This window comes from Oncorhynchus keta, chromosome 7 (genome assembly GCF_023373465.1).
Source record: "Oncorhynchus keta strain PuntledgeMale-10-30-2019 chromosome 7, Oket_V2, whole genome shotgun sequence".
NCBI classification, from domain to species: Eukaryota; Metazoa; Chordata; class Actinopteri; order Salmoniformes; family Salmonidae; genus Oncorhynchus; species Oncorhynchus keta.
Window position 1 is genome coordinate 6,052,620 of NC_068427.1, and position 216,241 is coordinate 6,268,860.

General features: G+C 43.1%; 2 protein-coding genes across 4 annotated transcripts; one reads left to right on the top strand and one right to left on the bottom strand.

Moving 5' to 3' along the window:
* The first annotated feature begins 20,842 nt into the window (after window positions 1-20,842).
* Window positions 20,843-24,711, top strand: LOC127931051 (uncharacterized). 2 transcript variants are annotated; one of them, XR_008139663.1, is made up of 4 exons: window positions 20,843-22,349; window positions 22,478-22,557; window positions 22,736-23,307; window positions 23,431-24,711. XR_008139663.1 is itself a non-coding variant. In XM_052521881.1 (2 exons), exons 1-2 carry the CDS (start codon window positions 21,872-21,874, stop codon window positions 22,654-22,656), a joined length of 657 nt encoding a protein of 218 aa, XP_052377841.1. In that variant the 5' UTR covers window positions 20,843-21,871; the 3' UTR covers window positions 22,657-22,665. The 2 variants fall into 2 exon arrangements, 1 of the variants encoding a protein (XP_052377841.1); XM_052521881.1 differs by lacking the exons at window positions 22,736-23,307; window positions 23,431-24,711 and having other exon boundaries at window positions 22,478-22,665.
* Window positions 24,712-61,405: 36,694 nt separating this feature from the next.
* Window positions 61,406-200,459, bottom strand: tbc1d4 (TBC1 domain family, member 4). 2 transcript variants are annotated; one of them, XM_035773109.2, is made up of 21 exons: window positions 199,371-200,459; window positions 167,900-168,028; window positions 167,385-167,634; window positions 166,677-166,924; window positions 149,455-149,544; window positions 146,713-146,817; window positions 144,165-144,297; window positions 141,727-141,818; window positions 140,933-141,043; window positions 132,247-132,372; window positions 128,212-128,245; window positions 117,529-117,805; window positions 102,343-102,491; window positions 97,255-97,467; window positions 90,328-90,492; window positions 89,879-90,037; window positions 89,262-89,506; window positions 83,852-84,011; window positions 74,749-74,918; window positions 73,816-73,992; window positions 61,406-63,682 (listed from the first exon to the last, which is right to left on the bottom strand). In XM_035773109.2, the coding sequence occupies exons 1-21, from the start codon at window positions 199,791-199,793 to the stop codon at window positions 63,443-63,445; spliced, it is 3,696 nt and encodes a 1,231-aa protein (XP_035629002.1). In that variant the 5' UTR covers window positions 199,794-200,459; the 3' UTR covers window positions 61,406-63,442. The 2 variants fall into 2 exon arrangements, with proteins under 2 accessions (XP_035629002.1, XP_035629001.1); XM_035773108.1 differs by lacking the exons at window positions 144,165-144,297; window positions 146,713-146,817; window positions 149,455-149,544; ... (2 more) ...; window positions 167,900-168,028; window positions 199,371-200,459 and having other exon boundaries at window positions 117,529-117,764; window positions 128,193-128,245.
* Window positions 200,460-216,241: the final 15,782 nt, after the last annotated feature.

Genomic DNA, 216,241 nt, shown 5'->3' on the forward strand with positions numbered 1-216,241 from the left:
AAAAACAATCCCGCACAAAACAAGGGCGGGACAACCTACTAAATATAAGGACGCTAATTAAACTAAAATACACACAGGTGAAACTAATAAGACAAAACCAACAGACAAACGAAAAAGGGATCGGTAGTGGCTAGTAGGACGGTGACGACGACCGCCGAGCACCGCCCGAACAGGCAGGGGAGCCAACTTCGGCGGAAGTCGTGACAGCATCTCTGTTTTGTCTGAGTTTAAAAGTAGAACATTTGCAGCCATCCACTTCCTTATGTCTGAAACACAGGCTTCTAGCGAGGGCAATATTGGTGCTTCACCCTGTTTCATTGAAATGTACAGCTGTGTGTCATCCGCATAGTAGTGAAAGTTAACATTATGTTTTCGAATGACATCCCCAAGAGGTGAAATATATAGTGAAAACAATAGTGGTCCTAAAACGGAACCTTGAGGAACACCGACATTTACAGTTGTTTTGTCAGAGGACAAACTGATATCTTTTCGACAGATAAGATCTAAACCAGGCCAGAACTTGTCCGTGTAGACCAATGTGGGTTTTCAATCTCTCCAAAAGAATGTGGTGATCGATGGTATCAAAAGCAGCACTAAGGTCTAGGAGCACGAGGACAGATGCAAAGCCTCGGTCTGATGCCATTAAAAGGTAATTTACCACCTTCACAAGTGCAGTCTCAGTGCTATGATGGGGTCTAAAACCAGACTGAAGCATTTCGTATACATTGTTTGTCTTCAGGAAGGCAGTGAGTTGCTGCGCAACAGCCTTTCTAAAAATTTTGAAAGGAATGGAAGATTCGATATAGGCCGATAGTTTTTTATATTTTCTGGGTCAAGGTTTGGATTTTTCAAGAGAGGCTTTATTACTGGCACTTTTAGTGAGTTTGGTGCACATCCGGTGGATAGTAAGCCGTTTATTAGGTTCAACAAAGGAGGGCCAAGCACAGGAAGCAGCTCTTTCAGTAGTTACAAACAAGCTATGTGTAAAAATAGGCTTAAAATGTAAACAGTGATTACTGCATTCAAATATAAATACAGTAGGCAATAGATCTATTTCAATCATATTGAAATGCATTTCTTGTTCAATAAATGTAGTTCTATTTTGCAACTTATAGTAGTAGGAGGATACTATGTAATTTGTCTCAATATATTTCATGATGTGTAGCCTAATGTGCGCAATGATGTGTCAAATCTGTGATTCAGTGCATTTTTATTGGATAAGCGTTAGCCCAGAATATACCACCTGAATATTTGTAGCCATAGGTGGTATTATCTCTTTACGAGCTGATTTCAGTATTGTGAAATAATTATAATGTTAAGGGAAGATTTGAATGCTTAGCGACTGCTCTCTCTGCTTTTGGGAAAAGCATGTTCGGCCGTTGTAGGAGATATGCATTGTTAAAACACTTGTAAACCTAAGTTCCATTGCAATCAGGAAACCGGGCCCTGGACTTTTGTGGGGAAGGATATTTACTGGGGGATCTGTGATTCAACTCTCCGCGGTTGTGTTAATTTGCCAATCCGGAAGGGTTAACGGAGTGTCTGGAAAGACCATTGTTTGGATCATATTTACATTGGGATGTCTGGTTCCAGATGTGAAACCTCCTTGTCAACTACTAGCCTAAAAGCACATGGACACATACAGATATAGATGGATGAACACATCCAACCCAAATTAATTCAAAAAATACAACCAAATATTGAGTGTACTTGAATTTCTCAATCTATAATACACTTATAATTGTCTGGTAATGATCCATATGAAAGCGATGAGTATGGTACGTCCTGTAAAGCCGGACCTCAGTAACAAAGTTGGTAGTATTTATTGAATGCCATAATCATACTGTCAGGGATCTGGTTTAATTAAGGAGCAAGAGGTGGGGCTCTACCATGGCTCTACCCTCCGTGATTCGCTGAGCCTCGCCACAAAGCCCACCCACATCCTAAAGCCTCTGCTCATTCTCTTTCTAAGGGGGCTTGTGTTTTTCAGGCCTAGGTCTAGGAAAAGTGTGTGTGTGTGTGTGTGTGTGTGTGTGTGTGTGTGTGTGTGTGTGTGTGTGTGTGTGTGTGTGTGTGTGTGTGTGTGTGTGTGTGTGTGTGTGTGTGTGTGTGTGTGTGTGTGTGTGTGTGTGTGTGTGCGTATGCTTAAGGTGTCTTGTTCCTCATTCCAACATGAATAACAAACCACTACAACACATTTATCACTGGTGAATTTCCCTCTAAAATGATTTAATCTTTTGCCATTAAACTAAACTTTATCATGTGTTTTCTCCATCAGGCCAGTTATTTATATATTCAGCCTTTTTGTAGTTAATATATTCTCAATACTGCCTTTGGTTTTGGAGTGCACAGAATTTGGAAGCTCTACAAGAGAAACACTGTCCCTCATTTTTCTAAGCTACAGCTGTCTGTATGTACACGCTGGGAATTGAGATTGTAGATTTTCATAGCCAAGCTTCTTAAAGTCCATGGGGGGGCAAGGCAACAGCGGTGATACGTATTCCAGGAAAAACACGAGCCAAGACATCTGCACGGTTAGCGGGAAGAGATCCTCAATATGAAATGGAAGCCTGGATAGGAAAACCTGGAAAACCAAAATGGGGACAATCGATCGATAGATTTACTGAAACTGCATTTTCTTAAAATATGATTGGGTAACACTTCCAATGAATACCCTATACAGAGTCTTGAAGTTTGAAGCTCTACAGTGGGGCAAAAAAAGTATTTAGTCAGCCACCAATTGTGCAAGTTCTCCCACTTAAAAAATTAGAGAGGCCTGTAATTTTCATCATAGGTACACTTCAACTATGACAGACAAAATGAGAAAAAAAATCCAGAAAATCACATTGTAGGATCTTTACTGAATTTATTTGCAAATGATGATGAAAAATAAGTATTTGGTCAAAATCAAAAGTTTATCTCAATACTTTGTTATATGCCCTTTGTTGGCAATGACAGAGGTCAAACGTATTTTGGCCCATTCATCCATGCAGATCTTCTCTAGAGCAGTGATGTTTTGGGGCTGTTGCTGGGCAACATGGACTTTCAACTCCCTCCAAAGATTTTCTATGGGGTTGAGATCTGGAGACTGGCTAGGCCACTCCAGGACCTTGAAATGCTTCTTACGAAGCCACTCCTTCATTAGCCTGGGCGGTGTGTTTGGGATCATTGTCATGCTGAAAGACCCAGCCACGTTTCATCTTCAATGTCCTTGCTGATGGAAGGAGGTTTTCACTCAAAATCTCACGATACATGGCCCCATTCATTCTTTCCTTTACACGGATCAGTCGTCCTGGTCCCTTTGCAGAAAAACAGCCCCAAAGCATGATGTTTCCACCCCCATGCTTCACAGTAGGTATGGTGTTCTTTGGATGCAACTCAGCATTCTTTGTCCTCCAAACATGACGAGTTGAGTTTTTACCAAAAAGTTATATTTTGGTTTCATCTGTCCATATGACAATCCCAATCTTCTTCTGGATCATCCAAATGCTCTCTAGCAATCTTCAGACGGGCCTGGACATGTACTGGCTTAAGCAGGGGACACGTCTGACACTGCAGGATTTGAGTCCCTGGCGGCGTAGTGTGTTACTGATGGTAGGCTTTGTTACTTTGGTCCCAGCTCTCTGCATGTCTTTTACTAGGTCCCCCTGTGTGGTTCTAGGATTTTTGGGAAGTATACTTGGGAGTAACTTGGGAAGTATACCTACTATACAGTATGTGTGTTCATCCGATGCATTGTGAATGAAATATGAAACATTATGAAAGTATTTTTGTTAAGAGAGGAATGTGATTTTAGAAACTATAAGAGGGAGTTGTTTGTATAACTTTGTACAAGTAGGTAGTGGGGTCAGAAAGTGTGTCAGCCTGATGGAACTAGCCCTCTAGAACAAACTGTATAAAATGAGGGGTTAAGAATGAACTTCTTATGGTATAGGGGATGCTTGCGTCCCACTTGGCCAAAAGCCAGGGAAAATGCAGCGCGGCAAATTCAAATAAATTATATAAAAACAAACTTTCATTAAATCACACATGTAAGATACTGAATTAAAGCTACACTCGTTGTGAATCCAGCCAACATGTCAGATTTTAAAAAGGCTTTTCGGCGAAAGCATAAGAAGCTATTATCTGATGATAGCACAACGGTAAACAAAGAGGGTAGCATATTTCAACCCTGCAGGCGCTACACAAAACACAGAAATAAAATATAAAACATGCCTTACCTTTGACAAGCTTCTTTTGTCATGTCCCATAAACATCACAATGGGTCCTTTTGTTTGATTAATTCCGTCCATATATATCCAAAATGTCAATTTATTTGGCGCGTTTGATCCAGAAAAAACAGCTTCCAAAATGCACAACGTCACTACAAAATATTTCAAAAGTTGCCTATAAACTTTGCCAAAATATTTCAAACTACTTTTGTAATACACATTTTTAAACGTTAATAATCGATCAAATTGAAGACGGGTCTATCTGTGTTCAATACAGGAAGTCTTGCGCCACTCTCAACAGTGTTACGCAGTTCCTAGATGGCCGTTGTGACGACCCTCCCACTCTGTCTGCCGTATTCTCTCTTTGTTGTTTCCTTATTAGGATGCTGGTGGGCGGAGTTGGGAGGGTCGTCAGCTCCATGGGAAACACCTGGCCCCGATGTCTCCCAGGATAAATACACCACTTCCCCATTCATGGAGGAGACTCTCTCCATGCAGACACTTTGATCGTTTTTGTTGTGTTTCTTGGTGGTTTTTGGTTGTTTGCCTTAGCACCTTTCAAAACCCTGCATTATCACATTCATGCATGCGAAACACTCACTTACACTACTGATTACTGATTACACACACCATTGTATATTTTCCTTAGTTGCTTTAGTTAATAAATATATATTTTGTTACTCCTTATCTCCACGTTGTCTCCCTTTTGTTACGGGCTTTGAGCCGGTTCGTGACAAGTGGGGGCTCATCTGGGATATTTGAACTATTGGTTTGGGAGACCGTGGAGATATGTGTTTGGTTTGCATATTTGAGGTCGATAGGCCCAGTATTGGTTGCCTTTGTTGTTTGGTTTGTGTGATGCGTTGGAGAGAGTATAAATGGTTAGTTTCCAGGCCCTGCCTATTCTGGAAACTCTTGTTCTACTTTCTGTTGCGACGTCAGTCTGAGGTGAGTAATCGGCTGTGTACCTCGGGAGATTTGGGTAGGGTAGTGGAACTTGCTACCCGGAGTTATAGCCTTTTTCCCCTGATAGGCTTAGCGACATGTTTCATTTTTTGGAATATGTTGGGCATGGTTAATGTTTGTTATTTTTGTGTGGTGTCTGTGGACTGAGCAGTTGTCTCGGGGGCACATCTGTGGCTTGGTGGAATTTGCCAGCATGCTGGGGAGTTTTTCCTTGCCAGCGGGCTACGGTGCGTAAATTCCCACCGCAAATCCGCACGAAGACTAGGATTGAGTTATTGTAGGTTTTGGGGAAGCTCCGTATCTCATCTCTCTTCTGTGGTGCCCAGGGTGATTGTCAATTCTCGGGTTGTGGTCTGGTGTGCTCAGCAGAGGGGAAGAGCGGAAGGGCGTCTTATGTAGATGAGTTCATTCGCTTTCCATCTGAGAAATTGTTAGATTTAGGTACTAAAGAACAGCTGTTGAAGGTCGCTGAACACTACAAGGTTGAGATTAGTGATAAACGTCTAAAGAATTATATTAGGGTGATATTGAAGGCCAATCTGATGGAGAGTGGTATTCTTGAAGTTACCACTGGGCCAGCCTCTTGCTGAGGATTTGTCGTCTCCCCATAACGTTACAATGGCCATTCCATCGGTTAGTCCTAGTAGTCTTCTTTATGAACAGCAGAAAGAACTAATTCTAGGGTAGAGTAGCCTACAACACTTTTAGAAACTATTTTAGTAAAAATGTTATGTTACTATATACCATTTTCATTGTTATTTATCAAAACCTATGTAAATATTTACTGGTTGTTACATTCAGTTTATTTTAGGGTATTTATTCATGCAAGCAGAACACTACTAATAAATGAGCCACATTGCTTTATAGACTAATCTCTCAAATTAATAAGAAAACATTTATTTCTTAGATGCCTCTCCAATGTCTTTATATTCTACTGTGAATTAATAACTTAAATATTCACAGGTCCACTACGCTGTTGGCAGGCAGGCAGCAAACAGCTCAGCAGAAGTAGAAGGAAAGGCTCTTTTTGATCCACCATGTCTGTGTGTTAATATGTTAAAGGTAGAATACTTTGTTGCTACATTCATTTTTGGACTTAAAAGTGAATGCTGAATACTCATTGACCAAATTGATTCTTGAAGAATATAACTTGTACCCCATGAGAACCCAAAATACAAGCTTGTTTTACTCCAAAGTATGTGAACAATGTAAATGTAAACAAACTATCAAGGCTCTAGACAAAGACTCAGATGCAGACACAGGAGGCAGATAGTACATGTCTCAGAGTGTATTATAGTACAAGGGGCAGGCAAAAGGTAAATCAAGGCAGGCAAAGAATCGTGATCCAAATCAGAGTCAGGCAAGTACAGGATGGAAACAGGAGACAAAGGGCTGTGAGACAGAGGTTTAATCCTAGACACATGAAAAGTGGGATGTATACAGAGGGTGCAGGGCAACAGAAGATGAACAGCAGAGGGGCTAAGGATTTTAGAGATGGGGAAGTTTGTTTTAGAGTTTTAGAGATGGGGCTGATGAAGCGGGAGGGAAAGTTTATGGGACTCTGTCCGGAGGGCAGATCCCGAGTGGAAAGCCATACCCTCTGCAGGAGCCAATAGCAGGGAGCAGGGGTCCGGTGGCGATACGCCTGTCGCCAATACCTGAATGAGGTATTCAGCAGAGCGGCCCGGGCTCTCTTCTAGGTATGGCGAGAGCAGCGGACAAACATCTGGGCAGAGGGTATGCTGACTTCTTCCCCTTGCTCTGGGAAGGGCGGGGGCTGATATCCCAAGGAACACTCAAAGGGCGAGAGACCAGTGGCCGAGCAGGGAGGGGTGTTAGGGGCGTATTCCACCCACATGAGTAGCTGGCTCCAGTTGGTGAGGTTGGCGGAGATGAAGCAATGAAGAGCCATCTCCAGGTCCTGATTGGCTCGCTCTGACTGGTACTTAGATTGGGGGTGAAAACCAGAGGACATGATGGCCGACCACCCAATGAGGGTACAGAACACCTTCCAGAACCGGGATGAGAACTGAGGACCATGGTCGGAGGCCATGTCGACCAGGAGTCCATGGATCCGGAAGACATGCAGCACCATTAGCTGAGCCGTCTCCTTGGCTGAGGGTAACTTGGGAATGAGAATAAAAGGGGTGGCTTTAGAAAACCTATCCACCACCGTCAGGATTGTCGCGTTGCCATCTGACGGAGGAATACTAGTATCAATGTATAGGGATATATGGGACCAGGGCTAGTGAAGAACAAGGAGTGGTTGAAGAAGGCCAGCTTGCCACTGAGTTTTTTTGTGCAGGCGGTGACGAATGCGGAGACATCAGGAACCATGGAAGCTCACCAAAAGCGGCATTGGATGAATGCCAGGGTCTGATGGGAGCCTGGATGGCATATCAGTCTCGAGGAATGTGCCCATTCCAGGACCGGGGAATGGGCAGAGTTTTGGACAAACATCTCTCAGGGTAAGAAGATGGAAGAGAGAAGCGCAGGGGTGCAGCTTTTGGTCCTGGTCAGAATGTTGGGACAGGACGTCTCCCACTCCGACATCCGAGGCATCGACCTCCACCACAAACTGACAGGATGGGTCCAGATGGATTAAGCTGGGGCCGTAGTGAATTGATGTTTGACGTCCGAGAACGCCCGGTCAGCTCCTGGAGACCACGTGAATGGAACCTTGGGAGAGGTGAGTGCTGAGAGGGGGGAAGCCAGGGTACTGTAACCCCGGATGAAGCGGCAGTAGAAGTTAGCAAATCCCAGGAAACGTGGCTGCTGCACTCTGGATATGGGTTGAGGCCAATCCACGACCACTCTCACCTTGTCTGGATCCATCTGCTTTAACGAAAAGTTGGTTTTCCAGGAGACCCTGAAGGACCTGTCGGACGTGCTTGAACTGAACGGGGAAAGACAAAGATGTCGTCGAGGTAGACAATCACGAACCGGTTCAGCATGTCCCGGAGCACATCGGTGACCACGACCTGGAACACGTCGGGAGCATCGGTCAGTCTGAATGGCACAACCAAGTACTCATATTGCCCGCTAGCCATGTTAAAAGACTGTCTTCCACTCGTCTCCTTCCCGTATCCGAACTAGATGGTAGGCGTTCCGAATGTCCAACTTTGAGAAGACGGTCGTCCCTGGAGAGGTTCAAAAACCAAGAAGATGAGTGGTAGAGGGTAATGTTTTTTAACCGTGATGTCATTAAGGTCCCGATAGTCGATACACGGGTGCAAGGTTTTGTCCTTCTTCTCCACAAAGAAAAACCCTGCGGCGGTGGGGGACGCAGATGGACGAATACTCCCTGCAGTGAGAGAGTCCTCAATGTACTCCGCACCCGACAGGGAGTGAAGCCACCCCCGAGGTGGCATAGTGCCCGGGTGTAGATCAATGGCGCAGTCCTAAGGTCGATGTGGAGGGAGGCCTTGTTGAAGACGTCCTGGAAGTCCAGGTACTCCGCAGGAATGCCGGAGAGATCCGAGGCTTCTCCCAAGCCTGCAGGAAAACGTCCCGGGGCAGGCTGTGCCGACTTAAAGGCAATTCGTATGGCAGAACGGACTCCAACCCACGATAGAACCAGTAGCCCAGTCGACCAGGGGATTGTGCTTCTGGAGCAATGAATACCCCAAAACCACAGGTACATGGAGAGATTCTATGAGCAGGAACTGCATGATACTCGTAGGTTGATAGGGAACGTGTTGCGGGTGACTATGCCAATAGAGCTGCCAATAGAGCGCCCATACAGCGCTCTGACATCCATGGGAATGGAGAGGGGTTGAGTGGAGATTCCAAAGTAGCGTCAAACTCTTCCAGACTGAGGCAAATTGTGGATTGTTGCTCCCACACTGCTGTCCCCCAGGCGAGAACCCCCGAAATGCATTCAAAGTGCGGTTGTGGCATTCTGCGAAGTTCTGGAGTCCATAAGGTTTTGAATTTACTCCTTGTATCTTCCAATGGTGGCTCCTTGGGAGGAGACAGCATTGTGGAGCTTGTCCGAGTCCGCTGGGTCAGTCTTGGCCAGTTTGTACTATCAAGGCTCAGGCTAAGTCCCAGATGCAGACACAAGAGGCAGATGGATTCCCACTGCTGGGGTAATATAACCAATTTGAGAGTGGTTAAATTTCCTCAGGCCCATCCCTCAGCTTCTTGCCAAAACACAGGTGGTGTGCCTGCTTTGTTATCGTTTCAATACCAGATTCCAGCTTTATGGGGTTGTATTTTGGAAGATAATGTTACCTATGTAGACATGGTGTTTTCGGTTTACCCAAACGGCCAGTGTGGTCAGTTTGATTGTTTATTGTTATGCTATAAATTGTTATTTTATGGTTTTAAGTGATACAATTAATTACTACTATACACATATTCAGTGACCTTAGGTATAGAAACAGTTTGATGGTCTGATCAACACATTGTTTAAAAAGGTACTGCAATTGCTAAATATTTTCTATAGATGGCAGCATAAGATCAAGAAGCATAATAACAAATTCACAAGACTAATCAAATCAAAGTTTATTTGTCATGTGCACCAAATACAACACCTTACAGTGAAATGCTTACTTACAGGCTCTAACCAGTAGTGCAAAAAAGGTATTAGGTGAACAATAGGTAAGTAAAAAAAACAACAGTATAAAGACAGGCTACATACAGTAGCGAGGTTATAAAAGTAGCGAGGCTACATACAGACAGTCAGGCTGATTGAGGTAGTGTGTACATGTAGATAGGGTTAAAGTGACTATGCATATATGATGAACAGAGAGTAGCAGCAGTGTAAAAGAGGGGTTGGCGGGTGGTGGGTGGGACCCAATGCAGATAGCCCGGTTAGCCAATGTGCGGGAGCACTGGTTGGTCGGCCCAATTGAGGTAGTATGTACATGAATGTGTAGTTAAAGTGACTATGCATATATGATAAACAGAGAGTAGCAGCAGCGTAAAAAGGGGGGATTAGCTTCCAGTTATAGGATACGAGCAGCAATATGATTGACTTAAAATAGCATGCAACAGAAGACTACAAATTCCATGAATTTCTAAAATGGTCACTCACTACTTGTATTTATATATATGGATTTACATACTGTACCAGTCATAAGTTTGGACACACCTACTCATTCCAGAGTTTCTTTATTTTCTACATTATAGAATAACAGTGCAGATGTCAAAACTATGAAATAACACATATAGAATAATGTAGTAACCAAAAAAGTGTTAAACAAATATACACTACCATTAAAAAGTTTGGGGTCACTTAGAAATGTCCTTGTCTTTGAAAGAACCCCTTTTTTTTGTCCATTAAAATAACATCAAATTGACCAGAAATACAGTGTAGACATTGTTAATGTTATAAATGACTATTGTAGCTGGAAACGGCTGATTTGTTATGTAATATCTACATAGGCGTACAGAGGCCCATTATCAGCAACCATCACTCCTGCGTTCCAATGGCACGTTTTGTTAGCTAATCCAAGTTCATCAACTGGCAGCTTAATTAAATAGTACCCACAAAACATCCGGCTCAACATCAACACTGAATAGGCAACTCCGGGATGCTGGCCTTCTAGGCAGAGTTGCAAAGATAAGCCATATCTCAGATTGGCCAATAAAAATAAAAGATTAAGATGGGCAAAATTTCCTCCTACAACAGGACAATGACCCAAAGCACAGCTCCAAACTATGCAAGAACGTCTGAGAGATATAAAAAATATCACGATTTTGTATTTTTTTAATACACATTTAACACATTGTTTGGGGCACTAAACTACTTACATATACTACTTACCTTATACTTCCATAAATGTATTTAACTGGTACCGGGCTACCTTCAGACAAGCCTTGTGAGGCTTGCGTCCTAGAGCAAAACAACTGATATACTGTATACTGAACAAAAATATAAATGTAACATTCAAGAATTTCAAAGATTTTACTGAGTTACAGTTCATATGAGGAAATCAGTCAATTGAAATGAATTCATTAGGCCCTCATCTATAGGTTTCACATGACTGTAAACACAGATGGGCATTTGTTGGTCACAGATACCTTAAAGAAAATGGGCCTCTGGACCTTGTCATGGTATTTCTGTGCATTCAAATTGCCATCGAAAAAATGCAGCTGTGTTTGTTGTCTGTAGCCTATGCCTATGCCTACCCATACCATAACCCCACCTCCACTATGGAGCACTCACAACGTTGACATCAGCAAACCGCTCGCCCACACCATGCCACACACACGCTCTGCGTATGTTGGGACGTTGCCTGATGGTCGCAAAGAAATGTTCTCTGGGGGACCTTTGTGTAGTTCCCTGTAAGTTACCAAGATGTCACTGAGGACCATGTTAGGGCCTTTTTAGAACATTCTCAGCACTTTCATTTTACCAGGCATTTGGACACCGTGTGGTGGTCCCAAGTGATTTTAGGTGAAGTGATTAAATGGGATTGGGGTTTTGAGGAAAGTGGACATCGTTTAGCTAAAATATTTCATTACATCTTTAAACAAACTAAATATGCTAACATTTGACATTACTTTATACTTCTATAGTACTAAATCTTCAATGTGTACTCACCTGGGATTTGGAGTTCACTGATATTTCGGCAGTGACACAAGATTTGTGGCAGTGTTCGAAGTCCCTCATACATGTATTACCTACAATACAAAGTGCCATTGGCACTGCTATTTCTATTATCAGTTAATCAGACCATTCTCTGATTTGATTGACTTCTTTCAGCAATTTGAGGATATTCTGCATAATTGTGTAATGTTGGTGGGGCATATTCTGGTTTCAGAGCTGGTCATGGGTGCACCTCAGCCACGCTCAAGGTCCTAAACGATATCTTAACGATAAGACGATAAGACGATATCTTAACGATAAGAAACAATACTGTGCAGCCGTATTCATTGACCTGGCCAAGGCTTTCGACTCTGTCAATCACCACATCCTCATCGGCAGACTCGATAGCCTTGGTTTCGCCTGGTTCACCAACTACTTCTCTGATAGAGTTCAGTGTGTCAAATCGGAGGGCCTGTTGTCCGGGCCTCTGGCAGTCTCTATGGGGGTGCCACAGGGTTAAATTATTGGGCCGACTCTCTTCTCTGTATACATCAATGATGTCGCTCTTGCTGCTGGTGAGTCTCTGATCCACCTCTACGCAGACGACACCATTCTGTATACTTCTGGCCCTTCTTTGGACACTGTGTTAACAACCCTCCATATGAGCGTCAATGCCATACAACTCTCCTTCCGCGGCCTCCAACTGCTCTTAAATACAAGTAAAACTAAATGCATGCTCTTCATCCGATTGCTGCCTGCACCTGCCCGCCCGTAAACTCTCCTTCCAGATTCACATCAAACATCTCCAATCCAAAGTTAAATCTAGATTTGGCTTCCTATTTCGCAACAAAGCATCCTTCACTCATGCTGCCAAACATACCCTCGTAAAACTGACCGTCCTACCGATCCTCGACGTCGGCGATGTCATTTACAAAATAGTCTCCAATACCCTACTCAATAAATTGGATGCAGTCTATCACACTGCCATCCGTTTTGTCCCCAAAGCCCCATATACTACCCACCACTGCGACCTGTACGCTCTCGTTGGCCGGCCCTCACTTCATACTCGTCGCCACACCCACTGGCTCCAGGTCATCTACAAGACCCTGCTAGGTAAAGTCCTCCCTTATCTCAGCTCGCTGGTCACCATAGCGACACCCATCTGTAGCACGCGCTCCAGCAGGTATATCTCTCTGGTCACCCCCAAAACCAATTCTTCCTTTGGCCGCCTCTCCTTCCAGTTCTCTGCTGCCAATGGCTGGAACGAACTACAAAAATCTCTGAAACTGGAAACACTTATCTCCCTCACTAGCTTTAAGCACCAGCTGTCTGTAACGGTTGTTGGAATGAGAGGACCAAGATGCAGCGTGGTAAGTGTCCATGTTAGATTTGTTCGATAACTGAACACTGAAACACAAAGTAATTGTTTAACCTCATAGTCCGCCCCATCCCACATGCGGTCGCGTTACTACAGCCTCAAGCTCATTACCATAACGCAACGTTAGCGATTTCTAAAAATCGCAAATGAAATGAAATAAATATGCCTGCTCTCAAGCTTATCATTTTCTTAACAATCCTGTCATCTCAGATTTTCAAAATATGCTTTAGAACCAGAGAAAATCAATAATTTGTGTAAGAGTGGTGATAGCTAGCTTAGCATTTAGCGTTAGCATTTAGCACGCAACATATTCACAAAAACCAGCAAAGGGATCAAATAAAATAATTTACCTTTGAAGAACTTCAGATGTTTCAATGAGGAGACTCTCAGTTACATAGCAGATGTCCAGTTTTTCCTGAAAGATTATTGTGTAGGACACAACGTTCCGTTTGTTACTATGCATTTGGCTACCGAAACTAACCGAAAATTCAGTCACCTACACGTCAAACTTTTTTCCGAATTAACTCCATAATATCGACTGAAACATGGAAAACGTTGTTTGAATCAATCCTCAAGGTGTTTTGTCATATATCTCTTCATTGAAATGCCGTCCCTGGAAGCCTGCATTCTTCTCTGATTCGGATGGAAAAATACTGGTAGCTGACTTTTGCGCACCAATTTCCACGCAGACACCGTGCGGGACACTTGGCAATTGTAGTCTCTTATGGTCAATCTTCCAATGATATGCCTACAAATACGTCACAATGCTGCAGACACCTTGGGGAAACAAGAGAAAGTGTCCGTTCATTCCTGTCGCATTCACAGCCATATAAGGCGATCATGGAAAACGTAGCCTCAGAAATCCTGTTCATTTCCTGGTCGGTCAAACATCTTGGTTTTGCCTGAAGCATTTGTTCTAGGGCACTCACAGTGAAAATCTTTGCAGTTCTGGAAACGTAAGAGTGTCTTCTTTCCAAAACTATAAATTCCAAGCATAGTCGAGCATCTTTTCGTGACAAAATATTGCGCTTAAAACGGGCACGTCTTTTTATCCAAAAATGAAATACTGCCCCTATAGGACTAACAGGTTAACCGGTTGTTTGAACAACCAAAACAGTCCTGTCTGGTACACAGAGACAGAGACAGAAAGCAACTACCCACAACTCAAGTGTGAAAAACAGGCTGCCTAAGCATGGTTCTCAATCAGAGACAACGATTGCCAGCTGCTTCTGATTGGGAACCATACCAGGCCAAACACATAGAAATGGAAAACATAGAACACAAAACATAGAATGCCCACCCCAACTCACGCCCTGACCAAACTAAAACAGAGACATAAAAAAGGAACTAAGGTCAGGATGTGACACTGTCAGAGCAGCTCACAGATTACTGCACCTGTACATAGCCCCTCTATAATTTAGCCCAAACAACTACCTCTTCCCCTACTGTATTTATTTATTTATTTAGTTCCTTTGCACCCCATTATTTTTGCCGAGACACCACCCTCACATTGGACCAGCTGGTGGGCCTGTCCATCCGGCTGGACAACCTGCTGACTTCTCGCGGACGTCCGGATCGGGGCCTGTCAGTTCCATCCCCCAGCACCTCCGCTCCGACGCCCATGGAGCTCGGAGGTGCTGTACTTAGGGCGACCGGAGGAGGGGCCATTCCCTGCACCATCTGTAGCCACTGAGGGCACACTGCTGGTCGGTGCTGGGGGGGTTTCCCCAGGGAGTCAAGGCAGCAGGCAGGGCACTATCGTGTCACCCCAGGTGAGTCGGCACCAGGCTCACCCAGAGCCCCCTGTTGCTCACATGTATGTGTTTATTTCATTTCCTGAGTTTTCCCCGCATTCCCAGCATAAGGTGCTCGTAGATTCAGGCGCAGCTGGGAATTTTATTGACTGTTCATTTGCCCATAGTTTAGGGATCCCCCTTTTTCCTGTGGATATGCTTTCCCTGTGCATGCACTAGATAGTCGACCATTAGGGTCAGGGCTGATTAGGGAGGCCACCGCTTCACTTGGCATGTGAGGGCTCTCAAGGGGTGGTCACGAGAGTGCTCAGGGAGGTGTGTGGGGGTTTCTATCAGTGTGACTACTGTGGAAAGTCCAGATCAGGTCTCCACCGTGCGCATCCCCTCGGAATGTGCCGATTTGGCTCTCGCCTTCTGTAAGAAGAGGGTGATTAAGTTACCACCACATCAACGGGGGGATTGTGCGATAAATCTCCTGGTAGGCGCTTCACTTCCAGGAGTCACGTGTATCCTCTGTCACAGGAGGAGACGGCAGCTATGATAACAAATGTCTCCGAATCCCTGGGGCAGGGATACATTCGGCCCTCCGCTTCACCTGCCTCCTCAAGGTTATTTTTTGTGAAGAAAAAGGATGGGGGACTGCACCCGTGTATTGACTATCGAGGGAACAATCAGATCAAAGTGAGGTATAGCTACCCACTGCCCCTCAGCGCCGGTGCGATCGAGTCAATGCACGAGGCCCGCTTCTTCACAAAATTGGATCTCAGGAGCGCTTACTACCTGGTGCGTATCCGGGAGGGGAACGAGTGTAAGACGGCATTTAGTACCCCCTCAGGGCACTATGACTACCTCGTCATGCCATATGGGTTGATGAATGCTCCATCAGTTTTCCAGGCCTTTGTTGACAAGATTTTCTGGGACCTGCACGGGCAGGGTGTAGTGGCTTATATCGACGACATTCTGATATACTCCGCTACACGCGCCAAGCATGTGTCGCTGGTGCGCAGGGTGCTTGGTCGACTGTTGCAGCATGACCTGTACGTCAAGGCTGAGAAATGTCTGTTTGTCCAACAGTCCGTCTCCTTCCTAGGGTACCGCATTTCCACTTCAGGGGTGGAGCTGGAGAGGGACCACATTTCAGCCGTGCGTAATTGGTCAACTCCCACCACGGTAAAGGAAGTGCAGCAGTTTCTCGGGTTTGCCAACTACTACCGGAGGTTTATCCGGATTTTATGTCAGGTAGCAGCTCCCATCACCTCACTGCTGAAGGGGGGACCGGTGCGGCTGCAGTGGTCGGCTGAGGCGGACAGGGCTTTTGGTCACCTGAAGGCTCTGTTTACCTCAGCTCCCATGCTAGCTCATCCGGGTCCCTCTTTGGCATTCACAGTGGAGGTTGACGCATCCAAGGCTGGGATAGGAGCCGTGCTCTCTCAGATTGACCAGAGAGAGCTGACACCGTCTTCCACCTGATGGCAAAACTCGATTCGCACCGCATCCGCATCATGCACAAATTCACGGTGTGTATGACCAGAGAAAGTGAAATATTCCTTGATATTAAAATAGACACGACGTGCTGCTAATAATAATAAAAACGCCAGTGGACGTAAGGAAAAGAGCATTTCATGTTTTGTGTTGAATAAAAACCGTTAACAGTCCAGAATAAAGACTTAAACATCAACCCACTCATAAAAACAGCATCTCTTTGCTGTATTCCTTGACAGTCTCTCTCTGGTCATTGTCTTAAAAGTGATGAAATCTTGCATAGGCTATTATCAAACTTTGCTGTGGCCGGGGTCGTGGAAGCTGTAATATTTGTATTTATTAGGGATCCCCATTAGCTGCTGATACTCTTCCTGGGGTCCAAACATGTTAAAGTACTTACATTACATATAAAACAAAATATGAAACAATATATCATATAACATTAATACAACACTACATATCTACAATACAACATGTTTAATACCACCATACAGTACAACAATATCACAATGTATGTGTATGTATGTGTCTGTACCTTTGTTTGTGTCTCTTCACATTGCCCGTTGTTCGATAAGGTGTATTTTTACCTGTTTTTTTTATCTGATTCTATTGCTTGCATCAGTTACCTGATGTGGAATAGAGTTCCATGTAGTCATGGCTCTATGTAGTACTGTGCGCCTCCCATACTTTTTCTGGACTTGGGGACTGCGAAGAAACCTCTGGTGGCATGTTTTGTGGGATATGCATGGGTCCCAGTGATTTGAGCTATCAGTAGGCACACTCGATTTAGCCACAGAGCTCCCGGTTCGCAGAGTAGGCAGAGTTTGTATTTTCCTTAAGATGAGGGATGACGCTAATTTTTTTAATGAGCAAGGCCTTATTTCTATGACTTTATTTCATATTCCATTCACCCAGCTCAATGTTACATCGATAGGTTTAGGCTATTACATGATACTAAAATGTTCCCTATACCTATCATGAGGTTGCTACAACCTACCCTAGGAATGAAAATTTACATTGCAGCTAGGTGGACAAGTTGAGAGAAATTATTGTAATTAAGTTAACAGACATTGACCTTTTCAATACCGCCTTGTCCACTCTTGCCTCCATCTAGCTGATCTAGGCTATAATAATTTGTACAACAGTTGCAAACGGGAGTTTCTAATGGACAAACTCAGGTATGTTTATCCCCATTTAGTTCTGTTGAAGAAACGTTTTTCAACGGATTCGGCGGAATGAATACACCCCTGATCACATGCAAACACAGTTCACTTTCATAGCAGCCAGATACGAGCAGCATGATCCCTTTGATCATTGTATCATTCCTTTTTGCATCTACACACTCTCCTCCTCTCACCTTTTCCCTTTGCCTGTGGACTTCAGTGCACAACACATCAGCCGTCTGTAACCAGAAAAAAACCTTTCCATATCATAACCAGTCATCGCTACACACAGCCAACATTGTTGTCATCATATTAGCTAACGTCATTGTCAATATAGCTACTAAAAGTAACACGTGGCAATAAATTAATAAATAAAACCAAAAGCTTACCTTGACTTGGAATATTTCCAGTGTTGGATAGAAATAGCCAGATAGCTAATATAGCATCCCTATCTGTTTGAGGTGGGTGTTTGAGTAGGCTAAACTATCTAGCTGTAAGTTTTTTTTAATGAAAATATAGCTCTCTCCCTATCACTTGCTTCTCCTTCATTTTTGAACAAATTAATTTGTTCAAAACTGTTCAACTATTGTCTTTCTCTTTCTTCAAGTCAACTACTCACCACATTTTATGCAGTGCTAGCTATCTGTAGCTTATGATTTCAGTACTAGATTACTTACATTTCTACATGTTAGTTCTTGCTGCAAAAAGCTCTGATAGGTTGGAGGACGTCCTCCGGAAGTTGTCATAATTACTGTGTAAGTCTATGGAAGGGGGTGAGAACCATGAGCCTCCTAGTATTGAAGTCATTGTACTCAAAGGAGGATGGAAACTGTTGGGTAGCACCATGGTGCTACCCTACAGAATACTGTTGAGGCTACTGTAGACCTTCATTGCAAAACAATGTGTTTTAATAAATTACTTGGTGATGTGAATGTAGAGTATTTATCATAGTTTTATCTAAAAAGGATTACTTTGAATGTTCACTATTTTTATTTTTTATTAAATTCACTGAGGAGTATGGTCCTCCGCTTCCTCCTCTGAGGAGTCTCCACTAGTGTATGTGAAAGTGTTTAGGTTTGTGTGAGAGTGTCAGTGTAGTGTGTGTGAGTTTGCTTATACAGTATAGTGGGTATACAGTGAATGCACAAAACAATGAGCAAGACAAAATATTGAAGTGCCTTTGAACAGGGTTTGGTAGTAGGTGACAGGCTCACCGGTCTGTGTCAAGAACTGCAACGCTGCTGGGTTTTTCACGCTCAACAGTGTCCCGTGTGTATCAAGAATGGTTCACCATCTAAAGGGCATCCGTCAGGGACACAACTGTGGGAAGCATTGGAGTCAACATGGGCCAGCATCCCTGTGTAATGCTTTGAACACCTTGTAGAATCCATGTCCCAACAAATTGAGGCTGTTCTAAGGGCAAAGGGGGGTGCAACTCAATATTAGGAAGGTGTTCTTAATGTTTTGTACACTGTGTATACAAGTAACACTTGAGTAACTAAGGGATGCAAAGTATCTTGAAAGCAGATGCTTCCACACAGGTGTGGTTCAGCAATTAAGCAATTAACATCCCATCATGCTTAAGGTCATGTATATAAATGCTGGGCAGGCCATTATTTTGGCTACCATGGCTATGTGTGGTCACGGAATGGTTTGATATTCATGAAAACAATGTCAAACATATGCAATGACCGTCTCAGTCACCAGATCTAAATTCAGTTGGACACTAATGTGAGATTCTGGAGCGGCGCCTGAGACAGTGTTTCCCAACACTATTAACAAATCACCAAATGATGGAATTTCTCATGGAAGAATGGTATCACATCCCTCCAATAGCATTCCAGACACTTGTAGAATCTATGTCAAGGTGCATTGACACTGTTCTGGCTCATGGTGGTTCAACACCCTATTAAGACTCTTTAGGTGGATGTTTCCTTTATTTTGGCAGTTACCTGTAGTCTAATGAGTGTTTATAGAGGCAGTGCAAGATATGATCAATGCAGATAGTCCGGGTAACAATTTAGTTAACTATTTAGCAGTCTTATGGCTATTGAGCTGTCTCTTAGCCTGTTGGTCTGATAACTGATGCACCGGTTCCATTTGCCAGACGGTAGCAAAGTGAACAGTCTATGGCTTGGGTGGCTAAAGTCTTTGGACATTTTCAGGCCTTCCTCTGACACCGCCTGATTTATTTTTACCTTTATTTAACTAGGCAAGTCAGCTCAGAACAAATTTATATTTTCAATGACGGCCTAGGAACAGTGGGTTAACTGTTAAGTCCAAAGCTCTAACCACTAGGCTACCCTGCCGCCCCTGCTGGCAGGGAGCTCAGCCAAAGTGATGTACTGGGCCCTCCACACCACCTTCTGTAGCGCTTTGCCATAACAAGTGGTGATGCAGCCAGTCAAGATGCTCCCTGGTCTTACTGACATTGCGTGAGAGGCTGCCAAGTCTGCCAAGTCTCTGACCTCCTCCCTATGGGAACGGTGATTAGACTTACCACCGCCGTGTTGTCAGCAAGACATCAGTCAGGAAGTTAAAGCTTGGTCGCAAGTGGATCTTCCAAATGGACAATGACCCCAAGCTTCCAAAGTTGTGGCAAAATGGCTTGAGGAATACAAATGTCAAGGTATTGGAGTGGCCATCACAAAGTCCTGACCTCAATCCATTAGAACATTTGTGGGCAGAACTTTAAAAGTCTGTGCGAGCAAGGAGGCCTACAAACCTGACTCAGGTACGTTAGCTCTGCCAGGTGGAATGGGCCAAAATTCACCCAATTTATTGTGGGAAGCTTGCGGAAGGCTACCCGAAACGTTTGACCCAAGTTAAGCAATTTAAAGGCAATGCTACCAAATACTAACTGAGTGTATGTAAACTTCTGACCCACTGCGAATGTGATGAAATAACTAAAAGCTGAAATAATTCATTTTCTCTACTATTATTCTGACATTTCACGTTCTTAAAATAAAGTGGTGATCCTAACTGACCTAAAACAGGGAATTTTTACTCTGATTAAATGTCAGGAATTGTGAAACTGAGTTTAAATGTATTTGGCTAAGGTGTATGTAAACCCCAGACTTCAACTGTATATATATATATATATATGTATATGTATTTATGTGTATGTATGAATGTGGATATACAGTGGGGGGAACAAGTATTTGATACACTGACGATTTTGCAGGTTTTCCTACTTACAAAGCATGTAGAGGTCTGTAATTTTTATCATAGGTACACCTCAACTGTGAGAGATGGAATCTAAAACAAAATCCAGAAAATCACATTGTATGATTTTTAAGTAATTCATTTGCATTTTATTGCATGGCATAAGTATTTGATCAACAACCAACCAGTAAGAATTCCGGCTCTCACAGACCTGTTAGTTTTTCTTTAAGAAGCCCTCCTGTTCTCCACTCATTACCTGTATTAACTGCACCTGTTTGAACTCATTACCTGTGTAAAAGACACCTGTCCACACACTCAATCAAACAGACTCCAACCTCTCCACAATGGCCAAGACCAGAGAGCTGTGGAAGTACATCAGGGGTAAAATTGTAGACCTGCACAAGGATGGGATGGGTTACAGGACAATAGGCAAGCAGCTTGGTGAGAAGGCAACAACTGTTGGCGCAATTATTAGAAAATGGAAGAAGTTCAAGTTGATGGTACATCACCCTCGGTCTGGGGCTCCATGCAAGATCTCACCTTGTGGGGCATCAATGATCATGAGGAAGGTGAGGGATCAGCCCAGAACTACACAGCAGGACCTGGTCAATGACCTGAAGAGAGCTGGGACCACAGTCTCAAAGAACCATTAGTATCACACTACGCCGTCATGGATTAAAAACACAGAGTTTGATCATGTGCTGACAGAGAGAGAGGGAGGAGTTTGGGGAGTGTTTAAAATGAGAAGAGTATTTTTTTTTCTCTCATAGCCTGCATTTCACTTTGAGCTGACAAGGAGATGAGCATTCTAGAGTGGTGAGGAGTGGTTTCATGTATATTTATGAGTATCAATTAAGCAGCCAGAAGCATTGTACTTTCTTTATTGCTTAAGGGATTGTGTTAAGTTTTTTTATTTACTATTATTTCCCTTTTCAATAGAATAGAATAGTATAGATGGCTCCAGTGCGCTCATGTCCAATATGCTATAAGGTTGTGATTGGCTTCAGTCAGCACCTTAGGTATGTACACCATGTGAGGAAAGGGTACTCCTTTGTAGGTGGCAGTTGGGCCGCATCAATGTCAGGCAGGAGCAGTGTCCAGTGTCAGGATGCTCCAAACGTCTTAGCAGATTAGACCGGTATATAGACTCCCACTCAGAGCTCAACAGAGCACAGAGGAGACCGGTTTTAGAGGACCTTAGGAGACGGCTGACGATGAAGAGGCTGGCGGTGTTGAGGGCATCGATCCCTGCCATCCCAATGGCGACAGATTTAGATATTGTGGAGACTGTAAGGAAAGAAGAAGAGGAGGAAATGTTATGTTCACCTACAGAAGCAGAGGAGGAAGTGGACTGCAAAGAGGATTCCTGCCACTGCCATGCACCAATCCTGAGACTGAAAAAAGCTGTGCAAGAGAGGGATGAAGCACTGCATACAAGAAGTGAGACCAACAAATCCATTAAAGAGGACGACCTGAAGTTGATCTCTGATCTGCAAAGGGTGAGGAAGAAGTACCAGCTGCTGAAAAGGCAGATGGGGATTGGCATGGTGAAGGCCCTCAACTTTCAGGCAGATTCAGACACAGACACAAAGCAAGAGGAGCAGGACCAAGCTACAGGTACAGGGGACCAGAGAGAGGAGCCTACAGTGTCCGGATCTAGCTGCAAACTCATCTTCCCGGGCTCTGCTATGAGTAAGTACTGTTTCTTCAAATAGTGACAAGAGTTTGTGTTTGAAAAGAATATGATAAACCATCTGACTGATTCATGTAGCCTCATGAGATTGTAATTCTAGTCTAAAATGTTATGTTTTTTTGATTAGGTGTGTTTATCGAGGGATTCAGGAAGACCTGTGAGGGCCCTAATCCAAATTATAAGCTGAGTGAAAATTGTGCCTCAAAGGTCAGGAGGGTGACGCAATTTTTAAACTGCATGGCGAAGAATGAGACCTACCAGTCCTCTCTCATTTTCCTGACAGACCATGACAAAATAAGGAAGTAAGCAGAATTATTTTTTCTCTCTAGCCTCACAAGCATTAACCAACAATACGGTATGTGTGTGTGTGTGTGTGTGTTTTTAGATGGGTTCAATTCCTCCAGAAGAACAAGCCAATCACCACAGTCAACCATTACACCTTGACTATTGGTGCATTTCTTAAATATTCTGAGGAGACCCCTCCACCTGGCTGCCGGTTGACCGTGAACCAATGGAGGGGGATCAACCGGTTGATGAAGGGCATTAGCAAGTCCATGAGACGACCAGTTTCCCTTCACCAGGTAAAGGTGAAGGACAACAAGGAAGGTAAGGTGGTGTCCAAAAAGAGCCTGCTCTGGAGTGCCAGTCTCTTGCCAAGGCAAAAATCCCTCAAGTGCTGAGTAAGTTTTTCTCAATCTGTTATGTCACTGTTTTTACACACTTATAGAAGTCAGAGATGTATAGAATGCATTATGGAGTGGGATTATGAAGCTGCCTTTTTTTATTTTCATGTTCACAGAAACATTGGAAGAAACAAGGACACAGAGGAATCAGTACCGGTTTTATGGGTACCTGTGTACCTACTTTACATCCATATACGGCCACAGACCAGGCCTATATAAAAACATGTTGGTGGAGGAGGCAAAATGTGACCAGTCTGGGGTGTATCTGATCAATGTAAGTCTATGAAATACAGCTGGCTGTGTTTATTTGTTTGCTTGGTTATCTTTGGAAACAATTGCAGTCGCAGGATTGTAAATGTGTCTTTTTTGTGTTTTTTCTCTGTTCAATTTCTATTAGGTGGGGGAACACAAAACAAATCGGGAGTACGGCATGGTCCAGATGTCGCTGACGAAGGAGGAGTACAGTTGGTTTTCTGACTTCCTCAAATTCAAGCACTGTCTCTTAGGGGGAAAGAAGGCCCAGCACTTCTTTTTCAATTCCACAAACACTCAGATGAAGAACCTGCCTGCCTACCTGAGGGAGGTGTGGAAGGAGATGGGTCGACCGCCTTTGACAGGTCAATAAACAAGGCAGCACAGCTCTTTTTAGCATCCAACGCATTGACAAGATACTTAACAACTAGCCTGGTTACTGTGGTAGCACTATGCCCAGGCCTAAACCCTGATTGGTTTATACTATTAAAAATAACATTATTAAAACAAAAGGAACGAAGTCGTACATTAAATAAGGATTCAATAATCTTAGCTGAAGAAGGTAGTCTTGAAATGGGGCGATAGTAAACTAAAAACTACAAACTACTCTTTTCAAGAGCTGCCTTTGAAACACATACAAATATAAAGCCTGCAGAGATAAAACTGTGATTAAATGTATTAATGATACCAATTTTATCAGCAATAGAGACAGAATCTAAATTAATTTATTGGGGGAGAAAGGAGGAGACACGTCAGTGATACAAATACACATACACTTCCGCTCTCATAATGTGCTGCTACTCTGTTCTTATTGTAATACAATTATCTATCCTGATGCTTAAGTCACTTTACCCTGCCTTTATGTACATACAGTATCTACCTCAAATATCTCATACCCCTGCACAGTGATATGGTATTCCCTGGTTATTCCAACTCTCCCACAAGGCTTTTAGGGGTTAATGGCAGAGGCTAATGCAGCATCCCGCAATGCTTGCAGTTCTACCTGCAGTTACTGCTGATGGACTGAGCAATGTGCTCAACAATGCTTACCAGTGGGTTAAAATGGAATATTATCGAATATATTAAATGGTGTAATGTGTTTGTTAAACACTAATATTTGTGGTTTACATAGTATTTGTTACATCAACTCATATTTAATCATATGAGTAAATCCAACACATTTTTAATGGCTAATATTAATTCTTACTTTATTGTGTAAACTCAAAGAATGTATTACTTTTTTTAATCTCAAAAACATAGGGCATTACATGTACTCAATAATACCGTATGTCATTTTGTTAGATTTTTTAAAAGTAGATTAAACACTTAATTTGTTACTCTTTCCCCGTATTTCACAGATTTTTCTCTCTACAATAATGCTGTAAAATGTAACATTATGGTATCATTATACCCCATTAAAGTGTGTTATATCTGTAATACTCCATTGTTGCCTAAATGTCTAAGTATTTTTTTCAGTGTTATGCATGTCCTTGACTGTACCTACATGCCCCTTTTTTGGCATATCCTAATGTGACCATATTACACGTTAATGCTGTATTGGGTAACACATTGTAGGGTCATTTGGATTGACATCGAAGCTAAACTTGGTCAAACGTGTTACTGGTGTTTCTGCCGTTGTTTGGAGAAACAAATGTTCTGTATAGAACTATCTGGGGGTTAGTGTACAGGGGGTGGTTCACTGTTTCACTGTAGTTTAGTAGACACAAAATGTTTTGTAGGCACACAATGTATGTACAGTATGTCGGTAAATGTATACACTAGGTGGGTCTGTATTGGAGTATATGGGTGTAATGGCCTGTCTGGGGATAAAATACAGTGTGTGTCACTGCATGCGTGAATGTGTGCACACCCTAACTGACGCGTGTGCTTTCACATATGTGACCTCCCATGTCCCAGAATGCCTCCTCCACTTCACCACACCAGCGGCGCACACACACACACAAACACATACAGTAAGTATTCCGCCCTAGACAAGCCAGGTTGCCAGAGCTACACAACTCCCACCCATTAGTGGCAGAAATCCAACATAACCATGGCAACCAGTCTTTTACCCCCAGGGAGACGAGCAGTAGAAGTGAAAGGCTCCATTCAATTTCCATAACCACCACACACGCGCACACACGCACACACACACGCACAAACTTACACACGAATGCAGAAACCTCACAACACACATACATGAGCTCAGACCCATGCATTAGACACACACAAACACACACAGCCCAGTCTCCCAGTCCACCTCACATCGCCTCCACTGGTCTGGGCTGTAAGTGTGAGCTTGTTAGGGAGAGCAAACACATGCCTCATATTACATGGACACACACACTGTTACGCATTGCACACACAGGAACATTGTATTGTACACATCTTGTATTACACACATCTCACATTACATACACACACAAAAACAACCATGCATACCTTGCTGATTAGACGTTAGATTGTTTCACTATTTAGTCACCTCATATGCACAGATGATTACTAATGTGGATATAGTAACTAATGTACATCTATCTAGTAACTCATTTAGCAATGTCAGAGTTCGGAATATAAATATATACAGTATGTACAGTGTATTCACACCCCTTGACCTTTTCAAAATTTTGCCTGAATTTAAAACGGATTATATTGAGATTGAGACGGATATACACACAATACCCCATAATGTTACATAAATGTTACATTTGAATTATGTTTTTAGAAATGTTTACAAATTAATACAAAATGAGAAGCTGAAATGTCTTGAGTCAATAAGTATTCAAAAGAGGCAAACGAAGCGGTCTTCTGGTCAGGCTCCGGGGAGACGGGCACATCGCGCGCCACTCCCTAGCATACTACTCGCCAATGTCCAGTCTCTTGACAACAAGGTTGATGAAATCCGAGCAAGGGTAGCATTCCAGAGGGACATCAGGGACTGTAACGTTCTTTGCTTCACGGAAACATGGCTCACTCGAGAGACTCTATCGGAGTCGGTGCAGCCAGCTGGTTTCTCCACGCATCGCGCCGACAGAAACAAACATCTTTCTGGTAAGAAGAGGGGCGGGGCGTATGCTTTATGGTTAACAAGACGTGGTGTGGCACAACAACATACAGGAACTCAAGTCCTTCTGTTCACCTGATTTAGAATTCCTCACACTCAAATGTTGACCGCATTATCTACCAAGGGAATTCTCTTCGATTATAATCACAGTCGTATATATTCCCCCCCAAGCAAACACATCGATGGCTCTGAACTAACTTTATTTGACTCTTTGCAAACTGGAATCCATATATCCTGAGGCTGCATTCATTGTAGCTGGGGATTTTAACAAGGCTAATCTGAAAACAAGACTCCCTAAATTATATCGGCATATCGATTGCGCAACCAGGGCTGGTAAAACCTTGGATCATTGCTATTCTAACTTCCGCGATGCATATAAGGCCCTGCCCCTCCCTCCTTTCGGAAAAGCTGACCACGACTCCATTTTGTTGCTCCCTGCCTACCGACAGAAGCTAAAACAAGAAGCTCCCACGCTGAGGTCTGTTCAACGCTGGTCCGACCAATCTGATTCCACGCTCCAAGACTGCGGACTGGGATATGTTTCGTATTGCGTCAGACAACAACATTGACGAATACGCTGATTCGGTGAGCGAGTTCATTAGAACGTGCGTTGAAGATGTCGTTCCCATAGCAACGATTAAAACATTCCCAAACCAGAAACCGTGGATTGATGGCAGCATTCGCGTGAAACTGAAAGCGCAAACCACTACTTTTAATCAGGGCTAGGTGACCGGAAACATGACCGAATACAAACAATGTAGCTATTCCCTCCGCAAGGCAATCAAACAAGCTAAGGGTCAGTATAGAGACAAAGTAGAACCGCATTTCAACGGCTCAGACACAAGAGGTATGTGGCAGGGTCTACAGTCAATCACGGATTACAAAAAGAAAACCAGCCCAGTCACGGACCAGGATGCCTTGCTCCCAGGCAGACTAAATAACTTTTTTGCCTGCTTTGAGGACAATACAGTGCCACTGACACGGCCCGCAACCAAAACATGCGGACTCTCCTTCACTGCAGCCGACGTGAGGAAAACATTTAAACGTGTTAACCCTCGCAAGGCTGCAGGCCCAGACGGCATCCCCAGCCGCGCCCTCAGAGCATGCGCAGACCAGCTGGCTGGTGTGTTTACGGACATATTCAATCGATCCCTATCCCAGTCTTCTGTTCCCACATGCTTTAAGAGGGCCACCATTGTTCCTGTTCCCAAGAAAGCTAAGGTAACTGAGCTAAACGACTACCGCCCCGTAGCACTCACTTCTGTCATCATGAAGGGCTTTGAGAGACTAGTCAAGGACCATATCACCTCCACCCTACCTGACACCCTAGACCCACTCCAATTTGCTTACCGCCCAAATAGGTCCACAGACGATGCAATCTCAACCACACTGCACACTGCCCTAACCCATCTGGACAAGAGGAATAACTACGTGAGAATGCTATTCATCGACTACAGCTCAGCATTTAACACCATAGTACCCTCCAAACCCTGATCCTCAACACTGGGGCCCCACAAGGGTGCAGTCTGAGCCCTCTCCTGTACTCCCTGTTCACCCACGACTGCGTGGCCACGCACGCCTCCAACTCAATCATCAAGTTTGCGGACGACACAACAGTGTCAAAAAATAACAATTAAATCCATTTTAATTACACTTTGTAACACAACAATATGTGGAAAAAGTCAAGGGGTGTGAGTACTTTCTGAAGGCACTGTATATGATGGTTGTCACGGGTGCTCCATCTACGGCCTCTAGGTCACCAGGCTGCTCGTTATGGCGCACACCTGCGTGTCGTCAGACTCACCTGGACTCCATCACTTCCCTGATTACCTTCCCTATATATGTCACTCCCCTTGGTATCCTTGTTTCTGTTCCTGTGTCAGTTCTGTGTATTGTTTGTGTTTCTTATTTTTGTATTATGTTGTTTATTTATTAAAACACTCACTCGCTGAACATGCTTCTCGACTCTCAGTGCACATTGTTACAGAATGACGGCTCACCTAAGGGAAGCATCAGGGAGTGTTTTTTTTTGTTTTGTTTTGGTGGAAATGACGTCAGGTCTGGGAGCCGCTACAGGCTATCATGCCTCAGACAGATCACCAGGCTCCCCTGCTTCCAGCGTCTTGTCATGCACTCATGCCCTATCCGGATCGCCAGGCTCCCATGCCTCAGCCGGTCTGTCAGGTCCCCATCAGCAGGGGTGACCGGTCTGCTCCTGATCCCCGGGATCATCCCTTTGGTTCGCGTCCTGCGGCTGGACCCAAACGTGCTGGGGAGGGGGTACCGTCACGTATGCTCTCTCTGGCACTCTAGGTCACCATGCTCCCGCGTCTCAACCAGACTGACAGGTTTCCCGCACCTCAGCAGAGGTGACCGGTCCGATTCGGATCCCCGGGAACGTCTTTTTGGTCAGTGTCCTGTGGCTGGAGCCACTCATCGGAGAGGCGCACACCTGCTCGTTATGTCGCACACCTGTCACCATCGTTACGCGCACCTGCGGATCATCAGACTCCCCTGGACTCCATCACTCCCCTGCTTACCTTCCCTATATATGTCGCTCCCCTTGGTTCCTTCCCCAGGCATCATTGTTTCTGTTCCTATGTCAGTTCTATGCGTTCTTTGTGTTTCTTATTTTTGTATTATGTTGTTTATTTATTAACACTCAATCCCTGAACTTGCTTCCGGACTCTCAGCGCACATTGTTATAATGTATAGACATCATGAAAAGTATATGAATAAAAAAGGTGTACAGCAGTAGTTATATAGAATTTTAATTTAAATTTTATTTAACCAGGCAAGTCAGTTAAGAACACATTCTTATTTTCAATGACGGCCTGGGAACAGTGCCTGTTCAGGGGCAGAACGACAGATTTGTACCTTGTCAGCTTGGGGGTTTGAACTCGCAACCTTCCGGTTACTAGTCCAACACTCTAACCACTAGGCTACGCTGCCGAATGAGCTATAATACAGTACATACTGTACATATGAAGAGTGTAAAACAAGATGTGACCAGTGTTCAATGACTTTGTACAGCAGTGTCGAAAGTGCAGGGTTGAGGACTTGGTGGTAGCCGGCTATTAACAGTGATGGAAGTCTAGGGAAGTCTACTGGCCTGGAGAAAGAAGCTGTTTTTCACTCCCAGCGTTGATGCACCTGTACTGTCGCCTCCTTCTAGATGGTAGTGGAGTGAACAGAGCAGGAGAAGTTTGTGAGGGTCTTAGGGGCCAAGACAAATTTCTTCAGCCTCCTGAGGTTGTGCGTCTGTGTGAATGGACCATTTCTGGTTGTCAGTGATGTACACACCGAGGAACTTGGAGCTTTTCACCCTCTGCACTGCGGGCCTGTCGATGTATTGGTATTTATTTATTATGGATCCCCGTTAGTTGCTGCCAGTGCAGCAGCTACTCTTCCTGGAGTCCAACAAAATTAAGGCAGTTATACATTTTTTGTAAATTTACAATACATTACAAACAGATTTCACAACATAAGTGTGTGCTTTCAGGCCCTTACTCTTCTATCGACAACACAGAATCCATGTGTACGCGTAAGTATGTTATTGTGTGTTTGTATGCATGTTTGTGATGTATTTGTATCTGTTTTTTTAATCAGATTTTACTGCTTGCATGAGTTACTTGATGTGGAATATCAGTGGGTTTTGTGATGAATGAGCTATCGGATTCAATGAATGATAGAGCGTAATTTGCCTTTTTGCCCAAAACTTAATTTAAGGCAATCCAAAGCGTTTTACTGTCATTTTTTATGTCATTTGTCTTTCTTTCATTATGTAGTTTCTTCTTTTTATTCAGATTAGTCACATGATTTCTCAATTTGCAGTGCGTTTGCCAATCGTTTGTACAGCCAGACCTATTTGCCATTTGTTTACATCCCTGTCAGTGAGCATTTCTCCTTTGCCAAGATAATCCATCCACCTGACAAGTGTGGCATATCAAGAAACTAATTAAACATGATAATTGATCATTACACAGGTGCACCTTGTGCTGCGGACAATAAAAAGCCACTTTAACATGTGCAGTTGTCTCAAGTTGTCTCAAGTTTTGAGGGAGCATGCAAATGGAATGCTGACTGCAGGAATGTCCACCAGAGCTGTTGCAAGATAATGTAATGTTTACCTCTCTACCATAAGCCGCCTCCAACATCGTTTTAGAGACCATACAAGTTTTCAATTCCTCATCAATCCAAGGATATTTAACAAATTTTACGGTAATTTTCTCAACGGGTACATGCTTATTAGTAACTGGGATAAGTAATTTAAAAAATGTGTCAAGTGCAGAATCTGGTTGCTCCTCAATACACACCATGGACCAACAAATATTCTTTATTTCAACAACATAGTTAGTGTACAAGTGCAGACCAGTGGAATGTTGTCCCATTCCTCTTCAATGGCTGTGCAAAGTTGCTGTATATTGGTGGGAACTGGAACACACTGTCAAATACATCGATACAGAGCATCCCAAACATTCTCAATGGGTGACATTCTGGTGAGTATGCAGGCCATTGAAGAACTGGGACATTTTCATCTTCCTGGAATTGTGTACAGATCCTTGAGACATGGCGCCGTGCATTATCCTGCTGAAACATGAGGTGATGGAGGAGAATGAATGGCACGACAATTGGCCTCATGATTTCGTCATGATATCTCTGTACATTCAAAATGCCATCAATAAAAAGCAATTATGTTCATTGTCCATACTTATGCCTGCCCATGCACCACATCTGTGATGTGGGGGCTGTGCTTTGGCAAAGTGGGTGGGGTTATATCCTTCCTGTTTGGCCCTGTCCGGGGGTATCATCGGATGGGGCCACAGTGTCTCCTGACCCCTCCTGTCTCAGCCTCCAGTATTTATGCTGCAGTAGTTTGTGTCGGGGGCTAGGGTCAGTTTGTTATATCTGGAGGTTATAACTTCTCCTGTCTTATCCGGTGTCCTGTGTGAATTTAAGTATGCTCTCTCTAATTCTCTTTTTCTTTCTCTCTCTCGGAGGACCTGAGCCCTAGGACCAGGCCTCAGGACTACCTGGCATGATGACTCCTTGCTGTCCCCAGTCCACCTGGCCGTGCTGCTGCTCCAGTTTCAACTGTTCTGCCTGTGGCTATGGAATCCTGACCTGTTCACCAGACCTGCTGTTTTCAACTCTCTAGAGACAGCAGGAGTGGTAGAGATACTCTTAATCATCGGCTATGAAAAGCCAACTGACATTTACTCCTGAGGTGCTGACTTGCTGCACCCTCGACAACTACTATGATTATTATTATTTGACCATGCTGGTCATTTATGAACATTTGAACATCTTGGCCATGTTATGTTATAATCTCCACCCGGCACAGCCAGAAGAGGACTGGCCAACCCTCATAGCCTGGTTCCTCTCTAGGTTTCTTCCTAAGTTTTGGCCTTTCTAGGGAGTTTTTCCTGGCCAATGTGCTTCAACACCTGCATTGCTTGCTGTTTGGGGTTTTAGGCTGGGTTTCTGTACAGCACTTTGAGATATCAGCTGATGTACGAAGGGCTATATAAATACATTTGATTTGATTTTGATTTGAATAAGCCCACCGACACCATGTGCACACACATGCTAGCACACGCACTCTACACGCATACATTGTAATGTTGTTGTATGGTGGTATTATACATTCTGTATTGTAGATACATACTGGTGTAATAATGTTATATGATGTACTGTTTATCTTTTGTTTTATGTGTATTGTAAGTGCCTTAATGTGTTTGGACCCCAGGAAGAGTAGCTGCTGCCTTGGCAGCAATAAATTCAATACCATGTGGCACTGTTCACAACATTGAAATAAGCTGACCCACACGACGCCATACACCCTGTCTGTATAGTTGAAACCGGGATTCATCTGTGAAGACTTCTCCAGCGTGCCAGTGGTCACTGAGTCGGTTACGACACCAAACTGCAGACAGGTCAAGACCATGGTGAGGATGATGAGCACGCAGATGAGCTTCCCTGAGACAGTTTCTGACAGTTTGTGCAGAAATTCTTTGTTTGTGCAAATCCATAGTTTCAATTGCTGTCCGGGTGGCTTGTCTCAGCCGAATGTAGAGGTCCTGGGCTGGTGTGGTTGCACATTGGCTGCGGTTGTGAGGCCGGTTGGACGTACTGCCAAATTCTCTAAAACAACATTGGAGGCGGCTTATGGTAGACAAATAAACATTACATTCTCTTGCAACAGCTCTGGTGGACATGACTGCAGATTTTAGAGTGGCCTTTTATTGTCCCCAGCACAAGGTGCACCTGTGTAATGACCATGCTGTTTAATCAGCTTCTTGATATACCACACTTGTCAGGTGGATGGATTATCTTCGCAAAGGAGAAATGCTCACTAACAGGGATGTAAACACATTTGTTAAATAAGCTTTTTGTGGGTATGGAACATTTCTGGGATCTTTTATTTCAGTTTGTTAATCTTGGGACCAACACTCTACATGTTGTGTTCATATTTTTACCACACCAATTGGTTTGATTTTTTATTTACTAGCTAATTAAAATGCAACAACCGGATAACATACACACATAATACATGAGAAGAAAGGTCCCTAGTGGACTGACAAAATATGGCAGCTTATACACAACAAATGAAGAGGGGTGGGGAAGAGAGAGAGAGAGACAGAGGAGACTTATCGTCTATACATTGTCCTCACGTTAATCAGATTCCTTGCACATGAACCACCGCTGGTTTGGAATCAGAAATCATGGATGTATTTATGTTAATGCCGTTTCTCTGTCGGAACAAGCCCTCCTTCGGGAGAATGTTTGAACTTTCAGTGGCACGGTTGTCTTCTTGCGTCTTCTTGAGTCTTTTCTTGCATCTTTTCACACTGGACGATGCTCCTAGTGTGATGGTTAGACAATCGTGTCAAAGGTTCCCCATCGGTGATGAGGAACTAAAGGCACATTTAAAAGTGTCCCATACAATGATGGGATCTGCTGTACATACAGTGCAAAGCATTGAGACCCCTTTACTTTTTCCACATTTTGTTACATTACAACCTTATTCTGAAACTGATTAAATAAATATTTTCCTCCTCAATCTACAGTCGTGGCCAAAAGTTTTGATAATGACACAAATATTATTTTCCACAAAGTTTGCTGCTTCAGTGTCTTTAGATATTTTTGTCAGATGTTACTATGGAATACTGAAGTATAATTACAAGCATTTCATAAGTGTCAAAGGCTTTTATTGACAATTACATGAAGTTAATGCAAAGAGTCAATATTTGCAGTGTTGACCCTTCAAGACCTCTGCAATCCACCCTGGCATGCCGTCAATTAGCTTCTGGCCACATCATGACTGATGGCAGCCCATTCTTGCATAATCAATGCTTGGAGTTTGTCAGAATATGTGAGTTTTAGTTTGTCCACCCGCCTCTTAAGGATTGACCACAAGTTCTCAATGGGATTAAGGTCTGGGGAGTTCCTGGCCATTGACCCAACATATCAATGTTTTGTTCCCTGAGCCACTTAGTTATCACTTTTTGCCTTATGGCAAGGTGATCCATCATGCTGGAATAGACATTGTTCGTCACCAAACTGTTGCTGGATGGTTGGGAGAAGTTGCTCTCGAGGATGTGTTGGTACCATTCTTTATTCATGGCTTTGTTCTTAGGCAAAATTGTGAGTGAGCCCACTCCCTTGGCTGAGAAGCAACCCCACACATGAAGGGTCTCATACTTTTGGCATGACACAGGACTGATGGTAGTGCTCACCTTCTCTTCTCCAGATGCCCCAAACAATCAGAAAGGGGATTCATCAGAGAAAATGACTTTACAACAGTCCTCAGCAGTCCAATCCCTGTACCTTTTGCAGAATATCAGTCTGTCCCTGATGTTTTTCCTGGAGATAAGTGTCTTCTTTGCTGCCCTTCTTGACACCAGACCATCCTCCAAAAGTCTTTGCCTCACTGTGCGTGCAGATGCACTCACACCTGCCTGCTGCCATTCCTGAGCAAGCTCTGTACTGGTGGTGCCCAGATCCCGCAGCTGAATCAACTTTAGGAGACGGTCCTGGCGCTTGCTGGACTTTCTTGGGGGCACTGAAGCCTTCTTCACAACAATTGAACCGCTCTCCTTGAAGTTCTTGATGATCCGATAAATGGTTGATTTAGGTGCAACCTTACTGGCAGCAATATCCTTGCCTGCGAAGCCCTTTTTGTGCAAAGCAATGATAACGGCATGTGTTTCCTTGCAGGTAACCATGGCTGACAGAGGAAGAACAATGATTCCAAGCACCACCCTCCTTTTGAAGCTTCCAGTCTGTTATTCGAACTCAAGCAGCATGACAGAGTGATCTCCAGCCTTGTCCTCGTCAACACTCACACCTGTGTAAATGAGAGAATCACTGACATGATGCCAGCTGGTCCTGTTGTGGCAGGGCTGAAATGCAGTGGATTTTTTTGGGGTGGGGGGATTCAGTTAATTTGCATGGAAAAGAGGGACTTTACAATTAATTGCAATTCATCTGATCACTCTTCATAACATTCTGGAGTATATGCAAATTGCCAACATACAAACTGAGGCAGCAGATTTTGTGAAAATTAATATTTCTGTCATTCTCAAAACTTTTGGCAATGATTGTACACACCACACCCCATAATAACAAAGCGAAAACAGGTTTTTAGAAATTAATGCAAATTTGCACAAAATTAAAAACAGAAATATCATATTTACATAAGTATTCAGACCCTTTGCTACGAGACTCAAAATTGAGCTCAGTTACATCCTGTTTCCATTGATAATCCTTGAGATATTTCTACAACTTGATTAGTCCACCTGTGGTAAATTCAATTGATTGAACATGATTTGGAAAGGCACACACCTGTCTATATAAGGTCTCACAGTTGACAGTGCGTGTCAGAGCAAAGGTCGAAGAAATTGTCCTTCGAGCTCTGAGACAGGATTGTGTTATTTTTAGTAACTTTCCTAAAATTTCTAAAAACCTGTTTTTGTTTTTTCATTATGGTGTATCATATGTAGATTTATGAGGGGGAAAACTCTCAGAATAAGGCTGAAATGTAACAACATGTGGAACAAGTCAAGGGGTTTGAATACTTTCCGAATGCACTGTATATTATGTCGGCGAAAGTCAGTTATAAATTCTTCTGTCCTGGTTAAAAACAAGTTGTTATCCAATAGGCTTTGATTAAATTTCCAATATCCTCACCAATGTGGAAAATCTGTAAGAGAAATGTACTGTATATGCCAATTATTTGATGGTCCGAACACATTCTATCCCCTATCAACACTTTTGTGCCAGCGAGAATGACATAAGAAAGTAGTCAAGACGACTAGCTTGATTGAGCCTCCGTCATGTACAGTATATCTCACTAGGTCAGGATATTCAGACGCAATCGTTAGGCAAGGGTAATTTCAGTGTAGGAAAGGATGAAACAGCGTCTGTGCCACCAGTAAGTACAGATAGTAGTATAAATCCCCTGGCACAGTCCCCGCAGCCGGACAACTTTCTCACGGTTTCTGGAAGGAAATGCTGTAGGAACGCTCAACCGGTGTCGCTCAATCAGCCGACAGAAACTTTCAACCGGTTCTCCCCATTAAGCAGCTGGTCGGTGACAGAGGCCGAGTCTTCTCTGGTCTCTACTCCTCCCGTTACGGGGTCTGAGACGCCGAAGCTTCCCACCATTAGCTCTGACAAATTGAAAACTCTAGTCATTGGAGACTCCATTACCCGCAGTATTAGACTTAAAGCGAATCATCCAGCGATCATACACTGTTTACCCGGGGCAGGGCTACCGACGTTAAGGCTAATCTGAAGATGGTGCTGGCTAAAGCTAAAACTGGCGAGTGTAGAGAGTATAGAGATATTGTTATCCACGTCGGCACCAACGATGTTAGGATGAAACAGTCAGAGATCACCAAGCGCAACATAGCTTCTGCGTGCATATCAGCTAGAAAGATGTGTCGGCATCGAGTAATTGTCTCTGGCCCCTCCCAGTTAGGGGGAGTGATGAGCTCTACAGCAGAGTCTCACAACTCAATCGCTGGTGGGAAAACTGTTTTCTGCCCCTCCCAAAAGATAGAATTTGTAGATAATTGGCCCTCTTTCTGGGACTCACCCACAAACAGGACCAAGCCTGACCTGCTGAGGAGTGACGGACTCCATCCTAGCTGGAGGGGTACTCTCATCTTATCTGCCAACATAGACAGGGCTCTAACTCCTCTAGCTCCACAATGAAATAGGGTGCAGGCCAGGCAGCAGGCTATTAGCCAGCCTGCCAGTATAGTGGAGTCTGCCACTAGCATAGTCAGTGTAGTCAGCTCAGCTATCACCATTGAGACCGTGTCTGTGCCTCGACCTAGGTTGGGCAAAACTAAACATGGCGGTGTTCGCCTTAGCAATCTCACTAGGATAAAGACCACCTCCATTCCTGTCATTACTGAAAGAGATCATGATACCTCACATCTCAAAATAGGGCTACTTAATGTTAGATCCCTTACTTCAAAGGCAATTATAGTCAATGAACTAATCACTGATCATAATCTTGATGTGATTGGCCTGACTGAAACATGGCTTAAGCCTGATGAATTTACTGTGTTAAATGAGGCCTCACCTCCTGGCTACACTAGTGACCATATCCCCGTGCATCCCGCAAAGGCGGAGGTGTTGCTAACATTTACGATAGCAAATTTCAATTTACAAAAAAAAAAAAAAGAGACGTTTTCGTCTTTTGAGCTTCTAGTCATGAAATCTATGCAGCCTACTCAATCACTTTTTATTGCTACTGTTTACAGGCCTCCTGGGCCATATACAGCGTTTCTCACTGAGTTCCCTGAATTCCTATCAGACCTTGTAGTCATTGCAGATAATATTCTAATCTTTGGTGACTTTAATATTCACATGGAAAAGTCCACAGACCCACTCCAAAAGTCTTTTGGAGCCATCATCGACTCAGTGGGTTTTGTCCAACATGTCTCTGGACCCACTCACTGTCACAGTCATACGCTGGACCTAGTTTTGTCCCATGGAATAAATGTTGTGGATCTTAATGTTTTCCTCATAATCCTGGACTATCGGACCACCATTTTATTACGTTTGCAATTGCAACAAATAATCTGCTCAGACCCCAACCAAGGAACATCAAAAGTCGTGCTATAAATTCACAGACAACACAAAGATTCCTTGATGCCCTTCCAGACTCCCTCTGCCTACCCAAGGACGCCAGAGGACAAAAATCCGTTAACCACCTAACTGAGGATCTCAATTTAACCTTGTGCAATACCCTAGATGCAGTTGCACCCCTAAAAACTAAAAAAATGTCTCATAAGAAACTAGCTCCCTGGTACACAGAAAATACCCGAGCTCTGAAGCAAGCTTCCAGAAAATTGGAACGGAAATGGCGCCACACCAAACTGGAAGTCTTCCGACTAGCTTGGAAGGACGGTACCGTGCAGTACCGAAGAGCCCTTACTGCTGCTCGATCGTCCTATTTTTCTAACTTAATTGAGGAAAATAAGAACAATCCGAAATTCCTTTTTGATACTGTGGCAAAGCTAACTAAAAAGCAGCATTCCCCAAGAGAGGATGACTTTCACTTTAGCAGTGATAAATTCATGAACTTCTTTGAGGAAAAGATTATGATTATTAGAAAGCAAATTACGGACTCCTCTTTAAACCTGCGTATTCCTCCAAACCTCAGTTGTCCTGAGTCTGCACAACTCTGCCAGGACCTAGGATCAAGAGAGACGCTCAAGTGTTTTAGTACTATATCTCTTGACACAATGATGAAAATAATCATGGCCTCTAAACCTTCAAGCTGTATACTGGACCCTATTCCAACTAAACTACTGAAAGAGCTGCTTCCTGTGCTTGGCCCTCCTATGTTGAACATAATAAACGGCTCTCTATCCACTGGATGTGTACCAAACTCACTAAAAGTGGCAGTAATAAAGCCTCTCTTGAAAAAGCCAAACCTTGACCCAGAAAATATAAAAAACTATCGGCCTATATCGAATCTTCCATTGCTCTCAAAGATTTTAGAGAAGGCTGTTGCGCAGCAACTCACTGCCTTCCTGAAGACAAACAATGTATACGAAATGCTTCAGTCTGGTTTTAGACCCCATCATAGCACTGAGACGACACTTGTGAAGGTGGTAAATGACATTTTAATGGCATCGGACCGAGGCTCTGCATCTGTCCTCGTGTTCCTAGACCTTAGTGCTGCTTTTGATACCATCGATCACCACATTCTTTTGGAGAGATTGGAAACCCAAATTGGTCTACACGGACATGTTCTGGCCTGGTTTAGGTCTTATCTGTCGGAAAGATATCAGTTTGTCTCTGTGAATGGTTTGTCCTCTGACAAATCAACTGTAAATTTCGGTGTTCCTCAAGGTTCTGTTTTAGGACCACTATTGTTTTCACTATATATTTTACCTCTTGGGGATGTTATTCGAAAACATAATGTAAACTTTCACTGCTATGCGGATGACACACAGCTGTACATTTCAATGAAACATGGTGAAGCCCCAAAATTGCCCTTGCTAGAAGCATGTGTTTCAGACATAAGGAAGTGGATGGCTGCAAACTTTCTACTATTAAACTCGGACAAAACAGAGATGCTTGTTCTAGGTCCCAAGAAACAAAGAGATCTTCTGTTGAATCTGACAATTAATCTTAATGGTTGTACAGTCGTCTCAAATAAAACTGTGAAGGACCTCGGCGTTACTCTGGACCCTGATCTCTCTTTTGAAGAACATATCAAGACCATTTCGAGGACAGCTTTTTTCCATCTACGTAACATTGCAAAAATCAGAAACTTTCTGTCCAAAAATGATGCAGAAAAATTAATCCATGCTTTTGTCACTTCTAGGTTAGACTACTGCAATGCTCTATTTTCCGGCTACCCGGATAAAGCACTAAATAAACTTCAGTTAGTGCTAAATACGGCTGCTGGAATCCTGACTAGAACCAAAAAATGTGATCATATTACTCCAGTGCTAGCCTCTCTACACTGGCTTCCTGTCAAAGCAAGGGCTGATTTCAAGGTTTTACTGCTAACCTACAAAGCATGACATGGGCTTGCTCCTACCTACCTCTCTGATTTGGTCATGCCGTACATACCTACACGTACGCTACGGTCACAAGACGCAGGCCTCCTAATTGTCCCTAGAATTTCTAAGCAAACAGCTGGAGGCAGGGCTTTCTCCTATAGAGCTCCATTTTTATGGAACGGTCTGCCTACCCATGTCAGAGACGCAAACTCGGTCTCAACCTTTAAGTCTTTACTGAAGACTCATCTCTTCAGTGGGTCATATGATTGAGTGTAGTCTGGCCCAGGAGTGGGAAGGTGAACGGAAAGGCTCTGGAGCAACGAACCGCCCTTGCTGTCTCTGCCTGGCCGGTTCCCCTCTTTCCACTGGGATTCTCTGCCTCTAACCCTGTTACGGGGCTGAGTCACTGGCTTGCTGGGGCTCTCTCGTGCCGTCCCTGGGGGGGTGCGTCACCTGGGTGGGTTGATTCACTGTTGTGGTCGGCCTGTCTGGGTTGGCGCCCCCCTTGGGTTGTACCTTGGCGGAGATCTTTGTGGGCTATACTCGGCCTTGTCTCAGGATGGTAGGTTGGTGGTTGAAGATATCCCTCTAGTGGTGTGGGGGCTGTGCTTTGGCAAAGTGGGTGGGGTTATATCCTTCCTGTTTGGCCCTGTCCGGGGTGTCCTCGGATGGGGCCACAGTGTCTCCTGACCCCTCCTGTCTCAGCCTCCAGTATTTATGCTGCAGTAGTTTATGTGTCGGGGGCTAGGGTCAGTTTGTTATATCTGGAGTACTTCTCCTGTCCTATTCGGTGTCCTGTGTGAATCTAACTGTGCGTTCTCTAATTCTCTCCTTCTCTCTTTCTTTCTCTCTCTCGGAGGACCTGAGCCCTAGGACCACGCCCCAGGACTACCTGACATGATGACTCCTTGCTGTCCCCAGTCCACCTGGCCATGCTGCTGCTCCAGTTTCAACTGGCCTGGGCCCTAGGACCATGTCCCAGGACTACCTGACATGATGACTCCTTGCTGTCCCCAGTCCACCTGGCCATGCTGCTGCTCCAGTTTCAACTGTTCTGCCTTACTATTATTCAACCATGCTGGTCATTTATGAACATTTGAACATCTTGGCCACGTTCTGTTATAATCTCTACCCGGCACAGCCAGAAGAGGACTGGCCACCCCACATATGCTCTCTCTAATTCTCTCTTTCTTTCTCTCTCTCGGAGGACCTGAGCCCTAGGACCGTGCCCCAGGACTACCTGACATGATGGCTCCTTGCTGTCCCCAGTCCACCTGACTGTGCTGCTGCTCCAGTTTCAACTGTTCTGCCTTATTATTATTCGACCATGCTGGTCATTTATGAACATTTGAACATCTTGGTCATGTTCTGTTATAATCTCTACCCGGCACAGCCAGAACAGGACTGGCCACCCCTCATAGCCCGGTTCCTCTCTAGGTTTCTTCCTAGGTTTTGGCCTTTCTAGGGAGTTTTTCCTAGCCACAGTGCTTTTACACCTGCATTGTTTGCTGTTTGGGGTTTTAGGCTGGGTTTCTGTACAGCACTTTGAGATATCAGCTGATGTACGAAGGGCTATATAAATAAATTTGATTTGATTTGAGCCTCCATATATCCACTTGTTCCATTATTTCCATGCTATTCATGATTTCCTTAAGTGCATAAGGGTAATAGTTTGTAGTGTGATTTCCTTAAGTGCATAAGGATAATAGTTTGTAGTGTGATTTCCTTAAGTGCATAAGGGTAATAGTTTGTAGTGTGATTTCCTTTACAGTCCATTGAGGTATTTAAAACCGTATTATAATCTCCCACCATAATAATAGAGTCTTGTATTTTCAAAGAAGCGTAGTCATCATTATTTGGACCTTATAGATTAATGTGACAAATCTGTTTATAGTCCAAGATTTAAAAGAATCCATCTACCTTGCCGATTTGCTTGAACAATTTTACATTCAAATCAAATATTTCTTTCCCCTTGGGAGAAGTATATTTCGCCCCCCCCAGTCCATTTGTTTGTGTCAGTAGAAAATCTGAATGATCAAATTTGGTTTATATTCAAACTGGCTAGGCTGCCTAGATATTTTCAATCCAAAATGACTAACTGGACTAATTAATATGAGCAGGTACAAGGTTGCTACAATTTGACAGGGTTTCCTTCCTCCCCATGGCCAGGAGTTTTTTTTCCCAATTTCTTTTAAAACCATGTGACCTGATTAGAAAACTGGTCCCATCATAGCCTATTTAAAAGCTTTTTACAACTGATTAATCACTGCCATACCCTATAAGGTCCAGGGTTTTACTTGGTTAGATTACCAGATAAGGAAAAACTCTGGACCCCGGGGGGAGAATCGCTCCACCACTCTGGGACCTGTGGTGCCAGTCTGCTCACAATTCTCAGTTATCTTCAGGTATGTGGATGATCAGGGTTTAAATCAGGAACGTTTCTTGGGCGTTTCTTGTGGGTGAGATACGCAGACTGTGTTTGACTTTGTGAATTCTGAAATGTAGTTTAACTTCATAGAGAAACTTGTAGCCCAAACCTATGATGGCGCTGTTGTAATGGAATGTATCTGCTATTTGTATTGACAGCTAAGTCCCCTCTTGCTCCCTGAATAAGAGGTGATGTCCACTCCACTACCAGTGTCAACTCTCTCCTGACATTTATAAAAATAAATGTAACCTTTATTTAACTACGCAAGTCAGTTTGGAACACATTCTTAAGTACAATGACAGCATACACCAGCCAAACCCAGACAATTATGTGCTGCCCTGTGGGACTCCCATTCACAGCCGGTTGTGATACAGCCTGGAATCAAGGATGTCGCCTCAAGCACTGAGATGCAGTGCCTTAGACCGTTGCGCCACTCAGGTGCCCAAACTGAACTGAAGCCATGTTTCACGTACCCTCTCATCCACAGTCACATTGAATGTTTCCTCTCCAAGCACTGTGAGTAGTCCAGTCAATTGTGTGTAGAGTCAATCACAAACACAATCACATTATTACATATTAGTGATATTACTCCTTGCTTAGACTAACTTTGGTGGCAGGTGGCCTAGTGGTTAGAGTGTTGGAATGGTAAATGAAAAGTTGCAAGGTCAAATCCCAATGCTGACAAGGTAAAAATATGTTGTTCTGCCCCTGAACAAGACAGTTAACCTGCTGTTCCCTGGTAGGCTGTCATTGAAAACAAGAATTTGTTCTTAACTGACTTGCCTATTTAAATAAAGGTAAAAACTGTGTTGTTTTATTGTCGTCTTCACCGTCAAATCCTGTCCTTCCCTCAGTGGAAGAGTTGAGCTCTTCTCCAACACCATCCATCCATCCATGAGCCTGTCCTGCACTGAAGCCTCTGAACACCTCAACCCCTGTCCTGCACTGAAGTCAAGCCTCTGAATACCTCCTCATGCCTCATACCCTCATTCAACCAGTGCTGTTATCCCTTCCCAACACTAAGTAGCGTTCCCAATCCCCATAACTTTGTACTATAAATGTAATTATTAAATGCTTTAGGTTAAAATAATGTCAGATTTTTTTAAAACATGCTTTTTTTTGTCTCCGTACGGTTCATGCCTCCTCCTAGATTTTTCAAGTCAACTGATAAGGATTTTTCTTTGCAACTTCTTTGCAGACTCAACTGGTCTGGAGAAGGCTAGTTTTATTGCTTCATTAATCAGAACATTTTTCAGCTGTGCTAACATAATTGCAAAAGGGTATTCTAATGATCAATTAGCCTTTTAAAATTATAAACTTGTATGGGCTAACACCACATCTGTGTTCCAATTGCATGTTATGGTTGCTGATAATGGGCCTCTGTACGCCTATGTACAGTTGAAGTCGAAAGTTTACATACACGTAGGTTGGAGTCATTAAAACTCATTTTTCAACAACTCCACAAATTTCTTCTTTACAAATGATAGTTTTGGCATGTCAGTTAGGACATCTACTTTGTGCATGACACAAGTAATTTTTCCAACAATTGTTTACAGACAGATTATTTAACTTTTAATTCACTGTATCACAATTCCAGTGGGTCAGAAGTTTAGAGACACTAAGTTGACTGTGCCTTTAAACAGCTTGGAAAACATCATTTGAATAAATTGGATGTGTACATGTGGATGTATTTCAAGGCCTACCTTCAAACTCAGTGCCGCTTTGCTTGACGTCATGGGAAAATCAAAAGAAATCAGCCAAGACCTCAGAAAAGAATTGTAGACCTCCACAAGTCTAGTTCATCCTTGGAAACCATTTCTAAATGCCTGAAGGTATCATGTTCATCTGTACAAACAATAGTACGCAAGTACAAACACCATGGGACCATGCAGCCGTCATACCACTCAGGAAGGAGATGCGTTCTGTCTCCTAGAGATAAACATACTTTGCTGCGAAAAGGGCAAATCAATCCCAGAACAACAGCAAAGGACCATGTGAAGATGCTGGAGGAAACAGGTACAAAAGTATCTATATCCACAGTAAAATGAGTCGTATATCAACATAACCTAAAAGGCCGCTCAGCAGGTTTGCAACTGCACATGGTTCTGATAAAACAAAAATGTAATTGTTTGGCCATAATGACCATTGTCATGTTTGGAGGAAAAAGGGGGGTGGCTTGCAAGCCGAAGAACACCATTCCAACCGTGAAGCACAGGGGGTGGCAGCATCATGAAGTGGGGGTGCTTTGCTGCAGGAGGAATAGGTGCACTTCATAAAATAGATGACTTCATGAGGATGGAAAATTATGTGGATATATTGAAGCAACATCTCAAGACATCAGTCAGGAAGTTAAAGCTTGATCGCAAATGGGTCTTCCAAATGGACAATGACCCCAAGCATTCTTCCAAAGTTGTGGCAAAATGGCTTAAGGCCAACAAAGTCAAGGTATTGGAGTGGCCATCACAAAGCCCTGACCTCAATCCTATAGAGAATTTGTGGGCAGAACTGAACAAGCATGTGCGAGCAAGGAGGCCTTACAAACCTGACTCAGTTACACCATCTCTGTCAGGAGGAATGGGCCAAAATTCACCCAACTTGTTGTGGGAAGCTTGTGGAAAGCTACATTGACCTAAGTTAAACAATTTAAAGGCAATGCTACCAAATACTAATTGAGTGTATGTAAACTTCTGACCCACTGGGAATGTGATGAAAGAAATAAAAGCTGAAATAAATCATTCCCTCTACTATTATTCGGACATTTCACATTCTTAAAATAAAGTGGTGATCCTAACTGACCTAAGACAGGTAATTTTTACTAGGATTAAATGTCAGGAATTGTGAAACTGAGTTTAAATGTTTTTGACTAAGGTGTATGTAAACTTCTGTCTTCAACTGTATTATGGTTATGTTATTGTAGCCTGTTTCTCTGTACAGTGTATGTGCACTTTCCCTAGCTTATGTGGCATGAGTCATGACCGAATGCTGGCAAGTCCATAGTCTAGGTTTACTATTTTTTGCGAGTTGAAACATATTGCCTTCAATGTTATATTATGATGGCACTCATTGCTATTATATTATTCCTCCACGAAGACGTAAGATGTGGAAACTGTTTAGCCTCCCGGCCTTTGTGTCACTATTATTAGCTAGGCTACTTAGCTAGCCATGCTGGGTGTCGTGTGTGTGTGTGTATATTTGACTGACCTGGTCCCTTACTGACAAATATGTTGCTTATTTAGCAGCGTCTGTGGCAAGGGCCTTTCTCTTTCCTATTCTCTCCCTCTCTGCTCCACCGTTCTTTTTCTGACCATCCATTTTGCAGTGCAACTTGTCTAAAATGTTATCGGTAGAGAAGCAGGTAGACGTTTGCTATGTGCATCGCGGAGAGACCTGATGTCATTTTTGGTGTGCGCACCCTCACGCGGGGACACTGCATTGAGAGAGTGAGAGTCGAGCTTGATGCATGGATTCTCCGTCAACTCATTCCTGCTTGCTATATTTTCGCTGGTCAAGTTGACTATTCACGGCAGGCCAAAACAAGAATGAGAATGAGTGTGAGTTTGTCACAACCCAACAAGGTAAAAATCTGTCATTCCTGAACAAGGCAGTTCCCCAGTAGACATTCAAAGTAAATAAGAATTTGTTCTTAACTGACTTGCCAAGTTCAATAAAGGTTACATTTAATTCATTATTTTTTTAAACAAAGTTCGGACACTACATTTTCACTGTAGTGTCCAAAACGTCTTTCAAGTTGTCAGGTATTCCCTTGGCAGCAAGAGCCTCTCGGTGGATGCTGCAGTGTACTCAAGTGGCATCCGGGACAACTGCTTGCACGCGCGTTACCACTCTACTATGTCTCCCTCTTATGGCTTTTGAACCATCAGTACAGATACCAACAAATCTTGACCACCAAAGTCCATTTGATGTCCTGGTGTCCATTGCTTTGCAGAAGAAGATGTCTTACTTCATTGACCCCCCATAAACGTAACAGACATATACCAGGAGCTGTGCCAGGCCCGCCGCGTCTGTTGACTCATCCAGCTGTAACAGACATATACCAGGAGCTGTGCCAGGCCCGCCGCGTCTGTTGACTCATCCAGCTGTAACAGACATATACCAGGAGCTGTGCCAGGCCCGCCGCGTCTGTTCCCTCATCCAGCTGTAACAGACATATACCAGGAGCTTCTTTATTCTCGATCAAAGAACTCCAATGGCTTATTTTTCAAATGGTCATGTTTCATTTCTAAATGTCTGCACAAGAGTGAATGTTTCCCACGAGAGAGTAACGGTTAATGTGACTGGATGTTAATTATTTGACTAGGCTACCTGTATTTGACATTGTGTTGTTATTAAACTAGATAGTTTAATAAAACAAACATGGCAGTGAAATGAGGCTACCGTTGGAAACTATAAAAATGTACTGTTTGAAAATGTGATGTTTAAAAAAAAGATATTGTGACACATTGCACGCACCCCTTTGGGAATACCTGCCTAGACTGATCTGCCACCCTGACTGACCTGCCACCCTGACTGACCTGCCACCCTGACTGACCTGCCACCCACATCCGACAACATTTTTTGGTGGCCCATCATGGTTCCTGACGTCTCCGCAGTTGTTGCCGCCTGTACTGTGTGCACACAGAATACGATTCCTCGGCAAGCTCTGGCTGGCCTCCAACTACTTCCTGTTCCTCACCGCCCATGTTCCCATATATGCCTGGACTTCGTCACTGGTCTCCCTCCGTCAGATGGCAACACCGCAATCTTGACGGTGGTGGATAGGTTTTCTAAAGCCACCCATTTTATTCCCCTTCCCAAGTTACCCTCAGCCAAGGAGACGGCTCAGCTAATGGTGCTGCACGTCTTCCGGATCCATGGACTCCTGGTCAACATGGTCTCCGACCATGGTCATTAGTTCTCATCCCAGTTATGGAAGGTGTTCTGTATCCTCATTGGGTGGCCAGCCTGTCCTCTGGTTTTCACCCCCAATCTAAGTACCAGTCAGAGCGAGCCAATCAGGACCTGGAGATGGCTCTTCTTGCTGCATCTCCGCCAACCTCACCACCTGGAGCCAGCTACTCGTGTGAGGGGAATACACCCCTACCAGCTCAGCCACTGGTCTCTCGCCCTTCAGATATCAGCCCCCGCTCTTCTCCGAGCAAGAGGAAGAAGTCAGCATACCCTCTGCACAAATGTTCGTTCGATGTTCGTCCGCCGCTGCCGTACCTGGAATATAGACTGGTCTTTTCATGCCTACCTGCTCCCTGCTATCGTCTCGAGCAGAGGGCTTTCCACTCGGGATCTGCCCATCCGGGTGGAGTCCCGTAAACTTCCCCCTTTCCCCATCTTTAAAATTATTAGCCCTCGTGTGTTTAGGATAAACTCTGACTCACAGCCCTTTGTCTCCTTTCCTCCACTCTGGCCTAACCACTCCAATACTGTCTTTCAGCTCCCTCTTTCCCTCGCGATCACACACACAGAATATTCTGTATGACAAGAGCCTTTGGAATCATTACAGCTCTGAGTTCTGTGGCCTTACTGCTGGTTGCCACGGAATCAACCCGACTACAGCAATTACCTGACTACAGTACAGGGTTTCTGAGAAATGCTAGTTGGAAAAATCTGTGAACAACATTTTGCAACCTTGCATTCAGGCACCGATTTTTGTCAAGAATGTGTGAGTGAGTAAGGGATCGGATAACATGCTACAATTTCAATGTGTACTGATGGACCAGATCAAGAGGGGAACACAAGAGAGAGAAGGACTTGGAGGGGGATGGAGCGAGGGAGGAATAAATGGAGGAAGTAAGGGAGGCACAGAGGGAGGCAGACACATGAGGGAAGAAGAAAGGGAGGGAATAGATAAAGGGAGGGATGGACAGAGAGGGAGAGATAGATGGAGGGAGGGAAGGACAGAGGGATGGATAGAGGGAGGAATAGACGGAGGGAGGGAGAACAGAGGGAGGGAGGAATAGAGAGAGGAACAGATAGGAGGGAAAGAGGGATAGATAGAGGGAAGGACAGAACAGATGGAAGGATAGATGGAGGGAGGGAGGTAGAACAGAGGGAGGGAGGAATAGAGGGAGTGAGGGAGGGAAAGACAGAGGGAGGGAGAGAGGAAGACCAGGGTAAAAACACAAAAAGTACTGATAAGGCAAAGGAAGCTGACCTGTATTGCCTGCTATCCCCAGAGGAGTCCCGGAGTCTCAGCTTTTCCCTGCTGCAGGAAGTGTCCGCGTGTGGGAATAAGTTAGGAATATCACACAAATGTGGCCCCCTTTTGTGTGTGTGTTATAGGCTCTGGCATGACAGCCGTCTGTGTGTGGATTAGCCTCTGAAACACTGCAGCCCCCTGCATGAGAGACCATCCTATGAAAACAAAGTGCTGCATAAAGATCCTTTAATCTTTATTTTTCTCTATAGAGTGGGCAACCGGCGGCCATCTTTGAAACTGGTTAGTTTATCTCACATTGGGTTCCTGTGATGTCTCATGACCTGGGTCGAGTTCAGTAAGGCACATTGTAGCGAAATGTTTTCCAATGGAAATGCAAATCTGTGTTCTTATTGGAGACAGCAAGGTAGTACCTCCCCGTTTCAGAAACTTTTCTCCCTACTGAACAAGACCCTGGGAAGACTTACTAAGAGTTAGGCCAGACAAAATTGTCTGGAAAGTTTACTTTACTTTACAATACCTTTACTGCTTCATTGAAACTATATTAAACAGATGTTCTAACAGTATAGCTTCCTCCACTGTCCATGTTGCCATAACAGGCTCAAACCAGTGATCCTCTGATTGGAAACACACATGACCGCCATTTGAGCTATCAACAACATTTTAAGCTAGCTGTGGAGTGAGCCTATGATACGTTCTTAACTCACACTCACCCCTTCTAAACTCGCTACACAGCGAGTCACGCCGGCCCGTGAGCTGCCCAACTATGCATCTGAGTCACTAGGAACCAATGTTACGGACATCACGCTGCTTGCTTAGCGAGTACCGCTTCCTCCTGATTCGGCTAATACCGAGGCTAGAACCTTGCTAGAGCACGTGACTGACCTGTTTGAGCTATCAAAAAATATATCATTGTGAGCTTTACGGTGCATTCTTAACTCTGACGTAGAAATGTGTGCTGAAGGACGTGGTTTGATTTGAATTAATTGAATCTGTATTTTACATTTCAAATCATATGAGAAATGGTCTTGCTCTTCTTGTGAAGCCAAGCACCTACGTTTAATAAGAATTATTTATTGAGCAGGTTGGTCAGAAATCCATTCAAGATGATTTTAAGATACCAGCTAACCTAGCCCATTTCCTATAAATATATAACATATACTGAGTGTTCCAAACAGTCGGAACACTTCCCTAATATTAAGTTGCACCCAATTTTGTGTTCCAGATGATTTCCTGCCCCCCCAAAAATGTATGGTAAATAATGTATTGTGTCATTTAGGATTCACTTTTAGAATATGTTTCTAACACCTCTAAATGAATGTGGATGCTACCATGATTACGGAGAGTCCTGAAAGATCATACCCCCAAGACATGCTAACCTCCCACCATTACAAGGATATTAACATGGGTAGATTAACATGTTTTGGGGGTATGATCTTTGACCCTCTAACGTTCTCACTCATTACTCAGAATATATCATGGTCCCGTGTGACTCAGTTGGTAGAGCATGGCACTTGCAATGCTAGGGTTGTGGGTTTGACTCCCAGAGGGGACCAGTATGAACATGTATCACTCTGTATGCACTTACAAGACACCCTGGATAAGACACCCTGGATAAGACACCCTGGATAAGACACCCTGGATAAGACACCCTGGATAAGACACCCTGGATAAGACACCCTGGATAAGACAATACAAATGTTTTAAAATGGTAGCATCCACATTCTATTCTTATCTACGATAAAAGTGACTCCAAAATAACACAATGCATTTCTATTGGGCACAAAATAATCTGAAAAACAACCAAAACTAACTTGAAATGCATCCAACACATTTGTAGAGTCACAAGTTTGATGTAGTCATTGCGTGCTAGGAATATGGGACCAAATCAACTTTTCATTTTATAAGAATCTTTCATCTTGAATATTTGTTTAACAAAACCTCTTGTCTGTGCAACTGTATTACTATAAAATAAAATCATTTCCCAATTTTTTTGCATACAATGTAGCTCAGTATTTAATACGCTCATTATTGCTCATCGTTATCAAGGGTGTCAATAATTTGGTTCCCCACTGTATGTCCAAAACATTAAGAACACCTGCTCTTTCCATGACAGACTGACCAGGTGAATCCAGATGGAAGTTATGATCCCTTATTGGTGTCACTTCAGTCAGTGTACATGAGGGGAGGAGACCGGTTAAAGAAGGATTCTTTGAGACATGGATTGTGTATGTATGCCATTCAGAGGGTGAATGGGTAATACAAAATATTGATGTCCATTTGAACACTTTCAACATCTTGTAGAGTCCATGCCCCAATGAATTGAGGCAAAAGGGGTTGCAACTCAATATTAAGAAAGTGGCCCTAATGTTTTAAATACTCAGCATATGTTATATATTATAAGAAATGGGCTAGGTTATCTGGTATCTTAAAAGCATGCTTGAAATGGATTTCGGACCAAAAATCGGTGTCTGAGTGCAAGGTTGCAAAATGTTGTTCACAGATTTTTCCAAATAGCATCTCTCAGAAACCCTGTACTACAGAACTCAGAGCTGTAATGATTCCAAAGGCTCTTGTCTCACACATACATATACACATACATATATATATAAAAAAGTTGGTATATAAAAAAAGTTACCCACCTTGCGAGTCATTTGCCAACCCATACCCTTTTGGCAGTGCTTTTCCCATGTCGGAGAGTAGCTCTGTGGACAGTGCTGATTAGAAAATCATTGTTTACTACCCCCCCAAAAAAAAAGTACATGGATTCCATGTTGTGGAATCGCTTGGCATGCACAATTGTCTGTTTCACACCTGTTTGTCCTAGCTAATCAGCTTTGCAAATAGGCTACTGTGTTTATCCAGACAGGAAGTAGAGGGAAACATGTGTGCACACAGCGAGAACAAAACATTGGCATCCATATTAGATTTTGATTTGGGTGGGGGTAGTCCAAAATGGATTTAATAGTTTTTGTTTACTGCTCGGTTTTCCAATCAGAACAGTCTCCCGCTTATGGATCCTGCTTCAGACGCGGGCCACATGCTGCTAGCAGGTAGAGTATTTAGGCCGTTAATTCATTTCATGCCATCCCTATGTGTTACGAATCTCTTTTGGCCCGACAGTCTAGGGGGGATGGTAATGAGACCCGTAACATAACTCATGCAAATTATAATTGTGACAAAGTACAAGTGAGAACAAAATAACCACGTCTACTGAAATCTACCGTCAAACTCAGGGTTTATTAATAAACACACGATAATGGGGGGTTGGGGGTGTTGAGCTGGACCCAAGGAAAGAAACAATAAGTATTCAAAAACACCCCTAAGCTAGACTAGCCTACTTTACCAACAGCTAACTAACCAAAAATACAGTGGGTGGCCCGCCCAGTTCTAACTAGTGTATTTAACAAAGTTTACCTACGGGTAGTGTATGCCCATTGGCGACTTGTCTTGGTTTCCCCTTTTCCCACCAGCAAACAAACAAACACCATAACCAAAACAATACTCACAGGTGAGGACAAAGTGCTATGGAGGTGCTCAAAAAAAAGAGAGGTCAATACACAAAGAGAGAGTGAAACAGAGAGAACTACAGACATGGCATTTACAGAGAGGTTACATTCTAGAGCAAACAACTGACAGGGTTTTTAAACCAAGGGAAAGGAACTGTGATTGGGTAGGAAACAGGAGGAGGTGTGTCTTCTGATTGATGATTGATTGTTGACTGATTGGGGGGTGATGATTTTCACCTGTGAGGGGAGAAGGAGAGAAAAGAAACACACACACACAGGATACACACACAGTATGGAATGCCCTTAGACCCAGTCTTAATTAAATCATTAATACCAGACTACTGAAAAACCATGTAAACACGTGCACGAGCTCAGCAAGTATGCATGTGTATTTACATCGTGTGCACATGCTTAATGTGATAGAAATCAGACACACTACCAGGGCTTTGAAAACTAGGTTAAATAATACCATGGTCCCTCCTTTAAAACAAGTCTAGTCCCTCTCTGGTTGACATCAGATACCATGGTCCCTCCTTTAAAACAAGTCTAGTCCCTCTCTGGTTGACATCACATACCATGGTCCCTCCTTTAAAACAAGTCTAGTCCCTCTCTGGTTGACATCACATAGTGGTCCCTCCTTTAAAACAAGTCTAGTCCCTCTCTGGTTGACATCACATACAGTGGTCCCTCCTTTAAAACAAGTCTAGTCCCTCTCTGGTTGACATCATATACAGTGGTTCCTCCTTTAAAACAAGTCTAGTCCCTCTCTGGTTGACATCACATACCATGGTTCCTCCTTTAAAACAAGTCTAGTCCCTCTCTGGTTGACATCACATACCATGGTCCCTCCTTTAAAACAAGTCTAGTCCCTCTCTGGTTGACATCACATACCATGGTCCCTCCTTTAAAACAAGTCTAGTCCCTCTCTGGTTGACATCACATACCATGGTCCCTCCTTTAAAACAAGTCTAGTCCCTCTCTGGTTGACATCACATACCATGGTCCCTCCTTTAAAACAAGTCTAGTCCCTCTCTGGTTGACATCACATACCATGGTCCCTCCTTTAAAACAAGTCTAGTCCCTCTCTGGTTGACATCACATACCATGGTTCCTCCTTTAAAACAAGTCTAGTCCCTCTCTGGTTGACATCACATACCATGGTCCCTCCTTTAAAACAAGTCTAGTCCCTCTCTGGTTGACATCACATACAGTGGTCCCTCCTTTAAAACAAGTCTAGTCCCTCTCTGGTTGACATCACATACCATGGTCCCTCCTTTAAAACAAGTCTAGTCCCTCTCTGGTTGACATCACATACAGTGGTTCCTCCTTTAAAACAAGTCTAGTCCCTCTCTGGTTGACATCATATACAGTGGTTCCTCCTTTAAAACAAGTCTAGTCCCTCTCTGGTTGACATCACATACCATGGTCCCTCCTTTAAAACAAGTCTAGTCCCTCTCTGGTTGACATCACATACCATGGTCCCTCCTTTAAAACAAGTCTCTCTCTGGTTGACATCACATACCATGGTCCCTCCTTTAAAACAAGTCTCTCTCTGGTTGACATCACATACCATGGTCCCTCCTTTAAAACAAGTCTAGTCCCTCTCTGGTTGACATCACATACCATGGTCCCTCCTTTAAAACAAGTCTAGTCCCTCTCTGGTTGACATCACATACAGTGGTTCCTCCTTTAAAACAAGTCTAGTCCCTCTCTGGTTGACATCACATACCGTGGTCCCTCCTTTAAAACAAGTCTAGTCCCTCTCTGGTTGACATCACATACAGTGGTTCCTCCTTTAAAACAAGTCTAGTCCCTCTCTGGTTGACATCACATAGTGGTCCCTCCTTTAAAACAAGTCTAGTCCCTCTCTGGTTGACATCACATACCATGGTCCCTCCTTTAAAACAAGTCTAGTCCCTCTCTGGTTGACATCATATACAGTGGTTCCTCCTTTAAAACAAGTCTAGTCCCTCTCTGGTTGACATCACATACCATGGTCCCTCCTTTAAAACAAGTCTAGTCCCTCTCTGGTTGACATCACATACAGTGGTCCCTCCTTTAAAACAAGTCTAGTCCCTCTCTGGTTGACATCACATACCATGGTCCCTCCTTTAAAACAAGTCTAGTCCCTCTCTGGTTGACATCACATACCATGGTCCCTCCTTTAAAACAAGTCTTGTCCCTCTCTGGTTGACATCACATACCATGGTCCCTCCTTTAAAACAAGTCTTGTCCCTCTCTGGTTGACATCACATACAAGTCTAGTGGTCCCACATCCTTTAAAACAAGTCTAGTCCCTCTCTGGTTGACATCACATAAAACCATGGTCCCTCCTTTAAAACAAGTCTTCCCTCCTCTCTGGTTGACATCACATACCATGGTCCCTCCTTTAAAACAAGTCTAGTCCCTCTCTGGTTGACATCACATACCATGGTCCCTCCTTTAAAACAAGTCTTGTCCCTCTCTGGTTGACATCACATACCATGGTCCCTCCTTTAAAACAAGTCTAGTCCCTCTCTGGTTGACATCACATACATACAGTGGTCCATACATGGTCTCCTTTAAAACAAGTCTAGTCCCTCTCTGGTTGACATCACATACCATGGTCCCTCCTTTAAAACAAGTCTAGTCCCTCTCTGGTTGACATCACATACCATGGTCCCTCCTTTAAAACAAGTCTAGTCCCTCTCTGGTTGACATCACATACCATGGTCCCTCCTTTAAAACAAGTCTAGTCCCTCTCTGGTTGACATCACATACCATGGTCCCTCCTTTAAAACAAGTCTAGTCCCTCTCTGGTTGACATCACATACAGTGGTTCCTCCTTTAAAACAAGTCTAGTCCCTCTCTGGTTGACATCACATACCATGGTCCCTCCTTTAAAACAAGTCTAGTCCCTCTCTGGTTGACATCACATACCATGGTCCCTCCTTTAAAACAAGTCTAGTCCCTCTCTGGTTGACATCACATACCATGGTTCCTCCTTTAAAACAAGTCTAGTCCCTCTCTGGTTGACATCACATACAGTGGTCCCTCTCTGGTTGACATCACATTTAAAACAAGTCTAGTCCCTCTCTGGTTGACATCACATACCATGGTCCAAGTCTAGTCCCTCTCTGGTTGACATCACATACAGTGGTTCCTCCTTTAAAACAAGTCTAGTCCCTCTCTGGTTGACATCACATACCATGGTCCCTCCTTTAAAACAAGTCTAGTCCCTCTCTGGTTGACATCACATACCATGGTCCCTCCTTTAAAACAAGTCTAGTCCCTCTCTGGTTGACATCACATACCATGGTCCCTCCTTTAAAACAAGTCTAGTCCCTCTCTGGTTGACATCACATACAAAAACAAGTCTAGTCCCTCTCTGGTTGACATCACATACCATGGTCCCTCCTTTAAAACAAGTCTAGTCCCTCTCTGGTTGACATCACATACAGTGGTCCCTCCTTTAAAACAAGTCTAGTCCCTCTCTGGTTGACATCACATACCATGGTCCCTCCTTTAAAACAAGTCTAGTCCCTCTCTGGTTGACATCACATACCATGGTCCCTCCTTTAAAACAAGTCTACATCACATACCATGTCCCTCTCTGGTTGACATCACATACCATGGTCCCTCCTTTAAAACAAGTCTAGTCCCTCTCTGGTTGACATCACATACCATGGTCCCTCCTTTAAAACAAGTCTAGTCCCTCTCTGGTTGACATCACCATGGTTCCTCCTTTAAAACAAGTCTAGTCCCTCTCTGGTTGACATCACATACCATGGTCCCTCCTTTAAAACAAGTCTAGTCCCTCTCTGGTTGACATCACATACAGTGGTTCCTCCTTTAAAACAAGTCTAGTCCCTCTCTGGTTGACATCATATACAGTTGTTCCTCCTTTAAAAACTGTGAACTTACGCTGCAGGATTTAGAGGTAATTTGTGGTTTAGTACGGTACCCTATGTCACCACTTCATTGCTCCAGGCCAACGCAAGGGGGAGTTATAGCACTGATTATGCTTTTGGGTCCTACTGTGTCACTGACAATGAATGGGCGACATAAACCTAAATAGAAACTGATAATTGTGCATGACTTCAGTATTACTTACTAAAACGCAAATTAAATCAAAGTTTATTTGTCACGTGCGCCGAATACAACATGTGTAGACCAGTGAAATGCTTACTTACAGGCTCTAACCAATGGTGCAGGAAAAAAAGGTATGTCTGTGTGTGAAGGTAAAAAAAGAAATACAACAACAGTAGAAAGACATTTGAAAAAAGAGTAGCAAGGCTCTATACAGACACCTGTTAGTAATGCTTATTGAGGTAGAATGTACATGTAGGTATCGTTAAAGTGATGAACAGAGAGTAGCAGAAGCGAAAAAAGAGCGATTGGTGGGTGGTGGGACACAATGCAGATAGCCCCGGTTAGCCAATGTGCGGGAGCACTGATTGGTCGGGCCAATTTAGGTAGTGTGTACATGAATGTATAGTTAAAGTGACTATGCATATAAGATAAACAGAGAGTAGCAGCAGCATAAAAGAGGGGCTGAGGGGGGCACATAGTCCGGGTAACCATTTGGTTACCTGTTCAGGAATCTTTTGGCTTGGGGTAAAAACTGTTGAAAGGCCATTTTGTCCTAGACTTATCACTCTGGTACCGCTTGCCACAGGGTAGTAGAGAGAACAGTCTTTGACTGGGGTGGCTGGGGTCTTTGACAATTTTTAGGGCCTTCCTCTGACACCGCCTGTTGTAGAGGTCCTGGATGGCAGGCAGCTTTGCCCCAGTGGTGTACTGGGCCGTAAGCACTACCCTCTGAAGTGCCTTGCGGTCGGAGGCCGAGCAATTGCCGTGCGAGGCAGTGATGCAACCGGTCAGGATGCTCTCGATGTTGCAGCTGTATAACCTTTTGAGGATCTCAGGACCCATGCCAAATCTTTGTAGTTTCCTGAGGGGGAATAGGCTTTGTCGTGCCCTCTTCACAACTGTCTTGGTGTGTTTGGACCATTCTAGTTTGTTGTTGATGTGGACACCAAGGAATTTGAAGCTCTCAACCTGCTCCACTACAGCCCCGTCGATGAGAATGGGGACGTGCTCGGTGCTCCTTTTCCTGTAGTCCACAATCATCTCCTTAGTCTTGGTTACGTTGAGGGATAGGTTGTTATTCTGGCACCACCTGGCCAGGTCTCTGACCTCCTCCCTATAGGCTGTCTCGTCGTTGTCGGTGATCAGGCCTACCACTGTTGTGTCGTCAGCAAACTTAATGATGGTGTTGGAGTCGTGCCTGGCCATGCAGTCGTGGGTGAACAGAGAGTACAGGAGGGGACTGAGCACGCACCCCTCGGGGGCTCCAGTGTTGAGGATCAGCTTGGCAGATGTGTTGCCACCTACCCTCACCACCTGGGGGTGGCCTGTCAGGAAGTCCAGGATCCAGTTGCAAAGGGAGGTGTTTAGTCCCAGGGTCCTTAGCTTAGTCATGACCTTCGTGGGCACTATAGTGTTGAACGCTGAGCTGTTGTCAATGAATAGCATTCTCACATAGGTGTTCCTTTTGTCCAGGTGGGAAAAGGCAGTGTTGAGTGCAATAGAGATTGCATCATCTGTGGATCTGTTTGGGCGGTATGCAAATTGGAGTGGGTCGAGGGTTTCTGGGATAATTGTGTTGATGTGAGCCATTACCAGCCTTTCAAAGCACTTCATGGCTACGGACGTTGTTACACTAACTGGTGTTACACTAAGGTTTTTATTATTTTATTTTGCCCTTACTGTATGCCACTCCCAACCAGTCACATTGTACATTGTTCTTGAGTGGTGCAATGGTCTAAGACACTGCATAGCAATGCAAGCTGTGTTGTTACAGATGCTGGTTCAATACCTGTGCTGGCCTTGACTGGAAGGTTTTTGGCTTCTCTCCCTCTAAAAACAGAAATAAATAATTCTAAATAACAAACTGGCTTTATTTACAAAGTAGTAAGAATGTCTCACCCCATGTTCAAGAATGGCCTTTTTCTCACTCTCCAAAATATTTTTTTCTAAGCAAAGCAATTATTATTATTAATTGAATTATATAAAAGCCAGTTGGATATTCTCAGATATATTATTAACCCTGTTATTAGCAGGACAATATATATTGGTCATCGCTCCCGAGTGGCGCACAATGGGATTGCCTTGCAGTTCTCCAGCTGTATCCACTGAAAGCGTGCGAGGTTCAATGCACGAGGGCAGGGGGCTCAGAGGGTTTTTCGTTTTTCATGGAATAGAAACACCATAATATTAGTCTAATTAATTAAGCAAGTACCAATTAAAAGTTTGGACACACCTACTCTTTCCAGGGTTTTTCTTTATTTTTACTATTTTCTACATTGCAGGATAATAGTGAAGACATCACAACTATGAAATAACACATGGAATCAGTTAAGAACAAATTCTTATTTACAAGGACAGTCTACTCCTTCCTCCTGTCAGGGAATTGAAACCCGGTCTCCCGCGTGTCCGCATTCTCTAGTACAGCCATTATTGAAGGCTATCAAATGTTTCTCAAAGATGCCCTCTGGTGGTCAAACTAGCACAAACTAGCATTAATGGTACCAGTGGTTCACACTTAAATAATGTGCCATAGAATTCTGCGGCAACATGCAAGCTGCACCGCAGTACGCTGCAACTTTTAAAGGAAGACCCACTGTAGGCTTCACTAGGTTCATAGGCCTGGCTAACATATCCATGACCTCTAGCATTGTTTTTTCAGTTAGTTGTTTGCAGTTGGGGGGATAGCCACAAAGGCCTAAATACAATACTCCCACATCCGGTCTTCATGTGTAAGAGCACACCCATAATGGGACAATTCGGAGTACAACGCATTCCTCATTCCTGGATTGAGGTACATTTTCTGAGACATATCTCGCGTCGGCTCCTTGTTATCTTAATGTACACAGGAAGAATATGACATAATTTCCCAATTTTTTCGAGCATACACTATAATGCAGTATTTGAAGTCGTCGCTGAACGACGACACGGATAATATACATTTGGCTGGTTTTTCCGTGCATCGGCAGGACAGAACAGCTACGTCTGGTTAGACCAGGGGTGGGGGTGTGTGTCTATTTGTCAATAACATCTGGTGCGCGATGTCTAATATTAAGGAAGTTTCAAGGTATTGCTCGCCTGAGGTACCTCATGATAAGCTGTAGACCACACAATCTACTAAGAGAGTTTTCATCTATATTTTAACACCACAAACTGATGCTGGCACTAAGACTGCACTCAACGTACTGTACAAGGCCATAAGCAAACAGGAAAATGCTCATCCAGAAGCAGTGTTCCTAGTGTCCTGGGACTTTAATGCAGGCAAAACTTAAATCTGTTTTACCTGATTTCTACCAGCATGTCACATGTATAAATAGAGGGGAAAAATGCTCTCCCTCACCCTCCATTTGGCAAATCTGACCATAATTATATCCTCCTGATTCCTGCTTACAAGCAAATCCTAAAGCAGGAAGTTCCAGTCACTAGCTCAATACGGAAGTGGCCAGATGATGCGGATGCTACGCTACAGGACTGTTTTGCAGACTGGAATACGTTCCGGGATTCATCCAATGGCATTGAGGAGTATACCATCTCAGTCGGCAGGGTAGCCTAGTGGTTAGAGCGTTGGACTAGCAACCGGAAGGTTGCAAGTTCAAACCCCCGAGCTGACAAGGTACAAATCTGTCATTCTGCCCCTGAACAGGCAGTTAACCCACTGTTCCTAGGCCTTGCCTGGTTAAATAAATAAAAATAAAAAAAGTCACCGGCTTCATCAATAAGTGCATCGACGACGTCGTCCCTACACTGACCTTACTTCCACACCAAGGTAAAGGCTAGAGCTGCCGCTTTAAAGGAGTGGGACACTAATCCGGACACTTTTAAGAAATCTCACCATTTCTTCAGATGAACCATCAAACAGGCAACGTGTCAATACAAGACTAAGATTGAATCCTACTACACCAGTTCTGATGCTCGTCGAATGTGGTAGGGCTTGCAATCTATTACGAACTACAAAGGGAAACCCAGCCGCGAGCCTACCAGACAAACTAAATGCCTTTTATGCTCACTTCGAGGCAAGCAACACTGAAGCACGAATGAGAGCACTAGCTGTTCCGGATGACTGCACTCAGAGCATGCTCGGACCAACTGGGAAGTGTCTTCACTTACATTTTCAACCTTTCCCTGACCGAGTCTGTAATACCTACGTTTCAAGCAGAGCACCATAGTCCCTGTGCAAAAGAAAGCAAAGGTAACCTGCCTCAATGACAATTGCCCCCACGTAGCACTCACATCGATAGACATGAAGTGCTTTCATGGCGGGTCATGGCTCACATCACCACCATCATCCCGGAAACCCTATACCCACTCCAACTCGCATACCGCCCCAACATATCCGCAATCTCAATCTCACTCAACATTGCCCTTTCCCACCTGGACAAAAGGAACATCTATATGAGAATGTTGTTCATTGACTACAGCTCAGCGTTCAACACCATAGTGCCCACGAAGCTCATCACTAAGCTAAGGACCATGAGACTAAACACCTCCTTCTACAACTGGATCCAGGACGTAAGGGTAGGTAACAACACATCTGTCATGCTGATCCTCAACACGGGGGCCCGTCAGCGGTGCGTGCTTAGACCCCTCCGGTACTCCATGTTCACCCACGACTGCATGGCCAAGCACGACTCTATAGGGAGGAGGTCAGAGACCTGGCAGTGTGGCAGGACAACAACCTCTCCCTCAATGTGAGCAAGACAAAGGAGCTGATCATGGACTACAGGAAAAGGAGGGCCAAACATGTCCCCATTCCAATCGACGGGGCTGTAGTGGAGCGGTCAGTAGTTTCACGTTTCTTGGTGTCCACATCACCAACAAACTATCATGGTCCAAACACACCAAGACAGTCGTGAAGAGGGCACAACAAAACCTTTCCCCCCTCAGGAGACTGAAAAGATTTGGCATGGGTTCCCAGATTCTCAATAAGTTCTTCAAGGTGGGGTAGCCTAGTGGTTAGAGCGTTGGACTAGTAACCGGAAGGTTGCAAGTTCAAACCCCCGAGCTGACAAGCTGACAAATCTGTCGTTCTGCCCCTGAACAGGCAGTTAACCCACTGTTCCTAGGCCGTCATTGTAAATAAGAATTTGTTCTTAACTGACTTGCCTAGTTAAATAAAGGTAAAATTATTATTTTTTTTAAAAAGGAGCACCATCCTGACCGGTTACATCACATCCTGGTATGGCATCTGACCGTAAGGCGCAGAGGGTAGTGAGTACAGCACAGTACATCACTGGGGTCAAGCTTCCTGACATCCAGGACCTATACACTAGGAAGTGTCAGAGGAAGGCCCAAATTGTCAGACTCCAGTCACCCAAGTCATAGACTCTTCTCTCTGGTACCACACGGCAAGCGGTACCGGAGCACCAAGTCTTGGACCAAAAGGCTCCTTAACAGCATCTACCCCCAAGCCATAAAGACTGCTGAACAATTAATCAAATGGTCACCGGGACTATTTACATTGACCCCCCTCTTTTGTTTTTACACTGCTGCTACTTTCTGTTTACCTACATGTACAAATTACCTTGACTAACCTGTACCACCGCACATCGACTTGGTACCAGTATATAGCCTCATTATTATTATTTTATTGTGTTACTTTTTATTATTTTTGACTTTATTTAGTAAATATTTTTAAACTCTATTTCTTAAACTCCGTTGTTGGTTATGGGCTCGTAAGTAAGCATTTCACGGTAAGGTCAACACCTGTTGTATTCGGCGCATGTGACAAATAATATTAGATTTGATTAATGCAGATATACAGTATTATGGACATTTTCTGAAATTACAATGCAGTTAAAGCATTTTTTTTACCATTATTTTAAGTGAAAGAAACCACTCGAGACACAAGTGAATAGAAAAAGGCAGTGAAGGTGTGATTTATTGAAGTACACGTGACATTTTTCTTTGTGTGAGGCCTCATTTCAACAAAAACAGGCTGTCGACATTAATTCAACACAATCGGCGTTAATTCCATAGTAGTGATTGAACAATGCGATGATGTTGGCTACCTACACAGACACAAAAGAAAGCAAACACTCAAGCCAGCCATTAGGGCTTCCCTTATATCACCCTCAATCATGGTCATAAGCTTATCTCCGATTCAGGGTAGATAAGGAAGACTGCATTCATGCTTTTATTTTGGCACTTATGCGTTAACACAAGAACATGACTTTAATCTAGTTCATTCTCTGATGATCAATGATGATTGGCCAGCCTATATTTCCAATGGAGCATCTTTGTAAGACATGAATCTCTAGATAGCAAAAGGACGGTTGTCTTTGTATGACTCAGAACTAGATGTCTTTTTTAGCTTGTTTAACATGAAAACACAAAGCATTGAAACACATTTTGAAACAATTAAACACGGACAGTGTTGAAAAACTGCGTTGAAATTCATCATTTGATGAAATAGAAGAAAAAAAAAACACTTACATGAATTATAATTACACTTCAGGTTGCTAACCATTTAGCAACGAAAGCATTAAAACCTCTTTGGGTCCGAAAGGCAGTACAGGAGAGATTATTAATTAAACATTAAGGCAAATAACAATGCAACCACAACCACCCTAAGAAAAGCACTGATATGAAAAAGAAATGAGCGTTACACAAGCAATTTCCACAACGACGACTCCGTCGAATAAGTGAAGCCCGTCTCATACAGATGTAATATCTTAATTTGACCACCTCTGCTGTCGCAGGGATTTTCCTGCACATCAGGAAATGCGAATTGTAATTGTGTTTCATAAAATGGATTACTTGATTTATCTTAAATAAAAACGTATCAATTCATTTATATTTCTTGTGGGATATGCTGCTTCATTTGAAGTAGCTATAGAAAAACATCACCTTTCAGTTCTGTGTGTGTTGACTGGTTGTGAAAGGGTGGTGGTAAAAACCATCACCTCGATGGTTACAGGCTAGTTGATGACGTCGGATAGGCTTCGTCAACCTTAAACGTGTGGGTCCGGCTGCAGTAGCCTAGTTCAAAGTCATTTCACATGGAGTGCTGTTCGTATTCGTGTCAACTCTGTGAAACAGAACTGTTCCTACATTGTGCACACACGATTGACAATCAAAAATAAAACATTCTTTCAACATTTCAGAAAGCAAATAATAGAAAGCATCCATATTACAAAGACCCAAATATGCTACATGTCCACTTGGTCAACTTTCAGTAATTGCTTTCGGTTCACAATACAAAAAAGTGAACAGTGTAACACCGTTTGCAACATTCAACATTCAACTTTTTAAGAGAAACATATATATTTTTTAGCTGCAGGCAGGTCAGCGCTTAACAGTCGATATCAGACTAACTATTCTTTTGACTTTTTCTCTTTTCAATCGGAATCATTGGAGAACATGACTCAGATGTGAAGGTGGGATAAAACAGTATGAAGGAAGAGAGAAAGTCCTGGAGACAGTGTGTGTGTGTACACTGTCCTGGAACATAATGAAAAAGTGTCTGTCCATGATGTCAGCTGTTTGTGGTGTGTGAGCAGTGACATTCAACTCAGTCTGTTCTCCAGCCTAACAGAGAGACTGTGAACCTTCTCTATACTCTTCTTATTTCCTGTGTGCACGCACACAGACACACGCACGCAGGCACACACAGCACATTCAAATAAGACCACGTTGCCATACTGTCAGTGTCTGTCTGTCGAAATGGCGACACATCACATAGGAACTACACCACGTGTCTTAAAACGACAACACATATAGCATGGCTAAACAGTTTCACAAATGTTAATAGTCCCAATAAAGTTTGGTTTTCAAATTCAGAAATTCTATCCATCCATCGTCAGAGTCCTCTCTCTATGTCAGTAATATCCATCTACCTGTCCATTCTCCAGTCTCTCCCTCACCTTTGCCTTCCACTCTTCCCCCATTAGGGCTTCTTGGCGGTGGGCTTGGCCTTGCCGTTTGGCCCCTGAGCAGGCTTGACCATGTGGGTCATCTCCACGTCAGCCAGGGCGTCCGGGGGCAGGCAGGAGCGCATGCGCTCAATAGTCTTCTGGTAGGACTGGCGCTCCTGCTCCAGCGAGCGAATCATGTGCTTCATCTTGGACTCACGTGACAGGAAGTTCTCCACAGTGGCCTCCAGGCTTTGGATCTTCTGTCGTGCCGCCTTGGCAAAAGGAGAGGAAAATGGATGATTTTAGACAATTAACACATGGGATAGGTGCATAGAGGGTAGTGATGGGGGAATAAATCAATAGTTATAGCGATATTACTTTGGATTAGATTATATTGATACTTTGGGCTCTATTTTAACAAACCTAACGCAATGGTAAATCTTAGAGCTGGCGCTAGCTGGCGGTAGCACAGCAACTCACTGCCTTCCTGAAGACAAACAATGTATACGCTTCAGTCTGGTTTTAGACCCCATCATAGCAGACTGCACTCGTCAAGGGGTTAAATGACCTTTTAATGGTGTCAGACCAAGGCTCTGCATCTGTCCTCGTGCTCCTAGACCTTAAGTGCTACTTTTTATACCATCGATCACCACATTCTTTTGGAGAGATTGGAAACCCAAATTGGTCTACACGGACAGGTTCTGGCCTGGTTTAGATCTTATCTGTTAGAGTTTACCTCTAAAACCCTGTAAATGTTGGTGTTCCTCAAGGTTCCGTTTTAGGACCACTATTGTTTCACTATATATTTTACCTCTTGGTGTCATTAGGAAACATAATTTTAACTTTCACTGCTATGTGGATGACACACAGCTGTACATTTCGATGAAACATGGTGAAGTCCCAAAATTTCCCTGCCTGGAAGCCTGTGTTTCAGACATAAGGAAGTGGATGGTGGCAAATGTTTTACTTTTAAACTCGGATATAAGAGAGATGCTCGTTCTAGGTCCCAGGAAACAAAGAGATCATCTGTTGGATCTGACAATTAATCTTGATGATTGTATAGTCGTCTCAAATAAAACTGAAGGACCTCGGCGTTACTCTGGACCCTGATCTCTCTTTTGACGAACATATCAAGACTGTTTCAAGGACCGCTTTTTCCATCTATGTAACATTGCAAAAATCAGAAACTTTCTGTACAAAAATGATGCCGAAAAATTAATACATACTTTTGTCACTTCTAGGTTAGACTACTGCAATGCTCTACTTTCTGGCTACCCGGATAAAGCACTGAATAAACTTCTGTTAATGCTGAAAACAGCTGCTAGAATCTCGACTAGAGCCAAAATATTTGATCATATTACTCCAGTGCTAGCTTCTCTTCACTGGCTTCCTGTTAAGGCGAGGGCTGATGTCAAGGTTTTACTGCTGACCTACAAAGCATTACATGTTCCTGCCTAGCTTTACGATTTGGTCCTGCCGTACACACCTACACGTACGCTATGGTCACAAGACGCAGGCCTCCTTACTGTCCCTAGAATTTCTACGCAAATAGCCGGAGGCAGGGCTTTCTCCTATAGAGCTCCATTTTTATAAAATGGTCTGCCAATCTATGTGAGAGACGCAGACTCGGTCTCAACCTTTAAGACTCATCTCTTCAGTAGGTCCTATGATTGAGTGTTTTTTTTTATTTGACCTTTATTTAACCAGAGAGGCTAGTGGAGAACAAGTTCTGATTTACAACTGCGACCTGGCCAAGATAAAGCAAAGCAGTTCAACATAAACAAATACACAGAGTTACACAGGAGTAAACAAACACACAGTAAATAACACAATGGAAAAAAGTATATAACAGTGTGCAAATGAGGTAAGATAAGGGAGGTCAGGCAATACATAGGCCAGGGTGGTGAAAAAATTACAATTTAGCAATTAACTCTTTTGGGATAGGGGGCGGCATTTTCACTTTTAGATGAATAGTGTGCCCAGAGTGAACTGCCTCCTACTCTGTCCCAGATGCTAATATATGCATACTATTAGTAGTATGGATAGAAAACACTCTGAAGTTTCTAAAACTGTTTGAATGATGTCTGTGAGTATAACAGAACTCATATGGCAGGCGAAAACCTGAGAAAAATACAACCATGAAGTGGGACATCTGAGGTTTGTACTTTTTCAAAGCTTGGCCTACCGAATACACAGTGTCTATGGAGTCAAGTTGCACTTCCTACGGCTTCCACTAGATGTCAACCGTCTTATGAAACTTGAATGAGGATTCTACTATAAAGGAGGGGCTCATGAGACCTGTTTGAGTCGTGGTTTGGCAGAGAGCCTTGGTCTCATGACGGGCGCTCCCGACAGAATTACCTCTCGTTCCAGTGCTTTTCTTCAGACATTTGAATTCTCCGGTTGGAACATTATTGATGTTTTATGTTAAAAACATCCTAAAGATTGATTCAATACATCGTTTGACATGTTTCTAAAGGACTGTAACGGAACTTTTCGAGTTTTTGTTTGGACGAAGTGCCTGCGCCTCATCAAGATGGATTACTGGGCTGAACATGCTAACAACAAGTGGCTATTTGGACATAAATGATGGACTTCATGGAACAAATCAGTAATTTATTGTCGAACTGGGATTCCTGGGAGTGCCTTCTGATGAAGATCAAAGGTAAGTGAATATTTATGGTGTTATTTCTAGCTTCTGTTGACTCCAAAATGGCAGAAATTTCTCTGGCTCTTTTGGGGTCTGAGCGCCGTTCTCAGGTTATGCTTTTTCCGTAAAGTTTTTTTGAAATCTGACACAGCGGTTGCATTAAGGAGAAGTCTATCTTTAATTCTGTGAATAACAGTTGCATCTTTTATCAATGTTTATTATGAGTATTTCTGCAAAATCACCGGATGTTTTGGAATCACAACATTACTGCACATAAGGCACCAATGTAAACTGAGAATTTTGGATATAAATATGAACATTATCGAACAAAACATACATGTATTGTGCAACATGATGTCCTATGAGTGTCATCTGATGAAGATCATCAAAGGTTAGTGATACATTTTTATTTATATTTCTGCTTTTTGTGACTCCTATCTTTGGCTGGAAATATGTCTTTATTTTTTTTTTACAAGGCTATGACCTAATATAATCATATGTTGTGCTTTCGCTGTAAAGCATTTTTGAAACCGGATACAATGGGTAGATTAACAAGATGTTTATCTTTTATTTAATGTATTGGACTTGTTAATGTGTGAAAGTTACATATTTCGCAAAAATATTTTTGAATTTCGCGCGCTGCCTTTTCAGCGGAATGTTGTCGCTAGCGGAACGCCTGCCCTAGTAAGGTTAAACACTGGAGTAATAGATGTGCAGAAGATGAATGTGCAAGTAGATATACTGGGGTGCAAAGGAGCAAAAAATAGTATGGGAATGAGGTAATTGGATGGGCTATTTACAGATGGGCAATGAACAGGTGAAGTCATCTATGAGCTGCTCTGACAGCTGGTGCTTAAAGTTAGTGAGGGAGATGTGAGTCTCCAGCTTCAGTGATTTTTGCAATTCATTCCAGTCATTGGCAGCAGAGAACTGGAAGGAGAGGCGGTCAAAGGAGGTATTGGCTTTGGACGTGACCAGTGAAACATACCTGCTGGAACGCGTGCTACGGGTGGGTGCAATGTTGACCAGTGAGCTGAGATAAGGCGGGGCTTTACCTAGCAAAGACTTATAGATGACCTGCAGCCAGTGGGTTTGGCGACGAATATGAAGCAAGGCCCAGCCAACGAGAGCATACAGGTCACAGTCATGGGTAGTATATGGGGCTTTGGTGACAAAACGGATGGCACTGTGATAGACTGCATCCAATTTGCTGAGTAGAGTGTTGGAGGCTATTTAATAAATGACATTGCCGAAGTCAAGGATAGTCAGTTTTACGAGGGTATGTTTGGAAGCATGAGTGAAGGATGCTTTGTTGCGAAATAGGAAGCCGATTCAAAATTGAATTAATGTGAGTCTGGAATTACATTCTAGTTTACAGTCTAACCAGACACCCTGGGTATTTGTAGATGTACACATATTCTAAGTCAGACCGTCCAGAGTATTGATGCTGGACAGGCGGGCAGATGCTGGTAGCGATTGGTTGAAGAGCATGCATTTAGTTTTACTTGCATTTATGGGCAGTTGGAGGCCACAGAAGGAGAGTTGTATGGCATTGAAGCTTGTCTGGAGGTTAGTTAACACAGTGTCCAAAGGGCCAGAAGTACACAGAATGGTATTGTCTGAGTATGTTTGGATCAGAGAATCACCAGCATCAAGAGCGACATCATTGATGTATACAGAGAAAAGAGTTGGCCCGAGAATTGAACCTTGTGGCACCAACATAGAGACTGCCAGAGGTCCGGACAACAGGCCTTCCGATTTGACACACTGAACTGAGAAGTAGTTGGTGAACCAGACGAGGCAGTCAATTGACAAACCAAGGCTGTTGAGTCTGCCGATAAGAATGTGGTGATTGACAGAGTCGAAAGCCTTGGTCAGGTAGATGAATACAGCTACACAGCATTGTCTCTTATTGATGGAGGTTATGATATCGTTTAGGACCTTGAGTGTGGCTGAGGTACACCAGCTCGGAAACCAGATTGCATAGCGGAGAACGTATGGTGGGATTAAAAAATGGTTGGTGATCTGTTTGTTAACTTGGCTTTCGAAGACCTTAGAAAGGCAGGGTAGGATAGATATAGGTCTGTAGCAGTTTGGGTCTAGAGTGTCTCCCTCTTTGAAGAGGGGGATGACTGCGGCAGCTTTCCAATCTTTGGGGATCTCAGATGACACGAAAGAGAGGTTAAACAGGATAGTAATAGGGGTTGCAACAATTTATGCTGACAATTTTAGAAAGAGAGGGTCCAGATTGTCTTGCCCTGCTGATTTGTAGGGGTCCAGATTTTGCAGCTCTTTTAGAACATAAGCTAACTGGATTTGGGTAAAGAAAAAATGCGGGAGGCTTGGGCAAGTTGCTGTGGGGGGGTGCAGGGCTGTTGACCAGGGTAGGGGTGGCCAGGTGGAAAGCATGCTTATTAAAATTCTCAATTACCGTGGATTTATTATGGTGACAGTATTTCCTAGCCTCAGTGCAGTGGTCAGCTGGGAGGAGGTGCTCTTACTCTCCATGGACTTTACAGTGTCCCAGAAAGTTTTGGAGTTTGTGCGGCAGGATGCAAATTTCTGTTTGAAAACTTCTAAAGAATAACCAGGCATCTTCTACTGACGGAAGAAGGTCAATATCCTTCCAGGTTACCCAGGCCAGGTCGATTAAAAAGGCCCGCTCGCTGAAGTGTTTTAGGGAGAGTTTGATAGTGATGAGGGGTGGTCATTTGACCGCAGACCCATTACGGAAGCAAACAATGAGGCAGTGATCGCTGAGATACTGCTTGAAAACAACATAGGTGTATTTGGAGGGCAGGTTGGTTAGGATGATATCTATGAGGGTGCCTGTGTTTACGGATTTGGGGTTGTACCTGGTAGGATCATTGATAATTTGTGTGAGATTGAGGGCATCAAGCTTAGATTGTAGGATGGCCGGGGTGTTAAGCATGTCCCAGTTTAGGTCACCTAACAGCACGAGCTCTGAAGATCACATATGGTGTCCATGGCACAGCTGGGGGCAGAAGGTGATCTATAGCAAGCGGCAACGGTGAGAGACTTGTTTCTGGAAAAGTGGATTTTTAAAGATAGAAGTTCAAATTGTTTGGGCACAGACCTGGATAGCAAGACAGAATTCTGCAGTAGATTGCAACTCCGTCACCTTCGGCAGTTCTATCTTGTCGGAAAATGTTATAGTTAGGGATTGAATTTTTTTTTTTTTTTGGTGGCCTTCCTAAGCCAGGATTCAGACACGGCTCGGACATCCGGGTTGGCAGAGTGTGCTAAAGCAGTGAATAAAACAGACTTAGGGAGGAGGCTTCTAATGTTAACATGCATGAAACCAAGGTTGTTACGGTTACTGAAGTCAACAAATGAGAGCGCCTGGGGAATGGGAGTGGAGCTAGACACTGTAGGGCCTGGATTAACCTCTACATCACCAGAGGAGCAGAGGAGGAGTAGGATAAGGGTACGGCTAAAGTCTATAAGAACTGGTCGTCTAGTACATTCGGAACAGAGAGTAAAAGGAGCAGGTTTCTGGGCGCGGTAGAAAAGATTCAATGCATAATGTACAGACAAAGGTATGGTAGGATGTGAATACAGTGGAGGTAAACCTAGGCATTGAGTGACGATGAGAGAGGTATTGTCTCTAGAGACATCAATTAAGCCAGGTGAGGCTACCGCATGTGTGGGGGGTGGGACAAGCGGGTTAGTTGAGGTATATTGAGCAGGGCTGGAGCAGGGCCTTTGAGGGACGTCGTGACGGAAGAAGTCTGTTGTAGCCCCCTCGTGTGGTTACATCGGCAGACCAGTCGTGATGGATCAGCAGAGGGCCGTGTAGTAAAAGGGTCCAGACCAATTGGCAAAATAGGTATAGTAGCCCAAGAAATTGGCTGATGAACCTCTTCTGCTAACAGCCTGGTATGCTCTAGACAGCTAGCAGGCCGCGGCTAGCAGATGGACATTCAGGGGACGTCACAACGGAGGAGCATGTTGAAAAAAAAACTTGGGTGGATTACGTCAGTAGTCCAGTCATGATGGATCGGCGGAGATCCGTATTGGCAATAAAAGGGGTCCAGGACAATTGGCAAAATAGGTATTGTAGCAAAGGAGTGACTGATGGACCTCTTCAGCTAGCCGGGAGATGGGCCTAGCATAGGCTAGCTCCAGGCTAATTGGTGCTTGCTTCGGGACAGAGATGTTAGCCAGGAGAAGCCAATCGGATAGCAGCTAATTAGCTTCGATGATCCAGGTGAAGAGGTTCAGAGCCCTTGCTGTCTCTACCTTGCCGGTTCCCCTCTCTCCATTGGGATTCTCTGCCTTTAACCCTATTACGGGGGCTGCTTCACCGGTGCTCTTCCATGCCGTCCCTAAGAGGGGTGCGTCAATTTAGTGGGTTGAGTCACTGATATGATCTTCCTGTCCGGGTTGGCGCCCCCCTCGGGTTCGTGCCGTTGGGGAGATCTTCATGGGTTATACTCGGCCTTGTCTCAGGGTAGTAAGTTGGTGGTTGAAGATATCCCTCTAGTGGTGTGGGGGCTGTGCTTTGGCAAAGTGGGTGAGGTCATATCCAGCCTGTTTGGCCCTGTCCGGGGATATCGTCGGACGGGGTCACAGTGTCTCCCGACCCCTCCGTTCTCAGCCCCCAGTATTTATGCTGCAATAGTCCACCTGGTAGCATTGCTGCTCCAGTTTCAACTGTTCTGCCTGCGGCTATGAAACTCTGACCTGTTCATCGGATGTGCTACCTTGTCGCAGACCTGCTGTTTTCGACTCTCTCTCTACTGCACCTAACTCTGAATTATCGGCTATGAAAAGCCAACTGACAATACTCCTGAGGTGCTGAGCTGTTGCACCATCTACAACCACTATGATCATTATTATCTGACCCTGCCGGTCATCTATGAACGTTTGAACATCTTGGCCATGTACAGTTGAAGTCGGAAGTTTACATACATCTTAGCCAAATACATTTAAACTCAGTTTATCACAATTCCTGACATTTAATTCTAGTAAATATTCCCTGTTTTAGGTCAGGTAGGATCACCACTTTATATTAAGAATGTGAAATGTCAGAATAATGGTAGAGAGAATGATTTATTTCAGCTTTTATTTCTTTCATCACATTCCCAGTGGGTCAGAAGCTTACATACACTCAATTAGTATTTGGTAGCATTGCCTTTAAATTGTTTAACTTGGGTCAAACGTTTCAGGTAGCCTTCCACAAGCTTCCCACAATAAGTTGAGTGAATTTTGTCCCAATCCTCCTGACAGAGCTGGTGTAACTGAGTTAGGTTTGTAGGCCTCCTTGCTCGCACACACTTTTTCAGTTCTGTCCACAAATGTTCTAGAGGATTGAGGTCAGGGCTTTGTGATGGCCACTCCATTACCTTGAGTTTTTTGTCCTTAAGTCATTTTGCCAGTATGTTTGGGGTAATTGTCCATTTGGAAGACCCATTTGCTTTAACTTCCTGACTGATGTCTTGACATGTTGCTTCAATATATCCACATAATTTGACTACCTCATGATGCCATCTATTTTGTGAAGTGCACCAGTCCTTCCTGCAGCAAAGCACCCTCACAACATGATGCTGCCACCCCCGTGCTTCACAGTTGGGATGGTGTTCGTCGGCTTGCAAGCCTCCCCCGTTTTACACCAAACGTAACGATGGTCTTTATGGCCAAACAGTTCAATTTTTGTTTCATCAGACCAGAGGACATTTCTCCAAAAAGTACTATCTTTGTCCCCATGTGCAGTTGAAAACTGTAATCTGGCTTTTTTTATGGCGGTTTTGGAGCAGCGGCTTCTTCCTTGCTGGGCGGCCTTTCAGGTTAGGTTGATATAGGACTCGTTTAACTGTGGATATAGATACTTTTGTACCCGCTTCCTCCGGCATAGTCACATGGTCCTTTGCTGTTGTTCTGGGATTGATTTGCACTTTTCGCACCAAAGTAGGTTCATCTCTAGGAGACAGAATGCGTCTCCTTCCTGAGCGGTATGATTGCTGCATGGTCCCATGGTGTTTGTAATTGCGTACTATTGTTTGTACAGATGAACATGGGCATTTGGAAATTGCTCCCAAGGACGAACCAGACTTGTGGAGGTCTACAGTTTTTTTTCTGGGGTCTTGGCTGATTTCTTTTGATTTCCCCATGATGTCAAGCAACGAGGCACTGAGTTTGAAGGTAGGCCTTGAAATACATCCATAGGTACACCTCCAATTGACTAAAATGATGTCAATCAGAAGCTTCTAAAGCCATGACATTTTCTTGAATTTTCCAAGCTTTTTAAAGGCACAGCCAACTTAGTGTATGTAAACTTCTGACACACTGGAATTGTGATACAGTGAATTCTAATTGAAATAATCTGTCTGTAAACAATTGTTGGATAAATGACTTGTGTCATGCACAAAGTAGATGTCCTAATCAACTTGCCAAAACTATAGTTTGTTAACAAGAAATTTGTTGAGTGGTTGAAAAATGAGTTTTAATGACTCCAACCTAAGTGTATGTATATACATAATATATATATAATGGTGAGAATCGCAATACATATAATAATAATAATAATATGCCATTTAGCAGACGCTTTTATCCAAAGCGACTTACAGTCATGTGTGCATACATTCTACGTATGGGTGGTCCCGGGAATCAAACCCACTACCCTGGCGTTACAAGCGCCATGCTCTACCAACTGAGCTACAGAAGGACCACAATACCACTACATATCGTATTGGCACCTAAGTTCCATGATAACATTGTATTGTAAGGTCCCTGGCAATTCACAGCCCTGGTTCAGGGTGTGTCAAACTCGTGTCAAACTCATTGCACGGAGGGCCGAGTGTCTGCGGCGTCTCGCTCCACCCTTGTACTTGATTGATGAATTAAGGTCACTAATTACTAAGGAACTCCCCTCACATGGTTGTCTAGGTCTTAATTGAAAGTTAAAAACAAAAAGCTGTAGACACTCGGCCCTCCGTGGAATGGGTTTGACAGCCCTGATCTAGACCATGTTTTTACAAGAATATTGATATGGGACAATGTAGTAGGTAAATTATTGACTGAGTAGCTGTGTCGTGTGGGTGTGTGTTCCTGTTTAAAAACACAGTAGAAACATTAAGACTAGCATGTTCTCTTTCCTGTTAACATTTACTAAGGGGTTTCACTCTCCAAATATGTGTCAATCCTTAATCCCTGCGATTCCTCAGCTGTGACCTCATCTGCAGACAGACATACAGACTATTTAATGGTCTACAGTATGGATTAAAAAGGGAGAATTCCTTGGATGGAGAATTGAGACTCATTCCTTTTTATTTCTTATACTGTGTTTGGGGTTGTGCTCTGGTGACATCTACTGGCAGACTGAAGCAGTGCATATCAACTCCAAAACGTGTTTATTTGTTTGTTCTGTGTGTACTGTATATACTGTGAGCGTCGTACCAGACAGCTTGCATACAAAGGTCAACGGAGGGACATCTTAACCCATAACATTTGACAAGATGAGCATCTCTGAGGAAGGCCTCTGACACACCGAAATGTAAGCCTGTCTGTTTGCCCCTACATTGAACCTCAAAGATCATTGCTGACATTTGAGTGCTCCTCTTTCTTCTTCTGGGATATTCATAATGTAAAGAGTAGAATAGAATAGAATCTGGGGTAAGATGGCTTTTTGGACTATATTGTGTCTTATGTACTCCTTGACTGCAAAATGAATTGCCCTGAGGAAACTAAGTTTCTAAGTTTGAAGTTTGAACTAAGTTTGAGCCAGTTTCCCACCTGTAGTTTCTCCAGCAGATCCATGTTCTGTTTCTTCAGCTGGTTGTTGGTCTTCTCCAGTTTATCCAGACGGTCTGAGTCGTTTGACTGGAGCACAGCATCCACCGTCTCGTCCTGCAGCACGTGGTACTCCACCTCATAAGCATGTAGCTGCTTCGAGATGTCCATGTCCAACACCTGGCAACCCACATAATTACAAAGTATATATACCTGGCAACCCAGAATTGAAAAACATCAACTTCTGTGTCAAACACCTGGCAACCGCAAAGAGAAAGTCAAAATCGCCCACACCTGAACAGTCAGGTAATAAGTAGAAAAAACAAGTGCTGGATTTTACTCACGACCTTTCAATAAACATTTGAACCCAGATCTGCTACTCATAAGACATAAGAACAGCCTGTGTGTACTGTGTGTATCCCATTACAAACAAATCAAGAGCCACAAAAAGGTCTTTACAGTCCTTCTTGGGCAGGGTGTGTGTCATGTGCTCTGTTATGAATTGTCGTCATAAAATAGAGCAGGCTTGCCTCTTCCACAACCGCTCTCTATATTTATGGCCAAAGTCACTCATGTCCACAAGCACTGCACTCATCATGAGCACTCATGGGTTTGAGCTACAAAATCAAACAGAATAGTGCTTTACTGTTCATTGTTGAAACGAAAATGAGTCTCTTTGCTCTGCCCAACCCCGAGACAACACACACACACAGCATCTAGAGTTCAGGGTTAAGTGCCTTACTCAAGGGCCCCATATAATGTAAATGTAGGGCCAGTTTCCCAGACCCAGATTAAACCTCGTCTTGGACTCAGAAGCGCTTTCAATGGAGAATCTCAATTTTGTGCATCCCAAGACTACACGTGTTCATCCCAAATGACACCCTATTCACTATATACCACCAACAGTGAATTTTTAATGTCTCCCCCCATCTGTACCTTTGAGATGGTTTCCTCCATCTGGGTGTGGGTGAGGTTGGGAATTGTAGTTTTCAGGTAGTCCACGATGGTCTCGAAGCTATCACACTCCACTATCTCCCCTTCGTGACTGCTCAGTAGACACAGAGCCACCTTAAAGATCACTTCACTCCCCTGGGCAAATAGGATATCTATGACATAGAACACAGAGACAAGGGCTGAATGGGTGTGTGTGTGTGAGAGAGAGAGAGAACAGAGAAGGTAGGAAAAACAAGAAAACCGTTTTTCTGATTCAATGTAATTCTGATTCAATGTGAGTAAAATAGTCTGAAGATAAGGGTGTGAAACTGACTGTAAGCCACAGGTTTGTGGAAGTACAGTGGCACACCTAGGACTGTGGTGGTCATGAAATTTTATCAGCCAGTGATTGTCAAACAAATAGCTGCTGGTCTCGCGGTAAATTACCGTTAATTAACATAAACACATTTAGCATCTCCTGGCTTCCACACACAGCCTACAAGCCACTGATGCAGAACTTTGGAACATCTACATTTTAAAAAGTATAATAAATCCATGTAACATAGCCTACACCTGATCTGGCTATGTCATATCACTTTGGGATACACTAGTTCATTTAGCAGACAAGATTTGCTTAGAATTCCGTGGCATTATTTTATAGTATGAAGAATACAATTGAACAAAGCTGAATAAAATAGAAAGGATATTTTCTCCAAATGATTTGAGGGAGTGCACACATGGCTATTCTGTGTTGAGTGGTTAACAAAGAAACAGGTCCTCCTATATGCTTCATTTAGAGTTATTTATGCAACTTTAGTTGTGATACAAACATTGGGCTATATGTTTAGATTTTTTATACATTCTAAGGATGCATGATTTGAAAAAAGTTGCATGAAAGGCATAAACTCTACATTGTTTTTTTTGTGCAGGCTACACACACTTCATCAGTCTCTCATTCACAATTTGACAAGCATTTGATAATGCCTCAAATTTCCCGGTGGCATCCCCTTTGTGGTCGTAATGCCCCCTAAAAAAGGTATGCCTTTTGCAGCCAATGGTCGTTGTGCCCTTGGGCTGATAATAGTTATAATTCCCTTCTCCCGGCTGCGTGCTCTGAAGCACCTCTCGCTCACATGGCTCACGTGATCGGGTCCTTCTCACAGGCTACAAGTGAAGACAGACACATCGGGATGCAACTGTTCGCGACCTTATCGAATTCCGAGGCGCATATTGAAGATGTTGGAAGAACTGTACACATTTACTATTCGTCAGCCAACAAGATGAGTAGGCCTAACGAACAGCAGAGCCCCACCTGTTTAGCAAAACAATATATATATAGAGTACCAGACAAAAGTTTGGACACACCTACTCATTCCAAGGTTTTTGTTTATTTGTACTATTTTATACATTGTAGAATAATAGTGAAGACATCAAAACTATGAAATAACACATATGGAATCATGTAGTAGCCAAAGAAGTGTTAGACAAATCATAATATATTTTATATTTGAGATTCTTCAAAGTATCCACCCTTTGCTTTGATGACAGCTTTGCATGATTCCATATGTGTTATTTCATAGTTTGTTCTGACTGTTCTGACTTGATGGTCTACATGAAGCCTATATCCTGTTTTAGAGAAATGTAATCATCGAATATTGTAAGAGCGTTCAATGTCTGCTTATGTGCCCCCTTTATCCTTCTGACTTGGTGTACAGGGAGAATACTGTTAGAACAGCCCATGTTCTGAATTCTGTCTGAACAAATAGTTATATTGAGTGTGTCTGTCCTAGCTCGCTCATTGTCTTAATAAAAATTATGGATTGCCTCTCATCCGCCCGTCCTTCTCTTATGCCATAGTTTGTACATCTCAATTGTCAGTAGAAACCACATTTGTTTAAGCAATTTGGCCATATCAGCTATGTTTTTTTTTAAAAATGGCAGTAAATGAGGCGGAATGAACAGTGTCGCTGTCAGACAAGGCTCCGCTGATAACCAGGTGTAGCAGTGGTAAAGATTCACTCCATGGTGCTGAAAAGAAAGCTCTGCTGTTGGGACAGCTTCTGTAGGTCCTAACAGTTTGTGGGCACCATTTGTTACTGTTATAGCGCAATGAATGTATCGTTGGCTTGCAATGGCTTTGCTGGCATGCATTATAAATAGATTTTCTTTGTTTGCCCCACCAAGATTTACATGATAAAATCACTTCAGTATCCCCATTAGTACAAAAGTTGACCTATTCTATTCTGTGTGAGATAGAAAAATAGTCTGGGATGCGATAGATCCCAAATGAATACAACCACTACTTTTTTTATAGCAATGTGACTGACACAACAGATCAGAACGTTTAGCTTAAAATGTTAATAAACTATTAGGCCATTTTTTCACATTATAAGCCCAGCAATGCGCACACTGCAGTAAGCTATAAGTGTGAATGTTCCAAAATGCAACCAATTAATCAGGAGAACACCCTTCTCAAAAGTGACCACAAATGAGATAATGCATGTAATGCTTTTATTATAAAGGTGTATGTTTATGGTGAAAATAATCTTCCACAATCTTAAAACTCACACGCTGCATATGCCAATTATGCTCTATACCGGTTGTAAAGTGGATTAATGTGCTTCATTTTATGAAGTTATTTGGCCACTTTAGTGAGATTTTGAGATTCTTCAAAGTATCCATCCTTTGCTTTGATGACAGCTTTGCATGATTCCATATGCATATGTGTCACAACTTGCAGACTCGTTTACGTTGCTGTGCGTTTTGTTGCCAACCTTACTTTGCTACCTGACAACTTTACGGTTTTTACTTTTTAATTACCGTTTATATTTTTGTTTTTTTCCCACACAACTTTTTCTTCATTCAACTTTTTCACTCCGGATGCTTTATCTGGACGTTGTTCGTCAGGACCTCCAACAGCCGTAGCTAAGTAGTAATGCCTTCTAATTGCAGTCGCTGTACTCATAATATACAGGAGAACGATCGCCTTACTGCGAGGATAGCTGTGCTGCAAGCCCAGCTTCAGTCGCAATCGTTAGGCAAGGGTAATTTCAGTGTAGGAAAGGATGAAACAGTGTCTGTGCCACCAGTAAGTACAGATAGTAACGTTAGTATAAATCCCCTCGCACGGTCCCCGCAGCCGGACAACTTTCTCATGGTTTCTGGAAGGAAATGCTGTAGGAATGCTCAACCGGTGTCGCTCATTCAGCCGAGAGAAACTTTCAACCGGTTTTTCCCATTAAGCAGCGAGTTGGAGTCTGAGGCCGAGCCTTCTCTGGTCTCTACTCCTCCCGTTACGGGGTCTGAGATGCCGAAGCTTCCCACCATTAGCTCTGACAAATTGAAAACCCTAGTCATTGGTGACTCCATTACCCGCAGTATTAGACTTAAAACGAATCATCCAGCGATCATACACTGTTTACCCGGGGGCAGGGCTACCGACGTTAAGGCTAATCTGAAGATGGTGCTGGCTAAAGCTAAAACTGGTGAGTGTAGAGAGTATAGAGATATTGTTATCCACGTCGAGTAATTGTCTCTGGCCTCCTCCCGGGGAGTGATGAGCTCTATAGCAGAGTCTCACAACCCCATCGCTGGTTGAAAACTGTTTTCTGCCCCTCCCAAAAGATGGAATTTGTAGATAATTGGGACTCACCCCCGAACAGGACCAAGCCTGACCTGCTGAGGAGTGATGGACTCCATCCTAGCTGGAGGGGTGCTCTCATCTTATCTACCAACAAAGACAGGGTTCTAACTCCTCTAGCTCCACAATAAAATAGGGTGCAGGCCAGGCAGCAGGCTGTTAGCCAGCTTGCCAGCTTAGTGGAGTCTGCCACTAGCACAGTCAGTGTAGTCAGCTCAGCTATCCCCATTGAGACCGTGTCTGTGCCTCGACCTGGGTTGGGCAAAACTAAACATGGCGGTGTTCGCTTTAGCAATCTCACGAGGATTAAGACCTCCTCCATTCCTGTCATTATTGAAAGAGATTGTGATACCTCACATCTCAAAATAGGGCTACTTCATGTTAGATCCCTTACTTCAAAGGCAATTATAGTCAATGAACATTAGTTCATTGACTATAATCACTGATCATAATCTTGATGTGATTGGCCTGACTGAAACATGGCTTAAGCCTGATGAATTTCCTTTGTTAAATGAGGCCTCACCCCCTGGTTACGCTAGTGACCTTATCCCCCGTGCATCCCGCAAAGGCGGAGGTGTTGCTAACATTTACAATAGCAAATTTCAATTTACAATGAATAAAATATTTTGAGCTTCTAGTCATGAAATCTATGCAGCCTACTCAATCACTTTTTATAGGTACTGTTTACAGGCCTCCTGAGCCATATACAGTGTTTCTCATTGAGTTCCCTGAATTCCTATCAGACCTTGTAGTCATAGCAGATAATATTCTAATTTTTGGTGACGTTAATACTCACATGGAAAAGTCCACAGACCCACTCCAAAAGGTTTTCGGAGCCATCATCGACTCAGTGGGTTTTGTCAAACATGTCTCTGGACCTACTCACTGTCACAGTCATACTCTGGACCTAGTTTTGTCCCATGCAATAAATGTTGTGGATCTTAATGTTTTTCCTCATAATCCTGGACTATCGGACCACTATTTTATTACGTTTGCAATTGCAACAAATAATCTGCTCAGACTCCAACCCAGGAGAATCAAAAGTCGTGCTATAAATTCACAGACAACACAAAGATTCCTTGATGCCCTTCCAGACTCCCTCTGTCTACCCAAGGATGTCAGAGGACAAAAATCCGTTATCCATCTAACTGAGGAACTCAATTTAACCTTGCGAAATACCCTAGATGCAGTTGCACCCCTAAAAACTAAAAACATTTCTCATAAGAAACTAGCTCCCCGGTATATAGAAAATACCCGAGCTCTGAAGCAAGCTTCCAGAAAATTGGAACGGAAATGGCGCCACACCAAACTGGAAGTCTTCCGACTAGCTTGGAAAGACAGTACCGTGCAGTATCGAAGAGCACTTACTGCTGCTCGATCATCCTATTTTTCCAACTTAATTGAGGAAAATAAGAACAATCGGAAATTTCTTTTTGATACTGTCACAAAGCTAACTAAAAAGCAGCATTCCCCAAGAGAGGATGGCTTTCACTTCAGCAGTAATAAATTAATGAACTTCTTTGAGGAAAAGATCATGATTATTAGAAAGCAAATTACGGACTCCTCTTTAAATCTGCGTATTCCTTCAAAGCTCAGTTGTCCTGAGTCTGCACAACTCTGCCAGGACCTAGGATCAAGAGAGACACTCAAGTGTTTTAGTACTATATCTCTTGATACAATGATGAAAATAATCATGGCATCTAAACCTTCAAGCTGCATACTGGACCCTATTCCAACTAAACTTCTGAAAGAGCTGCTTCCTGTGCTTGGCCCTCCTATGTTGAACATAATAAACGGCTCTCTATCCACCGGATGTGTACCAAACTCATCAAAAGTGGCAGTAATAAAGCCTCTCTTGAAAAAGCCAAACCTTGACCCAGAAAATATAAAAAACTATCGGCCTATATCGAATGTTCCATTCGTCTCAAAATTTTTAGAAAATGCTGTTGCGCAGCAACTCACTGCCTTCCTGAAGAAAAACAATGTATACGAAATGCTTCAGTCTGGTTTTAGACCCCATCATAAAACTGAGACTGCACTTGTGAAGGTGGTAAATTACCTTTTAATGGCATCAGACCGAGGCTTTGCATCTGCCCTCATGCTCCTAGACCTTAGTGCTGCTTTTGATATCATCGATCCCTTTATCATCGATCTTATCTAACGGAAAGATATCAGTTTGTCTCTGTGTATGGTTTGTCCTCTGACAAATCAACTGTAAATTTCGGTGTTCCTCAAGGTTCCGTTTTAGGACCACTATTGTTTTCATTATATAATTTACCTCTTGGGGTTGTCATTCGAAAACATAATGTTAACTTTCACTGCTATGCGGATGACACAGAGCTGTACATTTCAATGAAACATGGTGAAGCCCCAAAATTGCCCTCGCTAGAAGCCTGTGTTTCAGACATAAGGAAGTGGATGGCTGCAAACTTTCTACTTTTAAACTCGGACAAAACAGACATGCTTGTTCTAGGTCCCGAGAAACAAAGAGATCTTCTGTTGAATCTGACAATTAATCTTGATGGTTGTACAGTCGTCTCAAATAAAACTGTGAAGGACCTCGGCGTTACTTTGGACCTTGATCTCTCTTTTGACGAACATATCAAGACTGTTTCAAGGACAGCTTTTTTTCCCATCTAAGTAACATTGCAAAAATCAGAAACTTTCTGTCCAAAAATGATGCAGAAAAATTAATCCATGCTTTTGTTACTTCTAAGTTAGACTACTGCAATGCTCTACTTTCCGGCTACCCGGATAAAGCACTAAATAAAATTCAGTTAGTGCTAAATACGGCTGCTAGAATCCTGACAAGAACAAAAAATTTGATCATATTACTCCAGTGCTAGCCTCCCTACACTGGCTTACTGTCAAGGCAAGGGCTGATTTCAAGGTTTTACTGCTAACCTACAAAGCATTACATGGGCTTGCTCCTTCCTATCTCTCTGATTTGGTTCTGCCGTACATACCTACACATACGCTACGGTCACAAGACGCAGGCCTCCTAATTGTCCCTAGAACTTCTAAGCAAACAGCTGGAGGCAGGGCTTTCTCCTATAGAGCTCCATTTTTATGGAATGGTCTGCCTACCCATGTGAGAGACGCAAACTCGGTCTCAACTTTTAAGTCTTTACTGAAGACTCATCTCTTCAGTGGGTCATATGATTGAGTGTAGTCTGGCCCAGGAGTGTGAAGGTGAACTGAAAGGCTCTGGAGCAACGAACCGCCCTTGCTGTCTCTGCCTGGCCGGTTCCCCTCTTTCCACTGAGATTCTCTGCCTCTAACCCTATTACAGGGGCTGAGTCACTGGCTTACTGGTGCTCTTCCATGCCGTCCCTTGGAGGGGTGCGTCACTTGAGTGGGTTGAGTCACTGATGTGATCTTCCTGTCTGGGTTGGCGCCCCCCCTTGGGTTGTGCCGTGGCAGAGATCTTTTTTTTTTTTTGGAGTACTTCTCCTGTCTTATCCGGTGTCTTGTGTGAATTTAAGTATGCTCTCTCTAATTCTCTCTTTCTTTCTTTCTCTCTCTCGGAGGACCTGAGCCCTAGGACCATGCCTCAGGACTACCTGACACTGGTTGTGCTGCTGCTCCAGTTTCAACTGTTCTGCCTGTGATTATTATTATTTGAACATCTTGGCCATGTTCTGTTATAATCTCCACCCAGCACAGCCAGAAGAGGACTGGCCACCCCTCATAGCCTGGTTCCTCTCTAGGTTTCTTCCAAAGTGTTGGCCTTTCTAGGGAGTTTTTCCTAGCCACCGTGCTTCGACACCTGCATTGCTTGCTGTTTGGGGTTTTAGGCTGGGTTTCTGTACAGCACTTTGAGATATCAGCTGATGTACGAAGGGCTATATAAATACATTTGATTTGATTTTTAGTTGTGATACAAACCTTATCAAAACATTTAGGCTAGGCTACATGAGGATGTATACGACTATGATATAAAGTCAACAAAAAAGAGAAGGCATTCGCTGTTTCAGGAGCATCCTGTTTCCATTGATCATCCTTGAAATGTTTATACAACTTGATTGGAATCCACCTGTGGTAAATGCAATTGATTGGTAAGGCACACACCTGTTGATATAAGGTCCCACAGTTGACAGAGAAACCAAGCCATGAGGTCGAAGGAATTGTACGTAGAGCTTTGAGACAGGATTGTGTCAAGGCACAGATCTGGGGAATGGTACCAACAAATTGCAGCAGCATTGAAGGTCCCCAAGAACACAGTGGCCTCCATCGTTCTTCAATGGAATAAGTTTGGAACCGCCAAGACTCTTCCTAGAGCTGGCCGCCCGGCCGAACTGAGCAATCGGGGGAGAAGGGCCTAGGTTAGGAAGGTGTCCAAGAACCAGATAGTCACTTTGACAGAGCTCCAGAGTTTCTCTGTGGAGAAAGACAACCATCTCTGCAGCACTCAACCAATCAGCCCTATATGGTATGGCCAGATGGAAACCACTCCTCAGTAAAGGTACAGACCACTTGAATTTGCCAAAAGGCACCTGAAGGACTCTCAGACCGTGAGAAACAAGATTTTCTTTTTTGATGAAACCATGATTGAACTCCTTGGCCTGAATGCCAAGTGTCACGTCTGGAGGAAACCTCCAGAGTGCTCAGTACCTCATACTGGGGCGAAGTTTCACCTTCCAACAGGACAATGACCCTTAGCACACAGCCAAGACAACGCAGGAGTGACTGAATGTCCTTGAGTGGCCCAGCCAGAGCCCAGACTTGAACCTGATCCAACATCTTTGGAGAGACCTGAAAATAGCTGTGCAGTGACATTCTCCATCCAACCTGACAGAGCTTGAGAGGATCTGCAGAGAAAAATAGGAGAAATTCCCCAAATACAGGTGTACCAAGCTTGTAGCGTCATACCCAAGAAGACTCCAGGCTGTAATCGCTGCCAAAGGTGCTTCAACAAAGTACTGAGCAAAGGCTCTGAATAGGCTCTGAAAAACTGTCATTATGGTGTATTGTGTGTAGATTGATGAAAAAAATAAGATTGAATACATTTTAGAATAAGGCTGTAACCTAACAAAATTTGGAAGAAGTCATGGAGTCTGAATACTTTCAGAATGCAATGTAAATAGCGAATGGAGGATCCTTTTTCCGTGATTCATTTTTATGCCAGCCAGGTAGGCTATACTCCTGTTCTAAATATAAGTAACGTTCTTAATATTAGGAAAGTTGAGAAATAAATATAGAAGACCTAGCCTATAGAAAGCTGATGGGATCCTCCAATTTTTAATAGAGGACAAAACTCTGTTTTCTCATGCAATTGCATAGCCTATAGAAATGTTGCGCAACATAAGTGTGGCAGTAATAAGGTTACCGTAACAGCCCTAGGCACACCTGGGACATTCAAAAATATCCACATACAAATGTTCAGTGGCGATGTGTGACAAAGTCTGTCGAGAAAAACATCAATGAATCCGCACATACTTCCCTACTGTATAATCAGTTGCTTACCAAATATCCGTGCGACGAATCCGAGTGGGAACTGGGAGGCAAAGAGTGTGAGGAACCATGGGGCTGCATAGAGGCTGGGGCAGATCTCGTGTTCCTCCAGGTGGCTGTACAGCTCCCTGTGGTAGTCGTGCAGCAGCCTGGACAACTGGTACATCTGAATCTGAAATATACACGCACACACAGATCAGTGCACACACAGATCAGTCCATACAGTGGGGGAAAAAAATATTTTGTCAGCCACCAATTGTGCAAGTTCTCCCACTTAAAAAGATGAGAGAGGCCTATCATTTTCATCATAGGTACACTTCAACTATGACAGATAAAACGAGAAAAAAAAAACAGAAAATCACATTGTAGGATTTGTGATGAATTTATTTGCAAATTATGGTGGAAAATAAGTATTTGGTCAATAACAAAAGTTTCTCAATACTTTGTTATATACCCTTTGTTGGCAATGACAGAGGTCAAACGTTTTCTGTAAGTCTTCACAAGGTTTTCACACACTGTTGCTGGTATTTTGGGCCATTCCTCCATGCAGAGCAGTAATGTTTTGGGGCTGTTGCTGGGCAACACGGGCTTTCAACTCCCTCCAAAGATTTTCTATGGGGTTGAGATCTGGAGACTGGCTAGGCCACTGCAGGACCTTGAAATGCTTCTTACGAAGCCACTCCTTCATTGCCCGGGCGGTGTGTTTGGGATCATTGTCATGCTGAAAGACCCAGCCATGTTTCATCTTCAATGCCCTTGCTGATGGAAGGAGGTTTTCACTCAAAATCTCACGATACATGGCCCCATTCATTCTTTCCTTTACACGGATCAGTCGTCCTGGTCCCTTTGCAGAAAAACAGCCCCAAAGCATGATGTTTCCACCCCCATGGTTCACAGTAGGTATGGTGTTCTTTGGATGCAACTCAGCATTCTTTGTCCTCCAAACACGACGAGTTGAGTTTTTACCAAAAAGTTCTATTTTGGTTTCATCTGACCATATGACATTCTCCCAATCTTCTTCTGGATCATCCAAATGCTCTCTAGCAAACTTCAGATGGGCCTGGCCATGTACTGGCTTAAGCAGGGGGACACGTCTGGCACTGCAGGATTTGAGTCCCTGGCGGCGTATTGTGTTACTGATGGTAGGCTTTGTTACTTTGGTCCCAGCTCTCTACAGGTCATTCACTAGGTCCCCCCGTGTGGTTCTGGGATTTTTGCTCACCGTTCTTGTGATCATTTTGACCCCATGGGGTGAGATCTTGCATGGAGCCCCAGAACAAGGGAGATTATCAGTGGTCTTGTATGTCTTCCATTTCCTAATAATTGCTCCCACAGTTGATTTCTTCAAACCAAGCTGCTTACCTATTGCAGATTCAGTCTTCCCAGCCTGGTGCAGGTCTACAATTTTTTTCTGGTGTCCTTTGACAGCTCTTTGGTCTTGGCCATAGTGGAGTTTGGAGTGTGACTGTTTGAGATTGTGGACAGGTGTCTTTTATACTGATAACAAGTTCAAACAGGTGTCATTAATACAGGTAACGAGTGGAGGACAGAGGAGCCTCTTAAAGAAGAAGTTACAGGTCTGTGAGAGCCAGAAATCTGGCTTGTTTGTAGGTGACCAAATACTTATTTTCCACCATAATTTGCAAATAAATACATTAAAAATCCTACAATGTGATTTTCTGGATTGTTTTCTAATTTTGTCTGGCATAGTTGAAGTGTAGCTATGATGAAAATTACAGGCCTCTCTCATCATTCAACCTTGATTTAACATGTAACCACATGTGTCCAAAATCTGTCTTGTCTACTTACTAAAATGACATACTATTTGGAACACAGACTGTGTCCAAAGTCTGTCTTGTCTAGTACTTACTAAAACTACATACTGGGTACTAATCACACTACATACCTTTTGGTAAAAAATGAATGCAGTAAGCAACAAACATCAACGTACCAGGCTCATCCATACTGAGAATGCAATTACATTATTTCCTGCCATAACTTTGTTAGATTTTTTCTCCAATCATATTCAGCCATCATGTGTTGCCAGGGGTCTACCCTGGCAAATCTGCCCTTAGGCCTTCAGAATCAACAGTGCGGGCGCTTGTAGCTTAAAGTGAATGGAAATTCAAATTTAGTGTCAACCAATCAGCTTTAGAATTGGCTATTGTACGCCTGCTGGCAGGCGTAGTGCGTGCACGTCTTTTGATTGGATTAACAATATTGAGAGGCAGGTCTCAGAAGTAGGAAACTGAAATTGATCAACAAATTAATTTGCGTACTACTAAGCTGTTTTTTCAACCCACAATGGCGGAAGGAGAAGATATCGATTTGGTCGAGGATATAATTATAACGCCATTCTCAAGACAAAACTTTTCGAGAAAAGTTTGACATTGTCAGGAGAGGTTACAAAGCCTGTCACATGCGGGAAAGGGGTTCGTTCGCCACTTTCAACTATGAATGACTCACAGCCTCCGAGAAGCACTGCAAACTGTACTGCTGGGAATGCCTATTATTTGCAAGTGATCGATTTGGTGTTTGGAGCCACACTGGCTTTGCAAACCTGAGTTGTCTAACCAAGGCAGCAACGAGACACCAAAGTACGGCTGGGCACTTACAAGCAATGGTGCTTTTGAAAACTTTTGGGGACACCCGAGTGGATCTACAGCTCAACGAACAAGCGCGCAGGGCAACGAAGCTGTACAATGAAAAGGTATTGTACTCTTCCCCTGCAATTCTCTGACTAAAAATGTCAATTTCAAGGTGACGCAACGCCTGGTTATACTGCGTTTCTGTCTAAATGTATATTGTCTAGAGCCATGGCATCATAATGATGGTAATAAGAGGTGGATTAATTCGGGTGGGACTGTGTAGGACTTCACTGAAGGCCCAGGCCCCAGAAACACGGCACGCTACTGGCATCAAGTAATGACAGAAGAGAAGCTGCATGTACTGTATCAAATTATATACAAGTTAAAGTTGCAATAAGTCACTTTTTGGGCGACCTGACCAAATTCACATAGAAATGTGAGTTAAACAGTAGATCTGTCATTCTAATTCAAAGCAAGTCTAAGAAGCGGTAGATCTGTTCTATGTGCGCTAATTTTTAGCTTCTTCCCGTTCTTAAGTTACATTTTTGCATCTTTTATGTTTGGTTTTGAATACCAGCTTCAAACAGCTGAAAGTACAATATTTTTGCTTATGGAAAAGATATTTCACAGTGGTTTAATGGTACAATTATTCTCTACACAATGACTTGCTTGTTTTGCCACCTAAACTGACTTTAGGCAAACTATTAGAATTTGTGCAACCAGATAGTACATCTATAACTAACAAATAGCCTACCCAATGTCAAAAATGCTAATTAGAAAAATATCTAAATTATGCTTAAAAAATATTTCTGCGGCCCATGGGCAAAATAGGAATATTTGGTTTATTCCAAAAACAAAAAAAACATACTAGGCTCATTCTTACTGAGAAGGCATCTTCCACTGTGCAATAGTGCTTGTTCCCCGGCATTCGTTCATTTTGCGAATTCGTACGAGGTGAAGACCCAAAATGAGTGTATATTTTCTCATTCCCAATCAGAGTACTATGAACACAAGTACAGTTATTTGGACATAGTCAGACATCATCCTTGAAACACACTTACAACACAGTACACGCATATGATACGCATACATGCAGGATCTGGCTAGATGGTTTTACATAGTTATTACTCCTGAACATCTGACTGCATAGGCCTATAGCTGACTTGATGTTAGCTTACTCCTACTCCACACAACACAGTCAGAAAGAGTAGCTAACGAGAGAAACAGCTACCAACCACGCCATCTCCTAAAAGTGGAGAGACGGTCAGATACCTTACTTTCCTCACCCTGACACGGCTCCTTAGAGAAGAGAATAACAGATGAAGACCAAAAATGACCCTAAAGTGACGCGAGCATGCTCCAGCCTTGACAGAATAGTCCCATAGTTAAACCTAGCGAGCGCTTACATAGAAAAAGAATCACAAATCAAAAGTTAACTCACCCAGTTACTAACAGTGGAAGGTTTGTCAACACTGATAAAGAAACAATGGAGAAAAACATTCCACCTGTGTGAACTTTGGGTTGGCCTTAGCAGAGCCCAATAAGAACACAGTTAAAGGCCTGAGAAGGGCAGTGGTTGGCCATAAACCAGCGCTGAGTTGCCAGATAGATTAAACATTACCACGCCTGCTTGTGCATTTACCAGTCAGAACAGGCTACATGGCTAAGCTAGTAATGTATAGCCAAGACTAACAGAACAGTTTGGAAGGTTTAGATATGGGGTTGGTTGTTGTTTGCTGTATGTGATAGTAGAGCGGTGGCCTGAGGGAACACACCTAATGTGTTGGGAGAAGTGTTATGAAATGAAATGTTACGTAATATCTGAAATTGTATTTAACGCCTTTAATGTTGCTGGATCCCAGAAAGAGTAGATGGGGATCCTTAACAAAAACAAATAAATACATCATTGTCATACTTCCCAGGTGAGACCCCCTTGTGAGATTGTGTTATTTTCAAGGGGAATGGAACCCTACTCCTACCCACTGTTGCCTTAGCTTCTGTCTTTAAAAAGGGGGGGGGGGGAAACTGAACAGAGCTCGCAAAAGTGGAACGAGCCCTGACATGAGTGGCCAATGATTCACTCACACAAGCGTCACTATGTACCATTTGTGCCAGGATGTTATTGTGTTGAATTATTTGTGGTAAAAGTGCTAGCAAGTTGTCATTGTTATCACATACAGATAACTGCCTACATAAAGGAAACCAATCACTCAATCAAATGTATTTTATAAAGTCCTTTTTACATCAGCAGTTGTCACAAAGTGCTTATACAGATACCCAGCCTAAAACCCCAAGAACAAGCAATGCAGATGTAGAAGCACAGTGGCTAGGAAAAACTCCCTAGAAAGACAGGAACCTAGGAAGAAACCTACAGAGGAGCCAGGCTCCGAGGGGTGGCCAGTCCTCTTCTGGGTGTGCTGGTGGAGTTTACATAGTTCTTGAAGATGTTCAAACGTTCATAGATGACCAGCAGGGTCAAATAATAATATCAGGTGTTGTAGAGGGCGCAACAGGTCAGCACCTCAGTAGAACATTTCCGTTGGCTTTTCATAGCCGATCATTCAGAGGTCGAGACAGCAGGTGCGGAAGAGAGATATCATTTTATCCCTTATTTACTAGTAGTTTCTTAGTTTCCATATAAACACCAGGTGAATACTAGATTAAAAAAAAAAAAATCTGGTATTTTAAACTGGGCTTTTAAGTAAAGCATTACCGAAATGTCCTCTTAGAGGTCCAGCAAACACCTCCCTCCCTCCATCCATCCCTCCCTCCATCCATCCCTCCCTCCATCCATCCATCCATCCATCCATCCATCCATCCATCCATCCCCCTACCTGTAGAGAAGTCATGTCAGGCCTGTATTGTCTGCGGAAGCCCAGGTCGTACATCAGGAACTTGAGCATGTCAAAGGCCTGGTCCTCACTCATGTGCAACAGCAGGATACCTGCCACAAAGCTGATGCCCTGGCAGTAGCCCACCTCAGTGTCTAACAGAGAGTAGGCCTTGAGCAGATTGTAGAGGGACAGCTGCCCTGCACCCAGCTGGGCTGAGAAGTACTGGTGGGTGGGGAACGTCCGACCTATTGAATTCATTCAAATAAGAAATAAATACACCAATCAATCAATTGGTGTGGGTTTGCTTTTGTGTGGGCATGTACTAGAGGAGGCTGGTGGAAGAAGCTATAGGAGGACAGGCTCATTGTAATGGCTTGAATGGAATAAATGGAACGGATTCCATATGTTTGATACCCTTCCATTTATTCCATTCCAGCCATTACAATGAGCCTGTCCTCCTATAGCTCCTCCCACCAGCCTCCTCTAGTACATAAACAAGCATGTGCACACATGGAGTATTACTGGGCAGTCCTGGTGGAGTGTGTGTGTATGCATGTGTGCCAGCGTGCATGTGTGTCTTTGTTTGTGTGTGTGTGAATACATGCATGTGCACATACCCAGGTCAACTAGTATGGAGTGCTGCTGGGCCGTGAGCTGCTTCAGCAGGTCTTGGTAGGGGGTGTCTGGGGCGTGGCGGCCGGGGGGCAGACGGTGTCTCAGGCGGTGCTGCTGGGAGAAGAGGAGCCACACCTCCCCACGCCTGCCCTTAGGGACACCTGGGGACAGAGATGAAGATGTTTTGGAGTACAGAGCGTTGGATGTGTCAGGAGTATGGAGAAAGTGTAGGATGTGGTAGGAAGATAAACACATTACATTACACATGCAATACATAGATTAGCAAAAGACAGGAAACCATACTAATACAGACATACAACGCGCACACACACACACAAGTACAAACAACAGACGTGTGGGGCAGCTGCAGAAAGAGGGGGACTTCAGCACACACACGGACCACCCACCCAACACACACACCTTAACCCTTATCGCTCTCTCTCTCGCTCACCCTTAGAGATTGCATTGTGGACCTCCTCTTTGTCCAACGGGACGACCTTGGCTCTGCCCGGAACGCTCAGCTTCCTGTCCCAGAAGGCTAGCACGTCTTTAATGCATGTCCCCACTTCCTGGTAGTCCAGCTTCATCTTCCGGATGTGCAGCTCGTCTCGACTTGCTAGCGGAGAGAGGTTACACAGAGAGGTCAAGATCAGAGAGAGATCAAAGCAGTGTTAATTTCACCAACAAAAATATTTTTCAGTGGCAAGTGACGCTAGTTAGGTTAGCAGAATTGTAAGGCTTTCTCATTGCAATGTTGCAATAAAGTGTAAAACAAATACCATGCCCAAGTCATTCACGAGTCACCTCTCTGTCCGGTAACTGGTCACCAATTTGGTTGCAACGAATCATTGACGAAAAAGGGGCAACATTTGGAGCCACTTTACTTATCATGTTGATTCAAACAAGACCAAATGCAACGTTTCCACAGGAGAAGAAAGGATTTGTACCAACAAGTTGACAGGGGAAAATACTGCAAACCTCAAGAAACATCTGAAAGTATTTGGTTTTAAATATACTTAAGTATCAAAAGTACAAATCATTTATCATTCCTTATATTAAACAAACCAGATGGCATGATTTTTAATTTACAGTTAGCCAGCAGCACACTCCAACACTCAGGAATAATTTACAAACTAAGCATTTGTGTTTAGTGAGTCTGCCAGATCAGAGGCAGTAGGGATGACCAGTGATGTTCTCTGTTTAGTGAGTCTGCCAGATCAGAGGCAGTAGGGATGACCAGTGATGTTCTCTGTTTAGTGAGTCTGCCAGATCAGAGGCAGTAGGGATGACCAGTGATGTTCTCTGTTTAGTGAGTCTGCCAGATCAGAGGCAGTAGGGATGACCAGGGATGTTCTCTGTTTAGTGAGTCTGCCAGATCAGAGGCAGTAGGGATGACCAGTGATGTTCTCTGTTTAGTGAGTCTGCCAGATCAGAGGCAGTAGGGATGACCAGTGATGTTCTCTGTTTAGTGAGTCTGTCAGATCAGAGGCAATAGGGATGACCAGGGATGTTCTCTGTTTAGTGAGTCTGCCAGATCAGAGGCAATAGGGATGACCAGGGATGTTCTCTGTTTAGTGAGTCTGCCAGATCAGAGGCAGTAGGGATGACCAGTGATGTTCTCTGTTTAGTGAGTCTGTCAGATCAGAGGCAATAGGGATGACCAGGGATGTTCTCTGTTTAGTGAGTCTGTCAGATCAGAGGCAATAGGGATGACCAGGGATGTTCTCTGTTTAGTGAGTCTGCCAGATCAGAGGCAGTAGGGATGACCAGTGATGTTCTCTGTTTAGTGAGTCTGCCAGATCAGAGGCAGTAGGGATGACCAGTGATGTTCTCTGTTTAGTAAGTCTGTACAGATCAGAGGCAGTAGGGATGACCAGGGATGTTCTCTGTTTAGTGAGTCTGCCAGATCAGAGGCAGTAGGGATGACCAGGGATGTTCTCTGTTTAGTGAGTCTGCCAGATCAGAGGCAGTAGGGATGACCAGTGATGTTCTCTGTTTAGTGAGTCTGCCAGATCAGAGGCAGTAGGGATGACCAGTGATGTTCTCTGTTTAGTGAGTCTGTCAGATCAGAGGCAATAGGGATGACCAGGGATGTTCTCTGTTTAGTGAGTCTGTCAGATCAGAGGCAATAGGGATGACCAGGGATGTTCTCTGTTTAGTGAGTCTGCCAGATCAGAGGCAGTAGGGATGACCAGTGATGTTCTCTGTTTAGTGAGTCTGCCAGATCAGAGGCAGTAGGGATGACCAGTGATGTTCTCTGTTTAGTAAGTCTGCCAGATCAGAGGCAGTAGGGATGACCAGGGATGTTCTCTGTTTAGTGAGTCTGCCAGATCAGAGGCAGTAGGGATGACCAGGGATGTTCTCTGTTTAGTGAGTCTGCCAGATCAGAGGCAGTAGGGATGACCAGTGATGTTCTCTGTTTAGTGAGTCTGCCAGATCAGAGGCAGTAGGGATGACCAGTGATGTTCTCTGTTTAGTGAGTCTGCCAGATCAGAGGCAATAGGGATAACCAGTGATGTTCTCTGTTTAGTGAGTCTGCCAGATCAGAGGCAGTAGGGATGATAGCGGCAGCGTAGCCTAGTGGTTAGAGCGTTGGACTAGTAACGTAAGGTTGCGAGTTCAAACCCCCGAGCTGACAAGGTACAAATCTGTCGTTCTGCCCCTGAACAGGCAGTTAACCCACTGTTCCCAGGCCGTCATTGAAAATAAGAATATGTTCTTAACTGACTTGCCTGGTTAAATAAAGGGCTGGTGCCACCAACTGAAAAAGTTAAGGGGAAAATGTTAGTCTGGAGCCCTCTCAAGGGGTGGGATTTTGTATCTGCTGTGTTATTCTGCCAATTTGGCTGTTGGTAAGAAAATCATGCGGACGGATGTTATGCCGAAAATGATGTTGGTAGGACAAGGCTATATGTATGTTTGTGCTCATGGAAGTCAGTGATTTAAGTTAACTGTTGGTTAATGAGGCAATAAAAATGTGATGTGACTAAAATGGCACACTGTTTTTCTTAATTTTGACAATAACTAGACTAAATAATTTGACCGTTTTATGTGGTAATAGTGAGGTGATTGGTCAAATTTGCAAGCCCTCTCTTGAAATGCTTGGTTGATTTTGCAAAATTTTGGGCCATCGCAGATTAAAAAAATTCATGAGGGACTGCTTCTAGCACATCAGAAGGTCATTATTTTGGATGTATACGGTATGAAGTGCCTAGGGGCCTAGCGATTGTTTTGTTTCCGGATGGTGTAAAAGTGTTAATTCACAGTTAAATGTGTGTATTCCAACCAGACATTCTACAAATAGTTCCAGAACCACAAACAGAAGTGAGACGCAAGCGAGGGCTTTGTGACCCTCCCAAAAGAAACAGGAGACAGAAACAACAGCTTGACAGGAGCTTTGGTGTTTTTATACATAGCCTATCTATCTCAGATATCAAACTAATGTTAACTATATCCCATCAGACATCACTCCAGCTATCGCCTCGGATATCCAACTCCAGCTAAAACTAACTATGCTTACTAGCCTATATGTGACCCGATTCAGGAAACTAGGCGTATGTCGCAAGTCATGACTTCACAGCAGAGCCGCTTGAACGTAAAAATGTTTATCGATGATGCAGATGTAAAACCTGAGGACCCATGCCAAATCTTTTCAGTCTCCTGAGGGGGAAAAGGTTTTGCTCTCTTCACGACTGTCTTGGCGTGCTTGGACCATGATAGTTTGTTGGTGATGTGGACGCTGAGGAAGTTGAAGCTCTCAACCTGCTCCACGACAGCCCCGTTGATGAGAATGGGGGCGTGCTGGGTCCTCCTTTTCCTGTAGTCCACAATCATCTCCTTTTGTCTTGATCACGTTGAGGGAGAGATTGTTGTCCTTGCACCACACGGCAGGACTCTGACCTCCTCCCTGTAGGTGGTCTCATCGTTGTCGGTGATCAGGCCTACCACTGTCGTGTCATCTGCAAACTTAATGATGGTGTTGGAGTCATGTCTGGCCGTAGAGTCATGATTGAACAGGGAGTACAGGAGGGGACTGAGCACGCACACGAGGGGCCTCCGTGTTTAGGATCAGCGTGACGGATGTGGTGTTATCTACCCATACCACCTGGGGACGGCCCATCAGGAAGTCCAGGATCCAGTTGCAGAGGGAGGTGTTTCATCCCAGGGTCCTTAGCCTAGTGATGAGCTTTGTGGGCACTATGGTGTTGAACGCTGAGCTGTAGTCAATGAACAGCATTCTCACATAGGTGTTCCTTTTGTCCAGGTGTGAAAGGGCAGTGTGGAGTGCAATAGAGATGGCATCATCTGTGGATCATCTGTGCATCATCTGCGGTATGCAAATTGGAGTGGGTCTAAGGTTTCTGGTATGATGGTGTTGATGTGAGCCATGACCAACCTTTTAAAGCATTTCATTGCTACAGATGTGAGTGCTATGGGTCGGTAGTCATTTAGGAAGGTTACCTTAGTGTTCTTGGGCACAGGGACTATGGTGGTCTGCTTGAAACATTATTACACACTCAGACAGGGAAAGGTTGTGTTGTTGTCATGGAAGAAGTGTTTTGAAATCAGTGAAACACAATGGGCCAAACAAGCTGCGCAAATTAACCGGAAACGACACAAGATGTCTTATTTGATGAAAGGGGTTGCATTCTGCCATGACGCTTTCATCCATGTATACAGGTAAGAATCTAGCTACAGTTCCAGATATTATACGTTTCTAATTTTGTCAGAAAGTTGTTTTCATTGCAAGTTAAGGCTTGCTGTTAGCTAGCCAGCTGAGGTTAACCAGGACGACTGATCCGTGTAAAGGATGTTTGAAGCCTGAAATGTGGCAAAAGGTCGCAAAATTCAAGGGGGCCGAATACTTTCGCAAGGCACTGTACATCTCAACATCAACTGTTCAGAGGAGACCGTCTGAATCAGGCCGTCATGGTCGAATTGCTGAAAAGAAACGACTACTAAAGAACACCAATAAGAATAGACTTGCTTGGGCCAAGAAACACAACCAATGGACATTAGCCCAGTGGAAATGTGTCCTTTGGTCTGGAGATTTTTGGTTCCAACAAAAAGTGTCTTTGTGAAACGCGGTGCGGGTGAACGGATGATCTCCGCATGTTATGCTTCGCTGGTGACACTGTCTGTGATTTATTTTGAAATCAAGGCACATTTAACAAGCATGGCTACCACAGCATTCTGCAGCGATACACCATCCCATCTGGTTTGGGCTTAGTGGGAGTATCATTTGTTATTCAACAGGACAATGACCCAACTAGAAGTCGACCGATTACGATTTTTCAACACCGAAACCAATTATTGGAGGACCAAAAAAAGGCGATACCGATTCATCGGCCAATTTTTATATATATACAGTTGAAGTAGGAAGTTTGCATACACCTTAGCCAACTATATTTAAACTCTGTTTTTCACCATTTCTTACATTTAATCATAGTAAAAATTATCTGTCAGGTCAGTTAGGATCACCACTTTGTTTTAAGAATGTGAGATGTCATAATAATAATAGAGATAATGATTTATTTCAGCTTTTATTTCTTTCATCACATTCCCAGTGGGTCAGAAGCTTACATACACTCAATTAGTATTTGGTAACATTGCCTTTAAATTGTTTAACATGGGTCAAACGTTTCAGGTAGCCTTCCACAAGCTTCCCACTATAAGTTTGGTGAATTTTGGCCCATTCCTCCTGACAGAGCTGGTGTAACTGAGTCAGGTTTGTAGGCCTCCTCGCTCGCATTCAGTTCTGCCCACAAATTTTCTATAGGGTTGAGGTCGGGGCTTTGTGATGTCCACTCCAATACCTTGACTTAGTTGTCCTTAAGCCATTTTGCCAGTATGTTTGAGGTAATTGTCAATATGGAAGACCCATTTGCTTTAACTTCCTGACTGATGTCTTGAGATGTTGCTTCAATATATCCACATAATTTCCCTCCCTCATAATGCCATCAATTCTGCACCAGTCCCTCCTGCAGCAAAGCACCCTCACAACATGATGCTGCCACCCCCATGCTTCAAGGTTTGGATGGTGTTCTTCGGCTTGCAAGCCTCCCCCGTTTTCCACCAAACGTAACGATGGTCTTTATGGCCAAACAGTTCCATTTTTGTTTCATCAGACCAGAGGACATTTCTCCAAAAAGTACCATCTTTGTTGCAAACCATTGTCTGGCTTTTTTTATGGTGGTTATGGAGCAGGGCTTCTGCCTTGCTGAGGGCCTTTCAGGTTATGTCGACATAGGACATAGGACTTACTGTGGATATAGATACCTTTGTACCTGTTTCCTCCAGCATCTTCACAAGGTCCTTTGATGTTGTTCTGGGATTGATTGGCACTTTTCGCACCGAAGTTAGTTAATCTCTAGGAGACAGAATACGTCTCCTTCCTGAGCGGTATGACGGCTGTGCTGTCCCATGGTGTTTATACTTGCGTACTATTGTTTGTACAGATGAATGTGGTACCTTCAGGCGTTTGGAACTTGCTCCCAAGGATGAACCAGACTTGTGGAGGTCTACATTTTTTTTTTGGAGGTCTTGGCTGATTTGATTTCCCATTGATGTCAAGCAACGAGGCACTGAGTTTGAAGGTAGGCATTGAAATACATCCACAGGTACACCTCCAATTGACTCAAATGATGTCAATTAGGCTATCAGAAGCGTCTAATTACATAATTTTCTGGAATTTACCAAGCTGTTTAAAGGCACAGTCAACTTAGTGTATGTAAACTTCTGACCCACTGGAATTGTGATACAGTGAATTATAAGTGAAATAATCTGTCTGTAAACAATTGTTGGAAAAATTACTTTTGTCATGCACAAAGTAGATGTCATAACCGACTTGACAAAACTATAGTTGGTTAACAAGAAATTTGTGGATTGGTTGAATGAGTTGTAATGACTCAACCTAAGTGTGTGTAAACTTCTGACTTCAACGGTATATCCTCTCAGATATCACACTCTGACTTACGATAACTACGTTCTCTCATATCTAACTCTGGCTAATGCCAATGCCAACTTTTTTCATGTCCTGAAATTGTTCAAATGCTATTTTAGGCATAAAGATTAGATTTAGGGTTTGGGTTAAGGAAAATAGGATTTTGAATGGGAAAACGTGTGTGTGTGTGTGTGTGTGTGTGTGTGTGTGTGTGTGTGTGTGTGTGTGTGTGTGTGTGTGTGTGTGTGTGTGTGTGTGTGTGTGTGTGTGTGTGTGTGTGTGTGTGTGTGTGTGTGTGTGTGTGTGTGTGTGTGTGTGTGTGTGTGTGTGTGTGAGTGTGAGTGACAGGGGGTTGGGTACAGGTGTAAGCAAAGAGACAAGTTTCCTTTGTCTCTGCATAATAGATGACTAAAGCTCCATTCTATTCTCACTCACCCTCCAGTCTCTGGTTCTCCTTCTCCATGCGTAGCAGCAGTATCTGCTGGTGGATCGCCGTCTTCCATAGGGCCCGGTAGTGAACCGCCGTCCTCTTGGGCCTCTTCCCAGTGAAGGTGTCACCCGAGGTGGGTAGTAGGCTGGCCAGGGGGTCCAGACTTGGGTCGAAGGAGCGGGGGGAGAGGGGCAGCAGGTCCATCACATCACAGTGGTCTGAGAGACAAGATATCCAAATAACTGCAGTCATTTTCATTTGTCAAGCAAATAACTGTCGGTCTCACGGTAATTGACCGAAATTAACATAAACCAATTTAGCATCTCCTGGCTTCCATGCATTCCCTACAAGCATATCATACAGACCTTTGGAACATCTACATTTAAAAAAAGAATAAATCCATGTAATATAGCCTACACATTCCCAATAAATCCATTATGTATTTTAGACAGGTCTAAAGAAACATGATATGGAGAAAATGTAGTCTATTTCAGAAGAACAGAAGAACATACTCTGAGTTGTCCTGATGTTAGGCCATGATGTGGCTATGTCATATGGCTGTGGGCTACACTAGTTCATTTAGTAGACAAGACTTGCTTAGAATACCGTGGCATTGTTTTATAGTATGAAGAATACAATTGAATAAAGCTGAATAAAATAAAGGATATTTGAGGAAGTATGCACACGAGGCTATTCTGTGTTGAGCTGTTAACAAAGAAATAGTTATTCATGTAACTTTAGTTGTTCTACAAACATTGGGCTATATGTTTTGATTTTTAATACTTTGTAAAGCTGCATGATGCGATGAATGATGATTTGAAAAAAGTTGCATGAGCTCTGCTTTGTTTTTGCTCAGGCTGTACACACTACATCAGTCTCTCATTCACCATTTGAAAAGCACTTGATAATGCCTAGAATTTCACAGTGGCATTCCCTTTGTGTGGCCGTAATGCACCCTAAAAAAATCCAGGCCTTTTGCAGCAAGTGGCCGTTGTGCCCTTCTCCAAATCATATCTCAATCACGTGATTGGGTCTTTCTCACAGGCTACAAGTGAAGACAGACACATCTAGGATGCAATTGCGCGCGTCCTTATTTCCGAGGTGCATATTGAAAATATTGGAAAAACTGTCCACGTTTACTTTTCATCATCCAACAATCTACTATCCTCATTAGTACAAAAGTCAATCTATTCTATTCTCTGCGAGAAATAAATATTCCAAACATTGTCTGGGACAGTTGTGGGATGCGATAGATCCCAAATTTATACGACCACTAGCTTCAAAAACACTGTTTTATGCAATGTGGCTGATGCAACAGATCAGAAGGTTTAGCTTAAAATGTTGATAAACTATTAGGCTATTCTTCACATTATAAGAGCAGAAATGCACACATGGTAGTGGGCTATAGGCACGTATGTTCCATTAGCAGGAAAACACTTGTCAAAAGTGACCGCAAATGTGATTATGCATGTAATGGTTTTATTATAAAATATGCATATTTATGGTGAAAATTATTATCTTACGAAATGGGAAACTCACACGCTGCTTATGTATGCCAGTTAGGTTCTACACTCCTTGTAAAGCAGGTTAATTAGCTTAATTTTAAGAAGTTATTTGGCCACTTTAGTTGTGATACAAACCCATTCAAAACATACAGGCTTATGGGTTAAGGCTACACGAGGTGTGCGACTATGACAAAAAAAAAAAGCTTTGTTTCTTATGCTGGACATCATTCATAAGTGATGATATATAATTCACATGTGGTAGGCTAATATTGTCACCCATCAGACTATTCTTGATTTAATCTTGTCTTTACATATACTAAATAATATATGTGTGAAATTTGTTTTGATTTAGAATGGACCATTACCATGCACCTGTATTGAGGGGCATGCGGGGAAAAATACCTGCCATCTATGCACTGAAATGGAGGATGCTTTTCCCGTGGTTCATTTTCATGCCAGCCAGATAGGCTATACTCCTATTGTAAATATAAGCAATGTGCTTAATATTAGGAAAGTTAGGAAATACATTTAGTAGGCCTAGCTTATAGAAAGCTCATGGGATCCTCCTATTTTTAGAAGAGGCCACCACTTTTCTTGCGCAATTTCAAAGCCTATAGAAATGTTACGCAACATGAGCTCATGGGCTCTCATGAAGTGTTTGATTAGATGTTCGATTACATTTGCATTGATGTCAGAGTGATTTGAGGGACAATCGAGTGTGAGGTACCAGGCAGTTAAGCAAGTTTGGCAGGCTACTAATGACCACCAGCAACAGAGCTTGGAGAATCGCCTAATAACCGTGACTAAACCGTGACGTGGATTTTGACTTGCCTTCATGACTCGTGACCACCGTAGTGGCGGTAATACGGTCACCGCAACAGCCCTAGTTGTAAGTCAGTCTCTTGCAGGCATGGTGTTTTAGTGTTTGAGAGGACACAAGAGTTCAAGGATATATATGCTAATCATCACAATGTTTCATCACAAATTCATTATACATTTAAACTTTGCTGACTGTATTGTGAGCCTATAGTAATTCTGTACTAAAAGTACTGTGAGCGGGAATGCATTGTATTGGGTATTGTAATCTGATTATGCCGTTCTTAATTTATTAAAAATAAAGTTGGACTGAATTGAGTTTAATTGTCTTGGTTTTATGCATGTCAACATCAGAAGCCTCCTCCCTAAGTTTGTTTTACTCACTGCTTTAGCACACTCTGCTAACCCTGATGTCCTTGCCGTGTCTGAATCCTGGCTCAGGAAGGCCACCAAAATTCAGAGATTTCCATACCCAACTATAACATCTTCCGTCAAGATAGAACTGCCAAAGGGGCGGAGTCGCAGTCTACTGCAGAGATAGCCTGCAAAGTAATGTCATACTTTCAGGTCCATACCCAAACAGTTTGAACTACTAATTTTGAAAATTACTCTCTCCAGAAACAAGTCTCTCACCGCTATTTCTGAAACTATCTGCCGCCATTGTCGCAACCCCTATTACCAGCCTGTTCAACCTCTCTTTCATATCGTCTGAGATCCCCAAGGATTGGAAAGCTGCCGCAGTCATCCCCCTCTTCAAAGGGGAGACACCCTGGACCCAAACTGCTATAGACCTATATCCATCCTGCCCTGCCTATCTAAGGTCTTGAAAGCCAAGTCAACAAACAGGTCACTGACCATCTCGAATCCCACCGTACCTTCTCCGCTGTGCAATCTGGTTTCCGAGCCGGTCACGGGTGCACCTCAGCCACACTCAAGGTACTAAATGATATCATAACCGCCATCGATAAAAGACAGTACTGTGCAGCCGTCTTCATCGACCTCGCCAAGGCTTTCGACTCTGTCAATCACCATATTCTTATCGGCAGACTCAACAGCCTCGGTTTTTCGGATGACTGCCTTGCCTGGTTCACCAATTACTTTGCAGACAGAGTTCAGTGTGTCAAATCGGAGGGCATGCTGTCCGGTCCTCTGGCAGTCTCTATGGGGGTGCCACAGGGTTCAATTCTCGGGCCGACTCTTTTCTCTGTATATATCAATGATGTTGTTCTTGCTGCGGGCGATTCCCTGATCCACCTCTACGCAGACGACACCATTCTATATACTTTCGAATTGGACACTGTGCTATCAAACCTCCAAACGAGCTTCAATGCCATACAGCACTCCTTCCGTGGCCTCCAACTGCTCTTAAACGCGAGTAAAACCAAATGCATGCTTTTCAACCGATCGCTGCCTGCACCCGCATGCCCGACTAGCATCACCACCCTGGATGGTTCCGACCTTGAATATGTGGACATCTATAAGTACCTAGGTGTCTGGCTAGACTGCAAACTCTCCTTCAGACTCACATCAAACATCTCCAATCAAAAATCAAATCAAGAGTCGGCTTTCTATTCCGCAACAAAGCCTCCTTCACTCACGCTGCCAAGCTTACCCTAGTAAAACTGACTATCCTACCGATCCTCGACTTCGCGATGTCATCTACAAAATGGCTTCCAACACTCTACTCAGCAAACTGGATGCAGTCTATCACAGTGCCATCCGTTTTGTCACTAAAGCACCTTATACCACCCACCACTGCGACTTGTATGCTCTAGTCGGCTGGCCCTCACTACATATTCGTCGCCAGACCCACTGGCTCAGGTCATCTACAAGTCCATGCTAGGTAAAGCTCCGCCTTATCTCAGTTCACTGGTCACGATGGCAACACCCATCCGTAGAACGCACTCCAGCAGGTGTATCTCACTGATCATCCCTAAAGCCAACACCTCATTTGGCCTTTCGTTCCAGTACTCTGCTGCCTGTGACTGGAACATTGCAAAAATCGCTGAAGTTGGAGACTTTTATCTCCCTCACCAACTTCAAACATCAGCTATCCGAGCAACTAACCGATCGCTGCAGCTGTACATAGTCTATAGGTAAATAGCTCACCCATTTTCACCTACCTCATTCCCATACTGTTTTTATACTGTTTTTATTTATTTACTTTTCTGCTCTTTTGCACACCAATATCTCTACCTGTACATGACCATCTGATCATTTATCACTCCAGTGTTAATCTGCAATATTGTAATTATTCGCCTACCTCCTCATGCCTTTTGCACACATTGTATATAGACTCCCCTTTTGTCTCTGTGTTACTGACTTGTTAATTGTTTACTCCATGTGTAACTCTGTGTTGTCTGTTCACACTGCTATGCCTTATCTTGGCCAGGTCGCAGTTGCAAATGAGAACTTGTTCTCAACTAGCCTACCTGGTTAAATAAAGGTGAAATAAAAATAAATAAAATAAATAAAATTGAATGGTACCAGTGTCTTATGGATGGTTTGTAATTACAAACCATCTGTGCTTGAGATGGGCAGCTACACTGGGGATTCGGGAAAACAGTCTATTTTTTACCTGCTACACTTTTGCCAGCGTGAGCTACTTTATTAAGTGTTCTCGGCGTGAAAATATAATTTAACCTAATTTTACACTGAGCAGCGCGAGCCTCTCACGGAGCCGTGTTGCTTGTGCCTCGGTTTCATTGAAATAATATAGCAGTGTCTCACAAATGACTTGTCCAGTGTAGCAAGCCTGTTACACACACACACCTGGGTGCTGCATGGAGGTGGGCTTGTTCATGGGCGAGGCGACACGCAGGAAGATCTTCTGTCTCCAGGACACTTTGCGGATGTTGAGGGGTGCACTCACACTGTCACTGCTGCATCCAGATAGCGTCCTCTTCCTGCCCTCCCCATTACTGATTGGCAAGGGGAAAGGATAAAGAGGGAGAAAGGGAGGGTTGAGAGAGCGAGAGGAGGGGCGAGAGGGAGCAAGAGAGGGAAAAGGAGGGAGAGGGAGTGAGATAGTGAAAGAGAAGAGGAGTGGGCATGTCACAAATACAAAGGCACGTAAACAAACACCCACACACTGATAGTAGTATACACATGCAGTCTCTCTCACACACACACACACACACACACACACACACACACACACACACACACACACACACACACACACACACACACACACACACACACACACACACACACACACACACACACACACACACACACACACACACACACTTAATCTCAACATTGAGACAGACAGATGCTAATCAACAGAATCTCCCAGTCTGTACTGCAGAAGGGTGTGTGATTAAACCACCAAGACAAACCAAAAAGGAACACTTCTCACAACAAACAAAACATTGATTGAAGACTGATTCACACATAAATATTGATGGGGCGGCAGTGTAGCCTAGTGGTTAGAGCGTTGGACTAGTAACCGGAAGGTTGCGAGTTCAAACCCCCGAGCTGACAAGGTACAAATCTGTCGTTCTGCCCCTGAACAGGCAGTTAACCCACTGTTCCCAGGCCGTCATTGAAAATAAGAATATGTTCTTAACTGACTTGCCCGGTTAAATAAAGGTAAAATAAAAAATAAATAAAATTAATAAAGCAAAAATTAGTACAATATATCCATAATTAGTACATAAAACAAAAGCAAACACCAAGACAGAGGCAGCCATTGTTACATGGATGTTTGGATCATTTCCTCGTGAAAGAAGTTGAGTTTGATGGGAGAGAGGAGAATAGGGATAGGAAGCTGATTGATCTATTTTCAAGACTAAGATTCCGTCTGAAATGGCACCTTATTGTGAAAAAGTAGTGCAATATATAGCAAATAGGGTTCTATTTCGGACACACCACTCAATTGTTTTTCACACCAAAGGTTAAAGCCACAGTCTGTAACATGTCCCTACCATCAAAGAGTGGGCAACCAACAAGATAAACTGTCTTTAAATGTCAAAGAAATGTAGACATGACCTGAAAATGTCTGCAGTTAACACGAGACAATACATTTCAAAACATGTAACCTTGCGTAACCCTGGATCAGATGACAATTGATACTCGGATTAACACGATACTGTCTAGGCATGAGGCACTTACTTCACTGCTCAAGAGACCCGAGTAGAGAATAACAGGAAGCGACCTCATGGAGCGAGGTCAGGGCTACGGGGACACTTTTGCTGAGACGGTGGTGGTGCCCCCACATCCTATAACAGTGTTGCATAATTTTGGGAGGTGGTTCGACTTGAGATTGTAGTGAATCTCTGGTTTCCATGTGGTCAGGAAGTGAAAAAACTCCCCATTCCTACCCATGATTACAAGCATACCCATACCATGATGCAGCCAAAAACTATGCTATATTTAAAATGTTGAAAACTATAACTAGCAAAATAGTTCAGTGGAGTAACTGATCATCAGAAGACGAGTCCATGAGGCACGATTCACATTTCAGAATGGAAATGGAAACCTTTTTGAAAATGTCTAGATGTGACCTCCTGTGGGGAATGTAGATGTCAAATGGAGCTGGGTGAATTTAAATGTTCAGAAACAAAGTCTGAACTTGTCCAATAAGGAATGCCTGTTTTCGTTTTCTTTTCTGTTGTACAACATTTAGATGCGGTGTGCCCTAATGAACTGCACCCAGGAGAGCAAAATGAAGGAGGCAGATCTATTCACAATCAATCCCTTTTAGTGCGCTATAGACATAATACAGGTGGTGCAGGGTAAAAGGCCACCATATTTGGACTTTGGACCCTCCAGATGAGCTTCAATGCCATACAACTCTCCTACCGTGGCCTCCAATTGCACTTAAATACAAGTAAAACTAAATGCATGCTCTTCAACCATTCGCTACCTGCCCGCCCGTCCAACATCACTACTCTGGACAGTTCTGACTTAGAATATGTCTGGTTAGACTGTAAACTCTCCTTCCAGACTCACATCAAACATCTCCAATCATGCTGCCAAACATACCCTTGTAAAACCGACCATCCTACTGGTCGCCGAAGTCGAGGATGTCATTTACAAAATAGCCTCCAATACCCTACTCAATAAATTGGATGCAGTCTATCACAGTGCCATCCGCTTTATCACCAAAGCCCCATCCATATACTACCCACCACTGCGACCTGTACGCTCTCGTTGGCTGGCCCTCGCTACATACTCGTCGCCAAACCCCCTGGCTCCAGGTCATCTACAAGACCCTGCTAGGTAAAGTCCCCCTTATCTCACCTCGCTGGTCACCATAGCAGCACCCACCTGTAGCACGCGCTCCAGCAGGTATATCTCTCTGGTCACCCCCAAAACCATTTCTTACTTTGGCCGCCTCTCCTTCCAGTTCTCTGCTGCCAATGACTGGAACGAACTGCAAACATTTCTGAAACTGGAAACACTTATCCCCCTCACTAGCTTTAAACACCAGCTGTCAAAGAAGCTCACAGATTACTGCACCTGTACATAGCCCATCTATAATTTAGCCCAAACAACTACCTCTCCCCCTACTGTATTTATTTTGCTCCTTTGCACCCCCTTCCACTGCAAATCAACCATTCCAGTGTTTTAATTGCTATATTGCATTTACTTAGCCACCATAGCATTTTTTGCCTTTACCTCATTTGCTCACATTGTATATAGACTTGTTTTTCTACTGTATTATTGACTATATGTTTGTTTTACTCCATGTGTAACTCTGTGTTGTTGTACCTGTCGAACTGCTTTGCTTTATCTTGGCCATCTTGTAAATGAGAACTTGTTCTCAACTTGCCTACCTGGTTAAATAAAGGTGAATAAAAAATAAATAAATATTGCATCACCCAGGTGGGTACTAGATAGTGATGTTGGGTAGGGTGAGTTAACCCAAAAACCAACTTAAGAGACAGTGAAAGGATCCATAGACAACATAGAAACCACCTTTAAATATCTAAACCCTAAACAAGTGAAATATATCACTTAAATTGATTTGACATGCACAGTCATAGCTAGTGTTACAAGCATGTAATAAAACATATGAATAGGTAATGGTTTAAGCAAGAGGCTTCAAGCTACAACTCATATCACTGCATAATGAGAAACAGAAATGTCCAGAATAGTGTTGCATGGGATGGACTCTAGACTCTGTAGAATGCGTTGATGAAACACAGGGTTGACAATAGGTGAGTTAAGCTGGGAATATATACACAGTTTTGGTTAAATATAGGACTGTGAAGATTAGCATCGACATGCATACAAAACAAGACAAGGAGCATATCAGAACCCACCCCTAGTTCAGAAAAAAATGGTAGAATCCAACAACAGAAACAACATTAACAATAAGATTTTGCCATTACAAAAAAAGGGTGAAAGATGAAAGTACAATGCTTACAGAAGGTATTCATACCCCTTATTCCACATTTGGTTGTGTTATAGCCTGAATTCAAAATGGATCAAATATATTATTTTCTCACCCATCTATACACAATACCCTATTATGAGAAAGTGAAAAAGTTTTTAGAAATCATTGCAAATGTATTCTAAATGAAATACAGACATCTCATTTACATAAGTATTCACACCACTGAGTCAATACATGTTAGAATCACCTGGAATGTACAATATTTGCCCGTTATTCTTAAAAAAAAATCCAAGCTCTGTGAAAATTGGTTGTTGATCATTGCTAGACAACCATTTTCAAGCAATAGATTCTCTAGCAGATAACATTCATTGTCTTCTTCGTAAGCAATTCCAGTGTATATTTGGCCTTGTGTTCTAGGTTATTGTCCTACTGAAAGGTGAATTCATCTCCCAGTGTCTGGTGGAAAGCAGACAACCAGGTTATCCCCTAGGATTTAGCCTGTGCTGAGCACCATTTAGTTTAATTTTAACCTAAAAAAGCTCCCTTGCCAATGACAAGCTTACATTACCCATAACATGATGCAGCCACCACCATGCTTGAAAATATGAGGAGTGGTACTTAGTAATGTGTTGTGTTGGATTTGCCCAAAACATAACATTCAGGATATAAAGTTAATTTCTTTGACACATATTTTGCAGTTTTACTTCAGTGCATTGCAAACAGGATGCATGTTCTGGAATATTTTTTATTCTGTACAGGCTTTCTTTTGTTCACTCTGTAACTTAGGTTGGTATTGTGGAGAAATGACAGTGTTGTTGATCCATCCTCAGTGTTCTCCTATCACAGCCATTAAACTCAGTAATTGTTTTAAAGTCACCATTGTCCTCATGGTGAAATTGCTGAGCAGTTTCCTTCCTCTCCAGCAACTGAGTTAAGGGCACCTGTATCATTGGGTATATTGATAGACCATCCAAAATGTAAAGTTAACACATCTACCAATGACTACCTCTCTCTGGTCTTTGTGGTTGAATCTGTGTTAGAAAATCAATGCTCCACTGAGGGACAGATAGGGGTACAAAGATGAGGTAGTCATTAAAAAAATCATGTTAAATACTATTATTGCACACAGAGTGAATCCATGTAATTTATTATGTGACTTGTTAAACACATTTTTACCCCTGAAATGATTTAGGCTCGTCATAACAAAGGGGTTGAATACAGTGGCTTACGAAAGTATTCACCCCCTCGGCATTTTTCCTATTTTGTTGTCTTACAAATTGGAATTAAAATGGATTTGGGGGGGGGTTGCATCACTTGATTTACACAACATGCCTACCACTTTGAAGATGCAAAATATGTTTTATTGAGAAACAAACAAGAAATAAGACAAAACTGAAAACCTGAGCGTGCATAACTATTGACCGCCCCAAATTCAATACTTTGTAGAGCCACCTTTTGCAGCAATTACAGCTGCAAGTCTCTTGGGGTATGTCTCTGTAAGCTTGGCACATCTAGCTACTGGGATTTAAAAAGAAAATTCAAGCAAAACTGCTCCAGCTCCTTCAAGTTGGATGGGTTCTGCTGGTGTACAGCAATCTTTAAGTCATACCACAGATTCTCAATTGGATTGAGGTCTGGGCATTGAAAAGGTAATACACCAAGACATTCAAATGTTTCCCCTTTAATCCTTTGATTGTTGATTTAGCAGTATGCTTAGGGCCATTGTCCTGCTGGAAGGTGAACCTCCGTCCCAGTCTCAAATCTCTAGAAGACAAACAGGTTTCCCTAAAAAATATCCCTGTATTTAGCCATCCATCATTCCTTCAATTCTGACCAGTTTCCCAGTCCCTGCCGATGAAGAACATCCCCACAGCATAATGCTGGTGTTCTTAGGGTGATGAGAGGTGTTGGATTTGCGCCAAACATAGCATTTTCCTTGATGGGCAAAACCCCCAATTTTAGTCTCATCTGGCCAGAGTGCCTTCTTCCATATGTTTGGGGAGTTTCCCACATGCCTTTTGGCGAACACCAAACATGTTTGCTTATTTCTTTCTTTAAGCAATGTTTTTGATAGCATTTGATAGTCTTCCATATTGCAGGCAGTGGGAGAGACTGGGGTTCAATTCCCCAACGGGGAGGAAGGAGTAGACTGTCCTTGTAAATAAGAATTTGTTCTTAAATGATTCCATGTGTTATTTCATAGTTGTGATGTCTTCACTATTATTCTACAATGTAAAAAATAGCAAAAATATAGATAAATCCTGGAATGAGTAGGTGTGTCCAAACGTTTGACTCGTACTTGCTTAATTAATATTATGGTGTTTCTATTCCATTAAAAATGAATAACCCTCTGGGCAAATTCAGTCCGTTTCGCTCTCGGAGCGTACACTGGACATTCGGACCAAGGGGTACTGTTGATTTGAGCATTCTGGCCTTACAACAGCAGTCAAGCACCCAAGCTAACCTTGGTTAGCTTCCTAGCTACTTCCAGACACAAATGAGACCACTCTGACCATTTTACTCGCCCTAGCACAGCTGGTTATGCAGTTTATGTTATCCAGAGGGCTGGTGACTAACTGTGCTGCTGGAAACAATTTAATTGCGCTTTTTTGCCAACGTTTACTGTCCATATTCAACAGGTGTTGAGCGAACATAAATTCATTATTCTCCACTCCAGCACACTCAGACGAGAGGGCTCTGAAATCGGTGTAGATAGCCAGAGCGAATTTACGAATGTACCCGAATGTCCATTGAGTACACACAACGACTATTCTATTTAGCTAATCTAAGAATGACGGGAATTATGGAGTTAATTAAGGTTGGGTAGTTAATTAGCCTTTAGTTAATATAAAGTTTGATGTATAACTACTAATGTTAGGTAGCTAGCTAACATGCCGGTACCTACTGCTGTAATGATATGCTATGTGGTTCGTAAGGACTGCGTGGCTAACAAATTGTCAGCTAACATAACGTGTACGGTAACTTATTTGAAAAGTTATTACTTTATTACATTGAGTACCAAGCTACCCCAAGGTTGCACTCTATCGACTCTGCGGCTTCAGCATGCTTTTGATTCATAGTCGATAGCGCACTGGACTTCGGGCAAGAAGGTTGAGAGTTCGAAACCTGCTCCCTGATTTGTTTCATTTGAAGTCATGCACAATTACTGTGTGATGATGGCATCTCAGGTAAGCAGCACTGGGCGTTCTTCCATCCAACTTCTACATAGCTAGTAGTTAGCTCCTACGATTCAGTGTCGGTTCATAACATCCTACTGTATTACATAGCTACATACATACCGTATATAACATTCGACTATATTACGTACAGTTGAAGTACACCTTAGCCAAATACATTTAAACTCAGTTTTTCACAATTCCTGACCTTTAATCCTAGTAAAAATTCACTGTCTTAGGTCAGTTAGGATCACCACTTTATTTTAAGAATGTGAAATGTCAGATTAATAGTAGAGAGAATGATTTATTTCAGCTTTTATTTATTTCATCCCATTCCCAGTGGGTCAGAAGTTTACATACACTCAATTAGTATTTGGTAGCATTGCGTTTAAATTGTTTAACTTGGGTCAACTGTTTCGGTTAGTTTTCCACAAGCGTCCCACAATAAGTTGGGTGAATGTTGGCCCATTCCTCCTGACAGAGCTGGTGTAACTGAGTCAGGTTTGTAGGCCTCCTTGCTCGCACACGCTTGTTCAGTTCTGCCCACAAATTTTCTATAGGATTGAGTTCAGGGCTTTGTGATAGCCACTCCAGTACCTTGACTTTGAAATCCTTAAGCCATTTTTCCACAACTTTGGAAGTATGCTTGGGGTCATTGTCCATTTGGAAGACCCATTTGTGACCAAGCTTTAACTTCCTCACTGTTGTCTTGAGATGTTACTTCAATATATCCACATAATTTTCCTGCCTCATGATGCCATCTATTTTGTGAAGTTCACCAGTCCCTCCTGCAGCAAAGCACACCCACAAAATGATGCTGCCACCCCCGTGCTTCTTGGTTGGGAAGGTGTTCTTCGGCCCGCAAGCCTCCCCCTTTTTCCTCCAAACATAACGATGGTCATTATGGCCATTGTTATGGCATCATGACATAATTTTATGGAATTTTCCAAGCTGTTTAAAGGCACAGTCAACTTAGTGTATGTGTAACGGCGTTCTTCGTTTGTAGAAAGAGAGTCGGACCGAAATGCAGCGTGGTGGTTACTCATGTCGGCTACCAAATACGGTTCCCAATCAGAGACAACGAGAATCACCTGACTCTGATTGAGAACCGCCTCAGGCAGCCAAGCCTATGCAACACCCCTACTCAGCCGCAATCCCAATAACACAAAACCCCAATACGAAATACCACAAAAACAAACCCATGTCACACCCTGGCCTGGCCAAACAATCAACGAAAACACAAAACACTAAGACCAAGGCGTGACAGAACCCCCCCCCCCCCTAAGGTGCGGACTCCCGGACGCACCTCAAAACCATAGGGAGGGTCCGGGTGGGCGTCTGTCCATGGTGGCGGTTCCGGCTCGGGACGTGGACCCCACTTCATTAAAGTCATAGTTCCTCCCCTTCGCGTCCCGGGATAATCCACCCTCGCCGCCGACCATGGCCTAATAGTCCTCACCCAGAACCCCACTGAAGTGAGGGGCAGCTCGGGACTGAGGGGAAGCTCGGGATTGAGGGGAAGCTCGGGATTGAGGAGAATCTCGGGATTGAGGGGCAGCTCGGGATTGAGGGGCAGCCCGGGATTGAGGGGCAGCCCGGGATTGAGGGCAGCCGGGACTGAGGGAAGCCCAGTACTGAGAGAAAGCCCAGTACTGAGAGGAAGCCCAGTACTGAGATGAAGCTCAGGCAGGTAGTAGGCTCCGGTAGATCCTGGCTGGCTGGCGGATCTGGAAGATTCTGGTTGACCAGCAGATCTGGAAGATTCTGGTTGACTAGCAGATCTGGAAGAATCTGGTTGACTGGCAGATCGAGAAGACCATGGCTGACTGGCGGATCTAGCTGCTCTATGCAGACTGGCAGATCTGGAAGAGACTGGTTGACTGGCAGATCTGGAAGAATCTGGTGGACTGGCAGATCTAGAAGATCATGGCTGACTGGCGAATCTAGCTGCTCTATGCAGACTGGCAGCTCTTTGCGGACAGACAGCTCTGGCTGCTTCATACCGACTGACAGCTCTGGCTGCTTCATACAGACTGACAGCTCTGACTGCTCCATACAGGCTGACAGCACCCTGCAGACTGACAGCTCCTTGCAGACTGACAGCTCCTTGCAGACTGGCAGCTCTTTGCAGACTGACAGCTCTTTGGAGACTGACAGCTCTGGCTGCTTCATGCAGACTGACAGCTCTGGCTGCTTCATGCAGACTGACAGCTCTGGCTGCTTCATGCAGACTGACAGCTCTGGCTGCTTCATGCAGACTGACAGCTCAGGCTGCTTCATGCAGACTGACAGCTCAGGCTGCTTCATGCAGACTGACAGCTCAGGCTGCTCCGAACAGGCAGGAGGCTCCGGCAGCGCTGTAGAGGAGGAAGGCTCTGATAGAGCTGAACAGGCGGGAGACTCCGACAGCGCAGGAGGGAAGGAAGGCTCTGATAGCGCTGAACAGACAGGAGACTCCGAAAGCACAGGAGAGGCGAGGCGCACTGTAGGCCTGATGCGTGGTGCTGGCACTGGTGATACTGGAGCGAGGACACGCACAGAAGCCTGCGGCTGCTACCGGAGGACTGGTGTGTGGAGGTGGCTCTGGATAGACCGGACCGTGCAGGCGCACTGGAGCTGAGCACCGAACCTGCCCAACCTTACCTGGCTCGATGCCCACTCTAGCCCGGCCAGAAGGGCTGGCATGAACCGCACACCTGCACTGGAAACACCGTGCGCTCCATAGCATAACACGGTGCCTGCCCGGTCTCTCTAGCCCCCGGTAAGCACAGGGAGTTGGCCATACTCCCTGCCTTTGGGGCTGCTTTTCGGGCTTCCATCCGCGTCGCCGTGCTGCCTTCTCATACCAGCGCCTCCGGCCTCCAGTGGGACGGCGATATTCTCCAGGCTGAGCCCAGGGTCCTTTCCGGTCCTCCCAAGTCCAGAAGTCCTTTGATCAGGCGCAACAGGAGAGCTCTCTGAGACTCTGCTACCTTTCCTGAGCCCTCCCCCAATAAATATTTGGTGGTGACTTTGGGTTTCTTTCTGCGCTGGTGTCTTTCTCTTCGACTCCATTCTCCTATAGCCCTCTTCGCACTGCTCCAGCGAATCCCAGGCGGGCTCCGGCACCGTGGGTCGACCGCCCACCTACTGGAAACATAACGTAAACAGCGCTCTCAGACCAAGTGCCTCCGTTCGCTGCTCATGCTGTCGCTGCCTGTTACCACGCCTGGTCCGTGTGAGGTGGGTGAACGTCTTCGTTTGTAGAAAGAGAGTCGGACCAAAAATGCACGTGGTGGTTACTCATGTCTTTAATGAAACAATCGTGATACATGAAATAACTTCTACTGAAATCTAATTACAGCCTATCTGGTGAACACTACACAGAGACAGGAACAATCAATACACAGTGAACCCCGGCTACTAAATACGGTTCCCAATCAGAACAGTCACCTGACTCTGATTGAGAACCGCCGGAGCCAAGCCTATGCAACACCCCTACTCAGCCGTAATCCCAATAACACAAAACCCCAATACGAAATACCACAAAAACAAACCCATGTCACACCCTGGCCTGACCAAACAATCAACGAAAACACAAAACACTAAGACCAAGACGTGACAGTATGTAAACGTCTGACCCACTGAACTATAAATGAAATAATCTGTCTGTAAACAGTTGTTGGAAAAATGACTTGTATCATGCACAAAGTAGATCCGACTTCAACTGTAACAATAATACATTACTGAACATAAACTCTTTAATCCCAACCTTCAGCCACTCTAAGCACATCCCACCTACTGTATCACCATAGACCACCCTTGTTTGGTTTCCATGTGCCATATATTCTTAAATTGTGCTGTGATGTTTTACATACGTTTTGAACGTTGAATAGATTTTAGATTTTAGATTCTTCAAAGTATCCACCCTTTGCCTTGATGACAGCTTTGCACACTCTTGCCAATCTCTCAACCAGCTTCAAGCGGTAGTCTTTGAACAATCTAAATAGAATGAGATAAATATATTTTGATTTGTTTAACACTATTTTGGTTGCTACATGATTACATATGTGTTATTTCATAGTTTTGATGTCTTCACTATTATTCTACAATGTAGAAAATAGTAAAAATAAAGAAAAACCCTTGAATGAGTAGGTGTGTCCAAACTATTGACAGGTATTGTATAACGTATGTATCAGAAAATCTGTAAAAACAAAAACAAGATGTGTCCTCTGAAGGGAGGGGGGAGGGGGAGTGTTGGATGGGTTAATAAAAATACAAAATACTACAAAAACAAACCACAAAATGTGGAAAAGTTCAAGGTGTGTGACTACTTTCTGAAGGCATTGTAGATATAGGCAGGGACGAAAAGCCACGTGTTAAAATATTTAGGTGGACGCAACGAATAACTGCTGCTGCCATCCCACCGACAAAACATGCCCCCAACCAACCCCTCCTCCCATTTTCTCTGCCATCCCTGGCCGGTAATTCAGGTGTGGTCAAAGCAGGGGGGCGAGCATGCACCCCCTCTCACCTCCAGACGGTCCTGGTGTCGGCCAAAGACCCCATGGACCCGAAGGAGCCCTGGTAAAAGCTTTTCAGGAAAGTGGGAGCGGAGAAGGAGGAGGAGAGACTGAAGTTGGACTCGCTCTCCGACACGCTGCGCGTTCTCGAGGTGGGCACGGGGCTGGGATAGTGTTCAAAATAAAGAAACCAAGGTTATTGTGGAATAAATGTGGTCTGCAAAATAAATGTTCATTAAAAAAAAAGAAGAGTCATGCCATGGGCTGGTGACATTATGATGTTGACTGTGTCTGTAGGGTCTGTTCTGTTGGTTGTGTTCTTTTTGTGTTGTGAAAATAATGTTCATCAGCAGAAACTAGACCGGATTGACTCGTTTTAAAGGGAATCAAATCTGTTATGGTGGGAAATTGAAGAATGTAAAATAGATGACATTGTTAATGTAGAACAGATGATGGGCGCATAAATGATTTGTCAGTTAGTGACGTACTCATTAGTGTGGACTTTCCATGACAGTTAGTTTTAGCGTCTTAAAGCTGAAATCCACATAAGGAGAACAGTGCCACTGTTCACGCCAGCACATTCGTTATTGTTTTATAGATGCAATGTAGGAGAGAAGCATCCAGCATCCTGTAAACATAGATCTTTTTTTACAGTAAATACTCTGCTGTTCTATCACGTGTGCAATGAAATCCGAGGGAAAAAACTGTGTTAGTTGTTTAAAGTAACTTCCTTGCTGTTGTAAAATGGATGTGTCAGTTTCACCATTACGAATTCCAGCTTAAAAACAAAACTTTCCATCAATATTTCAATAACAGTAGCTGTCAATGTGTCATTGCTAGCATTAGCCTCTAAAGAACACGTTCCACATTCAAGTACAATATGAGGTGCTATTTTATAAAAGGCCCTATGCCAATCTTATTTACATCACAAATAAAGCATGTTTCCTCATCACAAGATGCTGTCTATACACAAAAGGGCAAATCACCAGGCTAGAATGAGAGAAGCTTCAGAAGAAGATCTGCATCTACACACATAGAAATAGAACAAACAGAATAGTCATTCAATTTCTACGTCTGTGCACGGTGCTAAATTGCCTTCAGAAAGTATTCATGCCCCTGGAATTTCCCAAATTTTGTTGTGTTATTGCCAGAATTCAAAATTGATGCACTTTTTTTTTCTTACCATCTACATGGAATACCCCATAATGGCTGTTTTTCTGCAAAGGGACCAGGACGACTGGTCCGTGTAAAGGAAAGAATGAATGGGGCCATGTATCGTGAGATTTTGAGTGAAAACCTCCTTCCATCAGCAAGGGCATTGAAGATGAAACGTGGCTGGGTCTTTCAGCATGACAATGATCCCAAACACACCGCCCGGGCAATGAAGGAGTGGCTTCGTAAGAAGCATTTCAAGGTCCTGGAGTGGCCTAGCCAGTCTCCAGATCTCAACCACATAGAAAATCTTTGGAGGGAGTTGAAAGTCCCGTGTTGCCCAGCAACAGCCCCAAAACATCACTGCTCTAGAGGAGATCTGCATGGAGGAATGGTCCAAAATACCAGCAACAGTGTGTGGAAACCTTATGAAGACTTACAGAAAACGTTTGACCTCTGTCATTGCCAACAAAGGGTATATAACAAAGTATTGAGATAAACTTTTGTTATTGACCAAATACTTATTTTCCACCATAATTTGCAAATTAATTAATTAAAAATCCTACAATGTGATTGTCTGTTTCTTTCTCATTTTGTCTGTCATAGTTGATGTGTACCTATGATGACAATTATAGGCCTCTCATCTTTTTAAGTGGGAGAACTTGCACAATTGGTGGCTGACTAAATACTTTTTTGCCCCACTGTATATATGTATATTTTTCTTACCAATCTACATGGAATACCCCATAATGACAAAGTGAAAACACATACATATATGTATATTTTTCTTACCCATCTACATGGAATACCCCATAATGACAAAGTGAAATCATATATATTTTTCCTTAACCATCTACACGGAATATCCCATAATGACAAAGTAAAAACATATATATTTTTTCTTACCCATCTACATGGAATACCCCATAATGACAAAGTGAGGGAGGGGATTTATTGAAAATGAAATACAGAAATCAGATTTACATAAGTATTCACACCCCTTTGCTGACACTCCAAACACAGCTTAGGTGCATCCAACGTCCCTTGATCATCCTTGAGATGTCACTACAACTTGATGGGAGTCCACCTGTGGCAAATTCAATTGTTTGGATGATTTAGAAAGGAACACACCTGTCTTTATAAGGTCCACAGTTGACAGTGCTGTCCCCAGTCCACCTAGCCGTGCTGCTGCTCCAACTTTTCTGCCTGCTGCTATGGAATCCTGACCTGTTCACCGGACGTGCTACCTGTCCCAGACCTATTATTTGACCATGCTGGTCATTTATGAACATTTGAACATCTTGGCCATGTTCTGTTATAATCTCCACCCGGCACAGCCAGAAGAGGACTGGCCACCCCTCATAGCCTGGTTCCTCTCTAGGTTTCTTTCTAGGTTTTGGCCAATCTAGGGAGTTTTTCCTAGCCAACGTGCTTCAACACCTGCATTGCTTGCTGTTTGGGGTTTTAGGCTGGTTTTCTGTACAGCACTTTGAGATATCAGCTGATGTACGAAGGGCGATATAAATAAATTTGATTAGATTTGACAGTGCATGTCAGAGCAGAAACTATACCATGAAGTCGGTAGATCTCCGAGATAGAATTGTGATGAGGCATATATCTGGGGAAGGGTATGTGGTCTCCATCATTGGGAAATTGAAAAATATATGGAACTACCCAGACCTAGAGTTGGCCGTCCAACCAAACATATCAACCAGGCAAGAAGGACCTTGGTGAGGGAGGACACCAAGAACCCAATGACCACTCTGACAGAACTACATAGTTCCTTGGCTGAGATGGTAGAACCTGCCAGAAGGACAACTGTCTCTACAGCACTTCACCAATCTGGGCTTTATGGGACAGTGGCCAGACAGAATCCACTCCTGAGAAAAAGGCACATGGCAGTATGCGTGTAGTCTGAAAAAAGGCACGTGAAAGACAGAGTATTAGGAAAAACAATTCTGTGATCAGATGGAGAAAAACCAGGAACAGCTCATCCCTAGCGTGAAGCATGGTGGTGGCAGCGTCCTGCTATGGGGATGCTTTTCAGCAGCAGGGACTGAGAGACTGGTAAGGACAGAGGAAACAATGACTGGAGCCAAATACAGGCCAATCCTTGATGAGAACCTGCTTCAGAGTACAACCGACCTTAGACTGGGGTGAAGATTTACGTTCCAACAGGACAATGGCCGCGAACATACAGCCAAACAAACCCGGAATGGCTTCAGAACAATGTTAATTAAAGTCCTTGAGTGGCTGAGCCAAAGCCCAGACTTGAATCCCATTGAAAATCTGTGACTTGATGATTGCAGTTCACTGCCGCTCCCCATCTAACGTATCAGAGCTTGAGAAACTCTGCAGGGAAAATCTAAGAAAATCCCCAAATACAGATGTGCAAAGCTGATACAGACATACCGAAAACAACTCAAAACTGTAATCGTCGCCAAAGGTGCTTCTACAAAGTATTGACTCAGGGATGTGAATATTTATGTAAATTTGATATGTCATCTTCAATAAATTTGCAAACATTTCTAAAAACCTGTCATTATTGTGTGTAGATAGAGAAGACATTTAATCAGTTTGGAATTCAGGCTGTAACATGTGGAATAAGGGGTGTGAACACTTTCTGAAGGCAGTGTAAATGGATAGAACCAAACTATTGGGGCCAGGGTCCATTAGGTCCATCTTTATCTCATTCTAGTCACGTGGGAAGGAAGTGACATAAGGATAACAGGAAGTGAAGTGTGTGGCTTGGTGTCATGGCCTTTGTTTGTTTGTTTACCTGCTCTGCAGTAGTTCGGGGTTGACAGACTGCTGCCTACGGAGCAGAGCCTTGCTGTGGGTACCAGTGCCCCCCTGTTGGACTCCCTGGGTGGACGCGTCGTTGAACGAGATGCGCTTCTTCACGGGCAGGTGGCTGAAGGTGTGGGCACGTCGCCGGAACTGGAGGGCATCTGGGTCGTCGTCAGGGAAACCAGGGGGCGTGCCTGGTGGGGAGTCGCCGGGAGAGTCGTCCGCCTGGAGGGAACAGAGTGATGAAGATGAGGAATATGTAGAGAATGATGACTTGCAATGTACATCGGAGACCATTAATACACTTCCTGACCCCATACCTTCTTATATATATATAGATTTTGTATTTGGCATGCAGGAGTTGGCTATACAGCACAAACAGATCTGAGACCAGAATAGTGTTGCATGAGGTGGACTCTAGACTCTGGAGAATGCATTGAGGTACACAAAAGTTGAAACTCTAGGATAGAAATCAAACACAGGTAGAATTCAAAACTTTCTGCTATGATACATAACAAATTCTGCATAAAATCTAATCTGATTCCGAAAACTAAAATACTTAAGCAATTACTAGCAATACAACTTCCACACTCAATTCCAAAGCCAACAGGTCTTCACTTACCGACTACTAGCAAGTGTCCTCACTCACTCAATACGGTACAACTCCACACACTCCAACTCTCTTAGTCCTATTCCCCGATGCCTCTGTGCCTCCCCATGCTGCTCCACTCATCTATTGTACTCTAATAAGCTGCACCCTGTGACTCACTGCATCACACTACAGGAGGGAAGGCCCTACACAGCTCCGTTCCAAACTAAACCCTCCATCCCTACCCTTACGCCGTCGCCGACTCCCTCTCACACATCTGACATGTAAGAAAAATGCAGGGCTACCTTGAAAAAGATACCTGGCCTCAATTGATCTCCCCTGCTTAAATAAAGGTTAAATCAATGCTGGTACTCCACATAGCTTGCGTAGAGGTTGGAATTATTCCTATGTTCCTCAAACATAGTCAGTCCATTCAGCGCTGCCACAGACCAACAAAGGGCATTGGGATATGACTCAGAGGTACTTTTGTTTGGTTTGGGACTAGGCCCGTTTCACATTGTGAAGAGGCTAGTATAGGCCCCTCTAGTTCCAGTGTTGGAGGGCCTGTTTACAAGGAAGTGTAAAGGAAGTATTGAGGCATTGCTCAGCAGACACAGAGCAGGACACATCCCGTCTCTGTTTCCTACCCTGGCCTCTGTGTCCGGAGACCGCCCTCAGATCATAGTAGAGGCCTCACTCAGCTCAAAACACAGGTCCCGAGGCCAGGGGGTAACACACCACACAGAAACATACACAGACACAAAGATAGGCAAAAACATGGACCCACACAAACATGCATGCACACACATGTACACACAGACTCCCAGAGACAAACACGCACGAACACACATGTCCACACAGACTCCCAGAGACAAACACGCACGAACACACATGTACACAGACTCCCAGAGACAAACACGCACGAACATACATGCGCACCCAGTCACAGTCAGCTGTGGGAAAAGGCAACTAAGGTGAATAGAACACATCTGACACCGTCCTTGATTTTGTAGAGGTGTTGACACGTGTGCTGAGTAACAATATTTTTATAACATTTTTTATATGACCGGATAATGAATGAAAGACTGGTAGATCGGGGGAGGGGAGGTATTGTTGTTGAGTAATACTATATTTCTATGTTCTAGGTTGTTGTGAACTGTGAGCGAAGGTGGTAACTTTGCATACTAGTTGTAGGTGCTTGTGATGTACATCTCGTGATGTTTTTACAGGAGAAAGCAAACTCACTCACACTTCTGGGGCATGTGAGGACTCATATGTTTGTGTGTGTGGTCCTACTATGATTTAAAGTAGGGATCACCATCTAGATTCAGTAGCGGGCCAATTTTTTCTTGAGTGGATGGTCAGGGGGCCAGAACATAATTACAAATCATTTGTAGATTGCAAATTGAACGCAAGTAACACAAACAGATATAACATTTGACTAAAACATTATAATTTCAAACCTTGTTTAGATTTGTATATGTCACGACTCCTACCGAAGTCGAAGCCTCTCCTTGTTTGGGCGGTGCTCGGAGGTCGACGTCACCGGTCTTCTAGCCATCATTGATCCATTTTTCATTTTCCATTGGTTTTGTCTTGTCTTCCTACACACCTGGTTTCAATCCCATTCATTACCTGTTGTGTATTTAACCCTCTGTTTCCCCTCATGTCTTTGTCAGAGATAGTTTGTTATTCAGTGTTGTGTTGTTTGTATTGGTGCGCGACGGGTCCTCGTACCCCTTTGTTTATTGTTACATTTAATGTTTGGAGTTATGTCTCGTTTATCGTTATTAAATAACTCCATTCAGTTTGATGCTCCTGTGCCTGACTTCCCTGCCACCTATACACACAACTCTGACAGTATACGATCACATATGTCTTAATTATGCGTGGGAATAGTTTGTAAAAGTAAAAGTTTGTAGTTTACAAAATTTAAATCAGCCTTTTAAGTCCAACAAATACATATTTTGGGGTGGGAAAAAAAATCAGTTGGGGAACCTTGATTTATGGTATAACATGTACCTTCCCTGTCTCTCCCCGCCCATGCCCATTGCCAAAATGTCTGACGGGGGGAGGGGGATTGGCCAGAGGGTCGACATCACACCCCCGTCCCACATTTTGCATCCTTGTGACACTAGAGTGAACAACTCCGCCATTAAACAACCGTCCAGGCTACGTTGGAAAATGTATTCAGGAAAAAAACCTGGGAATATTCATGTGTCATGTTTGTTTTTTAAACAATCTTTGAGAACTAACAATCACCAAAATTAAAGCTATACAGTAAAGGAGAATATTTTTTTATTTTTTTAACTGTATCCACTTTGTTATTATGTTTCAGAAAAACAACACTTTGTTAGTTCTCAAAGATTGTATTATAAAAAATATATAGGTCCATTATCTTTTCTGCCATGAATATTCCCAGGTTTTCCAGCATTGTATTATCCATGGCAAAATTAATAGAATTGCAGGAAACGAGCTTTAAAAGTGGAACATTTTCTCTCAGCTGCTTGGCAGAATGTGTAGAATTACAGGAAATTAGCTTTAAAAGTGGAACATTTTCCCTCAGCTGTTTGGCAGAATGTGTAGAATTACAGGAAATTAGCTTTAAAAGTGGAACATTTTCCCTCAGCTGCTTGGCAGAATGTGTAGAATTACAGGAAATTAGCTTTAAAAGTGGAACATTTTCTCTCAACTGCTTGGCAGAATGTGTAGAACTACAGGATATTAGCTTTAAAAGTGGAACATTTTCCCTCAGCCTCTTGGCAGAATGTGTAGAATTACAGGAAATTAGCTTTAAAAGTGGAACATTTTCTCTCAGCTAATTGGCAGAATGTGTAGAATTACAGGAAATTAGCTTTAAAATACACTGCTCAAAAAAATAAAGGGAACACTAAAATAACACATCCTAGATCTGGGGAACACTAAAATCACACAAAAATGATCAATGGAAATCAAATTTATCAGGCCATGGAGGTCTGGATTTGGAGACACACTCAAAATTAACATGGAGAACCATACTACAGGCTGATCCAACTTTGATGTAATGTCCTTAAAACAAGTCAAAATGAGGCTCAGTAGTGTGTATGACCTCCCTACAACGCCTGGGCATGCTCCTGATGAGGTGGCGGATGGTCTCCTGAGGGATCTCCTCCCAGACCTGGACTAAAGCATCCGACAACTCCTGGACAGTCTGTGGTGCAACGTGGCGTTGGTGGATGGGGCGAGACATGATGTCCCAGATGTGCTCAATTGGATTCAGGTCTGGGGAACGGGCGGGCCAGTCCATAGCATCAATGCCTTCCTCTTGCAGGAACTGCTGACACACTCCAGCCACATGAGGTCTAGCATTGTCTTGCATTAGGAGGAACCCAGGGCCAACCGCACCAGCATATACTCTCACAAGGGGTCTGAGGATCTCATCTCGGTACCTAATGGCATTCAGGCTACCTCTGGCGAGCACATGGGGGGCTGTGCGGCCCCCCAAAGAAATGCCACCCCACACCATGACTGACCCACCGCCAAACCGGTCATGCTGGAAGATGTTGCAGGCAGCAGAACGTTCTCCACGGCATCTCCAGACTGTCACGTCTGTCACATGTGCTCAGTGTGAACCTGCTTTCATCTGTGAAGAGCACAGGGCGCCAGTGGCAAATTTGCCAATCTTGGTGTTCTCTGGCAAATTCCAAACGTCCTGCACGGTGTTGGGCTGTAAGCACAACCTCCACCTGTGGACATCGGGCCCTCATACCACCCTCATGGAGTCTGTTTCTGACCATTTGAGCAGACACATGCACATTTGTGGCCTGCTGGAGGTCATTTTGCAGGGCTCTGGCAGTGCTCCTCCTGCTCCTCCTTGCACAAAGGCGGAAGTAGCGGTCCTGCTGCTGGGTTGTTGCCCTCCTATGGCCTCCTACACGTCTCCTGATGTACTGGCCCGTCTCTTGGTAGCGCCTCCATGCTCTGGACACTACGCTGACAGACACAGCAAACCTTCTTGCCACAGCTCGCATTGATGTACCATCCTGGATGAGCTGCACTACCTGAGGCACTTGTGTGGGTTGTAGACTCCGTCTCATGCTACCACTAGAGTGAAAGCACCGCCAGCATTCAAAAGTGACCAAAACATTAGCCAGGAAGCATAGGAACTGAGAAGTGGTCTGTGGTCACCACCTGCAGAACCACTCCTTTATTGGGGGTGTCTTGCTATTTGCCTATAATTTCCACCTGTTGTCTATTCCATTTACACAACAGCATGTGAAAATTATTGTCAATCAGTGTTGCTTCCTAAGTGGACAGTTTCATTTTACAGAAGTGTGATTGACTTGGAGTTACATCGTGATGTTTAAGTGTTCCCTGTATTTTATGTTTTTGTCGTTTTACCTGTCATCCAGAGTGATTACCAGTTTGTGCATTCATCATAGCAGGTATAGTAAGTGCACTTTTCCTCAATAAAGTAACTATTACCAGTTTGTGCATTCATCTTAAAATAGCAGGTATAGTAAGTGCACTTTTCCTCAATAAAGTAACTATTACCAGTTTGTGCATTCATCTTAAAATAGCAGGTATAGTAAGTGCACTTTCCTCAATAAAATAACTATTACCAGTTTGTGCATTCATCTTAAAATAGCAGGTATAGAAAGTGAACTTTTCTTCAATAATGTAACTATTACCAGTTTGTGCATCTTTGATATATGAAATAGCAGGTATAGTAAGTGCACTTTTCCTCAAATAAGTAACTATTAGCAAAGTCAGCACTAGAAAACAAACAAATAAAGCTCAGCTCCATGGAAAAATGTGTAGAATTGCAGGAAATTGGTTTAAAATGCTCACATTTCTGTACAGCGCCAACATGGGGGCCTGTAAAATGTAGCCACATGGACAGCCGACTGCCAAGCCCCCACCTCAGCCCCTTCTTGCTCTCCCACCTAACTGGCTTTTTCTCTTTTCACGGAAAGATGTGTAGCTATGAAAAGCCAACTGACATTTACTCCTGAGGTGCTGATTAATCCAAGATGGCGTAGCAGTCAGACGTCTTTGTCCTGTCGTGTCCCTTGTATATATCGTTTTACATATTTTTTGTCGCATATCCTTTAAAATATTTTGCTAAACCTCATCATCTAAATACTCTCCTGCAACCCGCCTCGCCCAATGTGGCGTGGATCTGCTTTTTTTCCCTAAAGTATTTATATTTACTTCGGATCTGGAATCCCTCAACTGAAGCTAGCCAGCTAACTACCAGATATCAGTCAGCAAACCATTGCCAGCGGTCATCAGCTAACCTTCAGCTCGGAAAGCTCTCGCCAGTTTTGAACAACGTGACTCTAACCAGAGCATAACGGACCATTTATTGTTATCCCTGGATTCCTACCGCAAACTGAACATTTTCATCTGGATCTTCACAAATAGCAACCGCAATCTCCGGATGACTACTCCTGGCTAGCGTTTCCATCCCAGAGCAAGCACCAATTTAGCTTGTAGCTAGCCCGGCCAGGACTCCTGTGCTACCACCGAAGCATACTGATACTAATACCAGCCTGCTAGCTACCTAGAGCAACTTGGAACCCTACTAATTACACGACTGGTCTATCGACGCCACCGCATGACGAGGCAAAGACAGACTTACCCGCATCGCGACCCCCCAAAAGGCTAACTTTCTAGCCCCTGCTATCTGCTTGCTTGCTAACCCGGTCTGCTAACTGCTAAACTGCCGGGCCCTGGTCTGCTAACTGCTAGCTTGCCTGCCCGGTCTGCTAACTGCTAGCCCTTGCTAACTGCTTGCTTGCTAACCCGGTCTGCTAACTGCTAGCCCTGGCTAACTGCTTGCTTGCTAACCCGGTCTGCTAAGTGCTAGCTTTCACTGGTCTACTAACTGCTAGCCCATGCTAACTGCTTGCTTGCTAACCCGGCCTGCTAACTGCTAGCTTGCCCACTATGCCTTGAATCTATGCTATCGTGCCCAGAATCCTGCTCCTTTTACTCTCTGTTCTGAACGTGCTAGACGGCCAGTTTGTATAGTCTTTAGCCGTACCCTTATTCTACTTCTCCTCTGTTCCTCTGGTGATGTGGAGGTTAATCCAGGTCCTGCAGTGCCTAGCTCCACTCCCACCCCCCAGGTGCTCTCATTTGTTGACTTCTGTAAACGTAAAAGCCTTGGTTTCATGCATGTTAACATTAGAAGCCTGATCCCTAAGTTTGTTTTACTCACTGCTTTAGCACACTCTGCCAACCAAGATGTCTCAGCCGTGTCTGAATCCTGGCTTAGGAAAACCACCAAAAACCCTGAAATCTCCATTGCTAACATTTTCCGCCAAGATAGAACTGCCAAAGGCGGCGGTGTTGCAATCTACTGCAAAGATAGAAAGTAATACAGAACTCTGCAGGCTAAGTCTGTACCCAAACAATCTGAGCTTCTACTTCTAAAAATTCACCTTTCCAGAAACAAGTCTCTCACTGTTGCCGCTTGCTATAGACCTCCCTCTGCCCCCAGCTGTGCCCTCGATACCATATGTAAAATGATTTCCCCCATCTAGCTTCTGAGCTCCTGCTACTTGGTGACCAAAACTGGGACATGCTTAACACCCCGGCCATCCTACAAAATAAGCTTGATGCCCTCAATCTCACACAAATTATCAATGAACCTACCAGGTACAACCCCAAATCAATAAACACGGGAACCCTCATAGATGTCATCCTAACTAATTTGCCCTCCAAATACACCTCTGCTGTTTTCAATCAAGATCTCAGCGATCACTGCCTCATTGCCTGCATCCGTAATGGGTCTGCGACAAAACAACCTCCACTCATCACTGTCAAACGCTCCCTGAAACACTTCTGCGAGCAGGCCTTTCTAATCGACCTGGCCGGGGTATCCTGGAATGACATTGACATCATCCGGTCAGTAGATGATGCCTGGCTATTCTTTAAAAGTGCCTTCCTCACCATCTTAAATAAGCATGCCCCTTTCAAAAACTGTTGATCTAGGAATAGATATAGTCCTTGGTTCACGCCAGACCTGTCTGCCCTTGACCAGCACAAAAACATCCTGTGGCGTTCTGCATTAGCACCGTGATATGCAACTTTTCAGGGGAGTTAGGAACAAATATACACAGGCAGTTAGAAAAGCTAAGGCAAGCTTTTTCAAACAGAAATTTGCATCCTGTAGTACGAACTCAAAAAAGTTCTCGGACACTGTAAAGTCCATGGAGAATAAGAGCACCTCCTCCCAGCTGCCCACTGCTCTGAGGCTAGGAAACACTGTCACCACCGATAAATCCACTATAATTGAGAATTTCAATAAGAATTTCTCAACGGCTGGCCATGCTTTTCACATGGCTACCCCTACCCCGGTCAACTGCCCACGCTCTCCACAGCAACCCGCCAAAGCCCCCACCCTTTCTCCTTTACCCAAATCCAGATAGCCGATGTTCTGAAAGAGCTGCAAAATCTGGACCCCTACAAATCAGCCGGGCTAGGCAATCTGGACCCTCTCTTTCTAAAATGATTTGCCGAAATTGTTGCAACCACTATTACTAGCCTGTTCAACCTCTCGTTCGTATCGTCTGAGATTCCCAAAGATTGGAAAACTGCCGCGGTCATCCCCCTCTTCAAAGGGGGTGAAACTCTAGACCCACTCTTGACCCAAACTGCTACAGACCTATATCTATCCTACCCTGTCTTTCTAAGGACTTCGAAAGCCAAGTTAACAAGTTAACAGATTACTGACCATTTCGAATCCCACCATAACTTCTCAGCTATGCAATCTGGTTTCAGAGCTGGTCATAGGTGCACCTCAGCCACGCTCAAGGTTCTAAATAAAATCATAACCGCCATCGAAAAGAGACATTACTGTGCAGCCGTATTCATCGACTTGGCCAAGGCTTTCGACTCTGTCAATCACAACATTCTAATTGGCAGACTCGACAGCCTTGGTTTCTCAAATGATTGCCTCGCCTGGTTTACCAACTACTTCTCTGATAGAGTTCAGTGTGTTAAATCGGAGGGCTTGTTGTCTGGACCTCTGACAGTCTCTATGGGTGTGCCACAGGGTTCAATTCTCAGGCCGACTCTCTTTTCTGTATACATCAATGATGTTGCTCTTGCTGCTGGTGATTCTCTGATCCACCTCTATGCAGACGACACCATTCTGTATACTTCTGGCCCCTCCTTGGACACTGTGTTAACTAACCTCCATATGAGCTTCAATGCCATACAACTCTCCTTCCGTGGCCTCCAAACTGCTCTTAAACGCAAGTAAAACTAAATGCATGCCTTTCAATCGATCGCTGCCCGCACCTGCTCACCCGTCCAGCATCACTACTCTGGACGGCAATGACTTAGAATATGTGGACAACTACAAATACCTGGGTGTCTGGTTAGACTGTAAACTCTCCTTCCAGACTCACATTAAGCATCTCAAATCCAAAAGTTAAATCTAGAATCGGCTTCCTATATCGCAACAAAGCATCCTTCACTCATGCTGCCAAACATACCCTCGTAAAACTGACCATCCTACCGATCCTCGACTTCGTGGATGTCATCTATAAAATAGCCTCCAACACTCTACTCAACAAACTGGATGTAGTCTATCACAGTGTCATCCATTTTGTCACCAAAGCCCCATATACTACCTGCCATTGCGACCTGCACGCTCTCGTTGGTTGGCCCTCGCTTCATTTACATTTACATTTAAGTCATTTAGCAGACGCTCTTATCCAGAGCGACTTACAATAACCTGGACTACCTGTTCTGTTATTCCCCTTGTAATGGAATAACCTGGACTACCCGTTCTGGTCTTCCCTTTGTAATGGAATAACCTGGACTTCCCTGACTTCAGTCGCATAGTCACCCAACTAAGAAGCCTTACAAGCAAAACATGCACTTTCACCATGTTATGGAAAGAAAATACGTCAGGTACGGCCTACATTACGATTTACTTACAAAACGAGTACTCAAACACACCATTTGTAAGAAAATGGACTAATAGATTTTGGTCATCACCGCCTATAGACTCATATTGTGTGTAAAAACAGATCCCTTCAAAACAGGCAGATCAGTCTACAGGAGATTAAGGACCCCACATCAGAAATGCAAGAGGTAGCATTTTTATATGGTCCTCTGGTGACATGGTAGCAACGTGCTCGTACCCATCTAGTCCTCTGATATAACATGGTACCAACATGACCGTACCCATCTAGTCCTCTGATATGACAATATGCTTCATACTCGTCGCCAAACCCACTGGCTACAGGTCATCTACAAGTCTCTGCTTGGTAAAGCCCCGCCTTATCTCAGCTCACTGGTCACCATAGCAGCACCCACTCGTACAACGCGCTCCAGCAGGTATATCTCACTGGTCACCCCCAAAGCCAATTCCTCCTTTGGTCGTCTTTCCTTCCAGTTCTCTGATGCCCATGACTGGAACGAATTGCAAAACTCTCTGAAGCTGGAGACTCACATCTCCCTCACTAGATTTAAGCACCAGCTGTCAGAGCAGTTTCGCCACCATGGCCTATTTATTTCCTTAACTTACCTCATTTGCACTCACTGTATATATACTTCTTGTTTTCTTTTGTTCTACTGTATTATTGACTGTATGTTTTGTTTATTCCATGTGTAACTCTGTGTTATTGTATGTGTCGAATTGCTACGCTTTATCTTGGCCAGGTCGCAGTTGCAAATGAGAACTTGTTCTTAACTAGCCTACCTGGTTAAATAAAGGTGAAATAAAAATAAATAAATAAATAAAAAAGATGGGCTATATAAATACATTTGATTTGATTATGATTTAGCAACACTGCACATTCAGTACAGTAGTTCCTATGTGATCATTTCAATAGCACAAATTGAACAGAGGGAGGAGGGGGGAGAGAAAGGGGCAGAGAAAGAGGGAAAGAAAGAGGGGGAAAGAGAGTGAGAAAGAGGGGACGAGAGACAGAGAAGGAAGAGAGGGAGTGAGAGAGGGGGGGGGGGAGCGAGGGTGAGAGACGGGGGAGAGAGAGAGAGAAAGAGAGGGAGAGAGACTGCTACCATCGAGTGAGATGCCCTGGGAATTTTGGAATACTCACTCTCTCAAAGCTCCCCCCATGCTTCCCAGGCGACCTCTCATCTGGTTGGCGCCCTGAGGAGAGAAGAGATAAATATTATTGATGTAAATGTGTGATCTTTTTGTGAGCCGCACGTTACATAACTGAACCTGATTTCAAACAGGTTCAATATTTTTCTGACGTGGAATATCAAAAACGTGTCCCTAAGCCTGATAGCAATTGACAAGTGAGTTCTCACATCAATTGGATAATTTCAATATTCCACCCGAGGCCTCGAATGTGCCCTCACACACATTTCTACAACACAAAATCCATGTGTACATGTGTGTATAGTGCGTATGTTATCATGTGTGTATGTGCGCTCATGTGTCTGAGCCTGTGTGTCTGGTCACAGTCCTTGCTGTTCTATAAGGTGCATTTTATCTGTTTTTATTTGACCTAATTTCACTGCTGCATGAGTTACTTGATGTGGAATAGAGTTCCATGTAGTCATGGCTCTATGTAGTACTGTGCGCCTCCCATAGTCTGTTCTGGACTTAGGGACTGTGAAGAGACCTCTGGTGGCATGTCTTGTGCGGTATGCATGGGTGTCCGAGCTGTGTGCCAGTAGTTCAACGTGTCAATATCTCTCATAGTGAATGATTTGTACCAAATACAATGCTTTTAGTTTTTGAAATATTTAGGACTAACTTATTTCTTGCCACCCATTCAGAAACTGACTGCAGCTCCTTGTTAAGTGGTGCAGTGATTTCCCTTGCTGTGGTAGCTGATGTGTATAGTGTTGAGTGATTAGCATACATAGACACGCAGGCTTTACTCAGAGCCATTAGTACAGATTGAAAATGTCTGTTGGAGTATGTTGGAGAGGCTTCCATTAACTTCTTCGAGATAGGGGGCGCTCTTTTAATTTTTGGATAAAAAACGTTCCCGTTTTAAACAAGATATTTTGTCACGAAAAGATGCTCGACTATGCATGTAATTGACAGCTTTGGAAAGAAAAAACTCTGACGTTTCCAAAACTGCAAAGATATTATCTGTGAGTGCCCCAGAACTAATGCTACAGGCGAAACCAAGATGAAGTTTAATACAGGAAATGCCCCAGATTCTGAAGGCGCTGTGTTCCAATGTCTCCTTATATGGCTGTGAATGCGCCAGGAATGAGCCTGCCCTTTCTGTCATTTCTCCAAGGTGTCTACAGCATTGTGACGTATTTGTAGGCATATTATTGGAAGATTGACCATAAGAGACTACATTTACCAGGTGTCCGCCCGGTGTCCTGTGTCGAAATTATTGCGTAATCTCTAGGTCCATGCGCGTTCCATTTCTTCAGAAGAGAAAGTCAAATGCCACGAAGGATTTATCATCGATAGATATGTGAAAAACACCTTGAGGATTGATTCTAAACATTGTTTGCCATGTTTCTGTCGATATTGTGGAGTTAATTTGGAAAAAAAGTTTGCGTTTTAATGACTTTTTTTTTTCTTTTCTTACCCAAACGTGATGAAGAAAACGGAGCGATTTGTCAAGACAAATAATATTTTTGTAAAAACTGAACATTTGCTATCTAACTGAGAGTCTCCTCATTGAAAACATCTGAAGTTCTTCAAAGGTAAATGATTTTATTTGAATGCTTTTCTGGTTTTTGTGAAAATGTTGCCTGCTGAATGCTAACGCTAAATGCTACGCTAGCTATCAATAGCTATCAATACTGTTACACAAATGCTTGTTTTGCTATGGTTGAGAAGCATATTTTGAAAATCTGAGATGACAGTGTTAACAAAAGGCTAAGCTTGAGAGCTAGCATATTGATTTCATTTCATTTGCGATTTTCATGAATAGTTAACGTTGCGTTATGGTAATGGACTTGAGGCTGTAGTCACGATCCCGGATCCGGGATGGCTCGACGCAAGAAGTTAAAGAACACCCTCTGTGTTCTGATAGAGAGGTATCTCTCTATCCACAGTAATGCAGGGGATGGAAAGCAAAAACAATTAAGTTTTTCCAGCAGCAGATTATGATCCGTAATGTCAAAAGCTGCACTTAAGTCTAACAAAACAGCCCCCAATCTTTTTATCATCAATTTCTCTCAGCCAATCAGTCATTTGTGTAACACGGAACCCAAACCGGCTGTGCGCGTGCGTGCGCTATCGTGCATACATATATTTTGTACCCCCACACCAAACGTGATCACGACACAAAGGTTAAAATATCAAAACAAACTCTGAACCAATGACATTAATTTGGGAACAGGTCGAAAAGCATTAAATATGTATGGCAATTTAGCAGGTTAGCTTGCACTTGCTAGCTAATTTGTCCTATTTAGCTAGCTTGCTGTTGCTAGTTCATTTGTCCTGGGATAAACATTGAGTTGTTATTTTACCCGAAATGCACAAGGTCCTCTACGCCGACAATTAATCCACACATAAAACGGCCAACCGAATAGTCATCTCTCCTCCTTTGCGACGCTCGTGCACGTGACGTGTCCGGTCTGGTCAGCATGTGCTGTACATATTAAATGCCCTTCTCTATAAGTGTACTTAAATTATGTTGTTGATTTGTTTACTGTGATATAGCATTTTATTTGGTCAAACCATTTTTTTAAAATAAAGTTTACTTAAAGTTAGTAGCAGGCTGATTGGTTGGCTGTTTGAGCCAGTAAAGGGTTCTTTGCACCTTGATAAAAGAAAGCCAGTCAACGTTTAAACCATGAAATATATCTTTGGGGCAGCAGGTAGCCTAGTGGTTAGAGCTTTGGGCTAGTAACCGAAAGGTTGCTGGATCGAATTCCTTAGCTGAGAAGATAAAAATCTGTCCTTCTGCCACTGAACAAGGCAGTTAACCCACTGTTCCCCGGTAGGCTGTCATTGTAAATAAGAATTTACTTGCCTAGTTAAATAAAGGTTAAATAAATAAATAAAATGTGCTTTTTGGCAAACTCCAAGTGGGCTGTCATGTGCCTTTCAATGAGGAGAGTCTTCCGTCTGGCCACTCTACCATAAACCTGATTGGTGGAGTGAAACAGAGATTGGTTGTCCTTCTGGAAGGTTCTCCCATCTCCACAGAGGAACTCTGGAGCTCTCGGCTTCTCCCTGACCAAGGCCCTTCTCCCCTGATTGCTCAGTTTGGCCGTCGGCCAGCTCTAAGAAGAGTATTGGTGGTTCCAAACTTCTTTCATTTAAGAATGATGGAGGCCACTGTGATATTGTGGACCTTCAATGCGGCAGACTTGTTTTGGTACCCTTCCCCAGATCTGTGCCTTGAGACAATCCTGTCTCTGAGCACTATGGACAATTCCTTCGACATCATGGCTTGGTTTTTGCTCTGGCACGCACTGTCAACTGTGAGACCATATATAGACAGGTGTGTGCCTTTCCAAATCATGTCCAATCAAATGAATTTCCCACAGGTGGACTCCAATCAAGTTGTACAAACATCTCAATGATGATCAAAGGAAACAGGATGCACCTGTGCTCAATTTCGAGTCTCATATCAAAGGGTATGAATACTTGTGTAAATAAGGTATAAAAGCTTTTTTTTATAATAAATTTGCTACGAATTCTTCTCGCTTTGTCATCATAGGGTATTGTGTGTAGACTGATGAGGAACCTTTTATATTTAATCAATTTTATAATAAGGCTGTAACCTAACAAAATGTGGAAAAGTCAAGGGCTCTGAATACCTTCTGAATGCACTGTATTGTAAGGATATGCATTTACAATAGTAACAGATGGCAGCAAAGGTTTCAGATTCATGGACCCCCATTACAAAGAAAAAGACCAAGACAAGAAACAGGGTGAGACAAGACAGATATTTGGAACCCTTGAGAAGATATTATCTAGGGATTTGATCAGACACAGAAAAGGACAGAAAGAGAAGGACAGGGAAGGAGGGAAAAGAGAGAAAGAGACTGGCTGATAGACAGAGAGTGAGAAAGACAGAGACAGTGAGGGAGACAGGACAGACTTAATAGAGAGAGAGAGAGAGAGAGAGAGAGAGAGAGAGAGAGAGAGAAATAAAGAGAACAATAAATAGAGACCTATAGATTAAAAGACAGAGATAGCCATAGTGGGAGTACCCGTGAGAAAATGTTCTCCAGTGAGCTGGTCAGCGAGCTCTTGGCCTTGTTCTTCAGGATGTCCAGTTTGAAACGGCCACCCGTCGCTGCTGTGCTGTCCGCTGGTGCGGTTGTGTTGGGGGTTTTCTGGTACACACAGATAAAGGTCAAAGGTCAGAGGTTACACCACTGTCGAAAACACTACAACAACCTGGTTCTATTTGGGGAAGCAGTGCTGTTTAAATGCAGAGAAAAGAAAGTGTAAAAAATATTTCTTAAAAAATTCAATCATAGCCCAAACCTGTACGATTCTGTGTATAACTCAAAACTTGTGAACATAGTTACAAAGAACTTTCAATAACACTTCATAATACCGTTCAGTAGAAACCATTTATAAGGCATTCATAATGTTTCACATTAGTCCTTATAAACCATTTACTCATCACCAGTCAAGTCTTTTTGCAGTCCCTAAACTAAAGTAATACTACCGGTCAACACATTGAGAACACCAAGGGTTTTTCTTTTTACTATTTTCTAAACTGTAGAATAATAGTGAAGACATCAATACTATGAAATAACACATTATGGAATGATGCGCAAACCAAAAAAAGTGTTAAATTATACTTGAGATTCTTCAAATAGCCACCCTAAGCCTTGATGACAGCTTTGCACACTCTTGGCATTCTCTCAACCAGATTCACCTGGAATGCTTTTCCAACAGTCTTGAAGGAGTTCCCATATATGTGACCAGATTCAGGAAACTACAGTGGTTCCTCCTTTAAAAGTTGCGAGCTTGCACCGCGGGACTTAGAGGTACCCAGCGTCACGGCTTCATTGCTCCAGACCACCACAAGGGGGAGTTAGAGCACTCATTATGCATTTGGGTCCCACGGTTTTTATATGACCAATCATAGAGTGGTTCCAATGATGAATTGGAGCCACCTGGTGACTTTCTTCAGCAAAGATGTCTGACAAAACATTATGGTGGAAGCAGATGTGAGTTATAACATCATAACGAGTAAAGTAAAAACTCCACGATTGAGAGAAATATGATAGTTAATGTAGACAGACATTTGTGCATATTTCTTTGTCATGAAGTTAATTTCCGAAAATGCTATTTGGCAAGTTAGCTGACTAGCTAACATTAGCCAGCTAGTTAGCTAGTGTTATGACATGAGTATGAATGTTAATGTTTTAGGGACTCTTGAGAAACAGTGGATGTAAAGAATCTAGCTAGCTAAAGCATTTACTGCACAATTGCAAACTGCTTGCCTTGCTTATATTTGCAATGCAATGCAGCTGAAGTAACATAGCTAACTATTTATTTGCTTATTGTGTTGTGGAGGATTTATTTTTTTAAACTATGCCTATGGATGTGTAGCTGATCTGTGTATGGACCCTCAAACGTTTGGTATGAATATTAGTTCAGAACCTATGAACCTCAGCTATCACAGTTGTTGTATCAACTTCAAGTCTGAATGGCATTAATGAAGCCTATGGATAGAGTTTAATATAATAATTTTATTGTGCCAAGGATGCAAGTCTTATATACATGTACTGTAGTTATTACCACGCATGAGATCCCCCACATTGTAGCCTGTACATTGAATGTATTCACTGATCATGTACTCTTCCTTGGAAAATAACGGTGCGGTTCAGGTATGAATCTGAGACATTTTTCAGTCATATCCAATACCAGGTGTATCAAACTCCATTATTTGAATGATGCCGTGTCTGCATGTATGTATTACAATTATACACTTCAACAGTGTTTACCACTCCTGCTCCTGGGACATCAATGATTACACATTGTAACTATGCAATGGACTAGAAACATGATTGATTTGTAATTCATTCCCTTCATCTGCATTAAACTGAGGACACAGGATAGTATTTCAATGAGACTTAATTTCAACCAGTGGAGAATGTGAAACGCTTTATTGAAAGAAGTTCATTATCCAGGTGTTATAAATACATATTACAATTATCATAATTATAATGCATTATTATATTATAAATACAAGTTCAATCTGTACTTCAATGCACATATGTTGTGCATTATAAAACAAGAGGAAGAAAGAGGTTGTGGTGAGAGGAGGGTGTAGAAGACAGAAAAGGAAAGGGGTAAAAGAGGAGCAGGGAAGACAGCATATGATTAATGAATCACAGTGCTACCCTAATATTCTCTCAGTTCATCAAAATTACATAGAGTGTCTTGCGGTGTCTCCTAACAAGCCTTGGGCTCCCAGTCGGCCCGAAGGTTATCTTAAGAGCGGGTGAGGTGGAGATGACAGGACTGGCTTCCTCTCTTACATCAAAACATACCTGCAGACGAGAGACAGATGGATAGAGAGATACAGTTGAAGTCGGAAGTTTACATACACTTAGGTGGGAGTCATAAAAACTTGTTTTTCAACCACTCCACAAATTACTTGTGAACAAACTATAGTTTTGGCAAGTTTGTTAGGACATTTACTTTGTGCATGACAAGTAATTTTCACAACAATTGTTTACAGACCGATTATTTCACTTATAATTCACTGTATCACAATTCCAGTGGGTCAAAAGTTTACAGTCGTGGCCTAAAGTTTTGAGAATGACACAAATATTAATTTCCACAAAGTTTGCTGCTTCAGTGTCTAGATACTTTTGTCTGATGTTACTATGGAATGCTGAAGTATAATTATAAGCATTTCATAAGTGTCAAAGGCTTTTATTGACAATTACATGAAGTTGATGCAAAGTCAATATTTGCAGTGTTGCCCCTTCTTTTTCAAGACCTCTGCAATCAGCACTGGCATGCTGTCAATTAACTTATGGGCCACATCCTGACTGATGGCAGCCCATTTTTGCATAATCAATGCTTGGAGTTTGTCAGAATTTGTGGGGTTTTGTTTGTCCACCCGCCTCTTGAGGATTGACCACAAGTTCTCAATGGGATTAAGCCACTTAGTTATCGCTTTTGCCTTATGGCAAGGTGCTCCATCATGCTGGAAAATACATTGTTCGTCACCAAACTATTCCTGGATGGTTGGGTGAAGTTGCTCTCGTAGGATGTGTTGGTACCATTCTTTATTCATGGCTGTGTTCTTAGGCAAAATTGTGAGTGAGCCCACTCCCTTGGCTGAGAAGCAAACCCACACATGAATGGTCTCAGGATGCTTTAACAATCGGAAAGGGGATTCAGAGAGAATGACTTTACCCCAGTCCTCAGCAGTCCAATCCCTGTACCTTTTGCAGAATATCAGTCTGTCCCTGATGTTTTTCCTGGAGAGAAGTGGCTTCTTTGCTGCCCTTCTTGACACCAGGCCATCCTCCAAAGGCCTTTGCCTCACTGTGCGTGCAGATGCACTCACACCTGCCTGCTGCCATTCGTGACCAAGCTCTGTGCTGGTGGTGCCCCGATCCCGCAACTGAATCAACTTTAGGAGACGGTCCTGGCACTTGCTGGACTTTCTTGGGCGCCTTGAAGCCTTCTTCACAACAATTGAAGGTCTTGATGATCCGATAAATGGTTGACTTAGGTGCAATCTTACTGGAAGCAATATCCTTGCCTGTGAAGCCCTTTTTGTTCAAAGCAATGATGTTTCCTTGCAGGTAACCATGGTTGACAGAGGAAGAACAATGATTCCAAGCACCACCCTCCTTTTGAAGCTTCCAGTCTGTTATTCAAACTCAATCAGCATGACAGAGTGATCTCCAGCCTTGTCCTCGTCAACACTCACACCTGTGTTAACGAGAGAATCACTGACATGAGATCAGCTGGTCCTTTTGTGGCAGGGCTGAAATGCAGAATAAATATTTTTGGGGAATTCAGTTCATTTGCATGGCGAAGAAGGACTTTGCAATTAATTGCAATTCATCTGATCACTCTTCATAACATTCTGGAGTATATACAAACTGCCATCATACAAAATGAGGCAGCAGACTTTGTGAAAATTTATATTTCGGTCATTCTCAAAACTTTTGTTGACTGTGCCATTTAACAGCTTGGAAAATTCCAGAAATTTATGCCATGGCTTTAGAAGCATCTGATAGGCAAATTTACATCATTTGAGTCAATTGGAGGTGTACCTGTGGATGTATTTCAAGGCCTACCTTCACACTCAGTGCCTCTTGGCTCGACATCATGGGAAAATCAAAAGAAATCAGTCAAGAAGAAAATGTAGACCCCCACAAGTCTGGTTCATCCTTGGGAGCGATTTCCAAAAGCTTGAAGGTACCACGTTCGTCTGTACAAAAAATAATACGCAAGTAGAGTGGGGCAAAAAAGTATTTAGTCAGCCACCAATTGTGCAAGTTCTCCCACTTAAAAAGATGAGAGAGGCCTGTCATTTTCATCATAGGTACACTTCAACTATGACAGACAAAATGAGAATATTTTTTTTTAAATTAATTTATTTGCAAATTATGGTGGAAAATAAGTATTTGGTCACCTACAAAAAAGCAAGATTTCTGGCTCTCACAGACCTGTAACTTCTTCTGTAAGAGGCTCCTCTGTCCTCCACTCGTTACCTGTATTAATGGCACCTTGAACTTGTTATCAGCACAAAAGACACCTGTCCACAACCTCAAACAGTCACACTCCAAACTCCACTATTGCCAAGACCAAAGAGCTGTCAAAGGACACCAGAAACAAAATTGTAGACCTGCTCCAGGCTGGGAAGACTGAATCTGCAATAGGTAAGCAGCTTGGTTTGAAGAAATCAACTGTGGGAGCAATTATTAGGAAATGGAAGACATACAAGATCACTGATAATCTCCTTCGATCTGGGGCTCCACGCAAGATCTCACCCTGTGGGGTCAAAATGATCACGAGAACGGTGAGCAAAAATCCCAGAACCACACGGGGGGACCTAGTGAATGACCTGCAGAGAGCTGGGACCAAAGTAACACACTACGCCGCCAGGGACTCAAATCCTGCAGTACCAGACGTGTCCCCCTGCTTAAGCCAGTACATGTCCAGGCCCATCTGAAGTTTGCTAGAGAGCATTTGGATGATCCAGAAGAAGATTGGGAGAATGTCACATGGTCAGATGAAACCAAAATATAACTTTTTGGTAAAAACTCAACTCGTCGTGTTTGGAGGACAAAGAATTCCGAGTTGCATCCAAAGAACACCATACCTACTGTGAAACATGGGGGTGGAAACCTCATGCTTTGGGGCTGTTTTTCTGCAAAGGGACCACGACGACTGATCCGTGTAAAGGAAAGAATGAATGGGGCCATGTATCGTGAGATTTGAGTGAAAACCTCCTTCCATCAGCAAGGGCATTGAAGATGAAACGTGGCTGGGTCTTTCATGCATGACAATGATCCCAAACACATCGGCCGGGCAACGAAGGAGTCAAATCAAATCAAATGTATTTATATAGCCCTTCGTACATCAGCTGATATCTCAAAGTGCTGTACAGAAACCCAGCCTAAAACCCCAAACAGCAAGCAATGCAGGTGTAGAAGCACGGAGTGGCTTCATAAGAAGCATTTCATGGTCCTGGAGTGGCCTAGCCAGTCTCCAGATCTCAACCCCATAGAAAATCTTTGGAGGGAGTTGAAATCCGTGTTGCCCAGCAACAGCCCCAAAACATCACTGCTCTAGAGGAGATCTGCATGGAGTAGGCCAAAAGACCAGCAACAGTGTGTGAAAACCTTGAAGACTTACAGAAAACGTTTGACCTCTGTCATTGCCAACAAAGGGTATATAACAAAGTATTGAGATAAACTTTTGTTATTGACCAAATACTTATTTTCCACCATAATTTGCAAATAAATTCATTAAAAATCCTACAATGTGACATCGAACATTGATATGTAACAGCCCAAATCCTATACATGATTTGAAAGCAGCTTGCTTCCAGGTTACACGGGCATATCTATATTTATTGTATTTTAAATAATAATCTCAATTGGGCAGTAACAGAGCTAACAGTGGAATTAAACTTCATGGTCACAAGAGTATTACTGACAATACCCCTGGAAACATGTAATAATATCTGTAGCAGTACAATAATGTTGTGAAATAGTGGAAATGGGAAGAATAACCTGAGCAGAGGTTGGGCTGTTTTTGAGTCAATGCTTTATATGATCCTCCTTAATGTTGGCCAAGATAACTTTTGCCCCCTTCATATATGACTCACCACCTGGATTCACTCTTATGTAGCAAAAAGGTTGTGGGGCGACGCACAATTGGCCTAGCATCGTCCAGGTTAGGGAGGGCTTGGCCGGTAGGGATATCCTTGTCTCATCGCGCACCAGTGACTCCTGTGGCGGGCCGGGTGCAGTGCGCGCTAACCAAGGTTGCCAGGTGCACGGTGTTTCCTCCGACACATTGGTGCGGCTGGCTTCCGGGTTGGATGCTCGCTGTGTTCAGAAGCAGTGCAGCTTGGTTGGGTTGTGTATCGGAGGACGCATGACTTTCAACCTTCGTCTCTCCCGAGCCCGTACGGGAGTTGTAGCGATGGGACAAGATAGTAGCTTCTAACAATTGGATACCACGAAATTGGGGAGAAAAGGGGGTAAAAATTCAACAACAAAAAAGCTTTTTACATTGGATACAAGTAGAAACTCAAAGCTGCAAAATGGTAGATCATACATTGCATTTGAGGAACAATGGGAAAGTAATTATGCTCTGAAAATGTATCAACTTGTAAACTCACTTTTGAGAAAATGGCAGAAATTGAGAAAATAGGTAAACAATGAACCTTGCTAGGTAAACAAAGTGGGAAACGAATAATAACGTCAGCTAGGGAGCCAGCCAGCTAACGTTAGCGAGTAGTGATGCACTGATATTATATTTTTGGCCGATATCCAATATTTTCCATGCCAAAAAAACTATACCGATATCCGATATTTAAAATTTCAGCCACCATTTAAGCATTCTAGACAGTTAAATAGTTAACACACACACGGACGCAGCGGTCTAAGGCACTGCATCTCAGTGCAAGAGGCGTCACTACAGTCCCTGGTTCGAATCCAGGCTGTATCACATCCGTCTGTGATTGGGAGTCCCATAGGGTGGTGCACAATTGGCCCAGCGTCGTCCAGGCTGTTATTGTAAATAAGAATTAGTTTTTAACTGACTTACCTAGTTAAATAAAGGTAAAATGAAAAACATCCATAGATTAGGGCCCAATGAATTTTGACTGATTTCCTGATATGAACTGTAACTCAGTAAAATCTTTTAAATTGTTGCATGTTGCGCTTATATTTTTGTTCGGTATTAAACAATTAAAACAAATGTTTTAAGGTATAAAATATATAAGTGTACTAAAAATATAAAACACAGGAGTGCTGTATCACCATTCAAATGTTCTACTTCCATTGGTAGACACTCCAGCAGTATTGATGCTCTTCAAGGTGCCCCTCAAGGTAACATAATAAAGACGTATTACTGAATGTTATTATAAAGTGCTATAGAACTTTCAAACTTTCAATATTTCACATGACTGAGCAGGGAGCAGCCATAGGTGGGCCCGGGAGGGAATATATCCACTGGGGAGCCAGGCCCATCCAATCAGAATGACTTTATTACAGACAGAAATACTCCTCAGATATGGAGGTCCTGGGATGGCGTGGTTAGGTTGTGAGGCCGGTTGGACGTACTGCCAAATTCTCTAAAACGACATTTGAGGCAGCTTATGATGGAGAAATTTTAATTAAATTATCTTGGCATCAGCTCTGGTGGACATTCCCGCAGTCAGCATGCCAATTGCACGCTCACTCAAAACTTGACATCTGTGGCATTATATTGTGTGACAAACTGCACATTTTAGACTGGCCTTTTATTGTCCTCAGCACAAGGTGCCCTGTGTAATGCTCATGCTTTTTAATCAGCTTCTTGATTTTCCACACTTGTCAGGTGGATGGATTATCTTGGCAAAGGAAAAATGTTTATTAACAGGGATGTAAAAAAAATTGTGCAAAATATGAGAGTAGTAAGCTTTTTGTACATATGGAAAATGTTTGGGATTCTTTATTTCAGCTCATGAAACATGGGACCAACCCTTTACATGTTGCGTTTATATTTTTGTTCAGTGTAGTAAGCAAGCAGGGATGTAGTAGTAAAATAAAGATGGTTAACCACTGAACGGCGGTCAAATAACTTAACCGCTAGTAAACCACCGCATACAAATGTACACTCGACTGGGGAATTCGATACTACCATCGGAGTTTACATGCATTTATGCTCCTCTACATCAGCACAGAGGCAGTAAAAGCTCTGCAAGACAAGAAGTCTGTAGCGGTTTAACTTGTAGAAGTGTACTCCTAGAGCACTGAGAGTGAGCTTCCTAGAAGAGGGTTTGAGGTTTCTAGTTCTCTCAATATATTGTATGAACATTAAGGACTCCATTCAACTGACTGTTCTCCACTGCTGTTAACAAACCGGGAAAAGGCCACGGAGAGCTGGTCATAAACTTTCATGGGCCACTGTGAGTCAGAGAATGGGTGACTGAGTGAGTGACAGGAAAGTAAGAGAGGCAGGGAGAGAAGAGAGATCAAGGAAGAGAGATCAAGCAAGACAGAACGAGAGAAGGAGAGAGAGAGAGATGGGGTTACTCTGCATGTAATGTCACTCTGCATGTGACATTACAGGATGTGCTGTTGTCTCCCACACTATAGTTTAAACTATGGAGCTCAAATGGGACCGCTGATTGACAGACAGGTTGAACCTATAGGCAGGTCTATAGTACAAGTGAGGGAATAGTACCAGTTGGGCTTCTCCGATGTGGAGGTGGGATTTCTGCTTGGTTCCACATAGCTGGCGGAGATGGAGAATCACCAGCTCATTCTCTTCCTGGTCCGACACAGGCTTCATTCTCTATAGGGACGAATACATATTTTAGTAAATCCATCCATCAATCAGCCAAATGTATTTATAAGTCCCTTTTTCACATCAGCAGTTTTTACATAAACTCGGCATAGATTCCAAAGAGCAAAGCAAAAGTGAGAGAAAAAACTAAATCCCCAAGAAACAAAAAACCAAGGGAGTAGCCTGGCTCAGAGGGGTGACCCAATCTGTTCTAGCTGGGCCACTACTCATTGCTGTCATTGCTGCCAGTCTATCTATATTTGATCTATTGGTGTCGGTGTCATTGAATACAATATAAACGGATACATTTTCTAAATGGGGTTGTTAAAGCTACTAGCTGTTGGAGCCCGTAAATATATCTACTGCTCCATTTTGACAAAGGTACAGTAGATATTAAAGATACGATTTCTATTATCGCTGCTCTCTCATTTACATGGAGGATCTGATTAAGAAACATAGTACTATTAATTGTCAAAACTGATTCTAAGACAAATAATTATCTTCTCACAGTCCTTATCAGACCACGGTTCAAATACCTATTGAAATCTTTCAGATTTAGCTTGCCTGGAGTTCCAGAGGGGCAAGGTTTGCAACTATTCTAATGGTCAATTGTGCCAGACAAGCTCAATGAAGCATCTTTAAAGGATTTTAAATGATTTTAAATGGTATTTGAATCTAGGCCTGTTCCTTACCTGAACTCGCTCAAAGATGTCGACCTGTTCGTTATCAGTCAGTTGAGAGAGGTACTTCTGGATGGCCAGCTTGGCCCTGGGAGGATACAGACCTGGATTCACAAACACAGGAACCAAATTAATTGCCATTAAGCCCCCAAATAAATTGGAATAGACTGGGAAGAGGAGAATTGAATGGAGCACACAACCAACTGGGGCGACTGATGGTGAGATATGCAAAGACAGTGTTTTCAAACTCAAAATGTGGAGCTAATGTTTTGTAAGAAGCTGATGTAGAAAAATGATCTGACTCAAAAGTGATTCAAACTGCAAACCTTATTGATTTGACAGAGAAGCTGAGATGAAGTGTGTTTGGGAGTCTTTTTTTCTCATGTGATAACATGAAGGTTGAATAAATGGTAATGCACTGCTTATGAATGGATTATGACTGCGGCATTAAGTCCTCCCGTAGGTATACCCTTCAAATAAAAATTACCTTTCCAATCTGTATTTGGAAAGATAATTGATTTAGCTTTTATTGTCTCCTTCCCCTGTGCTGTCATATTTTTGGTTATTTTGAAAGCAAAAAAAAAAAGCTGTCTTCAAAAAAGTGTTCACACCCCTTGACTTATTCCTCATGTTGTTGTGTTACAGTCTGGGATTGTGTCACAAGCCTACACACAATATCCCATAATGTCAAAGTGGAATTATGGATTTAGATTGTTTTTTTTAATCCAAAAAAGCTGAAATGTCAATAAGTATTCAACTCCTTTATTATGGCATGCATGAATCACATTATAAGTTGCTCTGGGTGCAATAATAGAGTTTAACATGATTTTTGAATGACTACCTCATCTCTGTACCAAACACACACATACGGAAGGTCCCTCAGTCGAGCAGTGCCTTGCAAAGAAGGGAACCTATTGGTAGATGGGTAAAACAATTATTTTAAAAAGCAGATGGCAGGGAGAAGTGAGGGGAGTAGTTGTTGAAGGGAGATATCTTGCAGCCCGCTGGCTCCACCCCCGAGGCTTATATGGACTTCCTGCCCCAACCTTGTGGATCATTAAGCCAGGGAGTACCTGTGCGGCCTGCACAAAGGGGCAGAGAACGGAGAGGGGAGCGTGTGTTATGAAGAGAGATAAATATCTGTGTGATTATCCGTTGTGACCTGGACTGTCTAATTACCCCCACTGTGTACCAAACCGGTTTGGGTGAAGACCCGAGTTTAAGGATTACCCCTGGAGAACGGAACGGACAAAGAGAACGGATTGTGGACTGTGAAATGGATGGTGATTTCCCCCTTTTCCCCAGTGTGCAAAACTCCCCATTTGCATTCCAGTTGTGCTCCTTGTGTGCGTTTGGTTATTGAACTTGGTGACGTGGAAACCCCACACCCTTGAACCTGCTACAAGACAGTGAATATCCCTTTGAGCATGGTGTAGTTATTAATTACACTTTGGATGGTGTATCAATACACCCAGTAACTACAAAGACACAGATGTCCTTACTAACTCAGTTGCCGAATTGGAAGGAAATAGCTCTGGGATTTGATGAGGCCAATGGTGAATTTAAAACAGTTAGAGTTTAATTGCTGATAGGAGAACTACAACATTGTAGTTACTCCATACTACTAACCTAAATGACGGAGTGAAAAAAGGAAGCCTACATATTCCAAGACATGCATCCTGTTAATAAGGCACTAAATCAAAACTGCAACAAATTAGAAATGAATGTTAAGTCCTGAATACAATCCGGTATGTTTGGGGCAAATCAAATAACATCACTGAGTACTACTCTTCGTATTTTCAAGCATGGTGGTGGCCGCATTATGTTATGGGTATGCTCAACATCGGCAAGGACTAGGGAGCTTTTTAGGATAAAAATAAATGGAATAGAGCTAAGAACAGGCAAAATCCTAAAACATGGTTCAATCTGCATTCCAACAGCCACTGGGAGACCAATTCACTTTTCAGCAGGACAATAACCTAAAACACAAGGCCAAATATACACTGGAGTTGCTTACCTAAACGACATTGAATGTTCCTGACTGGCTTAGTTACAGTTTTGACTTAAATCGTCTTGAAAATGGCTTTCATGCAATGATCAACAACCAACTTCACAGAGCTTGAAGAAATTGTAAATGAATAATGTGCAAATATTGTACAATCCAGGTGTGCAAAGCTCTTAGAGATTTATCCAGAAATACTCATAGATTTAATCACTGCCAAAGGTGATTCAAACATGGGGTTGAATACTTATGTAATCAAGATACAGTATATTAGTGTGTTAGAATTTTTCTTCCACTTTGACAGAGTATTTTGTGTAGATCACTGACAAAAAATACAATTAAATCCATTTTAATCCCACCTTGTAACACAACAAAATGTGGGGAAAAAGTCAAGGGGTGTGAATACTTTCTGAAGGCACTGTAATAGATCCAGTAGACTTTGGCGTACCCTCAATCCTCTCGCAGAGTTTGTGCAGGTCGTGCATAGGGCAGGCCTCGCACAGCTTGACCTGTGTCTTGGCGCTCTGCAGAGCTGCTGCCGTACTGAAGGCCTGCTTCAGAGTAAGCATCACCTCATCCACCTATAGGCACACACACACACACACACACACACATCTAACTCCACTTACAGCAAACAACAATTTGGATTCCTAGCATTCCACATAACCATTCCTCCAGGCTATCTCAGAACCCAATACAATGACCAATGTTTTGTGATACTGGTAGGCCTACAGTAGATTTAGTTGTGCATACAGCTTTAGTTAAACATTGACATAGCCCAGGTATATAATAGCAACAATTCAAACACATGTGGCCCAAGCAGGAAGCAAACTCACAACCATGCTAAAATGGTTCTCCATCTCCAGATAGTGAATGTGCAAGCTCAGCCCTTCTGTAAGACCCATGATTGAAATATTCAACTAATAAACACCACCTCTCTGGACCCTAATTAGCTAATTTGATTGTGTTGCTGCAGGGTTGGATTAAAACTCTGCATATGGGGAACCCTGCTCTAATGAACTGAGCCATTGGAACCACAAGGAGTCAGTCAGGGACCAATTTGAATTTGTATTTATTTTAGTTCCCAATTAGCTGTTGCAAAGCCAGCAGCTACTCTTCCTGGGGTCCGGCAAAATGAAGGCAGTTAAACAATTTTGAAAACATTACAATACATTCATCACAGATTTCACAACAAACTAAGCAAACTAGGCTCCAACTCCACTTCAACATATCTCCAAAGCAAAATCCATGTGTATGTGTGTACAGTGAGTATGATATCGTGTGTGTATGCATGTGTCTATGCCTATTTTCCATAAGTCCCTCTTTGTGGCACCTGACCACACTATTGAACAATAGTCCAAGTGCGACAAAACTAGATCCTGTAGGACCTGCCTTGTTGACAGGGCTGTTAAGTAGGCAGAGTTACGCATATTATGGACAATGACAGTTGCTCAATTTCCACATTATTTAATACAGTATGTAGTTGAGGTTTCGCTTTTAGTCAATGATTTGTCCCAAATACATATTTAGCGGTAACTTATTCCTTGCCACCCATTCTAAAACTAACTGCAGCTCTTTGTTAACCTGTTACTCCTACCCCCTACTTTTTCGAACATTCTGTTAAAAATCGCGCAACATTTCAGCGCCCTGCTACTCATGCCAGGAATATAGTATATGCATATGATTAGTATGTGTGGATAGAAAACTCTCAGACGTTTATAATACTGGTTAAATCACGGCTTTGACTATAACAGAACGTGCATTTAATCGAAAAGCGCAGGAAAATCTGATCCCTGAAAATGCGAAAATATATCCATGCGCCACTAGAACACATTGTTGAATGTGAACCACATTAAATGGGGCCGAGGTTGCAATACCTACAGCTTCCACACGATGTCAACAGTCTTGTCATTTGCCTACGATTTCTTTCTTGGTCAAACGGGCACAAGGTAGCGCCTTTCTTCCGGTCTCCGACCGGATATTTTGGTTGAGATTTACCCGGACATTATTTTCAGATATCGGACATTATTTTCTATACAGCTATAGAATATACATCGCCTCGTGATCAATTTGATCGCTTATTAACGTTTACTAATACCTAAAGTTGCATTACAAAAGTATTTTGAAGTGTTTTGTGAAAGTTTATCGTCGACTTTTTTAAAAAAAATGACGTTACGTTATAAAACGCTATTTTTTTCCTTGATCACAGTCTTCATAGATCGATATCTAGGCTATATATGGACCGATTTAATCGAAAAAAAAGACCCAATAGTGATGTTTATGGGACATCTAGGAGTGCCAACAAAGAAGATGGTCAAAGGTAATGAATGTTTTATATTTTATTTGTGCGTTTTGTGTAGCGCCGACTATGCTAATTATTTTGTTTACGTCCCCTGCGGGTCTTTTGGGGTGTTACATGCTATCAGATAATAGCTTCTCGTGCTTTCGCCGAAAAGCATTTTAAAAATCTGACTTGTTGCCTGGATTCACAACGAGTGTAGCTTTAATTCAGTACCCTGCATGTGTATTTTAATGAACGTTTGAGTTTTAACGAGTGCTATTAGCATTTAGCGTAGCGCATTTGCATTTCCAGATGTCTAGATGGGACGCCTGCGTGTCGGGTAGGAGCAAGAGGTTAATTGTTGCTGTCATTTCAGTCGCTGTAGTAGCTGACATGTATAGTGTTGAGTCATCTGCATACATAGACACTCTGGCTTTACTCAGAACCAGTGGCATGTCGTTAGTAAAGATTGAAAAAAAGTAAGGGGCATAGACAGCTGCCCAGGGGAATTCCTGATTCTACCTGGATTATTTTGAAGAGGCTTCCATTAAAGAGCACCGTCTGTGTTCTTTTAGACAGGTAACTCTTTATCCACAATATAGCAGGGGATGTAAAGCCATAACACATACATTTTTCCAGCAGCAGTCTATGATTGATAATGTCAAATGAGATGTACACAGGGGGTGTGCAGTGGGAGGAGCTAGCCAATACTCACCAGGGATTTACTGGCACACTGGAAGACGTAGCACACATACTGGCCCGGACCAGTCTCCCCCGGGTCGCGAAAGATAAACCCAAAGTGGTCCGTCTTGTTTATACCCTGAGCAAACCGCACAATACAATCAAATATCATGATACACTACAATACAGACGATACACTACATTGGTCCAGTTTAAGTATAGAATTCATTGGTAGTTTATACAGCACAGTATATGTTTGAGAGACTGGTTGGAGAGGTTTCTCAACCTTCTATAAATTAATTTACATTTTCTATAAATCAATGTAATCCCCTACTACAACATTGTTTGCAAGTGAAGAAAGTCGTCAGCAATGCTATGTAATGTAGCCTTTATGGACTGAGTGGCTGTCCCTGGTTTAAACAATACTTAGCCGAAATGTATTAGGCTATAAACATCAAGTACAAACAATAACACAAGAGCATTATCTTTCCCCCTAATATGGCAGATGGCATATTCAGTTATTTTATTGTTTAATTGGACTCCATTCAAGTAATTGTTTTACTAACCTTTGATAGGAATGCATTTCTGAACTTTACATTTTATTAATCATTAATAGAGACCTGAGGAGTGCCATAGCAGAGGGGCTACACCAGAGGTTAATGGTTATCTGTAGGAGGAAGGCATGTGGTGGGGGCAATTAAGCTTGGAATGTACTGAGTGTAGGGAAAGCGATCACGTGGCAGCCATTGATAAGGGGAGAGAGCCATGGATTATTGATGAAGGGGGTCGAGGTCAGGTCAGGTCACGTTAACTTCTTATGGCTGGGGGGCCAGTATTGAGTAGTTTGGATGAATAAGGTGCCCAGAGTAAACTACCTGCTACTCAGGCCCAGAAGCTACAATATGCATATAATTAGTAGATTTGGATAGAAAACACTCCAAAACTGTTTGAATGATGTCTGTGAGTATAACAGAACTCATATTGCAGGCAGAAACCTGAGAAAAATCCAACCAGGAAGTGGGAAATCTGAGGTTTGTAGGTTTTCAAGTCTTTGCCTATCCAATATACAGTGTCAAATTTGATCCGATTGCACTTACTAAGGCTTCCACTAGATGTCAGTCTTTAGAACCTTGTTTCGGGCTTCTACTGTGAAGGGGGAGCGAATAAGGGCTGTTTGCGTCAGGTGTCTGGCAGAATGCCATGAGCTAAGTTTCGCACATGGCCGTGAGCACGAGCTCTGTTCCTTTTCCTTTCTAAAGACAAAGGAATTGTCTGGTTGGGATGTTATTGAAGATTTATGATAAAAACATCCTAAAGATTGATTCTAGACATCGTTTGGCATGTTTCTACGAACTGTAATGGAACAGTCGTCTGAACTAAGTGCCTGCGGCTTGTGAATTTGGATTTGTGAACTAAACGCGAGAACAAAAGGGAGGTATTTGGACATAAATTATGGACTTTATCGAACAAAACAAACATTTATTGTGGAACTGGGATTCTTGGGAGTGCATTCCGATGAAGATCAAAGGTAAGTGAATATTTATAATGCTATTTCTGACTTCTGTTAACCCCACAACATGGTGGGTATCTGTATGGCTTGTTTTGGTCTCTGAGCGCTGTACTCAGATTATACATGGTGTGCTTTTTCCGTAAAGCTTTTATGAAATCTGACACAATGGTTGCATTAAGGAGAAGTATATCTTTAATTCCATGTAAAACACTTGTATTTTCATCAACATTAATGATGAGTATTTCTGTAAATTGATGTGGCTCTCTGCCAAATCACCGGATGTTTTGAAAGCAAAACATTACTGAACATAACGCGCCAATGTAAACTGAGATTTTTGGATATAAATATGTACTTTATCGAACAAAACATACATGTGTAACATGAAGTCCTATGAGTGTCATCTGATGAAGGTCATCAAAGGTTAGTGATTCATGTTCTCTATTTCTGCTTTTTGTGATCCCTCTCTTTGGCTGGAAAAATGGCTGTGTTTTTCTGTGACTAGGTGCTGACCTAACATAATCGCATGGTATGCTTTCTTCGTAAAGCCTTTTTGAAATCGGACACTGTGGATTAACAACAAGTTTATCTTTGAAATGGTGTATAATACTTGTATGTTTGAGAGATTTCTGTTGTTTGAATTTGGCGCCCTGCTCTTTCACTGGCTGTTGTCAAATCGATCCCGTTAACGGGATTTCAGCCGTAAGAAGTTTTAAGGGAGAAAGAAAAGTGTATCACTTAGTTTCCTGCCTAGCAATAAAGATACAGTGCTTGTACAGAGGTGTAGGAGGAGACTCGGCCTAGGATAAAGGGTTAAAGATCAGCGCTTGTGTGAACAGTGTCTTTGTCTATTGCAGCTGTACTGACCCTATGGGAAGAATAAACTTGGTTTGAGCTTTCATAGAGTCCGTTGAGTTGTTACTCTGAGAATTAGAACCGAACACCTTTTTCCGTGATGTGTCAAAATACCATTTTCTATCATATTAGTAGGACTAGTAGTCAAGTAAATCCTTGACAATGAAAATATGAAAGACTGAGCCGAAGTAATGTGCATTTGTACTAAAATACTAAGAAATGATCCTCTGACAATGAAAGCCCCCAAACTAACGCATTTATTTATTCATGAAGTAGACATGTTCAAGAAAAGAGTTAAGTTTGGGGAATTTGCACCTGTGAAAAGCTCTGTGGCATTGGGATGAGATGAGCTGGATGAATGTGAATGTAAACACGGAACACAGTAGAGTGAAAAACAAACCCAGGTTTACCAACCTGAGAGCAGGACGAGATGTCTTTGAATCTCTTTTCCAGCACCACAGTCTTACTGTCTGGACTGATCAGGTTCACCTCGAAGCGTCCGACCTGAAAAACAAGCACACACATTAATGAGGAATCTGACCTTGATACATTGATCAAGTCGGCTTCTTTAGAAGAGTAGAAAGAGTAGGCTTGAGGGAAATACTGTATACCAGGGTATTCTGAAAAAAGTCAATGGTTTTTCAATGCAGTCAAAACTATATTTGAAGTTTCTCAAAAATGAGATTATTTGTAGCTACTTTTTAAGTTAATACCTGTAGTCAACTTGTGCAATACGTTAGAAGATAAAGCACATTGAGTTCTTCATTTCACCTGTCACATTATTTTGCATTATGAAGCTTACTGTTGTTCCCCAGAACAGCTGAGGGAGTAACGTGTTTGTTGTAAAGGGCCCAATGGGATAGTCCATAGTGCTCTATACATAATCGGCGAGTCTCTGTTGTGCGGCGCACATTAGGTAATGAAGTTACAATTGTATGCAATTCACAACGAAACATTTTCCATCAGATATCTTATAATGGCTTAATGCCAGTTCTGTACTACTGCCATTTTTTCACCCGTCCATCCAACTAGCATTTTTGTTTTGTCCGTTCTTCTCCATGAACACATGCTGCTCTTCCTTCTGAAAAGCATGCATCAAAACTTTGTTCAGTTGCACAATCTCTCGTTCAATTTCGCTTGTAAATGTCCACACTCACCTAAAGTGACATTCGGTAGCTATTAACTATGCTTATAACTTTATGAGCTCAATTCGTGTATCTTTGCAATTAGTTTACATTCGTTTTCGCTCGTTCACATTTACAGCATTTGTGTGATTTCACTATTACTTGTGCATATGTTTTGTTAGGATTTTGGTAATGGATCAACAATGACCTTTTTTTTGTGCCCCCTTGTGTGTTAGGCTGGTAATACCTTCATCCCGGAATTGCAGAAGAATGGTATGACGGTATGAAAATCCTGATCCTGCCCAAAGCCTAATGGAAAGCAAGTTCACAATGTCTTATGATGTCTGCACAAATAATTTCCCCCAAAATTTACTGCCACAAAACACATTTCCATCTACAGTTTTTATATGGGTAAAGTCATACCTTACGAAAAAAAGTAATGACAGCTGTGATGGAAACAGGACATTTCTGTAAACTTTTATAAATGCCGAAAGATTGTTGTTCAGTCGACATGGTGGGATATTTTTGTGTCGGTAAATATTGATATAATAACCATCATATTGAAGTAAACTTGGAGTCACGTGATGATATGGTGTGTGTGATCCTCCCACTACAACTCGGGCAACCATGCCGTTTATTTGGCTACAGATGAAATAAGTTACAATTAACTTCGCCGGGTGGTGAAAGTTCACGGTGATCTTGATGCTCCTTTCCAATAAATATTGAGGGTCTTATTCTGTGACATGATGATTGATGCTTGACTGCCTCTTAACAAATAAAAATATGCTCGCTCTTATCCACAACATCATAATGTAGAGTAGCCTACTCGTACTGTATCTGCTGTTGGCTAGAGAGCACGTGCCAAGAACAGAATAGGGCCATTTGCCATTTAAAGTTGAAAATGCAATGGAAACACATTAAACTTAAGATTTTTATTCAGTACATGAAAACTCAACCAAAAAAAAAAAGTCCTTTTGGTGGAAACACATCACTGGCTGGAAAATGAGCATATTTTCAGTATGCACATTTTTATACATTTGCATGAAAATCTGGATAGCTACAGACCATATTGAGCACTATGCTCCACTTTCCTAAAGTGGCTTTTATGAGGATGGCTTGGATGTGAGGACAGGCAGCTGGATAACTGAACAGCTTGCATTCAAACCAGCGTTCAAGTTGTATCCATTTTCTTTCAAATACTTGAGCTGCGCTTGCCTGGCGCAATGGGAACAACCGAATAGTCCCCGCACATCTGACACACTGGAATGGCTCAATGAAACCCTCAAAGTATTAGAGCGATTTGCAAATGTACTATTTGAATCCAGGTCTGCTAATCATGGAGAAGCACATTGTTGTGTTCAAGACCAAGACCGGAGCAAGTTGAGTCCGAGTCAAGACCGAGACCGGGAGGGGGTCAATGGGTCTGAGACCATGTCCAGTTCAAGACCATTTTTGTAATTTTACAAAATCACCACCACAATAAGAGTTCAAAATATCCAGTATTTCTGTGTTCATATTTCAGAACAACATGTGGATTTAGAAATGTCAAGAAAATGCATTCTGAGGGAAAATATAGCCACTCTACAAATTATTACTAACCCAAACACAGTGGTGAACAATGGGCCTTCTACACCTTCAGAGAAGGGCTAAGGATTTATGAAAAAATGTAATTTAATCTCTTCAGTTATTAATGGAAAGAGTTAACACTGAGGCGAAAAAATATATATACAATCAGGATGTTCTTTGCTGGTCTCTGGGGAGAAAAAAAAAAGAAAGCCATTGGCTAGGTCGTCAGAAGCTAGATAAAGGCATCTGGATCCTGGACTTCATGACGGGCCGCCCCCAGATGGTATGGGTAGGTAACAACACATTCGCCACGCTGATCCTCAACACGGGGGCCCCTCGGGTGCGTGCTCAGCCCCCTCATGTACTCCCTGTTCACTCATGACTGCATGGCCAGGCACGAATCCAACACCATCATTAAGTTTGATGATGACAACAGTGGTAGGCCTGATCACCGACAACGACAAGACAGCCTATAGGGAGGAGGTCAGAGACCTGGCTGTGTAGTGCCAGGACAACAACCTCTCCCTCAACATGATCAAGACTAAAGGAGATGATTGCGGACTACAGGAAAGGGAGGACCAAGCACGCTTCCATTCTCATCGACGGGGCTGTAGTGGAGCAGGTTGAGAGCTTCAAGTTCCTTGGTGTCCACTTCACCAACAAACTAACCAGGTCCAAGCATACCAAGACAGTCGTGAAGAGAGCACAACAAAACCTATTCCCTCTCAGGAGAAGGAAAAGATTTGGCATGGATTCTAAAACGGTTCTACAGCTGCACCATCGAGAGCATCCTGGTTGCATCACTGCCTGGTATGGCAACTGCTCGGCCGCCGACCGCAACGCAGTACAGAGGATAGTGTGTACGGCCCAGTACGTACAAGCTTCCTGCCATCCAGGACCTCTATACCAGGCGGTGTCAGAGGAAGGCCCTAATTCTAAGACCCAGAATCTATAATATGCCTATAGTTGTCAGATTAGGATAGAAAACACACTAAAGTTTCCAAAACGGTCAAAATATTGTCTGTGAGAATAACAGAACTGATATTGCATGCCTTCCCTTCATTTAAAGGGATGTCAACCATATTTCCCTATGGCTTCCACATGGTGTAAACAGTCTTTAGACATAGTTTCAGGCTTTTATTCTGAAACGATCACATCTCGTCAGTGGATGGCTGGATGCCAGCAGAGTTTTGCTTGCGCAACAGCTTGGAGCGGACATTCTCTCTCTCTCTCCTATTGAAAAAGCTACGGTCCGGTTGAAATATGATCGATTATTTATTGTAAAAACAACCTGAGGATTGATTATAAAAAACGTATGACATGTTTCTACGAACTTTACGGATACTATTTGGAATTTTCGTCTGCCCATCATGAGCCTGTGGATTTCTGAACAAAACGCGCCAACCAAATGGAGGTATTTGGATATAAAAATAATCTTTATCGAACAAAAGGAACATTTATTGTGTAACTGGGAGTCTCGTGAGTGCAAACATCCGAAGACTAATTTTATTGCTTTTCTGAATTTAGTGACCAATCTACTTTGCTGCTCGCTGTTTGTAATGTTTTGTCTGCTGAGAGAGATGCCCTAACAAGCGCTTGGATAGCTTTTGCTGCAAAGCTTTTTTGAAATCTGTTACACCAGGTGGATTAACAACAAGCTAAACTGTGTTTTGCTATATTGCACTTGCGATTTCATGAAAATTAAATATTTTTAGTCATTTAATTTGAATTTGGCACTCTGCAATTCAGCGGATGTTGACGAAAATGATCCCGCTAACGGGATGGATGTGCCAAGAAGTTAACCTCACTGCCTAGGCAGCGAATAGCCTGAAAGAAAATTATAATAATAATAATAATAATAATATAATATAATAATAATATAATAATAATAATAATAATATAATAATAATATAATAATAATATAATATAATAATAATAATATATGCCATTTAGCAGACGCTTTTATCCAAAGCGACTTACAGTCATGTGTGCATACATTCTACGTATGGGTGGTCCCGGGGATCGAACCCACTACCCTGGCGTTACAAGCGCCATGCTCTACCAACTGAGCTACAGAAGGACCACATGCATGCATGCACCTGCAGGCAATAGGAGTACAGCTGTCCCTATATAATGGGATGCTTCCCCACAATCAGCCTCCCGAAAATGATCTTCAGCAAGACTGGGGGTCGGCAGGGCCTTAAGCCCTGTGGGGCTCTGCTCCACTCATAGAACTGGAGTTACACTCCGGTAACTATTGTTCTACAGTGGTTTAAGGCGGAGCAAAACACTCCCAAAATGTACTCCCTGCCAAGTCTAACTCTTCCCACTTAATGAAAAGGTTGGACACAGCAATGGCTGTGACCAAATCCTGCAGTCCTGTAATCCACCCTACTCAGTCTAGAGGTATTTGCCAATGACTAGTGGGTAGATAAACATATGAGCTAATCTGTACAAACAGATAGATGATACTTCAATATTCTGTCAATTTTAAGATTGGTCTAGTAGTACTGTAATACTAGTTACAGAACAATATCCCTAATCCATCAGCCCAAACACAGTCATAGACATGACTCTACTGTACCACCCCAGGAGTCATGTAATGTAGTCATTCTAAATGGAAAAAGCTGATGGAAACCCTGTCCATTAGTCCTGCACTTCTCACCTTAGCTCTAGCGTTCCCATCAGCAAACAGTTTAGAAGACATACTCACAGATTTCTCAGTGTAACCCGCCATACTCAATCAATATGCAAAGCCAATGATTCGTGGGCAGATAATAGAATATGACTCAGCTGATATTTGATAACTCAATATTCCATCAAATTTAGTGACCATTCTAATGGTAAAGTAACACTAGTTACAGTACTAGTTCCCTCATCACGCTGCCCCAACACAGTTACACACAGATGGGCGGTCAAGACATTCTCTACTGTACTGACAGTATCAAACAGAGGTCACGTCTCTCTCCTTGAAAAAAAAGAGTGGACCTAATGGGAACCCCGCCCAATAGTCCTGCATCCTTTAACTCAATTTCTCCCTTCAGCCACGCTGAGTACAGAACGAGCTAGACGACAGATAGAATCAGATCAAAGGAGACCGTGACGACCACGGCGCTGCTGCAAAAATATCCTCTACCCCTGAAGTCCTCTATCCTCTCTATCCACTTCCTCTGCTCTATGAGTGGAGTGGGCTCTTACACCCTGATGGCCGCCCTACCGCCTCATAAGCCGCCTAAATGCCTTCACAAAGCCAATTAGACAGCCGCTGTTTAGAAAGTGGTCTAACAAGTGTACTAGCACTGTGACACAAACAGCTGAGGCAATGACCTAATCATCGCCAAGGCGCGCACCGTGCACAGGCGATGAAGTCCCTCCTCTCCACATGGGGAGGGGGGAGAAGGCCCACAGCGCAACAGTCTATGCCCTAAATGAGCTCTTTTAATAACCTTCTACATAAATTCTGAGTTAGGACGTAACACGCTCTGCTCAAATCGCCATTGATGGCAAGGCAGTCGGGTCTCGTCGAAAGAGCACACAAATCACTGACGCGCTTGGCCGTAGTCAAAGCAAGCAACAGTGCCGTCTTCTGAGACAACATCTTGAGGGGAATTTGATTCAATGGCTCGAACGGCGTCTCGCAGAGCACCTCGAGTAACACAATCAAATCCCACTGGGGCAGAGTGGCTCTAGGCATTGGCCTAAGCCGCCACGTTCCCAATAGAAACTGTTTCACTCGAGCTTGGCTGAAGACTGTGTCACTGCCAAACCCCTCATGACAAGCTGAAATCGCTGCCGCGAACACCTTAATGGTGGCGGGTGAGCGCTGCTTGTCAAACATGAACTGTAGGAATGACATCACACGGGGTCCACATTCTCTGTGGACCCCGTGGAACACGTTCCATTTGCTGGCATTCAACAACATGTGAAGCCTGTATGGTTCTGATTACTGAATCAGATAACCAACGGCACTCCAACCATGATGGCGCAACCAACATTTGAGTCATCTCCAAGTACCAAGGAGCCCCTGGGTGATCGGGGGCTATCAATATGATTGACAGCCCTCCTGTTCTCATGCGGGCTAGCAGTGGGAGAATGCAGGACAGAGGTGGAAATGCGTACAGGTCACAGTTGGTGCGCAAAAGCGTCTATCCCTAGTGCCGGTTCGTCCTGGGGTCGTAGGGAGAACCATAGGAGACACTGCATGTTCACACGTGACGCAAACAGGTCCACCTCAGCTCTCCCAAGCCATTCCCATATTTGGATAACAATGTCGGGATGCAGTTGTCACTCGTCTCGGGGACCCCCTCAAGACATTTATTTGTATTTTTTTTATTTAAATAAAGGTTAACTAGGCAAGTCAGTTAAGAACAAATTATTATTTACAAGGATGGCCAACACCGACCGAACCTGGGCGACGCTGGGCCAATCGTGCACTGCCAAATGGGACTCCCAATCACAGCCGGTTGTGATACAGCTGGATTCGAACCAAGCTGTCCTGTAGTGACACATCTAGCACTGAGATGCAGTGCCTTAGACCTCTGCGCCACTCGGGAGGTCTGCTCCGACGTTCCGATAGCCTGGAATGTGTGCTGCTGTCAACGAGTGAAGGTGCTCGTGAGCCCACAGCCACAATTCCTCTGCCAGCCCGTGGAGTGCAGGAGAACTGCCTCCTCCTTTGTGATTTATGTAGGCTACTGTGGTTCGGTTGTCCGACCAGACCAGCACGTCTTGACCCCGTAGGGTAGACACAAAGTGGGTCAGAACCAGTAGAACTGTCTCCAACTCCAGGAGGTTGATACACACCTCCGAACGCCCGAGCCTGTCCCTCCCCATTCAGTCAGACAAGCGTCCGTAAACACTGGAATGTAGGAGGACACTGCCTATTTGGGACACTTTGCATTAGGACGCACGGGCCTCTCCAATAGTTCAGGTCCGCTCTGAGCGAGAGGGGACCTACCAAACGATGACAGTGCCTCACTGGGTCCAGTTGTAGCTGGGCAAACCATCGCTGTGTTCTGCGCATGTGCAGAAATCCCAGCGGAACCGCGGAGTGGGCAGACGACATGAGACCCAAGAGTGTCATGACAGAAATGCGCCGTCACCGTGTAAAACCTTCTTAGGGCCAGCAACAAGGCAGCCCGTCTAGGATCCAAAATTCGAGCCTTCATAGTCACAGTGTCTAGCTGTGAACACAGGTAGACAATCTGATGACTGGGCCAAGGCGCGGCTCTTTTCACCATACACAGCAAACCCCAGACGTGTGAGATAAATCACTGTCTGTCGCCAGTTCTGCTGACGGGGCGAGAACCAGTAGGTTGGCTAGGTAGGCTAGTAGCCTTGTCCCTTGACGACGCAACGGTTCCAATGCTACCTCCACCGAATGGCATACTTGCCTACTTGTACGCCAACCTTTGCAAGGCAAAATGCAGAAACTTCCTGTGACGTAGATGCACCGGCACATGAAAGTATGCATCCTTTAGGTCTACGCTTATACAAAAATATTTGTTGTGGATACATTCCAGCAGACGTTTTGACATAAGCACTCGAACAGGCCTTTTGGCTTCGCTCTCGTTGAGAGTGCGTAAATCCAATATTGGCCTCATTCCCCAGTCTTCTTTAAGCACTAGGAAGTAGTGTTCCTTTGCTCTTGGGGATTACTGTGACCACCTCCTTCGCGAGAAATTTCATAATCTCTTTCACAAGAGCGGCTATTTTCTCTGGCGTCTTCATCACCGTCTCCACCACGCCAGAAAATAGGGGAGAAGTTTGGTGGAATTGGAAGGCATAACCCTTCTCCAACATGCAGCTTAGCTTGAGTGCAGCTTTGCTGCCACTCCCAATAATGCTCTGAGAGCGGGAGAGTGCGACGCTGTGGTACAGGACGTGTATTCCTCTATGGCCCAAGCCACCAGTGTCCCTCGACACTGAAGAAGTGGGACATCCCAGGGTTGAAAGGGGGAGGAAATATTGGTGTGTTCTGTGAGAAACGGGGGCGTTGACACTTTGGTTACACATGTAACCTTGTGGTTGCAGCCCTCCGTGAACACAGCACGGGTCTGAGCTGCACTAACTGAGGCACCTGCCTGAGTTAGTTATTTTTTACCTTTATTTAACTTGGCAAGTCAGTTAAGAACAAATTCTTATTTTCAATGACGGCCTAGAAACAGTGGGTTAACTGCCTTGTTCAGTGGCAAAACGACAGATTTTACCTTGTCAGCTCGGGGAATCGATCTTGCAACCTTTCGGTTACTAATCCAACGCTCTAACCACTACGCTACCTGCTGTCGTGGCTACCCGCCACCGTGTAGGTGTAGGGTTCTCATGAGGTATAGCATGGCGGCTCATCAAGAGTGTCCGCTTTGCTGCACTCATGCCATTCCCACTCACAACGTCCTCATGTGTCTGCTCAGCTACGCAGCCATGGTGGGCTGTGCTACACACAGAGCAGTGAGAGGAAGAGAGAGAGATAGAAAGAGAAGGAACATGAATGGTCTCAGGTTTGTTATGGAAAAGAGGTTGAGAAAATCAGATGGAACACATTCTTTATTAACAAACAACACATTGGCTACTCCCTTTGCAGGGGTGGGGGGGGGACATGGTCGCCGTCTCTTCTGGCTGCCCCTAGGTCGCCAGGGTGACGAAATTAAGATCTCTCTCGCCGGGGGAGTGGCTGCCTTCTCTGATGCCGCCGGAGGGGTGGGGGCTCTGTTGAAGTTGCTCTAGACCCTCCTGCCAACGGCAGGTGTCTAGATAGCTGCTGCTTCTCCTCCTCTAGCTCCCAAAACGCACAGCCGCATATTTGACAGCGGTTCCGAAGAGACCACTGTCAGAGATGGGGGCGTTTAGTAGGGCGGCTTTGTCAGTCAACCTTCACAGCAGTCAGAGGTGGCGCTCCGCGACCACCAAAGTGGACGTGGACCTCCCCGCTTATACAGCCGACGCCTTTCCGGCGCTATCCTCAAAGCTTCCTCCATCTCCTCTCCCGACAGCTCAGTCCTACCCATGTTGAGACAGGACAGAGAGGCTGCCGGGAGGGCAATATTATTTGCTGCTGCTACATCCTGTACCCCTAGAGCAAAGTACTTCTCTACCAGCTGGGATGTGTCTGTCACAGGTAGTGTGGGTTTCTTGGACGACGGCCAGGAGCTCAAACCTGGGACAAGGTACGCAGCTCGGGCGTCCTCGAGCATAGGGATCTCCTGAAGCCGTTTGTCGTCCACTCTGGTGAATGGGGTGTACACCTTTGCCGGCGCCCTGGCCGCACTCTTCTTGTATTTTGCGAGTGAGGGCATGGCCGTTGCCAAAGGCACAGCCGCCCGTCTCGGTTTAAAGTATGGGCCACCGACCATCATATCCACTTCCGGGTTGGAAGGAATAGGGGGCAGTGCAATCTCTAGACGGCTTGTGGCCCGCTCAATGAGCCCTGTAAAGTCAGAGCGCAGAGAGGCCGTGGCGTAGGAGGGGTCTGCTGAAAATTCAGAGCCTGTCTCTTCCTTGCCCAAGGATGTGAAATTCCCCTCGCTCTCCCTGGGGCGGGGGGTCATTTCAGCCTTGGTCAGTGGGGTGGGTTTTTCCCGGAGAAAAACCCAGACACATCCCAACATCCTCGTCTTCTCCGGAGGCTCCGTCATCATATGACATCTCAGAACCTGAGGCTAACACAGACATGGCGTCCTCTAGAGGAAGATCTACCCCAAAAAACGCCCAACGCTGCCAATTCTTCTTTAAAGAAACGAGGGCGCAGCTAGCGCATTCCGGGGGATCTGTAAGGCCACCCCTAGCGTGCTGCGCAGGTCCATAGCCGCCATAGTGGAGCAGCAACACTGAGCTCTTAAAAGTTTTTGGGGGTAGAAAAAGCATGCTCATTGATGGACGACGTCGAGACCAGGAGATAGACAGCGGGTTCATCCTGAGACTTCTCTCTTCTCTTCTAGGCTTCTTCAGTTCTGTCGCTGGGAGGATAATGGGAGGCTGGTTGTGGGGACGCATCCCCTTATATAGGGACACCTGTACCCCTATTGGCTGCAGGTGTGTGCATAATCTTCTCTCAGGATATTCGCTGCCTAGGCAGGAGCTCCCCTATGGGGGGGGCTCCACGATATATAACTGATAGTGTTTTTTACTCAGCTGGCCTCAGGAAACATCAAGACTCCTCACTGTCCAAAACCGAGTCAAGACTGAGTACAAATGTATCTGACACCAGACAAAAACTCAATACGTGGTCTCGGAACCGGACTGAAGACCGGTCTCACGTACTAAAATGCTGCATTGAACCACAATATTGAGATAACTACTACGCTGGTGCTGTAAAGGCCCAGCTGGCCTGTATATTGTAACAGAGAGATACTTGGCATTAAAATGATTTGCAGCACATAGAACTGGCCAGACTAAATGTGGGAGAGGATTGAATGACAAACCGTCCACAGGCAGGCAGTGTTTTAATGGCTAAGTGTGTGAGCCAGAAAGCAGAGAGCTGTATTGCTTCGTCATAAAACAGCAGCCAATGATTGAAATGGACAATTCAAGCAAGCCTCATAGATCAGGTATGTTGAGTGGTCTTTCACAGCTCTTCATGTAGATGTGGAATCCTCAAATGAAAATTCAGGTCAAGAAATGGATTAGTATGGTTGCTTCTAGTAGCCTATCATATAGGCTACTATATCTATCTATCTATCTATCTACACACACAATGGGGAGAACAAGTATTTGATACATTGCCAATTTTGCAGGTTTTCCTACTTACAAAGCATGTAGAGGTCTGTAATTTTTATCAGAGTTACACTTCAACTGTGAGAGACGGAATCTAAAACAAAAATCCAGAAAATCACATTGTATGATTTTTAAGTAATTCATTTGCATTTTATTGCATGACATAAGTATTTGATACATCAGAAAAGCAGAACTTAATATTTGGTACAGAAACCTTTGTTTGCAATTACAGAGATCATACATTTGTTTCCTGTAGTTCTTGACCAGGTTTGCATACACTGCAGCAGGGATTTTGTCCCACTCCTCCATACACACCTTCTCCACAACCTTCATTTTCCGGAGCTGTCGCTGGGCAATACAGACTTTCAGCTCCCTTCAAAGATGTTCTATTGGATTCAGGTCTGGGGACTGGCTAGGCCACTCCAGGACCTTGAGATGCTTCTTACGGAGCCACTCCTTAGTTGCCCTGGCTGTGTGTTTCGGATCGTTGTCATGCTGGAAGACCCAGCAACGACCCATCTTCAAGGTTGTTGGCCAAGATTTCGCGATACTTCAAGGTCTCAGAGCGAGTGACGTGACCGATTGAAAAATGCTATTAGCACGCACCACCGCTAACTAGCTAGCCATTTCACATCCGTTACACTCACCCCCCTTTTGACCTCCTCCTTTTCCGCAGCAACCAGTGATGCAGGTCAACAGCATCAATGTAACAGTATAGACTTTACGTCCGTCCCATCGCCCCGACCTGGGCACGAACCAGGGACGCTCTGCACACATCAACAGTCACCCTCGAAGCATCGTTACCCATCACTCCACAAAAGCCAGTAGAGCAAGGGGAACCACTACTTCAAGGTCTCAGAGCGAGTGACGTCACCGATTGAAACGCTACCAGCGCGCACCACCGCTAACTAGCCAGCCATTTCACATCCGTTACACAGTCGTCCTGTCCCCTTTGCAGAAAAGCATCCCCAAAGAATGATGCTTCCACATTCCATGCTTCACGGTTGGGATGGTGTCTTGGGGTTGTACTCATCCTTCTTCTTCCTCCAAACACGGCGAGTGGAGTTTAGACCAAAAATCTATATTTTTGTCTCATCAAACCACATGACCTTCTCCCATTCCTCCTCTGGATCATCCAGATGGTCATTGGAAAACTTCAGACGGGCCTGGACATGTGCTGGCTTGAGCAGGGGGACCTTGCACGCGCTGCAGGATTTTAATCCATGATGGCGTAGTGTGTTACTAATGGTTTTCTTTGAGACTGTGGTCCCAGCTCTCTTCAGGTCATTGACCAGGTCCTGCCGTGTAGTTCTGGGCTGATCCCTCACCTTCCTCATGATCATTGATGCCCCACGAGGTGAGATCGTGCATGGAGCCCCAGAACGAGGGTGATTGACCGTCATCTTGAACTTCTTCCATTTTCGAATAATTGCGCTGTAGCCCATCCCAGCCTTGTGCAGGTCTACAAATGTATCCCTGATGTCCTTACACAGCTCTCTGGTCTTGGCCATTGTGGAGAGGTTGGAATCTGTTTGATTGAGTGTGTGGACAGGTCTTTTATACAGGTAACGAGTTCAAACAGGTGCAGTTAATATAGGTAATGAGTGGAGAAGAGGAGGGCTTCTTAAAGAAAAACTAAGAAGTCTGTGAGAGCCGGAATTCTTACTGGATGGTAGGTGTTCAAATACTTATGTCATGCAATAAAATGCAAATTAATTACTTAAAAATCATAGTGTGATTTTCTGGATTTTTGTTTTAGATTCCGTCTCTCACAGTTGAAGTGTACCTATGATAAAAAATTACAGACTACATGCTTTGTAAGTAGGAAAACCTGCAAAATCGGCAGTGTATCAAATACTTGTTCTCCCCACTGTGTGCGTTATATATATATATACACATACACACTGCTCAAAAAAATAAAGGGAACACTTAAACAACACAATGTAACTCCAAGTCAAGTGAAATCAAACTGTCCACTTAGGAAGCAACACTGATTGACAATAAAGTTCACATGCTGTTGTGCAAATGGAATAGACAACAGGTGGAAATTATAGGCAATTAGCAAGACACCCCCAATAAAGGAGTGGTTCTGCAGGTGATAACCAGACCACTTCTCCTTTCCTATGCTTCCTGGCTGATATTTTGGTCACTTTTGAATGCTGGCGGTGCTTTCACTCTAGTGGTAGCATGAGACGGAGTCTACAACCCACACAAGTGGCTCAGGTAGTGCAGCTCATCCAGGATGGAACGTCAATGCGAGCTGTGGCAAGAAGGTTTGCTGTGTCTGTCAGCGTCGTGTCCAGAGCATGGAGGCGCTACCAGGAGACAGGCCAATACATCAGATGTGGAGGAGACCATAGGAGGGCAACAACCCAGCAGCAGGACCGCTACCTCCGCCTTTGTGCATGGAGGAGCAGGAGAAGCACTGCCAGAGCCCTGCAAAATGACCTTCAGCAGGCCACAAATGTGCATGTTTCTGCTCAAACGGTCAGAAAATCACTCCATGAGGGTGGTATGAGGGCCCGACGTCTACAGGTGGGGGTTGTGCTTACAGCCCAACACCGTGCAGGACGTTTGGCATTTGCCAGAGAACACCAAGATTGGCAAATTCGCCACTGGCGCCCTGTGCTCTTCACAGATGAAAGCAGGTTCACACTGAGCACATGTGACAGGCGTGACAGTCTGGAGACGCCGTGGAGAATGTTCTGCTGCCTGCAACATCCTCCAGCATGACCAGTTTGGCGGTGGGTCAGTCATGGTGTGGGGTGGCATTTCTTTGGGGGGGGGCCGCACAGCCCTCCATGTGCTCGCCAGAGGTAGCCTGACTGCCATTAGGTACCGAGATGAGATCCTCAAACCCCTTTCGAGACCATATGCTGGTGCGGTTGGCCCTGGGTTCATCCTAATGCAAGACAATGCTAGACCTCATGTGGCTGGAGTGTGTCAGCAGTTCCTGCAAGAGGAAGGTATTGATGCTATGGACTGGCCCGCCCGTTCCCCAGACCTGAATCCAATTGAGCACATCTGGGACATCATGTCTCGCTCCATCCACCAACGCCACGTTGCACCACAGACTGTCCAGGAGTTGGCGGATGCTTTAGTCCAGGTCTGGGAGGAGATCCCCCAGGAGACCATCCACCACCTCATCAGGAGCATGCCCAGGCGTAGGGAGGTCATACAGGCACGTGGAGGCCACACACACTACTGAGCCTCATTTTGACTTGTTTTGAGGACATTACATCAAAGTTGGATCAGCCTGTAGTGTGGTTTTCCACTTTAATTTTGAGTGTGACTCCAAATCCAGACCTCCATGGGTTGATAAATTTGATTTCCATTGATCATTTTTGTGTGATTTTGTTGTCAGCACATTCAACTATGTAAGGAAAAAAGTATTTAATAAGAATATTTCATTCATTCTGATCTAGGATGTGTTATTTTAGTGTTAGTGAGCAGTATATATACACATCAAGGACCTAGAAGACTACACACAAGTTGATATCCTCCGGAATGACATTGACTGTACTGTGATATTTGTCAAGTACATTGATGTGACAGAGAAATTACGTTACTTAAAATATTTGCACTCAAAACTTGAAAATAAAATGATAACCCAAAACTATTACGTAGCTGAAGTTTAAACCCAGTTTGAAGAGGGCAAACTATTAGATTTCATGCTCAAGAAATGTGACCACATGATGTAAGGAAGTATTCTTCCAAAGAAACTGCCATTAAGGGAATAAGAAAAAAAAACTGAATGTTCAGAAGCATATAGTGACCAATAAGATGATTTTGCACACTACATTTTTCCCTTGAGAGGGAAGCCGTCACAGCCTGGTTAAAGTATTTGAGGATCCATAGCAAAACATTTGAGACCCAAAATAGCCTTATTTCAATTTTCGCAATTGATTTGGCGCATTAGGATAACTAAATTTTATTGAAATGTCATGTTTGGGAATAATCAGAACTAGTTGGTAACATAGATAAGATGTTTTATATTCATTATATGCTTGTGAGTTATTTCTCTTCAGAATGTCTATTTTTGGATAATACTGTTGGCCGGTTGCAGTTATCCGTTCTCTGACATGGGGTCAGTTACTTGGGCCGCAGAGAGGGGAGGGGTCAAGGTGGTCTTCATATGTAAACATATCTTTTGAATCAATTATCTCTTGGCTCCACGATGTCTGTGTGCCAAGAATTAAAAAATTAAAGATGGACTTTATGATAACTCTTGACTTGTGTGTGGTTTGCTCTCATGATTTGGTAGATACAGGAGATTTCCACGACAGTCATGCTCTGTAACTAGGGTTGTGAGCGTTAAAATTTAAAACCAAATTGGGATCCTTGACAATAAGAGAAATCCCTATACTAAAAACATTTTTCTTTCTTTGTTATTTCCCACAATTTCTTTTATAACAGTGCAGTTATCAAAAAACATTTTATTTCCGATGTATTGCCTAAATATACGATAGGCTACAAAAGGCCTGGGGAAAGTTGTGTAATTTAAATAAACCAGAGAGGAAGAGGCGAACTTGAGTCTACTTTGGTAAATTTGTGAGGCATGCAAGAAAAGACATTGCGAGATACAGATTACCAAGACATCTGCGCACCACTGTTTTTTCTGCCTGCCCCCCTCTCTCCCTCTCGCTGGCTCGCCTGGGTTGTCATCATTACGCCGATTCTATTGCGAAACATTTCAGAACGAAAGCAAACGGCACAAAACGGAGGGGCCTGCCTGAATTTGTCCAATAGAAACTTTTGTTTTAGTTTGGATGAATGACTGTCCCGTCACACAAATGTGTGTTCAGTCTTCGGTCTGTTGTGTGTAGAATATCTAGGCTATTCATTGATGATAGGCCCTGCTTTACTGAAGTTGCGAGACATTGAAAGCCAAGAAATTGCGAGATCCAACTTTTGATTGCCGATAGATAAGCCTGCCTGGTGGCTGACCTGCCTTTACTGTCCATCCCTGGCTAGCTCGTTATGAAAGACGCGAGTGTTTGTGTTCTCAGAAGTACGGCAACTATGAAGTCTCCTCCTTTCCAGAAAATACAGAATCTTAGGAGTTGATTCCTAGCAGAGTCAAATCTTGACCCTCAGAAATGGGAGTCGACACGCTGGAATCGACGTGCAAGGACTCGAGGAATCAATTATTTTAGAGGTGATTCTCCAACACTACGTCATCATCGTTAACAGTTGGAAAAATGGCAGAGAAAGGCAAGCAGGAATGTCATGTACTGTATGGCAGTACTTTGAGAAGGTGAACGAGAAGCAAATGCAAACTTTGCGAGGTGGAATTGAGGTACAGTATTGGTATTAAATGTGCAATATGAAAGGGATGCACCATGAGACCTGGCAGCAGCACAGCTATGAATTCACATGGAACTTTATGCATTTTCCTTATCGTTTTAATGGAAAATAAATATGGCAGTTTAACCGTTAAGAAAAATATATATATTTGTCACAACCCTAACTGTAACACAGTTCCCTCCCTGATAACTTGTGGGCAAATGTTGCAGCACATGTTTCCAGTTTGAGTTGTGTTGTGTTGTTGAGAAAGCTGCCAGACCCAAGGAGACTCCCTCCCCCTCTCTCCCTACATGCCATGTCCCATCTTCCTGTGAATGACTGAATGTAGCCAGCTGATAGTAGAGCTGTATGGTGAGAGCATCAACACCTGAAGGACCTAGCTACCTAAAAGCACAGGCCAACTCAAAGAACACAACAACTTCTCCTGGCCATAGTACTAGGGCTATATACTATCACAACTGTTTGATATTCCTGTAATACAATACTGTATGTTACTACTATATATTACATGGTACTCCTCCTGAGTGCATATTCTTTTACTGGTTTATCCTCAGTGGTTTGGGATGGAAAGGGTGAGAGTTACACTACATGGACAAAAGTATGTAGACACCTGCTCGTCGAACTGACTTTCTGCACTGCTAGTGCTGTTATTGTGAAGTGGAAATGTCTAGGAGCAACAACGGCTCAGCAAGTATCCGCAGCAATGTTCCAACATCTAGTGGAAAGCCTTCCCAGAAGAGTGGAGGCTGTTATAGCAGCAAAGGGGGGAACAACTCCATATTAATGCCAATGATATTGGAATGAGCTGTTCGACGAGCAGGTGTGTACATACTTTTTGCCATGTAGTGTACCTACCCCATACATTTAAAATCATTTTAAGACCTAGTCAAGAGCCCTACTACTGTATCCAAATATAAACCCAGCCTGCACCTGGAAGAGCATGGTGCGGTTTTTGTCGGCGTCTGAGGGCTGGACGTTGTTGGGGGCACTGGCGTGGCGACGGCGTGCCGGGGCGGCTTTGAGCGCACCCTCTAGGGGCCTCCGCTGCAGACTGCCCGCCAGGCTGCTACAACGCGTCCGGAACTCCTGCTGCTCCTCGAAACCAGAGTCCTCCAGGATGCACTCGGGGAAGGACCCCCGCAGGCTGCCCAGGCTGGGGCTGTTGGACATGATCTTCCCTGGGAGGCATAAGAACGAGTCAATACCCTCTAGGCCTTCAACCGCACTCCCCCAAACACACAAACACAGGCTCCCCATACATGCCCTTCACTACGGAGAAGACTCAAGGACGAGTCATACACTACAATGTCCAATGCCACATTTCTATTCACAGGTCTCTTGTGAAAAATAATTAATTGGACTTCAAATCAACACCTGTCCATCACATGTTCCAATTAGCTGCAAAATCTGTGAGACAACATCCTCAACCCCAACTTCATACCATATGTGGAAAATGGGACACGGAATGATGTGTTTTACTACAACTTAGCCTAGAACATCAGTTTTCAACTACAAAAGGGGATTTTAAATACATTTGTATTTATTTTTATCAATCTAGCATGTTCTGTGTGGTACATTTCAGCAACAAGCTGCCCTCATCAGGAATTGTTTGGACACTTTACTGGGAGAAGTCCTTACCTCCAGAACCTCCTCTGTTAGTGACCTCATCCACCTCCAGCCCCTCAGGGTCCTCCAGCCCCTCGCTGTGGGTGGTTGAGGAAAGGGGGTCTCCGTCATCCCCCATGATGAACTCTATGGGGGCGCTTTCTGTGGATCCCCGCTGGTCATTCAGGAGGCGCAGGTGCTTGCGCTCCAATTCATGCTGGCGGAACTTGTTGATGCAGTCATCAATGAGGGTGGAGGGAGCCTTCTTGTGCCCGATAGTCACCTTTGATTGATTGATTAATGGATACAATTGATTGATACAATGACTGGTTGATATCATCTAATTGATCTATTACACAATGTCAATTACCCATACAAATACAGTCATAACTGTTTTAGGGAGCTTAGCTCTCACATATGATTAAGACAATTCAGTCATCCCAAACACATACCGACATAAAGATACTGTATATGGCTTTGATTCATGTCAAATTATTGATGATAAACACACAGTGAGGTTGAAAATGGATCTGATAGTGGTCCTGTACCTTGCCACAGTAGAGCACTTCAAACTTCTGGGAGTTATAGAAGGCCTCTTCAGTATCCCGCTTGGGCTTGGAGTCTTCCTTTAGGGCCGACTTGGACACCGCACGGATACTACTGATCACTTCTGGTACCTGGAGAGGAGGAGGAGAGAGAAATATGAAGGATATGGAGGGAGAAATGAGAAGAGGGGAAGGGAAGGGGAGGAGGGGAGAAAGGGAAGAAAGTGTAAATGGTGAAATTACTGAGATATAGATGTATTTATTGCAATAGTTTGTGAGTGGGAAACATACACTATAATTCAAAATTGACATGTTGAAATATAATAATAAAAAATAAAAAAAATTCCCTAAATCAAATTTAATTTGTCACATGCGCTGAATACAACAGTGAAATGCTTACTTACATGCACTAAACCAGCAATGCAGTTCAAGAAATGAATTAAAATATTTACTAAATAAACTAAAGTTTAAAAAAATAATAAAAAGTAACAATGAAATAACAATAACGAGGATATATACAGGGTGTACCGGTACCGAGTCAATGTGCGGGGGTACATGTTAGTCAAGGTAATTTGTACATGTAGGTAGGGGTAAAGTGACTATACATAGATAATAAACAGCAAGTAGCAGCAATGTAAAAACAAAGAGTGTGTGGGGGTCAATGTAAATAGTCCGGGTGGCCATTTGATTTATATTTATTATGGATCCACAGCATCTACTCTTCCTGGGGGTCTGTCAAAATTAAGGCACTTTTACGATTTATTTACTGGGATTGATGTATTGGGCCATACGCACTACCCTCCATAGCGCCTTATAGTCGGATGCCAAGCAGTTGCCATACCAGGCGTTGATGCAACCGGTCAGGATGGTCACAAACTTTTTTTTTTTGTAGAACTGTGAGGACCTGGGGACCAATGCCAAATCTATTCAGTCTCCTGATGGGTAAAAGGTGTTATCTGCCGTCTTCACGACTGTCTTGGTGTGTTCGGACCATGATAGTTTGTTGGTGATGTAGTCACCAAGGAACTTGAAACTCTCGACCCGCTCCACTACAGCAATGTCGATTAAATGGGGGCCTGTTCAGCCCTCCTTTTCCTGTAGTCCACGATCTTGCAAACGTTGTCGTTCTGGCACCACTTGGCCACGTCTCTCACCTCCTCCCTATAGGCTGTCATCATTGTCGGTGATCAGGCCGACCACTGTTGTTTCGTCAGTATACTTAATAATGGTGTTGGGAGTCGTGCTTGGCCACGCAGTCGTGGTTGAACAGGGAGTACAGAAGGGGACTGAGCACGCACCCGAGGTACCTCCGTGTTGAGGAGCAGCGTGGCATATGTGACTCTTGGTCTCTGGTTTCGCGCCCAGGCTCTGTCGTAACCGGCCGCGACCGGGAGGTCCACGACTACCGCCCCGTAGCACTCACTTCCGTCATCAAGAAGTGCTTTGAGAGACTAGTCAAGGACCATATCACCTCCACCCTACCTGACACCCTAGACCCACTCCAATTTGCTTACCGCCCAAATAGGTCCACAGACGATGCAATCTCAACCACACTGCACACTGCCCTAACCCATCTGGACAAGAGGAATACCTATGTGAGAATGCTGTTCATCGACTACAGCTCGGCATTCAACACCATAGTACCCGCCAAGCTCGTCATCAAGCTCGAGACCCTGGGTCTCGACCCCGCCCTGTGCAACTGGGTACTGGACTTCCTGACGGGCCGCCCCCAGGTGGTGAGGGTAGGCAACAACATCTCCACCCCGCTGATCCTCAACACTGGGGCCCCACAAGGGTGCGTTCTCAGCCCTCTCCTGTACTCCCTGTTCAACCACGACTGTGTGGCCACGCACGCATGCAACTCAATCATCAAGTTTGCGGACAACACAACAGTGGTAGGCTTGATTACCAACAACGACGAGATGGCCTACAGGGAGGAGGTGAGGGCCCTCAGTGTGGTGTCAGGAAAATAACCTCACACTCAACGTCAACAAAACTAAGGAGATGATTGTGGACTTCAGGAAACAGCAGAGGGAACACCCCCCTATCCACATCGATCAAGGACAACAACCACCCGAGCCACTGCCTGTTCACCCCGCTATCATCCAGAAGGCGAGGTCAGTACAGGTGCATCAAAGCTGGGACCGAGAGACTAAAAAACAGCTTCTATCTCAAGGCCATCAGACTGTTAAACAGCCACCACTAACATTGAGTGGCTGCTGCCAACACACTGACTCAACTCCAGCCACTTTAATAATGGGAACGGATGGGAAATGATGTAAAATATATCACTCGCCACTTTAAACAATGCTACCTAATATAATGTTTACATACCCTCATTATTCATCTCATATGCATACATATATACTGTACTCTATACCATCTACTGCATCCTTATGTAATACATGTATCACTAGCCACTAACTATGCCACTTTGTTTACATACTCATCTCATATGTATATACTGTACTCGATACCATCTACTGTATCTTGCCTATGCTGCTCTGTACCATCACTCATTCATATATCTTTATGTACATATTCTTTATCCCCTTACACTGTGTATAAGACAGTAGTTTTGGAATTGTTAGTTAGAATTGTTAGTTAGATTACTTGTTGGTTATTACTGCATTGTCGGAACTAGAAGCACAAGCATTTCGCTACGCTCACATTAACATCTGCTAACCATGTGTATGTAACAAATAAAATGTGATGGTAAAAATGGTAAAAGTCTGAGTAGGCATACACTAAATACACCGATATTTGTTTATTTACGTTTCAGTTCAACTACAGTGGCAAGAAAAAGTATGTGAACCCTTTGGAATTACCTGGACTTCTGCATAAAGTAGTCAGAAAATTTGATCTGATATTCAAGTCACAACAACAGACAAAAACAGTCTGCTTAAACTAATTACACACAAACAATTATACGTTTTCATGTCTTTATTGAACACACCGTGTAAACATTCACAGTGCAGGGAGGGAAAAGTATGTGAACCATTGGATTTAATAACTGTTTGACCCTACTTTGGCAGCAATAACATCAACCAAATGTTTCTGTAGATGCGTATCAGACCTGCACAAGAGTCAGGAGGAATTTTGGACCATTCCTATTTACAGAACTGTTTCAGTTCAGCAATATTCTTGGGATGTCTGGTGTGAACTGCTCGAGGTCATGCCACAGCATCTCAAATCAGGTTGAGGTCAGGACTGACTGTGCCACTCCAGAAAGGCAGATTTTCTTCTGTTGAAGCCATTCTATTGTTGATTTACTTTGTTTTGGGTCGTTGTCCTGTTGCATCAGCCAACTTCTGTTGAGCTTCAATAGGAGGACAGATAGCCTAACATTCTGCTGCAAAATGTCTTGATAAACTTGGGAATTCATTTTTCTGTCGATGATAGCAAGCTGTCCAGGGCCTGAGGCAGCTCCAAATCATGATGCTCCCTTCACGATACATTACAGTTGGGATGAGGTTGATGTTGGTGTGCGGTCTTTTTCTCTCCACACGTAGCGTTGTGTGTTCCTTCCAAACAACAACTTTAGTTTCATCTGTTTGGGATCATTGTCATGCTGAAAGACCCCGCCACTTTTCATCTTCAATGCCCTTGCTGATGGAAGGAGGTTTTCACTCAAAATCTCACGATACATGGCCCCATTCATTCTTTCCTTTACACGGATCAGTCGTCCTGGTCCCTTTGCAGAAAAACAGCCCCAAAGCAAAAAGTTTCCACCCCCATTCTTCACAGTGGGTATGGTGTTCTTTGGATGCAACTCAGCATTCTTTGTCCTCCAAATACGACGAGTTGAGTTTTTACCAAAACATTCTAGTTTGGTTTCATCTGACCATATGACATTCTCCCAATCTTCTTCTGGATCATCCAAATGCTCTCAAGCAAACTTCAGACGGGCCTGGACATGTACTGGCGTAAGCAGGGGGACACGTCTGGCACTGCAGGATTTGAGTCCTTGGCGGCGTAGTGTGTTACTGGTGGATGGTAGGCTTTGTTACTTTGGTCCCAGCAGGTCATTCACTAGGTCACCCTGTGTGGTTCTGGGATTTTTGCCCACCGTTCTTGTGATCATTTTGACCCCACGGTGTGAGATCTTGCGTGGAGCCCCAGATCGAGGGAGATTATCAGTGGTCTTGTATGTCTTCCATTTCCTAATAATTGCTCCCAGTTTTGATTTCTTCAAACCAAGCCTCTTACCTATTGCAGATTCAGTCTTCCCAGCCTGGTGCAGGTCTACAATTTTGTTTCTGGTGTCCTTTGACAGCTCTTTGGTCTTGGCCATAGTGGAGTTTGGAGTGTGACTGTTTGAGGTTGTGGACAGGTGTCTTTTATTTTTTTTTATTTTTTTATTTTACCTTTATTTAAATAGGCAAGTCAGTTAAGAACAAATTAACTGCCTGTTCAGGGGCAGAACGACAGATTTGTACCTTGTCAGCTCCGGGGTTTGAACTTGCAACCTTCCGGTTACAAGACCCTCTAACCACTAGGCTACCCTGCCGCCCCAATAGTGATAACAAGTTCAAACAGGTGCCATTAATACAGGTAACGAGTGGAGGACAGAGGAGCCTCTTAAAGAATAAGTTACAGGTCTGTGAGAGCCAGAAATCTTGCTTGTTTGTAGGTGACCAAATACTTATTTTCAACCAGAATTTGCAAATAAATTCATTACAAATCCTACAATGTGATTTTCTGGATTGTTTTTCCTCATTTTGTCTGTCATAGTTGAAGTGTACCTATGATGAAAATTACAGGCCTCATCTTTTTAAGTGGGAGAACTTGCACAATTGGTGGCTGACTAAATACTTTTTTGCCCCACTGTATATATGGACGAGCGATGTCAGAGCAGAACGGACTAAGATACAGTCGAATAGTATAGATAACAGTAATATATATATATATATATATATATATATATATATATATAGCTCTAGTGTCTTTTTATATTCTGTTTGTACAGCCTCTTGCTTTATCAAGGAAAGGGGCCTTTTTTACATTTCCAAACCTTCTCTGGAAGACTTACACATACTTGCAAACAGGCCCCATCATTCATTTTCTTGTCATGTTTTTCCAAGAGTTTGAAGACCTCAGAAAAAGTATGGTTAAAAACACTAGGCAATTGAAAGGATCCTGTACTGTGGCCAAATGTAGGCCTAGTGCTTCTCAAGTGAACCATACTTTATCTGCACACCGAAAAAGCATGAGGTTGAACAAACAGAATAGAAAAATACGAACAATAACAAGATGTATCATTCTGGGACAAACCAGAATTATGCCGTGAGCCAGGAAACAGCTTTCACATAGACGCAACCTGAACAGGACAACTATACAAGGCTATATACACAAGGCTCGAGACCTGGAAAAATACAACAGACTTTGGAACAAATGAGAGACTGAAGTCAACGGTCTTCTTCCTCTATTGTGTCACACAAAGCTGGAGGCAAAATAAGCAGAGGCATCATGCCAAAAAACTTTGGAAAATGCAGTGTAAGGGCTCAGGGAAATCAAACAAAACATTTTTTTTAGCACATGCTTGATAAACAACAGGTGTAGATGAACAGTGGCATGCTTACTCGGGCCCTTCCAAACAATGCAGAGAAAAAGAAGATCATATAAAAAGTAATAACACGTAATAATAAATACACAATGAGTAACAATAACTTGGTTATATACACTAGGTTCCTGTACCGAGTCGATGTGCAGGGGTACGAGGTAATGGAGGTAGATACTGTACATACATATAACTAAGAATAAAGTTACTAGGCAACAGGAAAGATAATAAACAAACAGTAGCAGCAGCATATGTGATGAGTAAAAAAAAAAAATGGGAAAAAAAGGGCCATACAGATAATCAAGTAGCTACCCGGACTAACTATGTAGCACTCTTATGGCTTGGGGGTCAAAACTGTTCGGGGTCCTGTTGGTTCCAGACTTGGTGCATCGGTACCTCTTGCAGTGCAGTAGCAGAGAGAACAGTCTATGACTTGGGTGGCTGGAGTCTGACAACTTTAGTGCCCATTTCTGACACCACCTGGTCGAGAGGTCCTGGATAGCAGGGAGCTCGGCCCAGTGCGCACTGCCCTCTGTTGGTCAGATGCCAAGCAGTTGCCATATCAAGCGGTGATGCAGCCAGTCCAGATATGGATTGAGTGGGAAGAGAGAGTGGGAAGGGTGTGTGGGGGGGACAAAGGGAGAGAGCGACTAAACCAAACTACACCATGCAGAGGCATACAAGTCAACGCTGTCTGTCCTTTTGGAAATTCTAGAAAAATGTGAATGCATTCCATCTGGCAGCCTGCGTAGAAGAAATGGAGTGGTGTGAACAAAATAACTCTCGATCAATAACAGCATTCCGCCTTAAATCTGCCAGACACAACAGCACAGGAGTAATGGCGACTGAATGGCCAGCTCTTAAAAAAAAGCTTCTGCTTTTCCGAAAAACAACCCAAGGTCAAACAAATTGGCCTACTTGTTTAAGGTGGCAATGAATGAACGCTAAACCAAACAAAACCTCCCTGTATCTGCAGTACTGCACACACCCTATCGCTTTAACTCCGATAAGAGGGGCAGTTGGTCTGTTGGACATACCGATGGTATGATTATCAATTCCTCTTTGCGGGGGTGCGTACTATGCCACTGCTTATAAGTTATAAGGATACTTTGGGATTTTGTCCTGATGTTAGGCCGCGATGTGGCTATGCCATATGGCTGTGGGCTACACTAGTTAATTTAGTAGACAAGACTAGTTTAGAATATCGTGGCATTATTTTATAGTATGAAGAATACAATTGAATAAAGCTGAATAACAAAAGATTTGAAGCTTTGGATAAAAGCGTCTGCTAAATGGCATACATTTGAGGGAGTGTGCACATGCGGTTATTCTGTGTTGAGCGGTTAACAAAGAAATAGCGTTATTATTAAGAAAGAGTTATTCATGAAACTTTAGTTCTACAAACAATGAGCTACAGTGGGGCAAAAAAAGTATTTAGTCAGCCACCAATTGTGCAAGTTCTCCCACTTAAAAAGATGAGGCCTGTAATTTCCATCATTGGTACACTTCAACTATGACAAACAAAATGAGAAGAAAAGAAATCCAGAAAATCACATTGTAGGATTTTTATGAATTTATTTGCAAATTATGGTGGAAAATAAGTATTTGGTCTATAACAAAAGTTTCTCAATACTTTGTTATATACCCTTTGTTGGCAATGACAGAGGTCAAATGTTTTCTGTAAGTCTTCACAAGGTTTTCACACACTGTTGCTGGTATTTTGGCCCATTCCTCCATGCAGATCTCCTCTAGAGCAGTGATGTTTTGGGGCTGTTGCTGGGCAACACGGATGTTCAACTCCATCCAAAGATTTTCTATGGGGTTGAGATCTGGAGACTGGCTAGGCCACTCCAGGACCTTGAAATGCTTCTGCTTCTTATGAAGCCACTCCTTCGTTGCCCGGGTGGTGTGTCTGGGATCATTGTCATGCTGAAAGACCCAGCCACGTTTCATCTTCAATGCCCTTGCTGATGGAAGGAGGTTTTCACTCAAAATCTCACGATACATGACCCCATTCATTTTTTCCTTTACACGGATCAGTCGTCCTGGTCCCTTTGCAGAAAAACAGCCCCAAAGCATGATGTTTCCAACCCCATGCTTCACAGTAGGTATGGTGTTCTTTGGATGCAACTCAGCATTCTTTGTCCTCCAAACACAACGAGTTGGGCTTTTACCAAAAAGTTATATTTTGGTTTCATCTGACCATATGACATTCTCCCAATCTTCTTCTGGATCATCCAAATGCTCTCTAGCAAACTTCAGACGGGCCTGGACATGTACTGGCTTAAGCAGGGGGACACGTCTGGCACTGCAGGATTTGAGTCCCTGGCGGCGTAGTGTGTTACTGATGGTAGGCTTTGTTACTTTGGTCCCAGCTCTCTGCAGGTCATTCACTAGGTCCCCCCATGTGGTTATGGGATTTTTGCTCACCGTTCTTGTGATCATTTTGACCCCACGGGGTGAGATCTTGCGTGGAACCCCAGATCAAGGGAGATTATCAGTGGTCTTGGCCATAGTGGAGTTTGGAGTGTGACTGTTTGAGGTTGTGGACAGGTGTCTTCTATACTGATAACAAGTTCAAACAGGTGCCATTAACCTCTTAGAACTCTTGCTCTATACTGCCCCTGTTGGAGAAAGTGCGTGCCCATAGTAAACTGAAAATATTTTTCCCCAAAATTGCTAATATATGCATATAAACAATATTATCGAATAGAAAACACTCTAAAGCTTCTAAAACCGTTTAAATTTAGTCTCTGTAAAGCAGAAATCTCAAGGCATGCATTCTCCCAAATGTTCTCTTGTCATGGAAAAAGTTGGCCCAACTTTGACGTCATCTCACACGCACTTCCCAAACAGCTACCGCTCTGGGAACCGTCTGTACGTGTTCAGCGCGAAGCCTGCTTTCAATGGAGCTTCTCATTGTGAGAATCGCGCGCTCACGGGAGTTTGAGCAAGCCGAAACTTCTCGGCCAAGCGAAAAAAAAAGGTGACTGTTACGTGCGCTCTGGCCGGGTGATGTATTTTCTTCAGGATCAATTAAACGACGTATGTGTTTCTGTTCGTCCTCAAGATTTCTGTGCACCTTTATAACATGTTAAAGCTTAATTATGAACATAGTTTGACAAGTTTACTCGACATATAATATGTAATTTCAACGTTTTGGTGCGCATCCACTTGAATTTTGCCTACATTTCGACCGAAATGTGGCTATTTTGAGAACCGAAAGACACAGACTTGAAAACTAAACGCTGGTTTGGTAAGTATAATCCCTTCCAGGTCTTTTGATGGAAGAACAGCAAAGGTAAGGGAATATTTATGTGGTAAATTTGGGTTTCTGTCGACTCCAAGATAGAGGAGCGATAATGCTAATTTTGGAGCGCAGACTCCTAGTATAGCCTAGTGAACGCAACCTGTAACGTTAAAAATAAATGTAACACAGCGATTGCATTTAGAAGAAGTGTATCTTCCTATACATATGTAAAACATGCATATTTAGTCAAAGTTTATGATGTGTATTCCTTGTTAGCTGACGTTATCTGTCGGAGCTATCGGCATTTCTCCTGACATTTTAGTAGCATTTTTTGAACGATGCATCATTGTAAACAGAGATTTATGGATATATATTGCAGGTTATTGAAAAAATGAATGTACTGTGTAACATGTTATATTACTGTCATCTGATGAAGATTTCAAAAGGTTAGTGAAATGATTTATTTTAATCCTACGTTTGTTGATTGCATATTTTTTCCTACTTGGCTATGCAAATGAGCTATGTCTGTGGTGGTGGTTTGACATAAATATGTGCTATGTTTTCGCCGTAAAACATTTTAGAAATCTGACTTGCTGGGTAGATAAACAAGTTGTTTATCTTTCATTTGAGCTATTTTACTTGTTAATGTGTGGAGGTTAAATATTTTTAGGAATATTTATTCGCATTGTGCGTTATGCTAATGAGCTTGAGCCGTAGTCACGAACCCGGATCCGGTATTGGTAGACTATGAGGTTAATACAGGTAACGAGTGCAGGACAGAGTAGCCTCTTGAAGAAGTTACAGGTCTGTGAGAGCCAGAAATCTAGCTTGTTTGTAGGTGACCAAATACTTATTTTCCACCAGAATTTGCAAATACATTCATGAAAAATCCTACAATGTGATTGTCTGTATTTTTTTTTTTTTTTCATTTTGTCTGTCATAGTTGAAGTGTACCTATGATGAAAATTACTGTATATGTTTTGATTTTTAATACGTTGTAAGGCTGCATGACAACTATAATGATGATTTGAAAAAAGTCACATGAAAGGCATGAGCTCTGCTTTGTTTTTGCTCAGGCTGTAAACACTTAGTCCCTCATTCACAATTTCCCAGTGGCATCACCATAAATGCCTACTATTTTTTTTTACATGCCCTTTAAGGCCAGTGCCCTTGATCTAAATATAATAATTATAGTTCACTTCTTCCCGAGTGCTGCGTGCTCCGAAGCACCTCACTCACATCCTCTCTCATCACGTGATCGGGTGTTTCTCACAGGCTACAAGTGAAGACAGACACGTCGGGGATGCAACTGAGCATGTTGTTTTCCAATTGCAAGGTGCATATTGAAGACATAGTCCACATTTACTTTGTCAGCCAACAAGACGAATAGGCCTAAAAAACAGCAAAAGCACTGGCGTATATCAATCTATAGTACAAAAGTTGACCTATTCTATTCCAAACAGTCTGGGACAGTTGTGGGATGCAATTGATCCCAAATTAATACAACCACTAGCATCAAAAAAAAAATAAAACGCAATGTTCATAAACTATTAGGATATTTCTTCACAGTATAAAGCACAGCAATGCGCCCACGGCATTAGGCTATGAGCGTGAATGTTCCATTAGCGGGGAAATGTAATGCTTTAATTATAAAAGGTGTGTTTTTTTACATGTGAACTCACATGAAGTGTTTGATTAGATTTGAGGGATAATAGTGCTGAGTACCAGGTAGTTAGCAAGTTTGGTAGGCTACTAATGACCAACAGCAGCATCAGTGCTTGGAGAAGCCGAATTACCGTGACGAAGCAGTTGTGGAATTTGACTGCCTTAATGGCTCGTGAGGCGGTAATAAGGTCGCCATAACAGCCCAAGTCATCAGTCAAAAAGAGGGTGTGTTGTCCTGCTCCTGAAATCTGCCGCAGCATTCATCCCAGTGTCAGCAACAGATAATTGGGGTAGGTACATGTCTGACATCAATGTCTGCGCAATTACTATGATAATTCAAGAATGTAATTTATATGGAAATGTATTTAACATAAAAATACTGTTGACAAGTAGGCAATGGAATTGTTTTGCCTTCTGTGGTAGGTTGACTTGAGGTCGACCGATTATGATTTTTCAACGCCGATAACGATACCGATTATTGGAGGACCAAAAAAGCCGATAGCGATTAAATCGGACGATGTAAAAATGCATTTGTAATAATGACAATTACAACAATACTGAATTAACACTTATTTTAACTTAATATAATACATCAATAAAATACATTTAGCGTAAAATAAAGTGAAAAATGTTCAATTTGGTTTAAATAATGCAAAAACAAAGTGTTAGAGAAGAAAGTAAAAGTGCAATATGTGCCATGTAAGAAAGCTAACGTTTAAGTTCCTTGCTCAGAACATGAGAACATATGAAAACTGGTGGTTCCTTTTAACATGAGTCTTCAATATTCCCAGGTAAGAAATTTTAGGTTGTAGTTATTATTAGGACTATTTCTCTCTATACCATTTGTATTTCATATACCTTTGACTATTGGATGTTCTTATAGGCACTTTAGTATTGCCAGTGTAACAGAATAGCTTCCGTCCCTCTCAACACAACGACAACAGCCACCACATCGAAGCAGCATTACCCATGCAGAGCAAGGGAAACAACCACCCTAAGGCTCAGAGCGAGTGAAGTTTGAAACGCTATTAGCGCGCTAACTAGCCAGCCATTTCACTCCAGTCACACCAGCCTCATCTCGGGAGTTGATAGGTTTGAAGTCATAAACAGCACAATGCTTGACGCACAACGAAGAGCTGCTGGCAAAACGCACAAAATGAATGAATGTTTACGTGCCTGCTTCTGCCTACCACCGCTCAGTCAGATACTTAGATACTTGATTCTCAGTCAGATTATATGCAACACAGGACACGCTAGATAATATCTAGTAATATCATCAACCATGTGTAGTTAACTAGTGATTATGATTGATTGTTTTTTATAAGGTAAGTTTAATGCTAGCAAGCAACTTACCTTGGCTTACTGCATTTGCTTAACAGGCAGTCTCCTTGTGGAGTGGAACGAGAGAGAGGCAGGTCGTTATTGCGGTGAACTAGTTAACTGTAAGGTTGCAAGATTGGATCCCCGAGCTGACAAGGTGAAAATCTGTCTTTCTGCCCCTGAACGAGGCAGTTAATCCACCGTTCCTAGGCCGTCATTGAAAATAAGAATGTGTTCTTAACTGACTTGCCTAGTTAAATAAAGATGTGAAAATAAATACATGTTTTTTTTTATAATAAAATGTATTCATTTATTAAAATTGGCAAATCGGCACCCAAAAATACAGATTTCCAATTGTTTTGAAAACTTGAAATCGGCCCTAATTAATCGGCCAATCCGATCAATCGGTCGACCTCTAGCTTTGACACTTATGTAGGTGTCATAACCAGCCATAAAATAAGGCCTGTCACAACAGGTCTAAATAACTTGTCATAATATCATCATGATATGTATATGTCAGCTGTTATGACATGGTTATGAACACATAATGTGTTATGACACTAGGTGTCAAGTAAAGTGTTAACAAAAATAAAATGTGAAGCTTACATTCAATTGCCCCTCCATGTTGCATACAAGAAGCTTCCATTCCCCCTGGGGAGTAATGGCTGATTTACGATGAAATCATCAACCCTCTTTCGGTCAAACATCTTACTTTATTTGGCAATTAAAAAGGCACTTAGTCATTTTCTTTTTAACCTCTTGAGATGGGAAAACATGTTTTTTATTAAGTTGAACAGAAGCCACATTCCTTTGCAGACAAGTAAAATGCCCGTTCATATCTCCAGAGAAGATTTTGTATTGGCATTTAAACATCTATTGTGTAGCCTAACAACTAACAGACGGACAAACATAGCCGAGGCACTTTCAAGGGGCCACATTACATTATGTCTGAGAAGTAGAATCAATAAAGGCTACATGTAGTCTAGTGTAATTTCATAATAGGAGACAAAAATGAGTAGGCTACACCGTGCTCGCAAAATTATCCCAAAGATACTGGACCTCTGTATCCCAGCGACATCGATGCCATGAATATAAAATTTGATTAACAGGCTAGGTTATTCTACATGCAACAGACCAGAGACTGAACACACCCTTACAGTATGTTACCATCCACTCAAGACTAAACATCGTCCCACAGCTTAATCTATGATCACTGGTCTAGGAAATCCCAGACCAAGGGCAACAGCACTAGGTCTGGGAATCATGTTGGATTGTGTCTTGGCCAATTTGGTCAGGGTGTCCTTCAGACAGACAACTCTTCCAACAAATCACAAGTTTGGGTAGGCAGGGTTTAAAAATTGGAAACAGGCAGACAATGCCCGCACAGATGGCTCTGCAAATGTTTTGCCACAGGCAGTAAGTGGTTGAAAGCTTGTAATGCCGCATGCAAACTACTCACTTGCAAAACACACACAGATAAAATATCCTCCACGAGCTCCATTTAGCTAGCTACCAGGAATGTTTACAAATAACATGAACAGATGGGCTCTGGACGGATTTCCGGCACACGTCCTAGCCCTGCCCTTTGCTCTCTGCCACGTTGGTCTAAGTACAGACATGTACGCTGGAACATTGGTACATTGTGGGAGGCAAACCCGTCTGTCTAGAGAGACTACGGAATATTCTCTATGTTGCCTGGTGTCTAGTTTCACAACCCTTCCTCTAAATAAAGATGTTCAAAGACCTTCAAATCAAAGAGCTTCAAAATGATCCAGTCAAAGAAGCAGAGATTGCTTTTTTGACATGAACTTAGCTGACAGCCTTGTCTTGCTGAAAAGCCAAGGCAATTCTGAGCCCAAAATAGCTCTGTGGGAGGGGGGGGTGGAATCACTGCTAGCCTATATGGCCTTGGTAAGCCATGATTTGTCTAGCACCTCTAGGCCAATAAAAGAAAACATGATACAGGACGTCTGTTTAACAGTCCGTTTGTTATTCATAGGAAAGTAACGCTGTGCCACCATTTCATTTCATTAATTATTTGCAGTGAACCCAATCCCCAGGCAGTGAAGTGGAGACACTTGTTCCCTAGGTTTAGTCTAGTCTGCAGCAGTAGGCTGTAGCTCCAAGGGAAGAGAGAAGGGATTGGATACAACCTTTAATCCTTTATTAAGAGACTGTTGATTCACCTGTATGTAAATCTAAGTAACATAATAAAAAAAATCCCTATCAAAATCCATCAGTTTAAGCTTGAGACGTGTTTTTTATGTTTAATTTTTTTTTACAAGGGCTGCGTTTCAATCCACCACATCTGCCTATATCGGCCTCCTGCATCTGCGGTGGAAGGTGGTGTTTGTCAGACCATGAGACGTTACAAAAATCTTTCTAACGAAAACGTCTGTCGCATCTGAAAGATGAGCCTACGGAAAGATTAGACTCACTGGACTCGTCTGACGGTAACCTATGCATATTAATGGAAGTACGGAGGTAGTTTTGTGGAAACAAAAATAAGGGTTTAATATGTGTCCAAAAAGGGGGGGGGGGTTCTAGAGAGCACCACATGGAGTAGACGCTTCTCCGACTATGAGAAACACAGCCAAGGGGAGACTAATTAATCCAAAAACAACCAGGTAAGAAAGACAGCAAAGTGCCTGAACCCCCGAAGCCTTCAACAACTATCAGATTAGCAGATATCAAGAAATTGGAAGAGGACATGAACGCTCGATTTGATCTGGAATTATCCCTACAATCAGTGCAAACCCAACTCGCATTATTGATCTGGAAGGAAAAGTTAGGTTACCACGAGACTCACATCACCACCCTCGAGGGGCAGTACTGTAGCACTACTGCTACAGATTTCATGTATTATATGTATTTGTATGTATTATGTATTTCAGGACCAAATAATAATACTTCCTAAAGGTAATCTGTTACAGTTACCTGTCCAAAATTGTAATCTGTAACAATTTTTGGATTACCCAAACTCAGTAACAATCTGATTACAATACATTATTTTTAGATTACTTTCCCCTTAAGAGGCATTAGAAGACAACACAAATGTATGTTACCAATTGAACAACATCTATTGCAGGATAAATCAATGTTTAAGTTTACATAGCTGGCAATATATGGATGTTCAAATGTTTACTTTATGGGTTGGTTATGTAGGCTTCTTCTCACCCATCGCTTTCTACTACATACAGATGAAGTCAGAAGATCACATGCACCTGAGCCAAATACATTTAAACTCAGTTTCACAATTCCTGACATTTAATCAGAGTAAAAATGCCCTGTCTTAGGTTAGTTAGGATCACCACTTATTTTTAGAATGTGAAATGTCAGAATAAATGCAGAGAGAAAGATTTATTTCAGCTTTTATTTCTTATATCACATCCCCAGTGGGTCAGAAGTTTACATATACTCAATTAGATTTAGTTAGAATTGCCTTTAAATTGTTTAACTTGAGTCAAACGTTTCGGGTAGCCTTCCACAATAAATTGGGTGAATTTTGGCCCATTCCTCCTGACAGAGCTGGTGTAACTAAGTAAGGATTGTAGGCCTCCTTGCTCGCACACGCTTGTTCAGTTCTGCCCACAAATGTTCTATAGTATTGAGGTTAGGGCTTTATGATGGCCACTCCAAAAACTTGACTTTGTTGTCCTTAAGCCGTTTTGCCACAACTTGGAAGTATGCTTGGGGTCATTGTCCATTTGGAAGACCCATTTGTGACCAAGCTTTAACATTGTGACTGATGTCTTGAGATGTTGCTTCAATATATGCCCATAATTTCCCTCCTCATGATGCCATCTATTTTGTGAAGTGCACCAGTCCCTCCTCCAGCAAAGCACCCCCACAACGTGATGCTGCCACCCCCGTGCTTCACGGTTGGGATGGTGTTCTTCAGCTTGCAAGCCTCCCCCATTGCTGAGCAGCCAATCAGGTTATGTCGATATAGGACTCGTTTTACTGTGGATATAGATACTTTTGTACCCGTTTCCTCCAGCATCTTCACAGGGTCCTTGGCTGTTCTGGGATTGTTTTGCCCTTTTCGCACCAAAGAACATTCATCTCTAGGAGACAGAACGCGTCTCCTTCCTGAGTGGTATGACGGCTGCGTGGTCCCATGGTGTTTATACTTGCGTAATATTGTTTGTACAGATGAACATGATACCTTCAGGCATTTGGAAAATGTTCCCAAGGATGAACCAGACTTGTGGAGGTCTACAATTGTTTTCCTGAAGTCTTGGTTGATATATTTTGATTTTCTCATTATGTCAAGTAAAAGAGGCACCGAGTTTGGAAGTAGGCATTGAAATACATCCACAGGTACATGTCCAATTGACTCAAATGATGTCAATTAGCCTATCAGAAGCTTCTAAAGCCATGACATAATTTTATAGAATTTTCCAAGCTGTTTAAAGGCACAGTCAATTTAGTGTATGTAAACTTCTGACCCACTGGAATTGTGAAACAGAGAATTACAAGAAATATAATCTGTCTGCAAACAATTGTTGGGAAAATTACTTGTGTCATGCACGAAAGTAGATGTCCTAAAAGACTTGCCAGTACTATAGTTTGTTCACAAGAAATGTGTGGAGTGGTTGAAAAACTAGTTTTAATGACTCCAACCTAAGTGTATGTAAACTTCTGACTTAAACTGTATATATGTATAACTTCAGGAGCGGGGCTGCCTGTCTTTGCAATTAGTTTATTTTCAAATTGCGCTCGTTAACATATTCAGCAAGCAGCCTCCATTAGAAATTCACTATTATTTGTGCTAATTTTAGTAGAATTCTGGTAATAGATACCCAATGGGCTTTGCGTTTTTTGTGCCAACCCTTGTGTACTAAGCCGGTAATGACATAAAACCCAGTGTGAGAGAAGGACGATAGGACACTATGAATATCTAGATATCGCCCAACCCTAGTTACAACGGTAGAATTATTGACAGCGAGAATGAATGGTTATTTTTCCTGGAAAACCTCCCAGTCCATAACGTTTACAAGCATACCCATAACATGATGCAGCCAACACTATGCTTGAGAATATGAAGAATTGAGTTAGGAAGGACGCCTGCATCTGTGTAGTCACTGGGTGCATTGATGCACCATCCAAAGTATAACTCATACCTTCACCAACGGATATTCAACATCTGCTTTTTTCTTTACCCTTCTATGTGGGGCATTGGAAAATCTTCCTGGTCTTTGTGGTTGAATCTGTGTTTGAAATTCACTGCTCAACTGAGGGACCTTTACAGATAATTGTTTTTGTGGGGTACAGAGATGAGGTAGTCATTCAAAATCATGTTAAACACTATTATTGCACACATAATGAGTCCATGCAATTTATTGTGACTTGTTAAAGCAACTCCTGAACTTATTTAAGCTTGCCATAACAAAGGAGTTGAATACTTATTGACTCAAGACATTTCAGCATTCCATTTTTAATTAGTTTGTAAACTTTTCTAATATCATAATTCCTCTTTGACATTATGGAGTATTACATTAAGGCCAGTGAATCAAAAATAATTATATTCCGAAGGCACTATATACATGACCTACTACACATTTTTTTTAAATATTATTATTATTTTTTCTAAATGTGTAGTAGGTCGTGTATATAATAATAACTTTAAACATCTGTATTGATTATGTTGGTCTTCACATATAAAGCTTTGGAAAAAATGAAGAGACCACTGCAAAGATTCTCTTGTTTTAGTATGTATAGGTATGCGTTTGAGTAAAATTAAATTTTTTGTTTTTTTCTATAAACTACTGACAACATTTCTCCCATATGAAAATGTTCTAATTTAGAGCGCTGGTTCTCAATTCTGGTCCCGGGGAACCAAAGGGGTGCACATTTCTGTTTTTGCCCTAGCACTACACAGCCAATTCAAATCAAAAACTCAAAAGGCATTGATGACTAGGGCAAAAACAGAAATGTGCACCCATTTGGGTCACCGGGACCAGGATTGAGAACCAGTGATTTAGAGCATTTATTTGCAGAAAATGACAACTGGTCAACATAACAAAAAAGATGCAGTGTTGTCAGACCTCAAATAATGCAAAGAAAATAAGTTAATATTCATTTATAAAAAGCACAATACTCATGTTTTAACTTAGGAAGAGTACAGAAATCAATATTTAGTGGAATAAACCTGATTTTCAAATCACAGCTTTCATGCATCTTGGCATGCCCTCCACCAGTCTTTCACATTGATGTTGGGTGACTTATGCCATCCTGGCGCAAAATTTCAAGCAGCTCGGCTTTGATCGATGGCTTGTGAACATCCAGCTTCCTCTTGATCACATTCCAGAGGTTTTCAATGAGGTTCAGGTCTGGAGATTCTTTAAAAAAAAATGTTTACACCTTTATTTAACTTGGCAAGTCAGTTAAGAACACATTCATAATTTCAATGACGGCCTAAGAACGTTGGGTTAACTGCCTGTTCAGGGGCAGAACGACAGTTTGTACCTTGTCGGCTCAGGGATTCAATCTTGAAACCTTACGGTTAACTAGTCCAACGTTCTAACCACCTGCCTCACGAGGAAGGAGCCTGCCTGTTACGCAAATGCAGTAAGAAGCCAGGGTAAGTTGCTAGCTAGCATGAAACTTATCTTATAAAAAACAATCAATCATAATCACTAGTTAACTACCACATGGTTGATGATATTAATTGTTTATCTAGTGTGTCCTGCGTTGCATATAATCGATGCAGTGCGCATTCGCAAAAAAAGGGCTGTCGTTGCTCCAACGTGTACCTAACCATAAACATCAATGCCTTTCTTAAAATCAATACACAAGTATATATTTTTAAACCTGCATATTTAGCAGAAAGAAATCCAGGTTAGCAGGCAATATTAACTTGATACTACCCATCCCGGGTCCGGGAGCGGAATCATCAACTGACAATAATTAGAATAACGCAACGGACATAAATATTACTAGAAAATAAATATTCCTATTCATGAAATCACAAGTGAAATATATTTAAACACAGCTTAGCCTTTTGTTAATCACCCTGTCATCTCAGATTTTGAAAATATGCTTTACAGCCAAAGCAAGACAAGCATTTGTGTAAGTTTATCGATAGCCTAGCATAGCATTATGACTAGCTAGCAGCAGGCAACCTGGTCAAGAAAATTAGATAATATATCAACTGGTGACTTCTTAGTAGGATAGAGAGAAACAATGGCCGCATTTGTCCTTTACGCACAAAACACAGAGACTTCAGCTGACCACTGACACAATGTTGACGTTCAGGCTCATTTTTCAAAATAAAAGCCAGAAACTATGTATTGTGACACTAGACACATTATGGAAGCCATAGAAAAAGGAATCTGGTTGATATCTCATTCACTGCTCAATAGGGACACATAGGAACGCAGAGCTTTCTAAATAAGAGTCCCTTCCTGATTGGATTTTTCTCAGGCTTTCGCCTGCAATATCAGTTCTGTTATACTCACAGACAATATGTATTTTTACAGTTCTGGAAACTTTGTGTTTTCTATCCTAAACTGTCAATTATATGCATATTCTAGCATCTTGTCCTGACTAAATAGCCCATTTACTTTGGGAACGTTATTTTTTCAAAAATGAAAATAGTGCCCCCTAGATTCAAGAGGATAACCAGGTGAAATTGTGTCACTTCTCTTGCGTTCATTGCACGCAGAGTCAGGGTATATGCAACAGTTGGGGCCACCTGGCTCGTTGCAAACTAATTTGCCAGAATTTTACGTAATTACGACATAACATTGAAGGTCGTGCAATGTAACAGGAGTATTTAGACTAATGGATGCCACCCCTTAGATGAAATACGGAAAGGTTCCGTATTTCACTGAAAGAATAAACTTTGTTTTTGAGATGATAGTTTCCGGATTCGACCATATTAATGACCAAAGGCTCGTATTTCTGTGTGTTATGTTATAACCAAGTCTATGATTTGATAGAGCAGTCTGACTGAGCGATGGTAGGCACCAGCAGGCTCGTAAGCATTCATTCAAACAGCACTTTCGTGCGTTTTGCCAGCAGCTCTTCGCAATGCTTCAAAGCATTGCACTGTTTATGACTTCAAGCCTATCAACTACTGAGATTAGGCTGGTGTAACCTATGTCAAATGGCTAGCTAGTTAGCGGGGTGCGCGCTAACAGCATTTCAAACATCACTCGCTCCGAGACTTGTAGTTGTTCCCCTTGCTCTGCATGGGTAACGCTGCTTCGAAGTTGGCCATTGTCGATGTGTTCATGGTTTGAGCCCAGGTAGCGGCAAGGAGAGGGACGTAAGCTATACTGTTACACTGGCAATACTAAAGTGCCTATCAGAACATACAATAGTCAAAGGTATATGAAACACAAATGGTAGAGAGAGAAATAGTCCTATAATTCCTACAACCTAAAACTTCTTACCTGGGAACATTGAAGACTCCTGTTAAAAAGGAACCACCAGCTTTCATATGTTCTCATATTCTGAGCAAGGAACATAAACGTTAGCTTTCTTACATGGCACATATTGCACTTTTACTTTCTTCTCCAACACTTTGTTTTTGCATTATTTAAACCAAATTGAACATGTTTCATTATTTATTTGAGGCTAAATTGATTATATTGATGTATTATATTAAGTTCAAATAAGTGTTCATTCAGTATTGTTGTAATTGTCATTATTACAGATAAATACAAATTAAATAAATAAAAAAATCAGCCAATTAATCGGTATCGGCTTTTTTTTGGTCCTCCAATAAATCGGTATCGGAGTTGAAAAATCATAATTGGTCGACCTCTAGTTGAGACTGGTGTTTTGCTGGTACTATTTAATGAAGCTGTCAGTTGAGGACTTGTGAGGTGTCTGTTTATCTAATGTACTTGTCCTCTTGCTCAGTTGTGCACTGGGGCCTCCCACTCCTATTCTGGTTAGAGACCATTTATGCTGTTCTGTGAAGGGAGTAGTACACAGCGTTGTACAAGATCTTCAGTTTCTTGGCAATTTCTCACATGGAATAGCCTTCATTTCTCAGAACAAGAATAGACTGACGAGTTTCAGAAGAAAGTGCTTTGTTTCTGGCCATTTTGAGCCTGTAACCAAACACAAATGGGGATGCTCCGGATACTCAAATTCCAAATTTGGCATTTTTGGTTCCAACCGCTGTGTCTTTGTGAGACACAGAGTAGGTGAACGGATGATCTCTGCATGTGTAGTTCCCACCGTGAAGCATGGAGGTGGTGGTGTGATGGTGCTTTGCTGGTGACACTAGTGATCTATTTAGAATTCAGGATACACTTAACCAGCATGGCTACAACAGCATTCTGCAGGGATACGCCATCCCATTTGGTTTGCGCTTAATGAGACCATCATTTGTTTTCAACAGGCAATGACCCAACACACCTCCAGGCTGTGTAAGGACTATTTGACCAAGAAGGAGAGTGATGGAATGCTGCATCAGATGACTTGGCCTCCACAAATCACCAGACTTCAACCCAATAGATGGTTTGGGATGAGTTGGACAGCAGAGGCAGAAGCTGTCATCAGGGCAAAGAGTGGCGACTTTGAAGAATCTCAAATATATTTAGATTTGTTTAACACTTTTTTGGTTAGAACATGAGTCCATGTGTTATTTCATAGTTTTGATGTCTTCACTATTATTCTACAATGTAGAAAATGGTAAAAAATAAAAATAAAATAAAAACTTGAATGAGTAGGTGTGTTCAAATTTGACTAGCAAAGAGATGTGTCTTACTTGACTAGCAATCTACACACAATAGCCTACATTGTTAGTCACAATTTAGTCACGTTATGATGACCTCAGCCATTCTGGGTCAGTGGTTTTAGCACCAACCTCCTCACATTTGACTTGGGGGACTAAACTAGACAGCCCAGGTGTCACCGGGACCTTGAGTTGACTGGGTCAGAAAAAGAATAGAACAGGACAGACCCGGGGACACAGCAGAAGGTGGATTCCATGCTAAGGGTCACCCAGTGGTCCAAGAATGAACAAGAGATGTGTGCACATCCCTGATTAACACACTGTTGCTGCCGGGCCAATAATAGATCTATGTTGAGTAAAGAAACAGAGAGCCTGTTATTTAGTACATGCCGCTCCAGCATGCTTTAATTAGCTTTAAAGGGATACTTCGGGATGTTGGCAATGAAGCCTTTTATCTACTTCCCCAGAGTCAGATTAACTCGTTGATACCATTTTTAGGTTGCCTCTGCATCCAGTAAAGTCGTTTTGCGAGCCAATGCTAACTAGCATCGGCACAATGCCTGTAAGTATATGGTATCCACTAGCATGCTAGCAGTTACCATAGCCTTCCGATAATTGCCCTAACGCTAGTTAGCAATTGAGCTAACACTAGTTAACAACTTCCTTCAAACTGCATGCAGTGATATTTTAAAAAACGGTATCCACGAGTTCATCTGACTCTCATTGCCAAAATACTGGAGTATTCCTTTAATGGGCCTACACATACTTTGACTACGCTTGGGGGAATATACCGTATAGGGGTCATTCTATGTAAATGGTGACTTTCCTTTACTTAAACACCAAGATAATAAAAAAAATGTTGGATAATAACACAAAAAAATGTTTGTTTTAATTTGTGTTTTATTGTTAATAAAACATATGTAGGACAGTTAATGTAAAAAAAAAAAGGAAAAAAAACATGAAAATGGCTTGTCCATCGGGTTATGACTAGTGACATTTTTGAGTTTAAAAAATAAATGATCTCCCACTTTAAAATGTCAGAATACAAAGGAAAGTTTTAGTTATTTAGTGGATTACTTAAACTAAATATTATAAATCATTTGCAGGGAATTTCAAGTCACTAGTGTTCCACTATTGTAAAAACCACCGTAAAAAACAACAACTGCAACATCCTTGCTAACTTCTTACTGTGTCAAAGGTTCATGGCTGTTTTGAAAAGCACATAGTGAGTCTGCACGCTTTCTTCCTGTGTTTCTTTTCTTCATTTTAAAAATAATCAAGTAAAATAACAATACATACACAGACAATATAAATGGCTGCGCGCACCGCTACCCGCCCTGACATGCCGGCAAAGCACCACCCCCGGCCCAAAGGTATCTTCCAAGGGCGGCCAATGCCCGCACGATACCCGGGCAGGCATGGAAGCGAGCGCACCCACAGCATGAAACCAAACCACTAGACATAAAAAGAGAAATGCAAAATATATAATATTCCCACTCCTGATTGGAGGACCTCAAACATTTATACTGTACATTTGTGTATATAATTATTCCAACACTCATCAATTCCACCCTTCAGACAGCCACATATCTTTCCCCAGAAAATATAATTCTGCCATTTCCTCTATTTCCTCTGAACATCCCCATCTGCAACATTTCTTCTGAAATTGCCCCCCCCCCCCCAAAAAAAAAAATGTTTCCCAAGAGCACAATGATATTTCTTATTGACTGTGGTCCTTCACATCCCCCAGTAATACAGTTTGCAGGTCCAACTGCAACCTGATATTATGGCATAACAACCATTCCTGGACCAGACTCCAAAAACAAGCCACCTATGGACAGTACCAAAAGAGATGCTCTATTGATTCTGTTTCCACATGACAGAGTCTGCACCGGTCTGACTATTCAATACCCTATACACTGAGCATTATTTTTGTAGCATCAATTGTTGTTTTGTATATCAGTTCATAAACCATGGTATTGGGACATCGGAAATCTGTTCCCAACTATCTTGAATTTTATGTGGCATAGTTGCAAACCCTCTTGACCGTAAATGATTAAATTACTAATACATTTTATGATTTATAAGCCATTTATGATTTTTAATTGGTGGCAGAAAAACAAATTAATTCCTAATTGCCATTTTTGTGGCAGAGCTGCAATGAGTTGGTTATAATTTCCTATTGTGCAAACACATGGATTAATTGGTGACAATTCTCCCCTCGTTGGAGAAGGGGAAAAAAAAAACGGTTTATCCTCCATCAGTACATTGGCGTTTAGCCATATTATTTGCTGTAATATAGATTATGCCTCTACTGGAGGATCAAATTGGAATTGTAACCAACTCTGTATAGCTTCATTTAAAAATAAAGACACTTTAAACAGGGTTCCATTGTCACCGGAAATGCATGGTTTTCAATCTGTATAAGAGCAAAGGCCCCCCCATTTTAAAACAGTGGATGTGCCCCTCTTATTAGCCTACTAGAAACCAGTTTGGATTTAGATATCGTTTTGGAATAATATATGCTTTAACAGAGAGGTTTGATGCCTTGATATTTAAGTTTTATCCCTCCAAACTAATTTATTCATGAAATATACTTTTTTTTATCCTGGAGTCAGTAGAGCAACGAATAGATATGTAAACTGTGGTATCACTAGAGAATTAAATCAGTGTAATTCCCCCATAGATAGAAAACTTTGTAAAATAGATAGGATGTCCATCAAAATCAACAGTTGCAAGAGCATTCAACTTTTCAGGAATGTGCACACCAAGCACATCACTGCACCATCTTTAAACTGGGAGACCATATAGCAATTAAAGTGTGACCTTTAGATGCCGAATCCTTACGAATGCAAAAGTAGGCTTTTTTGTTTGATCTTTAGTACTGTAATTTCTTGCTGCAACTTTTGTATTTGGGTTTTAAATCAAGAAAAACTTGAGAAATGATCGAGGTCCTAAATAACACCGTTCAGAGTTGAATATTGTGAGAGAGAACTTGAATAATCAGCATACACTGATACCTTTGTTTCTAATCCATTCATTTCTAATCCCTTAAATATTCAATTCTGAGCAATACATGTTAACAATATTTTTGCATTTTAACATTAAAGGGTGAGAGGCCTCCAATCTTTTAGAGAGACTGGGTCGTTATACTATCCCCCCGGCTCCTGCTTCAGTAGGAGAGTAGTCAACCCTTCTTTTTGTGTCAGACAGTTTACAATTTGTGAATAATTCAAACATGCTAGTAGTGGATCTTTCAATACTTTATAAAATGTTTGATATATTTCTATTGCAATGCCATCAAGTGGTTTTCCCAGTCGAAAAGGAGTAAATTGCCAACCGTAGTTTGTCCTTTGTAATTGTAAGTTTGTGTTGCAGCTAGTTTAACCCGATGTTAAACACCCTTCAAGTGAAGTTGGGGGAACTTAAGGATTTTTTAAAAAATAATGTTATTGTCCCCTGCTGTACTCCCGGTTTACCCACAACTGTGGAGCTACGCACAACTCCAACACCATAATCAAGTTTGCGGACGACACAATGGGGGTAGGCATGATCACCGGCAACGAGGAGTCAGCCTACAGGGAGGTGGTCAGTAACCTGGCAGTGTGGTGCCAGAGCAACAACCTCTCCCTCAACGTCAGCAAGACCGAGGAGCTGATCGTGAACTATAGGAAACAGGGTGGCGAGCCCACACCCATCCACATCAAAGGGGTGACGGTGGAGCAGGTAGACAGCTTCAAGTTCCTTGGTTCCCAAATCACTATAGACTTAAAATGGTCCAAACACACAATCGTGAAGAAAGGGCAACAGTGCCTCGTCCCACTCAGGAGGTTGAAAACGTTTGTGATGGTTCGACAGCTGTACCATTTAGAGCATATTGACTGGCTGCATCACTGCTTGGTATTGAAATAGCACCGTCCTCAAACTAAATTGCACGACAGAGGGTTGTGCAGACAGCCCAGTACATCACTGGGGCCCAGCTCCCTGACATCCAGGACCTCTATATCAGGTGGAGAGAAAATAAGGTCCAGAAAAATCAAAGACCCCAACCACCCAAGCCATATACTTGCTGCAAGAGGTACCGGTGCATCAAGTCTGACACCAAAATGTTATCCCAAAGCAATAAAACTGATAAATATCAAAATAGCTACATGGACAGAGTTTACCTTGTATGTCAATATTTGCACACTGACAGGGCCCCACAAACTCACACATACTGTTTCTCCAACACCCACACATATGTACATACATGTATACTGACTCAACACACCTAATGACATGCAAGCTGCTGCTACTCTGTTTATTTTATACCCTGTTGCCTAGTCCCTTTAAACCTATACATATCTACCTCTATCACTCCAGTATCACTGCACATATACAGTGCATTCGGAAAATATTAAGACCACTTGACTTTTTCCATATTTTGTTAGCGCCTTATTCTAAAATTGAATGAATATTTTTATCTACATATAATACCCATGACAAAGCAACATTTCTTGCAAATATATATTTTTTATTTAAAAAAATATCACATTTCAGACCCTTCACTCAGTACTTTGTTGAAGCACTTTTGGCAGTGAGTTTCTCCCATCCTTCTCTGCAAATCCTCTCAAGCCCTGTCAGGTTGGATGGGGAGCGTCGCTGCACAGCTATTTCCAGAGATGTTCGTTCGGGTTCAAGTCTGGGCCACTCAAGGACATTCAGAGACTTGTCCCAAAGCCACTCCTGTGTTGTCTTGGCTGTGTGCTTAGAGTAATTGTCCTGTTGGAAGGTGAACCTTTGCCCCATTCTGAGGTCATGAGCACTCTGGAACAGGTTTTCATTTAGGATCTCTGAAATTTGCTCCGTTCATCTTTGCCTCAATTCCAGTCCCTGAAAAAAATCCCTACAGCATGATGCTACCGTAGGGATGGTGTTAGGTTTCTTCCAGATCTGGCGCTTGGCATTCAGGCCAAAGAGTTCAATCTTCGTTTTATCAATCTTGTTTCTCATGGTTTGAGAATATTTAGGTGCCTTTTGGCAAACTCCAAGCTGGCTGTCATGTGCCTTTTACTGAGGAGTGGCTTCCGTCTGGCCCCTTTACCATAAAAGGACAGATTGGTGGAGTGCTGCAGAGTGCTGCAGAGATGGGAGAACCTTCCAGAAGGACAACCATCTCCACAGAGGAACCAACAGGTTCTTGGTCACCTCCCTGACCAAAGGGCCTTCTCCCCTGATTGCTCAGTTTTGTCACGCAGATGAGCAGGGACCCTGGGCATCTTTCTTTTGGTGTTTTTCAGTGTCAGTAGAAAGGCCTCTTTAGTGTACTAAGTTTTCATAACCATGACCTTTATTACCTACCGTCTGTAAGCTGTTCATGTCTTAAAGACCGTTCCATTGTTCATGGTTCACAAGCAGTGGAAACAGTGTTTAAACCTTTTACAATGAAGATCTGTGAAGTTATTTGGATTTTTACAAATTAACTTTGAAAGACAGGGTCCTGAAAAAAAGCCTTTTTTTTTTGGTCAGTTTATTTAATGAAGCTGCCAGTTGAGGACTTGTGAGGCATCCGTTTCTCAAACTAGACACTAATTTACTTGTCATTTTGCTCAGCTGTGCACCGGGGCGTCCCACTCCTCTTTCTATTCTGGTTAGAGCCCGTTTGTGCCGTTCTGTGGACTATATCTATGGACTGTTTCCAGCAACAATAGTAATTTACAACATTAACAATGTCTACATTGTATTTCTAATCAATGATGTTATTTTTCTTTAAATGGACAACATTTTTTGCTTTTCTTTCATAAACAAAAAATGACTTTTCTAAGTGATCCCAAACTTTGAACGGTAGTGTAGTAAAAAAACAGAACAAGTTTTTTTTTTATGTAGTAAAAATATTGAAATACATTAAGCTGTCATTCATGTTGATTTACATTGTTAACTTTAAATCTGACAAAAAAGTTATACATTTTTTTTTAAATTGGCTGGTCAGAAAGTCACCATTATTGTATAATGATCAATATACCGGGATAGTTAGTCATACCAGCGGTATGATTTTCAAAACAGCTTTGCGGGGACTGCATACTATGCCACTGCTTATAACTATAATGGATACTTCAGGATTTTGGCAATGTGGTCCTTTATCTACTTATCCAGAGTCAGATGAAGTTGTGAATACCATTTTTATGTCTCTGCGTGCAGTTTGAAGGAAGTTGCTAACTAGCATTAGCACAATGACAAAAGGTCTCTGGGTAGCTAGTTAGCATTGGCTTACAGAACTACCTCTAACTTCCTGCATATTGGGTACAGACACATAGAAATGGTATCCACAAGTTAACCTGACTCTGGAGAAAATCCAAAAGAATCCCTTTAACTATATAAGATGTGCCAAATAAATTATATCCAGCCCAGGGCCACAGCTATGCATTTGGTTTGCTAACCTGCTAGCTAAATGGCAAGATCAAGATTATTGGTCACAGCAAAGATAATCAAGTCCCTCCTGGATCAAGATTAATGTTGCCTAAATAGTTTTGTGGATACAAAAAAAAAGAAATTGCGCCCATTGTGTGCACTTCCAGTAATACTGTATACCCTGGTATGAAACAAAAACGGTATGCAAATCTGGATACTGCCCAACTTTGAACCTGTTTGGATAGCATAAAATGCATCCTTGCTTCTTCCCACCCTTGAAGAAATCCCTGATACAACATGATTTGATAGTTGTGAGAATGGTGACAGCAACACAGTGGAAGCCTATCATGTCATGTCTGATCAGTGATTAAGCTACCTCAAAGTACGACGGAAGGATGCATTTTCAAATATATTCAAATGAGGCCACTGTTTTGGCTGAAATAGTCATTGCTTCAACATTTTACCTACAGGTGGTGGTGCAGAAAGTTAATTATAGCACATGGGACCATCACGCGCTGAATGCAGGCATTCTTTATTTATTCACCCAGTGACCAATACAACATTTCTCAGAACAGGTTGGCATGAGAGAGGGGTGTGTCAGTGCCAATCTGCCAGCTGCGAGAACTCGACTGGACTCCTAGCCAAGTTTAGGGTCATAGCAACTATAAGCCATGCATATTGTATTGTTGTGCTATTTGTGATGCTGTGGCATTCAGTGTTGTCTATAAGTAACTAAGTTATTACTTTGTCATTTTATGAACTTTTTCTGACTGATCTAAGACACTGAATGCACATATGCACTAACTGAATTCAATCTGTGCTGTCAGATGAGAATGAGCATTTAGACTAAAAAGACACTAATCTCGCTAACATTCAATTAGGCTACCAAATAAAAACCGCTCTAAAGCCATCTAACGTGATCAAACTAACACATTACACAATTAGAGAATAGATGCACCATATTAGAGAGAACGCAACAACCAGAGAAAATGCACCATAGGCCTGCACACATTCATGCATATCCACGCTGTGCTATTGTTCATAATGAATCATCCTTTTGTCAGGGAACTCTTTCTTCTGAAACGTACCAAGACATCCCCTTAACGTGTCTAAGTCTGATAGATACAGAAGAACGTTAACCCAAGTCCTCAAGCTTGACAAAATCTGTCTACAAGCAATTTCTATAACAAGCATATTCTCAGAATATCTATTGGAGCTTGTGTGTGTCTTCTAATCCTTCTTTGTCCTGCAAAACAGCACTTAAATTCAGTGTCCTAAAATAAATCCACTTGTTTTCCCCCTAATGTAACTGTGGCCTGGGCATGTCTTCTCCTATGCAGTGAGCAACACGCCATGCATAGGCCTAGCTGTTCCAGGTGTAGAGTACATGTCAAAACAAAGCACTTCAGAAACACAGTGATCAATCATTCCTACAAAGAAAAATAAAAGTTGTGTGTGTGTGGTAATGGCAATCCGATAAGTGCAAAGAGGTAGCTAGCCAAAGGAACACAGCCTAGTCGTTGTGGGGGAAGGTGCGTTCCTCATGGTCCATCTGGCACGTTTCTACCCAGCCTGTTTAACCTGCATAACATCAACCCTAGCAAGCTAAACTGGGGAATGCTGCTCATGTTGCCTTGCCTAGTGCTGCAAGTTGTTTTCTTTGTGTGCTGCAATCCTGAGTTCGTAAAAATAACAGTTTATGCGACCTCCGCCAAGGGAGATGTCAGCAACCCCATCATTGTATGGACAATTTGACAGAGGTCACATAGAATTAAGTTACTAAAAAATATGGATTGCTATCCTCGCAAAGCCACCTGATCCCACAAGCTAACATATTAAACGCTGCACTGTTTTCAGAAGCTAGCGGGTTGCAGCACACAAAGAAAATAATGCAACTACACAGGACAAACAGTGATACAAGTTATGCATGAAAGAATGGACATTTTTACAAGTATCGATGAAGTCGGAGGTAGGCTACACTTTGCCAAAACTCATTGCCTCGCACCATCGAGTATCTTGGAGTTCAGAATTCTTGGCCGGCTACCCCATACCACGTGACTCAAGTGTAAACATGAAGCACAAGCCAGGGCATGGGAGGCACGGACGTCAATACAGAATATTGGGCCTATGAATCCCTTGTCAAACACAGTCTGACAAACGTTTGATCCCCTGAATCATACAGATACAGCCCCGAATTGGATTATTTTAGCCTATATTTAAATACAGGTTTCCTATTCTATTCTATCCTAGCCCTTGATCATGACGCTCAGTTCCATTACACATAAGAGTCATTGGAGGAAGGCGTCATCTGTACTGGGGAGTGCTGTTAAAAACACTTGACGCTCGGTCTGAACATTAACACTCATTGCTTGCAGTACGGTTTTGGAAGCATAAGGACATTATTTTTCATATCAGCAAGAAATACATTTTCAAAAAACAAAACCAATTTAAATTAGTGCACACCTTTTACAGCTACAGTTCCCACAAACCCATATTTCCATGTTACACTGCTTGTTTACAGAAAACAGACAGTGGACTACCTGTGCTAATGATCTATCTTCAAAACCCTGTAAGTAAACGGAAGACTGCAAATATGTTAACACAATGCACAATAGATGCGTATTTTGCATTTGTGAAATCCTTTATACGATATGAAAGTAGAGGGGTTGTTTCTAGAAGCGTATAGGAATTGAGAATCGATTCACATTTAAATAGATTTGGCTCTTTTGGCTTTGAGACACTTTGCCTTTAAACAGAGGATGTAAGGTCCTTAGACTATAAGGAGTTAGGCTCCTTTAGTCCATTACCGGGCAAATTTTATCCCAACATCACAATGGACTAAATACTTAACACCAACTGCAAAATCATGTTTTTATTTACCAATCAATATAGGCCTGTCTTTATTGGGCGATCCGGTGATTCTAAAGAGTGTGTTTGAGGAATCTTTCCAAATACCCTTAGCACAGCATTTTATCAAAATCAAATCAAATGTATTTATATAGCCCTTCGTACATCAGCTGATATCTCAAAGTGCTGTACAGAAACCCAGCCTAAAACCTCAAACAGCAAACAATGCAATGCAGGTGTAGAAGCACGGTGGTTAGGAAAAACTCCCTAGAAAGGCCAAAACCTAGGAAGAAACCTAGAGAGGAACCAGGCTATGAGGGGTGGCCAGTCCTCTTCTGGCTGTGCCGGGTGGAGATCACTAGGCCTACCACACAGAGGACCATGTGGTAAAGTTCTGAGTTCTCCAAATGTTGACCATTGTTTTATGGCTTAAGCTTACCAGTAGCTGGTGCAACAATGTGGCAGTTGTACTTGACCCATTTATAAAGGTTGCTGAATATGGGACCATAACTCCACATTCTAGCAAAATAAAGAATAGGTCTTCATTGAGGCACAATTGGCATTAATCATAACTTGAGTGTACCTGTAAAGCCAGCTTGATGGCAACATGTTTGGATGTACTGTAGTTCTGACAGTGACATATGTGCCTAAATGATATAAGAACATAGCCCCGGGAATACATTCAGGGGTGATTTATCAGGGGGTTGTGCAGCACCCCTACTTCCCGCCGCTATGTATAACAGCCTACCTGGTTGGGGTCGTATGCCCTGAAGACATGGCATGCCATCTCAGACTCCGGGTTGTCGGGCTGGCTCCGGATAAGGTAGGCGAAATAAGTGAGGTCATTACTGTTGTGGATAAAACGTGAGATGAACTGCGCTTTATGCTCGAAGATGAAGACGGACGAGTTTGCGACATTGTTGGCGGGCACACATCGAATAAACGGCGGGGTGAGCACCAGTTGAACTTCTCTGGCCTGGACGGAACAAGTATCGCGTCCCGATTCGTTCTTCTCACTTTTCTTCCGGATCTCCGCCACCAACCACGGCAACATGGGCAGGGTAGTACGCTTGTCCAAGGAGGACCAGCCGATGTACCAGAGAGCAAACTTTTGAATATCTGGCTTCGAGAGATTACTCTCTTTATTCCCTTTGTCATCCCGACCCTCCATCTCCGTTTAATTATAGGACAATGGAGAGAATAAACTATTCAAACGCCTAATTGCTGATTTCAATTCTAGCAATTGATGCAGCCCTTAATCGATGAATAACATCGATAATCGATCAATTTTGTTTTGTGCCCAATTCAGCTGATTGGCTAGATACACGCTTGAATATATGTAAACAGTTAATAATCCATCGTTCACGATGAAGTCCTGTTGAGAGGTAAGAAAGTTAGCGCAGAAAAGTAACATAAGCACGCGTTCCTCGTGTTGCTCGAAACTGCAGCACTCGCTACCCAGATCAGATCCTCACAAGGTGGTTACTATCGTAACCTAGAAGTGACAGCTCCGTTCGTGGTTTACCGGTGTTGCCAGTTCACATTTGTACGAGGACGACCGAGCAGTTCCCAAACCGTGTTGAAGTTTGTGAAGTGTGCTAGAACGTTGCGTCTGGAGCACGGTGTGTAAACTGTGAAAGGCCAGAAGAAAACACCTTTTAAAATGCTGGGTAATTCTCCAAAACCGCAGTTCCAACGAGAGCAGTTAGTTCCCTTTGCAAAGACAAGTGTGTCATTTATCACTGGGAAAAAACTATATTAGGCTGCTTATATAGCGTTCTCTTCGGTGCCATGAGTTTAAGATACGGCTGCTGTAATGCAGGCAAGAATAACTAAGTACTTCCGGGTCACGGATTTTTTGGAATCCTTCAGAATAAGATTCCCGTCATGTATACTTTGTAAATTAATAAATACGGCGAAAAATAAATATATGTTGTATACTTGTTATCATACAAAGAATAATTAAAAGTATTTATATGAGATATGTGATTTTTTTTGTTAATGTTCCCAAGCCTAAATGTGGAGTCTCCTGAGGGTCAGACGGCTCATAATAATGGCTGGAACAGAGCAACTGGAATGGCATCAAACACACGGAAACCATGTGTTTGGTGAAGGGTTTGATACCATACCATACCATTCCACTCGAGTCATTCCCACGAGCCCGTCCTCCCCAATTAAGGTGCCACCAACCTCCTGTGGTTCAAATTATTGTTGTTGTTGATTGGCCCCTCTGTAAGGGCCGCAAAATGAACAGTGAGGCTCCTCTGGGCTAAGCTGTAGATTTGGAAAGTAGAAGTGCTCCCGAGTAGAAAGGACCCCCCCCCCCCCCTTTTACCGTGACAAAACATTCAGGCAATATGTATGGTGTAATATGCATGTCCACTATGAAAAATGTATATTGTGCAATAAGAATGGGCTAAATAACAATGGGATTTAAATGTGTTATCTAAAGTTTATTATTATAAGTATAATATTAATATTATAACATTTTTATTATACACAGTGGCTGATAGCCTGAATTTAAAATTGATTAAATTTCAGGAGTAAAACATGTGCTTAACAAGTCACATAACTTGCATGGACTCACTCTGTGTGCAATAATATTGACGTTTGAATGACTACCTCATCTCTGTACCCCACACCTGTAAGGTCCCTCAGAAGAGCAGTGAATTTCAAACACAGATTCAACCACAAAGACCAGGTTGGTTTTCCAGTGCCTTGCAAAGAAGGGCACCTATTGGCAGACGGCATCCCTAGCCGTGTCCTCGGAGCATGCGCAGACCAGCTGGCTAGAGTGTTTATGGACATATTCAATCAATCCCTATCCCAGTCTGCTGTCCTCGCATGCTTCAAGAGGGCCACCATTGTTCCTGTTCCCAAGAAAGCTAAGGTAACTGAACTAAATTACTATTTATCCCCGTAGCACTCAATTCCATCATCATGAAGTGCTTTGAGAGGCTAGTCAAGGATCATATCACCTCCACCCTACCGGTCACCCTAGACCCACTTCAATTTGCTTACCGCCCCAATAGGTCCACAGACGATGCAATCACCATCACACTGCCCTATCCCATCTGGACAAGAGGAATACCTACAGTATGTAAGAAAGCTGTTCATTGACTACAGCTCAGAATTCCGGACCCGTGCAACTGGGTCCTGGACTTCCTGACGGGCCACCCCCCAGGTGGTGAATGTAGGAAACAACTTCTCCACTCCGCTGATCCTCAACACTGGGGCCCCACAAGGGTGCGTTCTCAGCCCTCTCCTGTACTCCCTATTCAGCCACGACTGCGTGGCCATGCACGCCTCCAACTCAATCATCAAAGTTAGCAGACTACACGACAGTGGCAGGCTTGATTACCAAAAATTACGAGACAGTCTACAGGGAGGTGAGGGCCCTCGGAGTGTGGTATCAGGAAATTAACCTCTCACTCAATGTCAGCAAAACAAAAGAGATGATCGTGGACTTCAGGGAGCACCCCCCTCCCTATCCACATCGATGGGACAGCAGTGGAGAAGGTGGAAAGTTAAGTTCATATCATGACAAACTGAAATAGTCCACGCACACAGACAGTGTGGTGAAGAAGGCGCAAACAGCGCCTCTTCAACCTCTGAAGGTTGAAAAATTGTGGCCTGTCCCTGAAAACCCTCAACTTTTACAGGTGCACAATTGAGAGCATCCGCAAGGCTCTCTGGAGGGTGGTGTGGTCTGCACAAAGCATCACTGGTGGAAAAATACCTGCCCTCCAGGACACCTACAGCACCCGATATCACAGGAAGGCAAAAAATATAATCAAGGACAATAACCACCTGAGCCTCTGCCTGTTCACCCCGCTTCCATCCAGAAGGCGAGGTCAATATAGGTGCATCAAAGCTGGGACAGAGAGATTCAAAAACAGCTTCTATCTCAAGGCCATCAGATTGTTCAACAGTCATCACTAGCACAGAGAGGCGGCTGCCTACATAGACTTGATATCATTGGCCACTTTAATAAATGGAACACTAGTCACTTTAATAATGCCACTTTAAGGGCTCTGTTCTAGGCCCTCTCCTATTCTCGCTATACACCAAGTCACTTGGCTCTGTCATAACCTCACATGGTCTCTCTTATCATTGCTATGCAGACGGCACACTATTAATCTTCTCCTTTCCCCCTTCTGATGACCAGGTGGCGAATCGCATCTCTGCATGTCTGGCAGACATATCAGTGTGGATGACGGATCACCACCTCAAGCTGAACCTCGGCAAGACGGAGCTGCTCTTCCTCCCGGGGAAGGACTGCCCGTTCCATGATCTCGCCATCACGGTTGACAACTCCATTGTGTCCTCCTCCCAGAGCGCTAAGAACCTTGGCGTGATCCTGGACAACACCCTGTCGTTCTCAACTAACATCAAGGCGGTGGCCTGTTCCTGTAGGTTCATGCTCTACAACATCCGCAGAGAATACGACCCTGCCTCACACAGGAAGCGGCGCAGGTCCTAATCCAGGCACTTGTCCAGGCTGTCATCTCCCGTCTGGATTACTGCAACTCGCTGTTGGCTGGGCTCCCTGCCTGTGCCATTAAACCCCTACAACTCATCCAGAACGCCGCAGCCCGTCTGGTGTTCAACCTTCCCAAGTTCTCTCTAGGTGAGCGCTCCTTGTTGAAGGCAGACATCCCGCTCCTCCGCTCTCTCCACTGGCTTCCAGTTGAAGCTCGCATCCGCTACAAGACCATGGTGCTTGCCTGATTGTCAAGCGGAGCTGTGAGGGCATCTCCTGGCTTCCACACAAGAACGGCACCTCAGTACCTCCAGGCTCTGATCAGGCCCTACACCCAAACAAGGGCACTGCGTTCATCCACCTCTGGCCTGCTTCACAAATGGTGAATGAGAGACTGACAAAGCCTCCCTACCACTGAGGAAGTACAGTTCCCAACTCAGCCCAGTCAAAACTGTTCGCTGCTCTGGCCCCCCAATGGTGGAACAAACTCCCTCACGACGCCAGGACAGCGGAGTCAATCACCACCTTCCGGAGACACCTGAAACCCCACCTCTTTAAGCAATACCTAGGATAGGATAAGTAATCCTTCTCACCCCCTTTTAAAACTATTGATTTAGATGCACTATTGTAAAGTGACTGTTCCACTGGATGTCATAAGGTGAATGCACCAATTTGTAAGTCGCTCTGGATAAGAGTGTCTGCCAAATGACTTAAATGTAAATGTAAATGAATGTTTACATATCTCGCATTACTCATCTCATATGTATATAATGTATACTGTATCCTTCACTATTTATTATTTATTATCTATTGCATCTTAGCCGCTCTGTCACTGCTCATCCATATATTTTATACTTATATATTCTTATCCCATTCTTTTACTAGATTGTGTGTATTAGGTTTTGTGAAATTTGTTAGATATTAGGCTTTGTTGTGAAATTGTTAGATACTACTGCACTGTCAGTTTTAGAAGCTTAAGCATTTTGCTACATTCACAATAACATCTGCATGTGACCAATAAAATTTGATTTAATTTAAATTGATTTGACTGGAGTTTCTGTCAAGATGACATTGAATGCTCCTGACTGGCTTAGTTACAGTTTTGACCTTCTTCAGGATCGTATGATCTCATTTTAGAAGTGATGTGCTCTACCCTGACAGTTGTTTTAAACTCTACAGGATCTGTGCCCCCCCACCCCACATGATGGTTGAGCTAACATAGGCTAATGTGATTAGAATGAGGTTGTAAGTAACAAGAAAAATTCCCAGGACATAGACATATCTGATATGGGCAGAAAGCTTAAAACTGCACTATTCCATTTACAGTAGCTATTACAGTGAAAGAATGCCATGCTATTGTTTGAGGAGCGTGCACAGTTTTGAACATGAAAAGCTCTTAATAAACCAATTCGGCACATTTGGGCAGTCTTGATACAAAATTCTGAACAGAAATGCAATGGTTCACTGGATCAGTCTAAAACTTTGCACACACTGCTGCCATCTAGTGGAAAAAACTAACTTGCGCCTGGGCTGGAATAATACATTCTCTTGCATTTCAAAGATGGAACAAAAAAGTTTTTTTTCTTTGTATTATCTTTTACCAGATCTAATGTGTAATATTCTTCTACATTAATTTCACATTTCCACAAACTTCAAAATGTTTCCTTTCAAATAGTATCAAGAATATGCATATCCTTGCTTCAATGCCTGAGCTCCAGGCAGTTAGATTTGGGTATGCCATTTTAGGTGATAATTGGAGAAAAAAAAGGTTGGATCCAAAAGGGGTTTAAAAATCGGCTTGACAACCTATGGCAAGACATGAAAATGGCTGTCTAGCAATGATCGACAACCAACTTGACCATAGCTTGACATTTTTTTAGAAATAATAGCATGCTAATATTGTACAATCCAGGTGTGCAAAGCTTTTAGAGACTTACCCAGAAAGACTCACTGCTGTAATCTCAGCCAAAGGAGATTCTAATGTATTGACTCAGGGGGTTGAATACTTATCTAATCAAGATATATTAGTATATATTTGTTTTTCTATTTTATTTTATTTTACAAATGATTGAATAGTTCTTCCAATTTGACATTGGAGTAGTTTGTATAGATCATTGACAAAAAAATAAAATAATTAATACCACTTTGTAACACAACTAAATGTGTAAAAATATAAGGGTTGAGAATACAGTCCTTTCTGAAGGCACTATATATATTATTATAGGCCTAATATTATTAATAACAGTAGCATTATACATAATGTTGTTGCCATAATAACTATCTTGTAGTCATTACTATCTATTACTATCAAGTAATGATCTCTAGGGTGGCAGGTAGCCTAACAATTAAGCGGGTTGGGCCAGTAACCAAAAGGTAGTTTTTTCAAGCTGACTGTGTGAATATATATATATATATATATATATATATATATATATATATTAAATCGGTTGATGTGCCCTTGAGCAAGGCACTTTTTTGCTCCTGTATGTCGCTCTGAGTAAGAGTCTGCCAAATGACTAAACATGTAAATGTGAAATTACTTTTAATGCTGTTAACTATATGACCAATGCTTTACAATTATTTTAGCTACTAAGCCTATTCACTTTTTCATTTTTTGATATTGTCAAACAAAATTCTGTCTGCTAACATTTCCTAGTAAAATGTTAAAAGAATTTAGATTTTTTTTTTAAATATTCTTGCAAAATTGAAATATTCCTTTGCCAACTTTTATTTTGAAGGGAAATCACTGAGGTCACGGCCTTATTCTTGCTGGCTTCTCAGAGCTCCATGAGACCAAGGGGCCAGGGTTCTGGTCTAGAGCATGGTTTGGACTGCTGTTACAGTTTTGCTTTGGTACTGCAGTTTAACTGATGCCCGGCCCAGAAAGACAATTCCCAAACACAGCCACATAGAGAAGACCTATTTGAAAATTCCTAATAAGACACTTTAGTCATCGCCTTTGTTCACAAAACATCCACTGAATAATTCAAATAATTGTTGCCGAGGCAGATTTTGTTTTCATCACTCACAGCCAAAGATATTAAAATGGTATATTCATCCAATGTCTGCCATATTTTTGGATGACGTGATGATGTCGTCGCTGCTCCCTGTGAACACAGTGCTAATGTACATGTGATGTTGGTCCGTATGAACAGGATGCAACCCGGATACAGATGGTCCATGAATCGGCGTATGCAAACGTTAGTAGATTACCTTGAAAACAACGGGCAGAAATATTGGACGTAGTCGCCAGATCTTATTTTCCCTCAGGAGACTAGTCCTTCTTCGTGTGTTTTAGTGTCGACTACACCGGAAACAGTATTGCCGGCACCTACTGGATGCGAGATGTAAAAAAAGGTGAAATCCAAAATGGAAAAGGGAAATAAACGACAACTTTTAAACCACTCAAACAACAAACAACTAAATTCAAAGTAAAAATATCTACTCCCAGCCATACTCAGATCCAGAGACCTGAGAGGACGGAACTGCTTCTCCAGTCATTACACCATGCAGCTCCTTACCCGTTACATCCTTCATTCCTGATAAGTGTTCAGCTACAGATACGATGACGGAACTGCTAGTCCAGTCATTACACCATGCAGCTCCTTACACATTACATCCTTCATTCCTGATAAGTGTTCAGCTACAGATACGATGACTGCAGCTTCCTTACCCATTACATCCTTCATTCCTGATAAGTGTTCAGCTACAGATATGATGACCTGAGAGGACTGAACTGCTTCTCCAGTCAGTACACCATGCAGCTCCTTACCCGTTACATCCTTCATTCCTGATAAGTGTTCAGCTACAGATATGATGACCTGAGAGGACTGAACTGCTTCTCCAGTCATTACACCATGCAGCTCCTTACCCATTACATCCTTCATTCCAGATAAGTGTTCAGCTACAGATACGATGACCTGAGAGGACTGAACTGCTTCTCCAGTCATTACACCATGCAGCTCCTTACCCATTATTCATCCTTCATTCCTGATAAGTGTTCAGCTGTTCAGCTAGATACGATGACTGAACTGCTTCTCCAGTCAGTACACCATGCAGCTCCTTACCCGTTACATCCTTCATTCCTGATAAGTGTTCAGCTACAACTGATATGATGACATCCTTCATTCCTGAACTGCTTCTCCAGTCATTACACCATGCAGCTCCTTACCCGTTACATCCTTCATTCCTGATAAGTGTTCAGCTACAGATACGATGACTGAACTGCTTCTCCAGTCAGTACACCATGCAGCTCCTTACCCATTACATCCTTCATTCCTGATAAGTGTTCAGCTACAGATACGATGACTGAACTGCTTCTCCAGTCAGTACACCATGCAGCTCCTTACCCATTACATCCTTCATTCCTGATAAGTGTTCAGCTACAGATACGATGACTGAACTGCTTCTCCAGTCATTACACCATGCAGCTCCTTACCCGTTACATCCTTCATTCCTGATAAGTGTTCAGCTACAGATACGATGACCCATTACATCCTTCATTCCTGATAACTGTTCAGCTACAGATACGATGATACTGATCTTTCGATGAAATCAAGTTCTTATTCACTCCTGCAGTGCAGTTTATCACTAAAATCCTGTTTCTAAAACTGAATAAAAATAAGAAACTATAGAAAAAAAAAGAAAAATTATGTAAAGAATGATAGTAAAAATCTTTGGAGCACTTTAAATTAAATTCTGGCCAAAAAGGAAAACTCAGCTCCATAATTAATTGAATCAGATGGCTCATTCATCACAAAACCCACTGATATTGCCAACTACTTTAATACTTTTTTCATTGGCAAGATTAGCAAATGTAGGCATGGCATGCCAGCAACAGACAGACACTGCACATCCAAGTATAACTGATCAAGTTATGAAAGACAAGCACTGTCATTTTTAATTCCGTAAAGTGAGTGTGGAAGTGAGGAAAACATTATTGTTGTCAACAATGACAAGCCACCGGGTCTGACAACTTGGATGGAAAATTACTGAGGATAATAGTTGACGATATTGCCACTCCTATTTGCCATTTCTTCAATTTAATCCTAACTTAAAGTGTGTAACGTCATGCCTGGAGGGGAGCAAAAGTCATTCCGCTACCCAAGAATAGAAAAGCCCCCTTTACTGTCTGAAATAGCCGAGCCAACAGCTTGTTACCAAGCCTTAGTAAACTTTTGGAAAAATGGTGTTTGACCAGATGCAATGCTATTTTTCTGTAAACCAACAAAAAAAACTCTACATGTTTCTAGGCAAGGACATTCAACAAGCATGGCACTTACACAAATCACTGATTATTGGCTGAAAGAAATTGATAAAAGATTGTGGGAGCTGTTTTGTTAGACAGCAATGCAGCTTTTGACATTATCGATCAGAGCCTGCTGATGGAAAAACATATATGAGTTGTGATTGTACACCCTGTGCTATATTGTGGACAAAGAAGGGTGTTCTTTAATGGAGCATAATTCGGGTAGAATCAGGAATTTTCCAGAGCATCTCTCTAGGCCCCTTACCTTTTTCAATCTTTCCTGGGCAATGCCAGTGTGTCTATGTATGAGGATGACTCAACACTATACACGTCAGCTAGTACAGCAAGTGAAAACTGCAAAGCTTAACAGACTTCCAGCGCCGACAGAGATGGCCAACTCGCTTTGCATTCTTCGGAAACTATGCAGTATTTTTTTTATTTTTATGTATTACTTCTTACACTGTTACCCCAGGAAATCTTAAGTCTTATGACATACAGCCGGGAGGAACTATTGGATATCAGAGCAACGTCACCTTCTCAACATCATGACCAGGAATACAACTTTCCCGAAGCGGATCCTCTGTTTAGCCCACCACCCAGGACAATTGATCGGATCCCAGCAGGCGACCCAAAACAACGGCACCGCAGAAAGTGCAGACGGAGCGGTCTTCTGGTCAGGCTCCGTAGACGGTCACATTGCTCACCGCTCCCGAGTATACTACTAGCCAATGTCCAGTCTCTTGACAACAAGGTAGGCGAAATCAGAGCAAGAGTTGCCTTCCAGAGAGACGTCAGAGATTGTAACATTCTCTGTTTCATGGAAATATGGCTCACTCAGGATACGTTATCAAAAGTCGGTACAGCCACTCGGTTTCTTCACGCTTCGCGCCGACAGAAACAAACATTGCTCTGGTAAGAAGAAGGGCGGTTGTGTATGCCTTATGATTAATGAGTCGACCACAAATGCCGACCACATTATCTACCAAGAGAATTCTATTCGATTATAATCACAGTCGTGGATATCCCCCCTCCCCCAAGCAGACACCTCGATGGCCCTGAAAGAACTTCATTGGACTCTATGTAAACTGGAAACCACATATCCTGAGGCTGCATTTAATGTAGCTGGGGATTTTAACAAGGCTAATCTGAAAACAAGGCTCCCTACATTTTATCAGCATATCGAATGCGCAACCTGGGCTGGCAAAATTCTGGATCATTGTAACTCTAACTTCCGCGACACATACAAAACCCTCGCTCGCCTTCCTTTAGGTAAATCTGACCATGACTCCATTTCTTGCTCCCAGTCTATAGACATAAACTAAAACAGGAAACACCGTGCTCAGGTCTGTTCAACGTTGGTCTGACCAATCTGGTTCCACGCTTCAAGATTGCTTCGATCACGTGGACTGGGATATGTTCCAGATAGCGTTGAACAACAACATTGATGTATACGCTGATTCGGTGAGCGAGTTTATTTGCAAGTGCATTGGTGTTGTTGTACCCACAGCGACTATTAAAACCTTCCCCAACCAGAAATCGTGGATTGATGGCCGCGTTCTCGCAAAACTGAAAACGTGAACCACTGCTTTTAATCAGGGCAAGGCGATCAGAAACATGACCAAATACAAACAGTGTAGCTATTCCCTCCACAAGGCAATCAAACAAGCTAAGCGTCAGAATAGAGACAAAGTAGAGTCGCGGCTCAACGGCTCAGACACGAGAGTTATGTGGCAGGGTCTAAAGTCAATCACAGACTACAAAAAGAAAACCAGCCCCGTTGCGGACCCCGATGTCTTGCTACCAGACAAACTAAACAACTTCTTTCCTCGCTTTGAGGACAATACAGTGCCACCGACACGGCCTGCTACCAAAACCTGCGGTGCTCCTTCACCGCAGCCAACATGAGTAAAACATTTAAACGTGTTAACCCTCGCAAGGCTGCCGGCCCATACTGCATCCCTAGCCGCGTCCTCAGAGCATGCGCAGAGCAGCTGGCTGGTGTGTTTACGGACATATTCAATCAATCCCTATCTCAGTCTGCTGTCCCCACATGCTTCAAGATGGCCACCATTGTTCCTGTTCCCAAGAAAGCTAAGGTAACTGAGCTAAACGACTATCGACCCATAGCACTCACTTCCGTCATCATGAAGTGCTTTGAGAGACTAGTCAAGGATCATATCACCTCCACCCTACCCGAGACCCTAGACCCACTCCAATTTGCTTACCGCCCCAAAAGGTCCACAGACAACGCAATCACACTGCCCTAAACCATCTGGACAAGAGGAATACCTATGTAAGAATGCTGTTCATCGACTACAGCTCAGCATTTAACACCATAGTGCCCTCCAAACTCGTCATTAAGCTCGAGACCCTGGGTCTCTACCCCGCCCTGTGCAATTGGGTCCTGGAATTCCTGACGGGCCGCCCCCAGGTGGTGAGGGTAGGAAACATCTCCACCCCGCTGATCCTCAACACTGGCATCACCGGGGGCAAACTACCTGCCCTCCAGGACACCTACACCACCCGATGTTACAGGAAGGCCAAAAAAATCATCAAGGACAACAACCACCCGAGCCACTGCCTGTTCACCCCGCTATCATCCAGAAGGCGAGGTCAGTACAGGTGCTTCAAAGCTGGGCCCGAGAGACTGAAAAACAGCTTCTATCTCAAGGCCATCATACTGTTAAACAGCCATCACTAACATTGAGTGGCTGCTGCCAACATGCTGACTCAAATCTCGAGCCACTTTAATAATAAAACATTGGATGTAATGAATATATCACTAGTCACTTTAAACAATGCCACTTTAAATACATTTACTCATCCCTACATTACTCATCTCATATGTATATACTGTATTTTATACGATCTACTGCATCTTGCCTATGCCGTTCAACCATCGCTCATCCATATATTTATATGTACTTATTCTTGTGTGTAAAAGGTAGTTGTTGTGAAATTGTTAGATTACTTGTTAGATATTACTGCATATTCGGAACTAAAAGCACAAGCATTTCGCTACACCCGCATTAACATCTGCTAACCATGTGTATGTGACCAATAACATTTGATTTGATTTGAAGCTTAACAAAGAGCTGTAGTTAGTTTCAGAACAGGTGGCAAGGAATACATTGGTCCCAAATATTTCAAAAACTAAAAGCATTGTTTTTGGGACAAATAATTCACTAAACCCTAAACCTCAACTAAATATTGTAATAAATGTGGAAATTGAGCAAGTTGAGGTGGCTAAACAGCTTGGAGTAGCCCTGTATTGTAAACTGTCATGGTCAAAACATGTTGATACAACAGTAGCTAAGATGGGCAGAAGTCTGTCCACAATACAGTGCTGATCTGACAGTAGTTGTGTTGTTTTGGTCAATAGTTGTGTGGTTGTGGTCAGTAGTTGTGTTCCATAGTGGTCAATAGTAGGTGTGTCGTTCAGCAGTTGTGGTCAGTCATTGTGTGGTTGTGGTCAGTAGTTGTGTGGTCAGTGGTTGTGTTGCTCAACCGGTTCACAAAATTGAATGACCGCAACAGCCCTATCTGAAGGGAATCCGTGATGTCCTCTGCCTCCCCTTGCTTGTGGAGCCCCACTTATGCAATGTCATGACATACTGACATACTGTACCTGGACCAGCTGTTGAGATGTACCTTTAGTGAATCAGGTGTTAAATGATAACATTAAAATGTCCAAAACATGAAGAACACTTTCCTAATATTGAGTATATTCAGAACACCCTCAATGTGTCAGGGCATGGACTCTACATATGGTGTCCAAAGCGTTCCACAGGGATGCTGGTCCATGTTGACTCCAGTGCTTCTCACAGTTGTGTGAAGTTGGCTGGATGTTCTTTGGGTGGTGGACCACTCTTAGTACACACGGGAAATGGCTGAGCGTGAAAAACCCAGCAGAGTTGCATTTCTTGACACACTCAAACCAGTGCGCCTGGCACCTACTACCATACCCCATTCAAAGGCACATCTTTGGTCTTCCCCATTTACCCTCTGAATGGCACACAAACCATTCATGTCTCAATTGTGTAAAGGCTTAAAAATCCTCCTTTAACCTGTCTCCATCCCTTCAACTACACTGATTGAAGTGGATTTAACAAGTGACATCAATAAGGGATCATACACTGCTCAAAAAAAATAAAGGGAACACTAAAATAACACATCCTAGATCTGAATGAATTAAATATTCTTATTAAATACTTTTTTCTTTACATAGTTGAATGTGCTGACAACAAAATAACACAAAAATGATCAATGGAAATCAAATTTAGCAACCCATGGAGGTCTGGATTTGGAGTCACACTCAAAATTAAAGTGGAAAACCACACTACAGGCTGATCTAACTTTGATGTAATGTCCTTAAAACAAGTCAAAATGAGGCTCAGTAGTGTGTGTAGCCTCCACGTGCCTGTATGACCTCCCTACAACGCCTGGGAATGTTCCTGATGAGGTGGCGACTCCTGGACAGTCTGTGATGCAATGTGGTGTTGATGGAGCGAGAGCGAGACATGATGTCCCAGATGTGCTCAATTGGATTCAGGTCTGGGGAACAGGCGGGCCAGTCCATAGCATCAATGCCTTCCTCTTGCAGGAACTGCTGACACACTCCAGCCACATGAGGTCTAGCATTGTCTTGCATTAGGAGGAACCCAGGGCCAACCGCACCAGCATATGGTCTCACAAGGGGTCTGAGGATCTCATCTCGGTACCTAATGGCAGTCAGGGTACCTCTGGCGAGCACATGGAGGGCTGTGCGGCCCCCCAAAGAAATGCCACCCCGCGCTTTTAACGGACCTCTGAGACTATAAATGCACAGTGCAGGTGCATTTATACGGAGACTTTATTACACACAGGTGGATTGTATTTATCATCATTAGTCATTTAGGTCAACATTGGATCATTCAGAGATCCTTACTGAACTTCTGGAGAGAGTTTGCTGCACTGAAAGTAAAGGGGCTGAATAATTTTGCACGCCCAATTTTTCAGTTTTTGATTTGTTAAAAAAGTTTGAAATATCCAATAAATGTCGTTCCACTTCATGATTGTGTCCCACTTGTTGTTGATTCTTCACAAAAAATACAGTTTTATATCTTTATGTTTGAAGCCTGAAATGTGGCAAAAGGTCGCAAAGTTCATGGGGGCCGAATACTTTCGCAAGGCACTGTATACCATTGTTACTCACTTTTTTTGTAAGGGGGCCATTTTGGGATGAGACAATCATTCAGGTCTGCACAGATATTTAATTTCTTGTGTTTTTCTTCCAATATTATCAATTGAGGGAAATTCAGAGCAATAGAGCAAATGCAATTGATTTGATGTACAGCACATCACAAATATATACATACAGACATCAAATAGTCTACATCACATGCATAAGACCCATATTAAAGTGTTACCTCAGTAGTTGAATGAGCGAAAATGTCCCTTCTGCTCCTTGCCTGAATTCATTCTAAATGTATAGTCTGTTGTTGCCATCCTTGTGAGGCAATCCAAGTGTGCATTGGTCAGTCTGTTTCTCTGTTGTTTCACAATGTTCATTGTTGAAAATGTTGCTTCACATTAATAAGTGCTGACAAAATAGTCACCTTTTGCGCACACTGCTTCAGAAGTGGATACTCTGTGTCTGACAAGGCTCCAGAATGGGTAACAATGTGCAATGTGTCAATCGCAGCTCTACTATCTCTCTATTCCAGCATGGACAGGACAGAGGGACAGAACAGGCAGTGGCTCGGGTGGTTGTTGTCCTTGATGATCTTTATGGCCTTCCTGTGACATCGGGTGGTGTAGGTGTCCTGGAGGGCAGGTAGTTTGCCCCCGGTGATTCGTTGTGCAGACCTCACTACCCTCTGGAGAGCCTTACGGTTGTGGGCGGAGCAGTTAGCGTACCAGGCGGAGATACAGCCCGCCAGGATGCTCTCGATTGTTCATCTGTAGAAGTTTGTGAGTGCTTTTGGTGACAAGCCAAATTTCTTCAGCCTCCTGAGGTTGAAGAGGCGCTGCTGCGCCTTCTTCACGATGCTGTCTGTGTGGGTGGACCAATTCAGTTTGTCTGTGATGTGTACACCGAGGAACTTAAAACTTACTACCCTCTCCACTACTGTTCCATCGATGTGGATAGGGGGGTGTTCCCTCTGCTGTTTCCTGAAGTCCATAATCATCTCCTTAGTTTTGTTGACGTTGAGTGAGAGGTTATTTTCCAGACACCACGCTCCGAGGGCCCTCACCTCCTCCCTGTAGGCCGTCTCGTCGTTGTTGGTAATCAGGCCTACCGCTGGTGTGTCGTCCGCAAACTTGATGATTGAGTTGGAGGCGTGCGTGGCCACGCAGTCGTGGGTGAACAGGGAGTACAGGAGAGGGCTGAGAAAGCACCCTTGTGGGGCCCCAGTGTTGAGGATCAGCGGGGTGGAGATGTTGTTGCCTACCCTCACCACCTGGGGGCGGCCCGTCAGGAAGTCCAGTACCCAGTTGCACAGGGCGGGGTCGAGACCCAGGGTCTCGAGCTTGAAGGGTACTATGGTGTTAAATGCCGAGCTGTAGTCGATGAACAGCATTCTCACATAGGTATTCCTCTTGTCCGGATGGGTTAGGGCAGTGTGCAGTGTGGTTGACATTGCATCGTCTGTGGACCTATTTGGGCGGTAAGCAGATTGGAGTGGGTCTAGGGTGGGGGTGATATGGTCCTTGACTAGTCTCTCAAAGCACTTCATGATGACGGAAGTGAGTGCTACGGGGCGGTAGTCATTTAGCTCAGTTACCTTAGCTTTCTTGGGAACAGGAACAATGGTGGCCCTCTTGAAGCATGAGGGAACAGCAGACTGGGATAGGGATTGATTGAATATGTCCGTAAACACACCAGCCAGCTGGTCTGCACATGCTCTGAGGGCGCGGATGGGGATGCAGTCTGGGCCTGCAGCCTTGCGAGGGTTAACACGTTTAAATGTTTTCCTCACGTCGGCTGCAGTGAAGGAGAGTCCGCATGTTTTGGTTGCGGGCCGTGTCAGTGGCACTGTATTGTCCTCAAAGCGGGCAAAAAAGTTATTTAGTCTGCCTGGGAGCAAGACATCCTGGTCCGTGACGGAGCTGGTTTTCTTTTTGTAATCCGTGATTGACTGTAGACCCTGCCAGATACCTCTTGTGTCTGAGCCGTTGAATTGAGATTCTACTTTGTCTCTATACTGACGCTTAGCTTGTTTGATTGCCTTGCTGAGGGAATAGCTACACTGTTTGTATTCGGTCATGTTTCTGGTCACCTTGCCCTGATTAAAAGCAGTGGTTCGCGCTTTCAGTTTCACGAGAATGCTGCCATCAATCCACGGTTTCTGGTTTGGGAATGTTTTAATCGTTGCTATGGGAACGACATATTCAACGCAAGTTCTAATGAACTCGCACAACGAATCAGCGTATTCGTCAATGTTGTTGTTTGACGCAATACGAAACATATCCCAGTCCACGTGATGAAAGCAGTCTTGGAGTGTGGAATCAGATTGGTCGGACCAGCGTTGAACAGACCTCAGCGCGGGAGCTTCTTGTTTTAGTTTCTGTCTGTACGCAGGGAGCAACAAGATGGAGTCGTGGTCAGCTTTTCCAATTCGCAGAATTGCCTGTGATTAAGTGATGTGATTAAGTGCATTAAGTGCACTCGCAATAATAAATGTTCACCACGTGCAAAATTTGCTGCATCACATTCTGTTTGTCAGTCTTTGAAGCTCAAAAATAGCCTGGTCAGCTGCAACAGCAGCAACAGCATACACAGACGTCATCTGCATACAGGTGAACTTGAACTTGTCACTTGTGTTTAATGAAAGACGCTGAGCATCTAAAAAGAGCTTTCCCATTTCTCATCCTCAAAAATAAGACCAAGGTCATCATGTCACTT

Bases quoted from the DNA above. Each gene is read 5' to 3' on its own strand.
- LOC127931051 (XM_052521881.1), top strand. From the start codon at position 21,872: ATGAAGAGGCTGGCGGTGTTGAGGGCATCGATCCCTGCCATCCCAATG. The intron at 22,350-22,477 runs GTAAGTACTGTT...TTTTTTGATTAG, and splicing joins CTTCCCGGGCTCTGCTATGA to GTGTGTTTATCGAGGGATTC.
- tbc1d4 (XM_035773109.2), bottom strand. From the start codon at position 199,793: ATGGAGGGTCGGGATGACAAAGGGAATAAAGAGAGTAATCTCTCGAAG. The intron at 144,298-146,712 runs GTGAGTATTGGC...GTGTGCCTATAG, and splicing joins AGTGTGCCAGTAAATCCCTG to GTGGATGAGGTGATGCTTAC. The intron at 90,493-97,254 runs GTGAGTGAGAAT...TCTCTCCGCTAG, and splicing joins GGAGAACCAGAGACTGGAGG to CAAGTCGAGACGAGCTGCAC.